Here is a 281,208-nt window from a genome sequence, read left to right on the forward strand (position 1 = left end):
ATTCATTATTAGAAAAACTCTTCAGTTCTGCCACAGTCTCTGAACTTGGATCCTTTTCTAAACATACAACAAAATCCTCTCTTTTTTTTTGATTTCTAAAGTTAAACCTCTTGAAGAGAAATGTTTTTTCTAAAGAGGTTCATTGTTATTTTGTAATTGCAAAAGAAAATGGGGGCACCATATTAGTCCCAACCCAGGCTAGCATCCTCCTAAATCCGGCCGTGGCTTCATGCCTGTTTATGCTCCCTTACATGTGATATGCTGAAAATATTAATAGGAATTAAATGTGGGCACATTCTTGTTTTTTACTCTCGATCCAACATGTGAAATTTGAACAATAACAAACATGAAAACACACAAAGAAAGAGACGCGTGCAACACCACACACTGAACTTTGCAAGAGTGCAAAACTGAGAGTAGGTCTTGAGGGAACAGGAAACTGGCTTCCCTCCTCCCCCCTTCAATTCAAGCCCCCCCCCCCCACCCCACCCAACTCCGCCGCTTCCCCCACCTCCTCCCCCTCGCTTCCCTCCCTCCCTCCTCCGGCACCACGCTATAGCAGGGAACTAGGCAGGCCAACTTGCAGAGTGCAGCTCAGCCTCGACAGCGGCTGCTTCCAACTGGGGCTTGTCGGAGAGCATCGCACTCCCATGTGCGCTGCTGTGTCCGCTGGATGTTGAAATCGCGCCGTGCGCCTCGCCAGGAGCCACCATGTCCAACCCAACCCACGACCCGTTCTACTCCTCTCCGTTCGGACCTTTCTACAGAAGACACTCGCCCTACATGGTCCAGCCCGAGTATCGGATCTACGAGATGAACAAGCGGCTGCAGACGCGCACAGAGGTGAGTCCGCCGGACGTGGCCGTCACGCGAAAACGGGACACTGGAAGAGGCAGAGTTGGAAGGTCCACGACGCGGAAGGGAGGGAGGGAAGAGTAGGGTTTGGAGAGAGAGATAAGCTGTGACGGTCCGTCATTCAGGACATACGGATGCCAAAGTGCCAAACATTCCTGAGGTGAAAGTAAACAGCAGCGTGTGAAGTCCACGCTGCAAACACGCAGCACTTATTTTAATCTTGGGACAAATGGTGACCATTTTTAGTGACAAAATAAAATGATTAGTGCAGGAGAGGAGTACATGTGGCAATTTAAAGTGCTAAACTGCGTTGCACAAGTATCACCTGTGATCCACCTTAAGCGGGAAACTCCAGTGAAAGCAGGATTTGACAGTTTTAATGGAAGACACAGGTTTTAAAAGGGGCTGAGCTTAGAGGAAACTGAAGAGTGGGATTTAAAATAAAGAAGTCGAAAAAAACTATCCGACTAGGCTGCAGTGACTGAGGCAAAGTAAATGTATTACCTCATGTAACCTATTTAATTTGCATACATTTACATATTGCCTGGCTTTAAAATATTTCCATAAACCGTTGGAAAAGAGTTTCTAAGTTCATGGGCGAGTTTCTGCTAAAGCGCAAATCCACCGTTCAACCCGTTTAAGCCAAACTTCCTCAATGAAAGTGGTCCTGATTGCAAATTTATGATTGCACATGGGGACGAATTAATTTCCTGTCAGTCTCCTGATGCTTCAAGTCGTTGGGCTCTAAGCGTGTGTGGCGTATAGTGTCATCCAGCCTGAACCTTTGGTGATCCCACTGCGAGCTGCATGGAGAGCATCTGTCTCCGGCAGCTGTTCCGTGATCAAACATGTGTGAATCTGCAGATAAAAAGTTCATCTGACATGTCAAGTTTAAAAGAGATGGACATCTTAAGCAAAAAGCAATAAAAATCTTGAATTAGTTTTAAATGATCCCTGTTCTTCATATTTCAAGATTTCACCATAAAAATTGTAAAATGTAATTCTATGTCCAAACTTCTGCTTGTACGAAAATGTGGAAATTTGTAAATATAGCAATTCTAAGATGCCAAAAGAAACATGTTCTTCTTATATATGGTGTAAAATAAAACAGAAATATACCTGAAATGCTCCATCACTGCATATTTCACTCGCCATGCTTTCCATTTCTGATTACCAATTAAAAATTTGGCTATTTGGATGACTTTCAGTCTCCCCAGGCGAACACCTCTTATAGATCTTGACATTTTCCTAAAGCTCAAGACAAGTGGTGGGAACATTGTGAAGATGTTAAAGAAAGAGAATAACAAGGAATATTTGTGTTGATGGCATATTAATATTGCCATTCAGCAATAACAAGTCATTATCAGGTTTTTGTAATGTAATGTAGCTCTATTATAAACTAAGTAATCAGCATATTGTTTCAGCATTTAATATGTTGTACTCCAATTAAAATTTTACATATTTGATACTTTAAATCAGTTTTTTTTATAAAATGCTTGAAACTGAATTGTGCTTCCTGCAGTTATTTATGTCTAAATTCGGGCTCCAGTTGAGTTACTGCAGTCTCTTACAGAAACTGACTTTCCAGAGGAGAAACTTGCAACTTTAAGCAGACCGACCAAGGCAATGTTGCTGTGATGCAGCAGCAGCAGCAGCAGCCTCAGTCTGATGCATTATTCATGCAGAGCCCCAGTGGACCTCAACTCCTGTAGCACACATACCCAGAAACCAAGTGCAATCACCACGCACACAATCTCAGACACATGGACATGTAGACACACGTTTCCAGACGTTTGCACAGCTCTAGGTGCACTACCATTTAAACCAATACTTTACCCTGCAAAATTCTGTATTTTTAAAAATATATTTCATCTTTTTGTTGCTGTTGGCTTGAGTTGCATTTTCAGCCTCCTCTTTGTCTTTTTTCTTTCTATCTTTCTTTCCTTCTGTCTTCAGTAGTCAGGATATACATCATATGCTTTGTGCATATTGTTTGACTACTGAAAATTTTGTCTTATAGGAGAGAAACAAAAAAAGCCTTGAGTTTTGTTTGAATCCAGATGTGCCATATAGTGGGGTTCAGGCTTTTAACATAATTATATCATAATTATCCTCATGAAAGCAAAACCCAAACCACAATTTTACCTAAAACTGCTTCATTTAATGAAGAAAAAATCCTTAACTTTGTAGCAATGCTATATTTGTGTCCTGTATCTTAACTAAGACGTTGAGGGGATACATGTCATACTTTCCACATGAAGCTGCAGCCGTTTATGTGGTTAGCTGCTGGACCGGACCGTGCACGAGAAGTCAGTCTGCCGCTTCTCATCACTGAACTTTAAAAGACAGCTCACATTAATAAACTAGACCATGTAAGTAGAAGTATGAGAGTCAAACAAGCAATTGGGGTCTTTGGAGAGAAATCTGCAAAAGATATCTCTAAGTTTATCGACAGTACTGCTGGGATAAAATTGCTGTCCTGTTATTCTCTGACATAATTAAACTAATCAGGTAAAAAATTATTGATCATTTCCTTTGCTTCTTTTTCTGCTGGCGCATGAATTTAAGAATTATCCGCTACATAAGCTGAATTCATTTTTGTTTAATTTCAAAACATTTAGTGTGCAGTATACTATTTTGACTTCTGGGATCTTTGATCTTTTTTGTGTGAATAAGCTGCAATAAAACTTAAATAACTGAAATTCAAGCAGATTTATGTGGCATGAACTACACAAATCACTTCTGCAGACCATAATGAAAATCTCCAGCATTTAACTAGATTTAAAAACTGGGACGATTCCTAGTAGATGTTATATGTAATTTCGGGAGGAGATCATTTTAGACCTCCTTTCTTTAAGCTTTACAAAAAGTATCACTACCCTGAAACCTCTTCACATTTTATCACATTACAATCACAACCTTCAGTGAGTTTTATTTGGATTTTATGTAATAGATCATCACAATTTAATAAATGTATAAGGAAAAGGACAAATTATTTACTAAATATATTACAAAGTATAAATGTAAAAAGCATGGTTTCTATTTATCCCTATGTACTATGAAACCCCCTAAATAAAATCCAGTGCCACAATTTGCCTTCAGAAGTCATTTAAAATACTGTGTATAATTTAGTCTCAAATCAAAATGCAGCTGTTCTGTGACAGACTCAGAAGTTTGTTGGAGAATATCAGTGAACAAACGTCAGGGAGAAAGTTGTTGAAATTTAAAGTAGAGATCGGTTCAAAAGCAAGATCCCAAATTTGGACATGTTGCAGAGCATTGTTCAGTCTATGGAAAAGTTATGGCACAACTGCAAACCCACAGACATGGCCATCCACCTAATGAGACAAACTGGGCAGGAAGAATATTAATGAGATTGGTCAAATGGTTGAAGACGACTCTGGATGAGCTACAGAGGTCCAAAGCTCAGGTGGTAGAATACAATATGTGGACAGTGTAATTATTTGTCATGCATTCTGCAATCCAGTATTTTTTATTTTGGCACGTTTCAAGTAGTAAGCTATTATTGAAATGAGGTTATTAGAAATTTCATTTGCAGTTTGAAACAAGTCAAAAAGAGAACAAAGAAATACATAGGTGAGAAGTTAAGATGAGACCAGAGTTTTACCTTTTGGGCTACATGCAAAACTCTATTTCTGATGAAAAACTATTACTTTTTATCATTTGGAACACAAACCCCCCAAAAGTGACACTTTCTGGTGGCTACATAATGCTTTGGGGACATTTTCCTTCAGCAGGGACCGAAAATTAGTTTAGAGTTGATTGATTGAATTAAAACCAGGACAATCAAGAAAGAAAACCTGGAAAACTCATAGGACCTGGCCAGATGTTCATCTTCATGCAGAAGCGCTTCGCTAAGTGTAAAACCAAATAGAAAGGTTGACACAGTCCCCATTTAATTCTATTTGAGAATCTTTCCCAACACTTGAAATTTTATTTCAATGCCGCTCTCTATTTAATCTTGAGATATAGTGCAAAAAATATATAAATCTCTGTATGTTCAAATAGAGGTAGAGGCAGTATTTATAAAGACTTGGGGAAAGATGGTTTTGCAAAATACCGACTCGAGAATTGGATACATGTGCATGCCTCACTTTTCAGTGAAAGTTTTAAAACAAAAAACACACTGAAATTTGAGACTGTATTGGGTTTAAAGTGTAGGAATACTTGTAAGAGTAACTGTAGGTGTGCATATTTTAACATTTTTCAGAAAACAAGTAGGTTTACTATGTGAAAATAGTGTTTAAATGTAGTATTCAGTGAGATAATTTACTTGTGCTGGTTGCTATATTTCAATGGTCCAGTCAAAAATGTTAACCTTACAAATAGATGCTTAATGTATTGAAAGAAGTGGAATTATTGGCTGCAACAAAAAGCTCAAACTGCACTTGGCAACCTGCTCAGGCTAAAATGACTCAGGACTACTGCTTTTGCTGTTGATATTAGTCGGTTTTTAATCGGTTCTCTTACTATGCTGCAGTTTGGCACTGCCTTCTGGAAAAGTGCTCAAAGAGTTGAGTGATGTTAATCCTGCTTTTTGAAATTCTCTCAGTTGTCACGTGCATAGGTGGGTCTATGAATTATTCTGCTACTGATGCAGGCAAACAATAGTGGGAGCAGACTCACCTATAGCGAAATATCAAAATAGATTATTGTAGTACTGAATAATGACAGTTGTTAAAGTGAAGTCAACAATACACACGCATTTGCTTGTCTGACATGAGAAATGCATTAGAGCTTCTTTATTTGTTCTGACATTTACATTTGACTGTACACATATTCGCATCAGTGAGGTTTGTTTCTTAATCTTACAACAAAATGTGTCTTTATTTAACTTGATATGCATGTGGGTGGAGAGATATAAAATGTAGAGCAGAGCCAGTGCTAATGATTGCACATACAGTATAATCTATCCTTCTGTTTCCTACCTTAACAGTCAGTTTTATGTTAACTGGTCAACAATACTTCTGGTTTTCTGTTTCTGATAGTTTGCTTACAAACTCCAGCCAAAATTCTTGGAGTTTGTTCAAAAAATAAAATAGTAATGGATTATAATGGTAGTTGTTTTTATTGCAATTCCCTTCATTCTGTGCTTGTTAGTGCTGCTGCTTTGGATGAATATGGGCTCTGATTTGAACATCGACTGAAGCATTTCTTCGTGGAGTTTGCATGTTCTCCCCTCTGCATGTGTGGGTTTTATTTGAGTACACAGGCTTCTTTCCATATTCCAGAAACACACACTGTTGGTTAATTGTTGTTTCTAAATTGACCTTATGGGTGAGACTGTTTGTCTCCATGTTGGTTCTCTAAATGGACCTGCAGCCTGTACCTCGCCTCTGTCCCCATGATTGTGGGGATAAGCTGCAGTCACCCTGCAATGCTCAACACTGTATTTTGGGTATTAAATTAAATGCATTACAAAACAAACAAGTAACTATTCATTCATGTATTTAATATCTTAATCAACTAAAGCCAATGAGCTCAAATCTATAGCTTAAAGGTGTTGCTAACAGTCAGGTCAGTTTTGTTTTCATAGAAGCCAAAGAAAACGTCACACAATTTAATATTCTGACTCATTCATATCTGAAAAAAACTGACTATTAAAGTTCAAAGCTAAGAGATAGATTAACAGTTTCATTAAGAAGAAAAAATTTAACTTGAACTTGAAGTCCTTTGAGTCTTTAAAACCACAATGGTTTGAGAGCTGCTGTTGAGTCTTGTTCAACAGATATACTTCTTAAGCCTTTTGCATAGCAAATCTTTATACTCAGTTACACTAATGATAATAAAAACACAAGGGATTTTAGTGGGGTGTCTTCTAGAATTTCTGATCCTTGCAACCTCTGTATAAACATTTTGAAAACCTCCAGAAAATTCTTAAGATTGATAAAGGTACAAATCTTCTAAATCTTGCTACTGCAGGTTAGCATTAATCCTCATGCTATTCTATGCATAGTCTCAGTCTGTGCTGATGAATGTTCACTTACCTCAAAATGCAGATTGCTTGAACTAATGGCAGGATGCACTTCTTTTTGATTGCAGTTAGACACTAAGAGAATTGAACTTTCAGAAGGCAAAGCGATCCTTAAATATTTTTAGCCCATTTAAAATGTATTTTATGATTCTCCAGCATACATGTCACAATAAATAGGGTGACGGTAAGCTTAAAGGTCAACAAAATATTTCTTTGAATTTCTGTCCTTAATCACCTGTCTGTTTTTTCAACTACTAGTTTAGTTTGTTTTATTTAATAGTGACTGATGTGAATTTATTTACATGATCTCACTGGGGGCTTCTTCTAGAGAATAAACCTAAATCAAGATTAGGATCAGGAAAAAGATTTGACTAATTAATTCAGTAAAATTTTACACTGCCAGCAAAGAGCATATTCACATTTAAGTATATTTGTAATCTTAATATTCTTATTATAACATTTCCACAGCCAGGTTTATGTGTAGACTAAGCCAACAAGAGGCAACATTTTTGGTTTTCTTGAGTTTGTTGAGAACCTGGAGACTTTTATTTGTAGCAGCAGTTCTATCTTTATTTTAATCGTTTTTGGTTTTGTTAGGACAAACAAGAAGAAATAATAACCTAGGTATTAAAATGATTCAGTATTCCTGTTATCTGATAAAATAACTCTCTCGACCACTGAAGGAGAATAATTTATCCTAGTAAATTAATGTGACATGCTCTGTTGGGTTTGTCAGTTGGACTCCTGCATTTTTTACATACTGAGAAAACTTTCCTCAGGTCGCAGATAATATATTTTTTGGTGTGTTTTGTTTTCAGTAACAACCTTTGTACCTGCCCCATAGTCTCATGGAAATATGGCCTAATAAAAGCCAACAGCGCAGCTGATCGCATGTTTGTCCGGGTTCTGAGCTCACCTTTGAACTGAAACCTCTGCTGCCACTAAAGCAGACTCTGGTCCTGTGATTACTCAGGGTCTGTTTCTATCCCAACCTTATTACCTACTCCATTCATACTTATTACCTGGCTGGCTGTATTTCTGTGCCAGACCAACTGCTATCCCATTACCTTCATTTTAGTGAACGTGAACCTGCGCTGACCTGGCAATCTAAACAGGCTGTGATGTGGGTTTGATGCCATGCATACGGTGTGACCACATTGTTTCGGTGCAGTCACACGGAGGGCACAGACCTCCGGCGTTTGGAGGGAGCTGCGCTGATTTGTGGGGGAATTCGACACTTAAGCATATGCAAATGTACAAAGGCGGATTAACATTCAGAGGAGGAGCTTGGTCGACCTCAGCTGGTGCAGGGCCATTAGCATAGAGGGCATTAATATTCAGCGGCACAGAGCGGAGACGCAGAATAACACTGTAAGTAAAACTACAACACAGAGGGAGAAACAGGAGGAAAACAAAAGCATTTTAATGGAGCCGCTGCAATAATACCCGGCAGGCTGCATTCAGAGGCTTCGCTGCTGCTGCTGCTGCTGACAGTGGGTCTAATGGTCACACTCCTCCTCAGCAGATAGACATGCGATCAGTAACAATGATTGGCAGGCCTTTTATTGGATTCTTGTGTCTATTGCACATAGTTAGTCTCATTCTCATTATTTAAATGGGCCTGCAGACCTGACTCATTGGCTTCTCTGTGGAACTGGGGGAACTGGAGTGTTCATTATGGTAAAATCCCTTGTTCCTGTCAGGAGCAAAGTGGATCTGTTCCCATCAGCGCGAAGTGTCAGATTGACATGAATAGGCTTATGGTGTAGAGGTCAAGTTGGCAGTGTGCTGTTAGGTTCACATGGAGGGATTAAAGATGAGCCACCAAGAACGCAGCCAGAGGTTTATGTTTGAGAATCTGCCTTCCTAAGACATATTATACATTGTGGCCTTAATGGAGGCTTTTACTGTCTGTAGGTCATATGAAAACTGACATGTATTGAGTCTGATATCACCGTTGTACTGAAAATAAAAGCTTTGTAGCACCCACCCAAGAACATCTGGTTCTTGTCTTCAGCTGGGAAGTTCACAATCGGCGTCCAGTCAAAAAACTGCAGTAGCTCTGATATTACTGGCTACAGCTCCAGTATGCAATGATGTAAACCTGACACCTGGGAAGACATGCTTACATCATACAGAAATTTGCTTTTAAAACACACGTCTAGAGGCAAAAGAAAATCAGCCGTCAAAGAAGGAGACCGGATTGAGTCACAGTACAAGGCTTCATGGTCTCTGGCAGTTTGCACTCCTGTTTTTTCTTAGGAATGGACCATCTTGTGATTCTTTTAGGATGATTAATTTTTTATTTTAATTTAATTTAATTAAGATTCAAACATTCTTTAGTAGTGCTGATGATCCTTGTTCAACTGATAAACGTTGGTCAGTGCTGATTTTAATCATTCAGTGATCCGTTTAATGATTATTTTAACTGTATAAGAAATATGTCGCATTACTCTGCACTGATTTTCCCTCCTACACATTAAATAGCGAAACAAAGAAAAAGCAACACAGTCTCGATATGTCAAAAATGTTGTGTTTACTTCGCTTCACTGAATCAACAGCATTATTTTTATTTATTCCTCTATCAGCTGAATCTCTAATATGCTCCATTTTTATGATTCAAGGCTTATTGACAAAGAGCAGCCGTCTGCCTTTGTGGGCTTGTGAAACGTCGCTCAGTGCTCTCACATTAAAAACAAAGACATTTTGCATTTTCATAATTTGGCCAGTCACTGAAAGGACTGAATCGCATTAATCCTGCGTCTCTTCGTTAAGTCCCCGGCAACATCCGCCTCGCTAAATTAAAGAATAATAGTGCTAAAAGGTGAGCAGGCAGACTGATCATTTTGAAGGGACAAAGTAACCTTATCCACAGAAAGCTGGTGTCAGAGCTGAATACCTCATGCCTGTTTATTGCTTTTTTTCTTAGAAAGCTGTTTTTTGGTGTGAAATCTCTGAATAGAGACAGAAATACACAAAATTCAATTTACCGTCTTACAGTAAGTTTTGTATCTTGTCTTATTCTCCTATGGAACACATTAGAAAATAGTTTAAACACTCATGAGCAGTCACTGACATACAAAAATGTAATTAATCTATTAATTTTACAAAAATGTAACCAACTAAGACACACACAGCTTGTAGCTGCTACTTGACTTTCTATTGGATTTTAAAGCTATTCTTTTATATTATATAAAATTACTGCTTAGAGATACATATAGGTAATTGACACAATATGTGACCTAATATATGAAATGGGTATTAAAGATTTGGACTAAGAATGAATAATGTATAAAAGTGTTGAAGAGTTAAAAGTGAAACCTGATTTTCTTTCTTTTCAGACATATGTGAATGTAACACATACGGTATGCCTCGTGTTACATTACGAGGCATATTTATGTGCCTCATAAATATGCTGTTGCTTTCTTTGTATAAGTTGGACAACCATGTTTGTAAATTACAATCTAAACAGACTTGCCATTAATTCAATGTTTTTTATTATTCCATCAATGTTTTTTTTACGTAGTCACAAATTGAAAGAAAAACGAGGTCTTGTTCATAGATTAATTAGTTCAGGGATACTCAAACTTTCTTTACATATCATGGTTATAGTCATTAATCAACAAAAGAAGAAGTAAATATTAATCAAACCAAGGCCTGCTTACTTTTAAGTAGAAGCACAAAAATCAAAAGTATAATTGACACTAATGCTAACTTTACAACTGCTACGATAGACTAAAAGGAAAAGTTTATGACTTGTAGCAAGGGTTTTTGGTTTTTATGAGGAAATAAACTTGCATTAGTCCCCAAATGATTCAGGTACCTCGATTATTAAAATTCCTTGAGGCAAATCATCTGCCTGTAAGCTTAGTTAAATTATGTTCTACTATTTAGCGCACCGTATTCCAGTCGGGTGATTATTTGTGTTGCACCTTTACTTCCGCCTGTTAGTTCTTGACGATTGCTGAGTGCTAGCAGAATAACATCCAATTTTCAAGGTTGGTCCGTGGCATCCGGGGGGGATTTTATTGATTTATGATAATATCTGGGTTCTTATTGTTTTTCTAGGGACCAGTAGGCATTCTTAAAATGACTGGCATGACGTATGGGTATGGCCTTTTTCCTTCTGGAGATGATGCCTACTGGTGGTGAAGAGTGAACGACGACGAAGTTCATGGCAGTTCTGTTGATACAGCGGAATCCATAGAACGGAAACGGATGCAGATAGATTTGCAGCCTGATTTTGACTCACCCCTGATTTGATAGCTTTCAACACCAGAACCATAAGGGGTCAAACTAAAAGAACATCTTACTTGGTCAGATCTGGTGGTTGACTTACTTACTAACTCTTCGTCACCTTCATCTCTTATTTAGCAGGAAGGATTATTGACTTTTCTGCTCCAACAGCAGTTTTGTCTGGCTGGAAGTCACTCAGAGATTAGCAACTGTCAGTTCTGCTACAGGTCATTGAACGTCTTGATGGATTCTCACTTTGAAATTGGATCTGGATGAAGAAAGTTACTAAATGACCCTCAGCACCAGTTCAGTGCACAGAAGAAAAACAATGAGATTTTTACACAAAAATAGCAAATTCTATGATGCAAGCAAGAACATTTATCACTACATTGATTAGACACCTCTCCTGATCCGACTGAACAAGAATTTCCAATTGGTGTACTGGTTCTGTCAGGAGTGCTTATCAGCCAATCAGAGAGGTTTTATGGTAAAGCCAGTGTTTCAACAGATAAAAAAAAAAAAACATTTTGACTGGTTGTTAAAAAAATAGACTAGCTTTTAGGTACAGAGACATCTTACTCTCTCTATTTCATAACTGGAGCTTTTTTCATATTAAAAGGAGACAACATATGATTAATTCTATTGAATCCAAAGAGATTTACATTCAAAGTTTAGCTCACAAACCAATATTTAAAATTATGACTTTTTGAAATTCTAATTTTCTTAGAAAACAAAAATCTGACATTTTTTGACAAAACTCTTGTAGAATAACATGCCAGTGTCAAAGCTTTTTTTTATTAGATTCTCAGAAGCTTCCTATGGGAATTAGAGGTTATTTTGACTCAATCTAAAAAGCCCGATAAGGACATACTGAAGTAACCTTGGAAGGAGGAAAGTAGTTTTTGTAGTTGATCAAAGCAGGTGTGTTTGTGCACATCACAGTGATGATTCTGTTGGCTCTCATTTAACACAACTGAACAATTTAGTGTGGTACTGCTTTAAATATTTGGATTGTCAAATGTGCAATGTAGTAATATGTACTCTTAAATGGATATTTTTGCTTTAGTGTCAAAAATAGCATACCCTTACAGATTTTATTATTTCTGTCCTTATGTGAAAATATATAAAAATGGTGCTTCTTAGCAGTGTCCCATTGTATGTATGATGTTAGAAAAGGATATTTCCAGAAACTCATAAAAATGTATAAAAAAAGAAAAGAGCTCCGGTGAAATCACAAGCGTCAGTCACATCCAGCAGGATGCTCGGACAATGGACCCACCTTTTTCCTGGCTCTTTCCCATGGTTCCTTCCAGGCAGCTCTGCCCCTCAGATAACAGAGAAGACAGACGTGCCTGCAGTCAGTCCATGTCCTGTTGTGTTCTCTGTTCAGCATGGTTGACAACTCCGTCCTGAAACTAAGAGGTCACAGGTTGAAATCTTGGATCTGAAACAGTTTGTGCTCATATTGTTTGGCAAATATTTGAGTGACACAGTGAAAGCTTGAACTGTGGGAAATTACTCATTCTATGTTTTTGGCATAATAACAAAAAAAAAAAACCTCCAACAAACTAAATGTTTTTTTAATATCCCATGTTTTGAGTTTTGGAGAAAATCTGGAAATTCTTGTCATTTTGTGTTGCTTTTAAAATTTACTTCCTAAATATAACCCGTGGCAGACTTTTAATTATCTTTTATGGTCAACATTTGTTACATTTATTTGAAATAAAACACATTGAAAAACAATTTGGACGCCTTATTGTCCATCAAAAATTAAAAAAGTGAAAAATTGAATTTGTCTGCTCAAACCTTAAAGAAAACCAGAAATCTTTGTTAGTGAATAAAATCTTCATCCATTATGTTTAATAATAAATTATAAAATGGGCAAGTCTTCACAGACAGTAACAGCCATTTGAGGCTGCATATCTTTATCTTTGTTTAAATGATTATATCAAAATGCTAATGTTGCAAAACTAATGTTCTGGTCAATGTTGCAGGTGTCATATTGCATAATATAAATAAAACAAAAATATAAAATTATGAGATAGATATGAGATAAAATTATGAGATAATCCCAGTGAAAGGGTTTTCATAGTAAATCTGTGTGTACACAAGATAGAGGAACAAAAGAACAAATAAAATTGTTTGGATCATCCTAATCTTGGTCTCCCTAATCAGCTTTGTTAACTAATCAAGGGTTTATCTTCATTTCCGTAAATCGAACAAATAGCAATCCAGAAGGTGTATCCAAAGTGGTATGACACCGGGTTTTATTGTTGCATGCAGCTTGGCTCATAAAAAGCTGTGCAACTCCAGCTGCATATTTTTACCAGTGAAAGCAGCAAATATAGAGAGGGAAGTTTTACTCGAGGGAGGTTTCACCAGCAGCCAGGCTCTGCTTTGTGCTGCTTTCTGGCTGTTTCATCATTTTGCTGATCAGCTGTTTGAGTCTAATGGAGTTTTCCATGTAAATGAGCTGAGCTTGATAATTCTGACCAAGGATGGAGACAGACTATAGACTGTAAATTTATTTCATCATTACTGATATTGTCATGGGTACTGCACCCTTCTCGATTAAATCTTTGCTGAAAAGTTGCACCTGTGACTCAGTATCTGCATCAGTGATGTGTCATTGCGAGTGTTGTACAGCAGCTGATCTGCAACTTTCCAAGAGGGCTGGCTAATTGTGTATGTTGTGTGTTGCAAAAGTTTTAGGATATTGTTTGATTTTAAAACTTTACCAGTAGAAGAGTTGACTCTACACAGAATTAATTACCTTCTTCCAGTCTAGAGCAAGCTGTGACTCCAGAATTATTTCCTATTTTATCTTTGTGAAATAAATTCATGTGGACACACTGGCACTGTAAATGTGGGTTTTGAGTGATGTCAACAATTAGCCTCTCGGTAGTAGAACATCAGACTAATTTTTAATCCAGTGGCATTATGCTCGCTATTGATCTTGTTTGATTCATCAGGTCAGATGAAGCTAAAACAATCTAACATTTGTGGAAACTCTTAACTGCTTTGTACAGGGTCACTCCAAGAATGATGCAAGGAATATGTTTGTGTCAAACGTACACATAGGATTTAGCTACTGCATTGCTAAATCTTATTAATAGTTTACATTTATTCATTTCAAGCATAATGAAAATACATTAAGTAAAAGATTATACTGTGAAAATTAATCATGCTAAATTATTAAAAAAATGGACTTGTATATTTAACGCTTATTTAAAAATGGTAGTTGTGTTTGCTTCAACTCGGGTTGAGATAGTTGCAGACTTATCAAAATCGCATATTTTAAGACGTCCTTCAACGGATAAAAAAGAAATAACTAAAAATGGAGGAAAATCCTCACCAAACCTGGATTCACTAACATAGACCAGTAAGAACTTTGTAAGGCATTTTAAAGACTGTATCTATGAACGCTACGAGTGGCTAACAGCTAGCACTGAGTACAACAACCTGTGGATTTTATTTACAAATAATGAGTGAATGTTACTTTTCTATAAGCCTACGTTCTCATACAAATTTTACTTAATATTTTTTCTTTTAATCGTTCAGATGTGCTATTTGAGCAGGTATGGATTGATGTTGAGCTGAACTAGGAAACAGAAAAGTTTTGTTAAATTGCTGGCTGTACAATTATATGCGCTGTTGCCTGTGTATTTTGTTAATATATACATTGATGTATTACTTGATATGTGCATTGTTCCCTTACTTGACGTATTTTTATTCACTGGCATATTATTGGATGCCTGTTTCTCGGTGTGGTGAATAGTTTTGAATAGTTTTTGCATCGTCCTTCAGAACGTGTATCGTTCAGGTATAGTTGACGTCTATTGAAGGCTCTGACTGAAACCTTATGACTCGCCACTGTAATGATTAATAAGATCAAAAAACATCTGTGGTATGTATCCGTAGCTTTTGTTTAAAAATACTGTATCATTTCAACCCCCTAACGGTGCTGGATAAGATTATACAATTAAAGTATGGTAAACGAAACATTATTGATCTTTAAAATTTATTGCAATTATGAACCCAAAACTGTGCAATTCCTGCGGGGTTTTTTTCATCAAACTTTTATTGATTTTTTTCTGAACGAGCAGAGATACTTTTTTTTGTACATTTGACTGATATCTTGAGGAAAATATCCCCTGTCAGTAAGTCAGTGTCGCTCCTCAGTGTGTATCTGCAGCACAAGTGACTTTATTGCTGCTGTAGGAATCAATCCGGCTCCATTCTGGGTGAAAGCCAGCAGTCTTGAATGTTGTCTCCCGTCATTTTTCAAGCTTGTTCTGAATTGAGTTTCTCTCTTTAAAACGCCAGACAAACGACTTGTGTGTATTTACTCTGACCTTTCCTACATTGTTGCTCTGTGGAACATATGTGAACCAGTTCTGTGACTCCAGTGCATGAAGTCTGATGCAGTGAAAGAGAGGGACAATGGGAGGGAAGAAGAAGAAGCCCAACTAAATTGGCAGATATGAAATTAAACTTGGGGACTTTTTCAGTGACTTCATCCAGAGAGATAAAGTTCATTTCTGGGGAACGTGTAGAGGCTGTTCAAGGGCAATGACTTTCTCCCGCTGCATTCATTTCTCTTCATTTCCTTAATGCGTGGCAGGTGCCTGTATGGTGGCCAAATGCAGCAGCATGTATAGTCTGCACTCTAGACCCACGGGAATAAACATGTTGATGTCTAACATTAGTGTGTCCTGGGTCTTAGAAATGATCACAGCAATGGCTGTATGGAGGGAATTGCTTTACTTTGTCAGTTTAAGCACCACTAAAGATCCATTGCCAATGAGGTAAAGGTTTATTCTCTCAGGCATCTCTGTCTCTTTGTATTTATTTAGCATCTCACTCAGCCATACTGGGAAAACCAGAAAATGAAACAGTAAGTCCAAACCAAGTCAGCCTAATTGTGTTATTCTTTAACTAACAAATATTAACTGTAGGGTTTTCAAAACTGTAATCGTTGTTTTTTAGTAAGCTATTGAAAAAATAACAGAGCAGCATCATTACATGGAGGAAAATAGCCACAATTGTATTCAAAAAGTCATTTTTGTTAAGAATAAATAATAAATCTATTTTTTTAGTAGCTGCAGGAGCTGCTACTTACAATTTTTTACTTAGTATTTTTGTGTGCATTGCAAAACTGTAGCGTATTCTTTGACACATTACTTTATTGACCAGTGAATCTGGGTTTCATTAACAATCTGTTTTTGACACCTTTTAACACCATCCACAGTAAAAGAGCAACAAAAGTCTGTAATATCACCTCGCTGAGGCTCTGAATGTTGCAAAGATGTGAGCATAACCCAAAAAATTTGATTAAAAATTAATGTTTATGATGCCAGAGATGAATTTTTATACATTTTGTTCCCACAGGATTAACTGGAACCACATTGAAATATCTTTTTATCCAAATTATGGGTAAACTAGCTTATCACCATTTTCATAAACATACTTTATTGAGACATGAAAATGACAGAAAATTCAGAAAATTACTCTGGAATAACAGCATATAAAAAAATCCAGGATAAAAAAATAGTTTAGTTTTAAAATGTTGCAAATGCAAAATGCCATAAGTTTGGTCTTAAATAACTATACGTGAGAATTCATGGAATAAAGTTGTAATTGACCACAGATTAGTTAAATCTTTTTGTGCCATCTACAAATGAAAAAATAAAACTAGGTAAGATTTTATTTAGTGAAATTTGTTATTCAGTGTACAAAATTCAATTTATGGGTAAATAAACTTTTTTTTTAATAAACTTTGATAGGAAAATTGGTAACATTTCAGTCAATGTTTGTTAAGAGGAAAAGAAGATGTGGACTAAATTTTATGTGGCATGGACTTCAAAAATCAAGATATTTTTAAGAATAATAAAACATGTTTACTCAGAGCTTAAAAAAGCAAATACAATAAAAATCAAATGTATTTAGTATCAAAATTTTCTACTTCCACACAACAGTTCAGTTCACCACATAAAGTGGGGTAATTATATATGGTGAATTATATATGCATGCAATTGGATTATTGATGATCTTTTCATGGAACCAACAGTGGAAAACATGTTAAATAAATAGAAACATTTTTCCAGATTGCTGTGAAGTGTGTTTAATATGAATCAAATCTGATAACTGATTCCAAAATGCTGGTAAAAATCTTTTCTCCATGATTGTCATAGTTGACATTGTCAGGTTTTCATGATAGATTCCAAATTATTTAGCAAGAAATATATTTTCCGCTCTTGTTCAAGTAAAAGATTTGTGACAATAGGAACCTTTGTCCCAACTAATGTTTTCAAAAATCTGGACTAAATATCTAAGGAGAGCAAGTTATCGACTGAAGAAAACGGTTCCATATTGTTTGATCCGTCTCTTGATTGGAGGACAGAAACTTTCTGTAAACTTGTTTGTAGCACTTGGGATTCGATTAGAAGTAGTTTTTATTATTAAGCCCATTTGTAAAGTATCTGTCACAAAAATGACTCTAAAGAGGAAGTGACAGTATGATAGGTTTGCTCACATTAAAGCTGTTTTCAGTTGAACTTTAAGGGCTCACGCTCAGTTTTTGAATTTGTATAGTTTCTAGGTTGCACAAAGACTGTAAAGTGAGTCACTTGGCACAATTTTTTTGCTTATATTGTCAATTTATGTTCTTCAATGAGCTGAAGCAGTTTTGATTTTTTTTTTTGCCACTGTACATTTTTCTTTACACAACAGTAAGCTGCACTATGAACTATTCAAAAGTTGAATAGGACCTCAGTCATTGGCAATTCTGCAAGATCAGGCCCCTGACACGCCTACACTCCTGGAGGCTTTTCTGCCACAAGGGGCTGAAGGCGATAACAAAAAGATTCGGACTGACAAAAGCTTCCTGGTAAACCGGTCCATGTTAAACAGAGGCAGTGGGAAAAAGTGAATGCAAGCATGTTTACAGTGCATTGTTCTCTTTGAAAGCATTCCGGTTTGTTTGTGTATATATGCATCTCTTAAGGGCATGCTTGAGTGTTTTCATGAAACTCTGACTGCCTTTCCATTCTGTATGGATGTTTCTTTATGCCAGGACTTAACCCTCAGCTCTGTTGCTATTTACTGAGGATCCTTACTATGCTGTCTGTCCAATCCACTTGATTCCCTGTAAATCCCCTGGGTCTGGCCTGTGCTGGTGATTTGTGGTTGGCTAGTGGGCAATTGACACATTGATAAATCCCCCTCAGATGGGGTGCGATTCATTTGAATCAATAGAACCTTATCGTCTGACGGGCGTCAAGGCCGTCACGGCTGCGACTGTGTCAGTTCACCTAAGGTCCCTTGGAGTCAGCCTGATTTGTTGGTTTTGACAACAAACATCGTCATGCCACGTGGTTCGTCAGAGAGTCCACGGGCGTGAATGAAGGCAGGATGTTGTCTGTCACTGGGTAGCAGCAAGGAGGATGGGAGACAGCGAGAGGGAGACAGATGTGAGAAGAGGCAGAGAAATATAAAAATAAAACGGAGTCTAGCAGTGGAGAGTGATGACGGCTTTTTAAAAATGATAAATATTTAGCTTTATTACAAAATGAAATCAAAACTACTTACACTCTTCATTGCATCAGGCTGTAATTCTTCTCTGAGGTTGGTTTAGTTTCAGATGTGGGTTTCATATGGCTTGTGTTGTCTGGCCTCCAGTTTCTCCTCTCTTCTAGATCTCGACTGTAATCTGGCCAGTCTGGTGGCTCAGCTTTGCACAAGTTGTAATTCAGTGTCACACCAGGAAGAAGTTGTGAGGCAACTCCACTCTGCCTCTCAATTCTAAGTAGGACTTCAGATTTTTATAGTGGGACATATACAGCTGTAGGCTTGGTCTGATCTTTGACATCAAGGTAAATACATGAATTTTAAAAACGTAGGCTTTCAAAAACTTTTAATCCTACTGGTTACTGTTTGATGGTGCAGTTGGTGTGAAGATCTCTGGCTCAAATCCCAACCTGAGTGTTTCTGCATGGAGTTTGCATGTTTTCCCTGTGCATGAATGGCTTTTCTTTGAGTACAGCGGCTGCATCCCACAGTCCAAAGACATAACTGTTAACTGGCCTCTTATCTCCAAATTGTCTGTAAGTATATGAGTATAACTGAAGTTTGTTTACAACTTCAGGTAAAATTATTCAAAATTCTGCACGTTTACTTGAAAATTACAACTGGAGTTTGTTTTAGAGTTTAATTACATTATTCAATCAGTAAATCAATATGCTAGATTGTTAGTGCAGTAGGAGTTTAATTGTGTTGAATGCTGAAGCTAAATCCTGCTCATGAGCATGAAATTTGCTGGTTATTTTCAGATTCCTCTGTTGTCTGCATCGGGAGACTTTTCAATAAAGACACAAACAAAACCACATCGTCTGTGGCTGAACCCTGCTGGGCCAAACGCAGCTAATGGAGACAAAACAATAGACATCGTTGTCATCTCTGCTTCTATGTGAAATGCTCTCTTTCTTTAGGGTGGTCTGAGTCAAATAGCGGGCAGCTGCCAAAATGAACTGTATTAAGTTTGAGTGGAGAACATTGTTTTTTGGAATGCTTTAGTTCAGAAAAATATTGAAAACAGAAAGAGAAAGGAAAACTGTGGCAAAGTAGCATATAACTAACACTAAAACAAAGAGGTTTTCTGTAACACAGACAAATTCAGTAACCAGTTGTCATCATTCAGATCTAAACTTAGGTGAAATTTATATCATGCGTTTATGAGATACCTTTCTTAAACTCCAGCAGTGACTCCTGTGAAATGTGCTTTCTGTTTGGTTCAGGAAAACATCTGGAGATCCTCACATAAATAATTATACACAAAACATGTTTGGTTCAGAAATTAATCACAAAGCTTTGATTAAATCTTAAATTCACATTACATCACAAGACCAAGAACAACTTCATTTGACAAAATTTGATGGGAGAACAATATCCGTAAGATTATGAACTTAAATTCTATTATGTTTAAAGCCCATGCCTGCATAGAAAAAAAAAATGCAATTTAGAGTGTGTTAATATTGTGTGTTTTCTAATGAAGAAAGAACTTTTTATTTTTAGGTTTTACATCATCAAAATGATCAACTTCTGAAAAAAGGGAAAATGAATTTGGAATAGAATAGAATGGAATCAGGGAACACATGTACTTTGTATTATAACATTATAACACTTTGTATTATAATAGGATCCACACATTTCCCTTCATTTTTTATGTTAAACTGCACCTTATGGTCAGTTTACTTATGTTCTTTATTCTTGTGTGTGAAAATGGTTCTTTTTATTTTTAGGTCTGAGGCATGAGTTCTTCAACTTTCAGCTGAGTTTTTCTATAAAATCAGAATGCTCACCATGCTTTACTGCAAAGATTTGTTTTGTTGTGTTACAAACATAGTTCTACACATAAAATGTTTTTTTTTATTATTGCAAACTAATGTAATAAAAGTTATTTAAATCTCTGATCAAATCAGATTTGGGCATTTGATCATGATTTTTGAGAATTCCTCTTTAAATAAGTGTAAACCTGGAATTAAGACACATTAATATGATGCACAGTACGTTAGAATTTTCAGTTTGTGAACTTGCTAACTTTAAAATATTTTGACAACAAATTATTTGTAATAATATATAAGAAAGTTAATTTGTTTTGACTTTCATAAAAGTTGTTGTAGCTTTTCAACAGCAGGATGGCTGAGGGCTGCTGTGTGAGTGCAGTGAGCGTGTTGGTTACCCTTCACTTGACTGTCAATCCCGGGAGTGCCTGCCTCCTCCTGCTGCTGGATTATGAGGTGAACTCCGTCTGAATGCCGACCAGCACCGGATTCAGTCTCACTCTCTCTCCGTTTCTTTTGTCCCGGTGTGCCACTCTTCTCTGTCTTTCTGAAATAGATGTATTCACATGACACCACACACATGCTGGCTGTTCACACCTGCTGATTCTCACAGTGTGACACACACACAAAAACACTTGGCATTGCATGCAGCTCATCCCCAGAGGACATACTGTATAGTCGGGGTCGTACTTTAGCTTACCAGATTCAATTTATTTTTCTGAATTTTTTTTAAAAGTGAGAATGCACTCAGACAAACTCCTGGCATGTAATCAATTATCAGTTTGTTTTACTGCGTAACACGGAGGGAAGTGATGTATTTTTGCACTGTTGGGGTGAGCAATTACTCTGATTGACCCAGTGGGAGCGCTATAATTACAGGTCAATAGTGTCATTTTAAAGGTGACGTCTTTTCTCAGTTTGTGGCAACAAAACAAGTGAGCACAGATGCTCAAGTTTTTGCTTAAGGTCATTATTTAATATTTTTCTAGTTCATGCAAAAATTTTAATTATTATTTTTGTATTTTAATCAATTTTCAAAATTTTTGTAACCAATTACATAAAACATGTATTGCTTTCAGACCTAATAGTTTGCTTGTTTTTGTTGGTGTGAATTTAAAGAAATACATCTGAAAAGTGGAAATCAAACTTTATGAATATGTCCTTAGTACAGTTTTATAAACTTAACAAAATCATAATAATTTCTGCTAAAAGGTGCTGCTTTTTACCATAACAATTAGCTTCATCTTGTCCAAAAGTTGAAATGTATTGTACATTTATCCAAAAACTTGCAAGATCTTACAGTAGAGATGTTAATGCTGAAAAAAATGAGAGTTTGCAGTGATTAAAGCTCTCGCTTGTGGAATCTCACTTGTGTCGTGCTTACCATCAGCTCATGATCGTCTATTGATTACCCGGCTTGATTAGGGTTATGTTCCGGGACTGCGCACCACATGCCCTCCTCTTTGCGTCGGGCTTGCCGCGGATGAGACACGCTGACCCGCGGGGCGCTCCGGTCACCGCTCATCAGGCCTGACACTGCTCGATGGTGACAACGCTAATTGTCAACATCTGGGAAGTGCTTGCCATTCTTCAGCTCCTGCGCAGACTGAAACGTGGGGATCTGTCATAACATGTCAAAGTAAATTAGCATCAGCTTAACGTTGCTGGTGGAAGAGGGAGGTAGGGGCATGGGGGTTACCCCGCCAGAATTATCAGGAGCTTTTCCGCAGAAGATGCATAGTAAAAAATTCAATTTACCAGAGCCAGTGCTAGAAATACCTTATAGCAGTTTCCCCACATTCTCTGCTTATTGCTACTGCTAAAGCTGCTTTTTACTATACTATTGTTGCTACTGTCAAAGTTATTACAATTATTAACAGTCAACTACATTAGGGCTTGAGCTGGAGATGTGTTGTTTATCTTGAGTAAAAATACTGCAAATTTTACTGTATGTTGGCTTTAAAAACAACCATTTAAAATATACAAACTTCAAACTTCTTATAGCTTTAAGTTCAGAAAATAAACAAGAAATGCTGCTGTTGAAATGTATTATTTTATTAGTAGTGTTAGTTTTATATTGATACTCAGTAAATCAGAATACCATAAAAAATTAATGCCAGAACTGTTCGTTAAAAATAAAACCCACAAATATTGATTGCACATATATATGACAAAGACTAGAAAAATCATGAAGACTGCTTGGTCATTTTGAGGTAACTTGGGGAGCTGACAAAGTTTATGTCAGTTTACAAATTATGCAGGTTACCTGAAGTAGCTGGGCTGCTGTAGGTGTTTTATTAAGCCAACAAATATGCTAAAACTGTACACTGCTGCCAGGCAACTTTTGTTTAAAATCAGTGTTACTTTGAAAGAATTGATGTGCATACTTCTTCTTATTATTTAGCCTGGATACAGTAGCACCTTGATGATGATGTCTTTCTCTTAGCAAAGGGAAAATAGTTGGAAAACTCCTGGATTACAACATTCAGCAACATGTGGGAGAGGGGAAACGCCTCTCTGCAGTAAATATAGGTATAATTAGGAAGTTCTGTCTTTTATGGAGTTATATGTTTTCTGATTTACACTTTTCCTTTCTGTTCCAACAGTTTTCATACTAATTTAAATCTTGTAAAACTGTGGTTCAAACACGTTATTTAATTTTAACATAAATTGAAATATAAAATGTGCATTTTTATATTTTTTCATGTAATAAACTAAGCTGTCACATTATACTACAAAAAATGTTATATTATTAAGAATCAGTATTGAATTTGTATAAAAATGCAATAGGATGCAATGACCTTGATGAAGAATATGGGTTGGTAAATGTTTCCTATACGACACTGAAGCAATACAAACCTGATGGTACTTCATGGTACATCATATGCCTACAAATCTAGACTAAAAACTGGGTTTTTAGTCTTAAAATCTAGACTAAAACTTTTGATTCTGTTTTTCTTTTCACAGGAAAGTGACAGTTTGTGGTGGGACGCCTTTGCTACAGAGTTTTTCGAGGAAGATGCTACCCTCACGCTCTCCTTCTGCCTCGAAGATGGACCAAAGAGATACAGTAAGAATACTGCAGGCATCTCTTTTTTTAAAAAATAAAATAAAATGTTGTGTTTGTTAGAATGAACTGGATAACTGTGAAACTGTTTCATTGTAAGGGCTCGTTTGTTGAGACATTAACATGTTACATGCTGCTCTTCCTGCTGTTTTGCTTTTACAAGCTTTATATTTTCCACTTCATGAGTTATTGTTGTGCTAATCTGGATCTTGTGAAAATCTTCCCAATTCAATTTATCGTCATCTATCAATTAGATGGATTTTTATTACATTGTAGGAGGCAAAGTTGAAAACAGGTTGTGAAGCAAAGCTGTTGTTTTACAGAAAGTCTTAGCTTTCACATAGGTTAAGACCTCTGTCTGTGGTGTTCATTATTCCTTCAAATGATTTTTTGCTGAAGTAAAAAAAAGACATATTGTATTTTTACTTCTCTTTAACCTGCTACTTCCTTTACCAAGTTTCTAGTCAAATAATTGATTTCTTACTCTCCCAAAATACCTCTATAACACCTCACTGAAAACAACAAAAAAATGTGTGAACTTTCTCAGTAAAGATTTTTACCTCTGAAACAATATTTTTTCCACACAGCATTCTGCTCTGTGTCCCTGAGAAAATTGCTATCTCTCTCTCTCTAGCTTTTACTCTGCATGTGTTTGAGCATTGATGCAATGTCACACCCAACTACTGGCAACCTATTTCTAAAAGTTTCATCACAGGTCTAATATATGGGGTGACTTGCACAAAGGACTTGGGTCAGTGGAGAGGCGGGTGCAACTGGAGAAAATGGTGACAGTGAAAAAACAGCGAGAGTGGAATGGGAAAAAGCGTGGATGTGGAGGGGGAAACAAACATATAGATAGCGAGAGAGCGTATCTAGTAGCTATCTATATATATATATATATATATATATATATATATATAGATATATATATATATATATATATATAGATATATCTATATATATATATATTATATATATATATATATATATATCTATAGATAGATATAGATAGATTATATAGATATATATCTATATATCTATATTAGATATTATATAGTATATAAGATATCTATATATAGATATATAGATATATCTATCTAATATATATCTGTATATAATATATATATATATATATTATATATATTATATATATATATATATATATATATATATATATATATTATATATATATATATATATATATTTCATATGAAACTATATATTGTTTCCTATATATATGGGAAAACAATATATTTATATATATGCATGTTATGCATGTTTTGGTATATTAATACATATATTATACCAAACTTGGTATAATATATTAGTATATTAGTTTGTATAAAACAATCTTGTTGTGGTACAGGCTACGTAGATGGCAGGAGTCAAAGTTTCCCAGCAGAACATTGCCCAAAACACACTGACTCTGCCTGGTTGATTTTCTTTTTCCCCATAGTTCATCTTGGTTCCATGTGTTTCCCTTCTGACAGACAAAGATGCACCTGGGCGTCCATAAGATGTATAAGAACACATGATTCATCAGATCAGGACACCTTGTTATGATGCTCCATGTTCTGGTTATGATGCATTGTTGGTATTTTTGGCAGTATACATGGGTCAGCACTGACTGATCTGTAAATATGTATGTAATAAACCACTAGGCAGTCATGTTTACCCATTTTTCTGGGTTCTAACACATCAACTTTGAGGAAAACATTTTCTTTTACTGTGTTATTTATCCCACCGACATGAAAAGATAATCAGGGATATTTACGTTTTCTGTTGGTAGTCATAATTCTCAGCCTGTTCAGTGTATGCTGGATGTTGCTTTTCTTTCCCACCTTGAGGATTTATAGACTCATTCATTTTAGATCTTAAAAGTTTGTTATGCTTCAGTTTCTGAACTCAGTTTTGAACTCAAGAAACATCAGAACTTTATGTTATACATTTTGTCATATAAACTCCAAAGCAGATGCTCTGACTGAGTTTGTGATTTTGTTCCCTCCATCTCATTTGCATGTTTTGTTCTGAAACATATTGAAAATCACACAGACATAGATAAGGACATGGTGCACTGAAATAACCAGATGTGTGAGTGGCGTCGGCTGCGTTTGCGTGTGTTATTGTGTGTCGCAGCTCACCGGTGGAGGAGGAGGAGGAAGCGAGAGCAGAGATACATGCAGTGGAGGAGTGTTGTTAGCTGGGCTCAGCTTTGCTTTTCAAATGTAAAAATAAAAATCCCCACCGGTGTAGAGATGGTAACCCTGTTCCCCCGGGAACAGGAGGCTTAACACCATGGCGATGATGACTCACCATCAGTTGCGAGCTTTTGTCGATTCACATTCAGGTGTGCTAAGTTGCACACGTTCACACAAACACCTTCACCTTAAAATGCATTCCAATTTTACTAGTTTGTCGAAGAAAAGCAAAAAATTGGGAAGTGTTGTTGTCCAAGACTGTGCATAACCAACTACTGCATATGATAATTATTAATAAATAACAGTTGAAGGGATGTCCTTATGACCAACTTTAGTGTTTAACGTCGGCTGATTGGAGATTCAGTCTCTGGTTGCAGTCACAGCTGTGAACAGCTTGACTCTTCAAGGAGAAAAACTTTGTAGCTTTCAGAAAACAACATCCTGTCAGATATTCAACTAATTAAAATGACAATAAACACACCAAAATAATTCAAGACTTTTCAACAGCTAATAGTTCCAGATTAAGGTTCAAGACCATGAAAGCACCGCCTGTCAACCAATCAATACATTGAGAAAAGAAACTAAGGGACTAATGTTGATTAAAATGCAAACCTTTGAAAACATTACTTTGTTATTGACCTGTTCAGCCAAGTTTCATTTCATGTGTGAGTAAAAGCCTTTGAAGGTTTGTTGGCCCTGTTTAGTATGAAATTAGAATGTAAACAAACAAAATGTTTAATAAAAAAGAAATAGTTTGTGATGTATCTCATGTTTTTGTGTAGATTTTCAATGGAAAATGTGACCCTCAAAAATGTTTCAGAAAGTGTCGAGCTGCTTCAACCATGTGTGCTAGTAAATCACCAAAACACTGGAAGGGCCACCAATGGCCCCCGGTCACATTTTGGATAGCTCTGCTTTACATCTTTAAAACACAGTTTTAGTCTGGGGGAATTAGGGGCACATTAGGAAAAAGGAGATTAATCTGGAGTTTAGCATGTGCATTCACCAACTACATCTAATATTGTTTCCTGATTTCTTATTGCCTCTTGAATGTGATTGGTCTTCGCCTGTTTTAAATTAATCCACATTTGTCCTGAGTCAGATATCTCTAAGAAAACCCATATATTTTGCTGATTTGTACACAGCCTGGTTTCAAAAACCATAAGGAAAATTGTTGAAATGAAGTTCCACATTTTCTTAGACTGCTCTCTTCCAGCCCAAATTCTCCGTGGCAACCCGGAAAAAGAGACACGTTTGTTCCGATGAACGGAAACGTTTCATCCCAAAAGATATCGCAGCAATGGATAAAAAAATTTAAGATTTTCTTCTTTTGTTCACTTAACAGCTTTCCATCAAATTTAAGGAGTTCCAACAGAACTTAACAAATAAACCTGGACCAAATGGATGAGCACATGATCTACATAATCAAGAGAGAAAAACTAAATATATTATTACAATACTCATAAGGTCATTACTTTTTGACGATTTATATGGTTCTTATAGCTCAAACTGTTTACTAACTGCAGAACTGAAACACCAAATTAAATAAGTACTATAAAATAAAATTAAAAAAATTCTGTTTCTTTTAAAAGTCATCACTTTTTTATTATTTAAAGCTTACCTTGCAAAAAAGTCAGTTTTTTTCCCCATCACCCTCTGTTTTGTAATATTTTCCAATTTGCAGCTCAGTAGGGCTGGGTGATATGGCTTAAAAATAAAAAATCTAATTGATGAAAGAAAATTAGATTAATTTATCAAATCGATTTATCACCCGACCCTACAGCTCATATACATGTGTTTAAGCTCCTTCTTCTGCGTTTAGTCTCCACACTTAAGCTCAGTTGCTCTCTCGTTGCAAAAAGAAAAACATGTAAATGTGCCAGCCAGCGACCTCATGCTGAATTAATCCTATAGCTTCCAGCTGTGTAAAGCGCTTAATACTTGTAGTTACTGTCATGCAGGTCAGAACAATACTGACCAGTGTGGGAAGTGCTTAGTGGTGGCTCAGAAGCAGCCATGCTGCAAAACAAAAGCTTGTGACTTACTGCAGTGGAACAGCTGTATGGATTCTAAATATAAACCCGCAGGTGTAAAATCAAGAGATTAAAACTGATTATGCCGAAGATTATTTTAGCTCCTCTTTGTCAGGTTTATAGTGTTTGTGCTAAAAAATTAAATATATCCTTAAAACGTAAATGTATCAAGAGAAAATGTTTTAGTTAGAATTTATTATACAGTTTCATTTTTATAGCATATTTATTAGTGTTTTTGTTAGTTTTCATTTTCACATTTGCTTATTATTTCTAACCCGGTACATTTATAATTCCTCACATTGTGTGATGGATAAAGGCTTAAAAATAAAAATTCCAATCCTTGTTGGAATTGAATCATATTTGTTTGAGTGGCTTACATGATAATTACAAAGAAACATTTCTTTTACTCCAGTCTGAGGTGCTCTAATTTCATAACGTTCAGTGTAGGAAAAATTAGAAAAGCTAATTTACCTAATCTGTTTCTTTATTGCGAGGACCGGTGTTTCGTAACTCGTCTCCAGCTGCTGTTAAACGGGGCTTCTCAAAGGAAATAGCTCATATTGAAAATAACCGCTGTAACTACTGGAAGTTTTCTTCATGAGCACTCAGTGTACCTTTTTTATACTTTCATTTTGAAGTCGGCTCAGAATGTTTGGTTGAGAAAAGAATATTTTTTTAATGCCCAAAGTAGAATATCTTTTATTGTCAGGTAAATATGTCACTTAGAGGGTCAGTAGTATATGTGGGATCTCCAGAAAGTTTTTATAGACACCTCTGGTATTGCATTGTATCTTCCTGGCTTTGGGGGCCAACAATTACTGACAATATTGAATTTCTGAGATGCTTTTGGTTTAATCATTTTTGCTGGACAAAAAAAAAAAAGTCAGAAATTAGTTTGCAAACATTCAAAACGGATCAGTCTTTCAAAACATTTTTGCCAGATTTAGAAATGTGATGTGATGGTAGCACCAATAAACCTGGTTTCACAGAACTAATTAAGATGTGCATTGGCAGCAGGTTCCTTTGTGACCCTGCAAGGATAAACGGCATTGGATGGATGGATGCACAAAAGCATGACAATGAAATTTGTTTTTGATGCTGAGCTAAGTATTGATGCTCTTTCATTTCACTAACAAATGTTAACACTTTTTATGTTATATAAAGAGCAATGTCATAATCAGCCAATAATTAACTATTTTTGATATCATATGATATCAATACATTTTCAACATTTGCTTACATCCATTCATTGTCTTCCATTTATCTTTTCCTGAATATTTGGTACAGTGTAAAAAGACTGCAAATAATTTAATAAGGAATATTTACGTCACTAAAAATATAAATATGCATTAATGGTCAAATAAAATTGAGAAGTGAGTAGATGTAAATTTTCTAATTTATTCAAAACAGAAATGCTTTTATTTTTAAGAAGTAACATTTTTGTAATTACAAAGTTAATGTCTACTTAATCCCATTCTCAAATTGTCTGCTTCTTTATACTATATTGCATAAAACTGGACTTGTGTTCTTTTTTCTACTTAATCTAAGACGGAGGACTTGAAAAAAAAATATTACAAAACCAATATTTAAATCTGCATTTAAAATGTTTGTCCTGGAGTCTAGTTAATGAACATGTTCAAAATGTAGCTATGAGTTAAAAAATAAAGTGTGAGCCATGAGAAAAAGCTAAGAAGCAAAAATATAGCGAGAAGGGATTTTATTTTGAAAAACTGGAAGTGATATTCTAATGGCTCAAATCTGTCAAGTCTCAAACATTCAGTCGAGTCCAAGTCAAATCTCAAGTGATTCAAGTACAACTCTTCCAACTTTAGTCCTCATTCCTATTGAGTAGTAATTGGGTATAGGATAAAATAATCTATTCAGTTCTTAAATATTTAAAATGTATATATCTTATGTAAAAATTTGCACTTAAATACTATACATACTCTTAATACTGTCCAAAAACTACCTGAAGCAGCATGAACAGCATTTTATTTGTTTGTGAAATGACGTATATGAGTCTGAGATTCTTAAGCACCCGAACACAAGGCTCTTTAATCACTTCCGCCTTGTGCCACTAATAAAAATGTGATTTTACCAGATCACCAGTGCCTGCTAATTGTAATCTTCATATATGAGCCACAATTACAACAGAAAAGAACATAAGATGCTTATCCGGAGGGATTGTATTGTTTGTTGCCTCACCTCCTCCTTTCTAAGATCTGAGCACTAAATATGAGCTCCGAGACTTTTCTGCCTCTCATATGACATAATCTTTAATAGTTTCATTTCAAATAGAAGCTAATAAAGATGTGTATTTTCAAGATAGTGTGATTGATTTATTTTAATGTGTTCTCATTGGCGACATGTTTTCATCAAAATGTCTATAGTCATACATCAATTAGTGCCGGATATTGTTTTGTACTTTTTTTATGTATAAAACTCAGTCTAATTATGTCCTAATTCACAGTGGTCTGAAAACTCGGCTGGGTATCTTGCCTCGCTTTGCAGTCTATGAGGCATCTGATGAAAGCTGCGCTCTATGATGCAATCAAAGAGCAAGGCTCATTTTAGAAGAAGTTCAAACAAGAAGGAGAAAACTTTGCATGTTTCGTGGGCTGGTTGAGGGCAAACTGCAAAAAAAAAATTGTTCTCAACGCATTCGCAATTCATCTTGTTATCCTGGCATTGCGGGTCGCAATTATTGCAGCGATGAAATGACCACAGCTAATTGTCTTTTAGCAGGCATAAGGACATAATGAGGAGGCAGAAAAGACAAGGGACCCACTTTATTACATGAGAAGGAATGAGCCAAAGCACCTCTGCCTTGAAGTCGAACAAAACAATGGCTTTTACTAAGAATAGAACATTTTGATCAATAAGCAGAACCAGTGAGTTCTGCCATATTTTTATTATCACTTGATGATTATAGTTAGCTAATTATGTTGAATATTTAGCATTTTTATTAACACTCTAAAATCTGCATGTAGCCTAGATTTAATATCTGCTATTTATATTGCAATTAAACACATGTATTTTTTTACAAAATTAAATTTTTTTCTCTTCTTAGCAAGAATTACAGCGAGTTGCTGAAGCATTTACATTTTCTGTAGAAATAACAAATCCAGCTTATTCATAAAAACAGTTGATATAGTTTAAAAGCAGAAATAAGAAGTGAACAAACTTCTGTCTTCACTCCCTTCTCTACCACCACACAAGATTAGAGCCATCAAGTGATAAAGGATAATGATCAAGTTCTGCAATATTAATGATAGGAAAAGTGAAGTAGTAATGTATGGATTAGAGTGCTCATGATTACTTTATGTAGAAATGTTGAACAGATCTGATATTCAAAACACATGCATTTGATATGGTTTTTAACTTTTTAATATGTAGAAATGTATTTATCTCAGTGCTTCCCAGCCCTGGTCCCTCAGGTACACTGCCCTGCATGTTTTAGATGTTTCCTGCTTCAGCACACCTGATTTCAGTTAGTAGCTGATTAACAAGCTCTGCTCAACTGCATTTATCTGAATAAAGTGTGTTAGACCAAGGAAACATCTGAAACATCCAGGCAGTGTGTCTTGAGGAGCATAGTTGAAAAACAGATTCATTGGAATATGCATTAAACATGCAGTAGACCACAGGTGTCTAAACTTTCTGTGATGTTTACCAAAACTTATATTTTAGTCAAAAAAAATTATCTAAAAGATTAAAAATATGCAAAAGTAAATTAATTGCAAATGTTTAGTAAGGGCAAAGATCATTACATCTTGTTCAGCATAGTTTAATTAATGAACATACTTCCTGATTTTAATTGGATATTAATTTGATGGCAAAATGTTGTACTAAAATATTTGACCATCTGCATCAAACAATGTGGCTCTCAGGCTGCACTTTCAACAGCCTTGCCAAAGAATATTCTAGAACTTGTTGTAAAGTGCATTACAGTAGATGGTTTATATAATAATAATAAAATGTAGCAATATCAGTAGCAAGAATTTAACGATTGTCATATAGTGAAATGTTTTAGAGTATACACATTTATACAGATGAGTTGCTCTGTGAGTGTGTGTGTGTTGTTTTCTCTACTTGTTTATCTCTATTTATTATTCTCTACATGATTGTGGGTCCAGTGGTCATTTGGTGAGAGGCGGGGTCCATCACAGGGAAACACAGACACACAAGGAAAACAACCATATAAACACACACTCATACACAAGGACAAGGAACAGTTGTGTTTTTTGACTGGGTCAGGAAGCTGGAGTACCCAGAGAGAACCAATGCATGCACATGCAGAAAGTACAAACTCTAAACAGAAAGGATTCCCAGCAGGACGGTCCTAGGATTTGATTCTGATTTTTTTCTCCATAGACTGATCCTTTGTTGCCCTGAGTTACTGCATAGTCCAGGACACTTTTGGTCCTTTGAAGCTTGTAAATAGACATTTGGGGATTCTCTATGGTATTTTAACCAGGGGATATTTGAAGTCCACATCAACAATGTGGGCTTTGTCATGTGTGTTTTGGTGACATGAATGATGTGACTAGTGATGATGGTATTGGTCAAAGTAACTTTTACCTGAAAGTAGGACACAACATTTCTCATCAAACTGCACTTAAAGGAGCTGAAAAGCCTCATTTCTGTCATCTGTCAATATTTTTGTGATTGAATAATCCCTTAGACATTGATGACCAAAAGGTTGAACATCTCATTATATTTACACAATAATTCACAATATTATGAATTTTGTTAATTTTGATTGTTTTAATGAGGACAGTTTTGTGCTGCAGCAAGTAGCAGCCTTAACAGATGTTAAATTTCATATTTAAATAAAAATCAAATTTTTGAAAATTCAGTGTCACTTTGTTAATGTAAACTACATATTAACAACATATTTATATGAAAAAGTCTAAAAATGTATTTTAAAAATTAACATTTTATTAATATTTTGGAATCAAAAATACAAATCAAGAATATTTTTTCTGCAATGCTTTGTAAGAAAGTCTTTTGCAGCTTCCAGAGGGCACAATAACCAGTTATTTTCCTGCAGATTGTCATATGAAAATATTAATGGCCAGCTTAAGTTAGAACGATGTTTGTAGAAACCCTCACTTCACTATTAAACACTATATTTTTGCACTGCACGGTATTAGAATGATGTTTTCAGGTACTTTATGCATATTGATTATGTATTATGACAGCGTTCAGTCCATGCAGTAATTTGAATGTGGCTGTGTATGAAGTCCTGCATACCTTTTATCTATTTTCATGTCTGTTTTTAAGCTTTAGCAACAACAAATATTTGCATGTCTTATTGAATGCGTATAAGTATTGGTTTGTGAGTTAATGGTATCTTGGTGCTTCTGTGGTGGCGGTTGTTTTGAAAGGAAGGAGGAGAGAAGGGGGAGCGGGTGGCGGTGTTCGACTCTGCTTTAGAGAGATGGAAAGGATTGAAGGTGTAGAGCCGTGATTGACAGGTGGGATGATGCGGCCCTGGCTCAGCTGCAGCACCGAGGTGTAGGCTGCTACTGATTGACAGTCGAGCCCAGACTGGGAACCTGGATTGGCCACAAAGAAAGAGAAGATGGAGAGAAAGAGCTGCAGAGGAGAGAGAAAAATCATACATTCCAACATAAATATCCAGCCTTAACGCTTTGCTGTGTAGTCTGCTTCAGAATAGTTCAACACTGCCATCTATTGTAAACCAGGCTCGTCCTATTTTAATGATATCACTGACAGCTGTCTTCCTACCTAGAATGCTTCTCTGTCTTTGGCTGCAGTGAAAAAAGTTATTGAAAGCAGAGATACAAATAGTGAGAGGATTGAATGACAGTGAGGCTGTCAGAAAACGTAGAATGAGTAACTAAAGGAAAGAAATGTTTGGATAAGAACTTTCTAGCAGAAAGAAAAATGTTTGCAGTTTATTTAAGCTTCAAACACATAGCCAGGATTTAAAGAAGTTTAAAAGATGATAATATTGAACTAATGTTAACAATGTTTATCAAATGTCATTTTATTCAGAGAACAACATCAGAAATCTTGATGTGAAAAAATTTAAAAGGTTGCGTTAGTTAATTTTTTAAGTCTTAGAGGTTAGAAGCCAGGATGAGGGTGCAAATTAAATAAAAATCAAAATGTTACTCTTAAAGGATATTATATTTCCTGCCATTTTGTCTGATAAGGAAGTATACTGAAAATGCCTTGGAGGGGTTGACTAAAAATTCTCCTATCTGCTAAATGTTTCCAAACTCAGTAAGTTTTGGCTTTAATTTGACAGATCTGAGATGTAAGATATAAAATTTAGTGTTATTAAAAGTTGTCTGTGTTTGCACCCTAAAATAAAAGCTGTTACTTTTTCATCTCATCCCTCTCAGAGCGTTACCTCTTGCTTGTGCAGGCTCGCAGGCTCATTCCTCACAAGTCCTGCTTGTCGTGACTTCTTTAGAAAGCCCTTCTGCCCTCTACTGTAGGGAGAACAAGATGCATGCAGCTCTCATAGGCGTTTCACATGCAAAGAGAAGATGCCAATGCTCTCTATCAGCTCTTCAAGCCTTAGTTTAGTGGCTTTAAAATGAGAATGAAATTATTTTTTACAATCTAAAAAAAGAAAGGATAGTTTTTTTTCTGCGTTCAAGAGAGATGGATGTTGCCTCACTGAGTGCAGCGATTCCAATCAGAGAGCAGAGTAAAGATCTGAATGAAAATGTATTTTAACATTTCTATTGTGGCGTTCAACTGGCATGCTGTATTAATATTTTGCTCTGTAAAAAAAACATGCCTAAAGTAGGATGAGCTCTAGTTAGATTGTTTATTTTTGAATCAAATTAGCTGAAAATATGCAGTTGAAAGTTATTCCCCCCTGCAGAGTTGTTTTGTGAATCAGTATTCTGATAGTATCAGCTTGTTTTTACGCTGAGAGAAACACTCAAACACTCACTGCATCCCAACAGATCTCTCTTTCTCCTTTAATGGGTCCATCTTCTCCTCTGATAGACTATTTATGTTTTTTTTTGCACTTGAACTCCCAACTTTTCCGTTAAAATCAGACCTTCTGTGTTTTTGTTTTATTTATTTAAGGATCATCCACCAGAGAGAAGTTTAAGCTTCAGGATTTGCATTAAAATATAACCTTCTCGTTAGTCCTAAAGATTTGGTCAAATCAGTTCTCATGCATTTTCCATTTCACAACAGAGGTATTAAAATGGATTGTTGCAACCATGATCATATTTATATGCCTTCTAAAGCTTGTTTGTTTGTCTTCATGGATGAGATCCAAACATTTAGGTTATTATAAAATCTGAAGCACAAAAGGCAACTGAAAAAGTTTAAACCTTTTATAAGATGTGCTATTCTTCTGAAAGACATTGAAAACAATGGTACTAAGCTGCTTATTGTCTTCTGTCACAACAAGGGAAAAAAATACATATTCTATCAGCGGTTGATTGGTTAAGAGATGCTGTTTTATTGTGCATTTCATTTTTACTCCACATTGGAATGCATAGGTTTAAATTTGGGACATTTTCAGAGGTGGTCCTTTCAAGTCTGAATACCAAGTGGGGAATTTATGCTTATTACATACCTGAAAATCCAATAAGGCTGCCCTGCACATAAAACTATAAGATAGTTTCCATATTAAACTGCTATTCTGCAGTTTTGATTTTTGGATAGGTATTTATACCCTTTATTTAGAGTACTCTGATAATTCAGGACCCATTTTGGGAGTTACCGATACTTATTTACCTTTGCAAGCATCTGAAGATCTGCCACTGTTCTGTTTGCTCTCTGAGAGGGCTGACTGACAGACCCGTCCAGCAGGTCACATCTGCACCTGCTCAGTCAACAGCAGTCACCCCACTGTTCGAACTTAGCAACTTTATCACTATATTTAGCAACTTTTCAGGTAAAAAGAAATATGTATCAGCCAAAATCAGTCGGCGAATCAGGCTTTTAAAAGATCATAATCTGTGATATCCAAAACACTGCAATCTGTCCAAACCTTCCCTTTAACATTATAATGAAAAAAAAAATCATGATAAGAATTGTCATTTATTTTAATAGGTACAAACTCTGTTTAAAGAGCAGTACTTATTTTTGTGAGGCTTTGACTGTATGTACAGAAAGATGTAATGCCGATAAGACTGAGATAGATTTTAAATGCTTTTCATTTAAAATGCCAAGATTTTTCTTTTTGATATAATATTGAGGGTCTACCTGAAAACATAATGTGAGTTTATGGATAAGATTTCATATGTTTTTTTTTCTTCTTCCTACTCCTTTTCAAGCATGTTAAGATTATTTTAGTACAAAAATGTGTCTTTTACATTCCTTGTTTATGTTTGTTATTTTATACTGATATTATGTTTGAAATAAATAACTAAACAAATAAAAAATGAATACCACAAAATGTTGTTATAAAATGTAATTATTATTATTATCCCTCCTTCAGATGATCTGTATGTCATTAAATCTTTATCACACCTCATTTAATGAATATGTTACAGTATGAGAAAGTGAATTACTCAGTTATTACAAGGAAATAAACTGTTTACAAAGTAGCTATTGCAAAGTTTTATACTCAAGGTGGCCATTTTGGATTTTGAGGTCTGGGATGGTGAGAAAATCCAACTTTTCCACTTGGAAATCTGACTTCAAATGATCTGTTTTGTTTAAACTAAAATCTGGAAATTTAAATTTCTTAGTAATAGTGAAACATCATCTTTTGACTAATTATTCAGCACAAATGAATGAGAGCATTATTTTCTCTTGTTGAACTATAGTTTTTAAATGTCTGCCACTTTTGCACACCAACGCACTGCATGTCTGCTTCTTAATGTGACTGCAGCAGATTAGACAGTTGTCAGTGTAAATTGTTCAGAAATGCTCTAGGGGCACAATTCAGACACAAACCAGACATGTTCAGTTGCTGTCCAATTAATTGAAAGCATGTCTGAAAAGAGGCTGCAGAGAGCCGCCGCTTGTGCTGCTTTCCAGGTGGCCTGAATTAGGGTGGGAACCATTGTATGTACTGTGGCTAACAGGAAAAGGGGACCAGCTATCGGAGGGCACCAGCTGTCCATGAGGATGGGCAGGTCTCCTGGCTTCCTGTTTCTCAACACATTGTGTGCCCCAGAGCAAAACAAAACCAGCTTTCCTTTCCAGTCGGAGAAACAATACATACCGCAGGCAGCTCCCCTCTTCCATCCTGCCTTCTTTTCAAAGTTTCTCCTTTTCTTTATCTTCATGTCTCTTTGTTCTCTCTGTTATTTTTTATTTTCCTGTTTTTAACTCTCACCCTTTGCTTGACCGTTTTTCATATTTTTAATATGAAAAAAGATGTGTGTGATCTGTGGCATTACGCATGATACTTTTTTACATTTTTATTTGTTGAAAACTGTGTTCTTTTCATTTTACCTAATTATATTATACTACAGTGTTGGGCTTTCACACAAAATTCCAGTAATAAAATACTGACATTTGTGATTGTAATGAGACAAAATATGAGAAGTTCATGGTTTAATAGGAGGCTAAAAGCTTGCATCATTTTAGTTTGAATCTTTGTCATTTTAATAATATAAAATAAATATGTTTAACCTTTTATGAAAAAAGTATGAAAATGATAGAAAATGTTCCAATTTGATTATTTTGGATTATTGGTTTACTCTGAAATAAAAATAACAAAAAAATTCTTGACTCTGAAGGGCTTGATTTTTTTTTCTCAACATTTTTTAAACTTTCTTCTCCATGTTCAGCTACATTTCTTCTCATCTTCTTTCCTTGTGCTTGTTCCTTAGATAGTAAAATATGTAGTTTGACCAAATGTTTGGAAAAAAGTTTAAAAGGATAATCCTATTTAGCTGAATAATCAAAATCCTGCAAACAAGTTTAAAATGAGTACGGTAATTGGATCTTCACTTGGTTAACACATCTTCTAAAATGCAAATTTACATTAGTAGCTATTGCTCGTATTTAGTTTCTAAATCTGTATAAACCCCCACTTTTGTAATTCATTAAATAAACATGAAATTTGATTTCTTAGTTACTCGTACTGGAAAGTCTCCCATGAGGTCTCTTACTGTACACCTCTGTGATTTGTTTTGCGAAAATGAAATTTGTGAATGTTCCAAGTCTTGATAGAAAACATGCTGCTCATGAAAAAATGAAGAGTGAAATGCAACTCGAGCTTTTAACAGTGAAACATTTCAGAAAGCCCAGAAAGATGAGCTCTGCGAGAGAACGGAGGAGAAGTTACATCAATAATAAATAGAGTTGCACATTTTTGTGTGTTGAGCTTCTATACACTGAGTATATCGACGCCACCCACACATACAGACATACACAACAGTATGCAGTCATATGCATATGCATAGTGAAAGCAAGGGTAATGTCATGATGAAACAAAACATGCAAACAAGCTCTAACATATGTTTCTGAGAAAGTCCCAACACAGATGGTTGTAGGAAGAGATGACGTTGGCGTCAGACTCAAAGGCAGAGGAAAAAGTGCTGGCGTGTGTACAAAAACACACACTTTCAGACTGTGCACAAATGTGCATGTTGACGTTCCCTGAGCTTCGTTATTGACACATGGAGTAATCCATATTTATTTATAATACAGTGTGCTGGAGACCCATCAGTCTCCATAGTCTATGAAAGACCTGCACCACTTTACTTAAGCTATTAAATGTTAATGTGGCACTCCTTCATCCTTCAATAAATCTTCTTTCCCCACAAACACACACACCCACACACACCCACACACGCACTCAGACACAATGGCAGCAATGTAAAAGAAATTCACAAGCTCAAAATGACAGGGAATATAACTTTTTTGAGCTTTGTAGCTCATTCTTTAGTGAGCATATATTTAAGAGTCAGTGACAAAAGGTTTCTTTCTAGTGTTCTGTATTTATAACAAGCATCTCAAATGAACTGAACATCTCATAACAATGAACTCCATTGTGGCAGCAGCTCAGGTGGCTGCGCCTCAGCAATAAGTGCAAAATGTTCACTTGTTGCATCTCAAGTGGTGGGGGGGCTGAGTCCCAGTTTCATACATCACAGTGTTAAAATGACCCACAGCTAAACATACAGCACCTCATAACTGTATGTAAACCAAACATGTTAATGTAGTTCTTTTGTAATTTATAGAGAAATCTTCAATTTTTCATTGCAGTGCTTGTGAACACTCCTAATATAAATAAAGCTCCTTAAAATAAAGCTGCATCGGGGTAGCATTACTCATCTGTTAAAAGATGCCAGTTTGAGTTTCAATTTGTTAAACTGAAATAAAGAAATCTTGGATGACGATTTATAATTTATTTTAATTTATTTTTGCTGTCTGAATGTTTTTGGACTCTTTGCATGTAATTATATATATTCGCACACCTGGTTACAATGTGTAGAAGACTGAAAATAAAATTATTGAAGTAGCAATAGCACTTCAAGTACTTCTACAGTTATAAAAATGTAACATTTAATCTGAGCGCACTCATTAGGAGGGGTATTGTTTCCTTTTTCTTTACTCTAAGAGGATTAGAGAAAGGAAAAAGGACTTTAATCTCACAGTTCTAACTTTCATGCAGGTGGGCACCTGGGGGCAATCATTTTCCAGGTAAACTGTTTTCTCACAGATGTCCATCTTTTTTTTCAGAACTATGAAGTTAAAGTCAGAATTCTCAAGAGTCAGAATTATAATTTTTTATTTAATCTTCTGTAGCCCTAAATCTTTTTCATAGTTTCTAACTAAATAAAAGATTCACAATTGCTGGTACTTCTGCTTGTAATATGTTAAACCACCCCTTTAATCAATAGGATGACACTTAGTCTTCTGTTAGTTGACACAGAGAGACGAAACATAAAAACATTTCTCTTTGCCAATAGCTCAGTAGATTGTCCATTGTCTTGAGTTCTTTCTTATATCATCTTCTGCTCTTTTCTCTTCTGCCGAAACTTTTCAATAAACTGTTTCAATTTGTGTTTTAGTTATATAAATGACATCTTAACCACATGTAATTTTTCAAAAGTAAAATATATTTTGCAAATTTCTGTCATTTGAATGTTTTAAGGTTTTTGATACATTTGTGCAGTTTTCTGTGGTGGTTATTAAACGATGTAGTTCAGAATATCATCTGAAATTTCTGCTGGAGATCTCTTAAAGCTCTACTCTGACATGGATCTGTAAAAACGTCTTTATCCCTTTCAGAGGTAACTTGTGAGCCGAGCCGGTACCGCTGCGTCAGATCAGAGTTTAGTTATCAGAGGCCAAGCAGCGCAAAACGACACTCATTACCATTGATTTAGGCTCACTGGGAGTCTGAGTCAAACCAGGGCAGTGTGTGAACCTCTGTATGTGTTAGCTGTTAATTCACTGTATCAGTGGAGTCTGTGATTGTTTGGTGTCTGACTGTCATTCATGGTGTTCATGGTGGTTTTACGGAAAGCTTTATGTGATTTACCTCTGACTTCTGGCATGTTCCTCTCTATTTGTCCTGATGTATTTGGTAGTTTTGCTGGTGGTGGGGTGTCTTTGTGTCTTCCTCCTGTGCGTGTTGTTCTCCTGGTGGAGCTTTACCCTGGGGGTCTGCACAGCTGGGGGGAGGGAGGTCTGCTGAATTATGGATGGAGGTGAAGAGGGTTGCCCTCGGGGGGGTGAGAGGGGAGACATACACCCCTCCATCCCGAACACTTCCGATTTTTGTCCGCCCCTCCCCCCTCTCCTCCTGCTCACTTCGTTACCCAAACAGTCACCATCCATGCGTGGCCTGAGGTTGGATGAGGTTGACTGTGGAGGATTCTCTTTCTCTGTTGTTACGCACTTTTTCCTTATCACCTCCTTTCCCCTTAAAGTGGAAAGCTAAAATGACAGAACTTCATTTTGCCAAAAATATTCGGTGGATGTCGAGAGAAGAAAAAGCAGAAGAATATCTTTATTTTGTTTCCAATGTGTGTTTCTGACGTTGAAGCAGCATCTTATTGCTATAGTTTTATTGTTTTATTATGTCATTGAATGTTTTGCAAAACAAATAAATCCATATATTATGTAGATTCATTACATACACAGCATTGTAATTCAAATGTTTCTTCTAATTTTCATAGTCTAAAGCTAATTAAACACAAAATTGAGTTTTTAATTATAATATTACAACATAAGAACAAATAATGCAGACACACGTTATACTAGGTCTGTCACAATAATAAATTTGCTGGATGAGAAATTGCTTCAGTAAATATTGCGATAAATGATAATATTGTTGTTTTGAGACCATTTTCAATTACTATGTTAATAATGGCATAATAATGCAAAGTCTTCTTAGCAAAGACCAAAAAAACTTTAATCTTGTAAAGAACTCATCACTGAAAGTGGAAGATATTTTAAATAACCAGAATAAAACATGACAAATTAAAAACAATGTTTAAAATGAAATTACAAAACACAAACGAAACCATAAGATAGTTTACTGATGCCTCTGTAAACTAAATTGCCCTTCAAAAAATATTAATAATCAGATTGGAAATATAATTTATCATGCAATTAATTGAATAATTGCCTATTGCGACAGTCATTGACTCCCTTTACAAGGAGAGTAAACCACCAAAGTACATTGCTAAAGGAGGCTTTTTGTGGAGGGCTGTATCAAAGCATATTCACAGAAAGTTCAGTGGAAGGAAAAAAGTGTGGTTGAAAAAGATGTGAATTAACGTCGCTAGCTTTTCAGGAGGACTTACCACCTGCCCACACTTCAAAAAGTAGTATCTGATTTAATAACCATAGCGTCTTTGTTGGTCAGCTGTCTCTCTTGACCTATAGAATCTACAGAGTGTTGTAAAGAAGAAGATGAGAATCAGACAAAACCACATGGATGGGTGAAAGCTGAAGCAACCTGGAACATCTCAGCAGGCTCTCGCTCACTGTCTAACTAAATTCTGAATGCATGCACTAGTAGCGCACCTAGAGATACTTTTCAATAGGTTGACATTTTCATGGTAAAAATCTATTTAAATTGCTGACATTTATTAACTTTTTGATTGTTATTTATTGAGCACTAATGAAACTTTCTTTAATTTGCATTTTATCTTTTTTCCATCATATTTCAAAAGTTTAGTTCAAAGTAAACTAAACTTAGAGTTTCAATGAAATCTTTGATAAAACAGTGGCAATGAATATATATAGTATGTGACATTTTCTATTGATATCACCGACACGAATTAATATCTGCAAGGATCTTTCATCTGTCAGCTGTAGAAGTATCAGCTCTACATGCTCTCTATAGATGGCATTTATAGATGCAGGCGTTAATTGTTAGTATTTTCTGTCATTCATTTAAAAATATGTGTTCGGTAACACTAAAATGGAGATAATAATGTTTTTACTGACAGCAGAATATACTTGTTTTCATAAACTCATGTTGTTATGTGTTAAGAGATTGTTAAAGGAACACACCAGTTTTCAGTGAAACATGCTTCAGATTTATTTTTTTATATCAGCAAAAGCAAAATGGTTAAAAATGAAATAAATTTGCAGGGTTTATTTTCTTTAGAACAGTACCTGTTTTCCATGAGCAAGGAGGAGCAAACAAGAGTTTCCATCTCTGTCTTGCCAAATTAATAATTTTTTCCCCTCCGTATTTACTATCAATGAAAATTTAGCTTTCTACACTTGCTCTAAATCAGCAAACATTTTTAAAAAAATGCCTTCATATTGAGGGAAATACTCCCATAGTTTTGCAAATTTCTGCAAATCTTAATCAGGCAAAAAGCGTCAGAATCTCCCAGTCCAGCTCTGTTTGCAACAGCAACTTGGAGAGGGTGAAGAAATCATTAGCAGGATTGTTGGCTTTACAGTAGGAACTGTTACTGTTTTATGTTTAGGAATCAAACCTTATGCTTCACTTCAAGAGTTTAACAAACAGAACTACTAATAATCACTGTTCCACATTTTAAAAGCTTTGCTTTACAAACATCCACTTCATTTAACCCCAAACATTTTTTGGGTGTTTGTGATAGAAAGTTGCACTGCAGAACTTGAGGTATGATTTATCCCTTTCATGAATGAATTATAATCCTTTGTGTCAGATTTTTTTTTCCATTTTTAAAAAAATAATTTCTTAAGGCATAAAAAAAGGTAGGAAATTTTTTTTGTAAAAATTACTTTTTTATTTTATTTTATTTTTATGTGATCAATTGTAATTTTGTCCAAATACAAAGTTGTTATTTGAAAAAATACATCAGTAGTATTGTTCCTTAGGGGTTATCTGATGTCACAATATTTTTTTTACTTGCAAGAGTCGTCTACAGTAGAAGGAGGGACCGGGTCGGTTCTCATGCTTTTTTGTCTGTCGGCCATATTGTATTTAACAAAAATAATTTATTGCATTTGCAGCTGATGGCCAGTAGTTGATGGTATATTTTATGATGCATTAGTGTCCACTTCAGTGGTCTGTGTGCATTTATAACATAAAAATCCACAGGAAGCACAAGAAAATGGCTTTCAGATAGCTGTCCACTGTAGTGACCACTATGCATGAAAGGGTTATTTTATGGATAATAAAAAAAATTCTTTTTAAATATTTGAAGCAAAACAAGTTAACTGAATATGAAAATCAGCAATATTGTTTGTCAAAGTTATTGTAGTAGTGCTGTTTTTAATTAATAGCACAACAACTCCTCAAGTTACCAACCAAATACTCAGCTAGAAACACTTGCCTGCAGAATTTTATGGAACAATTGTGTGTCATAGTTAAGATTCATTTTAAGTTTTATTGGATCCTGATAAAAGCAAAAATAACAGTAAAAACTATATTTAGAGAAAAATATTAGATGATTTTTGTGTGTTTTTGACTGTCTGAAAGCTAAAAATGAATGATAATTTCACTGTTGCTGTTCTTCTGTATGTATTTAAGCACCATAGTTTGAATGAGGTCAACTTTAGACACTTAATTTCAGTCTCACAGTATCATGTTACAGACATCACAGCTCCTTTTCTTTTTAACGTGTAATCAGGAACACCAGTTTCCTTTATCTCACATATGGCAGTGTCATAATGATGTGGTTTGGTGTGTGCATGTGGACAATATGTTTTAATGAAATCTGTAGTTCTATTTTTTTTTTTTTGTTTACCTCACAAAGTAAAATACAGCAGCTTCTAAAATGACAGAGAGAGAGATTGAATTAAAGTTTTATGACTGATGAATATTTCATGTTCTGGGCAGTGATTCCCACATTCTGGTGAGTGTTCAGTGTGTGGGCACTAATGTGCACAGGTCTTTGAGCGCACGTGTCAATTTCTCCTAAAATTCAGGCTGCCTAGTTTAACCCACTCTAGATTATATTAGACTCTATAATAACTATGTGGATTATTTTGTATTTCTGCCAACATTTAAGCTCATACTGGGTTTGGTTCTGTATCCTGTATCTTTTCCTTATTAGGAAAAAGTTTTTCCCTCTAATGGCACTTGAAAAAGTTTGGACTTAATTCACATCCGTATTTGCAAAGTTGCCTCATAAGTTGAGTTGAATCTACAATTACAGCAGGTTCACTATTGATAAGTGTTTACTTAAAATAGATTAGTTTTCTTAAAAAGCACCTATTCAGGATTGTACGAACTCCTCCATGTCGTGATATATTCCATATCCTACAGTTTAAGTTTATAACTTTTAACTAACATGTACTTCTATTATGCGTAAATATGAATACACCCATCATTTTGCAAAGAAGCTACAGTGAGCAGAGTGTAATTTAAGTACCCAAACTGACCAAGTTACATGTTATTTAAAGCATAAGGTTTTAGTTGGACTCTGTACTACCAATGAAAGAATCATTATTCATAAGTTCCTTCCTTCAGAATTATGAATTATGACTAAAAGCAAAACCCTTAATGTCACCTGTTAAATGAAGACATGGACATGCTCCCCTTTGTGTTCTCAAAGGAGAATGCAAAGAAATATCACACAGTTCATCTGTATATATATGACAAATATATATATTGATTATGAGCGAAACAATTCTAGTTTTTAGTTTTTCAGAAATTGCCGGTATGCAGTAAACAAATAAATACTTTGTTTCAGTTTTGTCGTATTGTTCTGTTAATATATTCTGTTTCCTTCTCTACTGTGAACATATCTGCTCATGTTCCATGTGAAGTACTATGCGACAGTAGTGTTTATGAAATCCTTGACAGTGAGTTAACTTGTGCTGACTTTATCAGTTTGCCAATGATCCGATTCTCCACACAGTCGACTCAGGAATGGCAGCTTCTGACGGGTATTTAGATAAAGATATGAGTCGATGAAGACATGTGCATTGGCCAAGCATTTTAGGTTCTCATCAACCATTGATTAAGCCTACAGATCAATATGTCATCCTGATTTTAATCGTTGCATGTTCCTCCCCACTAGTCATCAACAATGGAATACACTGAGAGGGAATAATCAGTTTTTAAATTGTATTTTTTAGCTCAGTGGATTGAAGTACAGCACATTATGTGAGTCTAAGCAAGCAATGGTTTATCCAGCCAGCCAGGAAAATATGCAAACGCCATGTAGAAAGACACCAGGTGTCGACTGAAACCAGGACTGCCTTCCTGCAAGGCAACAGCTGAAAAAGGTTTTAAAAAAGAATATTAGCATACATGTACCTTTGGTTAAGGTTCTATGTTTTTTGTCTTTTGTAATTCTTCTAACTTTACATATTCTTTATGTTATAAGGTTGTGAATTTCTGTGGTTAAAGGAAGACTTTCAATAACTGTAGGATTTGAAGCTTTTACTCGTGGGACGTTATGTCTGAATCGGGATTCTTACCACTTGGGATTTGAATTCCCTGTGAGGAAGTTCAAAGTCTTGGGATTGGAATCAATGGAAAGTAAAATGTCTCAAAAGACTGTTAGGAAGATATACCAAATACTACAGTGTAGTCAATAGTTTAAATTCTTCCCTTTTCACCACAGTGTGCCAGTTTTTGCTCTAACCTTAAGTCATTGTAATTTCTTTTAAGAACATAAACACAAGCTGGCTTTAGCACTGTGGCAAAAATACCACAGTTTCAATGTATCAAAAATATTTGCACAGAAATACACATAAGGTTGACAATAGTTCCATATCAGATATTACAATTATTGTAATATGTATAGCATCTGTTTGTTGTTATTTTGATGCTAATGCATAAGTTAAAGCAAAATTATAGCATAAACGTGCTATAGTAGTATGTTTTTTTATTAAGAACAATACTACTACACTAACTTGTTGCCATCTTGCTATTTATGAGGTAATTATGACTAAAACAAGCGTATTAAGGCTCCTAATAACTCAAGGAGTGAGTTTGCTCTTGGCTGCTTAACAGACGTTCAACTTTCAACTGCAGCTTTAAAGCTTCTCTCTGCCAGCTGAGTCTCAGTGTGCAGCAACAGGTGGGAGAGTGGCACTCTGTACTCTATACATGCAAAGAAAAATACCTTCATTCCCAGACAAAAACAAGCAAACATGTTGAGTATAACAAGTGATCTTGCTTTCTTGCTTTCAAAGAAGGCAACAAGAATCGGGGAACTGGTTCAGTGATTTGCCCAAACATGAAATGGTCAACTAGCATGAGCACCTGTCCTAAAACCATCCAGGAACATCTACAATATCACAGTGTGTCCCAAAGTAAAATCTGACTGATAGAAATAACAAATGGAGCTGAAATTCAAATTCAAAAGTACTTTATACCAACAAATCCAGTTTCAGTTTATATTATATTAATTCATAATTAAGTCAGTCAGTATGATCTATAGCAATGAGCTTGACTAAATATTAAAAATATAATTTGTCCAATTAGCTGGCATGAATTAGTTACTTGAATTGAACTCCAGACCTTCTAGACTAAAAAGTGCCTTGCTCTGAGTCATTAGGCTCAGCTAAAGCAATCAGGTTTTTGTCTGATGAATATATGCAGATTGCAAATATTATGGATCATCCCCATCGCTCCTGGCTCCCCTTTTTCTCATTTTCATCCCATTTTTCCCCTTTCTGCAGTGCAGAGAACTGCATTCGCTGCATAATCACCCACTGAGTGCTCCTGACTTTCATGTCCCCCCACCAAACACACTCACGTGCACATCCCCCTACACACACGCGCTTCTTAATTTTGCTTCATAATATACGTTACTACATCGTTGTCTAACAAATACAAGTTGGAAACACTGGCAGGACAGCACAGACAGGTTGTAATGCTCTGAGTTAAACATTGAATTTTCAAAACAAAAAATATAAATTTTATGTGAAACTAAACTAATATCAGGTCTGATTAATGCCAACACAAGGTTCTGCATGGTTTTTTAATTGAAAATATTGTCTTTTAGAGGAAGAAGTCTCTTCTGCTCTGTTTACATTATTTGTTACAGTTTCCCTGTCTTTCATTTTTTGCCTTTACTGACCCAGCCCACTGGAGTTTCAGCCTGTTTGAGACTATGCAGTTCATTCACTGTGATATTCTGGGGCTGCTTTAACAGAAGACTGCAGTATTTACCTTTCTTGTCATACAGACACCTTCCTCTATAGAGTGAAATACTATTAGTGAAGCCTTTCTGGTGTTAAATATAAAGAACATAGCCATAAAAAGGCACATTTATATTTGAGTTGACAAGCAGTTTGTATTGTTCTGTTTTAATTTTGTAGTTTTGTATTTACAGTCCATGTTTAAATTTGTGTGCACAACTACATACAGAAGATTTTACTCAACATGCTTCTTATTAATTTATTTTTTGAATATTATCATCATTACCAAAAATGTCAAGATCATTTGAGGCTTTTAATGATGTATTATTTTGTTACACAGCTTTGGTTTGGTAAGCTTCTGAAATGGCTCCTTAACATTTGAGTCAATGCCAAGAAAATAGACTTATCTACAACTTGCTAAGGGAACCATAATGACATTTAAGTAACTTTCTTGTATCGTCATTCCACCTTGGAGGATAAATGGTTCAAACGCATAATTAACTGGCTAAAATTATTTGGACGTTTATGTAAAAATATCTGTATTTAAACTTCTAAGTGGCACTGTGTACAAAATGAGCCTATTGTTAACTTATTTTTGAACATCGCTGTATGTTTACATGTATTTATTTCTGTCTATACATGTGGGTGTGCATATTATACCAAGCTTCGTCTGGTGTCCCTTGGTAGATCATTACTGTGTTTATGGATGTGCTGTATGTATGTGAGGTTGACAGTGTGGATAATAGATTTAGTAAATTCACAACATATTCTGTCGCACTGATCCTCTGCATCCAAATGTATCTTTTTTTGGACTCTTATGTTTATTTTAATTGCAACCCACCTGTTAACAAGCATCTCCAACTTCTTTATTGACAAATGCAATTAGATGTGCCTAAATGTCCTAAGGTTATAGTGATACAATTATATTTTATATAAGATCTGGAGTAAAAATGAGCTATTACTCAAGTGTAATATATGTTTATTTGCCAATTGGAATTTTCAGTTTACTTAGTAGTGTGTAAATTGTTTTATGTGTTTCTGTTGTTTAGCTATTCAATAGTGAATCAATATTGATTGATTAATAACTATAGTGAAAAAAATGTATGTCCATTGTAATATTGTAAAAAGGCAGAATTTATAAATCACTTTTCTCATCACTCTGACCACTCAAAGGTCTTAAATCTAGAGCCACATTTACCCAGTCGAGCTCACATGTCCACACAGTCATACATAGGTACAAGATTGATAGGCATATTTTTCATTGAATAACACCTGAAATATTCTTGTTATCACATAGGATATACATTTAATAAAGTTTGACTTGATAAACAATGTTTCCAACAGTTTGTTAAAACTTTCTGTCAATAATGATTGTTAATAGTGCAAAATGCACTGAATGTAACATGTAGCAAGTTTAAAAACAATGAACTCACCTAAACCAAAATAACACGTCACCTAATTTTACCTTTCGTATGTAATTTATAAAGTAAGTTAAGAAGAATGTTGATGTCTTTAAAGTTGTTGTGCTCTGAAAAGTTACAAGAAACTAGAAATGTGTGACTAGATGTTTTTTTTCCCCTTAAAAGCACAATCTAAAAGTCAGGGCAAAATTGCTTGCTGGTGTTTTTTTAACTGTAGTTGAAAAATCAAATCTTGTTTAGATTTTATGCAGTGGTTATAAATTATTGATTAAAACCATTTTTAAAAACATAGCTTCTACAACATCTCCTGGCAATATCCAGGTTGAGGAAGCATTTTGTGAAACTTTGTGTCAAGAATGATATTCTGAACACTACACAGTGTTATGTGAATTTAAAATACATCTTGCTATACACTGTGAATGTACTGTATGCACTCACCTGTTGGTAGGGTGGGTAAGTATTGGTGTGTTTGCCAGTGTATTATGTCAGCTACAAACCCTTATGTTTTCTGACGCCCCGCTCTGGCTTTGGAGTGGAAAAAACCCTCTTGCTGTCTCGCTGAGTGACGCTGCTGGCAGGAGTCCTGGGTACCGACGGGGGGAAACAATCCCAACAAAGTGCTATGAATTAATGTGACTAATTAACACCACGTTAATTATTTGTAAATTGCATGTTTGGGTACACATTACTTGAGAGACATATGCTGCTTGTTGTGTTCGTCCAAACAAGTGCCAGCTAATCTGTATCTCTGGAGTGCCCCAATGACTGAAGACGGGCCAATCAGCACCGCGGAGGGAAATAAAAACACGAGCAGGAGAGTGAGATGAAGCAAAGTGCAGAGGAAAAATAAAATTGTTGGATTTGTAGTTCGTCTTCTACACGATAGGTAGCATATCTTTAACTGAAGGATACAATATGTGTCCTGCTTTAAAAGGTGCTCCTCGTTCTGTCTTCCAAGTCAAAGTGCAGATTCAATTTAATCCTGTGATTGGTGTGTTTGCTTATGTTTGCTCTCAGTTGAGAGTTTCTATTTTCAGCACAATTCCTCTTTTTATTAACTAAAAGTGATATAAAAGTGATTATAATGGTTAAGTTTTTTTTAAGACTGGCTTAAACTTTTTGTTCTTTTAGAAATGGATTAAACTTTTTGTTGTTGTTGTTTTTTACCAACAATATCCCTGTTGGTAAAAAAGTCAGCCAAGTAATGAAAGCTAATGATTCCATATGAGCAACATATAATTAATTTAATGCATGGTTTTCATTTTTGAAGTAAAGCAGACAGAAGACGCACTATACGAAGATCACATTGTTTTTACTGCTGACCATTGGTAGCTTTGTACAGTTATATTTTATTTAGAGTCTGTTTAAATGAGCTGAAGTGTTCACTCAGATATAATTTTAGTTCTTTTCATTTATATAGCACCAATGGATTACTTCCTATATTGAAGGAAAAAGTTATTATTAGTAGAAGCTCCTTTATTTGCCTTATCTAGGAGAGAAACATTGTTAAGCAGATAATCTCTGAGCCGGTTTCAAGTCTATGATAAAAGAGAACAGATGCAGTTAGTCTTTGGTTTTCTCTAGGAGAGACCAGTGATGGGCACCGCTAACTAATAAGCTAATTCCACTAACCCTAAAGTGCTAATCATAGGCATTCATTCTGCTAACACCAAAGTACCAACACAGTATTTAGGAGGAGTATAAGTTAAATACCATATCAAGTAGAAACTAGTTTTAAACTCAGACTTAAAAATAGAAAGGTTGTCTTCCTCACAGACTAAAACTGGAAACTGGTTCCAAGGGAGAGAACCCTGATAGCTAAAAGATCTGCCGCCTATTCTACCACTAATAAACCTGCAGTCTGAGAATGAAATGTTCTGTTAGGAACATCTGGAACAATCAGATCTCTGATGGATTGATCATTAAGGGTTTTACTTGTTAGTGTTCTAGATTTAAGGAGTGCCAATGAAGGGATGCTGTAATAGGAGAAATATGATCTCTGTTTTTAATTTTCATCAGAACTGCATTTTGGATCAGCTGAAGACTTTTAACTGCTTCCTAATAGTAAAGAACTACATAGTTCAGCCTTGAAGTTACAAATGCATGGACTAGTTTTTCAGCATCACTCTTGGACAGGTTATTTCCAATTTTGGCAATATTCCTGAGGTTAAAGAAGGAAATCCAGAAATGTGTTATTGGATTTAAATGACATGTCCTGATCAGAGTTAACACAAAGGTTCTTTAATACCAGAGGCCAGTTTAATGCATTAAATTTAAACTATACATTTTAGATTTGTCTGCTTGTTAAATTAAATATTTCATCAAATTAGTATTTTACTAGCTGAGAAATAAGTCTCAACTGGAACATATCTCTGCCCAGATATGGGAGGGATAGAGGACATAGTGGGAATGAAAAATCAGTCGCTGACTGTTCTATGCATCAGTTCTGTCTTTCTCCTTTTCTCTGAGTTTTGTGTGCTTTACCTGAGCTTTGTTCAAACCAGGGTTTGACTTCTTGTAGTGTTATGTGCCAAGTCATATAGTCGTTTAGAAATAAACACTGAAGCTATGTGTTTTTGACTGTTTTTATAACTCAAATCTTTTCAAACCTGTGTTGGAACAAGGCAGGCTGTCCAGAAACTCAGGGGGATAAATTTTAGACACTGTCTGAAAGACACAAAGCACCCTGAACATCATTACTGGCTAAAGAGTTTGGTAGAACACTGTGACGCTGCTGCAGTAGAGCAGTGTAGTGTGAGTTTATCTTGGTGTTTTATGTTGTACTAAGTGGTTTCTTTACTGACAAGTGAATCATGCTACTTTTTTATTATGAAAATACTTGTAGATAAATGACAGATTTTGAGAACTTTTACAAAAACATTGAATTAATTAAAATTTTATTTATTATTATTTTTTCTTAAATTGTATAATTTAGCCTTATGAGTAGATACTTTTAAAGGTTAAAGTGTGTCTTCAAATGTGTAAAAGATAGAAGTCTACAGCAAAATGGGCATTGGGGAAAGATAAATCGGTGAAACTAATTCCATTGGCTCCTTCATGTAAGAAGCTCCTCAAAGACACAGTGACAACTTTCATAATATGTGTTTTACAACTGCCTGGGTTCCTAAAGTTTTAAAAGTTCGTGATGGACTTTAAGGTATGATTATAAATGTTCTTTGTTCCTGCATGTAAAGAGGCAATTTATTTGCTCAGGAATGAAAGTCAAAGTTTAAGCATCTCAGGATTACAAATAGACACTTGTAGCCATGACGTGTTATTTCTTCCTCTTTTAAGCTGTACATGAGATAATGATAAGGGTTTACTAATTTTTCCTCAAACTTTGTTGATCTGATTTCTAAATCTGATTCTTTACAAATCAGTCTTGAACCTTTAAACAGACAATCTAATCTCCTTAGCAGTGTGAGATATTTATAGTGGTCACATTTAAAACTTGTGATATATAATGCAGTTTTCTGTTACTGCAAATAAATTTACAATCACCATCTGAAATCTATTAAAATGCACAGCTTCTTTAAGATTCTGTCTAAAAATGAGAACTTCGCAAACTTTTCTGTGACTAATCTGCAAATAAAAGAACAGTTGCAGACAGTTGAGGATTTATGGGAGCTTACTGAAGTTAAATATTGTGAAATTCCAATGCATAGATTGTTTCAGATGTAACTTTTTTATATGCACTGTGTTGTGTTTGTACCTCCATAATATTTGATTATAATAGGTCTTGAATCTTGAGGTTTTGCACTGAAAGATGGATGTCCTGCAGTTTTCAGATGCATCCTGGTACAACACACCTGAAATGGTATCAATTACTTCCATGTTCAAGAGATTCCTGTTGATGACCTATTTATTTATTTATTTATTTATTTATTTATTTATTTATTTATTTATCTTTTTAACAAAGAATTCACACTGGTCCCCTGTCATCCCCAAGATTCCATGTTCAGGATTTTCAGGACATGGAAGTCCTAAATGCTTCAGTAGAAGGCAACTGGACTTCTTTTGTTGCTTGAATACATTTTGTCTCATTTTGGATAAGATTACAAAGCACATACCCAAGAGATGTTAGTATGTTGGAATTAACACCCCTGATCAACACATGCATGTTGAATTCCCCTGTGGGGGATCTAAGGACGCATCAGGACTTAAAATCAGCCCAGCTCCAGTGTTTGCCTGCAGCATAGAGGGAGCCTGAACATGTTTGAGCCTGAGTGAAGAAGTTATCTGAGGAGAAACACAGGACTACTGTGCTTGAAATGATCCAAGAGTTGCTAGCAAGGCTACTATTACATGCTTATCTATCACTGTGTCACCCGGAGTTACGCACACTGACTTTTATTGGAACAGTTTTGGTTGAGGAGACGCAACCAAAAACCCCTGCATGGTTTGGTGAGATGGGAGCAGGGAGCAGATCTGTGAATCACCTAAGCATCCCTCTCCCAATCTCTCCATCTCTTTCCCTTCTACCCCACAGACAGACTTCTCTCCCTCATCGACAAGCGCTTACTTTTTTCTTTTAGCTTTTCTCCTAGTTTCCTCTTACTGTTTCTCTTTCATCCGTTGCTCATTTTTTTCAGTCCCAATCTCTACAACCCCTCCTCGCCCCCCACCTTCCTCCACTCTCCACCCTCCTCCCACCTCCCCGTCTCCCCCCTCGTCTCCTCAGAGCTCCTCCGCATTAGCAGTCAGCTCCACTCCTTGGCGTACTTTGTTTTTCAACCGTGGTAGAGACCAAGTGAGGGAGGCTGTGAGATACAGAGAGAGCGAAAGAGCATCATTTACACAGTCATCTACGCCAAGCACACTCCCCCCTTCTCTTTCTTTCCCTCCTCCTCCTTACAGTTGCTGCTCACGATGCCAAACATTTTATGTGTTATTTAGTCATGCCTGACTTTATCGAATTTAAAAAACATGCCAGTCATGGGTCCACCCTCCCCTGTTTCTTCCCCCTGCTGCCCCTCCGCGCCCAGCCACTCACATCATCCACGTCTTAGACCCTAGAATCCGGGTCTGACCACAAAATCCTCTTGAGCCAGTGTCTTAGGGGACATTTCACTTCTAAATGAAGTTTTATTCCCAGGCTAGACCCTCCCAATACCCTCACCCCAGCCTCCAACCTCCACTGCCTCCTGACCAAGCAGCCACCCTGGGGGAAAGCGAGAGAGCATAATTCTAGGCAGCAGAGTGTTGACTCTAAGATGGATTATTATTGCTTGAAATCAGAGGCCATGTGCTGTTGGATAATGTGGCCATCCAATTTTTTTGTTTTGCACCGGTGTTCCAATAATGAAGATTTGAAGTGCGGCAAAATGGAGAAGAAGAGAGAGACCTTTTCCACTAGATGAGCAGGAAAATCCCCAAATATTCACATTCACAGTGCCAAAATCAGGACTTAGACTGTTTTTGTTTTACTGATCTGGTGTAACTCAACTTATGTCAACTTAATGGAATTGATTTGAATTATTTTGTGTATCAGATTATTAGAAATGTTTCCCCTAATCTTTTTTTTAATTTTTTTTATCTGACATACTACCAATCGGATTCTAGCAGTTTGATTAGCGGGAATAATGCCACAATTTTAAGTAAGTTACTCTAAAAATATCCAACAAAATCTAAAATCTTCTAAAAACAAACAAATAATAATAGAAAATTAAAAGTATTGAATAATTTTATAATAATTACATCTTTAGCATTTGTTTAATATCTTGATTTTGAGACGCAGACTCAAGCAAAACTATAGAGCACTTTTGAAATCTATCTGTAGTGCTACATTCTTATTCCGCAGAATTTTATCACCGGTTGCCTCACTGCTACTTTTAGTGCAACAAAAGCATATGAAGCTAATATTAGCTGGTTAATTAGATGGGTTCAGAGAGCTAGCCTGCAGCTGGCTGCTTATCAGATATACCATTCTGTAGCTTTGAACTGTACTTTTAAAACAATGTTACCTTAATAAGAGTGATAGGTGGCGCTCTTTTAGCTCCTGTGCCATTGCTGCCCATGATTTTTGCAATCAGGAACAGAGAATCTTGAAAACACATTCATAATATTAGCAAACCTTTATTGTGTTAAATACAATCTAGGGCCCTTTGTAAGCTGTTTTTGAAATTGGGACTGCCTATTGGGATCACCACAATTGGCTGGCCTAAACGTTTTAAGGATCGGAGATTGCCCAGAAAACTGCAGTCGGTGGAACAATAGTTATCTCCCTCCATCCCCCCACTATACAGACTGGTCACCCTGCAGATAAATCATCTTAAACTACAGATTGTTTACATGTTTAAAGCATAGTTCATTGAATGGTGGTCAAATGTGCAGAAGGAAGGACAACAATTATCCAAGAAATGCTAATAGATGTGATGCTCTTTGCTCCATACAGCTCAGGAGAGACCTCAGGTCCTTCCTGCACTTTAATTGGCATCTCATCAATATTACTTTCCACCATAAAAATGACACAAATTAATATTTTTGTGAAATCATAACTTTTCCGAACATTTGTTAATTTTTTTGTATTTTTTGCATTTTTTAAGTGACGTCACTGTTTCAATCTAAGGTATATTTCTAACTGCAGAAGTTCTCTGATGGGAACTCTTGTTTGAGAATGTTTAATTGCATTTTGTTTTATCCTATTTGATTCTAAATAATGTGAAAGTTGCATTTCTCATGTTTACATTGCAATTATATCAGGAACTTCAGGCATCTGTTATGTATAAAATGTTTTCTTTATTTCTGCTTATAGATGTGTAGAAATCAATTTAGGGTGGAATATGATTCATCATTCCTCTTATCTAAGAATCAGTGTACAGCCTGAGTTTCATAACATCGTTGCCCTTTTAGTGCGCAAATATATTATATCCAACTTGAAATGTAAATCAAATTTAAGACATGTCTGCTGGGATTTGCATATGTGGGGGCAATAATAGTTTGCAGGCGGAAGAGAAAAGTATCAGCTCAGGATGGAGCAGATACCGCTTCCGATTCCCTCTGCATTTGATAAGTAGCTGCCCTTAAGCAAGTCAATTTGCTGAAGTGGAACTGCCCGGTGATGTTTGGATGAAGCAGGTGTTTGCAGAGCTGCTCTCAGGTGTGTGTGTGTACCACAGTGTGTAGCTTATAGCTAGAGAGAAATAAGAGCAACAGAAGTAGGCTCTTTAAGAATATGCTGCCAAGATGTTATTCTTGGTTCTGGACATCTGCTCAACAAGTAACTGAAACTGCAACATTGAGGTCTGCAGTCACAAGTGGAGGCTGCAGGTTTTCTTCCAAGTGAAAGCTGTTCGATGCAGATGCTCTCTGTGGGTGGTGTGCAGATGACTAATCTACATATTTAGTTGTGCAACAAAAACAATGTTTTAGATTCTGAGTAAATTGTCTTGTCTTCTAGTTTTAGTCATTTTCTTACTTTACTAACAAATACTTTAATTCTTCAAATGTCCTAATTGATTAATTGGAGATCATTAAATCACCATCAGTTGCAGTTTATCTCTACAGTTACAGTGATTATGTTTGGCAGAGTAATACTTTGTCACCGTATTCTAAGATTAAAATTTCTCACTTTTTAAACTGAGGATGTAGAACTAAGATTTAAAGTTTAGCATACCCCAGTTTATGTCTGTGATAACTTAATACTTTTTTCTGGCATCACTCCCAAACTGTTAGTTGGGATGTTTAAAAGTTATAATTAAAATTTGTTATGGGGACTTTACCCCAAGACACTTTGGAAATTATACCAAACTTCCTTACCGGGCCTGGTGTCAAGGTAAAATGTGTCATTGTTCCGCCTCGTGACCAGTAGGCTAAAGAAGTGGGCCTCTGTGTGATATCATATTTATACCCCGGAGAAAAAGAAATGCATTATTGATTAGAAAGTCCAGAATATGTGGTCAAGTACTTAATAAATAAATTCATTTAATTGTTAGGGTTGTCAACAATTGTTTTTTTTTTTAAGTGCTAATTTTGTAATGATTATTTTTTTTCTGCAACTGTATAAATGTGAGAAGTTGAATTTTGTTTAAAAAATTCTGCGTGACTTCATGCTGTTGCTATAAAAGATAAATTTTCTTTTACGTTTTTTTAAGCAGCGGGAAGGTGAATTTATGTTGACAGCACTATTTTAAGGCATTTGTTAAACGATGATTTTACTTTTTAATTTCTGTTTTGCTGTTCGTCAAGTCTTGTATGATTTTGTTTTTTAAAAATGCACATGCCTTACTTTGCCTAAACTTATTGTGCTTCTGGACCTCTTTTCTGTTCATTTTGGCAGAGAGAGAACATGTGGTGAGACATAGCTTTTGAAACCCCTCTTGAAGCTACTTACTCAGATGTAAAAATTTTTATTCTCTTCACAAAATAACTTATTCACAAAAAAACAATCCTAATATATCCTTTATTAAAAAGTCAAATTTGAAAGACTTGTAGAATACACCCACATTTTCAGAAGTTTGTTTCTGGCAGGACTTTACAACACATCCATAGTGTGGAGTAGCATGAATACTGTATCATCTGTGCTTCTCCTTGAAGCCATAGCTAGCTCAGGAAAGTTAGAACCAGACAAAGCCTGAGGACTATAAACCACTGAATACAGTCTCTCCCTCTCTGACTCCTCCTCTGGTTTTCATCATGCAGCCTGCTCATTGTCTCTTCAGGCTTCTGCAGAAGGTTTGCACTGCAGAAACTGTCTGTCTCAATAAGTCAGTTTAACACTACACTAAGTCGTGGAATCTTATTATCCTAAAAAACCTGTTGGGGGGGAAGAAATCTTTTTTGCATTTTTCCAGGCAGTCTTACTTACCTGAAGATAATGTCAAACCTGAACTATACATGTTACACAGATAGCCTTTTCTGGGAGAGTGATATACTGAAACCGATACTGTTTAAGGACAAATCTTTAAATATCAAGGGTTGTGAATTATTTGGACTTTAACTTATGGATGGGAAGATTTATTTATTACACTTAGAGAGAAAATAAGACATCCAAAGCCTTTTCTGTCTTTTTGGCAAGGTAGATTGAATTATAACAATGTATCAATTTGCAAACATTTCTAAAAATCAATATCACTAAAGAATGCTTGGACGCTAACTTTGGTTTGCTGGAATATTTTAAGTGGAATGCATTTATTGCTTTGCATGCAAATATATGTGACTAGTTGGATGGACTATTACTGGCAGTATCGATTTTAGTGGCAGAAATGCTGAAGCTTATATCAATAACAGCAACAATATCCAAATAGTTTCTGCTGAATTGAACGCTCACATTTCCATCCGACCTCAATTAGAAGGTCATTTTTTTCATGATTATATATTTAAATTTACAATCATTGTGAAGTTTCATCAGGACTCACCTTTTTATGTTCTAATTAAAAGCAGCCAAGCAGCAGACCTAATAACTATGCTGCTCCTATGATTGTCAGTGACATACAGCAGGTGATGTCATACAGTAAACACAAAATATAGTTTTAAGTCATTGGAATACCTGGTTTGTTCCTGTCTTCTTAAAGCTTTTAATGGATTCCTCATATTTACAATTTAATCTGAAACCATAACAGAATAAAGTGATTTTCTTTGATAACCACAACTACTAGTTAGCTTGTTAGTTTTTTTTTTGCCTTAGCAGCTTTTCATTTTGTACTTATTTTAAGGTATGGCAATTTTATGGCAATAAGGTAAGGTAATATTGAATACATTAGAATATTTATTCCAGTAACTCACTTCACTAAGTGAAACACATTATATAACATAACTACACACAGACTGTTTTCAGCCTTTATTTTTCTTAATTATGATTATTTTCTTTATACAGTGAATGAAAACACAACATTTAAAATCAAATACTACATTATACCAATAAAAAACATTTTTAATACACAAATGGGAGTTTAAAACCACCTAATAAACAAACCTCATCAAAACACACATTCAAATTTATGAATGTGTTTTATATTTTTATGCATCATATTTATTAAATCTTATTTTTGTGATATATGTTGTAACTTAAAATAATATTTATTTTCAACAATGCACATGCTCTGCTGTTTGTTTTTTGAATAGAATCTGAACAAAATTCACAAATTCTTACATACTAGCTAGTGTATAGATTATTTCACATTCCTCCTGAAAGTAAAAAAAAAAAAACAGACAGATAGCACTCTTATTGCGGTTTGTGTGCTGAGCCAGGAGGCAATTAGTCTAGCCTAAAATATCTCCAAGAAGCAGGAAATAGGTTGGTTCTGTCCAAAGTGCAAACCAGCCTCTCTGAAGTTTTGTAATGATCTCCCTTTATCTCATTTGTTTAACCTGATAACACAAAGGTGTTGTGCAAAAATAATAGGTTGATTTTGAGCTCCAGTCCTGGCACGCATCCAGGCCAGCTACCTCCCTCCTGCTGTTTCCAGTTTTTAATGCAGACTCAAACTAATTGTCTCTCTGCTTCGGCTCAGAACTTCAAAACAAGCTGAAGAGGCGCTTAAAGGAATCACCAAATGATTCCTTTACGGTTCAGAAAGCAAAGCAGTTTAAGTAACAAAGAAAGGGTTTTCTATTGACAAATACATTTAACAGGATACAAACCCGATACTGTTTACTTACATGTGCATTCAAGGTGTACCTGTAAGATTATTACAAGTAAAGATCATTTTGGTATGAATTAAATAAATACATTTTAAATTATATATTTACCCCTCTGTATCATAAACCTAAGAAAACATCCAAATCTACAATGATATGTGTTGAGATCAGTACATTTTCATGTGCTTGAATGGCCCAGTCAAAGTCCAGGTTTAAATCCAGTAGACAGTCTTTGGCACTTGTGTGAAAGAATAGAAGATTTCAGCCGGACTAACTGAGCTTGAGCTATTTCACAAAGAAAATGGAGAAAACGTTCAGTGTGTGGATGTGCAAAGTTATTAGATACATACCCCAAAAGATATACTGCTGTAATTACAGTGATTGAAGGTTCTACAAAATTTTGACTCAGGAAGTGTTCAATGCATTTATGCACCACAACTTTTGTTTTTATCATAAAGTTTTAACACGTTTAATTTTTTTCTCACTTTAAAGCTAAGCACTACTTTATATTGCTTTGTTACAAAAATTACAATAAAATACAGTTTGGTTAGTGGCTGTAACATGCTATTTAAAAAAAAAAAAAGTTGAAATGAAGCCTAGGCGCACATTCAAACTGGAAGACTCTTTCATCCCCACCGGGACCCGTTAATTGAAGCGACCTGCCCACAATCGTCGACCTATCAACGCCGGACCAAGCCACGTCACGTCCAATCATCGACCAAGTCCCAGCTGATAAGGACCTTCATTCATGGCGTCCTTCGCTCTCCAGCCGAGCTCAACCCACCACCACCCCTTCTCCTCCATTCGCCCGGTCCTGAGGCCTGCACCCTTCTTCAACCTCCACCACCAGTGCCGGGCCCCTGGGGGGTGACGTTCCTAACAGCATCGGGGATGCTCACCTGAAGCCTATCGCTAACGCTGCGATAACCGTTATCCCCAGCCGGGGCCCGAGCGCCAAAGACTTTAAATTCTGTTTGTCAATAAACTCTTCTAATTGTCTTCTTATCTCCGTCTGAGTCTCTCCAGATTGAAGTGGTTATTAATGTTTCCAAAAGACTGTGGCAACTTTTAACTAATAGACAAATAAATTCCTAGGTTGCTGTGGCAAAATCTCCCTGTTGGAATATTACTGGTTAAATGAACAGCACAACACATGCAGAAGGATCCTTAAGCAAGATATTAAGCTACTTTAATAGACCTTATATTCCTGTCAGTTGAGAAAAAACCCTGCAAATTTAGAGTAAAAATGAAGCATGCAAATTCAGGATTTTGTTGGTGTGCAGCAGCACCTTTTTGTTTGTCCATAAGTTGATCCTATCTTTCCCACATCATTTCATGTTTGGGCTCCTTCAGTATTCAGCATGTCTGTTCTCTCCTCTCTCTTCCCTGCAGCAATCGGCCGGACGTTGATACCCCGTTATTTCAGCACAGTGTTTGAGGGCGGCGTCACCGAGCTCCATTACATCCTGAAACACTCCAAGGAGTCCTTCCACAACTCCTGCATCACCCTGGACTGTGATCAGTGCACCATGGTCACCCAGCATGGGAAGCCAATGTTTACAAAGGTAACATCTGACCCTTGCTTCGCTCTCCATAAATAATTGATTGTGTGATATGATAATGGCCAGACAAGGTGTTAACGTGCTTAAAGATCAAACCCATTTAAACCCTTTGATTCCCCTTCTTCCTCTTTCTTTCACGCTGTCTCTGCTGTTTGAAGTAGCACTTGATGGTTTTACTGTCAAACACAGGAAGGTGCTTGTGTCTTTATCAGAGAATAATATTTTTTAAAAAGCGGTTTCCTCTATTTTTAAATGCCTATTCTTGACCAAAGCAGAGCCAAATTGAGCTTTTTATGTCAGTTTATCCATAAGTGAATTTTATGATTATTCTATCTCTTATGATGAAATAAACTTTTATACATATCAAATGTAATAATTCCACTGAGTAAAAATATTAAAAACAGTCATAGAAAATAGGTAATTCTTAAATTTTTAACCATGCAAAGCATTGTTTTTAGCAGTGTAGTTATTTTTAAGTGAAATATTCTTTATATTTACTTTTCTGTCTTCTATCAGAAATTTGGCCATTCTGCCCTCTGGCATTTACAGTGCTAAAGACACAGACTGACTCTCAAGCCTGCAGGTACTCCAAAGGCAAAGCTATCAGGACCGGAGTAAGATGCCTGCAGAATGTGGTTTAGATTGTATTGTAACTGACACACAGATGGGAGCAAGCAAAAGGAGAGGAAACACTAATTGCACAGGTAAAATGATCCAAAGCAGACACAGAGGTCCTCTGAAAGCAATATGCTGTGCTCATCGGCTTTTGTCTTTGGGGACAGAATTCCCCTGTGAGGTGGAGTGAATATCTGCTCCTCCACGGTCTGATCCATATGGCTCGCTGACTCTTGGTGTTCTTCTGCTGACTGTCTAAATGAATCTGAGGCCAGATACCTTGTCAGCGCCAAGCAGCTGAGCTAAAGGGATTCCATGTTCCCTCTACCATGAATCCTGAGCTGAAGTGCCAGACCAGATTGTTCTGACATTAAACGGCTGACATTAAAGGACCCTAAACATAATACACCCCTCTTGTTTTCAGAACTCGACAGTATGCACTCACTCACAGGTGTGTGTGTATGTGTCTGTTTGCGTGTGCGAGCCAGATCATTAACTTTTTAGTTGACCTCTCAAAGGCTGTGAGCCTATGGAGTGAATAAAAAAAAAACTTGAGTTTTAACAAGCAACTTTTTTGGGGAAAAAAAACTTTGGACGGTGGATGTTAGTTTTGATCTCAAATTAGCTTAATTTTATTTTTTTGGCTTTTTTTAATGCTTGACAGGTATTATGCCTTTTCTTGTATTAAAATGATACTGCATTGTGATTTATAAAAAAACAAATAATATTCATAGACAAAATTAATAAACATGGATACAGTACATGTCCACAGAAGTTTAAACATAATCACATTTCAAAATGAAGGTAGATTTTATTTCAAAAATCTATCTTTACTTTTAATTTTTTTTTTTTGAATTTCTATCCAGAAATGTATTTGTATACCTTGCACATGTACAGAGCTAAATAACTTCTATTTTACTGTAATTCCTGCACTTTATATTTTATATTTAGATTTATATTCCGGAGTAACCTCATAACATTAGAACCTCAAAACATTGTTCTGAGCCGTATGCAACGAAATTTCGTTCTGTATACACCCTGTGCATGCAAAATGATAATAAAGTAAGTCTAAGTCTAAGTATTGTTTACCAGCTGTAGATATATATTGCCTCCTTTTCCTAATGCCACTTCAGAAGTATTTCATGTTTGCTTTGCATTTCAGTATAGTAGCAGTAATCCAGTAATAAATTAACTTAATCGCAGACTAATTTGCAGACGCTTTGTCTGCACTAATGAAGATTCACTTGGTTTAATGTGGTTAAAGAAGAGCTACCACAGTATTGTAGTCTGATGTTTGATGAATTCAACTGATATTTATTTTGAGGGCTCACATAAACCTTTTAAAGAGCTTTGGACTTTATGACCCAATGGTCATTTTGGCAAGTCTTTAAAAGTTACTCAGCTAAATTAAGTTAAATTCTAATTAATAAAATAATTTTTCTGATTTCATTTGTTATATGTGACAAAGAAATGATACAAATTTACCTGTGATTAAGGGTTAAAACATAATAAGGTAACTAATAATGTGTCATGTAATGACAGCTAATTTGGCAATAACTGCCTCAAAAAGCACATTAGCATTTTCACTAGCTAGATAAAGCTAGATTTTGCTCAAAGAAGCATTCTCAACTATAAGTCTTCTGACAGTTTCTAACCTATGCCTGAGTTTATATATTTTTATTATTTAACACACATAATTACATCGACTTTACTGACCTCTGATCTCATACTTAACAAAATCCTAGAAGTATTTATGTAGGATTTGTTTTCAATACAGGAAATATTATTGACCATTGCATTTTAACATTATTATGCTTTATTATCATTAAAATATTAATTTTGGTCACTATTATTTCTTATTTTTATATAATGTTAAGTGTTTGTAGCAAGGTAAGAAACAATGTCACAACATGTTTAGTTATTCTGAAGGAGGTGAGCAGAACCTGCAAAATGGTGATTTTGTCTTATAAATCAGATACTTATAAATACTTTAGTTTTTCTTCTTTGTTTGAAACTTAGTTCAAGTTACTTTATAAGAACATTAACCGCAATAACTACAGCAACAAGGTGGAGCTTTAACCGTGGCTTACATCAACCTACAGCTGTCATTCCTAACATCTGCTTAATCGTCATAACTGACTTCAATTTAATAGAACATTTATTTTAACTCTGTAGCAATGAGCATTATTTTTCATTCAATCATGCTCTTATTTTGAATGTGGCAGGTATTTACATGAATAAATGTTTAGCTTCAATCAGGGGGAGAAAAACAGGGGCAATTTTTGTAGGCAAGGGTGGAGTGTCGGCATATGTGTAAACACGTTTATACTTTAGTATAAGTGGAACGAGGGGAGCGCTTTTGTTATCATGTTAATAAATAAGAATGGAATGTGTCAAGTAATAGAAAAAGGAAATTTCTTTTCATGTTGTTGCTGTTTGAGTTTTCTCTGCTTTTTGTAAACAAGGCTTCTCGAAAGCAGCAGACCAAAAAAAGCTATAATATATTACAAGTGTCAGATATTAACCGTACAAAATGGGAGCAGAACAGGCTAGGCCCGGTCAACAAAAAGCTAAATTTGATGCTTGCAGCCCTGCTCTCTTTTCATCTTCACCTAAATTGGATGAGAAGAATTAATTCATTAGAAAAAAAAAATTCCAATAACTGAGCGTGTTCTGTCTGAGCTCCCAGCAGCAGCGAGCCTGCAGCTCTGGAGGCCCGAATCTCAATCAGCTCTGCCTCGCCTCGCTTTCCCTCAAACACCACCACCACAGCACATCACCCCCACCGCCGCTTTGCTCATCCCCCTCCCCGCCTTGCCGGCTCGCTCATTCTTCCCTCGCTCTCTACTCCAACGCTCTCTCTCTCATCCCCCCTCTCTTTCCCTCTTCCTCCCCACCCCCGCTCCCTCGAGATGCACAGACACACACACATACCACACAGACACACACACCCGCATCCTTTATCCCTGGAGAAATCATCCCCAGCTCCCAATTCGTGCTCTTGCTCTGCCTCTGCCTCCTTCTCTCTCTCTCTCTGTGCCTGTATCTGTCTCTTTCTGCTCCTCCATCCGTCTTTCAAAAAGTCTAATTCTTTGCATATTTTTAAAAAAAATATTGTGGTATATTAAAAGTTGAGTTAGATTTCTGTTGTTTTACTTAAATGTTTTCAATGAGTTCTAAAAGTACAGTTAGCATCAATTTAATTGGTTTGTCTGGGAATCCTGTAATGATCTGAGACAGAAACAAAAAACTTCACATATGGGTGCATTGTAACCCTTTCACCATTAACAGAAAATCAAAACAGCAAGAAACAACAAATGCAATGCAATGGATATCTTCTTATACTGGTAACATACTGGCCAATAGTTGGTGTTCTTGTAAATCCGCAGTAGTAGGGGTCTTGTCAAAATTATTTTACAGAGTGAATTTGCTGTTCAATTCAAATTTTACCTATCTAGTTGCACTTTTTTCTGTAGAATGCAACTTCAAATTATTGGTGGAAACACTGCTTAATCGCTGATATGTTTTGTCGAGTATATCTACAATATTCTAAAGAAGATGCACCTTGAGAAGCTGAATTAGTTAGGTGCAATGATACTTCACATGCTACTTTGTGTTGTTTGTGAAGCAGCCAATCCAGAAAAACCATTCTTTTTCATGTTGCTGATTGGTTTCAGAATTAAGGAAGACCATGAATGTTAGCTTCTGCGACAGTGCTAAAATGGTTTCCACTGTGCATAACGACTGAAGGTATATTGAATAATTGAACTATTAATTATCCCCATTTTGAGACCCCATTTTAAGATGGGATCTCAAGTATTTACAGGTTTTGGTTATTCACAGATGGTTGTAATCAATACATTTTAGTAGTTTCCAAAAATGTGGAAGCCATTTTTGGTAACTACTAAAATGGCTTCCACAGTTACCAAATGTGGATCCATCGGAGTACCTCTGGGATGTAGTGACAGTGAAGATTAAATTATGGATGTCCAAATTGGTTGCTACTGTGGCATGCTGCCATGTCAATATCTTTTCTGAATGTTTTTGAGACTTTGTCAGAATAAGGCCATAAATAATTAAGAGCATACTAAAGGTAAGAAGGGGGTTCATACCAGAACTAGTAATTTGTTTTAAGTGGGCAGAAAATACTGATATACCCCGTTATTAATCATCATCATTAGCTACAGTTTGTAATATGAGATGGGTTGTAAACCCATGTTATTGTCTGCAGCAATGCTGTTGAACATATACAACATTCCAGAATCACCTAATTTAATTTTACTGCTGGAAATATAAATGCAAACTAGATGTAAAGACTTTCTTGTTCAGCACCCCATGTTCTTGAGTTTTTTTTCTCTCCCTGAATTGATGTCACTCCTGCTACGGCAGAGTGTTATAATCTAACGAATGGGTGGAGCTACAGGGGTTCTCTGAGTGGGCGAGCTCTCTAGGTGCAGGTGGAAAATGTGTGTGTGTGACTCACAAGGCTGAGAGGTGTTGACAAGGTGACACGGGGTGCCAATTTGAGCAAAAGCTCCCAACCTCTCAGCCACCTTCCAGTATCCCAACACCTCTATTCAGTACCCAGCAGGCCTTGCTTTCCCTGACCGGAGTGTGTTAGCTCTGAGGCCTTGGTCCTTGTTACTGGTGCCCAGCTGGGGTTTCTGCATGCTGGGAGGCAAGCAAAGAGGAAAAGGCAACTTTGTGACACAATGGTTTCAGTTCAAGTGTATCTAATTCAGGAGGGATTTTTTTTTACCAATGGCTAAAAATGAAAAGGGATTATTACCAAACTGTTTTTGTTCTGTTCATTACCATTGAATACATTTACTTATGTACCTCTTCGGTAATTTCTAAGTTATGTACTGTATATATATTAATTAACTGGGCTCTGATGAAGCAGATGAATACATTAATTCACTTAAAACAGAAGGAAAAATTATACATTTAGAGATGCAATCATCAAGTTATCTATAATTTGAAGGAAAGCAAAGAATGGTGGACATTATTACTTTTGATGCATTAAATAAATGCATAATGCATAAGACAATAATTTGTCTAATTTGTCTTGACCGATCAAAGGTGATCAAGAGAAAATTGCATCTTTACTCGTTTTAATATAGGCTTGGAGTTTGAAACTTGATTCATTCAGATGTGATCAGTTAAAAAATTTGGCTGAATTGATGTAAAAAAAAAACAAACAAGCAAATAAAACCCACAGAATTTATTATTCAGAATTTATGCAACAGACAAGCTGTTCATTTGTATTTTAACTTCATGACTCAGAGCAGCCTTCACAGTTTTTGGCAGACCTAGAAAAGATGTGAGATTTAAAAAATATATATATTGCTATGGAGATTTGGTGAACCTCAAGATCCCACTCTGTTACATTTCTCTGGCAATAAGTTTAGTTTAGAAGTGCTCATATTCAAAAGTTTTTCAAAATCAACATGTTTGATATAAAGCCGTCTGCTGTTTTGAAGAGTTGATTTAAGTAAAACTTACATGATCTTACCACAATGAAGATATAAGAAAAGTGCTCATATTCTAATGTTTTGTAAAATGCAACATTCGTAAAGGTATATTTACCTTAACGAATAATTTTTCCATTTAAAGCCTTATGCTATTTTCAACAGTTAATATTTTTAAAGACTTGATGTTTTCATTGGCCAGTATGGGGATTGAACCCATGACCTTGGCATTATTAGCACCACGCTCTAACCAGCTGAGCTAACCAGCCAAACATTATTTTATCATTTCATCGATTTCAGTAAAACTTACATGATCTTGACAAAAGTGATAACATTCTAATGTTTTTCAAAAGAAACATGCATAATGGTATAATTCTGCTATTTTTAAGAGTTGATTTTCTGAAAGACAGCACATTACAATTGGCCCGTATGGGGACTGAACCCATGACCTTGGCGTTATCAGCACCATGCTCTAACCAGCTGAGCAAACAGGCCAAACATAATGTTCACTTTTCATCAAGTTAAGTAATTATTTGAGGTAACACATCATTACCTTACATAATTATAGGTATTCATTGATTTAAGTAAAACCTACATGATCTTACCACAATAAAGACATAAGAAAAGTGCTCATATTCTAATGTTTTTTCAAAAGCAACATTCGTAAAGGTGTATTTACCAGCCTTTTTTTATTTTGAGGTGTTGATTTTATTTTCCAGCAATTCTTTATTTTGAAGTGTTGATTTTATTTTCCAGGCTTTTTATTTTGAAGTGTTAATTTTATTTCAGTAATTTTCTTTGTTTTGAAGTGTTGATTTTATTTTCCAAAATTTTGACCTGAGCTAACCTGAGGTGGCACTACACCACCTGAGTTAAGGAATTATTACCTTAGATAATGATAGGTTGTCATCGATTTAAATAGAACTTAGATGATCTTGACAATGTGCTCATATTCTAATGTTTTTACATAATGAAATTTTAGTTAAGTTTCAGCTGGCTGAAAAATGACTACTACGCTTTTCTGTTGAAAAATGTAAAGTTATTCATTTGAAATCCTTTACGGTTGTAAAGTTGTGAAAAATCGCAGCTGAACAAACCCAAAAAGGTTGGGGACCACTAAAAAGTGGTCCCCAACACGTGAGACGACAGACACCGATGCTATTGCTGCTGTTTCTAACTCATTCTGCTGCTTGTTGGCTCAATGGACCTTACCACAGAGGCCGCCTTTCATTGGCTGATGCCCATTCAACGTGGTCACGTGCGTGGCCGTCTCACAAACAGAGGCTTCCCGTTAGCTAAGTACAGCACAATGGCAGAACTAATACAACTTCTACACCTTGAAGCCTGTCTGCAACACAGTCTTACGTTAGCTAAAGAGATCAATATGCAATGTGTCTGTATCTGACATACACTAAAGATTTTATTTTAGCAGAAAAGGCTTTGGACTAAACTGTTACTCGTGTTAGCCGCTCTAGCTAGCACCAAGTACAGCTAGTCAATCAACCATCGCTGTGTTCAGGGAAGCGCTGATTAATAATCGAGAAATAAATATCAAGCCTAATTACCTCGTTCGTTTTGAGTATACATCATTCACAACAAACATCAAATAGAACAAATATATTTCATAAAATTTTAACAAACAAATGTCTTCTACCGTGGTAATTATGTGAAATTAAATTAATTATATCCCAACTTCAGAAGATTTGCCTTTACCTTTACAGAACTCTTTGGTTCCTCCTATCAGTCTGTAGCTTCTCATATTGAGGTCAAAGTTCACATCTACCATAACTGACTGACACCTGCTGGCCTCAGGTTTGCAACCAATTTGTGACTGAGAAACCAGTAACCTCCTCCCAGGTGATGACATGAACTTGTTAGTTCCTCTGTCCATTGTAGTAGCTGATATATTGTGAAAATCCGGTAGAAATGATGCACTAATCGAGTCATGTTTACATAGAAATAACGCGCCGCGGGGCTTTGTATGCGAGACTTGCGGTCACGTGAGTCGGTTGTGGGCGGAGCTTGGTAAGGTCCATGTTGACGCTCAAGACGTAACCGACAGAATCCGGTTAAAGGATTTTCAAAATAAAAGATCCCCCAGACTCAACACATAAAACGGAAGTATTTAATTATTTGTTGCGGGGCCCGGTATCAATTGGTCCACGGACCGGTACCGGGGGGTTAGGTGGGGGAGGGTTTGGGACCACTGCCTTAATACACTTACTATGGTAACACTTTTGGCTGTTAGCATGGTACAAACGACATGTCTGTCAAGCAACCTGTCTGATTAAATAGCAACAAGTTAATCAGCTAAACTAAAGCTTCGGTTTGTTTTAATATTTAGTAAGACAAAAAAATATAAATTTTCTGCAAAAGCGAATAGCAGCAGTTGTAATAATCTTCTATTTCCTGTTTTTAATAAAAACAATTACTCATGTTATTTATTTTGGCTTAAATGTTTGTGTGTTAATACCATCATACTTTTAAACATGTCATGCTGTCAGAATCTTCCCTTCTTCCTGTATTAAGTGTCTACCCACTTAGTTACTCTAACTTAGAATATTTAGTCAAGAAATTTGTCAGAAGTTGTGATAAATGCTTATAATACTCAATTTAATGACTCTCATCTGCTCCGTTAATTGATTGTCAGGTTGAGGCACAGTAGTGAATAGTGTCTCAGCAGTGGGACACTGTTATTCTTTCTTGCTCTTTTGAGCCCGAGATCTCAGCCCCGTTGTGTGCAAGATTTATGACCCTGCTCTTAAATCAATGGGGACTCTGTGAGGGGCTGTAGCATTTAATGGAACACTTTTTAATTCATCTGGATTTTCTTCCTTTTAGTTTTTCATAAGGGAAAGCTGTTTAGCTAAAAAATAATCGGCTAGAGCTTTGTTGAGAAAATATGAGGTTTAACCAACTGACTTCTGCTGTGGAGAAATAACCAGCTTGTATGATTGAATCTTCCTGATGGAAAATATGAAGCCTTGGCTGCAATTTTATCTCTGCACCAGCACCACAAAGACAAATTCTTGTGATTATATGGCTTGGCAATTAGAGTACAGCATTTTTCTGTGGTTCTGATTTAAGCCATTTATGATTTTATCTATGGGTTGCAGAGAAGCAGAAGGACTGCAGAGAGAAATAGAAGCAATATTAGAAGGCAATGCTAAGGACGCAGTAGGTACTATGGAAGAAGGAATCAATAGTGCATTGTTGTTTCACTGTAGGCAATAGACCTGGAAAGCACCATAAGACACTGATTCACTGGTAAATACATTTCAAGTTATTTCACTGCTCCTGGGTAAATGCCATGCAGAGAGACAACCTAACTTTCAGAAATGATGTCAGGAATTAATAGTTTTTTTTCTTTCATACTTGCCTTAATATTTAGTTTCAAATATGCTGCCAGGGGGTAGAAAAATAATCCACTACACAATTAAAAGGATGCAATGCAATTGAAAAAAAAAATCAGCCAAAGTTGATTTTTTTAAGTTTCTTCTAATTCTAATATCAATAAAGTGGACTGTTAACAATGTTTTAACTTTGAATTGAAAATTTAATCATTGCCTTTATACTTTTTTTTATAATAGAAAACACCAGGAAGTGTTTCGTAGCAAGTTGAAGGCTACAAAATCCTTAAATTAATGGATTATCTTAACTCTGTTTTCACTTAGGCAATTATTTACTTGATTTTTAAATTAATTTACTAACCAAAAGGAGAGGAAATATAAGTAACTAAATTATATCAAAACATAACAAGAGACCTAATTTAAAATCCTCCAGTTCTAGCAAATACAGTATATCAAACTAAACACTGAAGTGTCACACATTTAAAAGATTTACTTTCCAAGCTACAACATCATATTGTACAAGACATAAAATAATTAATCCCAAGTTTCTCATGACATATTGTCCTTTTTAATGTTACTATTAAGTGCAGCAAGTCTGACTTTAACAAGAGAGGCAGAACTATAACAGAATAGAATAGAATAGAATAGAATAGAATAGAATAGAATAGAATAGAATAGAATAGAATAGAATAGAATAGAATAGAAGTACTTTATCCATCCCAGCAGGGAAATTACTTCGCAGTTACAGCATAGAGACAAGACAAGAGACAAGACACAATAACAACGTCCGGGTGTTGAGAGTGTGTCCAGAGCAGGGTGTGTCCAGAGCAGATAACACAACTTATGAAAAATTTACATTACAGTTAAGGACATCAAACAATTTTAAAATGGTATTTAGAAAATAAGACATGCTAATTTGCATGACAACGGAAATTAGACTCAGCATATTGTTTGAGCATTGTTGATTGTCATAGCAATACTGTAGATCAACAGAGTCATATACACAATGTTTTATTTCTTTTTGGCTATAATTACTTCTGTTGACCATATGTTTTGTTATTGCCTCATGTAATCTAAAAGTTTGTGTCTGTATAAAACATTTTGATGTTGAACAAAACTTTTTGTCTTATATTTACTCTCTAATGGGTGTATATATCAGCAAACAGGGTTTTTGGATAAAAGTGGGAACATTTCACGGTATCTAATTTTCTATTTGAAACAGCAGAGAGACGGTTTTCCATGCAGTGATTTTAGCGCCGTTGAGATTCTGTTTCTTTTTTTCTTCTTCTTTTTTTTGTATAACTGAGTGTGTTGGCACGTGAGTTACAGAGGTAGTTGGCTGGGAACAGGGGGGATGGGGTGAGGAAGGGGAGGGTCGCGTGGTGGGATGAAGGGTTGGTGGTGGTGGGTGTGTGCGTGTGTGTTTGTGTGTTGGGTCGGGGGGGTTCAGTATGGCCGCTAGCCTCTTTCTTGTTGATCCTCAGGAGACCATCTGCGCTGGGGGCATTGATTAGAGTGTGTCTGGTGGGATTACATCTTTGCTGTTGCCATGCCAACTAATCAGCTGATTTCCCCCCCCCCCCCACCCACCCCCACACACTCTCTGTCTGTCTCTCCATTTCTCTCTCTCTCTCCCATCTCTTGCCTGGTTGTCACAGCAACGAAATACGGGGAAGCGCAAGAGCCCCGGCAAGAGCTGGATTCAGCTAAAGGGGCGAAATAATGTTTTTTCCCCTCTCAGTTTCCCCTTCTCTGGCTCTCTCCATCTCCTCCTAATTGGCAACTCTCTCTGACCTGAAGTTCTTTTGTCTCTGGTGTAAACACACCCCTCTGCAGATTACATTTTATTTTTGCATTTTAGGGGCCCAAGGACAGAGTAAATATTGGGATCATAATAGCTTGAAAAGTCATTTAGCAAATTCCAGAATTGAGACAAAACAATTCCAGCATTTTTAGAGAAATCGTACCTGAAAAATAAACTGTAACATTTCTTTTCTCTGTGTTACAATGATCTGACAGTTGCCCACCAGTCAGTTAAAGAAACATAAGAATGAGGAAAAATGTGAGGTAACAGTAAATATGGGATCTTTCTCCAGGTTTGCACAGAGGGTCGGTTGATACTGGAGTTTGCCTTCGATGATCTGATGAGGATCAAGACGTGGCACTTTACCATCCGGCAGTACCGGGAGCTCATCCCGCGCAGCATCCTGGCCATGCACGTAAGTCTGACACAGCTAACACTCAACAGACAACACAAACAGTAGTGTGAAAAACATTTCCCAAACTTAAATGTTTCATACCATCAAGCAAATAATACTATTAGAGAAAGCTAAATTAGTAAAATGCAGTTTAAAAATTGGGACCTATTTTGGAGAAGTGCACTGGCACTTTGTGGAGAAAATACTAATCCCCCCATAAATCTAATACTGTAACTGACGGTGCCACCTTTGGTATAAACAACTTCCTTCAAGAGTTTCTTGTAACTGGCAATCTCTTACATTTCTGTGGATGAGTTTTGTCCCTCTGCTCCTTACAGAACAATTTTAATACAGCCACGTCAAGGAGTTTCATGCATAAATAGCCAGATGAAGTTAGTGACACAGTGTCTCACTTGGATTTTAGTTTAAGCTTTAAACAGGTCTCTCCAAAATTATGATTTTGTTCTTTTGGGTCATTCAAATGTGGACTTGGTGTTGTTTTGGATCGCTGTAAAGCTGCTCCAATAAATTAGTCTCAGTTTCATAAATCTTTGAGAGATCAGTGACACAGAGCTTATCCACTGATCTTCCTCTACTTCATCAAAGGTCTGCTCTGCTGTGAGAGAGGGTTGACTGATATACCTGGCCACCAGATCACATCCGAGTAACAATAGTCACCGCACTGTTGCCAACTTAGTGGTTTTGTTGCCATATTTAGAGGCGATTTAAGACAAAAAAATCCGAATTGACACTTCAGGCCAGAAAACTGTGATCAGTAAACCCTTGGATCATTGTCCGAGTTTAGGGTCACAAACTGATGACATTCTTTTTCAGGATGTTCTGGTAGAGATTTTTATTAATCATAGCAAGTCATTTAGCTCCTGGAAAAGCAAAGTGACCCCAGATCATCACACTAGCACCATCATGCTTGACATGTTTTACACCCTGTTTTATGTGATCTTTTTTAATGCTGTTAGTTTCACACCAGATGTAAGGGACACACACCTTTTAAAATCGTATACTTTGGTCTTGTTAAATCACAGATTATTTTAATGCTGTGTCTGATTATTAAGATGCTTTTGTGGAAAATGCAAGATGGAAGTTCTTGATCAGCAGTGGTTTTCCTTTGGATGTGTTCTTATGATAACTTTCTCCATGAGTGGTTCTCACTGTGGTTCCAACGTCTGGGAAATGGCTTTGTAACCCTTTGAAGACATGATTGACTTCTGACCAATTCTTGAATTTCTTTGGAATAGGGAACGATGTGTTTATTTTGGAGATTTTTTTTTTGCCTACATCATGTTGTCAAACAAGTTCTTTTTAAGAGATTTCCTGATTGTTCAAGTCTGGCAGTGTTCAGAAGACAAGTAGTGAAATTGACTAAAAAAAAATGCTAATCCCAGTTAATTCATCATATAGAGAGGTTGGACAGGCTGGTTTGGAAAACATTTTTCTCTTCAGTCACTCTATGAAAACTCAGTTTTGTATTTACTCTGGTTGTCTCTGTTTGATATTTAAATTTGTTCTCCACAGCACTGCATGTCCACTTTGGTTGACTTTTTGACTAATAGAGATTGTCGGTGCACAGTGCATATGCCAACAAAGGAATATGAAAGAATTTCTGTTTGCATGAAAAACTGAAAAGGAAAAATAAAAACTTTGTCTGAGAAAAATATAATACAGCAAAAGGTTACATATATATTCAGTTCTTAATTCCACTGAATGGATTACTCAGTCTATCATGCATAGAGTATAGAAAAGATGAAACCATATAATGCTGCACTAAAAATAAAATAAAAGAAATAAAGAAAAACTATGCATATGTTCCCACTAGCCTCCAGGCTCTTTTTATGTCATTCAAGGACCAATAGTTGGATATAATATTTTAGAAATCCACAGCAGCTTTATATAAAAACTGACAATTTTACATGCTAGTCTCATTAATGAAGAAGCACCAAGGTCACTTTTATATAAAAATTATCACTGAAATCTTTCAAGGCAACATTACCTGAACTCTTAGCATGTCTGTCTGATTAGAATGTGCTCAGATTAATGTAAGGTTTTCTGCAGCAAAGGATTTAGATACATAAAGTGAATTTAGAGCTCACTGTTTTCAGTTTCTCAAGTGTCTTAAGTCAGTGCATGAAAGAAAAATAATTCTAATGAATTAAACAAAAAACACTCAGATTTTTTTTGGTGCAAAAAGAGGGAGTTTAGAAGAGCCAAATGTTTAAGCTGTTGTCTCTCTGGTTTATGACATGGGTTTAGATAGTTTTTGTTCAGACTTTATATTTGAATGTACTCTGTATGCACAGCTTCACTGTGAAACAAAAAGCATAAATTTTCATGTGGCCAAAAAACAATGGAATATACTGTACATCAAAAGAGAGCATTTGAACAATTTATATTGTACATTTTACTAAAGATGATGCAGATTAAAATACCTTCGATTTAAACTTTTTTGTGTGTGATCTTTTAAGTCCACAATAACCTGCATAGAAGCTCTGAGGGATAAGATAAGTAATTTTTTTTTTTTTTTTTAGGAAAATTTGGGGAGTTTTCAGGTTTGTAGTCCACTTTTGTTTAGTTTGGGTTTGAAGACAAGCAAAGCTTTATTTTATTAGTTTTTTTACTGTCATGTGTCACACTACATTTACTCAGTACTGAAAGGCAAGAAAAAACAATCTTTTTTGAGACTTATCTTTGCAATTTCTCTTTAGACCACAGGGGGCGCTAAAGTGAAGCACTATAACTGACTGAAGCTGGCTTATGTGGATAATGAAATTTTCAATTATCAATAGTCATTGATCTTTTAACCCTACCAATTGTCTAAAAACAATATGTACACTGGGTCGTAGAGTAATGATATATGAAACTACCAGTTTCACATGTGTACTACTGAGTTTCTGAACTGAACTTTAAAAATGCGTATTAACAATGCTTATTAAGTACTTACTTCACTTGATTAAATGCAAATCAGCTTTCAGCCCTTAATTAAACATTTATTTATATATATTTTGCTGACATTTCTTCTGTGTCTATTGAAACACCCATATTGTACAGATTCTCCATCATAAATTTCTTTATATTGGTGTTAACTTGGAGTATAAATAAGTATTTCCCCCACTGTATCTGATTCCAGTCATACAGTCTTTATTAAACATCTTACTCCATCTGACAATGTTTAAATACAGAGCAGCTAGCTGAAGAAGTAGGGTAATGCTAGCATATTTGCTGTCTGCTTTAATATGACTTGTCAATTATTCAGGTAGTAATAAAGTTCACTGGGGATGCAGTTATTCATATGGAGACACAGAAAAAAATGTTCTGCTCCGTATACATAGTGCTAGACTTGATCTTTACACAGACAGGAAGCATCAGCTTCCAATACAGTCTTGCTTTCACTGTGTGTATATATTCACCAATATTTTTTTATTCACTTTATTAGTATAAATGAGAAAATTTAACAGGTAGCATGAGTCAAATAAGACATTTCAAGTGTAAGCAACAATTTTTAAATTTAATTCACAAGTTTCCCATCTCATCATTACATTTTTCCATATGTAGCTTCTTTAGTTTGCTTTGAAATGACCATATGATCCTTTTCTCTATTTTAATGTGGGTTTAAAGGTTTAAGATCCAGTCTTGCTTTTTGCCTGAAACTTCTTATGATTTTCACTCACCAATAAATTGGCCCCTCTGGGTATTCACGCTAATTCCTGGAGAGTGGGATATTGTGGGCTGTTGTGGGTCCTGGCCAGGTCTTCTGTGATTTGTGTTTGAGTGTAAGTACATTCTTTTGATCACTGGCTGAGCTAATGAAAGCACATACAGACACATGGGAGTCAGAACAGCGAAGCTGAAACTTCAGATTCTTATAGAACTCTAGCTGCTTTTCAAAGCGAGGGTTGGAGCATAGTTTTTTTTACATTTCACCAAACCTCATATGAAGCTGAAAAATATTTTATTTGTGGAACTTTTGAATTTGATAAAGAATTGACCAGATGCTCGACACGGCCGTCGCGGGTTCGACTCCCGGACCCGACGACATTTGCCGCATGTCTTCCCCCCTCTCCTATATAAGGAACACATATAAGGGACACTAGAGCCCACAAAAGACCTCCTGGAGGGGTAAAAAAAAAAAAAAAATACTAAATAAAAATATTGTACAAGGATGGACAGCAGATGTTGGAATTTTGCCTGGAAAGACTAATGTCCAGTCTGCATTATTTTATGCAGATTTCATTTTCTTCTGTGGGTCTGCTTCCACAGTGGAATCTCATTTATTCACATGTTTTTTTGGTATGTTTAATGTTTACTTAAAGACCTGAGGTGCTAATTTGGACACAACACAATAGACGTTTTGAAAGATCATTTACAGCTTTAAATGTTTCCTTTCTGGGAATTATATTCCTAGCACAGAGATTGTAAAATTACTTGTAAATTCTTTTTATAATCAGCAAAACATTTTTAAAAAGTGCATCTTTTTCATCAACTGAATTTTTTTGAGGTGGAAAAGTACAAATTTACAACATATACGGTAATCAACTAACTAAAGTAAGTCAGATCTCTTTTTCAATTATCAAAACATCAAACATCAAATTTGCAAAGCTTCTTGTTTTGGCAATAGAAAAATAAAACTTATCAACAGGCTCCATGAACAAGCTCCTGTTTGTTGCACTTATATCTAAATTTATAATTTGGTTCTAAGAGATGCAGAAGTGTTTCACTGAATCAATGTAGCAATGAAATAATACGTTATTACAGGTTGTAAAATTGAGCTTTGTCATATATTTTATGAATGTTAATCTCAAACTTTTACTGGATTGCTGTCAATGTGTGCATTTAAAATACCTTTTTTGTTTTGCAAATAAAGTAATGAATGTGTTACCAATTGTTATGGTTGCTGTAATAGTACTTCCTTTAAAATGAAATTCCTATTGAAAACACGCTGGATTATGGCACAGGCGCAAACAGAAGGCAATAAAAACAAAGCTGTTATATTGCCACCACCAAGAAGCACTAAGAGTTAAATGTGATTGCATTTTGGATGGAACTGTGGAATCTAATGTTTTAAGATGTTTTGTCCTCACTACATCGTAGGACAAGACATTATAACTTTATTTTTTAAGTCTTAAGCTTCTGTAGTTTTCTATAAGGACTGTTTATAGACACATTTACACATTCCTTTCTGTCTGATCCTAGATTTAATGCATATACAGTTTATTGTCTTCATTTTAAACTTCTTAATTGACCCTCTAATCTGGTTTTTACTTCCATTGTTTGCTGAGTTTCCTGAGCTGATCGCCTCCATCTCTTCTCATCCACACGTGTCAGTATTTCCTCAACTTTCTTCTAAATTGTTGATGCATCGCTGTGCCAGTGATGCCAAGAAAAATATGTGTACAGTACATTCATCCTAATTCTGCTTGATGAGTAAAGTAATTCAGACTATGATCCTGCCAGCTGTCAAATAATGCACACTAGTTCAATCCTTCTATCATTCATGCTGGTCTGCTGACGGTACAAAAGGACTCCCCAGCTTCGCTCATGACTTTCCCCACACAGAGATGCGACTGGAGATAGAATTATGCATTTTTCATGAGGCACTGAATCCAAGAGTGCGCGGTGCTTCTGCTTAGTCTGGTCTGTGTTTTGGTCTGTCAATACCTCCAGCTCTTTATGATGTGAATGTTTATCTGTGGAGCAAACAAGTTTAGATAAAAAAGAAGCCTTTAGATTTATCGCTATAATTGCCAGCATTTTTTACTTTTTTAAGAAAAAACTTTTCAAAAATATTTCCTTTTCTCCAAAACATTCAATATAATTGCTGGAGTTCTAAGGTTTATTTATTAGTTTTTTTGTGGTTGTTTTCTTAATTATTTTGTGCTTCATGCAAATTAACCATCTTTCTATGCTTTATATGTTCTTCATAAAAGTACAAAGCAAAATGTTTGAAAACAGTGCTTTTTATTTTTTCTATTCTTTGGGCTACATCTTTCTGTATCTTGTCATTTATTCAATGCACTCTGAAACTGTGGCACGACAAACCCACACTCAGCAATTTCAAATCTTGTTAAAAAACCAACAAGAACAAATGCTGCTAGAAATTTGCAAAAATTCTAAATAAAAATCAAATACCTCAAATATATATATACTAATGAACCTAACAATTGTCCAGCAGAATATAATATGGGCTAAAATATACATAAATCTCCTTATTTTATTTATGTGCTCCTTATTTTAGGCGCAAGACCCTCAGGTGCTGGAACAACTGTCCAAAAACATCACGCGCATGGGCTTGACCAACTTCACCCTCAACTACCTCAGGGTAAGTGCCTTGCGTATGAATTTCTGTGTGTGTTTTGGGAGGGCTGTCTCTCAGAATGTCATTCTGCTTTTGGTTTAGTTTCTGTCACTCCTGATGCACGCCAAGGTGCTATTGTTATCTGATATCCATAGAAAAATGATGTTGCTCATAATTTCTAATTAAGTAGCATGTCTAGATAGCATAGTGTTTTTATTGTGCAGAATGTTCATGCTTTATTTGTAATATGCTTCTTGTCAGAAAACATTACATGCTCTGCAGTCAAGTCATAATTTTTATTCAGAAATTTTGTATTTGCAGGTTTGAATACATGTGTTATTTTTTTGTTCTCTTCTCACTTGCTTTTTTAGCTTAAATTTGAACATTTTTTTTGTCAGTTTTCTGCTCCAATTAAAGGTAAAGGCTTTATTACTCTCGGATTTTTCCACACTTGTTTGTGTACATATAAAGAAATAATATTGTTTAACTTTATAAATGCACATACTTTTCTCTGCATTTTAACATGTAGTAATTTAGGATATAAGCTCGCTGAATGCATTAGTGATGATTTCAGCGGGTTTTGTTTGTGTTTTTCCAACACCACAGTTGACTGACAGGTACAATTTCCAAACGGGGGAACAAGAGGAGAGAAACGGGGAGAGGAAAGAATTAATTGGATACAGAAAATTAGCATAACATTAATGAACGCTCCCTGTTGAGACTCATAATTGTGAAATGGCGCGAATCAGAGTACGGCACCTTCGCAGCTTATTATAGCCGAGTGAAGAAAAACACACAGAGAAGGAGCGAGGGAGCAGGATGGGTTTTATTTTATTCTTTTTTTTTGCTGTTGTTCTATAACAAAAATTTTTCTATACAGAAGGCAACTCCAGCATGGCTAAATGGGAGAATGCGTAATTCAAGCTTCTTTAATTACAAACTGAAGGTTTTCTTTCTGCTCCTTTATTTTGGTGATTCACGCGGTCAGCACTCAAGAAATAAAATGGTGTTTGTGCCTTGAGTGCTGAAAACTTGTATTTAATGGGTGAGGTTAAGGTGTCTAAACTGTCTCAGTGTGACTCATGATGCCTCATATATCCCACAGAAATCCTTGTCTGATGAATTCAGAACTAGCAATCTTTCTTAGAATAAACTTTTACTCAATTTTAAATATTGTTTTCATTCTGTTATCATGGAAGATCCTGAACAATACATCTAAAGCCTAGATTAATCTCCACTGAGTTGAAGTTCGAAGAATATAAAAAAAAATAATAGACTAAAATAATACAATTAACTTTCTTTTTTCACTGCTTTAGATCCATCTTGAGGTCAGACTCTTCAGTTTGGAAACCACCACTGTATAGTTTAGTCTCACATTCTATGAATTATGTTTTTCATCATTCTTATCTGAGGTTGTCAATGTAAAATATTCATTTTCTTCAAATTAAACTAGTAATAATGTTCTTTTGGAAATGGCCTCTCGCAGCATTTATCAATCCTTCCAAGAGAGAGTGACGGCTTCCTGGCCAAAGGGGCTACAACTTGCCTTCTCTCCCTCTCAAACTCACACACACACCCCAACAAACACACACATCTTTTTTTTCATTTGTAGTGTTTAAGCCTTTCCATGTATTAGAGCTGCTGGCTTCCTACTATTCAGCCTGAAAATAGCCCTTGTTTTCAGGCAGAGAGCCAGGGCTTGTTGGCTGAGCCGTGGAGGGATATTACTATGTCAGGAGGGAACCATCAGAGGAGAACACTGGATTAGTCTGCCACAGGGATGCTCACTTTTCCTCTAGTGGTGTAGCATCCAAACAGAACCAACATACCAGCTGAGAAAAAAGGAGCAAACATTGCTGTGTTCACGTAGGGTAATTTGACTTAAGCAGCTGACTTCGCCGCTGTTAGATCGACTGTTTTAAGAACTGGAGAACATCTATCATTTCTGCTTGGACTCTTAATGTTGCAACGCAGGTTGCATAAAAGCCTCCAACACTGATTTACAAATAGCTGTGGGTGGATTGTACTTAATACATGTCTTCTGTAAAGGTTTCTTTTTATTTTACTGTACAGACCGTTTCAAGAAGGAAACAACCCGCTGATTAGAAGTGACATCAGAAAAGTAGCAGTGGTGGGATGCTGAAGGTCAGATGAGATCATTTGAGCATGCAACGGATGATTAACAGTCTCCTTTTCTTTCCATAATGACTATGAGAGTGCCCTTGAGCAACTTAGTAAACCCACGCCTACCGTCACTGCAGCAATTTTGACCTTACATTACAATCTGATTAGGAGACAGCAACTATGTGGACACATCAGAGTAGTTCACACTCAGCTGTTAGGAAACTGCACTGGCCAAGTCAATCAGCCCTGGGAAGTGTGGAAAAGTTGATAATTTAATTGAAGTATTAATCAGGTCTGAATAGGCAAGAAAAAGATAAACTATGTAAAAATATTTGTATTTTTTGTTTCCCATTGTTGTTTCAATCCTACTTGAAAGTTTGATCCTTCTGTTTTAACACCTTTTTATCTCGTTTGTAAACTGCCCTTACTGTACAGGTTTCTAGAGAATGTACTTTTAAATCAACTTCAGTTTTGACAGGCTTCCCCATCAATTTGGAATTAATACACAGCAATACACACCCCAACACGTCTTCTTCATAACCGGTTGTCTCATTTACAGCAGTTTATAAGGACCACAGTCTTTTCATGATTTAGGTCATACTTAACTGGAGCTTCTCAGTTCATGTTGGGCAGTTTTCCTCTTCAGCTGTTCCCATCACTTCTAGGATTCCCCAGGGTTCTGTCTTAGGCCTTTTTCTTTTTATCCCCTTACTCTTTGTTTGACAGCTTAGACTGGGTCAAATCCTGGATGACCATTAACGCTTTAAACAAAAGAACACTGACTAAAGCTTTGACTTTTTTTACCTTTATTTTCATTCAAATGTCAAAAACATCGGTGTGAACTTTGGAGGTGCTTTTAAACTTGCCAAGCAGGTGAATTCTTTGGTAGAGTTCCAGTTTTACTAACTCAGACAGTTGCTATGGTTTATCTTCCTCTTAAAGAAATAGAGATCCAAACTTCCCAGCTAGATTTCTTAAACTAATTACACTGTGGTGTTGGTGAGTTAATAAAATGATGTCGGCTGCTATTGAATGCAGAAAAATATATTTTAGCTATCTGCTCAGAAAAGAATCCACAAATAGCCATAATTTGGAGGCACATTCCATGGAAATATCTGCAAATACTGAGGAGCAAATAGGCATGGATCCTCTGTATAATTAAACTCTGATCATTGTAGAAATATCTGCCATATAGTCTGAGTGAGTTTCTGTGCTTAAACAATACAAGCAGCCTTAAAAGAACTAAAACTCTTATTAGTCTGGAAAACAATTGAACTTAAATGGTAAAAATTGGGAGACACCCGTTAACAGGTCCATAATTCTAGTATGGAAGGGTATGGTATGGATGCAATTTTGAAATGAACAATTTTTGTAGGTGTTCTTAAGCAATGTGTTTTCCAGTATAACCACATAATTATCCACAAATAAAAATGAGGAAGAAATTATGATGATGTATAACTCATGACAGTGGAGGGTTGAGAGCACTAGTGTTTTTACATTTAATAAAAAAACACTACAAACCTGGTGCTTGACAAATTTGCTTGTTTGAGTCATTTGTAGCTGTTTAGATCCTCCTAATAGACCACAGAAACACTAAAAGAACTTAAACATTTGTGGTAATAGACACTGTAATGGAAAAACTCTGCATAGCCAACATTTACAGATAATAGGATACAGATTTGGAGTCAAGCGATGAAGTCAAACGTTTGGTGAGCACATCCACCCACAAGGATCCCCCTCCCTAAAACATTTGCAGCTTCTTCCCAATAATACGGAACATAAATGTTGGTTGTTTGAAGCCATTTCAACAAACGATCATTCCGCTCCTCCTCCTCCTGTTGATGCTGAGAAAGAGAGGAAGGAAAGAAGGAAACTGATATTACATGCTATGCAATTTCACCAGGTGACCTTTATGACGTTCCTTTTTTGAGATGAAAACTGTTTTATAAATTAAAAACATACAATACCACCTTTGATGTTAATATTCCCTCTGCTTACTTAAACAGGTAAACTGGGAATCTACCTGGAGTATGATAAAATCCTCTGAGTCTCTTTACTGACTTGTCCAACACATATCTGGATGATTCCAGCTGCCGAACACAGCAGTATAACTGACTTGTAATGTTATCCAGATGTTTGCGGATAAGCCGATCCTGATGTATTTAAGATGACAGGCTGACCCCTGATTCCTCTCAAAGCTGGTCACCAGAGATTTATGGTTCTCTTCAGAATGAATATTTTACTCGTGCTGTTTCAATGCGGAAACATTATGAGGCGCAGGGTGGGAGGGACGAGCTGTTCTCTGTGGTTTCTGTTCTAAAGACAGAAATGTGTGTTGATGAATACAGTGGCCTCCACAGTTATCGGCTCTGTTGCTAAAGATGTGTACTAAAGCTTTAAAATAAATAGTTGTTATGGAGACATGGTGGCTGTTAGATGTAGTTTTCTAACAGGGGGCTGTGGAGGTTATTTTTATCTCCTTTTTCATTGTCCTCGCTGCATCTGATGGCAAGATAAATATGAGTCCTCATCCAGCCTTGTTTCCCAACATTCCAGTTGTTTTAAACGTTTTATTATACAGGCAAGTTTAGATGAACACATTTTCCTGTACCTACTTCCCAACACACTCTGGCTTATCTCTTGTCTTTCACATTTTGAAGAGTATCACATTTATCACCCAGGAAAGCAGAAATCAAGGATTGCGAATTAAATATCTTTTGATTAATTTTTAAAACAACAACTAAAGTATAAATGACAAAAACATTATTACAGTAATCTTATTATTAGGCATAGTTTTTTCTGTTGCTCCCAAACTGTGGAACAATCTTCCCTCTTTTGGAAGAACAGCAGACAATTTCAGTTATTTTAAGTTCCTTTTAAGAATCCATATTTTTAACTTAATTGTATTTGATGAGAAATTCTTATGTAGTTCTTATAAAGGTCCTTTCTTTTTCTTTTTTAGCTGTTCTCTTCTTGCCTGTTAAATTATGTATGATTTTGTTTGGGTCATGTTTTATTCTGTGAACATATTGAGCGCTTTACATTTGGTCTCTTTGGGTGCATAAAGTGCTGTGTAAATATAGGTTGATTGAATTGATTGATTAACAGATGTTGTGAATTTAAAGGCTGGACTTTCCTAACATTTTCAGTGTGAGATTATTCTACTGAAGTACAAATTACACTTAATTTAATATTTTTGTCACATCTGTTAGAGGGGTATCTATAAGCCTGGGGGTCACTAAATACAGAGTGGCCTATAAAAGTATTACTGCTTAAACTTTTCACATCTTGTCATGTTACAACCAGAAACTAAATATATAAGTGCTGAAAACTTTTATAGAGCTTTCTTTGCCAAAAAATGTTGAAAACCATGAATTGTTTTTACTTGACTTCACTGTTGATCTGTCTCATTATATTCCGATAAATTATAACGAATTCTGTGTTTGTAAATGTCAAAATGGGAGGAAAGGTATAAATGAATAAATCTGAAGTTTGTCTTTGGTTCTTCCAGAAGGACTTTGATATAAAAAGTTAAAGCTATTTTGCTAAACTCCCTATAAAAATAAGTTTGCTTCCTAATTAACCACTTAGACGTCAGTGAGCGAGTGATTAATTGAGCAACAAACTCAACCTATTCCGGTTTTGGGTTATCATGACAGGAGCAGCATCAGCAGTAAAAAAAAAAAAAAAAACACGGTAGAGAATTTTAAATAGTTTAAATAAATTGGCGATGCTGTTCTCTGCTTTCATTGAGCTTCTGCTTTGTCTCGCCGTGTCTGCAGTTGTGCGTCATCTTGGAGCCCATGCAGGAGCTCATGTCGAGGCACAAGACCTACAACCTCAGTCCTCGGGACTGTCTCAAGACATGTCTGTTCCAAAAATGGCAGAGAATGGTAGCACCACCAGGTAAATACATAATGCATAGTGTTTCCTTCTACTGAAACCCTGAAAGAGCTGTTTCTTTCAGCAAAACTCTTAAATTCTGTTTTGTTTTCCTGAATATTTAATACAATAAAAGTGAGTCCTAATGGGGCTGAAGTAACCATCATTATAAACAGCTGGTTCCTCATAAAGAATACTGAGAGGTAATTGCTCCCTCTACTGAGCTTTTGAGTTTATTCTTCCGTTTAAACAGCTTTTAATTCCACTCCATCCATCACTGTGCAGGAATATTTTCACTCAGAGTGTGTTTTATTGCATCATTTATGTTCCCAAATTTGCCATTATACATCCTAATTCCTGAAATATATTTTTTGCCTGTCAGGTATATAAAATCATCAGAATTCAGGGTTGCCTCTTGAATCTCAACCCTGCCAATCTTTAACAGGCCTCTCAGGCGCCCTTGATTGATGTTTGCAGGCTGGTTTCTGAAAAGTACTGAGCTTAAATTGGCTGCGCGGTCTTAAGCCGGAGAGGGAGTAAGCCGGGGCCTTTTTTTTTTCTTTTTTTTTTTGGGACACATTGGAGTGGCTGCAAATTACAGCAATGCTTAGCGAGGCGTGACGAGATGTCTTTAAAAACCAACACCAGTCAAAAAGCCTTTGACTCAGACCTGTGTAACTTTAATTAAGAGTGCCGAGTGTAATCAAACTCGCAGATCCAGCTCCCCGGACAGCGGCTCCCTAGTGTCCACGACATTCTTCAAAGAAAAGAAAAAACAGAGTCAGAGGGAGAGAGAAAAAGGAAAGCATTTTATGAATATAATAAAGGCTCCTGCCTGAATTGATAGTTATTTGTGCACATGGTAAAAGAGCAAAAGCAGATCAGAATTCTTCTCTGCTCTATGCAAGCGTTATGGTAATATGCAGCTTTTTATTTAAAAATTACTCCTCACAGTGTTGACCCTTTACAAAGAGGTTACTCTTTCTCATTCATTTACATGTTGACACATCTGTTGCACAATCTTTGCAGTTTAGCTGAAATGAGGGTTTTCCTTGTTGGTGATGTTGTTCCACTTTTCCTGCGATTCTTCTCCAGCTTGAAAACAGGTTGGGATTTTGGCAGGAAGGAAGCCACGGGTGTATTTATGCTCTGATAAGTTCTTTTGGTGGAAATGGAAGCAATTTTTGTGCGTCACAGGCTCAGCATTAGAGGAAACCAGTGGGATAACACAAATGATTGTCTCTCACAATAGCAGCCTTTTTATTTTTAATTTTTTTCATAAACAAACACGTCTGTCAAATTTTTTTAAATCAAACGAGATAAGATGCAGATAAAATTTGCTTTGTTTTTGGGTTCTGATTTATAGTGCTGTTTGTGTTATGAGTCTCTGATTATTATAACTGAATATGAGAGCATGATTAGACAGAAACCTCAGAAAATGTATTTCACTTTCAGACATCTGACTGAAAATCGCAGCAGGATTTTCTTGTCTTCTCTTGAGATTAAACAGAATAATGCTTTCTAACAAATACCGGAAGAATTTGCAAAACCTTGTATTCATAAATTGTGCACTACATATATTCTTTAACAAAAGTTAGTAAAACTGTCAGGGGTAAAGGAATAAACTGAACTACTTACCTGGGTAACCTTGTAATTCTAATTATTTCACTTATAGATTGACTTCTCATTCTATTTAATGTATGTTGCATTACCCAGTGATGTTATTAACAATTCTCTGTTGTACCATCTGATATATTTCTGTCTGTTTAACCAACACAACTAATTTTGGCTCCGGTTTCAGCTGGACACCCACAGAACTTCAAAACGGAAATATTTCCCACAAATCACAAAAAAGGTATCTTCTCTCTAATAACATCAACTGTCTGTTGTTTTTCAAGAAACAGCATTATTTCTCTTGCTCGCTTGAATGGACTGAAATGCATTTTCATGTGCAAGCTTATCGTGTATTCTCACCTGCCTGATGTCAAAATTATGTGTTGAATGTTTATTGCATGTGAGGACTTGGCTACAACTTGTAATTAGAGCTATTAAAAACCGATTCTCAATAGAAATAATAAAAACTCAGTGTTAATGCTAGTTAGATTTCAATAAGTCGAATGGTTGTGTTTCTTCTTTCAGTCTTGCTTTTGCTTTTGAAGAAGTTGCATCACATTGAACATCATGGTCTATAGTTGAGCATTTATGTAAATGAAGCAGAGGTTCTTTCTTATAGCTGCATGTGTTTGGAGATGTTAACACTTGTGTGGTTTCACCTCTGAAGATAAAGCATGCATCCTTGTTTAATAGAGGCTCTTATCTGTGTAACATGTCTGTGGGATTGCATCTTCTGTCTGCATGTGTTTTCAGTGTACAAGCACTGGGAAGAAGTTTGCATGATCTCACCTGCAAATTGTACACACTGCGCACACTCCTACACCTTGTCTCCGTCTGTATGCATTATGTTCTTGGCATGGCCTCTGTTTCTCTTTGCTGGTCGCGCCAAAGCTGAGCCTGCCCGACAGACAACCACGAAGAGGAGGAAACGGAAGAACTCAGCCAGCAGCGCCAACAGCAGCGTGGGCACCGCCGCCAGCAAGAAGCGCAGCCCTGCCACCAACTTCAGCCTCTCCAGTCAGGTACCTGTAAGCATCAGCTCCTCTCGGTTTGCCTCCTCTTTTATTTACATAGAGCCATTTAGCAGTCACTTTTCTTCAAAGCATCTCAGAAAGGAGCCGTAATTGGTTTCTGTAGCTGCAAATGAATGTTTGCAGGGTTCCAAACAAGCACCAGAAATCCTAATGGCATTTCAGATAGTATGGTTTAATTTATTTGTACAAATGAAAGAAAAAGCTTTAAAACTGTAAAAAAAAATAAAAAAGAGTTATATAAAATGAAATAAAATGGGACAAAATAAAAGTGATCAAAGCAGGAAAACATTTTAGTGAAAGATTAGAACATAACTGTTCTTGTAGGATGCTTTGTGACCAACCATTACAGCTGCCTCCTAAATGTTTTCTTATTTCTCAGAAAAACCTTTGCCTTTTCAGAATGTTTATTTAAAACGACCAACCAGCAATGAGACCTTGTTGCTCATCCAAATGACCAAAGCCTTGGGCTATAAATAAAAGAAGAACTTTGAAGCGAATCGGAAAATGTGGGTGGTGAAATCATGCTTTGCCCTCTCACAGCCAGCACACTGACCAGGCCCTTGAGCAAGGCACTAAACTCACAGACTGCCCAAGAGCAGTTAATTTTACTTGGAAATCATAAGCATAGCACCATCCTGCTTGAAGGGAGTAAAGGGAGCTTACTCCCTTTACTCCCTTTACTCCTGTAAAGGGAGTTTTCAGCTTTTTAAGGTGGATGTATTTAGAAATGAAAAAAAATTGATATTATAATGTTTAAGAAAAAAAGTTTGAGAAACTAATATGGATTATTTTTATAAAATAGAACATATAACTCACTAACAATACAGCCACTTGTGATATGTGTTATAAAGATATAAAATTCCAATATTTTCATTTTTACTCCAGTAAGACAAGAAAATTCAAATGTATTTGTGCCTTAAAATAAATCAACTAAACAGAGATAAGTTTGATTAAAAACACTGAGTACATCACAAAATACAAATTAATTTATTGCACATAAAAAATGGCCAGTTTTCAAAAATTGACCTTTGACCATTACATCTTGTGAGGCATTGATGTCCTTGTCAGAGCTTATTTATCACTTGTTTGAAACTTTGCAATTTTTGATCTGTCAATGATATGGGAATGTGTTTTCTAACTTATGATGGTCAACCTAAATAGTATGTCGTCTTGTATTTACCATTTTGAAGAATGACTGAAAGAAAAATACTTTTGATATTTGCTCTCTACTCACTTCTGGGATAAAGCTAAACTTTCTATATAGCATAGGCTATATTGGAAGCTCTGCAAACTTTGATTTACTCAGACAGAATTCTGAGTTAACAGTTTTCTTGTTGTATTTCTGACTTAAGAACTTGAAAAATTTGACTTCCAAATATAAATAAAATGCCGTATTTCACCCAAAGGCAATATATATTCCTTCAGGTGAAGAATTTGATTATTAAATAAACGTTCCTAGACTCTTAGATGAACTTAAAACTGTAAAGTATAAATTTAAAAATTCTTCAATTGCAGTCGCTTTTTAGATTGCTTTCACGACGTTTCTTATCTTGATATGTTTGTTGGTACATTGAAAAGTATGTTTTGTGGGTCTAAACAGAAGGAAACTCAGAGGATTTAGTGGAACATCAAGACATGTTATACTTGTGAAATTTGAATGTTACTTTTCACTTTGAAGAAATAACTGACCATTATTTTTGCCAAATTAATCAGAAAGATTTCACTACTGGTGTAAATATTTTAATTCTTCTACAAGTGTTCCTGTCGAGTTTCTGTGAGATTAAAATAATGAAATAATTATTTTTTTGGGTCATTGGTGGGATATTATAGCAGTATGTTGACAAATTCTGAAGCAGTAGTTCAGATGTATGGTGTTCAAATGTATTGTGTTGGCATTATTTATTTAAAGCTGCATCAAAGCAGTCTTTCTATGCCAACAAGCCAACAGTGTTATTTGGCATTGCCAAGTATTGTGGCACCTGTAATTTTGTAGAAATAATTAAATCTTAATGTGAAATCTTTTTTTTTACCACTGTGCAAATGGACCCAAATTAAGATTTTAGTATCTTCAATATGCATTTACGTTGCTTCTATAAAAGTTGCATTTATGTAAGTTTTTTTTTTTACACATATTTACTGGTGGATCATAAATGTGGAGGGTGCTATACTTGTTTGTTTTTTTATTATTATTATTTTCACAAAGGTGTGAAAGACATTACAACATAACACACATAGTTTATGTGTGAATGTATCACAAATATTATCTTAAACATTATATATGGGCCAGTTTTGGTCAGGCAGCTTCACTGTTTATAAAGCTGAAGATGGGATGAATGTAACTTTTAACACCTTCTCTTATGATTGGGAAAACATTCAGTAATTTCAATTTTTAAATTGGCATGTGATAAATATGAAACTTATTTAACTTTTTATTTTGATTACTTTTTAAATGTGTGTTTTGTATTAAAAAAAATTCATATCGGAAATCAATTTTTGTTTAATCTCTAATTAAATTTCTGACTGTATTTTTGTGTTTTTACTAATAAATATGGAAGTTTTATGTTAATGTAGGGGGTTAAACTATTTTATATCAGCATTAAACTGTCATAATAATATAGTTTTTATGATTAAACAAATAAATCCTGAAGGGCTTTAAATGGATTTTACAAGCATACAGCTTCATGACCTGTATTAGGTTCAAAATGCCTGATTTGGCAACACGGCTGTATTAAAGGTTACTTGACGTACTTAAAGGTTAAACAGCCGCCTAAACAGCTCAGTGTTTCACCACATGCCTGGCACCTCCCCAGAGGATTGGATGCCGCTGTGGGTGTGCTGTCTGCAGAGGCTCTACTTTTATTCCACACAATGCTCATTATACACATGCTGTATCACATTCACTCCCCAGCATCCAATTTACTGTTCTGTAGACGCGCCGGCACAGCACTCCGCTGTTCTTCTACACAGATCATTTCAGTGCAGGAAAAAGTGCGCTGATACAAAACATAAAGGGAATTTGTTTTTGTTAAGGTGTTACTGGTTGGCATTAATGTGCGTACATTTTGTCCTCAGCACTAATTCAGCCTAATGGAAAATTTAAGAGTGTTACCAGCTTTCTATACAGTGTCTGCCCAGTCTCACAGTAAATATACTGAGTCTGTATACTGTTAGTTTATCTGAAAAAGTGACCTGCTGTTAGGAAAGATTTTAAAACACAAGAATTCTGTAGGAGACCTGCATGTAGGAACCAGACAAAGTCCAAGGTTAATTGGGGCCCTCATCAAAATTAGAGTTGGAAGCCACCACAGCGCATCCATGTTAGCACATGTGAGTCAACAATAAATTTCTATATTTTGTGGTATGAAAATCACATCATCCACATCATTTTTCAGCATTCAGTACATAAATTTAATACATATTAAATAAGAACAATAAATAAAGTCAATAAAGTGTAAAAGATGTAGAAAGTTACCCTAAGTTTGCCATTTGCTCTTCCTGTCACGTCTGGTGGATATTGTTTCAATACCAACTCAGGAATGTTTAATTGACTGTATTCACAGATGAAAAATTAAAAACCTCTTGAACATTTGAGTTCATGTTTTTAAACAGAGTACCCTCCTGTTTTAAATCTTGTGTGAATTAAATGTTATATCAATTAATTTGAATAATTTAAGAATTTGAAATTCTTTGTAATATACTATTTTGGATGGTGTCATGGCTCGGTTTCAGTGCCTGTGCATAAATAACACAAAGTACGCTAAGTAAAGCTGTTTCTGTTTTTAAATTTTTGCCAAGAACTGCATGTTTTTCCCACTTCAGACTAGTTCTTTAACTCTCCCAAACATTACCAGAATACATTTTATTCTTTATTCAATAAAAACAGGGTTTATGTTTGAGATGTCATTGAACAGAATTGGCATACAGAACAATTTAGTCCTCTAATACGGGTTTGAAAAGAAAGACCAATTAATTTTGTTTTTGATTTCAACTAACTTATTCATTTTGTTCTTCTTTTAAATGGACAGTAGTGTTAAATGTGCTGCACCCTGGGCTGCCTACAAACATTCTGCAATGACCGTCTATATTTACTGAAGACTCTTGGGCTGTCTCATCTTTGTCTAGTCTTTTACCTGCTTCCCTTCGTCTCACCCATACATAATGTACATCTCAAGCACATATACACACTGCACTCGCAAATTGTTTTCTCTTTGGAAGGCAGCGTGGCTCTATGCCAGCTCTCATTATCGCAGATATCTGTATACACCCTCACCCCCCCTCCTTCTTCACATGCTCCGTCTTTGCTCCATCATTGAGCCCCCCCTCACCCACCCCAACCCCACCTCCAACCCCAACCACCCCCATTCCCTCTTCCTCTTCCTCATCACCTCCACCTACCTACCCACCTACTCACATAAGCACACACATATACACATCCCCACTTGGGTCGTGCATCCACACAACTCTTAAAGACGGGCAGCGCGGTCTGTTACATGCTGGTTACATATGTTGTGCGCCTGCCGTCTTTGTCTGAGAAGTTGTTCGTTTGTGGCTGAACACAAGCCTACGTGAGTCCAATAACAATAAGGAGTGGACCCTTGCAACTGGAAAGGGGTGGAGGGGAGGGTTAACCGGTGGTGGTGGAGAGGGTATTCATAGAATGAGCAACACTGACCTCTAGTGGTTTACATTGGGAACATCCAAGACTGAAATCATCTTGAAATGGTCGTGTTTTATAATCCATAGATCTACTTGACATTAGATTTAAGTTGCCTTAATTTAGAATCAAATCACAGTTAAAGAAAAAAAAATGCACCTGCACTGCATATGGCACAGGCAGTTGCATACACACATTACGGACTGTAATATCATACATATTTTGAGCTTTTAATCATAGATTTTAACTATTTTTTAGGCTGTAAGAAATATACATCAAACAACCTTAGTTAATTAAGAAAGGAATGGATATATACATAACTATTTTTTTATTATTTGTAGATTTTCTCAAAGTTTTTAGCCAAAATGTCTGGCAAGAATGTTTGACCACTCTTCTTTGTTGGATTGGTAGAGTTGATTTGTTTGTTGATTTCCTGCCAACGATCGGGCTTTTGAGTGAAGCCAACAAATGTTCAGATTTGAGGTCAGAGCTCTGAGGAGGCCATTCAGTAAGCCTAATGTAAGCCTTCCAAAAATATTTTTTATGTTTGGGATCATCGTCATGATGGAACTGCCAATTATGTCCAAATTTCTGTCCCAAACTATTACCTCTGATGAAGGCAAATCAGTTAGTAAGTTCTGGAAGAACACAGGAAGTTTATCATAAACTGGGAAACGCTCGAAGTCCAATGTCACTTTCTAGTTTAACATCAGTATAGACTATGAGTATACTGACTTGAGAAAAAATTGTCTGAGGAAGTTGTATTGCACACTTGCCTGCAAAGACAAGTGAAGGTAAAGCCTTTAAACTTGTAACATCTGTCAAGCAAGCAGTGTTAGCATAATACATAAGATCTGTTACACTGCCAGTGGTAGAAAATGTGTGAAATAATAAAGACAGAGGAATACCTTTAAGACCCTTTCCAAAGAGTTGTGAAATATTGAGCTAAAATTATGTCAGGATCTTGTTGATGGCCAAACAAAGTGAATTTACTGCACAAATTGATAAGATATAGTCAAAATGCAGAAAAATGTGAGTATATTTATGTCTGAGTTTCACTATGTGTATGCTAAATTTAAATGTGTTCAGCCAGTTCTAAGATTAAAAAAGAAATGTTGATTTTATTTTTACTAATGTAGTTCTTTTTTGGAAAAAAATGAACTACATATCCATACTACAGTATCCATAAATGTCCAAACTATTGTGACATTTATGCCAAAGATCAGTTTATGGCCAATGGGAGATGCAAATAATAAGAAAGATCTAAAATCCATCGATTGCCTTGTATGTCCAATATATCAGTTTTTATCTTCAAACATAGCATCTCCAATAACCATAGGGCCTTTCAAAGAGAAGAAGCTGAAGAGATGATCAAAGACAACAGTTATAGGTGTGAAAGAACATACCAATAATGCCCAAAAAATATGATGCTGCCAGCTCGTTGGATTATACTCTTAATTGGATTGTTTAACCGTTTTTACTTTTGGAAACCTTTTTCTCCTATTACAAGTAGGCTGTAATAGGAGTACTTTTTGGCTCTATATAACTGTGTTTTAACTGATGTTGTTTTTAAATACAATCCATAAATGACTAAATGATTTTCTGTCACGTATCTGGTTGTCCTGCTATTAGTGAAACTTTGCATCCTGTCCCAACCCACTAAATTCCCACTTGTTGTTTTGGAGGTCTGAGGAGGAGCAGATACGTCCTCCTCGCTCCCCTTTGCTAATCTCTATGAATGCATCCTGATGCAACACTTGGTGAAATCAAGCGAGAAGGGAGGCGTTTGTCTCTGCTTTGGCCCATGCAAGATCTTGATGCTTCTGCTAGTGCGAAAGCAAACTCCTAACGAGATGAGTAGACAAGTAGACAGTATTAATTAGCTCACAATTAGCTCTCCCTGGTCTCAGACTAGCCACCAGCTGTTATCATCGAAGAGATTTTGTTCAAGAGGGATGGTGGGAAGGAGGGGGTTGCCTAAAATTGGCCAGAGGTAGGTTGACAGGCCTCCTCACAGGAACAGATGGTGAATGCAAGGCTTGTTGGCAATCAGTACATTTTTAGCTAATGACTTAATTAGCTATGCAAATTGACAAATCAGTGTGGATATTGTCATTTAGTTGAAAAGCTCACCTAAATTAATTAGCCTGATTAAGGCATAGAGAGGTGTAGAAGTGGTCGCTGGGGGGAAACAGAGAGGAGATGGCTTGGATTCATGAACTGAATTTCCTTGTTGTGATTCTCATCAAAGTGTTTGTGCATTTTGTTGTGTTTTTTGGACTGGAATAGAAGCAGGGTGTGTTGTGCATGTTTACATCAATGCTTACTTTGTACAGGACTGCAGGCAGGGTTAATCTGCATTCATCTGCTTTTGGTGTGGAATTGTTTGCAGCGCTGCGGCTATGCGGTGGGTTTGTCTTGGCTTCTGTCCAGTGCACATGCACGTTTGTGGGTTATTTTTGTGTATTTGTTGTGGTGGAGACGGCTGTGGAGAGTGAGATCTCCCAACCAGGCAGCGCTGACACACATGGCCAGTGAAGCGTGCACTCCATTTAACTGAACGGCTTCTTCCCAGGTTACAATAGCTGGTCCAGAACTCGGCAGCAACAAAGGATGAGACTCAACAACTCACAAATAAATATGCCAGTAATTGAGGTCCTTATCGATCGGTGCTTGAAATAATAAATTACACTGCAAGGATTACTTTTGCAGATTAATTTAAAAACGTGACTAAACACAAGCACTTCCAGGGGGGCATCCCTCTCTATCAGGATTCCTTCACATCACACGAGTCACAGATATCAGTAGATAACGGATGAATCTCTGTCCTTCCTTTCCATGACCCAGGGTGAGAGGGCTATCTCTGTGAAATATGTCTTACATGATGAGTATTGATCGAGCTGGGTACAGCGCACCAGGGGTATCCACTCAGTGTATGGGAAGGTTTCATTTGCACGGGGAGCACAGAGAGGGGTCGCCCATTCGGATGGGTTCACTGGATACAGCCGCACTTGTCCTAAACATACACGCACATTTGCTGTCATTTCGCTGCAAGCGGGGGGTCTGCATTTAAAGCAGGAAAACACACAGCTTTCAGTGACTGGGTATTATATATCAGACAGAAAACATGATATAATGATAAAGGCTATTAAAAGTCAACGGTTGTCTTTTTGACCTTGTGGTATTTCTTTTTAAAGCTGGCTAAATATATTCTTATCTTTTGTAGAACATAATCATTTGATTGAAGTAGTACAAGTATTTTTCAGAAGTCTAAGTATATTAATGTTCCTTTGGTGTTCTGATGGTCTGAGAATAAAGACTAGATAGAAAAATCAGATACACGTTCATTTCCAGTGTGATTTTTTTTTCCATTGAGTTTGCATTTCAAAACCCCCCTAGTTGCACTTGTTGATTCCAGAACATAACCACAATACAGTTTTTCAAAACTATTTTTATTTTTGTGTACTTAGAAATTACAAAATCAAAGATGTGGCTCTCACTATATTAGTGTCCACATTTAAATAATAATAACAATTTTAAAAACTATTGAATCTCTTCAAAGCATTTCAATCCTGTAGCTGACCATTTTGAGAGGAATCTTTAAGATGTTAAAACTACAAATCATTCAGGCAATGAACTGGCTTCTAAACTTGAACAATGAATCAACGTTATGTCTACCAATAATGAACACTCTGGCATTGAACCAGTTTAGATCTTTAGACATTTTTTACCATCAGTTTGTGTTTCTTTATTGGAATCTAAGAAAACACCTAATAAAATAATTACTCTGATCAATGTTTAGCTCTGTATAAGTGTTTTTTACAGATTCATTTGCTGAAGCACAGCTGGAGAACTATTGGTCATAACTGAAATACGGTGCAGTTTAAAGCAACTACAGTATCTGTTTCCAAATTAACATTTATTAAAGGAGAAAATAAAATACAACTCAAACCAGTTTGGAATTATGTGAAAAAATAAATTATGTAAGAAGTCCCTGACATTTTTCTTAAATTGTGATGCTTTAGAGAGTTACATTTCTAGCGAACCATGATGAGATACATAATCCACAAATGGAGAAAACATGGACCAATAGTTTACCAACAAACATCTTGATGATCCTGTAGATCATTGTGTAGAATGATGAGATTTTTGTAAGGTCTGGTCTGTGTCCCATTACAACTTTTACAGCATTTCAATAGAATATGATATTGATAGTCAGACGTGGTTGGGGGTGACCTTGAGCTCAACTTGACTTGGTTTATGCAGCAGGATAGTGATCCACAACAGGTGGAGCATTGGAATGACTTAAAAAGAAAGGCTCTGAAAGGGTCTAGTCAAACTCCTGATTTAAATCCAATTGATATGCAGTGATGTGACCTTAAACAGGCCATTCTGGCTCCCAAATCCTCCAATGTGGCCAAAATAAAACAATTCTGTAAAGCAAAATTGGCCCAAACTCATCAACAGAAATATAAAGCACTCTCCTTGCCAGTTACCACAACTTCTTGATGACAGTTGAGCATCACAAACCCTAGTTTAAGGGTGCCAGTACTTTTCTACGGCCATGTTGGTTCTATTTGGGCTGCATAATATAGACAAATCTTGCAATATCAATAATATTGGTAAATATACAACTTGTTTGATCAATTGATAAATTTAAGTGTCACAAGAAAGCATAAAGAGAAGAAACCTCTAAGGGAGCAAATAACTTTGAATTTGTTCACAGTTTTATAGGTGTAAAAACAGTTTGACTTACAGATTTGAGGTCTATTTTAAAAGAGAAGATTTCAGTTAATCAACCTCTCTGCATCTCTACAGGACGTGATGGTTGTTGGAGAGCCGACCCTCATGGGCGGCGAGTTTGGGGACGAGGATGAGCGTCTGATCACCCGTCTGGAGAACACACAGTACGACGCCACCAACGGTCTGGATGACGAGGACGATTTCAACAGCTCCCCAGCTCTGGGAAACAACGCCCCCTGGAGCAGCAAACCCCCCGCCGCCCAGGACAGCAAGCCCGAGAGCACAGCGCCCCAGCCCTCGCAGTAAAAATATAATAAACAAATTACATAAAAGAAGAAAACAACAGATCCTTGGCTCCATGTGGGTTAGACATTTAAACCTCTCCCCCTTTACCCTGAGGACAGCGCTTCTGTGCCGCATAATGAATTCACCTGTCTGCAAAACCACCACTGGCATGTCTAGCCAAACTTTGTCATCTGGGATATTTTCTTCTCTGAATCATTGTAACATTTCTTTTAAAAAACACAGAGAACTGCTCAGAAGTATCTACAGACAATAAATGCATACAAAACGTATGCATTGTAAAATAAAATTATTATTGCAGACTGACTTTTTCCCTTCAGTGGAAAGCTGTAGATCAAATTCTCCCCCCCGGACCTTCAGATACGAACCTCCTGTCTGGTGGAATACCTCAGCTGTGATTGGTTGACCTGCAGGTCACAAGTCATCACGCTGACTGCGGACAGTGGGAAAGAGAGAAGAGTAAAAACAACAAACAAAATATCTCTGAAATAGAAAGCTGGCGAAGGGAAGGTGTTTTTTAGCAGCCAGCGGAGCCCATGGAAGTGTCTCACCGCATTGGACTCAAATGAAACATTGTTGGAGGCAATTGCATTTTTATTGGAAATTCAGTCGGCCGTTGGTTTGTTTCTACTGTTGCTAGAGTTTCATTTCCAATTAAGAGGAAATAAAAGTTCTCTACAAAGTGGAAGCTTTTTCAAATGAGGAAAATCTTGTCCTGGAATTGTTTTCTTAACGTTACTGCGGCTGTCACAGATTGTGATTTCATGCAAACCAGTTTGATTGTGTTTGTAGTCTATTGGTAATTTTGCTTCTTTCTGAATCCTTTGAAGTCACATTGTAATTTTGCCAATCAGTTTGTGAACTTTGCTGACACATGTTGACGCTTTATTGTTTTTCTTTATTATTATTCCTGGAAAGTTGGACTTCTTTCCCTTTAACGACCTAATCCCAAACTGATACAAAAGCCTTCTCCTGCATGATTTTATACAATTTTTATTTGGTTTGATAAATGTGCTCTTTGAAACGCATCGTTTGGTTTTTGCTTTTTGTGTTCATCAGTTTGGGAACACTGTAACAAGGTTTGTAGCTCTGTAAATAGAGGTGGAATCTATTTTGTCCACTGTAAATCAGCCACTGAAAGCAGTGTGGATATGGCAGCTGTTTTTGTTTTATACCAGTTTCTCATTTCTGTAGGGTGGTTTGGATGGATGCTGGTTTGCTTTATTTTGAACCAAAACTTCTCATGTTTCTACACCTCTCTAGCTAGTACAGAACCAAAGCCACAAAGTTAACGAACAGCCACACTGTCACATGACGATTTACTGAGGACTTAGTGACAAACTGAAGGAACAAACCAGTTTTGCATTTTCAGATTGACATACAATCTCATCCACCCCACAGAAATGCTTTAAGATCCCCGTGTTTGTTCACAATTGTTCTTTAATCTTCAATTGAATCGCTACCCCAGTATATCCTTGATCTTTTTGTTGGATTTTTGTTTAAAAATGGGCAAGAAAACAATGACAGATGTCTTTATACAATTCGATCTAATGGGTATTTATTTGTGTATTTGTAAGGAAGCTAACACATTTCAAAATATGTTTGAGCCTAGTATTATTAGACACCATTTGTACATTATATAGCAGAGGTGTTCAGTGTCATATCTGATGTCTGGTATGTATGCTTTACCATTATGTGTGCCAATAAACCGTGCTTACAGAAAAGCTGAATTTGGTTTGATCAACACACATGTGGTATTAAACGACGGTCTTGTTTCTTGAACCATATGTTTTTACATTTTTCTCATTATGTTGCACAGTATTTCTGAAACACATTTTTTTCTTTGCAGGGGCTGCTTGGTGGTTAAAACTGAAAATATTTCTGCTGTAAATTTCAGCAATGCAAGTCTTTCAGTGTGGTTTTTCTATGATATCCCAGGCCTTTGTGGGTTTTCTCAGGGTATTACATATATATAGTAATTTCTCTGTATTTGTAGTATTTTTAGGGACCCCAAATGCGTGCAAATAACTGAAATCTAGGAATATTTAAGAGCCCCTCTAAAAATGCTTATAACTGCCCATTTTAATAGGTTAAGCACCAAATACAGCTAAATATCCATTAATAAGCACAGTGGAAACCGCTAGCACTGCTGCAGAGGCTAATTGATCTTCTTTACAGTCCTAAGTAAAATGAATGATTGTTCTGGATTTGCTTCTTTGTGCTATTCAATAGCATGTCAAGTAGCATTATACTTCAGTCTTTCAGTTTCTGAATCTGGATTTTATCTAAAATATTTTAGATATGTTCTATGAAAAAGGCAACTTTTTATAAATTGTTTGAAGTTACATTCCACCCCCCCCCCACCCCCCCCACCCCCCATACGTATAAGTTTTTTTCTATGGAGAATAAGACTTGTGTTTTTGCAGCAGGGGCATCGCTGCATTATTTTATGCTTCAAACAGCTGGGAAAAAATATTCTCTGGCAACTCATAAAAGGCCTTGAAACGGTAGAAATGTAGAAGAGAACATGTTTGCATGCTTGAGGATGTAACATTTTTCAGTCTTACTATTCCTTGAGAGCCGCTGCTTCATGGAACAGATGTTAGCAATTCTGCCTTGCAGCAAGTAGGTCCTGGGTTCAGATCTCAGGCCTGGGGTCCTGTTTCATGGAGTTTTCATCTGCTCTATATAGGAATTACATTTTCCTACCAGTCCAAAAATATGCCTGTAAGATTAATTGGTCTCTATAAATTGGCTTTAGAAGTCAGTGTTTATGTGAAATGGTTGCTTGTCTTGAATTAGCCCAGTGATGGTCAAGTGCTGTGTTCAGGTTGAGTACTACTACCTATTAACTGTTATGCTCAAAACATGACAGTGAATGCTGAACCAGATCCAGAACATATGGAAAATTAATGATAAATGTTTTTAAGAACTTCAGGAATGTTTCATTTTGTAAGGTGAGCTTTTATGAGAAACATGCTTAATGATATGCATCAGTATGTTTTTTGTTTTTATTTCTAGATCATAGTTCTCCCACTTCTATACACTGGCAAAAAAATAAATAATTGTTCACATTGCCTGTACCCTTCATACAATCTAATGGCATAAAATGACTCATTCTTTTCCCTAAACAAATTCTCTCTTTAGCTGCCATTTTTGATTGCCTTTAATGATCATTGTGAAAAACAGACCTGCTGATATTTTTACCCAAAATTTTGCAGAGAAGAGCAAACTGCAGTACAGAAATATATGTGCAAACTGCTTAGCCTGGTAAAGACACATTATATGTGAACGTTATCCTTTGTAGAAGAAGCCTCAGTGCTGTTGTTGGGTAGACTTTAAATTTTGAAATATTTGACAGGACTTTGGCACCACCATGTGGAAGAGCTTGAGAACTGACACCAGAAGGAATTTATTTATTTTCTTACTTCAAATGTATGCCCTCGTCTCAAAGGTATACTCAAACTAGACATACAAACGTATTTATTTATTTAAGTGTAACTGTAGTTACTCTGTATTATTCTTTATTTGCATAAAGAATGCATTCATTTTTTTTTTTTTGCACACAGCCTATCAGACACATTTATTAATTAAAAGAATGTAGGTTCAAGTTTAATTTACAAATTAATAAGGTCTTGTGGCTGGCTTTAGAATTTGTACAGAAAACAGAGCTAAAAGGTTCTGCCCGAACAACAAAAATATTTTAAGTTTGTATCTCTCTCTCTCTCTCTCTCTCTCTCTCTATATATATATATATATATATATATATATATATATATATATATATATATATATAGATAGATAGATAGATAGATAGATAGATAGATAGATAGATAGATAGATATCTATCTATCTATCTATCTATCTATCTATCTATATATATATATATATATATATATATATATATATATATATATATATATATATATATATATATATATATATTTCATATGAAATATATATGCATGTTATGGATCTAAAAAAAATTCATATATGTATATATATATATACGAGTTGACGTGTCTTAGATCGACGCCGCTTCGATGACGACATGCGTTGACCAGAGTAAAGATGGCGGATGTGTTGGGGACCGAGCTGTCAGAAGAGAAAGAAAACGAAATTGAGCTAAAGAAAAGACAGAAAAGACCTTGGGAAGAGTTTCGCAGGTCGGGAAAAATCGGGATAACTCCAGAGCTGCCGGAGACGTTGGGGTTTTTCGACATTAGTGCAGTGAAGAGGGAGCAGCAAGAGGTCTCAGCAGGTAACCGTTTGGTCTGCCCAGCTGTGAAGCCACAGATACAACCGTTAAACAACTTGAAGCTTGTTTTAGTCTGTTTTGACTTTCTTTAGCCATTCACACTTACGTGACTCAACGACTACAACATTTTGTCTATAGTGGAGGGGTGAGGAATCAAGCATAAATTAGCTACAAAAGCCTAAATGAGTCAGCTTGATGACAGCTGCTGAGTTTGTTCATACACAGTGCTAGCTTCATTAACAAGCTAATAATAAATAGCCAGTTAGCTTAAAAACGGCGAATTCAGCCACTTGGTGAAGCTACCTATGTAGCTTCGTATTACTGTTGTATATGACAAGATTTTTTCATATTACTTTTACATGTTTTAGGCTCCAATACCACACCGTGCTGTCAATTTGCACTATTGTTAGTAAAAAATAAAGATCTATCTGTAGATAGCGAAAAGGTTGTTGCTAAGGAAGCTTACTGTTTAGTGTGCTTTATCCAAAAATATTAAGCGGAAGTTCAGTGGAAGGTCAAAACAAAAAGTGTGAGGGAGATATACAGTGTGTGGATTACAGCTGAAGTCTGTGATTTAAGAGCCAACACACAAATGTGTCCAACATTTGGGCTTCTTCAATTCTTCGTGTTAAGCTAGTTCTGAACCAAAAACGCTTTAGCTGGTTTGAGGAGTAAAAGAATCGTGCTGTTACATGATGTTCAGAGTTTCATTGGAAATCAAGGACCTGGTCTGGAAGAAAAGAACCAGGGGACCAAATTCAATTACCTAGAGGTCCAGTTTGAAGTTTCCGGGTTCTGTGATGATTTGGGGAGCCATGCCATCTGCTTTTGGTCCAGCAGACAGACCAACAGCATCTTTTTGTTGTTGTTTTTACCATGTCTAAACTCTTTTTGAAATCCAGTTTAATTGTAAGTCTAACAAAATACATTTGGTTTATTTACTAGTTTTAAACTATAAACAATAGAGATGCTTGAAATATGTAGCTGTTTGTATTTGATCTACATAGTATGAGTTAAATGTTTTGACTTCAGTGAATATTTTTCATTGAGTTACTTAAATGAAAGATGATCTAATTTATTAATTTGGAACTGTACTTCACAATATTCGATATTAGATGACAAGCATCTGCTCACCTGTTTATACTGTTTTACTTATGCAACGTGTTCCACTTTTCCCTAAACCACTTAACAAAATACCAAGATGCCATTTGAAATATGTTTTTTGTTAAACAGTAAGTCATGTGTTGACTCAACAGTGGTTTGTCCCTTAAGTCAACTGACTTTTTTAAAGTTTAATTGATTCAGAGTTCTTTGTCACCTACTGTCTACATGTGTAAATCAGGTCCAGAATTGGACCTGATTTGAATATAGATTTTCTAAAGGAGTTATGAAGTCCTGAAGAAATATTTCTGATCTCTTTTAAACTATTATCAAGACATTACAGTAAACTCTGACTCCTTGAATAATAATTTACCCAAAGACCTGAGAAGTCATTTACTTTGAAGTCTGTTGGTACTATACACAGCCACTTTGCTTTATACCAGGTAACTCATGTTTTGCTTGAGTGTCACATCGTATTCAGAGGAGATAAAATAAGTATTTTACACATGAATATTTTTTTCACTTTAAATATTTGTAGAGCACCCCTTGACCCAAAATTCACTCTAGAAGAATCAAGGTAATTTATTTATTTATTTGGGCAGAAATCCACCTTGAGCATTGTATCAAAGTGCTATAGAAAGAAATGATTAACTAAAAGTTTCAATATATTTTGTTTACTTTGACTGCACAATATGATGAAATGATGTTGGAAGATGTTGGTACACATTGCAATAATGTTATTGGTTATGATTAACCCACTTTTCTCCATTGCAATGTCCACCGCTTGTCAGCTTTAGCATTGAGACCACTAAGACTATATAACAGTCCAAATACAATATTGGCATAAGGAATTTGCATACAAACATAAAACATGATAGCATCCAAGTAGTTATTTGCAATATTGCACATTTTGATATGGTGATGATTGCGATGTGATATGTTGTACTGCTCTACATCAAGTTTATATCAAATTTCTGTTGAAATTTTAATGTACAGACCTTAAGTTACAAAAAATAAATACTACTTAAAAAAAAATACTAATGTTGCAGTTTTTATAATTTTTAGATTTGAGGCTCTTAGTCAAAAACATAAATACTAAATGAATCAAATTAAATACTTTTCAGGTGTAAAAGAAAACAAACCTATCAAACATATAAACCTTGAGTTCACCTTTAAGTTGTGGTATGCTGCTGTGAATTATACAGGGATCAATTGATAGCAAGTATATCTGATATCGTCTCAACACAGTTAAACAAACAGAGACAGTATAAAGTACAAAGTCATGCTGGGTTACATAATGTGCCTAGTTGCACAAAAACAGTTACTGTTGAAGTTGTGGCATATGATGGACATCCTTAGAAAAGGATGTAAAATGATTATGTGGACATCAAGCCCAACAAACTCATCATTGTTTCACCTTTTGGGGGTGAAACAATGATGCTTGAAGTATTATTTGTGGCTGCCGTTTGAAAAATACATTTAGTTGTATTTAGAGCAAAATTCTTTTTACTTTTTAAACTTCAACATAATTCTTCATTTTAATTTATCATTTAATTGATTATTATTAATCGATTTAATCACAAAACATCATGAAGTTTTAAAATAACTGTACTTGCCAGGAGAGTAATTACATAATTTTGTTAAAATAAGTATTCGGTATATTTTATTTTTTACATTGAAAAATGCAAAAATTAATCCGATTTCATCACTTTTTCCAGTAACATTCATGGAATTGAAATCGGATTTTGCTGACAGATGCAATTGTCACAGACAATGGCTTTGTGGTAACACTGTGGCCCTCTTGTTGTTCCAGATCCATCGTTGACACGCTTCATTTGTACAGAACTCACCAGAGGCTACTTCCTGGAACACAATGAAGCAAAGTACACAGAGCGCAGGGAGAGGGTATATACATGCATGCGTATTCCCAAGGAGCTGGAGAAGGTAGCGTACAGTAACGGTCCTGAACTATTCCCCTTGTTTCTCATTGGCCAGATTCATCTAGCTGCTTGTTTCTTCAGCCAAACAGAAATGATTATGTTATGAGCAGCCTGAAGCTCAGCTGAGTTACAGCTGAGCCATGTGACAACCCAACAAATGTTCAGTGTGTACATCAGTGGATTGTATGATTTGAAACTGTATCAATCTCTTGTAAACAAACCAAATATGTGATAGTTGTCATTGCACAATTTTACAATAAATTTTGATTCTGCTTAATTAATTCAACTATTGCTTATTACTAATAACTATAATAATTAAAAATGTGCATTGGTTATATTTCTGTAGTTGTTTTTTATAATATATAATATGAATTAATATAATGTATGTTATTTTAATATAAACCACTATTTGCTATAGGCTGAATCAACTAAATCAACTGAATTGTGCTATGCAGCATTAGAATTAAACTGAAATCTGTGTAATTATATTTTAACTAGATTGATTTAAATGAATTACAACTAAATTTCATCCAATGTAATTATATTTTATTTAGAATAACATCTTACTGTGAAACATTTTGATGGTACCTTTGATTTGCTTCTAAATTATCTGACCTTTATTAAATTTATAGATTATAAGAATATAGATTTTTGAATTGTTGCTTTTCAGCTCACATTTAATGATCACAGTGGAGGTTTTACATTCACACTGACAGCTATTGTCTGACGTGCGGGTGTTGTTTGTTGGTTCTAGCTGATGATCTTTGGCTTCTTCCTGTGTGCCGATGCCTTCCTGTACATCTTCACCTTGCTACCCCTCAGAGTGCTGCTGGCTCTGCTTCGCCTCCTCACCCTGCCATGCTGTGGCTTCAGGTAAGATTGGAAAACATACATTATGCAATAACTGAAAACAGGAATAAATTGTATTTCTGCACAAACTGAGTGTGTTACAGTTCATTTTCTGTATTTGTCTTGGTTTTGTGAAAACCAGAACCACAATCTTCTCATTAGGTCATTAGGTTCAGGAGTTTGTGTTGGGAGACACTTCCAGGATCATTTGACCTATTCCTATGTTTCTTCATATAATAACGTGTCAGACGGATTCAAATAAATTTTCATACTTCTAGAGAAACTGTTTAACTGCAAATACATTGCTTTAACTGAAAGTTAAGGCCACCCTCTCTCAATATTTTGCAGGTGTTGTCTCTGGACATAAAAAATATCTCATCAGTTCAAGTTGGATAAATCCAATGTCAGATAAATACCAACGCATGATCTATCACACATAATTTAAAGAAAAAAACATTTAACATTTTAGATACTTAAGCAATCTAAAATGTTTAATTATTCTGTAGAACCAGCTTTTGAGGCCACAATTTTATGATTCTCTGATTACCTTTGCATTAGGGTTACGGTCCAGACATCTTGCTCAGATGCGTCTTTGCAAACTTAAGCTGTGCTTTTATTGTCTTGTCAGGTGTTCATCTAGAGTTTTATTCATCTAATGACATGGTAAATGATAAATGGCCTGAACTTGCATCTTTATCAAGTCGAGAGGATGAAGTACTTTACACCGCATTCAGTCATTCACCCATTCACTCAAGCGTTCAACTAACATATGTAAAAGTCTAAAACATTATAACATGTACTGTATTTCAGAAACAGTAAAATTAAAGGGATGTCCACTTACTTTTATGCAAGCATAAATGGTAAATACAAATCATTCAGATAATTCCCTTAATTTTCAGACTGGCAATCATGTCTGTAGTTATTCCTTATTAATTTGTAAGAGTACAAGTTGTGAGACTTGCAAATAAAATATTAGGAATGATTATATCAGTTTTTCATAGGGACACACTTTGAAAAGATCATTTTTCCAGAAAAGGCCAAAACTGACTAAGGAGAAATGTCTTCTTTCAAAAACTCTAATAGTTTGTACACTCAAGAGCAGTTGGATGAGGGGAACAATTGTTAACAGTTCAGCTATGTCACAAAGTTATGGATAAATGTACCCTTACTCTCACGAGAGGCCCCGTTTCACATTCTGCCCCCTGTTCTGCCTATCTCTCACCTCACTGTCCTTCCCCTGCAGGGCACGCACATGCCCCTACTGCAAAAGAAGCAGGTATGCTCCCACAAGCCCATCATAGCTTCAGTAAAAGTTAGTCCTGTCCTGAACAAGCCTGTGTTTCCAGTAATCAGTCTCATCTCATCTTCATTATGTTTGTAAAGATACAGCCTGGCACTACACTCCATGTTCTGGTCTTCAAGTTAGTTTAACTTTGTCTGCTCTGGTAAAGTTCTGCTGAGCATGTTTGGCCATTTTCATCCTGTGTTAAGTGTCCGTGATACACCTACTGCTGCACTGCACAGTTTGTGTTGTCTGTAGCTTTACTTTCCAGTACTTATGAGGGAGAAAAACAAAGTAATTACTTAGCTCCACTGTTAAATTATCTTTAACCACTGTACAGCAGCAGACAGATTGTTTGATACTCAAAATTAAGCTTCTTTAACAAAATCTTTCATGTCTTATTCTGCCCTTTATGTTAAGCTTTCTTTTACATTCTCGCATGGAGGGAACTATACTCAGTCCTAGTTGCTTGTAATGTTGCTCTCTGCTCTTGTGAAATTATTTGGTTTGTGAAGATGGTGCTTACAGAATTTAGATGACGCACCCCTGAGCAGGTAACTTTAAAGGCTGTGTGCTGAGAATCAAGAGCCTTCTCAGGGTCAGCACCTTGACTACCTGAATACTAAAACTGCATCGTATAATGCAATGCAATGCAAGGTTGAACACTAGGTGGTGGTATAGCACCAGAAGTCCATCTCCAATGTCTTTCCCAATTTTGCAGAATTCATGTACATTCTTTTATTTGTGATATGAAGCAATTTGATATGGGGTAACTTTTTGAGCTACAATCAAAGTTCACTGTGAGGATAATTATCCTCTAATGGTATATTAAAAACAGCCCAGATGTTCAACTGGGCTGAACATCTGGGCTGTTTTGACTGAGAGTACAGTGATACTAATGATTAGACTGTTATCAGTTCAGAGGTGCAATGATTCAGCTTCTCTATCACCAGCCATGCAAATCATGTTTTCCGTATCGTTAAAGCTGCTGCTAAAATCAGTGGAGGCATCAATGACAGTTAGAATGGTTCCTAACATTCCACCTTGTTATTGAGTGTTTAAAAATTGTGCCTTTTGTGATCTGGCAAAGAAAAAATTATGCAGAACTGGTAACGGGGTTTAGCTTTCAGAAGCGCTCAATTAACCAAATAGTAGCAAGCTGATTAGGCTCCCTCAGCATTTTCAAGGTATATTCCAATTTCTCTGTGATAAATGAATAATTTAAACAAACTGGTCATTACCAATAAGTTCATGTCCTTAGAAAGGAAATAAATAATTTCTCTACAGTGGTGTTGCATGCTTGCATGCAAATAGACGAAACACAGCTGCCATGGAAAATATGCAGAAAGTGTTCAAATTAATCTCCTCCAGCTCTTCCCAGTCGCCCCTGTCACTGTAACTAAATAACCGCTCCCATGGATTTGTCAGCTCTTCTCGTAACGTACTCCAGAGCTGCCGCTACCGACTACAGATATTAATAAAATAAGCTGCATGTTTGACTCACTTTATTACCCTGAAAAGACGTGCCAACGTCACTGTTGGATATGACAGCTGATGCCTGTTTGTTTTCTGTTTTAGTCATTTCTGTCCAAAATGTTGAATCCAATTTTATACCATAAGTGAAACATTTTAATCAAGAGCGAGGCTCAGCCACTGGTTCTGTTGGTCTGTTTGGTAGATAAGAACAGTCTGGATTTATTTTTTATACATGTACTTTAAACAGAAAAACACATTTCAAAAACCACCATATTAAAAGGACAGCTGGCTTCTAAGATAAATGTTATATAAAGGAGATAATATCTTTAATATTTCATATTGTACCTTCATTGATACCATCTGTTGTTGCTCCTGGTGTTTTATCTCATTTTGAACAGAAATGAAAATATTACTCGTGTTGTATCTCAGCATCAACTTGTGAGAATCTAATCAAAGATCATTCAGCCTGAGTAACCTGCAATAATAGGAGAGGCTGGGAGACATCTGTTGTCTGTTCCTTCTTGTTTTGCTGTCTTGGCCTCACAGTAAAGCGTCAGCGTGGGGTAGACGAATGTGTGCATGATTCTACAAAAGGTTGGAAATGTCTTCATGTTATTACTTAGTTCACGTGTGCGTTTTATCAGCACGCATTACATTACGGTGTGAACACATTTATTCATGCATGTTTGATTTTGGGAGATACAGAACAGCTTGCAGCTCAGCATGCATCAGGGCATTAAATAACACTAGTCTGTGTGTCGGTACGGGAAATAGACCCTGAGTTTTCTGAGTGTCTGTGTGAACAGCGGGTCACGACTGCTGCAGCCAGCGCAGGTTTGTGATATGCTGAAGGGGCTGATCCTGGTGCTGTGCTTCTCCATGATGCACTACGTGGATTACTCCATGATGTATCACCTGATCAGAGGACAGTCCGTCATCAAGCTCTACATAATCTACAACATGTTGGAGGTACTTTACACTGCAAATACCGAAAAACTAAATCAGAGATGCTATAGCATACACTGTTGTTTTATGTATAACTCTTAAAATCCATTCCATTGCATGAAATCCATAAAGAAGAAAATAAACTATTTATTTGCAGAGTCATTTTAAATAAATCTCTAGTATTTTTTTAAAAAATGCATATTTTACAAGGAAAAGTGTGCTTCAAAGCTGACATATTGAACAGAGTTTACCCCAATAACAAAAAGTAGTTTTCTTTCAAATAGCTTTTTACATCTAATAATTATAGTTATTAATTATTAGAAGGGAAAGAAATAATTTCTCTACACTCCCTCTCCTTTAGTAGAGGCTTGATCAATTCACTGATCAAAAGCAGATTAGACTTTGTGGTTCTGGGGATCGAGCTGAAAATCATCTGATTTTGGTAAATAGACTCAGATTTCTGAGTACATCTAGTATTTAATTGTTGGCAAACACAATGATGTTTTTTGAAGTTCAGAGATTAAACATTAAATAATTGAGGCTTGTGATTCTTAAATTCTCTTCAGACTCGCATACCTTTTCAGTAGTACGACTTCTAATAAAAGTTTAAGATTCATGGCTGAATAAATTGACAAGTCATGTTTAGCAATGTGAGCAACTTCTTTGCATCCACAAAATAAACCTTTCATCCTTGTGTGGAAAGCAAGCATCACAGGCAGACTGTAGTTCTTTCCATATTTGATGCTCTGAAGCACTTTATATGAAAGTTACTTATGTCTGGATTGAGGTGGTTCCGTGATTTAACAGAAAAAACTAATTGTTCACTAGCTAACATCATTAAGGTTACATTTACTGTCTTTCTAAAGCTCTGATAAGCTTCATTTCCAACTCGTTTTTCTTTATAAGGTTGCAGATCGCCTCTTCTCGTCTTTTGGTCAAGACATCCTGGATGCTCTATACTGGACGGCCACTGAACCCAAAGAACGCAAAAGAGACAATATAGGAGTTATCCCTCACTTTTTTATGGCTGTCTTTTATGTCTGTATCCTTCCATTTTATATTCATGTTAAACCCAAAAGCTTTTGAAATATGACCCCTTTTATTTATTCTTTAAAACAACAGTGATACACATGGTCGTACATTATGTAAATGAGTATTCTGTAACATTCATATTCTTAGTTATTTGAAATTTATTATCAAATATGGCACAGGTGTCAAACTCCAGTCCTCAAGGGCCGGCGTCCTGCAACTTTTAGATGTGCCTCTGCTGCACCACACCTGAATGGAATAATTGGGTCATTAACAAGGCTCTGGAGAACTGATCTACACAAGGAGGAGGTAATTAAGCCATTTCATTCCAGTGTTTTGTACCTGTGACACTTATAAAAACTGCAGGACACCGGCCCTTGAGGACTGGAGTTTGACACCCCTGAAATATGGTATACCAAAGGCAGGATAAATCAACATTTTTGCACTTAAACAACATTTGTTTATGCCTGTCGCTTCAGCACCTGAGCCATCTCCAAATATTATTGAAATAATAGACTTTTACAGTTTCTGGTTTAGTTTACAAGTCTTATTTCTAACCACTGCCTTTATTTAACTTAATTTATTTTTTAAAAGGTGTTTTTCCTGAGCATTTCTTCCTCAGTTCTTCATTCCATCCTCATCATGGTCCAAGCCTCCACTCTGAATGTTGCCTTCAACTCACACAACAAGTCTCTGCTTACCATCATGATGTCCAACAATGTCAGTGCACACACACATCCATGCAAACAAAAAGAAATTCTAATGCACACCTAAAATATGTTACCTAAAATATTTGTCCAAGCAGCAATGCACTAAAAGTATTTGTGTGTTGATATATTCAGCTTGCAGATGTTGAAACCTGACTCTTGCATCTACAACATTGTATTTTTATACAATATAGATTTGATGATCTATTATGTGTATTTTATGAATCACAGTTTGTGGAGATCAAGGGAAGCGTCTTCAAGAAATTTGAGAAGAACAATTTATTCCAAATGTCTAACAGTGGTAAGTTTTTCATCACTGCACACTGCACATCATTTTTCATTGACCTCTGTCTTTCATAACAGTTATATACATTTGTTGCATTGGACAGCTCTGCTTTCAGCTATAGGTGTTTGATAGTTTAGTACAGTCAGGTGAAGGCTTCCATAACTAGCTTAATAAGAAAAGTGCATTTGTTTATTTTTGGCTTCATTGTCACACATGACAGCAACAAAAAAAAAACAGCTGCAACTTTTTTAGAAAATGTACTGGAACAAGGTAGCTGTTTTCCCATGAACTGTTTTAGTTAGCCCATTTAACATTTTTTACTCTACTTAATTAGCAGTTTTTATTTTATCTTTCAGATATAAAAGAACGGTTTACCAGTTATGTTCTCCTCATCATCGTCTGTCTCAGGAATATGGAGCAGTTTTCATGGAACCCAGGTAATTAATTGTTTTCCTTGTAAACTAAGTGTTTATTCACATTTAAAATGCAATAAACACAAAACTGCATCATTTCACTTTTGCCATAAATATAACACATTGCCAGTATTTCTGTGCCAGCCCTGATGTTGCTGCTTGCACTGAACAAAGATTTGACAGTTATGCTGAGCAGTTGCTTTCTGTCTCTTCCCACTGACCAACTGTAGTACTTTGGGGAGTTTTTCCCAGAATCTTCAGTCAACAAGGCAGCAAAGTCAGAGATGAGAGCTGGGCGTTACCGTTTGACAGCTTTCTGACACTCAGCTCCTCCTGCCAGTCTCAAACACAAACTCCCTGTCAGTGACAGATGTTGACTGTCAGCTGAAATGTTAAAGCAGCACACTTCTCATTTTGCATTCATTCTGTGTTCATCCTCTGATAAACCAAGATGGATTTGCTCAGACGTGATATTTTTTTCCTCAGACCACCTGTGGATGTTGTTCCCTGATGTCTTTATGGTCGTCATGTCAGAAGTTGCTGTTGACATCATAAAACATGCATTCATCACAAAGTTCAACGACATCACAGCAGATGTAAGAAACAAGCCAGCGGCAAAATAACGCATTTACTCATCGCTTAATGAACAACGTTTCTAACCGGTCGCATGCATGTCCTCCAGGTGTACAGTGAATACAGAGCCAGTCTGGCCTTCGATCTTGTTAGCAGTCGACAAAAGAACGTATGACTTTTTAAAAAATGTGTATTTTTTGCTTGTTTGTTTTCATATCATTGCAATTATTTTGTTACATCATGAAGCTCATGCAGCTAACAGATTCTCATGTCAAGAGATGTAACCTTTGTCTGTCACTGTGCAGGCCTACACTGACTATAGTGACTCAGTGGCCCGGAGGATGGGCTTCATCCCTCTGCCGCTGGCTGTTCTGGTGAGCGACAACAGTCTGTTACCCTAAACCGACTCAAATCTTGCATTAAGCCTTTAAAGTAACAGTCCAAATACTAGGTTTTAGATTTTTTGGTTTTTGGATTAAACTGATTTTGGAATGTTTTTGCTGTTTTTTCAGCTAATCCGAGTGGTGATGAGTTGTGTGAAGGTACAGGGAGCTCTGTCATACCTATGTGTGTTCCTCTTTTACCTCGGGTAAGCCTTTAGTTTTGCTCTGCTTGTTTTCTTCTGCTTTATTATGGTGTTACGGCTACTCTTGGATTTTAACAAAAATCAAAAGGTGTCAGAGTAGTTTCTAGGAGGAGGGTTTTCCGACTCATCCAAAACAAAGCACTCGCGGAAAGTTTTCTTGTGGCAAAAGGTGACTTTCTCAATGTACAAAAATAACAGAAACACTCTCCGAGTTGAATTTCCAAAAAATGTAAAATTAAACTTTATTTGGTGCGGTGGAAAAACTATTTCACCCCTCGCTCCTTAACCAAACAATCAGATGCCCTGCAGCAGCTGCTTCCGCTCCCTAATCACAGCAGGAGGCCACCTGATAAGGAGGAGGGTCTAAACAAAACAAATAAATAAACAAGTTACAATAGATATATTATTTATATAAATTTAGATCTGTAACCTTAATACATTAGCAAAAATAAATTAATCCAATTCTTAGTAGGCTCCAACATATGGCAAATTATATATTTCCAAAATGAGAGCTAGTAACCACAAAATTGTGATGAAAGTTTTGACAAATTTAACAAATGCTTTAGACACTAAAAAAATAAATTTTTATTCAATTGTTACACTCTTGACTTGCTCTCTGCGCTTGATGAGGTCACACTGACACATCTGTGGTTATATAAGCATGAACACTGTAGCTGACTTCCCACTGGGCTCTTCCCATTGAAGAATTCACTTCAGGGAGAAGAACACATTGTTGTCATCTCTGGCCTTCCCTTTCCTCTGGTTTAAAAATAACCCTTGTTTGAGCAGATCGCTGTGCCTTGGCAAAGATTTAGCTGACACAATCTCAGTTCCAAATGGCCTGTCACAGCAAGCTTTGCTCCACAGACCCAAATGTGTCCGTCTTCCACTCATCAGTGTCAGAATCAAAGCTCTGCAAAGAAAAGCGTTCTGCACATCAGCATGTGGGTGTGAAAGATGAGGCTTGAATGGTGGCGATTGTTTACAATCGTTAGGCTCCATTTTAAGAAAGCACTATTATCAGTGCATCTCAACAAATTACAATTTGTGTAAAAAAAATATTTATTTAAATTGTTAAATAAATTAACTAGCATTATATAGACTTATATTCTGTTTATTTTTGATTAAATTTGGTTATAGCTGAGGAAAACCCAAAATTCAGTTTCTCAGACAATAGGAATATTACATAATACCAATTTTTTATTTTTTATATTTTCAAAGAATATTTGAAGCAGGTGACTCTTTAAACACTGACCTGAACCGAACTCCACACTTTGTGAATCTCTTTTAAACTTCTCAATGGTCATTGGCTCACAATCCTCTGAATTAGGGGTTTCAACCTTGAGCTCTGAAACCTTTTGTTGGGTTCCTGGTCCAACACCCACATCAAAGGGCTCAATTTTCTCTTTAGCAAGCAGTCAAATTACACAGACTTCTGCTAATGTCCTAATTAATAGAATCAGGTGTATTTAAGCAGAGGCACCTTTAAAGCTGCAGAATGTTAAGTAATATTCCAAATAATTAACTTCTAAAATTTTAAACGGTTCATATTTTAAACTTAATTACTGAAACAAACATTTTGATCGGATTTTAATGTGTTAAGATGCTTCTGTAAGCTTAGCGCATCCGAGTTTTGCTTGATTTAGTCAGAAAACTCTGTTTCTAATTAAAGTAAATTAAAAACTGGGATGTTCTGCTCTTCTGGTCTCCTCACTATGTGATAGAGTTCTACAAGTTTAGTAAATGTCACCATTTATGGAAAAAAAGAGAAGTTTTTATCTAAATTCCAAAACCTGCTTTAATTTAACTTCAAGGACACTCAGAATTAGCCCCAAGTTATTGCTTATTTTATCCTTTATTATGTTTTTAGCTATTTATTTCTTCATGCCAATAAAATGTTAAATATTCTGATATTGTTTCCTTTGTTGCTGCTCTACTTGTAGGATGGTTACTCTAAAAGTTTTAAACAGTATCGTGCTACTGGGGAAGTCTTGTGTTTATGTCAAGAGAGCCAACATGGAGGACAAACTGTTTGAGAGGCCGCCGACCGCTCCGTCCTTCTCTGCAAAGAGTCCCAGCAAATCTGACCCACGCAGATGCGCTAAATCTTCAGGTAAACAAAGCTGATCACATCAAGTCTTATTAAAATCAAAGTTAACCGCATGGTGGTTAATTTTTATTAAAGTGCACGTCTTCAGAGAAGATGAATGGATCGCTCATGAAAGTTATTGAAGTTTTATGTTGTAAAATATGGACAAAAACACAACATGAGGTTTATCCTGTGCAGTGCATTTTATTTGTTACTAAAAAAAAAGTATTGCCTCAACTTTGCAAAAATTTCCAATTATTTTTTTAAGTCTGATCATTTTTTTCTGTTCTTCGACATAAAATCCAAAAAGTTTAAGTTCACTAGAACTGTGACAATAATAACTGAATGTTTATTAAAAACTTACATGGAGTCAATTTTTGTATAAAAGAGAGAAAGTTTGGCATGTTTTATTTATTTTGTAAATTTGAACTCTTGGGGGAAAAATGTTTGTAATAGCTGATGGGCCAGCAAAACTATTTATAAAAACACGTCAATACAGCTGGTATTTATATACAGTCTAAACATCTTATTTTTATTTTAAAACAATGCAAATACTTTTCTCTGACAAACAAAGTCAATAGGTTGGTGGATTGCAGTTATGTTTGTTAAAACAGTTATTTATATGTGCAGCTGGCAACCGAGACATCCTGAAGTGAGGCAGTGGTCTCTCCTGCCAAACCTCTTAATTATCAGTTCTGTACAGTTCTTTCAAATATAACTTATTTTGTTTATTCTCAGAATGATTTTTCTCATGATACTACTCCTTGCACTCTCAGAGTGAAATAGTACACACTGTTATAGTACACACTGTTTCCTTTCAACAAAACATAATACTTCATAATGAGATATGTGCTCTCCTTTGATTTATTCAAGATTACGCTTTTCTGGATAAACTAGAATCATTTTAATTAGCCATCTTGATGGAGGTCAGCCAAGTTGTGGAAAAACTACTTTTTATTTTCTAAGCTGGTTTCTTATTGATCTTTTCTCACTTTCACTGAGGAGGAGGGATAGAAAATATTAATATAAAAAATCACCTTACTGCGGTTCCCCAAAAGAAAGGAAGCACACATGTAAAGATAAAATAGATTTTGTACTTGTTTGCAAGTTAAACCACCCAATCTCTCTTGGCTTTTAACTATAGTTTGAATCTTCAGGAATAGAGATGCCAGGTTTTATAGCTGAATGTTTGGCCATTATTAGTCAGTCAGCTGCAGCACGAATGGTTTATTAATATATCAACTTCATTGTGTAATCAGTAGACAAAGATGCCAAAAATGGCAACAATTTGCCTTTTTGCAAACAACTTGACAGATTGCATTGACTTGCTGTAGTCTGCCTTGGTTGCCTAGCAACAAGAACCCTGTACAAAGTCATCAGATGAACTACAGTATGTCCACTGCCTTTTTGTTTTTATTCTGAGCAGAGCTGATTTAGCTTGATAAGCATAACAACATTTTAAGTTATAATATAAGCAATAATAAGTTATTATTGGAATATTTAAGTCTTTCTAGACAACAACTGTCTAGAAAATAGTTACTAATACATTTTCAGAGAAAAGAAGTTTATACTCTTCATCCTTTGTCATTCAGGTGAATCCAGCGTGGATCAGATTCCTGTTACACCTTGTAGCCCTCCAACCTCCTCTTCATCCTCTGTGACCACCCAGCCGGCTCCCCGGCCTGACTTGTTTCTCCCTCCCCCCACTGATGCCTCACCTGCGACAGCAGATAGCTGTCCTTCGACCTCAGAACCCCAATCTGACGCTGAACCACCAACAGCTTCACCTTTACAGGAAGAGGAGGCAGACGAAGCCTCCGATATGAACCACAGAGCTCCCAATAAAGACCTGCTGGAGATCGACCGCTTCACAATCTGTGGCAACCGAATTGACTGACCAACAGCAGCGGCCGCAAGTAACCCACTCAGGTATAGCGGAGAGCGCAGGCTCTCAGCCAGATCCTCCAAGCTGAAAGCAGAGTATTTATTGACAATACGATAAGTTATTGTTACCAGAGACACAGCGTCAGGCGGTTCTGCTGTGGTCGACGCCTCAGGTCGAGAAGTTTGACAAAGAACACTTCAGGTGTCTGATAAACAGCAGGAGACAGAAAGTGTGAGTGTGGCAGCCGAGTCGTCGGGACAATCTGCCAATTGTATGCGTGGGCACGGGGGGGTACGCGTGTGTGTGTGTCTGTGTGTGAAAGAAATACGTGTGAGTGTGACAGCACACAAGCACTTCCTGATTGAGCAGCTGTGGGATCAGAAGGAGAGAAACGTCGCTCTGCAGACAGAAAACAAACTAAAACCACAGATTTTTAAAGCAAGCGTCAGAATATTCATTTTGTATAAGAAAAGATGCTGAAGTATCAACATATTGGCTTTCAAGACTAAGTGGTTATTTTAGGCATTTATGTTGAGATGGTGTTGCAAACAGAAAAACAGGAAATATATTTTTGCACATATACATCAGTATGTTATTCGGTTTATTGGGGATAATAAAATGTGGATTACAGAGAACTACATGAAATTTATAAATCAAAACATGAATCAGCAAACATGAAATCCAAAGTAAAGTAAAAAAAAAAAACATTCTTTTAAACTGTTGGCCTTAAGAGGGGTGTTTTGTTTACATCATTGTATCAGTAACAAACAGAAACTGTCTGTTAATGAAGCTTCTGTCAGCAGCTTCAGACAGAAGCTGCTGACAGAAGCTGCTGACGTTAACTCAGCAGCTTCTGTCGGTCCCTGACTCGGCAAATGGAGACCAGAAGTGGAGGATGCAGCGGGTCAGTTACATCTATAATGTCACCTTTTTATGAACAAAGTGATAAATCATTCAATATTGCCATCTTCAAAGTCTTGACATCCATTAAGACGGGATATGACTGAGTGCGGCACCTCCTCTGGAATGTACCAAGTTTTTAATTCTTTTGTTCTCGAATGTTTGCACTGATGGACCATTAAGTTATATCGAGTCATGTTTCACTTAAACTCAGCTGATGTTTCCATAGGAACATCTTAGAAAGATAGAAGCAATATTTCCACGACAGAATGCCTTTTTTTTGCATGTGTGCTTTAAAACCTGTGATTTGACTGACTTTAAGAAGTTATTGTAAACCATTTTTTATTGTGATTAAAATATATGACAAATATATAGAGTATATAAAAACTGTTTGTTTATAATTAAATGTAAGGACCATATAAAAATCCCAAACTTGATTATATTTTTATGATAGAAAGTCAAGCAAAGCCCTTCAGTTTTATCAGAAATGAATCAGTTTCAAATGTAACACAAATATAGTTTGATTTGCTTTCTGGTTTCTTCCATTATTACACAGTTAATTTGTATAAAATATTTTCACTGAAACAATTTCAAAAGAACTGTTGACTTGTAAAACTGAATCAGATTATTAGGAATTCATTATCTTTGTCATTCAGTCTTGGAAACAAAAATGTACTTGGAACAAGAACGTACAGACAAATGTTAAATATTGTTTAAGCAGAAAAAAGTTGACATTAATGTTTAAGGCAAAGTGTTGATTTACATTGTCCTTTTCCATCACAACAAGGAATATGGTTCTACTTGGGGAACTGTAAATGGCTCAAATTTTCCATGTAAAATGTGATTCCTCAAACCATTGCGTGGTTTTCTCAGAAGGCCAGAACTCTCCCATGTTTTGTTCGGAGTCGTCCAAACTTTGTTTGTTTACAGTGAAGGGCAGCCGAACTGCAGGCGGCCAATGCTGAGATCAACAGAACTGATGAAGTGAAGTGTTTTTATGTCCAGTACACTGCCTGCTCTGTTTCATTAGTTTAGATTTATATTTAATTCATACCTTGATAATGAATGAAATTGCTTTTTTGGAATAATAAAAGTTTTGTTTTTTTAAATGGTGATCGCAAATGTTTCCTATAACCTCAATAAGGAAAGAAGTAACTGTGAACAGCAGCTTTTTTGCAGCTCTATCTCTGAAGCAAACAAAAACAATCTAATTCAGTAATCATTGGAGGATTGCATCAGTCAGTATTCAGCCAGATTAGAAAACTGATTTAGAAAAAAAAACAAGTCCACCGGTGTATGTCTCCAAAAGCCTAAAGGAAGGCTTTGGAATGGCCTACTTAAACTCTGAACTTTTATTTTTGCAACATACATATAATACAGAATTGCCTTTTTTTCTCTCCTGAGATTGCATACATACAACAGAAGCCTTCTGTGATGTGGTGTTAAAACAGCTTTAATAATGATCAGAAACAACTAGCTGATTGCATGTGAACTATTATGGGTATAGCACATTTCACTCAGTGATCAGGATCACGCAGTTTTTACTGTATCTAGTAAGTAAAAAACGCCAAAGTTAAGTAGGGGATTATCAGAATAAACTCTGACTAAAAAGCATAATACTTTTGTAAAGGATAAACAGGTATAGAAGATGGCTCGATGAATGCATATTTGGAATATCTCTGCAAACTATGGCTTTAGCTAAAGGAAACAAGAACTGGAGGAAAAGGAAGATCGGTCAAAAGTTCAATGAAACACTTTAAAAACACTTAAAATTACATTGAGAAATAGTAGGGTAGGGTAAAAAACCCTGAAGCATAGTTAAGGTGTTTCAGCAATACAGCTGCATATCACATCACTCCAAAGGCTAAGTTACAGTTTAAAATCAGACTCTGATTCTTATACTTCTGGAGATATTGACAGCCTCACTGTTTGGAAAACCAGATTTAAAAAACAAAAGGACCAAGGTTGACAAAGCTGGAACAATGGTTTATATTTTCGACTTCCCATTAGGATGATGACCTCATCTTTACCCACACATTGTCTGTTTGGAAGCGGAGGTCAGGCAGAGTAAATCTGCACTAGACATTCTTAGAGGGATAAGCTCCTTACACTGCCGAGAGCTGAGGCAAGCTGCAGCCCTGTTACAGCTTCCTATAGGGCGACAGGTGTAGTCGTAGGTTATTTAGATAAATTCCAGTGCAGCAGCAGTGGTCTAAATGGGTAGAAAAATAATTTTAAAAAGAAAGTCGGAAGAAAATAATCGGGAAAGATGTTAAAATATTGTTCATTAGAGGCATTTTTAGTCAAACCAGACAGTATCTGTGACTTAAATCCAAGTTAAGTCATCTGTTCCAACCCAGGGTCTAAAACATCAAATTTACTAGTACAGTGAAACCACTCTGCAGGTTTAATGACCTTTTATCTGTAAAGAAATATGATCACAGTCGACAATCAAACATTTCTAAGCCAGGGTTGAGGCCTGATGTTTTCCACAAAATCTTATTGTACTGAAAAAAATCCACCTAACATAGCATCAGCAATCATACCAGTAAGCCAGGTATCACCATGGCTACAGTAGCATCTGTTAGTTGGAGGAAAAGAAAAGTTGAGGACCTGGTATAATTGACATGTGCACACAATGCATTCAAGATGAAAGAAGTCAAACCCCATTATTAGGAAACAAAAATGTCAATCTAGAAGTGTCCATAACACATAAACATCATAACAGGAAGTGAAAATTTATTAAATTAATTTAAAAAAATGATTCTAATAAAATACTGCACACGTTCCTCTTCAATGTTTGGAAATTTGCAACTGAGTGGTACAATTAGGTGGAGTCTTCAGCCCTAAAAAATCTGAACGACTGAAAATAATTTTGGTCATAAATGATTATAAAATTGAACTCATTTTTAAGATCCTGCTGTCTCCTCTGTCTCCCTCAGAGCTATCCACAACAGCTAAAATCTGCAAATACTTAAGACCCCCTTTAAAAACAAATATAACTTCTTGTTTTAATTGTTCACACATGAAATATACCTGCATTATGCACTAAAGTGCACAGTGGAAACCATCTTGGCGCTACCTCAGAAGCTAAAATCTACAGCCTTCTTTACCTCTGCTTTAGTCAATCAGCACAAAGCTGCTTTACAAACACCAGCCAATAGCTTAGCATTGTGCCTATATATTACAGCTTTCTAAAATCGATTTTCTTTTGAATATTTTAAAAATGCTCTATGAAAAATTAGCTATGAATAAGCAGATTTACAGCAAAAAATTTGGAGTTATGTTTCATATAAAAATCCATAAATAGGTGAGTCCCTGAATTCTGAACCGCGGATAGGCGGGATATTACGATCAACACTGAGATTCAACACAGCGCTAATGACAAGTGTAGTGCTGTCTGGGCCCCCTGTCGTGGGTGGACTCAGACAGTTGCTCAGTTTGCTTTGCCTTGGGCCGGCTCTGACAGTAACATAGTTATAAGCTTTGGAAAATAAATTTTATGGAAAGTGACTTAGAGGGAAGTCTGGGCCTCCCTTCTAAAGCTGCTACCCCCGCGACCCAATCTCGGATAAGCGGAAGAAGATGGATGGATGGATGGACTTAAAGGTAGATTTAATTACATCTTGTTGGTACTAGCACTCCTTTCATCCAGCCTCCTTTTCCCGGCAGGAGGAGCGCTCCTCTCTGGATTATCCTCTGCACTGTCTGGATGGCTGCGCACGACCCCGCCCGCTCCCGTGACGCAGCGCATCTCTTTACGCGCAGATGCTGGAGTCGAAGCGACAGGCGCGCACATCTCTTAGGGGCTGAGCGCATCCACTACCGGACACGGTAGAGGGAAGATCAGCCGGTGTGCATCCGACAGGGATCCCCCGGACAGCGGGGTAGGATGCTCAGAACGAGTCGCTCCGTGGGCAGCAGTACTTGAAGAGCTGCGGTCCATCCACTGGAGCGCTTTAAGATTGATCTCGAATCAATTCCTCTGGCTTTTTTAAGAAACACCACCGTCCAGTTTAGTATTTAGAACCAGTTTGAGGGTAGATCGGGGTTTGGCTTGGACACGATGTGGAAGTCCGGGACACTACTGCTACTGTCGGTGCTGTGGGCGTCCGGTGAACTCCAGCAGGAGACAGAGCCGCGGAGGCTACCACCTCCGGGAAAGTTGGATTTTGGTTATGTGCCTGCGGGAGTTTACGAGACATTGGCCCATTACGAACCGGGACCCATAGGGATCCTTTTCCACTTGGTGCACGCTTTCCTGCATGCGGTGCAACCCAACGCTTTCCCCCACGGTAAGCCACCGTTGTCCGATCTCAGTGGGCATTTTAACCCCTTGGGCTGCCAGAAAATCAGCTTCAACTGGCAGAACTTTAACATTTGAAGTAACCCAAAGCGCTATGTGAACTTGTGGTGACTTCTTTTATTGAGATAGTTGATTTAACAACAAAATATCAACGATAATCAACCGCCTTACATTTCTGGAAAACTCAACAATTTGCGTCATTTTCCAGCGCCAACCCCCCAAATGTTTAATAAAACGGGTCTTGACCCTTAGTGCTGTTTTAATTACTGATCTGCGTGAACATAAGTGCACTTTCTGATCTGCAGCTGGTGTGTGTGTGTGTGTGTGTGTGCGTGACGTCCATCTAGGCGGCGCGCGTCTCGTTCTGTGCGCACAGCAGCGCACTTTGGAGGTGGTGTTTATGCCTGCGGCGCACTTTGTGTCAAGATGATTACAATTAGCGCACCTACATGTTGTCAGAATCAGATGCTCTGCGGTCGGTCTGCTTGGCATTTTTACGTGTGTGCAAAGAATTTAGTTGGAGCTGCACCCAGAAAGCCTCACTGCGCCAACCTCTGCATTTCAGAAACGACTTAAAGGAGGTTTGTGTTTAATTGAGTATGGGATCCTCAAAAGAGGCAGCTCCCCTGCGCCCCACACAGACTCCAATACTCCTTTAGAACATTTTGAAGATTAGTAGCTCTCCAAGTCACCTTGTTAAATGAGTAATCCCATAAGCCTCTGCGCCATATGTTGTTGGCCCCTTAGTTTCCAGTTTGCCACCAGCTTTCAGGGGGCAGCTGGCCAAATCAGCAGCAGGAGCCAGATCTGTGATCATTGAAGTTTTAGTCATTCATGGCTCTTGTAATTCACAGAAGGTTGTCAGGGTGAAGTTAATTAAATTAAATATCAAGTGTTACCATATGAACGTCAAAAAAGAAGGAGAAAAAAAACCTCATCTGAGAAATCTCCATTATTCTGATGTTTGGATTATTTTTAATGACAACATTCAGCTGCATTAATTAACATTGAACGTTTACATCTATTTTATGTTCTTATCACAAACTGCTGTGTAATTTATTGTGATTTTATGGAACAGACCAGCATAAAGACAAGTTTATTTGCATAGCATGTTTCAGAAATAAGGCAGATCAAAGTATTTTACACCATAAAAACATCATACAGTCATCAGTTATGAAACAAGCACTAAACATTACATTTTGTCAAATGTCTTCATCAAAATCATCAACACACATCCAATTGTGTTGTTCAATGTTCAGTTTATTATTGTTCAAAAGAAACTCTTAACAGGTGGGTTGCAGTTTTCTGGAAGTTTGTTTTGGTTTTGAGGAATATATAATCTGAATTCTGCTTCTCCATGTTTGGTTCTGGTTCTGAGGATGCAGAGCAGATTAGAGCTGGAAAACCTGACTGGTCTGGAAAGTTGATACAACAACAGCAGGTCAATGTTGGATGTCAACAAAATGTTTTACATGTAGGCCAAGAAGATTTATTTAAGTCTCTTCACAGACAGCTACCACGATTTCCAAAACTAGCACAGTGCATAACACTGTATGAAAACTCAAACAGATAAATCTAAGCAGCTTTGCTCTGTTCATCTCTCATGACATCTGCTGAGAATCTCACAGCCGAGATGATCTACAGACAGTTCTCACTATGTATGCTATTCATAGAAAATACAGCTTCCATTTAAACAACTTCTTTAACTGCTCTGTCTCTGATTTCACCTCACCAACAGTGAATATCCAACCTTCCAACTTGAAGGGCGATTTCACACTCCAGTTTGTTTTCTTTGTTCTGAATCAATTGATGAGTTTGGTAACTTGTAACTAAACCAGTGTGTGTATTTTCCAGATTTGTCCAGTGTGGGTAAACTAAATGTAAATGTCTTTCTCAGCTTGTAGAAAAGCAGAATTTAATCATGTCCTTGTGTGTTTCTGGATACGGTTACAGGTGCAATTATCTGAGCAGTATAACAAATGATTGAGATGTATTAAAGTTCCATTTGCTGGTCTGCACTCTAGTTTGATTGCTTGTGTTTACATCAAAACAAACCCAAGAGAGGAAACAATCCAGAGTTTGTTTGAAACGGACTAAACAGCTCTGGTGTGAAAATGGCCAGTTCATGTCACTAGATGATCAGATTCAGTCAGTTCAATTTAGCTGTTTGATTAAGTTTGTACCCAGTTAAGCCAGTGGTGAGTTCTGTCATGTTTAGTGTGTCATTCTCAGTAATTGCAGCACGTATTGTTTAGTTGAGTAACTGTTTTATTAAACCTTCTGCAAACTCGTAGGAGGTGTTAATACGAGAGAAACAACAAATTCCCACCATGGACGCCCACGTCACACAAAGTAACGGTGCTGTGTATTAAATACTGTTTATTGTTTAGTCTTCCTCTGCAGTTTGCTCGTGCACAGCAGCTGCTGATGTCCCCCATTTCCTCAAAACACAGGCTAGCGTTTTGGTTCAGACGCTTGTTTCCAGATAATGAGTGTAACACACTTCTTATGCTGCACAGAAAGCCAAGTCATTGTGGGAAAACTGCTTTGGTTTCAGACATCAGCGGGAAACTTCTTTTATGAACTGACATAATGACAAGAGTTTCTGTAAAGAGCTCAAAGTAGATCAGTTAGTATGGTTAGCATGTGTCCAACACATGCTCACATGCTTGTATGTATTCATGCTCCCAACATCTGACCTTGTGGACTATTACACATCTCTAAGTTGAAATCTTTCCAATTGTTCTTTCCAAAATCGCTAGATTTCAGGCTGAGACATGAAATACAGAAAAAAACTACAACATACTGTGGTTCAAGAATTGTTTCCCCCATAAATAGTCTTGAAGGTAGAAATAACTAATATAAACTTTGCATTTAATGTGATTTTGGTTTCTTTAATTCAGTTTCTCATGTCTTAAAGTTAATCTTTCTGTAAGTCAGCCTCCACTTGACAACAGAGGTGCATTAAGCTCCGTCTTTATCATCTCATCCCTGTGGGAGACACTCCAGTCACCATCAGGCTGCAGATCCCTGTTGAAAAGCGTGTTCTCATTAGTGTCTCCGTTCCCTCTCGTCGCTAAATCAGGTTTACATAGAATCCAAACCACAGGAGGATGAGGGAGATATTTGGCACTAATTCAAAGAAAGTTACAGTCTCCAGGGTTACAGGGTGTCTGTCATCAGAGCAGTGTTTTTGAGCCAGATTTCACAACAAGTTTGCTGTTTAACTCTCATTTCAAAAGGTTTGATGTTCAGAGGACAACACAGAAAAGATTCAAGAAACTAAAATATTTGAGATGATTTCTAAGCAGGAACAAAGATAAAATTAATGGACTTTATGAGATGCATGACTAGGAATGAAAAGTAGCTGGGATTTTATTTTTTCTTGTATATGTCCTAAGAAAGAGACACCAATAAAGGATAAAATTTTAATACAAGCAATACATCTTAGTGGCGCTGGAAATTCCCTCATGATGAATGTGCTGCAACCATGAGTTTGTAGTGGAGTATTCAGGCATATAATCTTTTCAGAAACGGTGTCATGAGTTTTACAATACCAATGAGAAGTTTCAATCCAATTATCATAGATGTTGAATACCATATTAATTCTAAGCTTTTGACAGCACAATTAAAACATTGTTTCTTCATGGAGGAATGATTAAACAAAAGATTTTAATGAGGTCCTTAAGTTAGAACTGCTCCACAAGCTTTTCACAGAGTCAAACTTATTCACACCCAAATGTACGAATACTCCATACTTTTCCATTTTTAAAGATGGAAAAGAATGTTTTGGATCATATTTAAAATTTAATACCGAATTGTGTCAAATTCTCAACTATCTGAAGCCATCTGTCATCCCCTCCCCCAAAAAGGAAATGGGTTAGAATAACAGCCCAAGGGCCAAGCATCTATCATTGTTACACTGAAGCAACTTTAATTTGACCATTATGGAAATAGTGTTTGACCCATTGTAATCCTGTTTCTCTCTCTCCTGAACCATACTTCAGCTCTGCTGAAAAGTGTTGAGAAAAGATTTTTCAACAATTATGTAAGTGGGTGTGAATAGGGAGCTTTTGATAAGAAGAATGAATAAATATTCAGTAAGAATTTTGTCAAAAAAATATATATATATTAATACCATAATTTATACCATAATTGTGTGTCTGTTGGGTACCTTGAGTTCAACTCTATAAAAAGTAAAGTAGTCTTTTTTAGCATACTGGTCCATTCCTGGAGCAAGTGGTTGCTGTTGGTTTCAACAAAATTATGAATTACATTCAGGTACATAACAGACATGCCAAGTAGTAATGAGCTGCTTCAGATAGATAATAATGATGAAAAATAATGGAGATGTTTTTTTCTGCTCTAGTACGTTGTGTTCTTTGGATAAAATACTGGAAGAAAATAACTTTTAGAGACATTTTTCTACAGTGCCTGAAAACAGGAATGTTGTACCTGTCTGTAAGGCAGAACATCAGGTTCTTTAGAATAATAGGAGCCTGAATCTCCTCTGATTTTGAGTTTCGGATACAGATATGGCGATAAGCTACATCGCAATTTCTTTATTATTCATGATTTTTATCCAGAAATCCTGTGTTCTGTCTGTCTTGACTCCTTACCAGTCGCATTATTTGTGTATTGTATGCATGTTGCTCAACAAATTTAAAACATAGTGTGATTATTTCTGCTGATTATTGCTGACAGAAGCCGGTTCATATGTTTGTAGTGGATTAAATTACACAAGAACCAACTTAGAAGCAGAACTAATGGGTAGTTCTGGATTAAGCTGCATTCACAGCATTTTAGCTTTTTTGTAGGGAAAATAAACATTTCAAGACAATTACATGCTTCACCATCTTTATTATATCTATACAAATGCTATATTTTAAAAGCTAAACTTTTCTGAAAATTTTGAGAAAAGCAGATAAGGTTGTGGGTTTTTTTTTTCTTCTTTTGGTTGCAGGGTTCTGACCTTGAATTCAGCCAAGCCTGCCCTCTCTTAAAGGTTTATCTTCACTGGAAAAAAGCAGAATAAAAGCCAGAGCCAAAAAGTAATCTGCATGCGCCCACAGGTAGTTCGCGACACACAGGGGTGGCTGGGCGATGCTGTGGGCGGTGTCAGACAGCAACATACTGCAAAAGTGATAACAGAGAGTATCCTCCAACTGGAAGGTTGCAGCTCGAGCCTCTGGACAGCAAACATCTGCTGGGCTGAAAGTGTCCTTGAGCAAAGTAGAATACAGAGTGTAAGATGGTGACACAATGAAGCATCTCTGTTGGAGAGGGCGTCTCTCTTAGTGCAGAAATTCAGAACAAAAGTGAGTTGTGAGACATTATTGTAATATTTTTGTGCCTTCTGGTGAAAATGTTTCTAATTAGAGATTTCCTGAGCAGCAGGAACATCTGGGGAGATTACCATCAGGGACTTTGAAGATCCCCCACAGAGGCCTAAATTTACAATTCAGATAGTGTCTATCTCACCACCTCACATTTATATCCTGTGTCTAATGAAAAGAAGCTCTGCTTTTCTAATATACCATTATTGTTGTAATGTAAATTACTATTTAACATTTTGATAAATAAGGAAATATTCCCCAAAGCCTTGAAATTCATTGAATAATTAATCATTATCGATTGAATAAGTGATGCATTTTTAGTTGCTAAAAGACTGCAAACAAACCTACAAAGGCATAAATCGAGAAAATACAACTGCTTGTGTGAAGGAGACGTTATCAAGACTGTCAGATAGTCAAACCACAACTCTTTCTCAAAATCTTTAATATGTGCTTAAAGTTTTTCCACAACCGACCACGAACCACAAAACTGAACTGCCAAATTTTTAAAGAGAAGTAAAAATTCCTTGGCAGATAAAAACCTTCAGCTTCAATGAAAATCTGTGCCAGTGCAAGTTGTCTTTATGTCGCTGTGCATCTTGTCACAGCTTTAGTCCTGTTTTTTTTCTGGAGTCATGTGTTTCAGCGCTGCACCAACACGCTGAAACTAGAGAAGCTGGATTTATCAGACAGTGCTGTGTGTCTGAACACGACTCAATGCTTCTGTTGGTTTGTTTGTGGCAAGATGGGAACGAACAGCCTTGGAGCTTGAGTAACAAGCTCCAAGGCTTAGAATATTCTTCAGTCGCTTCAATTCAGTAGTTATTAAAATTGTTGCTTGGTCATCTTCTAAACCCATAATCAGTCATAATTGTATCAATTTCAAAACTGATAGACTCCAGCTGGCATGTGCATCATCCATGTTTATTTCTCTAAACAGCATTCTGTATGTGCAGATCACTTCTGGTTTTACAGACTGTTCATATTGGAGTCTGATGAAGTTCAAATTAAAATGACCCAATGAACAACCGCACAGAGAAAAAGATCATAAAAGCAGCTCTTAGCGAATATAAAAACTAAATTTTACATAAGAACCTGAGGTGCAAGCATAGTCTAGCTATTTTAGATTTCCAACCCAAGTTGATATAATACAGTTGAGACTGTTTAGAACTGTAAAATAGCTCTTTAGCTTAGCACCAGTCGAAAACTCAGAAGGAGATGCCAACGTTAGCATCATTAGCAGATAACACAGTCATGATATTCTCACAACCCATACAAATCAAATGCACCTGTCACTCTATGTAACCTTTTCTTTTTCTCAGGAATCAAAAATGCTGCCGCATAAACAATTTCAGAGTGGTGGAGGTTTCTTTACGGCTGTTGTAACTTGAGTTGTGTCAGCCAACAGCAGGTCAGCTATAGGTATATGTTCAGGTTAAATCCCTAACAAGAATTTAACTTGTATAAAAGAATGCAGAGCTTTTATTGGATCATTTGACATTTAATCCATCCACCCTGAATGATATTAAATGTATTTTGCATCTGTAAAATATTAAAGGGCAGTCTTTTGATGAACTGACTGTACATTTGTACATTATCCTTAGTCCAGTTATACTGTAGCAGCATCTGCATGGCAGAAAGTGATGTAAATGGTTCCAGTGCTGCGGTTTCCAGCTGTCACATGGTGACATGTCGTTGTACTGACAGTAATCGCAGAGTGAAGCTTAAGGACACATTTTCTTACTTGCCTCCAACATAAAGCCAGAGGCAACGCGTCACCACAGCACAGAGTTAAGTAGGCTTTGACAGGTGAATAGCTGGTCTGAAACTCTCAGGACTGTTTGCCTCTCTCTTTATTTACACATAAAGTATATAATTAAAAAGCTTCTTATACAGGGTAAACAAAAAACAGGGTTTATTTTCCATGTCTTGCAATTTCATCAAACTTGTCTGCTGATAAACTGAACAATGCATCTAAAGTGTTTCCATACTTTATGTGTGCATTTTCATACATGTGCATGTGCTGTGCATACGAAAACTCACAGCACATCCCAAAATACTTAAGACTGAATGATATGTGGAATAATGACACAAAAAAGCAAAACAACAAAAACACAAATAATATTCATACCAACATTTTCTACAGTCAATAACAATTAACTTGCACCATCAGCAATAGATGCAGGCACACTTCATAATGACCAATCAGGTGCAGGTTGAACAGGTAATCTCTGGACCTCTGTCACTTTTAAATGTTTGATGTATTCTTTAAATGAGAGCCAAGTCTTTCTGAAACTTTTATGCCAGTTGCCTCTGCTGTCAGCGTATTTGCACAGCATCTTTGTGTTTCCCACCTCTTCTGCTTTGTCCTTCCTTTAAAACACAGAAAGGTTTGGGAAACTGTTGATACCAATGCAAACATATGTAGATGTAGGGCAATGAGGTGAAACAGAGGATTTCTTTTGTCTTATTTTGTGATTTTACCAGTTATCTTACAAAACATTGAAATTCTGAAGTTTAGAATAATTGCAGTCATGTGCAAAGGCTGTGCACAAAGCTGAATTTTGTGCTAATGAGGTGAAAATTAGACATCAATAAGAGAAAAGGCATTAAGCGATCATTTAGTTTCATTCTGGCAACAGATGATGGCTGTGTCATGCACTACTTTTGGCTTTCAGAAGCTGTTCAAGCAAACTGACAACATATCGCGCACCATCTGCGTCTTTGTCCCGATCATTTCCACGCAGGATTGAATGACTCAAAACATGGCCTATGTGTCACATCAAAATGTCACATTCAGTAAAATTGTGCTTCATTTCGCCTGCGTTCATTTCTATGTCCATTTAGTTGTGGTATAAGTGACCTTTTTGTATTTAAATAACTAAGCAAGGAAGTGTCCACATCCATTTATGACTAAAGCTGGAAGAGGAAATCAGACTTCTGCACATTTATCACTTTTCTTAATTTAATAATATATTAATTTCTATACTACTGTAAAAAATTTTGCAAAAATAAATCATATTTGAATTTCAGTCTGAGAAAAAAAACGTTTAGTCAGGAAACTGTACGTGTTTCCTCCATGCTCCCTTGATATAGATTATTTAATTCTGGCTGGAAAAAAAATTATCTTTGAGTCACTTTTTCATTATAAAGTCAGATACATCTCATATTTTTGGTTGAGGAAACACACTGATGCTGTCATCAGAAAGGTTTGTCTTGCATTTAAGCCACGGCTGCCGCATCAGATTTGTGGTAAAGATCAAGCTCCATTTTTAAAACACAAAAAGAACAAATGTACAGCACTTTAATTTAATGCTTGCAGCTGTAGCTCTTTGAATACACATAACAACCTTAAAATACATGGTGGGTCCCTAAAAATGGATCCATGTGTCTGGGGTCTTTCTGAAGGCTCCGAAAAAGATAACATGGGCAGATGTAAAGAAAAAAAAACACTGAAAGGAAAGATATACACACCTGTATCAGGAAAGCTGTTTTTTTGTTGTTGTTTGTTTGTTTTTTCAAGTTTCATTTCCAAACGGTATTCTTGAAAGAAAATATAATGGCCTAAAAAGTCACTTCAAAGACAGAGAAAGAAGTTACTGTCACCCTGTCGCTTCAGCAGCAACCTTCACATGCAAACATCCTCAGCAGCAAATTGTGAGTTTATTACAGACAGGGCAGCTGTATTTGTCCACTCATATTCCTCTAAAAGAATCGTCAGTTAGTTCTGCTTTTCCTGGGAGTACTGAAAACCTCAACTTCCCGTTGGAGCAGAGCAGTCTTTCTTGCAGGAGATTTGGGGAAGCAGTGTTATGAGGATATACGTGAGATTTTGCAAGATGGTGAGCATCATTGATGATAAAGTTAGGTCACAATGTCAGTGTACAGTATATCTTGTTGTACTTAAACTGCATAGGTATTTTGCACCAGTGCAGTCTGAGAGGTTTGCTGTTCTTACTGCCTGTCAGGCTTATTGCTTTGAACAGAAAAAATAATTAAGCAAAGATTAAATAAAACAGGTCAAAGTTTACCTTAATTTTCAGATATATAATTTCAGTTCTTCTTACTTTTTGTAAACACAATATCTGAACATAATCATTACTGCATCCTCCATCACCATTGTGTAACAAAAATCAGTGAAAGCTTCCTCTTGCCACATGTTTTTATGCCCCTGGGCTTAACCCCAAATTGCTATATAAGTTCAGTCCATTTACCATATTTAAATTCCGGCAATAGAGAAGTAGACAATTACTCAGTCCTCATAATATTCCTGTATTTGAAAACTCCAGTTGGATATGTTTTGTGCTTTCAAAAGAGAATACATAATGAGCTGTTATCCAGGCTCCTAGACCCCCTGTTGTGACCCACATGCAGTGTTTGGTGTGTCTCTCTTGTCAGTCCAGAGTTTGGGAACTTCTCAAGGGCATTCAGACTACCATCAAACTACGCACTCTGTTACTTCAGGGGTGATATGCATCATTACATAATAATAATAATAATAATAATAATAATAATAATAATTACATGTTATCAGTTTATAACACAACAGATTTTAACATAGTTTACGTTTTAAAAACTAACAATAACTTTAAGTATTTGTTTTGTTATCAGTCTTTCACATCATTTTGTAGGAATGTTGGCTCACTCTCCTTTATACAACAATGAGTCATTGCCTGCATGACCCAGATTTGGGTCATGCAGGTCTCAGATATTTCAAGGGTTTCATGGTTCGAGCAGAAGGTGCAAAATAAGCCCAAATCACCACCACTCCACCACCATGCTCGACAGATGACATGAGGCGTTTGAGCTGAAATGCGTGTTTGTTTTTTTGCTAAACTCTCTAGCTTGGGCTCATTTGTGCAAAGGGGCATTTTTCTAGAAATTTTGCTGTGAAACTCTGCAAACTGAAGATGTGATGCCAATTTGTTTTACAGATAGAGATGATTCAATCCTTCCAAAAGAACCAGAATTGTCAAGTTTTATCTAATTACCTGTTATACTAAGTGAGGCCTGTAGACTGTGATATTTGCATGAAATGGATTGCTAAGAAATTCACTCATAGGAAGAATTACATTTGATCTGAAATGTTTTAGACTTGTGAAGATTTTCTCTGTCTGTAGGATGCTAGACTTCAAACAGTTTGGAAATAGTGTTATTACCCTAGTCAGACTGATGGACAGCAATGGTTGCCTTTACAAGGTAGCATATAAGCCCAAACTCCTGCTTTTATTGCACTTACCACTTTAATGACATTTTTTTTAAGAAGCAATGATGTATTTAGTTGTTTGAACACGTAACTCGCCACTTTCCTTCATTTTTGACAATATGGAATTTATGTTTTTTGTTCTCTTGGGGTTTGATTTGCTGATAAAGATTGGATCAAATTAATTACACTTCATGAAATCAGAGTGGGCATAGTACTTGTACTATGCCTTTTTATACTTACAATTAAAAGTACTTCACAGGGATATTTACAAAGAGTTGCACACTTTTGATTTCAAACAAGAATATTTTTGAACTGTTTTGTAATTTGTTTTAAACTTGTGCATATGTTTTAATCTGGTTTACTTTTGTGTAACCAGGTTGTAATGTGTTGCAGTTTTCTGCCCTGGTCCTCTTGAAAATAGGGACCTGTCGCTTTATTCTACACCTCAATAGGGTTTTATTTAGTTCAATACAAGAAAAAAAAAATAATAAATCAAATGAGGTTCTCATAATGTAACCTGACCTGAACTGTAAAGCCTTTAAACCTGCAGTTCTGGGTAGAACTGAGGATTTGTATTTGAAAAGGGTAACTCAATAGGCTGAACTTACAGCTTTTAGATTATGAGGAAAGAGTTATGGATCTTATTTGGAAAGGTTTTTTTTTTTACCATATTAGCAGACCAAGTAAGACCTCAGTATTAAGATAAAGTGAACATTTTAAGGAAATACAATAATGTCACCACCAGCTTAAGCTCACTGCTACTTTATCGAGAGTAGATGAGAACATTTACTGAATGAAAGTACAGAAGAAAAATCAAAGCTGATCAAAAGATCATTTCTTCAAGAATGGCTGTGCGTGTATCAGCTGAGCTTTTCTAATCCGCAGAAAGGAGAAGGAATAAAAATCAGAAAGAAATCAGAGGAGCTTGCTGGAGAAAGAGCTGTCACTTTCCCGGGTGCTGCTCCGGTTCATTCGGGTACGTCATATTTGGGTCAGGCTTGGGAAGCCAAGCAGGAGAGGCGAGGGTGAGACGAAGCAAGCGGCCCAGGCCTGCTAAATAGATGTCAAGTCATGCATTCTCTGTCGCCTTGTTCCGCTTCATTGGTAAGAGCAGTGGAGCCCGCTATGAATCAACTTCAGGGACATGGTGATTTTTAGATGCAGATGTGTTTTGATAAGAGGTCAACCTGCCAACGCCAAACACAATGACTTTACTCTTAAGAGTCCATCTCTGTCTGCTCTTGCTGCCTCCTGTCAGACGTGTCCATGAGGTCCTTGTTGCCTTCACTCAGCAACAGAGTGTCTGTTTAACTGAGAGGGATGTCTCACAGGAAGCTGGCTGTGTGAAAACTCATACAGGATTTTAGGAGAGTCCAGTTTATCTCAAACTGACAAGCTGCATGTCAGGAATACTCAATAGTGGGAAACAGGATTAATCCTTAGTGGACCACTGGGCTATGAATGTGCTTACATGGCTTCTGCCTTACTGAGTGAACCAGGTGGGGAAAAAGCAGAATTATTTCATCTGTAGCTGAACAGTTTAAAATTCTGTGAATAAAATGCCAAAATACGTAACATCTGCAGTTACATCTATGAGTATATCTGCTTTGTTCTTTCCTTTTATCTGTATTCACCTGCACTGGAAGTACATTCCAGTGTTTACATTTCCTTAAAAAAAGTTATTGTGAATGAAATGCAGTCGATTAAGACATTTTTAATGTAAATATTTTCCTATTTAATTTTCATTAGAGAGAAGCAAAAAATATCATCTCCACTGTGACCCACTGTGCTGCAATAAGAGTTCAGCAACAACAAAATACAGCAATCTTAGGAGTTGTGCATCAGAGCACGGTCAAAGATTTTAAAACTTATTTATAAAAAAATAAGACAGTTCTAGAAATTTTAAATGTAAGTGATTGTCACTTTTTACTGATAGGACATCATATCTGCCAATCTTTGTGTATATGTAGGCAGAGCAGTTTTAAAATACCTTTTAAGATCCTTAGATTTTGATGCTTCCCTTTTGTAATGTAAACATGTATCAAAGATGATGATAGGAAAACATTAACAGACATTTGAGTTTCTTGTTGGTGGATTTTATTCACCAACAAGACATCTTGTTTTCTGTCAATTTTACTTAATAAAGGAAATGATTGATTCTTGTCTCGCAATAATCCGTCTGAAGCCACAGTTGTTGTTAAAAAATGGATTAAACCAAACAATAGAAATACAATTATTGATTTAATCTACAAACTCACTTACACAGCAAAATGGTTTCCAATATATAATATACATACAGGGAAGCTCAAATTGTTACTTTGAACAAAATAAATACCGGTAATTCTTAAAAGAGTAAACCCTCCATTTGGTTGCACTCAGTGATGTAATCAGTGACATCATAAAACAGGAAGTTCTGGCTTGACCACTCCCAAACATCAGTCCTGGATGTAGGATCTGAACGAAGAAACAATGGTAAGTTCATAAAAAGAAACAAAAAGAAATCATTCAACAGAGTGAAAAGTTAAATGTATTTTAGTATGTGATAAGTGTAATATGTGTTCCAGATTGTATTCCATATCATAACTGACTATTTTTAAGTTATCTGTCGTGTAGTGACCTGAGGTGGAACATTAGCTTGTCTAAAAATTTTAGCAAAGCTTAGGTTTTCTTCAATGATATTAACCATCTGCTCTCAATCTTGAAGAACTTCTGCACACATTTCAGGTTTATGTAAATGGGCCTGACAAAGTAAAACATGTAAAAAGCTGCATTAAAGAGGCTCTACTGTTTTGTGGTTTCTCAGACAGGAAGCAATACTGGGCATGTGCTGCATGTTATATTCTAAGAAGCTTTTAAAATCCAGCCCACACAGATACAACACATGATTTAAAAAGAATCTCTCTCTCTCTCTTTTGTCTTTTACCAAAATCTTTGCTGGCAGCCATTACAGGCTGTTCTGTTTTTCCATTGCAGTTTCTAGAAGTTTATAGTGATTTTGGAAAAATCTATATTTTTATGCTGAGAAGGCAGTTAAACATTTTGAAGAAATCTTCTTACTCCCTTCAAAATTTCTCACACATTTTCTCTTGGAGCTAAAATAGAGCACAAACGTATTAGAACTCATAATAGAGTATTTTTAAATGATCTGTCATGTAGTGGCCTGAGGTCAAACTCATGTGTTGTTCTGATTATTTTCCAAGCAGCTCAGCTGCACTGTGAAACAGCAGCTGCCTCCTTCAAAACCATCTACACATAAAATAATATTTTTTCTACTGCTGCTCCCATGGCACTATTATGCTATAGCTGTTGTGAATCTTAACTTCCTTCTTGTGAATAATAAAATCTGAATATATCCACACCATAATTATGTCAGTTTGTTTAGAATACTCCATATATCTGGATAATAGCATCAGCTGAAATATAATTTGGCCATTTTTAATGCTGTTTGTCATCCAGTGGGTTTCCAGGTTGTTTCCTCTGATTGCTTACTCTTCACACTGTGCAGGTCACTAGTCTTGTCTTTCACTGTCATCTCTGTGGCAGGGCTTCAGCCTTCATTAGCTGATAATAATCTGGGGTTTTGTTTACTTGGTCTGGCTACAGAGCCAATCCGCTCACCACACAGACCTCTGGTCCTTTACTGCAGCCTGAGGGGTAAAAGAGCAGCCAAACAAAATGCAAATGTGAAAATGATTTGTCAGTCCCCCTCCTCCCTTTTTTATGTTATATATTTGTATTTATCACAGAACAGGCTCTAATCTGCTGCCTTGATTTGCATGCAAAGAAGTACATTTAGAAAGTAGAGCCAAACTCACTTAGCAGACTAAAGCCTCAGAACACTTGATTTATGGTGTCATTTCTTAAAGTGAGCAGTCAGGATTACATGGAGCCCCTGTGCAATATAACATGCTTTATTACTGTCTGTCCTGCTGCCATGCACCCCAGATTTATTTTTATCTTCCTGTGATTGCTTGAGTGCTCTCACACACACCCTGTCAAGCATTTCTCCTCTTCAGTGTGACTTTCACATGAGGGGAGATTGTTAACTTTATTAACACGCCGATTGCACCGTATTCCTACCAGTGCATTGTGAAAACTGCAATTGGGCATCAGGACTTATTTAAGGCACGAGTAAATAAGCTGTTTCTTTGTTCTGTGTGTTTCTTACACATGACTTCATCTGATGGAAATGAAATTAAGAGAAACTCCAGCTGCCTATCTAGCCAAGAGACTCAGCTGTTTACATGAAAAAGCTTTCCACACTCCCGTACATACAGTATCTATGTGCAGCATGTACATAAAACTTGTAAAACTATTTATATCCCTTCAACCTTTTCACATAATTTTTTATTACAAAAATAATGTAATAAAAAAATGTATGTCATAATTATTTTATGTGAAACAAAATAGTGCATAATTGTTTTGTTAGGAGAGAAGTAAGTCTTCTCATGCTTGTGGTGGGAATGTTGTTACTGAGTCATTAAAGCCAATGTTGGCAGCTTTAAATTAAATCTTTCTCTGTGTATTGTAACTTTGATTGTGTGTCTTCCACTGAATAGTAAAGTCACATTGTCTCTCCATAGATACAGATTCTGTGGTAACAGTGTTTGTCCTGCGCGGAGGTGCTTTTCAGGCAGGCTCATGGGAAGTCGGCGTTGACACGAACATTCAGCCCCAGAGGCATTCTTTCTCTCTCTCACACACACACACACCCACACACACGCCCACACGCTCACGCCCCTAGACACACACAACCTTGCTATCTTTTATCTGGAACATTAACTGTAACAGGAAAAGGAAGAAGAAACTGAACAGCAGCATGATTAGACAGATTTTTTTTTCTTAGTCTAAAGATGTGCCAGCAAATATATAAGCATTACTAGTAATTATGATGTTTCCTCATAATTTTGATCAAATTCGTTTTCATTTTCTCTACCCAAATATTGAAAGTCTAATCAAATGCTTTGGTCTGTTTTACTTTGATAAGTTGCATATTATCTGATTTAATTATGTGGCAGAATAGACAGCAGCAGAGAAAAGAAGAAAACATCACCAACACAACTTACCGTCATCCATTCGCCTTGATGCTTCATATCATTGGAACAAAAGCAGATACGTATGTTTTGCATCAGTTAAAACACAAAGACTGGATGCCCCAGTCTTTGAATTAAGAAGGTTAAATCTTGATCTTGATCTGCCTACTGAGGTGTCCAGGCCCAAGATATCTTTTTTGTACCTTTTTTCTCTTTTCAGACCACAACATTGATAGGAGCACCGGTACCTTAAGAAAAAAGAGATTGCATTTAATAATTGGAGCTATATGTTGGCCATCTTAAGAGGAACATGCATTTCAATGCCTACTTCTCATGTTTTCTTCTTATAAACAGGGAAATTATTCTCTTGAGGTTAAGGATTTGCTGAAATCACCCAAAAGGATTAAATATTAACCCCTAGCCTTAAGTACTGGATATCAATCCTTAGGCCATGATTCTTCTCTTTCTCACTGTCTCAGCACCACCTGTGTGTTGAACTTTTTAGTAAAACAGAGGAATGCTAAAGCTATTATCCAAAAGTGAACCTCTTGTTGCATAGCAACAGGTGGAAGGATGAAGACCTGCTCCTTGAATGCTTTTAGCACCTTTCTTCTATTGACACCCCAAGCGGCACTGTTAGAAATGCTTCATTTGTGATATCACAGGCATACAGACATTTCTATAGGAGACTCAGGGTTTCAGAAATGCATCACTTAGTCTTTCTTTGTGATGTATGTAAGTAACTTAGTGAACAATGATGCTGGTTGCTTGTTAGAAGGGTTCTGGATAATGTAGCTATTTTTTAAAAAGTTATATTTTTTAAGTACATTGTGTTCTACTGCACAGATCTACTGCTAAAATATTCAACACTGATTAAAATTAAAAATGTGTATTTTCCTGTAGCTGGTAATGAAAGGCTGTGGAATAAAGATTAAAGATTTGCATATTTTGAAATAATCAGAATCAGAATGTTTTTATTGTTATTGTACATAGCACAACAACATTTTGTTCCAGTACAGCCCATCCAAGAAGACAAGGTGCCTGTCTTCTTGGATGGGCCTGGGTCTAATAAGGCAAAATATATAGTCTAATCACTTTTGTAGCCAATTGACGTGATCCTCAACAGTTCTCTCCAGATTTTGCCATCTGACTGACATACTGACGTAGAGCCATGTCCAATAGACAAGCTGCAAATAACACGGTAGCAAACTCTCAGATTTCCTTCTGAACTTTGGTCGCAAATACAGATTGTTGCAAATGTATGCCAAAATAAAATCTGGAACAACTGCTGTTCTAAATCTGTGTTCTACAAGCACAGATGTATCATAGAGAAGAAAAGGCATTAATGTTGCTTTCATCTAAAGGTTGCAGTTATTTAGAAACAGATTGATGTGTGCGACCTCTTTACAAATACTCACATGTGCCCCCTTGCTCATTTAGAAAAATTGATTGTAGCAGCCTTTGAATAAAAACTGTCATTTTCTTGACTCAAGAGTGAAACTATAAAGGGCAGAGCAAAGTCCCTTGTCTCCATTAATGTTACAACTTCTGCAGAATATAATTGTTGACATAAATCTCTTTCCTCACTGTGCCTGTGTGCATCCTCTGATAACTTTGTGAGAAAGAATCATGACAGCCTCCAGCTGGCCAGGCTCTTTGCTTTTCGCCTTACTAGCAGAGCAGAGCTGAATTAACTTCTAAAGCATAGAGTCCCTCATGGCCAGGCTTATTTTATAAGTTTATCTCTTAATAAGCCTGTTAGTAATGCATGTTTTCACACACGGCAGCCGCAGCTTAACTTTAAAATGTTACAGCGTTGTTGATTCGGTTGGTTGCTGTTGGAGCAGTTGATTGTGTTTTTTCCACCCCCTCTTTTTTTGTAAAGGTTACACAGATTGTACAAACCAGTGCAACATTAAATCACTGTACTGTTGCCTGCTAAACAACCATAGACTCTTCCCACATTATTCATATTGAACATTATTTTTATATTCTTTAAATCTGTCTCTTTCAATCATCTGCCATCCTACCTTTCTCACTTTGTTCAATTGTTTCTCTTTGTCCATATTTATATAATCACGTTTTGTATTTTAAATATTTTTATTTAATTGTAATTATTTTGCAGAAATCAGTTTTCATTTTGAAATTTACAGGGTTTTTTGTGAAAAAAGCACATTTTGTTTATCATGATTGTTTTGTAAAATCCATAATAGGGTAAAACATCCAAGGAGTTTAGTACTTTTTACAGGCAGTGTGATTCACCATGAAAGGCTTATATTGTTGTGTGTGAAACATGTAATCACACACATCTGAAGAATAAAGAAATCAATTTTATTGCAATTATCACAAAGTTTAAGATGGAAAGTGGTCATTTGTCAAGTGACTGCCTACTGGTACATTGACACAGTGGATGAAACAGTGAAGATGAAGAGCTCATTTCAAATTTTCCAACTTAATTTTAAACCAAACTAAAAGCTTAAACATGAACAGAATTGCGTGTTCCATGATTCCAAACACACCTCTGACTCTGGCATGGGCAGCATTAATCTCCTAAAATGGCCGTGATCTCCTCCTTCTAAAACAAATGTGAACTATACTTAAAAGGCAGGTCTGTGCTGGGAAATCAAACATTTTGAATTAATTCTGAAAGAAGAGATCTCAGATATTCAGCCTGAATTGTGCCAGGATATAACCAAATTTTAGTGGGGAAGTTTTGGATGTCAGCAGCATTTGGTACTGACTCTCTTTACACTTTTTTTTTTAATTCAGTTGATCATAGTTTACATTTCTTGTTTAATTTGTATGATGTCCATTGATATTATATTTGTTGAGATAAAATGGAAGCGACTGCTGAAGATGAGCACACATCTTCGTCCAGGTTCATGATGTGACAGATCAAAGATGAGTCAGCAGTTAAAAATCAACCTAACTTTAATAAAATGCAAAAGATATTTTTTGGGGACCAGACAGAAAAAAAGCATACAAAGATTCAGTAAGATCTGGTAAATATTCTGATTACTGGCAGTTATATAGATATAAGCCACACCTCAATCTGCAAACTGCTTCTGGAATATTACTGCTAATGATTTGGGTTACTTTTAACATTTTTGGTTTAACGAGTCATGCTTCCTAATAAGGAGTTGTTATTTCCGAGATTCTGCAGTTGCAGGTGCAAAACCTGTCCGGGCCGCGATATTTTTAGAGCAGATCATAGTCAGTTAATTAGTAGAAACCTCAATACCTGCTGACTAACATATTGTAATAAAAGAATAAGTGTAATCCCGTATTGAAATACAATACAAAATATAATCCCACAGAAGTAACAGTTTAAATGTACAACCTCCCATCTCAAAAACCATTCATAAATTTAAAATGGCTGAAGAAAAAAGAAGTTTTTAGTTGATGCATTTACTCTCACTTTGCTCAACTCCATCAAACATTTCATAGTCAGCCATGATTCTCTTTCTGTATCTTTTTTAAGCAAACAAAAACCTTTTGTTTGTCAAGGCCATTAACTTTACAATGTCTGTGTTCTATGATATTTCTGAAAAGCTAATTGTGCCTAAACCACAGCAATTACAAAGCCCAGTCTTATCATGCTCCCAGTCAATGTTCTGTAGTTCATATCACCATGTTGCCATTTCATACAAACCGACTATTTTTATTTTTGATTGTTGTCATAATTCTAAATCAGGTCAGTCATCTCCTATAAAATAAGATAGCTAATGATTCCAGACCCAACATGAGCAACCTTGTAAAGATGGATACTTCGTAGTTGTCAAAAGAATATTTCCTCACATCAGACTACTCACATGTTATAGAGAAATACTATAAATTGCTGGTTATAATGGTGGTTATTCCCATGTCCAAAACCTAAATTCTACACATAAAGTTACAGTCTTAAACACTTCTGGCAGATGATTTCATCCATGACACTAATCGCCTTTTTATCCTCAGACATCCAGTCAGGTCCTGACAGGATTATCCAACATTCAGTCATTCGGTTTAACCTACAGTAGCATAACAATAATACCTGAGCCAAATGTCACATTTAGATTGCAGCAAAAAAAGAAGCAAATCTTCTTAAATAACAAAGCAGGTCAGAAAAGTTTACTAAAATGGTTAATCACTGCAATCATCAATACCATCTTTACTGGGGATTAAATTGTAAGATTCTGATAGGAAAAAACGTAACTGGCAGTAGAATGCAGGTGAATGCTGATCATTTTTATTTACCTTTTTAGGTTTTTTGGTTTGGGAAGACCACAGATATTTATTTTGCATCTTATTTTGGCTCTACTTTGCACAGACCTGTCCAATAAACCGTCAACTAACTTCATCTTGTATTTAAAAGTACCTGGAACAGACTTCAGGCTGAGTTAAAGTTATTCTGCAAATCAAAATGCCGTCTTGCAGCTGCAAGATTAAACAGTCCAGCCTGGTGAGATTAAAGTGTTGGTCCAAGACTAAGTTCAGTATCTTCAGCATTCCTCCTGTTGTTGGCTGTTTTTTTCCTCTGCTGTTTCCAACCGTGAGGAGCAGATAGATGAGGAGCTGCTGCATTCCTCTGGGTGGGTGACTCCCTTCTAGTGAAAACTGATGAAAAATTCATCTTGCCAGGTTCTGCTTTATCTTGAGCTGCCTGCAAAGCTTCATTAAATCTGCTGGGAGAGCTGTGCCATGAGTTCATTTAAAGCTCAGACTCCTGAAAGTAGCTGCAACAGTTAATTTACATTAATGTGCCTCGTACATTTCAGTTTGATGTATGCATTTTTCCAAAGGGAAAGTGTACAGTTCACAGACAGACAGGCAGGCTGCTGAAGCCTGTATACATCTTTCATGTGACAAGTTTGTTTTTGAAGCTTTTAAAGGCCAGTTCATCCTGACAAATACATTAATGTGGTTTTTAAAGGACAGGCACTGGCATAAAGAGTGAAGAGAGCAGTAATGTGGGTGGAAAAAAGCATTAACTGAGCTTTTTGTTCATAAAGGAGGATTAGACACTTCTTAAGAAGCAGAGACTGGATTCACTTTCACTCTTTTCCTAGATGTTGTTCTTAACATTCATTAACTCCCTCATTTTGTTAACATTTCCTTCCTCCCTGCTATTTATCATGGCTCTTTTTTTTTCTTATCTTGTTGCAGCACTGATTTCATTGTGATAACTTATGTCAGATATGCTGTCTTAACTTCTGTTATTGGATACAAAGTAGGCCATGACAAAGTAAAGTTGCCATTACAAAACATTTTTTCTTGCAGTTTTTAACCATGATTCGTTTCTAATCCTTAACCAGCAACATTTTCTGGATTTTCCCTTTAAAATTAGTTAACAAGTATAGGTCTTAATTTCATTGGAAAAACCTCAATAACTGATGACTGACCAGCATCGTATCGCCCACTGTTAAAAACAAAACAAAGACAAGATATGCTGTATTTTGCTGTGGTACCTGGATACTTATCTATGAAAACTAGTCGTTGTGCATTATCTGAATAACAACAGGTATTGTTACTGATCCTCTCCTATTTTCGATCTGAAATGTCATTTGACCTCACCTTTTCATTTACAGGGAGTTCCAGAAACGGATGCTCTAATTTTTCCTGCTTTGAGAGTTTTTCCAGCATTCAGTCATTCAAGCTTTTGTTTGCTATCATACAGAAGTTTCAGCCTGTGTACTCCCCATGATGAATGGAATAAAAACACACTCTAAGCCCAAGGTGTGGTTGAAAACACATTGTATCTAATGTCCTCGGAAAAGCTGGATCATGTGACACTTCGCCCAGAAACGCACAATAGGGACTGCTGGCAGCCATTTTGGGGCGGAGGAGCCGACCCAGAACACACGGACAAACTGACCTCGAAAGTGGGGTTGTGTTTCTGATCTTGGTGGGAACATTTAATCAAGTACGAACACCACATAGCTCAGATGTTGGATTACAGTAAGGACACAGGAAAACTTTTGTTCTGTGAGGGACATACAGTTACACTGAACTGTAAAAGCATCAAGTACAGGAAGAACTGGGTCAAATAATTCTGCCTTATAGGTGTTTGAAAAAAGGCAATTAGATACAACGTACTGAAAAAAGGTTTGTCTTATACATCCATAACAACTGGGTGAATGATGAACCTGTTTATATAAAAAAATTTTTCTTTAAAAATATGTACAGTTCAGAAATTTATTATTGTTATATCAATTAAAATCACTCTGTAGCAGCTTGTTCTGTACCTTACCTTCAGGAAAAACAAACAGCACACTGCAGATAAAGGAAAACCTTTATATCTCTTGCATCTTGAAAGTCTTGCTTTTTCTATCATCATCGTGTGATGAGTCACAGTCAGCGCTGATCCAGGTGAACAGAAACAGAGAGTTTGATATGTGATGGAATCATTTGTGGAGTTTTTGATGTTTTATGTGGATTCCCTTGTTTTAAAATCCAGTTGAATTCAGCTGAAGTGTTCAGAGTTTATCCATTTTATTTTACTTTAACCAATGTTTGCACAGCAGCAAAGATCCAAGAGCAAATCTAGCTTGTTATTATCAATGAGTGTCCACAGTCATGAACCTTATAAATTTGATGAAATATGATAACTTGCAGGAACCTGATTGGACAAACTGAAGCTGTGCCTGTCCACCACTTTAGGTTGTAGAGAAGATAAAAGCTAAAATTGTCTGTTAAACGCTTACTCCACACACCTCGGAGGAGATGCATTGTTTCTTGTTGCTTTGACTGTAGCTTCTCGACAGTCACTGTGCTGAGTAGGTCAGGGATCTGCAACCTGAGGCTCTTTGATCCTCTCAGTGGCTCTTAACTCAATTATTGCTGCTACACACCTGTATGAGGAAAGCTCACAACTGCGTTTGAATGCTATGTAAAATTTGAAGTAAAAAAAAATAAAAAATTTACTTTTGAAGCTTGTGGGTTGATTTGCATGTACTGGTTTAAGGGTGTGCTGAAAAACAACTTTTTAAAGTTGTTTTTTATGAAACAAACTGCATCGTGTCATTTTCCCCACCAGTAAACAAAAAAGAGAACACAATCTTCCATCTCTCTGTGCTTTGTGTATTATTCCTACCAACAGGTGAGGTTGAATGCCTCTTTTGGTTGTTGCTCAGTGTTTCTCTGTCACTGCAGCCTTTGCTCCCTGCTTTGGTTTTCTCTGCACTTTCTCAGAGGATTCTGATTCAATGTCGTCTTCATTTTTTTTTCTTGTTTGTCTTTAGCCTCACCACTTTCTTTATTCCACACCTAAGAGCAAGGCACTGTCTCTAGCTACATAATACCTGTTGCACATTTTATAAACCATAAATGTGTATTGTACCCTAACCCTCCGGGATCCCTGAATTATGTTTTAAAGTTGTGTCTCTTACACACAGAAAAAGCTCTTTTCTGTAGCTACAGACATATTATTTATTGGTTATAGGGGCCATTCTTAACCACCTAAATGCCAACTTTGTCAAAATATAGTTTCTGTTGTTGTTTATTTTTGTTTTTTTAATATAGTGATTGACTTACAACTATAAAACAAACCTTTGTCTTACTTGTGCTGTTTTCTTGAACTGCTTAGGGATTATTTATCTTCTGCAGTGACACTGGGTATCTATTTTTTTATATGTGTATATTTACTTTATTGACATCGTTGTACTTATTTATTAGGTGCATTTGATCTATTTTCTGCTCACAACATACATAGGAAGATGGCAATCATCATCATTTTCATCGTTAATGCACAGGGTGGGCCTCCAATTTTTTTGCCACTAAAAGGTTGAGAATCACAACTACTTGACACAGGAACCCAGGTGACACTGAGTGAAAAATATAAAGTCACTGGATTTGGCTAATAGCAGACTGATTAAGTCGTATTTATTTTTATGTTTTATTTAGAGTAAAAAAAATATATAACCTAAGCAAAGTAGAGCTACAAAAAATGGTTAAAAACATTTGAAATGAGTCAATAATTATTATAGATTATGCAAAAGTTCATATTGTTACTTTTATGCAAAGTAAAGTATGCATCGTAACATTATTCCTGAAGTTTATTAAAAACTTTTGTCTTTTCATGATCTCCCTCCATGTCTTATTCAACACATTATTGACATGTATCTTGATAGAGACACACACCATTTTGTTATTTTTATATATAAGCCTGGGCAATAACAATTAAATGATTATGTAGCTAAATATGACATCCTGATGATTTCAGGCTGTCAGATCTGCAAACTGGTTCAAGACTGATGAGATGAGAAAATGTAGACACAAACAGGTCACTAGGGTAAATTAGAAATTAAATTGATGTTTTTTGATTCCAGACTTTAACTCCACACCAAACTGTCCTTGTGTTAATGGACTTAATGTACAGAAAAGAGACTAAAGAATGAAAAGAACGCACAACAAATTATAGAAAATAAGAAAACCATGGAGACATGTTTAAACTGAATATAGTTAAGTTATGGATGAGATTTTAGACAAACTGTTGGACAAGAGAGTGAATCGTTATTCCTGTTATTTTCTGGAAAGTAAAATTGTTTTTCTTGTCCGCTGTGCCTACAGATCTTATTGTGAAGCTGGCAAAGGACAAGTTTGGAGCCATTCAAACAGAATATCAAAAGGTGAGTGAGTGAAAGAGAGAGAAATAACCATGTCTTCATCTGGATGTTAAATATCTTATGCAAACTGTAAACAAATACAAAAAAATATTTCTCTGGGATACTCTGTGATTCAACATTCAGTTAAAGTGTAAAAAGACTGGTACTGCCATATTGAAGCAGAACAGATAAGGACTGCTCTCAGGGTTTAATATTGATTAATGATAGTAATACTCCAATGCACAACCTTTTATTAGCCTAGGCAACATAACCTTTTTTCTGATAAATACCCAACAACATTTAGGTGCAACTTTTCTGTATATAAAATAATTTTGAACCTGGAAAAGAATAAAATTTAAATGAACTAAAAACAGCCTTTTTCACTATCTATGTGTTTTGTTACAATATGCAACAGTGTTTTTGCATGCCTGCTTTGATTTCATTTTCTATTGGTCGTTTTCATCTCATGTTTATGTTTTGTGGCTTTGCTCTTTCTCTGATGCTGCATTGCCGTGTCTTCTGCATGTCCTCTTCATCTCGTCTGGCTTCCCCCAGCCAGAGAACATAGTGCTGACCCTGCAGGTAAAGTCCACACTCTGGACTTCCAGTCCAACCCATATTCAGTCTAACTATGCTTCTGTAAGTCACCAGGGTGGCACAATTATAGCTGAGAAAGGCATCTTAACTTGTTCAGAACTCCATTCCATACCATTATTTGATAAATTACAGAAGCATCAGTGATTAGTTGTGTAGCCCTGTGACTTTCACGCTACCATCCCATTTTTCTTCAACCACATCCTTCAGTTTTTTATATTCTTCTCTTTTAAAAGCATATTCTCAGAAGGAGAAATGCTTTTTAGATCACAGAAAGAACAACAGGGCTTAACCATAACATGGTCATTCAGATTTTTTATTTGTTTTTTCTTTTTACCTGATTGTTGGTTTCAGTTTTGAATTGGTTGCATGTTGACAGTAAATGAGAACCTTTTGCTCCCTTTTAGTTATAGTTGGTATTTTGTTGTATAAGTGTCATGTAACATAATCCAGTGTTTTAACATTAGCAATTTGAGCGCATTTACAGTACAAGACACTCATAGTGAATATGTACAAAAGGCCTCATAATAAGTTTATATTTTATGGGATTTGAAAAACTAACTGAAGCATTTTCTTTAAAATAAGCCAACAAAGACTTGATGATTTCTGCGCAAATACAAATTTGCCTGAAAATGGAGTATTATTGTCCCTCAATAGTGAAATTCAGGTTTACCAGCAGCAAACTGACAGACAAATGGAGGCAATAAAATAAAAACAAAAAATCAGAAGGTAAGATGAAAGTAAAATAAGAAGTCTGATCAGCCTCCAGGGACTCCTATTTTTTTACCCTTAAATACTATGTTGTATGAAGTTCTTTACTGAGTTCTGACTGATTTATATGCGAGATGAACTGAGATCATTCAAATCCACTCAATTTACCTTTCATCTCCATGGAAGTTAAATTAAGGTAATATTTTGATTATAAAAGAAAAGTAAAATGAAGACTAATAAGGACTTTGAGTCACAAGGAGGGTGCAGTAAAAAGAGATTTATTTGATTCCTGACTTTGGTCCATTGATCCGGTGCTTTTGCCCATAACAACAAATCAAGCTAAAATAGAAAAAAAGATGCTAAAACAAACATTTTCCCCATTAGCGGACTGGTGCATCTCAAGTAATGACTTAATGTTATTAAATTTAGAGCCACATTAGGCAGGTTATTAGCAGGTCTAATGGTTGCTGCTGGCATTAGAGTTAATCAAACTTACATCATCTTCATCAGTAAGACATGTTGCCACCCCATCATCCCCTTTGTTCTTATTAGAAGGGCGTCTTTTTCTTTTGGGCACTTGCCAAAACAAAACTGGAATCCAGAAATAGTCTAAGCTGCAGGCACTCTAAGAGATTTGGTGGAAAGAAAAACATATATATACATGGCTGACCTTTTTTGTGAGGATTCACCCAATAACAAGCAGTGCCCAGAAGCATGATGACAGTGTGGACATTTAAATTTCTACGATGTCCCCAACAGCAGGTTGCCGTTGGGGCTTTTAAATGACTCACGTACATTTAAACTCACTTACGCCTCATGCCCTTTTCTCCTTCTCTTCCTACCAACATTAGTACTGTCCAAGTTCTTTTTTTGTAAGATCTGGTGCTCCACACTGTTATAACTTTATATCAGAAAAAAAACATAATCAGACTTTTAATACCAGCAATTGCTTTATAAAGCAGGCTTTTAAAAAGCTCGTTTGCACAAATATTTCCTGAAGAACAGAAGAATATTTCTGAGCCAAGTTGAGAAGCAATTTAAGATTAGTGCAAATAAGAGTGTCATGAATTGCGGTGGTGAGGTGGTGAGGCAGACGCAGATGGACCCAGGTAGATGTATAATGGTGATTTAATGGACAAAATCCAAACAGCCCAAAAACACAGGCAGCATGACTGGACACACGAGTGCACATTAGACAAGGACCCGACCAAGAACTGACACACAGGTGAGACTAAATACACAGGAGGCAATCAGGGAACGAGAAACACCTGGGAGCAATCAAGGGGAAGACAGGACAACACGGAGACACAGAGACACAGGAAACTCAAAATAAACACACAGAAAAACACGGAACATGACAAAGAGAGGGAGACCTGTTCAACCATTCGGGACCACTGAGAGTCATACTCTGATCTTTTCATACTAAAGTTACATTTACTAGGAGGGATTACTAACACCCTTTAAAGTTTTGTCAAATTCCAAATCCTTTGATGAATGCAGGTTTCATAGGGCTGACTCCTGTGGAAATTCCGATAAAACGAGGCAGAAGATATACACAGGGCATTTCAGCAGCAGCAGTTTAGTCAACCTGAATATTTATGGCATTCAGATGGATCCTGGGATTACTGAGGCTTTGTGTGGAGAGATATGTCTGTTTCCTAGGTGACCACATAAAGACAGGACAGAGTCCTACACATATAGATTATAATACATTGTTTTTTCCCTACTGTGTAATAAGATTAACACTAGGAATATGCTGTTTTCTGGTTTTAAAATGTAGACTATTATTAAAAATGTTATTTCAAAATCATTCATTTTCTGTCAGCATTCATTTTGATTAAACTTTTTTAACATCTGTGATTAATGAGAGTTTTCTCTTGGTTATTTCAGACACTGTCATTTGTGAAGCAGCTTACATTCGTTCTCTTTGCACTGCAGAAGCGATGCAGTACATTCACTACCCCATCACAGACAAGATTAAGCTTGATTTCTATATTTTAGTGACATTGTAGAAATATTCATGCTCTGTGACACAGGAGATAAACTTTTATAACTTCTTAAAATTATCTAATATCTTGAGGCTAATACATTTTGTTCAAATCAGCAATAAGTTTGATAAAAAGCTCATTCTAGTTAAATACAAACCTTTTTATATATATTTAAGTTTCTATCTCGGCCTCAAAACTGCATGTTTAATGTTTTGAACAAATTCATAAAATTTTATTCATGAGAAATAAATATGTTTCACTCATAGACGATAATTGCAGGTTTTTCATGGCTTCTTGATTTCTGCTGCGTATAATAATGTTATTATTCAGTTGAATCTTTCTCAGTTGAATCTCAGTGAAACAGGTAATCATCCCAGTTCTGGGTGGATTTGTCTTGTTTCAAGAAAAATAAAACCTGGTTTTGTAATTCAGGTTCAGTTTTCCAAAGAGTTCCTTCAAAATGTTTTCTTGTTTTAGAACCAATTCCTCTTGAGTCAGGTTTTTTATCAGAAATGCTGCCTTCATTAAACTGGGAAAAACAAAACTGCAGGCTAACTCAGATAGGTCAGATTCCTTCAACTGTTACGCTGCTATTCTTCTGGTCTCTATTGTTTGAAGTATGCAGACTCCTGGAGGGTTTTCTAGTAGAGATACACTGACCAGGCTTTTCTAGTTAATGCTGATTTCTAGGTTTCTCTGATGCATGAGTTGCCAGTTCTGTTTATTTTAAGGACTATAATTCATAGAAGGACAATAGGACAAAAAAGAGGAAAACGTGTCCTTCAGATTCTTTGATCACTGTTTTGAATACGACAAAAAATAAAGTATTTATCTTTGTATAATGCATTTATATCATTAAAAAAAATAAAACCCATGTACTCACTGTTGGTTGATGATATAACTTCTTAACTCTGATGCATTTAAGGCATATAAATAAAAAATATTATTTTCATGTACTTGTCCTGCTGATCACCAATCAGAACCAATAAAGATGAAAATGCAATCTCTGGCTGATTGATTGGGGCTTATTGATTTTTATTCTTTCTTTTTTTACAACATTTCAGATTTTTCTGTTACAATTTGAATCTGTTATCATGGAGTCTGAGGTTGGTTGTCCCATTTTAGCATGCTAGCAAGAGATCATTAAAAAAATCCAAATCAAAATAACTTGGAATATCTACATGTGATGCATTGTGTTCTTTGTTTATGTACATGTCCGTTGGACAGGAGGAGTTTTTATAGCCCTGGGATCTTCCAGATATTTTTAGATTTGTTGCTCTCTTTATCCTTGGCCTCCTTGTGTGTCCTTCCTTCTCCTCTGTTTTGCCTTCATTAATCTCTCCTCTCTTCGATTCCTCCCTTCCAAACTCTCCCAACCCAACACGTTATTTTAATCCCCTTTCACCTGTGATTCCCCATCTAACTTTATTTCCATATTTATACCCCCTCCTTGTTTCTTTTATGATAATTCTCATAATTTTTCCTCTCATTCTTCTCCCACTGACCCCAGGCCATCTACTATGAGATAGGCTTCCTCATATGTGCAGCGGTGGGCCTACTCTTCGCCATCCTCATGCCCGTTGTGGGGCTCTTCTTCTGCATGTGCCGCTGCTGCGACAACTGCGGTGGTGAGATGCACCAACGCCAGAGGAAGAACGCAGACTGCCGGCGCGGCCTGCTGGGAACGTTGCTCTTCTCCACCTCGCTGGTCATCACGTGAGTGTGGCAGATGCAGAAATGACAGAAATATGATCATAAAAATGCATATTATTTTTAAAGGAATATTTGAATGCATGCACGCTTGATTACATGCAACACCCCCACCCTCTTCAGCAGCTTTGTACTCATAATTATGTTTATGCACAGATACTACAGACACACTCCTCCTCTGGTCAAACACTCAGTCATCAGCCTTCACCATCCCCCCATGTTGTTTGCTAAATATAGTAAAGTCTTACTGTAGATTCTGTGTGGCAGCACCCTTCATCCTTGTGTTCAGTCTAAGCTTGGGTCTCATCGTCCTGCAGGGGATTCTTCCAGAGAGCTCTATCATGTCAAAAAATATTTATAATCCCAGATAAAACCACAAGATGCCTTAAAATGTCAAATTCGTTCATGTGTCTTACAATTTCATCTTTTCTTTTCTGTTGAGATTTTGCTTTATGCTTTATACCCACAGCAGTTCCTTTCATCTTATGCTCTGACATTTTTAATGTTGAAAAAACTCAATTTTGAAATTGCAGTGTTTCATAATTATCTTTTAAATAAGAAATTAAATTAAAATCACACACGAATAAGCTTGTTCAAAAAATAAGTTACTAAAAATCATGGAAGCCATGGATATAAACAGTTTGCATGTGATATACTCATAATTAAGCCATGGTGTTGACACTCATCATCTGTCAGCCATTAGAGGAGACATTGGCGACTTATTCAGGCGTTGGAGCGACAAGCCCTTTATACTTAGAAGCAGCTACATATACAGTGTTTTGTGGGAAATATAGTCTGTGATTTTACATCAAAGCTTTGGACTCAACACATTTGAATGACACACAACCTTTTATGAACTTTATGATGCCGTGAGAGCTTTAGTGGAGCCAGCCGCACACTGGCTGAAAAAAAAAAATGAAACAAACAAAACCAAACCATCCTCCTGCTACAGCTTCCTGTCGTCTTCTTCTTTGTTGTTTTCGGCAGTAGTAACCCTCAGAGCAACGGTCGAGTTTCTCAGTGAGCCTCATTCAATACGCAAATCACAGGATAATATTTTTATAATCTTTTAATAATTTTTATTTTAATTCTACTTGTGATACTCAGCATGGAAGGCATCCATTGGAACTTTCCATAATCAAAGGGTTTCTGAATTTTAAAGAAGTAATAAAGTAATTTTTATCACAATTTAGACACACGTTTTGAATAGAAATGTATTTGTAAACATCAGACAGCTTCACTACAAGTGAGGATCACTTCATTAACATTCCTATTCATAATTTTCTGCTCGTATAAAAAGTGGGAAAACTCCATCAGTGCAGAGTGAAACCTGCTTGCTTGGGAGACACTTTTTGAGCAGATCAGACTTGAAACACTCAAACATCCAGGTTTGCAAACATTTATCTCTTGCAAATAGCTTCATGGATCTTCTTCTTTTCTTTTCTTTTTTTCTGTTGATTTGCTTTGCAGTCTCGGTAGCAGCATGAAATCTTTAGCTTAGCGGCTTTGAGAGAGCTCTAGTTGCTGCTTGTGCTGAAGTGAAGGGTTCCAGGAGTGTACTTAATTTGATGTTCTTTGACTTTCTGTCTTCATGTTATAAGAAATTCCACAGCAATAACCCAGCAGCCCAGACAGAGGAGTCTGCGAGATGCTTTTCTGCTCTTATTAAATCTCCCAAACTACAAGGCAGAGATGCAGCAGAAGCTCTAATGAAGCAATTACAAGCTGAGCGAGAGGCACAGAGCCCAGGAACTGACTGCTTTTTACTGTCACAAGAAAGCTGACAGCCAGGCTCACAGGAGAGCAGTGGTGACATTTATTTTCCAAGAAGTGTTCAAACCAGATTAAGGGAAAGGCAGCAGCCAGGTGAGGTTGGGAACATAAAAAGGCAAAAAGTAATCGTTGGCACAGAACAAAATTGACTTTATACTTTGTTTTGCATCGTTAAATTTGAGGCAAAAATCATATTTTCAAAGATTTTTTTTAAGCTCTTTCCGGAGATTCCTACTAACTGTGAAATACAGTGAATATCACTGCTTAGTTTGTTTAAATTAATTTATTCACTGAAAAGACAAGTTACTGAAAATTACATCCCAGATTACGTTTAGGTTCCTGCATAAAACAAGTCTGTTTACTGAAGTTCTTTGTTGCTAATTTTTACTAAAAAAAACAATTTGTTGGTGCTTGAGGATCTAAAGGTCAATGGGTTTGTTTTATGGTTTTCACTTATACTTCTTTTGAGTAGTGATTCAGGTTGTGGGAATGTAATATCACTTTGCTCTGTAGGAAGATTCATCCCAATTTACGCTTCACCAGAAGCATTTCACAGTTCAGTTCACAGAGATTAAAATAAATGTCTGTAGATCACCATATGAAACCCTAAACTAAGACAGTAGCACCACAATAAACCAATTTTTCATCAGATATAGTTTATTGTTGTCATGTAACTTTATATCTTATTCTATTTTTACATATGTTGCATCTTACAGAACAGAAACGAAAGCTCCACTTATTCATTAATTTTTATGTTTCTCTTTAAAAATATGCACAAACCTGAAACCCTGAACTAATAGTAAATGGCCTCTTTACATTTTTGTCTGTAATGGGGATTTGCTTTCAAAGCACTGAAAGACTGATTATCTGCTCCTAGGAAACATTATCTGGCAAATAAATAAATAAATTGGCATTTATTTTGGCTTGTAAACACACCTCTGACCACAGCAAAGCAATATGAGCATGAGAGCAGCGGAAACATCATCTGCTTGTCATCATCCATCACATTAAATAACTAATTAAACTCAGATTTGCAGCAAATAGAAGTGATTGATGTAGCAATAATGAGCATGAATCTTTAGCTTCATTAGATCCTGGCTGTTGTGGATTTAAACATGTCTTCTGTCTAAACATTCATTGCCCTCTTCTTTTAATAATTCAACCTCGAATTGAAATATTTCAATTGAGAAGTGATTATTATTAATGTTTTCCCTGATATTTATGTACTTGGATCATCATTAGTAAACATATTATGCAGAAAAATGTGCAAATATCCTTCACATGTCACATTTGTGCTCTCATGTATGTTCGTTATACTGATGACATGTTGCGTTTTGTCTGCCAGCTACGCTAAAGCCACACCATGCATTATTTAAAGAACAGCAGGAGCTATTTGAGTCTGTCCTAATCAGCTCTGATTCAACATGACCCATGCATGGATTTATAATAAGAAAATGAAGATCCCTCCTTTTGTTGCAGCTGAGTGGAGGAGCCCTGCTGATTCTGTTACCCAGCATGCACTTCAACAATCTATTTCAGTTACTGGGTGTCCGACGGTATTAACAAAAAAAAGGTCCAAAAATTACAAGCTTAGTAATTCATACTTATTATGCTAATCAGATGGGTTCTAATTAAAGATAGTTCAGATACTTTGAACCGAGTATCGACCTAAAATCCCAGGCAGACAGTTTAATGTGGTAAAACTTGTCCTCAGCTAGAACGGGCCATCCAGTGATCCGAAACGAGAGAACAGAAGGCTTCCACGCTGAAATCTGTCCTCATATTAAAGGTTTAGCTTTTCCAACATTTCCAGGATAAGATTATGCTGCTGCAATAAGAGATAAATATAATGTAAAGCTTGCTACATCTTCATCAGGAGTTCTGATAAGTGTGAAGGACACTATTGTACATCCTACTGGCATAAACAAATCTAAAAACATACATTTTCAGTTTTATGCATATAAAAATCCAGAAAACAACAACAACAAAAAAACACAGATTTTTTTTAACATAAAACATAAAAAAATCTTAGAGTTAATTTGTTACAGGTTGCATTATACCTGCTATGAGCCTGTTTACAATATGGTGAGATTTTCTCAAACAATATTTAAATAAATATGGATGCCTAGAAGCTAGTTGCTTATGCTTATATAAGTGTTTAATTATAGTATGAAGCCTAAAGTAGAGGGAAATTTACAGAAGCATCTTGCTTCAATTCCCTAACGGCAGTATATTGGATTGATACTACCCTCCACATTACTAGTGTATATTTCATTGAGCAGAATACTTTTAATATTTTAAGTGTTATTTCCACCATAAGTAGTGTAGTTATGTGAAACAGTACCGTGGAGCTGTGACGTGGATCTTAATAAGGCCCATGGTGGAACCACAGGCTGAGAAAACTTCACAGTCAGTGATATTATTAAATATATATTAAAACTGTATGGGAGAATATTGCTACAATGCAATCAACATGCAACAAATGCTCTTTCTTTCTTTTTTCTTTTATAGATTTTTTTTTGCCCCTTTGCACCCAAATTGTAATGTTTTTATGTTCAAAGTTGCTCCATCAATGAATTCAACCAAACACCAGTGAAAATAGCATAACAAATTAGTCTTATGCATTTCCACAGTTTTCTTTATTCAAGAAAATCTTTGCTTTGTTATTTTATCAGCTTCTTGTGCCTGGAGCCTGACTTATTTCCTGTTAGAACAGATTTGTTATTGAAAGTGTGTTTTCATGGTCGCTGTAGTGCCTCATGACTTATTTGCTTTTCCATTAACAAACTACACATTTTTCTCCCACTGCTTCCACCTTCAACACACAATGGCAGCTCGACACAAATCATTCCTCAGCTAATTAACAAGAGAGGCCATCCTAAGAATGAATCCTCAAATTTATCTTCTTAATGCAAAACATCCCTATTAATCAATTTCTAATTTTCACAAGTCTGTTTCATCCATGAAAACCACTTTATCTTTGCACAGTTTATTTTGTGGTGTGTATAAAACAATTTAACATGCAAATTTAAGCATGTTCCACTGTGAGACTGACTGAGGTGCACAGGCAGGCATTCTTGCAGAGTTTTGGTTAAAGAGATTATATAGCACATTGTTCCTTGGGAGAGAAAAGAAATGAAAAGGAAAAGCTGCATGGCTCTGAGATGTGCTTTACATCTTAGAGGTGCTGTATTTCTGCAAAGCTAGGATCCTCTCCTGCCCCAAAAACAAGATTTCTTATACAGCTTGGTCCATTTTGGCTCTGAAATGAAAGAAGGCAAACATCCTTATATTTAAAAAACATGTAGAAAAGTTAATTTCAGCAACTGAGTAATAAGCATTTTATGTTAAGAAAACTCATGATTTGTTGAACTAGTTGAAGGAGTTGTGGTCTTCTGTAGTGAGATTTCTCTCCTGCAACTCATAGATGTGAAAACGTCTAACTTCTGAAATTAAGATGTATAAATAAATGAATGAAATATTTATTTCCAACTTAAGACCTATAAATATTAATAGAAGAAAAAAGAATATTAGATGATTCAGACAGAGCCACTTAAATCATAAATGTTTTAATATTTTATGAGCTTTTTGTCAGAAACCGACTTGTTTTTTCTTCATTCACAGCATTAGAGTTGTAGTTGACTCCAGATTAAAGAGCAATGAATAAATGTCAGGGGATGCAACCAAGTCTTGACTTTATAAGGAAACTGTGGTTGTAACAGGATGCCGGGTGTCAACACTGACCTGATGAACTGTGAGGAGAAAAAAAAACACTGTGAAAAATTATTAAACTAGCTGCATAAATTATATAACAAAAAAGAGTGAATAAAATAATCACTTATCCCTAATACCTCAAATTAAACATATGATCTTGATAATTAAAATGCTATTATCATTTTTCTTTTTTTAAAATTTCATAATAAACACTTACTATATCTAGAACTATAAGAGGAAATTGATAATTTTTTGTTGTCCTGCTCTTTATAGGGTAAGAATAACAAGCCTATGTTTTCTGGTTAATTAGTCAGGGTATCTGCTCAGGCATCCATAAAGTTGTGTGCTGATTAACAAGCATACTGTTTGTCACACATATTGCTTGCTGGTATTAAAGTCTTATTAAAAAGACTGTGATAATTTTCTTTTTATAGTATTTGTTAGGCACTTCTCAGCAGACACAGAGCATAGGATGTGTCAGTATACTTTGTTTTGATTCCAGAATGTTTAACTCAGCACATATTTGTCCCACATTCCCTAATCTGTCTGTTTCTGTGCAGAATACCTAGACAACATTAACAAAATAAATAAATAAAATAAACAAAGATGTGCCAAAAATAAAGTAGTGTCCTAATTTCATACTTTTTGGATTGTCACAGCACAATCCCAAACTTTTTCCCCTCATGTGAAGGTGACAGTTTCACTTTACAGTAGCGTTTCAGACTAAAGCTTTGAGAGACGGGAGGAGTGAGGTCCAGTTCCAGCAGAGTGAAACAAAGGGACGGCTGAAAGGCGACTGCCCCGGCCTTGCAGCCACAGTCATGCTGAATGCAGCCATTGTTGGTTTGTAAAAGCTATGGAGCCACTAGACCATGTAACACACACTTCCCAGCCCTCAGTAGTGGCCTAGATTCTGCAGCACTGCACTGGACTGATGCTCTTCTTCATCTGCCGTTCTGAGGCTCCCACCCTTAGGGAAGAGTTTCATGTGTCATTTGGCTTTTTCTCAAACAAGGATTAAAGCCCTTTTCCAGAGTTGTTAGAGGTAAGTCCCTTTCCCGCTGTGTTTGAATTTTCCCCTCTGGTCAAAATGAGGCAAAAAAAAAAAAAAAAAGCCACACAGACGTGCAACCATTTGCCAAAGTTAAATGTAGCGGACAAACTTAGAACACAACATGCTAGTGGCTCATTCCAATATTTTTAAACCAAAGAAGAAAGAACTTATGAATCCAGATTAATGGAAAATGAGTTGATGTTATGAATAATAAAGTGATTTTGTTACAGGAGAGTTTTTTAACATCAGAGCAATAAATATCATTGGGACCTTTATAAGATAAACTAGAGAAAAACAACACATGGTTTTCAAAAGTGTGGCATGAATTTTATTCATACCCTTTTTTCTGAAACACATAAAAACCTAATTTAATAATTTAGAAGTCACATAATTACTAAAGATAATCCAGCTGTTAGTAATTTAATCTCAATTTTAAATATGTCTGTTATATAAAGGCCTTAGAGATTTGTTAGAAACTTCAGTGAACAAACAGCATCATGAAGGAACACAGCAGGCAGGTCAGGGAGGAAGATGTGGAGACATTTAGGGCAGGATTAGAATAAAAAACAACATTCCAACATCTTATAGAGGACCGTTCAATCCATCTCACAGAAATGGAAAGAGTGTAGCACAACTGGACATGGATGTCCAGCTAAACTAACTGCCTTTTGAGGATGGCCTTAATCAGAGAAGCAACAGGTAACTTTGGAGGAGCAGCAGAGAGCTACTGCTCAGGTGTGTGTTTCTCCAATTTGAGCACTTTTAGAGTGATGTTTCTTCATGTTTCACATGCAATTCTCATAACTACTTTACACAACTCTATTAAAAAAACAAGTCTCTGATTTTCGTGGAATCAGTCCATAATATGTGATACAGTTAGAAAAAAACCGTATTATAATAGGTAACACATCCAATATTGAAGTGAAGCCTCAGGTTCTGCCTTGGAAACATCTAAGAAATTTCTGTGTCTTGGTTGAAATTGAACATTTGGCCCCAATTTAATCTGTCTGTTTTTGGCAGTATTTTTTAAATTAATGAGGTACACAAATCAGCAGTAGAAAAGCTGAATTTGCATGCTGTGAATATTAAATTGCATGCCTGTTGTTTTGCTGTAATGTTCACATCCCACTGGGTAGAAACAAGTAGAAAATTTATGATACATAAAGGAAATGAGAATGCTGTTGGATCATCCTTACTTATCTCAACCTTCACAAAACAGATTGTTCTTTAAATCTTTAAAGAAAGTTTTCAAAGAGAAACTTTTAACACTTTCGGTTAGAAAAAGTACAACTCATCCGTTTAAAGATTTTTATGTTTCTCCTATTAGTGTGGTATAAATATAAATCAAATTAAAACATACATATATATTGTAGTGTGGCAGACGAGGCTCTCCACAGCTTCTTGCTAAGTGCTTTGCTTTTCACTCAAAGACTCTTTGTTAAGCACCAGATTCCAGTGACCTTGCTGGACACCAGGGAGACAGAGTGAGCGAGAAACAAAGACAAGCAGAAGGAGGTGGGCTGAAAGGGAGACAGAGGGAACAGAGTTCAGATTCTACACAAGGGAAATATGAGTTTAATGTTAAGCCTGATGTTAACATGTACAGCATATTGAGTAATGTGTGCATTTAGGAAGACCCAATGCGACTCTGAGTGGAAAACATGATATGGGCAAGCAAGAAAGTTTGATTTCATAAATTTAGCAAAAACTTAAATTATGTCAAATTTCTGAAACTGTATATTTACAATAAGGAAAGAAAAAAACTGAAGAGAGACACGGCTGAACAAAAGGTTTGTGGTTGAAGTTGACAGTTTTGATCTTTCCCTGGTAAATTATCATTCCTGTGTCTCACTCTTCTCATTTGGCTACTTCACAAGTTTCAACCTATTCAGTAACGGACTTTGTGAAGCCCTGCTTTTGTCAAATCAAGTCAGTTGTAGTGGATGGACTCAATTAAAAATGTTAATCAAGTTAATTGGAGGGTCTTATTCGCAACTAATTGCATTTTGATCAAAAACCATAAATTGATATAATAAGCAACATTCTCAATTCAAAACCCTTTTTACTGATAAACTATTGAATAAACAAACGTGAGCTTAACAACAGAGACATTTATTGTTTTTATCCTGATATCCAGGTTATTCAACCATCACATTGGTGCAAAAATTTATCAAACCTATTTAGCTGTCAGGTATTTTAGAAAGCCCTAATCATTCTTGTAGCATCTACAAAAAATAGTTCTTTAGAAATTTGGATTGTGGTTGCTGATATTAGAGTTGGGTACATGCACTTCTTGCTCTTTGTTTGTTGCTGATATTTTCACTAAGATCTTATTTTAGGCTTGAATAGCTTTGCTCATGTAAGCTAACTCCTTTTAGCACAACTTTAACACAACTATTCTTTTCCAGCATTTCATCAGATTGTTTTTGAAGCATATATTGAGCCAAGAGCATATATTGTTGTCAGTTGTGTGTCAGATTTATGGGTGTACTAAAAACAGGCCAACACAAAGGTTACGTTCTGAATGTTTATATATTAGAAAAAAAAACACAATAATTTGCTTTGAAATTCTTAATGTTTTAAAATTTATGTAATAACATAATTGAAACTAATATGTTAATGTCCTTGCACTACTAATTTTGTGTAAATTTTCAAATTGAAAAGTAGAAAAATGAAATATAATACCTTCATAGTTCTCTTGCTACTGCTAACTAGAAAAGCACTTGTACACATGTAGGAGAGAAACAGTATATCTCATCATGCCCTGTCTAAACAAACATTACTGCCCTAATGTGGGAAATGTCTTCAGTTTAATGTCACATCGGATTTTATTCAGGATAAAGACTGTGACTAATGCAGCTGCTACTCAGAACACTGTAAGAATGAACTACACACACCATCTTCACTGCATCACATACTGTATGTACAAGTTACTTTTGTACTTATGCTGAACAACAGACACACACACACACCTACACACACACATCTCCACTGCTTTTTTATTCAATGAGTCACAACAACCCGATTCATTTCTATTGATCTAAACCATCCCAGTTGCCTCTGAGTCAGTCCCTTTGTTATTCCTCTCAGCAAGTCATCTTACATCATTCATAAAGCTGCTTATTCCACTGAGGCATTTCCATGAAAGAGGTTCTCTGTGCAGTACAATCCCACTTTATGAATTCTGACTTCTTTAGAACCATCTTTTCTGAAGTCTGATCACCCCTGGAGCTACAGCCATGCTCACAGGAACCGCCGAACAGACTTACAGTAGCAGGGGTAGTGAGGTGCTTTCAGCTGGGATGGAAATGAGTTATGGAAACAGCCTAATATTATGGGCTAGCTCCCTTCATGTTCCTGGAGCCAATTAAGTCTTGTGAGCTATTCAGGTTTGTTTGAAGCATACAGGAGACTTCCTTTAATGACCCGCTTCATGTATTTTTGTTTTTTCATTAAATTTAGATTTGTTTATATCCTGAGGACCTGAGATTAAACGTTTGTAAACAAACTACAATCATCACTTTTTGTTGTTATTTATATTGAATTTATATAATAATATATAATAATATTACTTAGTTCTACAGGTGCTTTAATGTAAAAGTAAAAGTGGGAAAGGCTGACCCCTACAGCTGCTGACATGCCATCATCCCATTCTGCAGAACCCGCTGCTTTTAAGATTTGAATGCCCGGCTGTGAGACAGTAATATCATCTTACTTGCGTCTGCCAATTGTTTACAGGATTGGAGTTCTGTGTGCGTATGCAGCCAACCAGAACCTGAGCTCTCAGGTGAAGAACATACGCCGTCTGGTTAACAGCAACATGAGGGACCTGCATACCTTTGCTAATGACACACCAATGGTGAGACAAAATAAAAACATTAACAGCTGCCTCTAATTCTAAGATCATTTGAAAGTTAATTCATTTTAGTAATTCAATCTAAAAACTGGAATCCTCAGTTGATAATGGTTTTGTAGCAAAGTGCTTTCACGAGTGTGGGGAGATTCACATGCTACATGACCATGTCACATCTGTATTTAATTATTCTTGACATAAGGCTAGATTAAAATGAGATACCCAGAACTACAATGATTTCAGTCTGAAGGTTGGTGTTGACTTGAATTTCCCAATTATTTTTGATGATATTCTACTGTTGAGATGTATAATCTTTCAACTGATCTGATCCAAACAATCAAGTTTTTATTACTTATTAATATTATTAACAAACAAGTGTGAGGAATAAGATGTCAAAATATGATGAAAATATATTAACATTGTATTTCTGTAAACTACCAATATTTAATTTTATGGGTTTAAATGTGACTTAAATGACAATGACAATGTTTTAAGCACTGAGTGGTCAGCCTTTGTGTTATTGTTTCATTCTGTAGTAAAAGAAAAGGGGGAAAATGCCTCTTTTCAATTGCAAGGACTACAATTTCTTATCTGAGTTTTGAGGATTTTTGGTGTTTTGAGAACATTTCATGTTCATTCTGTTATTTAATATTCTTACCTATAGGGTCTTCTAAAACTCAGCTCATTTTTTTTTATTCAGAAACTAATGAACTAGTTTCTGTATGCTTCCTTGTAAGCCTGTTTTGCTTTGTGTTTCCTGTTTGCAGCAAATTGATTACCTAATATCCCAATACGCCACCGTCAAGAACAAAGTCAACTATGACCTAGATAGTAAGTAGATCTTCTTCTTGCCTCTGATAGTGAATTAAGTAGGCATAAATGATTCACTCAGCTTTTCTTCTTGGTAACACATTTTGTTTACTTCCCTTTATCCATGACATGTTTTTACAACTGATTAGCGACATATCTGGGTCTAAAAGCTCCAGCTGTGACTGTAATGGAGGCTTCCTTTGATATTCAAGTTTTCTTCTGCAGGCAGTTCTTTCCTGCCTGCAGACCATTTTTGGTTAGAAATTGGGGAAAAAAAATCCAAAACAAAACAAAAACCTAACTTTGCAGCCAGCCACAATAATGTTACATTTGTTTTATATTTATATAGAAATTACATTTGCCTTATAGAAGTGTTTCTGTTTTCTTACAGACATAGGTCCATTACTCGGGGGAAGGATACATGTACGGTTAGATAAAGAGGTCCATCCTGCTTTAAACCAAGTGCTTAATATGGCTGGAGGTAAATAACACACTTTTTTCTTCCTTTTATTTACTAACTTTCATTTAATGGCCTGCTACTATCAGCATATTGCATAACTTCATTGCTGTTTTATGAATTAAACTTATGGAGTAGACGTTTTTTAAGACAAACACTTTTACAATATTCTTGTAAGCAAGTCTTTGACTTTTAATCATTATTACTTCTTTTTATGGTTTATATTGTTTATGTTTTTCATAAAGTGAAAATCCAGAGAGCCATCAAAGGTAACTCAGCGACTCCATGACTAACTGATGATCCAGTCGTTTTATCCCTAATGTTGTGACTTTTGAAGCTGTTGTTGCTCCTACTATCTGATCCTCCTGGGTTTTTCTCCTGAAAATTGAAACCTCCCCGATCATCAAGTCACATCTTCATAGAGAACAATTATGACATTAAAATTGCACGATGCAACATCTAACAAATGTCTTTAAAAAATTTTTTAAAAAAGGGGACTAGGAAGAAGATTATGATGAGAAATATTTCGAGGGTTGAATTTGTTTTTTCCTATTTGGTATTGTTTACTTCCATTCTCACTTTCTATTAAAGTGAAAATTAACTTTTTTTCTTCATTTATGTGGATGACAATGTTGCTGAGTGCAGTTTTAAGTCAATGGATCTCACTAAAAGTCCAAACCAACATCAACCTGCATCTGAATATCTCAACTGTGTTCCCTCATGGTGACATGTTTGTTGTTTGTCATAATTTCATTTTAACTAACCTGCAACAACTAAAAGAATATGACTAGTCACCTAAAATATGCTGTGCTTTTTAAAAGTACAAACATTTCCACATTTAGTCATGTCAGAATCCCAACTTCACTTTATGAATCATCCATGAATTATTTTCGTTTTCTTCTCCATTTTGTACTGTTTTGCATTGGCCTGTCACATAAATTCCCAATAAAATGCATTCACTTTGTGGTTGTGAGATGATGACATGTAAAAAATTACAAATACTTTTCAAGGCACACCTGAAGAAGACCAAAAAGCCGTTTATGAGTTCCTGAAGAACTCAATATAATAATTATAATTAACCATCTCTCTTTTTACAAAGTATTTATGTTACAGTGTCAGTGTTGCCATTTCTCCTATTGCATTTTTTGTCACTGTTCCAGCATTTGCCAGTGTCTTCTTATTCCTTATCCTGTTTAATGTTGAACGTTTGCTGCAGGATATCATGGGACTTTTAGCGAACACTGACTGCTGCTTTGCAAAACTCTCGATTACAAAACAATGAGCTCCTCATTAACTACATCATTAATAATAAAAAACAATGATTTACATCATTGCTGTTCCAGGAAAAACAAAAACTAGTTTTCACCTTGGTGAGAAGGAAGTTTACATGTTGTATTGAAGTCAGGCCTGGTGATTTCTAAGTGTTAATGTTGTCCCCTTGTGAGTCTGAATGTGTGAAACAGAAGCACACATTATATATTCTGTTTTTTGTTTTTTTTGTATGTATGCTGATGTTAAAACTAATTTCAGTGTGTTTTTGCATATCATAAACCATTTTACCAGGATAGAATTATGAGATTTTCATAAATCATTTCCCTCTTTATGAGTCATTTTGTGGTAAGCCTTTTAAAATCCTAATTTAATTTCAAATATTATTCCATCCATAAACTATTAAAGGGCTATAAAGAACACTTCTATACTTATGTTTCAAGGGAACATAAACATTTTAGCTCTGATGCCTGGTTTTTCCATATCGACAACCAAATCCTCTTCTTCACCTCATTTTTGTTCTGGTTCCTTTCAGCCATGAGGGAAACCAAGGAGGCCCTGGAGAACGTCAGTGTATCTCTGGTGGTCTTACAGGAAGGAGCCGGAAAACTTCATTTCAACTTGAGCCAAGTCTGCGACAGCATCAACCGCACCCTCGATGACCCCGGGTGTCATGACGAGGAATCGGACGCCACCACGGCTCAACTTTGTCGCAGCATCCGCCAGTCCCTGTCCCAGCTGCAGATCAGTGCAAATTTCACCCGGGTACGAAACAAACTATTACACAATCTGAGAATATAATATGATGTGAACAATAATCTGAATGGCTTTACTTTACTTTCAAATATAGTACTATAGAGATACTTTGCAATTGAACTCAACACAAACAAGCTCTTCTTTCTTTCCTAATGTCTGATGTTATGTACTGACATTTCAAATATGATTTCAAAATCTAATGACTGTGGCTGCAGTCTAACTGCATGCAATTTTATAAAAGTTATTAAAGTCTCTTTCACATTGGCCTTAGATTGTAGGATGAATTACAATTTAGTTGGAGAGGAAGCAACATTTTCTTCAAAATGTTGCTTCAACATTTTGTCAACTCATCAATTTCAGCTCTCTGCAGGAAATTGTGAGAGAAATCGATGAGAAAAAGGAGAACTTAGATTCTTGATGCCAAACAGTGTAATCTTCCTTTTGCATCAGTGTTCATGTTTATTGATGGTTTTTTCACTGATTTTTAGCTTCCTAATGTGAACCCTCAGCTGGAAAAGATGAAAAATGTAGTGAAAACGGATCTCAGCTCTGTTGTCCACAGGGTGAGTGTGAATAAATTAAAGGATTTTCCTCCACATTTTTAAACTGGTTTTAACCAGTATCACTAGTTTGTGTATTTTTTAAAAACTTTTAGTTTTTTATGGCATTATGAATTTTAAAAGCCTGATGTCGTCTCTTTTTCTCAGGGTTTTTCCTCTTTGAATGACACACCGCACATTGTGATTGAACAGACAAGAAGCGTTGTCAACAGTACGTGTCTAGTAAAAGCAAACAGACAACTTCTGCTGTGCACATTATGTTCTAATTGTGTAAATTAATGTAATAGTTTTTTATTTTTATTTGTTTTGTAAGTGTGCATGATGAGACAGATGCAAAAAGTGAACATTTCAAAATCATATCTTTACACCCATGTCTGCTGTTTCATTTAAGCTTCATCTAAAGATCAGATCAATTATGAAACACAAGATTAATTCAGAATTAGTAAGTTCTTTTGTTGCCTTAGTGATAGCATTCTTTCTAATGACTGATCTTTCATTTAGGTGTCCAGAATTTAGTGGACAGTGTCGGCAACAACATCAGCAGCTTCTCCAAAGCTTTCCCCTTGCAGACCTGCTTGTCCAACTTCACCATCTTCATCAGCCATGCACACGCCAAAATCGAAGACTACTATCCTGAAGTTGATAAAATGGATTTCTACAGGTAAAATGATATCCGGACAAGTGAATGATTTTCTTTGCATAAAGAACAGGAAAATGTTTTACAGTGCAGGAAAGGTTAGGTCCTATTTCATGGGCCTCTAAAATAGAAATGTATCATTATTTTGTACAAATAAAATATAATTATCACAAAAAAGCCCAGTGTTTTTTTCATTTCAAAAAATAGTGCGGATGGTCTGTAATGCAGTTTTGCAAGACGTTCAAATGAAAAAAGGTGTGATTTTTAAAAGCAGGCACCTTCATGTGACTCACTTAATTTTACAGGTGTGGCTGAAATTATTTCCCAGATACACCAACAACAACTGTTGGGAGTTGATTTTATTCCGAGACATTCATACTGATTATTGGAAACCTCTGATAAGCTCAAACTGTTCCTAACTCAAAAAATCTGTCCTGGGACTTGATGCTTCTACATGTTGTTTAGTTTCTGCTTGATGTTCACAGATGGATCGGCTGTATCGCTCTGTGCTGCATGGTGGTTCTGGTTTTGGCCTTTAACTATTTGGGCCTTCTGTGCGGCACCCTGGGATACGACAAGCATGCCTCACCGACGACACGAGGATGTATCTCCAATACAGGAGGAACACTGCTGATGGCGTAAGTCTAACATATCCTAGTGAAACTCAGGTTTTATACCTTAAACAGTCCCGTCTTTTGGTTTCCAAACAGCTATTTTTTTCTAAAGATTTTCTATTAGTTTGATCTTAGTTCAGTTGTACTATGCTAAGCAGGAGAGAAAACATTGGAGATTCTCCATAACAATTGTAAAATAAAAATATTCACTGTTAACATTGTGAACATAAATCAGAAATTCCCACCTGAATTTGTTTTTGTCCACAGCGGTGTTGGATTTAGTTTCATTTTCTCCTGGATGCTTATGGGAGTGTTGACCACCATCTTTCTGGCAGGAGGAAACATGGAGAAACTTCTTTGTGAGCCATTTCACACCAAAGAACTTTTCAAGGCAAGTGAAAAAAGCAGACAATTATTTCTTAACACTTGCCTTTAACCTCTCTTTTTATCAGAAGGAATGTTTTGGAACATTCTTTTTTTTTAATTTATGGGTTTTCAGTATGAAAACAAGAAAATGTAACTATTTATAAATGTGTAGAGAATGTACTTTCACCATAGATTGTACTGAGATTGGAGGCCAAGTCAATGCTTTAAATTTGTTGTGCTCCTCAAACAATTTCTGAGCCATTTTACTTTGTGGCAAAGTGCATATTTCTGGCAATAAAGGCCACAGATGTCAGGGAATATTGTTTCAACCCTGCAAGGTTTGCAGAAAAGCAACAGCATACACAAACTGGGCTTCAGTATGTGTTCAAACACCTTTCTTTCAGAACCAGCATGAACGTCTTGAGTAATTTGTGCTAAAGTAGGAAGTCAGTTGGGTCAAGCCACATTTGCCAATGTTTGTTCCCCACATGGAAATCCTTGAGTTTGTTGCTTTTTGCTGCTTTCACCAATGACAGGTTATCATTAACCTGCCATTGGTTAATCACGTTTGTTTACTTTAGTGTTCACTGGTCGTAATGTTAGGCCTGAATGGGGTTGTAATGATGCGATGCAATAGTCCACTCCATGTTAGCTACAATTCCACCAACTATACATCTACAGACTTCTTATCGCTTTCATGTAAAGAATACATATTAACATAAATGTACGAGAGACCTTTGACATTTCTTCTGTCTTTTTTTCACCAGGTCGTTGACACCCCATACTTGATCAACCCAGAGTGGAAGAATTTCATTCCAGGCTACATGTACAATGACTCTGATCTGGAGCTCACATCGGAAAGCTTGTACAGGCAAGGAAAACTCAGATATATTATGTTATATATTAACATTTTGCAAAGTTCTGTTGTGATCCCAAATTTATTTAAAATTTATTTTCAAATAAACATATTCAGGTTTTTAGCAGGTGTTCAAATGCAAAATGCTTTCAGTTGAGGTAAACACATGTCTCTTATGCAGACCATTAGAAACCCTTTTTAAGCAATACATAAACAACATTGCATATGAAGTGGAACAGCAACGCAGAAAACAAGATCTTTAAATTATAAAGAAATGTGGGGTGACTATGAACAGCAATGCATTCAGTGTTCTCTGTATCTATCTTCTTTATATTTAAAATCTTAGAAAGCATTGATGAATGCATTTTAAACTTTTTTTAAAACAATTTCTGTTAGATGTTGGGTTATCGACTAATGAGGTTACTCATATTTTGCTAAAACTTTCTGCTGTGGCACATTCATTGCTTGTGGCATTGAGTCTCCAGTTGCATATTTCATCCACACGGAAGGGGGAATGCAAATGAAAGGAACTGCAGTTAACTTGCCGTTGCTAATTAGTGTCATTTTTTACACTTTAGTACTGCTTTTCTGCAGCTTACTTCTGTATGATTACATAAGCTTTCATCATCCTCCTGCTTGATGGGGATTCATAAGTACGCTGTGATGGCAGACCCAAAGTCATTACATTTACAAACAGACATGGATTTAACTTTAATAAGAAAACTCCTCTGACTGAGTCCAGTTGGTTGCTTAAATGTTAGTTTTATAAGACTGTAGCTTTTTGAGTAAATGATCCTGCTTCCAATTTTGAAACACATCAGCTCTGTAATTCCAATCAATTACACATGATGGCAGCAAACATTTTTTCTCAGACTGGTATAAAACTGATTTTTTTCTCTCTCTCCCCTTTGTTTTATTGCCTATATGTTTGACATTTTCAGTACTTGCAAACAGAACAAAGGCATCTACTCTGCGCTGCGTCTGGATAAAGTCTTCAACATCTCCTCGTTCCTGAACACCACAGTGGTTAGTAATCACAACATATATGGTACTCTATAGTATAGATTTATTCTGTTGGTGGAAATCATGTACAGAAAGTAAATAAATCTGATAAACACAGTTACAGAAGTTAGAAAACTTTTATTAAACTGGAAAAGAGCTTCAAACATGTTGTAAACATAAACATGATAACATAGTTTTATGAATGAGCTTCTTTCAGTTCTCATACTGATGATCCCTTAAGTCAATTAGATTGCAAAAAAATGTGAAGTGTGGCATTCCCTCTACGTTCTGCATCCTTGAATCAGTACTTTGCTGAAGAAGCCATTTATTTACATTATACACATAATATTTAAATGTGTGAAAAAATGTGGACTGCCTGACAGTTTGTGGGATGTGATACTCTGCAGGAAAAAAAACGGACTAAATATTGTTTTGAGTGGGATTATATGATCTTCTCTGGCTGCAGCTATTTATTTCTGCTGACAGCTAATTTTGAATGAACAAAATTAAACAATGTGGAACAAGGTCATGCACAAACATTTCACTAATTTCCCATCAACATATCAGTCAGTCACCAGTGTTATATAGAGTAATATCAAATTATGAGCATCCTGAAGTAACAATACATTCTTGGAAGTAATGATGGTTCATATTACAAATAAGTCTTCATTAGAGCTCTCCTATCAAGTCAAAGTCAGAAAAGAGGATTGTATTCTTGATATTGTAATACATATTTGATTGGCTGTCTGGGAGAACCAGTGTAGTTATTATCCAATCAGACTTTTTGTCCACATCACCAAATCAAATCACGAACATAAAAATTCCTTTGGATATCAATAATATAGCCATATTTGATTAATAATAAAATGCAATAATCTGATATGAAACAATTTGAACTTTTAACCATTTTATGTTATCTATGATAGACGGTGTTTTTGATGTGGAGAGTAACATCTTAATAAAAAGTCAAGACAATACCAACTGCTCATCATCTTCCTTCTTTCTAAACCTGATTATACTGTCGCTCTTTGGAAGATAGTCTCTTCCCTTTTGATTGGACTCTAAAACAACATTCATTTTTACCCCACTGAAGAAAACAAACACACAGTAAAAACTTATATGACTAACATTTTTAGTTTTCTGGAAAATCCTAAACTTTTGACGTGCCCATACAGTTATCCTAGAAACTGGTTTACTGTCGCAATGTGTTTTTTTGTTCTCTTTATAGTGGCACAAAAAAACATCTTTCTTGGCTGGGAAAGCAGACATTTTTTGGTCAAGGCATTCTTTTTCAATTTTTTTTCTGCAAAGACATGTCTGAGAATGATGACTGTGGTTTTCAGAAGACCTCAAAATAAAAGAAGACCTAATAAAGTCTTTTGTAGTTTCTCCTATTAATCCAATTAGTCTTGGTGCAAACAGGGACAAATTCTTTTTTATAGCACAAATGGAAAGCAAGAGATTCTCAAGTAAATACCAAAGTATATATTTCTTATCTCTTATTATCTTCTTTTTAAAAAGTTTCAAGTTAAACAAATGGCATAAAAAGAACAAATTCCCATGATGCAATGGTACTCCAGTCTTCTTTGCAAATATGTTCGAGCTCTGCCATGTTGCATGACAATCAGTCTTTTTCAAGCCCTGTCACAGATTCCCTGTTGGATTGAGGTGTGGACTTTCACTAGGCCACTCCAGAACATCCACCTTGTTGTCTTTGAACCATTTCTGTGTAGCTTTAGCTTGGTGCTTCAGGTCGTTGTGTTGCTGGAAAATAAATGTTCTCTGAAGTCATCATTCTCTGGTAGATGGAAACTAACTGTCCTGTAGGATTTCCTAATATTTTGCTGTCATCATTTTACCTTCTACCTCTACAAGCCTACACCATGTAGCATGCTGCCACATTGGTACAGACATCTGCCCTGTTTAGACAGAAGATTTTGACCTGTAAATGTGAAAGTTGAGTTCAGGGTTTATATTCTCACCCAAACTTCTGATCCCCGGTTGTGTTTACAGTTCACTAAGGATGTGGTGCGTCAGCTGGAGAACTTTCGGATTGACCTGAGAACGATAATCCTGTTAGAAGCAGAGGGGAAGCAGAACCTCCTAGATTTCTCTGAAGCTGGCTTATCAGAGATCAACTACGCTGACTACCTTGATGAGGTGACATATACTGTGATTGTAGAAACACATGAACAGGAGAAAAGCATGCTTTCTTTGGTTGGGTTTGAATAGTTTTTATTTTTGGGTTATAAATTATTGCAATTGTTAAATTATGTCTGTGGAAAAAATAGATTTAAATTATTTAACAATTGACTTATTAAGTTTATCAACACCTAAATCAGTTAACAAGCTTCAGGCAGAGTTCTGTGAAGGACTGCTAAAGCTAAATGATCCAATAAGGATCCAATCCAGGCCAAAGGTGTGAAGGTTTGTGCTAGAATGTGACATTTGCTCTTTTCATCAATCAGTCAGCTTCACTTTAAAGACCTGAGACTGAGGGCAAAAAATGAATTATCCTACAGACTGAATCTACAAGCAAATGTGTGAAATGTTTAGTTTAACTTTCATTCTCTCAGTCAGAAGCTTCTGATTTCTGAGTTGTACAAGGAAACAAGAGATTTGATCTGATTCAGTTGCATTAAGGTGACCTAAAAGCCTTATCTGAAGAAAAACACGATAAATTACAATCCCATGTTTTTTCTGTACATTGATTTGAAGAATAACTGCAATTATTTCAAAATGTGTGAGCAATTTAAATTGAAAGTTTTTGTAAAGCTTTGACCTGCATGTTGGTGGCAAATTAAGAACAATGTCTGGATGTATTAAATGCAGAATTCAAGAATTAGTTTTAAGACTTTCTGCTCATAGCAGTCATTAATTATGTAAGGGACAGGGGCAAATTGTTCTAATCTTTTATGTAAACCACAAATATGCCTGAAGAAAATCACTGTATAAACTATAAATTCTTCACTGCATTATCAATACTTACATGTCTAAAAGATAACTTTCTATTTAATAAATGTGTGTGCAGCCATCCAAGCTCAGTGTTTGAGTTACTGATTTCTTTGTCTGCTTAAGGTGAATAAAGGAGTCACTGTGGTGGATGTTCTTTCATTCGCCAAAGAGCTGGAGTCCCAGACAGACCTGATGGTAAGGAAGCTGCTCTGCCTACATTAGCTGATGCACCAACACTCAGATTGTGGACTTTCATATTATTTCACCTCTGCACAAGAGATTATTTTAATGCATTTCTTCTCTCAAATTGTGGTGGAGAGTGATCTTTTTAACTAAGTTCTTTTAACAGATGCTGCTACACAGATACTGGTGTGCTTTCATGCAGAATGATTGCGTTGGCAAAAACTAAATATTTGTGCACTTTCAAATGCAAAAGCAAAATGCAATTATTTAAAAATGGGCAGTTTGGTAAACTGGGAAGATGTGTTTTTTTAAAAAAGGATTACATTTCTAAACCATTTGATTCTTTCCTGATGTATGATGCATGAGAACTAAAACATGCATTGTTTTCTGTTATGTGACCAAAAGTTTAAGAAATGCCTTGGCGGCAGGAATCTCACAAACTCAGTCTTTTGTTTCTTCCTCTTCTTTTAGAATAAAACTCGACTTGTTTTTTTTCTCCTTCTCCAGCCCAGGGGACCTCTGCAGGCAGCTCTGAAAGGCCATGTGGCCACTCTGCAGCGGATCCACAGACAACAGATCACTCCAATGGAGCAGGCCATGGTAATCCCCACTGCGTGTCCCAGATACTTTCAGCAGAACTCGGTTTTGACCAGATTTGCATAGTTATTCACCCTAAACCACATAAAAACAATACAAAAATGATGACATACACTTTCAATATGTAATGGAATAAATCTCTGATAAATACAGTTAATATTAGAAGAAAACATGTAATTTTCTCACTTGCACCAAACAATGAAGACATAAATACTGTAGACTCCATCCAGGTGAGCAAACCTTGGTGGATTTAGAGATGTTGTACTGGAACTGAACGTATGCAGTTAAATTTTCTCCCCCCATAGGATTAAATTGTTTTAGGTTGATTTAATTATATATTTCCTTTTATGAATTGGAGCTTTGTATCTTGTAAATGCAAAGCTTGAGATGATATTTGCAATTAAATTAAATTTGCTGCATAAATTAGCAAAACTGACTTTTGTACTTCAGCATTTTATGTCCGTTGCCTTAGTTTGGTTGGTGTGATGGTCATTTCACCTTTTCACCATTTTGTATTTTTCCCATTGCTGTCTTTTCATAACAGCTTTCATGCCCGAGAAAGAAATTCTCACTTTACATTTTGTGCTGATTTTACATCCATCTGCTTTAAAAACTCTTTATTTCTGCTTTTACAACCAGTAATTTTAAGTAATTATTCCACGGTAACAGTCTAAGGTATAGAGGTGTGATTATATAAAATGTTGCTTTGTCTGCTGTTCTGTAAAATAAAGTAGCACTTATTGCCTCTGGGCTTGTGTCAGAACACATTAAATATGAAATATTTAGATTTATTTTCTCCAGTCTGTCAGATATTATCTTGGACGAACAGATGCAATCATTGTTGGTTCTCAGCACAACATTTATTTATGTTTTGTTGTTTTGTTTTTCTCTGTTCACCATCAAGAAATATGTTAGAGCAAGGGTAAGCACAAGTCTATGATATGATATGCATTAACTGTTTTATTATCTGGAGCTTTAAACAAACAACCTGTCTTTGACATGATATTTTGTTGCAGACACACTTTTTATTGTTGTTTTCACAAACTTGTAGTTGATGTCAAAAGTATTTGTGCCAAAAATAGTGCAAAATATCCACATGATGAGAATAAATGTTATTTTTTTAGACAAAATAAAGGGACAGTCCTTATTTGTTTTATGTTGTGTATGTGATTATGTCTTTGCATTGTGGATATTTGATTTTGGAACAAAATCCCCCAGCATGCCAAAAATTAAATCAATGTTACTCATTGTGTTTGTGTTGCTCTCAGTTTTCTGTTGGTCTTTAACTTCTGAACCTAATGTATTATTTTTTGTTTTCTCTAAGAGTGCATTGAACCAGAGTATGAGATTCCTGGAGAGGACAGCTTCTGACCTCCCGGTAAATAAACCACTATCAAAATTCATATTTACAGTCACATTGGTACTGACTAGTTTGTCTTTACAGAACAAAGTCACAGATGTTCTTGAGGCCATTGAAGCTGCTCAGCACCTCATCTCCCAGAATGCAACACTTTTAATCAATCAGGTAAATGTATCTGCTTGCTTAATCTCAGTGTTGTGATTGTGTTAAACTAAGAGCTGTTCTCTAATTTCGTACAGGAAACAAGAAAATACTCAGCAACCATTATTGGCTATTTCAATCAGTACATAGAATGGGTCAAAACATCAGTAAGTGTTTATCTACCATTTTCATATTATGTAAATTTAATGTTTTATGCATTATTTTGTTCATGTTTAGTGAAAGGATTTTCTGCAGCATGAGTTACGAAAAAAGCTCAGTATTATATGGTGGAAAACAAAAAACTTGCATAACAGTTTTTGGGGTAAATATAGAGAGGACAAATATAAAAGCTACAGCTCCTTTAAATCTGAGGAATTTACTTTGAGGCACGATGGTTTCTGCTGCAGTAAAGCCAAAGGAATTCAAACCAAAGTGAAAAATAAAATATTTTAGCTCTGATTCTCATATATGTCAATAAAACCTTTTTGTTTCAGTGTCAATGTTATTTTTATTGTTGTTCAGGAACAGTCAGAATGCACAGATGTGTCGTGCCACAGTTAAGAAATTTTGTGGTTATTGGAAGTACAGTGGTGCGACAACATTTCCTGTTTACATCCTTTGTAGTTGGCTTTGGAGGTTGCACCATGCAAGCCCTTCAGCAACATCTTGGATACAGCGCAGATCATGACCTGCAGTTTCCTGGTGGATTCTATGGTAACAATGGCAATAATAAAAATAGATCCCACCTAATCAAGCTTCATGCAGTTTACTGCAGATCTCTGTGTTTCAGTACAGATGTTTAGGTTTAACGCTTTAACCCCCCAAGGTCGAAGTGAAACAAATCTAGTTGTTCTGCAGTGCTATCACTTGCCCAAAGTGATTAAGGTCAATATCTAGATTCTATGTCTGTAAATCAAAACCAAATTAAAAACAGCAGTTCCAATGCATTTCAAAATTAGTCACACCCGTTCAACTTTTACACATTACAACCACAAACTTCAGTGCATTTTAATGTGATTTTAAGTGATTACTTACTACAAATTGGTACACAATTTTATAGTGGAAGGAAAATGATTCATGGTTTTTAAAATTTTTATTGTCTTTACAAATAAACATTAAAAAGCTTAGCAGGTATAAATACTTTACAAAGCAAGGCATTGTAAAGTATAACTTCATATAAAATTATGAAAAAATATAATTATAAAATATTTATAATTATAAAAATATAATTCTTTAAATTATCTTTTCGACAGAACACTTTCTGGATGGGCCTGGGCTGCAGCACATTATTCTTGCTCCCAAGCGTAATACTAGCTGTGAAACTAGCCAAGTACTACCGCAGGATGGACACAGAGGATGTTTATGATGAGTGAGTTATTGCATTTATCTTTCTTCTCACATGTTTGTATTATATCTATTATTACTATAAAGTTGCAATTTTAGTTCTTTTATGGCTCAATTAGATCTAAATTAGTGCACATACTGTATATTTAAAATATTTGATGGTTGCAGGATATCCTTCTATCTTTTAGGCTTTTCTTTTGAGTAGCTGAATATAATTGGTTAGTTTTCTGGTTTGCTTTATAATGCGTCCTTTAATGGGTTCTAAAACTGTTCTGTACTACTAAACTTTTCTATTTTGATTTATTTTCTGCTCCGTTTTCTCTTCCCTTTAGCTCCTCTGTTTCTGGGACTTGGCATTTTACTTTGTGATAACCATTCCTACTATTTCCATCATGTCATATTTTTCATTTTATTCATTCTTCTTTGTCAAGCACTTGGCACTTTACAAAGAAAAGACATTGATAAATTAGTCAATTCTTATTTCTTCTTCATGGGCCTTTTTCATGTTCAGACTCTGTGGACTCATGGCTTTATCTACAGTAGTAGTAATTGTAATATCTCAGCTGATCAACTGCATCTCCCTCTGTACAATCAGTGCTGGATTGCACAGAAGGACTTCTGATGCATTTCTTTTGCTGAAAATCTCAATAACATTTTTATGTTCCTGTTTTCTGTGTATCTCCATAGCGTTGAGACAATTCCCATGAAAAAGTAAGACGTTCTTCCCCAACCTCCTTTTCATTTTAACTTCTCTCACTCTGTGCTTTTTTCCCCCAAGTAATGTATATAGAAAGCTGTTTACTAAATTCTTGGTGCTCGTTTGCATTTTTGAGCTTCAAAATTGCTCATGTGGGTGAACGATGTGGCTTTTTGTCATGTGCTATGTTTAAGAAGTGCCCCTTACAGTACCTTTCATGAAGGGCTCTAGCTATCATTCAAGTGTTTTTTGTAAAAAGAAATTGTGTAAATAAAACACTAAGGTTTATACTCAGAACATATTCATCTCTTGATATTGTTAAAAGATGTATCCACATATAAAGGAAACATTTTTATTCAGCATGTCGCATTTCTCATTTTTCATTCCATTTTTGTTCACGATGTTTTATTTTCAGTATGGAAATTGGTAATAATGGTTATCATAGTGAGAGTTCACAAGGTATTCCTAATCCTATGATGACAAGGTAAACTTCCTATTTATCCTGCTAACTGCATGTCATGGTGGAGGTGGATGCATGCCTGGGAAGTTGGTTTTATATATAATATGGCTGAACACAGTGCATGCTCGCAGAGGGAGTCATTTCAAGACACGCACATGCATAAGTGGGTGTGATATTGTAGCAGTGGTAGCTTTTATTAGAAACAATCCAGAATCAATTTTTTTTGGTGTCCATGATAAAAAATGCTTTAAAATGAATTTCAGCAGTGGTTTAACATTTGGGGTGGAGTGTGGGATTTGTTGATGAGCATCAGATCATAGCCCCACTGTTTTCTTTGAGGCTGAAATATGGAGCAGAATAAAGAACGATTCCTTTATTCTGTCAACTTGAAGACTGGGGATTATTGGAAAACAAATACTAATAAAGGTTTGTCACAGAGAGTATCTAAAGCTAATACGCATAACTCTGTAAAAAGTGCCATTTTCACAATCAACATTTTAAATATCACAACTTAGAAATGTAATTGCAATTTATATTTAGTGAAAATACTTGCTTATCTCAGTGAGCAAAAGTAAACTACAGGTGAGTATTATACAAATAAGAGCTGGAACATCTTGATGGAGAAAAAGAAGGAGCACATTTTGTTACTATATAACAAAAATTATGGTCTTTACTCTGAGGAAAACTATACCCTCACTTAAACTCTTTTTCATCAAAGAGAAATTAGGGTTTCATTTCCCAATAATCAGTCTGACTCTTCCACCTTCCAACAATCATAAGAGCCTTGAGGCTGATGAATCTGTCTGCTACCACTACTTCACTGTCATGTTGTAAATGTTCTGCTTGGTGGTTTTGAGGGAATCTACCATATTACTAACCAACTGCTTTCTTTCTGACGCTGGGAAGTTCCTGTGGAATGAAATGAAACCTTCTCCTGTTTCCTCTCGTTTAGTGTCGGCCAAAATCCGATGAATGTACACCTGATCATTTTGTTCAGAGAGAGGCAAGCATGTTGAGCTTTACTGTGTCCCTGGATGTGGTGCTAGTTTTGATTTTCTTTTCTGAATCTAACCAGATGCTTAACTGCTTGTTTTATCTTTTTAAGTTGCATTTGGATGCAGATGAGTTTGCACCAACCAGCAAGATAAACACAGAGAGTAAAACATCTAAATGAGGACTTGCTCTGACTTGTTGCGGTTTAAAAAAATCGGAGTTTCATTTCCAGTTTGAACTTGCAAGATTAATACAACTTTTTATTAAACCTTATCTTTCTATTTGAGTTGCATTAAGCTTTTGGAATGAAACTCACACGTCAATAGGAGTATTACATAATTTAAAACCTGTTCTAATTGATCAACACTAAACTACTCTGTTTGCACAGTAAGCTACTCAGAGAATGTTTTGCTCTCTGTTGTATGAACTGCTCACCCTTCTCCTCTTGCCACCAAAAGGAAGTGGATGTAAAATGTTGAGTCTGTCTGGTAACGATTTTCCCTGTGTGTGCGTGTTTGTTCCTGTGATGGTAGCGTCCCGACATATGACACAATGAACAGGTTTCCACGGGCCTCGGCTCCTCCGAGGCACATCGATTGGTGAGAGTCAGCTCTAGCTTGGCTCTTGAAAGGTACTGGTAACACAAAACGACGACTGTCTCTCTAACACCGATTTCCTCACACCTCTCCTCACAGCTGTCCTGCTGAGTCAGCGATCATCTGTTTTAAATCTTATATTGCTAATGTGCTAACACTTTTAACACCTGTTCACAGCTTGTTTTAGTGCTTTTCTGCTTGCTGAAAAACCATCATGGTGAGAATGACTAAATTTACTGTAGATGCTCGTGACTCAGTGTTTTAGAGAGAAGAAACCTTCAATTTTATTTTGATTTATATTTAGGATAATATCATGCAGTTTAAAAAACGTTCTCTAACGTGTCTACTGGCTCTTGTGAGTGGTTGTGTTCAGTTAGTGCGTGAGATAAGTGAAACCCTTTTATATGTAGTTACCTCCACCTAACAGCACCCTCCATGTTGAATAAAACCACTGGAAAAGTTGTGTAATGCCTTAAAAAATAGTATTTTATTCTAGTATGTCTTACAGCAGCATCATCTCACAATGACAATAAAATAGAAAAAAAATCGAACCTTTAATTATAATACATTTAGTCAGAGAGGAATGCTGCAGCATTGTTATTTTCTTATAGATTATTGCAACTACCTTGAAAGACCTTTTACATGTCTTCAGAATGTATTAGTTTCCACTGGTGTTGAAAAAATTATTTGGTGAAATGACAATTTGACCAATTCTGAATTTTGTGAAGATATCTGATCTCTGAGACTGCAGAGATACATTACAAATTTTCATTAGTATCTAAGGAACTGCAATAAAAACTTAACTTATTTTAGGGATATTTTTGTTTTGAAATATTTTCTTGCATTGTAATATCTAAAGTATCTTTCTCTGCTATTTGCCCTTGTAGTGCCCTTGACAACTGGAATTAAACGTCATGGTAAGGTTTTATTGTGTTTTTTTTTGTTTCAGGTCGCAGGTATTTGATTGAATGTGCAACTTCAATAATTGAATGAGTTTCGACTGACTGATCAATACAGAGGATCAGACAGAGCCACTGGCATTCTATCTAATTTAGTCTTAAAACTCTGTTCAGTTTTCCAAGTAAGATTTTGCAGCATTACAACATTTTTGAAAGTAGCTTGTTGTCTTGATGATAACATCTGACTGAGGTCATTTCTATTGATTACAAGTAAGATAATTCCCTCTCTTTGAAACTTCATTCTGATCTGTTTTAATGTGAAAGTGAAGTGATTGGGCTTTGTGTTCCCAGGCAAAACACACAAGTTAACAAAACTGACAATTTGGAGATTCACTTAGCTAGCAACACGTTGGTTAACTCCAGCTGATGCAATGGTTGCTCCTCATTTCTTAGACATCATGTGGAAAGACACATCCCGTGGTTGTGGAAAAGATGTTAGTCTGTTTAAGAAAGGTCAAATCATTGACATTAAGCAGAGAAAAAAACTGATAAAATTACAGAATTGGGTTAAATGTCAAATGAATATTTAAGAACCTGAATAACAGTAGAGAACCATTGTTTTCAGGAAGAAATGTGGTTTAAAGAATCCTGAATGATTATGATTAGGGATCTGATTAGGGATCTCTTAAACATTAACAAATAGAAGAAAAACAACAGTATAACTTAAGGTTGTTTAGTAGTGAAAATAAGAGCATTTCTACAATGAAGGGGACTCAAGAGTTTGGGCCTGAACAGCTGTGTAGAAGTTAGAAAACCTCTAATCAGTGAGGCTAACTAGAAAAAAAGCGTCAGTTTGCAAGGGAGCATAACGTTTGAGTTCTGGAGCAATGCAAGAAGATCAAGTTATATTATTAGTTCAGATTTACCCTCTTACAGTGTGATGGGCCATGAGGGTAAAAAGAGAGGCAGATTAAATGATGCCCATTTTTTTCCCGTGATAAAGTTATGTTTCGTGATGGGATTCATCATTCAGGAAGCATCAGACACCATTTTTACAAACATCCATCCATCCATCCATCCTTCAATCAATCAAGTAATCAATCAATCAATCAGAAGGCTCACTACAGTGGTCGCACTCTTCCATCGTCAATGCAAGATGACATTTATTTATAACCAGCATTACATTCATTACAAAATGAATGTAATGCTGGTTATAAATAAATCTTGTGACATTGCAAAGCTTATTGTGACCTTTTTTATTTGGTTGGGAATTTTTTTTGGCCAGAGAGTATATTTACAAAAATGTATTAACAACTTATGAGTTAACAACTCAAAATGTTCCTTTTCATTTATTGTAGCTCACTTGAGGAATCTCAAAATACGCTGGTTTCTTCACTTCAAAAGAAGAACACAGAAGGTCCTGCTTGTTCAATGATGCAGATCAAATTCTCCAGTTTGGTTTCTGCCGGCAGGACGCTCACCTTATCAGCCCTCAGCATCAATCTGAGCCAGGTTTCATCTACATTTTCCAGGACTGTTGTGTCTGTGTTTACATTTGTTTGGACACAAAACCAAGCTGAAAAAGCCCTTGAGAGGACATAACATTGACTGTTGTGTTTGCTCGTTTTTATGAACTTTGTGCTCAAGAAAAAAGAAGCTGGAGAAAGTTTTATTTTCTTCCTGCAGTTAAAAAGGGTGTTGCACTTTCAAAGTGAGTGTCAAAAGACAGGTTTCATAAAGATCTGATTGTTTTGTTGAAAAAAATGCATCCTTTTTAACTGAAACACAAGTGAGCTCATGGATGTGATATTTTATCTGTTGAGAAAAGGCTTGTGTGAACAGTGGTATAACAACTTGTGGAGAGAATTTGTAAGAAAACTAAGCATGACTTTTTTTATAGCTGTTTACAATATTTTCATACATGTTGGTCTTGTTAATTTTAGGTGGCTATGGGTCAATTTTCCTCTTTGACAATTCATAACCTCATTCAAATTGAGCCATTTTGTCCCCAAATTCTTCAATATATTACCTATAAATCACACTACTTGTATCCTGTTGTTCAAATCTCAGGAATAGTTCAATAACAAAGATGCAGTTTTATTTCTTAAAAAAATTATATTGCACCCTTTTTTCATTGGTTTTGACTCTGATATCTACTTGAACCTGTCCCACTGGAGTCACATGACAAAAAAGATTTTTTACAGTAGAAGCAAAATACCAAAAATGATTTTAACTCAATGGTCAAATTGGGTATGAAATGTCCCCTGACTGAATGTTGGTATGCAACATCCAATGACAGATGTTGCATACTAACATTTGTTGCATAACAACAACAGATGTTGCTGTTGTTGGTATGCAATAACTATTCAGCGTGAAAAAGGCAAAACTGGAAAAGTATGAAATGACAAAGGGGCAACATGACCCACCTGTATGTGAGAATCACTGAAGAGGACTGTCTGCCTTTGGGATGTTTTACCATAACGTTACAGTTAAAAAAGGCCATATCACTATGTTAAATATAAACAATCTAGGAACTGACAGCATTAAAATGCCCTTTCTGTACCATTTAAACTTGTGTCAGATGTTAACATTTAGCATTATTTGTAATTCAGAGTGGTAAGTTGTTCTAAAGCTTCTACTTGGAGTTTTAAATACCAAATCTCAGAATTATTTTGAAGAGTGGGTTTAGAAAAAAAACACAAATTCTTGAAGCAAGGGACCCATATGATCAGTCATCTTCCTTTGTTATGGTAAAAAAGCCCCATCACAACCACACAGTAACACCAAATGACAAATTCTTACCAAATGCATAGCTGATGTGTTTTGGTTGAACTATCCATATAAATAATACAGTACAGTTGGAGAATAATAGTAAAAATAACATCTACTTCTATTTCCTCTATGTACCACATGCGTTTATTTTCAGGTCTTTCCTGCTTTATGGTACTCATAATTTTAAAGTGGAAAGTTAACTGAAGCCAAATCCCATATTTTTAAATAGTCTTTCTGTGGCACACTTTTTGCCCTTCGCCTGCTTTTTTGTTAAACAGTACTTCTACTTCTGAATACATGGAACTTTTGAATGTGTTCATTCATTAATTGTTGTTATATGTAGAGGTTGAGCGAGAATTATGCTGATATTGTTACATCAGGGAGGCCAATCAACATATCCTATATCTCATATTTCTATATAGATGCTTTCTCCAGTGAGAGCTTAGACAATCAATTTATGGGACAAATGAGCATCATCAATCAGATTGTTAAAAGAAGTATTTTTCATGGTTTGCACAGATCTGATTTATGTGGACTGTGAAAAAAGCAATACCTGCCTTAGCAACCAAAACTTGGATTTTGTTCGTCACTGTCAATGCACAATAACTATAAACATATACCAGGTAGTAGATTATATAATATGCATATATGAAGACTAACAAAAGTCAGTTTTTATGCGAATCAAATATATATATATATATATATATATATATATATATATATATATTAAACTGTAATGGTAAAGGCTCGTCTAAATTTAATAATTTATCCATAATTTCTATATTACATTTGTTTTATACTCCCAATAAATCCGTCTTAGATCCAAGTTTGATATTGTTTTTAAAAGACAAGCCCATGGGCTTGAATAAAAACAAACAAAAACAATGTGTCAATTAAGAAGTCGCTAAAGAGAGTACTAACATTTAACAACTTTTAATTAGGTTACCATGACAAGGATTAAAAATTAACCAATTTTTGTAGATTTTTGTGCACATCTGACTTCTATAAAGCCTGTAATTGTAATTTGCTGTAATTTGCAGTAGAAGTACTGACAATATTTACCAATGGTTTACAAGTTATGCTCTGCTACACTGACTTTACACACTATTTTGAATAATTTTATTTCTCCAAAGAAAACACTGACTGCCATGTTAAAATGTCCCAGCTGTGTTTTTCCATAATGTGAACTCAGCTGTGTCTCTTCCCAGCGTTCTCTTTTTTTGCTTGCTTCATTTATAAACTTAGTTTTCCTCAAGGTGGACATTTTTAGGTGATCGGTGTGCTCATGCTGACTATCACAGTTTTACTCCTTGCTGGAGTCTGGTAACGCATTTATGGGGACAAATTCACAACTTAAGTGCTTAAACTAGGTATATATGACAGCTTTGGGTTGATCAGATGAATGGGTTGCTGGTTTGAAATGTGATGCTGAACAGTTGGGCGATGATGGATCCAGGAAGATGCTTGTTTTTTATGTGGATATTAAAAAAAGTGTATAAATTGTGAATAAACTCTCCATTTCAAGTTATTTTCTCTTCCAATCTTTCTTTACCTTTTTTCAGCTTGCTCTGTATTTTGGGGTAACAATATTTTTGACATGTTAAGGAAAAGAAAGTAATTAGTCAGTTTTCCTATTTTACTGTGAGGCAAAACATGGAATGTATAATTCTGAGGGCTAAAAACAGGAACACATGTTGAAATTAATATAAATTTGTTGCTAAATGGGAACTGTGTGTAACAATGGAGCAGATGGTTTTGCACACTTTAGCACTATGCACATTCCAACGTGATGGTTGTACTGCCAAGCCAGAACCCTGTGGGTTGCATTACCGGTCAGCTATTTCAATAAGACATTATTATCCTCTTCCATAAGCTTGGCTTCAAAGTTTTCTCAGGCACCAAGCAGGATGCAAATAAACACTCAAAGAAAAACCACACACAGACTTTTTTCTGTCTGAAAACCAGTCAAAAACAAAGGCCGAGTTTGAGAGAATTGACTTTATTCATATTTACTGAAACACTGAACATTGTGGTTATGTTAAATAATTTAAAAGTTTAATCTGATTTCTCAAAATGTTGCAACTAATTGGATTCATATGCAATTATGGTTTACAGTTAAATGTTCTGTATCAGATGAGTCAAAATCACGTCATACTTGGTAATTAAAGTTAATGTAAGTTGTAAACCCTGCCCTTTTGGGGTGTTACTAGTTCAAACACTGGGTTCCTTCACTTTGTTCTAAAAATATTTAACTCAACTTTGAAGATGAGGAACACAAATCATTGCATTTCTGATCAAGTAAAAAAAAAAATAGCTCTCTGTTTTGTTTAGTTCTTGCAAAAAATTACAATTGTTTTGGTCGAAACAGTAATCTCATGTAAGACCCTGTGTGCCATATGTGTGCTTCATCCTTCCTTCCTATTTCATGCATTTTCTTGTGCTTTCTTAATTGGCATGGCCATTACTGCCTCCCTTTCCAGTCTTGTCCCTGCATGTGTGTACTCATGTTTCTCTGTGGCACTGTCCTGGGTTTATGTTTAGAGGGAAATGATAGGTTACCCTGCACAGTTATGAGCCTTAACTGCCACTTAAAGCAAACAAGAGAGGTTCAGCTTTCTTTTTTCTATCATATTTCACATTTCTAATTGAAATGTATGCATCAAATTGGAAACTGTGACAATTTCTGTTTGAGCGCATTAATCCAGTGTGAAACTGACCTATACATTCTTAAAGTCAGTAAACATAAAAAAAAATAATAATTCTTCATCTCGGTTGGTGGTTGTTCTTTTTTTTATGTGAAACGATCAAACATGAGAATCCATGTTGCATCTTAGTGGGCTTTGCATACATTTCAGCAGAAACTAATGTGGCTTTTCGCTCCTCCGCCCATATAACCACTTTTTCTTAGTCTGACTCATTTTTTGTTCCCTAAAGCTACTGTGTGTCTGCTTGCCCAATAAATACCAAGAGGAAGCCTCAGCTCAAGCAGTTCCATTCTTATCCTGCTCTCGGCATCTATCTGACACCATGTGGACCCAAGCCACTGCTCTGCTGCTGGCCTGCTGCCTTTGGCCAGCTGAGGCACAGGACGAAAGGAGACAAAGCATCTGGGACAATCCCGTCAAGTTCCAAACCAAGGCTAAGGACAAGTGCACCATGATCCTTACAGGCCAAGGAGAAAACATAAAGCTGAGACTGTCATGCCAGGGCAACAGACGTGCCTACTGGTGTGAGTATATGGGGAGACCTTACACCTGCAGTGCTTTCAACAAAAACCCCAGGCACTACTTCGTCCAGATGATGTGGGTCCTCAGGAAGCAAGCACACGCCTGTCAGGGTCCTAGGGAGATCAAACCTCACATGTGCAGGAAGGCGACTGATGAATCTCAGATGATCTTCTCGGCTGGTCCTTTCCTAAGGTCTCGGCCAGCAGCGCAGCCATCAAAGCAGCCTGGAAAACCCCAAAGCTCAGCTGCACGTGGAAGACCTAATTTGACAATGAAGACACCTTTTAAAACAGCTTGGGATTCAGGGAAAGTTAAAACCACACAGAGAGCCAAATCACAGCCGACGGCAGCTCCGACTGAGAGCGCCCGGAGGAGAATGGCTCAGCAGTACTGCTGGAGGTCCCTGCAGGGCGTCTGTTCGTTTGTAATTGGTTGGTTTCGGAATTAACAAAAAAGGTGAGCAGCAGAAAATTCCTTATATCTTTTTAAGATATAAATCCTGATTACACAAGTATAATCCTGTGTAATCTTGTTTGCTTAAATGTTTTTTTCGTTCATCACTGATTCATAACGATCAGGATTTTATATCTTTCTCTGCATACAGATTGTGCTGAATTGGTGACTGAAACCACCAGTGGAGGAAAAATCCAGGCCAACTATTTGTTTTGAAACATCTATAGCGCCCTCTTACGGAATTAGCCTGTTACTACAGTGGCTGTTACATTTTTATTTCTCTGATTTTACGTGATACATTTTTCTTTGGAAATCTTTAGCAGTTTATTTTATGTTTTGCATGAAGTAGACCTGTATGAATTAGAACTGCTTTAACCTGTGAAAAGATAGTATAGATGTTTGTGTTTTTTGGGATATTTCCTATAATTAGCTTGAATATTGTTTGTAGCGATCAGAATTTATGTTTGTTGTTTAAAAAAATACTTTCTCTCTACTGGCATTTTTTGAAAAATATATATGGACTGTGAAAATGCTTTTAAATGAGAAATAAACACTATTAGTTAAACAATTCTTATCCATCTGCTTTATTCACAAATTCCCCCTCCCTTCAGGGAGGGGGAATTTTTATTGACAATTATTGGCATTCATTTCTGAAGATAAATGTCTCAAAGACCAAAGAAAGCCTTCATTGTCGTTGTTTTTATTTTCCGATACCTCGGTACTGTTATTGATAGTCATTTAACTTTTTAATTCACATACAGCCTGGACTAATTCATTTAAATGTCAACAGTATATGTATTTTTATTGGAATTGCAGAACTTTAACATTGACTGTTGTTTTTTGTTTCACAAAGTTTTAATATTATTTTAATTTTATTTGCTGGTTTATGTTCCTCAACTTAAAAGATACAGTAAGTCTAGACTAAATAGATTTATAGTGATGAAATCTTAATGCACAGGAATAAAAAAAAACAAAATAAAGGTCATCCTGTATATTATGTCTACATATTGGTGCCTTCTGATCACATATACATGGTATTGAATAGCAAGAGAAAAAACTACAAATATTAATTTCTTCTTTTAGTATCATATTAACAACTTGACCTGATTTAATCAAACTTTGCATTTCTCTTCTTCTACTTTGCAGTTACCTACCTTGTGTTTATCTGTTGCATAAAATCCCATTAATATGCACTGAACTTTGTGGCTGGAATGTGACAAAATAGGAAAACATTAATCCTCCTGCTTCATAATTCATGAGCCAAACTAATGAAGTAAACTAAGGAAGAATGACCTTCATGGTGTAAATGCATTAAACCCCACTTGTTACATTTTTTCTCATGCTGAGGCACCTGGCACATTTCAAAATCATTTTATCTTCACTGCACCTCACAGATGTTCAAGTGAAGGACTAAAATGTCTCAGATGTCAACTTTTCTTAAAATTGCAGAATTTCATGCTGTGTAGCTTAGATTTCTTGAACCAGCAAGCTCTTTCTGAAACTGGAAAATTCTCTTAAATGTGATTCCTCGGCGTAGGTAAAGTCAGATTTTCATCACATCCACATTATATATATACATTTACTCCCTTTCAGTCAGAGAGTGAGGCACAACGTACTACCATTCAGCTGATTTATCTTTGTGTAATGGTCATAATACCTGATTTTAATACAAGTAAAGTTAATTTGTTTTATTTTGGGGCCAAATGTGCCTGGACAAAAGTTAAGCTTAACCCTCTATGGCATGGCGTTGCCCTCAGGCAACAAACCACATAGCTGTACCTCACATTGCTCCTTTATTTTATTTTTTGGGGGGCATGATTTTTGACATATTTTTGTCCAAAAAATAGTTCTTTTATGAATATAGTTTTTGTTTGATTTGTATTTCATTTCTCATAATCAGTGTAGACAATCTTGGTGTTCTAGACCAATGTTACCCTGAGGCAACAAACCCAAATCTGGTTCCAGGAGGTGTCAGAGTCCGATTTTATGATTGACATGTAATTAGGGACCACCAAGCTCCCAAAGAATGCAGGAAAATATTTCTTCCCCACAAAAATAAAAAGTCATGCCATAGAGGGTTAATTTATTTCTAACCACTTTTGAATTCAGTAAGTATATACGCTTGGACGTTGTTATTGAGTATATGCATATATGTGTGCGTGTGGGCATGTGGGTGTGTGGGGGGTGTGTGCTTGCATTTGATACATTGTGTGTGTGGCTCTGGGTTTGAAGAGGATTGCTGACTTTGCAGCAGCATTTGCAACCTGCAAGAAAACACGAGAGAGCTCAAATGTGTCGGGACAGCAAACTGAACTTTCTCTGAAACGGCAAGTAAGTTTGACCAATTTTTTCAGTAAGCCTGCTCTGTAGAACTTTTCCACCAGTGCTCCTGGTGGAAGTCTCTAGTTGTGTTTTAACTACAATAAATTTAATTCATTTGATATATTAGCATAACACTAAGTATTAATTTTAAATGAATAACATTAGGTTATTATAGACATGCATACATTTAAGAGTTTTAAAAATTAGTCTCTTCATTTCTATCACTGATATTGTAAAGTTAGAATATCGTTTTTGCATAATAGTTGTCATTTTATATGTATTTAAATCAGTGGCAAAAGCTTCTTTTTTGCTAAAGTGTTATACATAGATTAATGTAAACTGAACTCAGATTAAATAGGTTCTCTTTTATGAACCTACAACATTTGTGTAAATCTCATTTTGAAATCAGTCCCTTGGTTTCTCAAACTCAAATAGGAGTGAAATGCTATTTTAAAAAGTTTGATTATTCTCTCAACTCTTCCAGAATGTTAATCTAATAGTGGCTTAAAACAGTTTTCTTTGAAAAGTGCATTGTGAGTGATACTGGGTCATATCTCTAATGAATTCTTTTGCAGGGGGTGTTCTGTGGATTTCATGGCTCTCCTCACCAACATAGCCATCCTGATGGTGCTCGCTTGTATTTCCCATCAGATGATGTTGGGCAGCTGTCAGAGGATCCACGGACGTAGAGGACGGGGGGACAGAGGACATCGCAAGGAAAGATCAGAACTGAGCCGTGTGAAAACGGCTGGAGGCAAACTGGTCACAAAAGATGGTTCACGTTGCACCTGGACTGCAATAGAAAATGATCCATTGTTTCTCTTCATTACTTGCAAAACTGGCGAAAACAGCTTCATCTGTAGTTATATTGGCAGACCAGCTCTTTGTCCCCAATATACATCCAAAACTTTACTCTACTGGAAGCAGATTGCCAGGGCTCTGAAGAAGCAAAACAGCCTGTGTCATAATGAAAAGTTACTGGTGAGGGCAGGCATGTGCAAACAAGCCCCCAGAGAGGCTCACTTTAGGCTCGTAGTTACCCAGAAGGCGGTGACTCCCTTGCCTTACATTCCAGCAGCTCCAGACACAGACGCCAAATCCTGCCTGCCTAAGAACAAGAAACTGGCCAAAGAGTTCTGCAGTGACTCCTGGTCTAGTGTTTGCACATTTTTTTCCACCATGGTGAACAATTATGATTGCTGAGATAGAAAAAGGCTTGGCTTGTGTGGTCACTTCAGAACATACAGTATTTAAGTGTATACTTCATGTAGCTTGTGGTCTTGTAAAGAGATTGTAAGACTCAACTTGTAAAGTGATAGTCACTGCACATTGGAAATAAAATAACACTGCTTATTCTACTTGCATGAAAATATGTATTTATATGATAGAAACTAAAATGTTATGTGAACTTTAAAGTCATTTTTTTCCCATTGTAATGATGAATAATTAAATCCATCCAAAATAAATCATAGCCATCCACACAAGCTAAGTTTCATCTTCGTTATTTAATGGGGACTCTTAATGAAGCAGTTTTACTGGATATTAAAAGGCTCTTCATATATTAAACAACAATAAGTTACGGGTAATCAGAAAGGTGTGTTTTTGAGCAGTTTAAATCTTTGTTTGTAGCCTGTGAGCAGTTGTGGAAAATTATTGTTTTGAAAAATTAATGCAGGTGTACCCCAAGGCTCAGTTCTTGGTGAAACTTTTTTCCAGGTTATATATATTATTTACCATTTACATATGCAATCAAACTGTGCCAGAGTTCACTTTTAGTGAACCAATACCTACTGTAGGTTTGTAGGCGGACCAGAGTTTGTGCATTAAACCTCCCCAAACAAACCTGACTTTCTAGGCAAGCAAACTAGAGTTTGGTGAAAGCACCCTAAATGTCTGGGCAGTTATCAGATTAGCTTTCTCAACTGATCATTTTTTAGCTATTAATCTTTTTTTAATGTATGTTTCTCTTGGTTACATTAATTCAAATGTCTTTAGGTGTGAAGCATCCATGCTGGGTAATGTTATTTTATGCCAGAATGTGTAATATCAAGTTCAATCAGAGTGCTTTAGTTTAATTTCTAGACAGATTTCAACCTTGAAAATCTACATGAGAAAATAAACATTAGCTTTTATAAAGTATTTTATTTTTTTATTTTCAGGCTGCAAATTTTTAGATTTGTCTCCTTTTGGTCTTTATGTAGCTTAAAGTTCCTACTGGTAATAATCTGCTCATACTTGAATCATCAGCAGCACGCAGAGTGTGGATATCAGCATTCAGCAGTCAGACAGAGGTCATTAAAAGCAGACTTTCAGAAACCACCGTGGCCTGAGGCCAGGCTGGGATTTAGGAGGGGGATAACTTTATACTTTTCTTTTGATTTAGTTCTGAACTCCTGCTGAAACATAATGCAATCCCTACAGCTGATATCCATCGAGTTCAAAAACTCAGCAGGCTCCCTTGTGCTCTTTGTTTGAAATTTGTTTTTGTAGAAAAAAAAGAAAGACTTAAGCAATGTGGCTAAAGAGAAAAGAAAATTAGAAGGCAGTCACAAAGTCAGGAGGATTGCAGGGAAATCTAAAAGTGTACTTAGGGAGGAATTTTACTTCAAGCAATGTAATAAAACCCCACCTGCTGAAAGCAGAACACCACTGTTGCTGGGAAGGTTGGATAGAATAGAATAGAATAGAATAGAATAGAATAGAATAGAATAGAATAGAATAGAATAGAATAGAATAGAATAGAATAGAATATTTCTTTAGTAATAGCATTGAGGTATGTAGGTGTATCAAAAACTAAAAGCTGTGCAAATAACACAGATTTGCAAATAACGTTTTTTAAGATGAGTATGAAAACAATGCCATTTAAATTGCAAATGATTATTGAGCTTATTGGTAGCAGTGATGGTTGTAGTCCAGCTGCAGCTCCTCTGTGCACCTAATTCTGCTGATTCACAACTGGTGTGTTTTTTCTTTTAAACTAGTTTCTCAAAATACTCCACAGGTGCAGTCCATTTAAAGAAAGAAGGATCTGTGTCTGAAGAGTAGGTTATGCTATTATCACTTCAAACAATTCTCTACACTTGAGAGTTTTTAATTATAAATAAAGGTTGGTTTGATGTTTGACAAACAAGAAAGACTAATATTTACCACCTTATACTTGCTAAAGTTAAAATGTATTACTTTTTGGAAGGAAACAGCCAGAAACAAGAAACTACAAAATCTCTATTTAGCCTTTGAAACCTTGACTCTAATTTAAAAATAAATACCTTTAAAAAACCCAAAATGTTTTTTTAGGTTAGAACAGTGATATGAAAGGTAAAAAATTGAAAAGTATTAAATATCCTTACCTGGAAAGTCCAGAGTTGGTCTTTCAGCTCATCCTTGACCTTGAGCCAACCTCTTGACTAGTTAAAAAAAACTCACATATCAGCACACATAAAACTGATATTTCTAGGAATTAAACAGATGGCTCAATGTGGTTAATGAAACAAGTATTAAATATTTCAAATAATTGCAGAACATAGGTCCACAAAATCACTTCTTTTGTGCTTGATACTCCACATTTCTACATGGTTTATTTTTATGGCGAGTGGACGTTATAGGCTTTGTCTTCAGTTATCTCTCATTAGGGTTCTGACTGAGCAGAAAACCAGGGAACACCTTTGTTTGTTAAAGTGTAGAAAGACCATTTCAACTGAATCTATTGCTTTTAATATAATGTGTTTGTAAATTAGAGAATGGATATTTTGCAGTTGATACTCAGTGGGTTAAAAATCTAACTAATTCTTGCTCTGTAAGAGTTAAATTGTTGAATTGATGCTTGAAATATGGCTTAAACTTGAGAAAAATTTACTCTTTGCATTTGTGCAACTTATGGCTTCCTTGCAACTCCTAGTCTGATCACTTAAGAAGTTTAATGGAAAAAATAATCTCAGCTCCTGCTGTACACCACAAATTCTTCAAAGTTTATTCTGAAACATTAGAAACAATGCTAGAGTTGCTGTGTGGACCCAGCAAAGTGTGGAGTTACAGGTGGTGTGACTGCCTGCAGCTCCTGATTGGCTGACAAATATCAGTCGGTCAAACTGAAAATAAATGAGAACACACAACACACTCCACTTTTTAACACAAAGTAGATTAGGGACTGTGTGTGTGTGTGTGTGTGTGTGTGTGTGTGTGTGTGTGTGTGTGTGTGTGTGTGTGTGTGTGTGTGTGTGTGTGTGTGTGTGTGTGGGTGGGTGTGTGTGTGTGTGTGGCCTAAATGTTCATATGGAAGGCTTTTTTATGAGTACAAATGAGGTTTGAACAAAGCCTCAGGAGGAGGATTAAAAGAATTAATGAAACTGCATAAGAATGTACTATTGTACGATACCATGTGTGATTAGTTGGTGCTGTTGGTTGCAGTGTGAAATGCTCCACAGTAGATGAAAGTCATAGTGCACATCTTTACAATGGAACGATAAAACACTGAAACACAGAGGATATAACAGGAAACTTGCAGGGCAATGCTTCATAATTTATTGAACTGTTCACAAAGATTATACAGATTAGATTTGAAAATTACAGTAACATATGAAGAAATAGACAAACAAAGCACGAAGACATTCAGAAACATTAAGCTATTTATAATTCTAAAATGTGGGTATGTGTGGTGAACCCATAAAATCTCTTACAGTATAAGAACAATGAGACCTATTTAACTTTAAATACTTTTAATAAGTATATGAAGTTAAAAACAAACTTTTTTTACAGTGGAGAGTTAAAGTTAATTTCTATTGGGTCACTGCTGAGATTTGGGGCAGATTCTGAACTTTGCTGCCACCCTGTGGTTCAGCTTCAGCGAAGTGGACCATTTGTCATCTCCTGTGGGTTGCTTACCGCATGTGCCCTTCATGAAAAGGTCCTAATTTAAGCTAGCAAGTGTATAATGCCCTTCTATTACTTATTGACTACTGACAGCAGGTTTGGATTTCAGCATCTCATTTGTAATTAATGACAGCAGCAGTGCTGTGGACATGTTGCTTAAATAATTGATCAGCAGTATTATTTTCTGTGAGCTGATTTAACGCCTAAAAAAAAGCATAAAAGAGGTAACCAATTGCCATGAATCTGAGCTTGCTGAAGCAGCCACATATTAGATTAACTTATCATCTAGGATAAGATTCATTATTTTCCATTTTAAATTGAAGTTTGCATCAACACTGATCACTAAAAAAGGGCTGCTGTTAATGAATGTATGAAATAGACTAAGTGACCTTCATCCTGCAAATATGCTGTCTGAAGTGATATGTGGATAATTTACATTCATTCAATCAACAGTAAAGTCAGAAAGGAAGAAGAACATGGATCAATATCTAATCCCTTGTAAGTAGAACTGTCTCATCCCTCAAACATGATTAATCCTTCCCACCACAGAGGTACAGCAACGCCTTCTGGTAGTCGCCTGCTGTGTCCTCCTACAAAAAGAAAAGATGTGGAACCCTTTTTAGTCACAGGCAGAAAATTCTTCTTCCTTTTGTGTTTGAATTGATCAATTTCCCTTCAGTGTTTCTCCAGAGACACTTTGGAAGTAACAATGACTCTTAATGTGACATGTGTGTGGGTGTGGGGATCCATGATTGGATATCCTGCTCCTCCTCTCCACATGGCGATGTACCCTCCAGCAGAACACACAAGCTCAAACTGGTTATGTCCTTTCTGGCAGAAGCTGAACAACTGTTTCACATCTGGGGGAAAATCGTGCCATGGCAGAGAAGACTCTTCATATGTGAAGAGTTGTAATTTATGCAAAATTGTCAAACTTATGTTGCTTGGTTAGAAGCTCGAACACTCATCAGGGGAAATAATGTCATGTTAAATTTGCTTAGTCATTTTCTTATTTTCTTATTTTTCCAGGGTGGATTGATACTGCACACTCTTCTTATCAAAACTGATAAAAATCATTTAAATTGTTTAGTTAGGATCTTTCTCCAGGACTTCTCAGGAAAATCTCAGGCATGCTAAAGTATAACAGATGTCAAGCACAGTGGTGGTAGTATCAAAATGAGGGGTTGTTTTGGTGCCTTCAGTACTGGTAAATTTTTTAAATAGATTATTTCCTAATTAGTTTTCCAACAAGAGAATAATCCTAAACACACATCAACAAATAAAACAGGCTAACATTAAGCATCTTTAACAACTCCATATTCATTTTATTTTTATTTTTTTTAAACAGAACTATGTTTAATATCCAACTATAATCATACCAGAATATTGCTCATGGCAAAAAAATAGTCTGTATTTTTTCTGTGCAAATTTCTAAGAGACAAATATTAGTTGAGGTAAATCTGTATATTTGATCACATATGAATAATCTTGACTGTGGGATTTTAAGAAAATCCACAATATATTTGAATGTGTGTCAAATTTCTGTTTTTATAATTCCTTCACTATTCCACTTCCGAAATAAAAAATCATATAATGTCATGATTAAAGCTCCTTTCTTTTCGATGTATTCAATTCAAACTGTTTTTATCCAAATAAGAAATGAGAATGAAAGAAAATGTACACCATTCATTTCATTCAATTCATAAAAAATACCAAAAATTTAATTGATAGCAGCAAATGAGCAAAGTTCTGTTACAAATTTTTGTAACTTCTTGATATTTCTTGAATTGTGTGAAATATGGTGGCAGCATGTTGGAGTAGCTCTGTTATGTTCATTATGATTTGTTCTTTTCTAGACTTTTGTTCACACCTTTTTGGGTTAAGACAATGTTTGGACAATTATTGTGAGCGACAATCCCAAATCCCAGAAGAGTTGAAAAGATTGAGTGATGGATGAAAAATGGATGCAGAGCAGGACTGAACAGCAGAGAGAGAAAGAGAAAGCTCAAACTATCTTCTATTGATTATAAAAGATTATAAATATTATCCCAAGCTCCAGCATCTCTTTGCCCAGCTCTCTAACCATGTAGCCAGGCAGAGATTTAAAGTAAAGTGGCAAAAGCAAATGAGGTGGATTAGCAGTACTTGTCATCAACTGATGGTGCCATGCAGGAGACGTTACTGTGGAATATTGTCTCTACTGTCATGAGAGTCATGAAACTGTCATAAACAGTCTTCAGTCAGAGGCCTCTTCAGTTTCACTGCAAGACTGACTGCTAGCAGACAATTCTTCCTGCCCACAGCATCACCATCCGTACTGACTCTATAAAGACACTTAGATGATATAAGTTATGATTGCATTTCAGTTCCCTTTGTAATAAAAACATAAGTTTTTAATTAAAATTTGAGCTAAAGAATAAAACTGTCTGGGATACCCAGACAGTTTGGTCTGGGTATTGCAAAAAGTTTGCATTGTCATAAGAGCCTTGTTTATTTGGCTTTGTGCAATCATGGCCATAAGTTTCAAATTAAAAAATACTTTATCGATCAAAAAGACAAATTAGATCATTTGTTTCTGCCTTAATTATATTTTTATTCCGAGACTGAAAAGTTACATTGTGAAGTAAAAAAAATAAAAAATAAATGATTGATGTAAAATCCATCCCTGTGTGAATTTTTCGCAGCTCAAAGAGATAAACCTCCTCTTTTATTACTGTGGCAGCAAAATGCCATAGAATTAAAATTACATTTAAAGGGTCAAAGGGAATCATGGGAACTGTGAGAATAAAGAATAAAACAACTGACACAAAACGCCAGCTGTGAGCGAGAAAGTTTTTTTTTCTTGGAAAACAAAAATAGCACTTTTATCAAAATGATTTTGTAAACAGGATAACTCAAAAGATAATAACTTTTCATTTCAATTAAATGAAAAATGTACAAATTTAATCGAGAATGCATTTTGTTCCATTTATTCAAAGGTTATTCACTAATGTGTTATTTATCTATTGTGTCTCAGAGATTTGGGAGTATCACAAGAAAGAGAGTGATAATTCCTCTCTGTAGGAACATCTGGTCCCAGGGGAAAAGATTAATTCACTTCGGCATGTTGAGAAGCAGGAAAGCAGTCTCATCACAGCGAACAAGACATTTAAAGCAAATTAGCAATCCCTACTCCATCACAGCAGTGACACCAGCAGCACACCCACCCCAACCAGCTCCATGCAGGATGGATGTGTACATGTAGGCAAGGTGAAAACTGGAAGAAGGATGATTTTACATCCTTCTGTCTTTTCTAATGGGACTGGAATATTTAGTGCTTATTAAGAAACTCAATAATGTTGACGTTTTGAATTCTTGTGATTTGTACCTGGATGGTAGTGTAAAGAGACTGTCCATACATCTTCTTGAAGTTTGCTCTGATGTCCAACATGTCAACCTCGCTCCTGGACACCATTATCCTCATCAGGGTGTCATCATCCGTTCCAGCCCGCTGAACATTAAACATACCCGATAAAACAGATGGTCAAAGTTAAGATGGGCACCTTTATTCAAAGTTACAAAAATAATCTTTGACAGGTTTATTTTGTTTTGTGAATTAGATGTAGTCTTTCATGGATAAACAGTCCTTGGTAACTCTTTATTTGATGGGTTGTGATTAAGATTGTCATAACACCGTCATAAACATGAGTAAGTCTTCATGAATATGTATGACTGTTGTCATAAAGTGTCATTCAGTAAATCATGGCACTTTTAATACATAGTTGACATTATTCAAAATGTCTTTGTTATGACAACTTAACATTAACCAAGAAATCATGATCTGACATATTTGTTATAAAAGTATTACTGATTAAACTTTAAAAGTTATGTAGTTATTAAAGGTAAAGTTTAATCAGTAATACTTTTATAACAAATTTATGTCAGATCATGATTTCTGTCAAGTTGTCATAACAAATGAAGTGGCCAATATTCAAAGAAAACACTTTAAAAGATATTAAGAAAGCCCAATCAAGACAATTTCAAGGGACTAAAAGAAAGTCTGAGAAGTTGGAGAGAAAATATACAGATGTTAGCAATAGCTTATGACTTTGCACAGCATTGGTATTACAGTGGAGCCCTGATATACGCAGGGTTTAGGAACCTTTTACTTTCTTGTGGAGAGTTGGACAGCAAGGCTGACCAGCAATGAGAGTGGAAGAAAATACCAGCGTTGCTATTTATTCTGCTATTTAATTTGCAACTGTCCTTTAGTTTGTACTTAATAACCCCAAAATGACAGAGATATTTTATTTTTGCAGTGTGTGGATGGAATATCGGTACCCACCCTCATGGATTGATAGAGGCTCGCAGCAAAAAATCCAGGGACATTTCTGACACATTTCACTGTGGAGAAAATGAACAAGAGATTTAATTTAAAAAGGGTTAAGATGAAATTGTGTTAAACTGTCAAGTATAAATGTTGCTAAAATATGTCTGCCAGGAACATAAAACTAAGAGGGAGTACTAGTCTTTGTCATTGCATCTGGAAGACAGAAAAGTGGGTCTTACCTACAGCGAGCAGTAAGTCTTCCAGGTTCCCAGTGGTCTCGCCTTTAATGCTGTCCTCTATGTCAGAGCCAGAGATTTTCTTGTACGCATCAAAAACTAACAAAGTTATATGTTTTATTTAGACAAAAAAACATTGATGTCTAAGTGAAAATGAAGATATTTTGAAGGTTTTCCAACATAGGTTGTCAGAGGAATAAACAAAATCTACTTGGAACTTGAAAATGTCTCAGTGGTTCATGCAAACAATGTTCTCTCAACTTTTACACCACTATCATATTTGCAGTTGATATTTGTTCAGAACTGTTCCTAAAATGTTTCTAATTGTTTATAAAAGTTTTCCAGGCTCAAATGTTTCTACAATGTTCCGACTTTAAACCTCTTAATAGTGAAAAAAAGTGTAAACCCAACAGAGTTTTCTGCTGTCCAAACTCATCCATTTCATACCTAACTAACTTTATGTCCTCAGATTGACTCGTTACCTCAGATAAACTTTCCCCACCTGCCTCTATGACCTGCAACCCCAGTAAACAATATTTGTCCCAAAGGAAATATTGGGGCTGCTGAGGTTGAGGCTGTTTTGCATTTCACCATTATAATACCTGGATCTGTGCTGTGTTGTTGCTGAGATCTGGGGATTTGGGCCACCTTGCTTATCAAAGGGCAGCAACCCAGAGTGAGCATTCTGATATTACAATGCCATGGCCAAACCTCACCTTTCTGGAGATGCTCAAAGCTCCTGTTGCCAAGAATTGTGATGAATTTTTCCTCATCTGTGCCAAACTTCTCCTCACCAGCGGCGTACAGGTCCTGTAATGGCAGAGCACACACCTGTGTTCACGCAGGTGTGGGTCTGCAGCCACCTGGCAGAGCCGGTATGACAGCAGTAATGAAGGGCTTCACATTGACGAGAAACACCCGAGGATAAGTGTGTTTCACTTTCCTCTCTGCTGTTACAGAGAAATTCTTAACCTTAGGCTTATTTCTCGGCAGCTAAATGATAGTTTCTCAAATTTTCCTCTCAGACAACTCACATTTTAGGAAATGACAAATTACCATGATCATTTGATAAACGCATTGAACCTTGTAATTTTCTCCTGAAGTGATCACTGAATGGTTTAGTTAAAAAAAGCTGATTGTGATGTTCTTACAGACACATTATGAAAAGGATTTATGTGTTAGATCCCATTTCACTGCTTTATATTAGAGAAATGACTTTTAAAGTAGATGTCCTCTTACCAAAGGTTAATACTATGTCATTTTGACCGAGGGTGCTCTATAGACAAAATCAGATTTGCTTTGAGCTGCTCCACAATCTCAGAAAACAATATGCTGGCAAAGAGGATTATGGAATTTAAATAAATTTTCAATTTACTATATTTGTCCTCTGGATTGTTACTTAGAATGCGCCTCTGCATTTTCACCTTTCAAAGCTGTTTGTGCTGCTTGTTGCAGAACGTAAAAATTAATGTCGAGGTGACTCTTAAATTCCCAGCAGGTCCGGGGAATCTCTTCTTACAGTTTGTATTGTCAGAGAGCTTAATAGCTTTCTATTATCGGCATAGTAAAGTGCAAATGAGGGGAGTAGTCCATCTATAAAGGATGATTATGCAGCTCATTGTGTTTAAAACTAATGTTCTGTAGCGATGCAAGAAGAGGCGCAGCATTTGGAGGAAGAGTTAGTTGTCCCTGTCCATCTTTTGTGTACAGTGAAAAATGAAACACTGATTATTTCCTGTTTCTGCCAGTCTGCTTCAGATTTGCTTCTGTTTTTTGGCCCTCTAACCCAACTTACTATGTATGATTATCTCATAATTTGGCTGAAGAATACATTTTTGTCCAGATTACTTAATGGTAAATTCAATGACTGCAAAGTGCCCAGGACCTGTAGGTGAAAGAAAGCTTGAATCATCATCTCTCCACCACTGCACTTAGATGGTATGAGATGTTTGTGCTGACATGTTCTGTTTGGTTTTCTCCTAACATGGTGCATGAGCATGAGGGCCAGATATCCATGTTTTCATCTAATCTGGTCAAAGAACACGGTAGTTCATAAAAGAGCGACTTTCCAAAGCTCCAGATTTGTTATTCTTCCTCAATAGGCATTCTACTATTGACATGTCAGGACTGTTAGCATTTAATTGCTAACTGAGGCTTGTACAGTCTAGTATAGAGCTCTTGGGACCTCTTGACATGTCTTTGGGCATTGTGTTATCTGACCTCGCCGTTGGTCTGCTGTTTCATTGTCTTAAATGTTTAGAATGTTATGAACAGCCTATCTCACTGCAGAAGGACTTTAGATTTTTTTGGAAACTCTTTCCTTCACCAAATTAGTGGGCATCATTTATTGTTATTGTCATGTATCTGTATGCTCCAGAGCTACAAACTGCCAAAACAAAGGTGGTCATACTGATAATGGTTAGTTAATGAATAGCATTAGATTAGTAGACACTGTTGATACAGTCCCATTGAAATCACATGGATACAACAATGGTGTATTTTTTGTTTTTTTTGTCATAGCTAGTCTGTGCTTAGTTCAGGGGTGTCAAACTCCAGTCCTCAAGGGCCGGTGTCCTGCAACTTTTAGATGTGCCTCTGCTGCAACACAGCTGAATAGAATAATTAGATCATTAAGGCTCTGGAGAACTTATCTACACAAGGAGGAGGTAATTAAACCATTTCATTCCAGTGTTTGGTACCTATGGCACATCTAAATACTGCAGGAGTCCGGCCCTTGAGGACTGGAGTTTGATACTTGTGACTTAGTTGATACAGGAAAAGGTGAAATTGGGTCTAATGAGTGATGAAGAGATCTTCCAATATTTAAATCTAATTTTTATTTACAGTCATGTAGAAGTTTACATATTTTTTGTTTTGGAGATAATACCAATTAAAATACATTAGTTCAGTTTTGGAAATCTGAATATTTCTCATTTATAATATATGTGTTTTGAAGCAATATTGGTGCAAAATGTGAAAACTGTTTGATAATAACCAAAACAATCAATATTCAATGCATTTCTTCATGCATTTTTAGTTTGCTTGCAGATATATGTATTTAAATGTTAGTATTTTCTTACCTTAGCGTCATTTTCAATTTTATCCTCTTCCACTTCCTCCTCCCTGCTCCCCTTGACGAGCCAACAACAGTAGAAATGTAAGAGGACAGGCAGGTGCAGAAGCAGAGAGACAAGGTGACAAACAGAAAGCAAAAGTAGGTCAGGGTGGATGAACTCAAGGTGCTTCTGAACCTAACCTGGGAAGATTAAATTATCCTGAGAAGGTCCCAGAACTGTGCGATTACCTTACTGTCGCTAGTAAAAAAAAAAAAACATCTACCAGTCACCTCTCAACTTCAGACTTAAAGCTCTCATGACTTTATAATGAGATCACCAGAGACTCTCATTATCATGACAGGAAAGTCTTCCCAGGCGGTCCGCTCTCTACCTGCAGAAGGATCACCAACAGTCTCCCGTAGCTCCCACCGGTGTCACTGCTGATATCCTTCTCCAGTTTGCCACCAAACTCTGGAGGAAAAATAAGAAAAAGAAACAAAAGGAAGCTTAGGCTCACAACATTATTGTTGCTTATGGATTCAATCGATAGTGGTCTATCTTCCAAGGACAGCAACAACAGGAATGATTTGATTAACTGATTAGCAGGAATGTCTCTTTTTCCAGATCAGAGAAACACAGCTCTTTGGCTTTGGACTTTTTTTCTGTCATGTGAGAAGGATTGTGTTGACCAGTTCTAATCCGTGGCATCAGAATTTGGTCTCTTTCATCTGAATAACATAGTAAAAATGTAGAAGGAGAGGATGATGCAAGACATTAAAATCTGGGTACTTACTGTGCTGAAGGTAAAACCTTCCTCTTCATTTCTATACAGACATACTTGGCATCATTCAAGAATTAAACTCAATCCTACTTAAACCTACCTAAATCTCACCTTAGATGATTTAAACTATTTAAACCAGTTTAAAAAACTGTTTTCAAGTCTATCATGGGGATTTCACAAAGCTGGTTTCATGTTTCTAGGGTGTAATCCATCATGGTCTCCACTCCCTGACTATAGTTCCAGCAATCATAATTTCTCTGTTCTTGTCCTCCTCATTACATCACCTTTCTTGTAGACTTTGCTGATATCTTTAATCTCATCACCAGTCCTGGAGGCCAAGATCTCAATCAGTACCTGATCATCAGTCCCTGCACCCTGGGAAGCAAACAGAGTACATGAATACTGGAGTTCAGGATGAAACAATGTAGATGTTCTTCAGACAACACTTTTTTTTTTCAGACTTCAGAGGGATCTAAAAAGGAGAAATGTCTCTAAATGTTTTTAAGCTAAAAAGCATTAAATGTTTTATGTTTTTATTTGTTTCAGAAGAAAACATTGAACTTTAATGTTAAATATGAAAATACATTAAGATGGTGATGTGAAGCGCTAAAGAAAAATAGTTTCAACCTAGATCCAAAGCAGATAGAGAGACAAATGAAAGGCCATGTATTGTATTAACATGACACATCATGACAGGTGATTTTCATTGTGGAGAACAAGAAGCATATTAAAAAAGGTATGAAAAAGATCCACTGCAGGAAGAACCTTTCCTTCAGATTTTTAATGCAAGCTGTTCCAATATTTATAATTATTTGCTGATCTGACCATAAGCAACACAATCAATGTGATTTTATGAAAATAGGAGGGATGAAAACAAGAGCAAAGAGATTTACAGAAGAGTGCATATTATTAAAATCACTTTTTTGGTTTGTGTGCCGCATTATTAACAGGAATAATTTGCTGACTTAGTTCTTTTTAAGTTACTGTGTTTTTGCTTTATGATCATTTGTTGCTCACACAATGGAAGCCTATAAGGCTCCCTTTTAAATGAGCACATTCTGATGAATATTAAAGTATCTGAGGATTTTATAGGATGATTACTCTGAAGGACTGATTGCTGTAAACTACCTCCATGAAATTGAACAGGCTTCTTTTTATAGATCTAGAGGTAAGATTTGTCGTGATGAACTGAACTGACTTAATTGATTGTAGAAAAGCCTCCATTAAACCCAAATTGATTTTCTACTATTCATGTGTGATCTGTCTCTGATTGTTTCAACAATGCACTAATAACTAAAATTACAATGACAATTAATTATAAAAAAAAAGGTCTGTATAGCTATCTGAAGATCACAATTTTCCAGAACATTAATTAAAAGTGTTCATAAGTTATATGGTGTATTCTGAAATAACATCCACTTTGGATAATACGAGTTACAACATTGTTTAGTTCCCCTTTGAGATTAATAAAGCATTTTTGAATTAAATTTTGAGTGTTATTTTGAATTAGTAGACAAATAAAATAAATAAATACAGCCAAAGTCCAAAGAAAAACCTTCAAGGGATTTCAAAAAGCCTGGAGATCTTTGGTTAAAACAACTTTAAGACACTGTAAAAATATAAAGAAAGAAGAAATCAAAAGACTGTTGAATAAAAATGTTTGTAGATTGGAAAATATCAATACAGAACAGCTGAATTATTGTAAAATCACCAGGTGTTGCACCACACTTATATTTCAACCTTTTAAAAGGGCTGACATAGACTTCAAATCCCTCCTCTTTCCTCAGAAATTTTGCTTATTTTTAAACATTTATGACTGAATTACTGCCGCAGCACATCTGCTCAGTATTTCTGCTGTATGAAGGAGAGCAGCTGCCACCAGACGACCAACGGAGATGGAGATGTGAACCAATTTGCCCATTCATAAGTCAGTACTTTCAAAATGAGCCAAAGGTTTAGAATTACATCTAATCCATTTTTAAGACTAAATAGATCTTTTATGAGGGGAAAAAATCACCTTAATGTAATTTTCTTAAGCATAGACTAGTTCCTTTAGGGATTTAATGAACACCAAAAGAGAAACTTATATTTTGAAGATTAATGTCAAATTACCTGGTCTGGGAATTCAGAATAATTTGCATGAGACCAGAAACCTGGACAAATTGAAGCATTTCAGGAAACGTTTTCTAAGTTACCTTCAAAGCCTTGTGTAGCAGAGTTGCATCATATAAGACCGGCGGCGTCATCAATGCCACAATCAGGGCCTCAAACAGCCCACCGAGCTCCGATTTCAGTGCACTGACTAAGTCCTGCCACCACAGAATGAATAATAACAAGAGGACCAGAATCATTAATAAATTTATTTGTGTAGAAATCTACACCCACAATGTATTAGTCATCCTGGCAAAATGAGTGATGCAGGTTGATATAATCAATTTAAAAGTCTAGACAGTACTTGAAAAAAAAGAGAACTGAGGGCCACTCATATGTCAAAGATATGAAAATATAAACCAGATTTTACTCATCGCAGTTACTGTGTAACAATTCTGTAGCTAACTATGTCGCTAGACAGTTAGCTTAACAGAAGATAGTTACATAGATAGCTAGATAGCTAGTGTTAAGAACAGTAAACCTCCCCTCAATCTGTATGCAGAGGATTAAACCAGCACAAAAAGAGTCAGCAAGGTAAAATTAATCATATTTATTGAATACCAACTGCGACAGACAGGATGGATGGATGGACAGATGGATGGACAGATGGATGGACGGATGGATGGATGGATGGATGGATGGATGGATGGATGGATGGATGGATGGATGGATGGATGGATGGATGGATGGATGGATGGATGGATGGATGGATGGATGGATGGACAGATGGATGGACAGATGGATGGATGGACGGATGGATGGACGGATGGATGGAGGGATGGATGGATGGATGGATGGATGGATGGATGGATGGATGGATGGATGGATGGATACAAAGGTTCAAACTGTTCATTAAAAACAGCATTTTTTAACAAACAAAAATCATCACATAATAACTTTTCCCCAAGAATCTGTTCAGCTCTTCCCTGTTTAGCTGCAGGTGCAAAGTCTGTTTCCTGAGCTGATGTACAAAATAACTCATGACTAGAGGGACTAACCTTCCACCCGGATTCACAGACATGTCTGTCCTCACACTGTTCTTCAGCAAATAGTTATTTATCATAAAACACTTGAATAATATTTTAATTGCTTAACAACTTAAATGTCAAATTTAGAATCTGAATCTGCCTACAAATAATTATTCATTACACTAGATAGTTATAATTTGCCTGGACCATATTTGATATCTTTAAAAAGTAAAAAAAAAAGTGCTTTTTAATTTGTTTATTTGTAAATTCTGGCTTTAGATATATTTCTTCCAAATTACCAGCATAGGGCAGCCATTGATTTTTATATCACGCAATAAAGGTGCTCTGAAATAGTGCTGGAAACAAAAATGACTTTTTCAGGGCCTCTCTTGATATAATGCTGTAATATTCAGAGGTATTCCGATGGGTACTTTGCAATTTGTATGTTTTTATTCTGTTTTCTCTACTTATACTTGAGGCAGTGATTATCTTTGGTTAGGGAACCAGTAATAACCTCCACCGGTGGCCATAAAACAAATTGACAGTGAGACAGAACAGGAGGGGCATTAAAGCATGAAATGTCCAAGTTTCTTTATAACAAGCTGCACAGCTTTCTGTTCCATGGAGACTACTTTACCTAAATGTTTTTTTTTCTGAAATGATAGCTGAATAGGCATTAAACTTTTGTTGTGGACATTGCTGTCCAAAAACATTGCTTCAGTTTTTAGGTATTTTTAGTATTTTTTGAAAGTTTTAGGATTTGGCTCTAAATATTGAGTGAAGGCATTTTCATATTTTTACTATTAGTGATGTGATACACAAAATGCATGAATGCACCTTCATCCTCGATCACTGCTCATTGTTTTGTGAAAATCTATTTTTAATTAGAACTATGTACATATCAGAAAAACATGTCTGTGTCCAGGCAGCATCTGTCTCTTTTTAATTAACACGGACAAAGTAATTTATGCAGAAAATAAAATTAAATAGAGGAAGAATAACTTCAGGCAAAGGTGTAAATAAATCCCAACTAAGCAAAAATTTTGCTATTTTGGGCTGATTTTGAATTATGTTGAGTCAATTAAAAATATGGATCTAAACAGTTATTAAAAATCCACTTTGAGGTTTTAAATTATAATTTGACTTACACTTGGTTCTTAGAAGATTTTTTATGAATGTTTCTATATCCATTTTTTTAAGTAGAGTATAAACATGTTCCCTTCTAGGTTCATCCTGGGAGTAAAATATCTCTATATTTAGGTTAGTGACAGCCAGCTGCTGCTAGTTTTCCATTTAACTTTCCAGAACTCACCTTCCCATAGGCTTTTTTATAAGCTGCTTTAATCTGCTGACGTTGATCATTGCTGCGGGCGGTTAGAACCATGAGAATGGCATCTTCATCTGTACCTGTAACAGTTTTATGACGTACATTTATTGTAAAAACTCTGGACACTGTGTTTTGATGTATAATAATAAAAAAAATAATAATTACAAGTTCTGAATTTATTTTGTGCTTAAATCATGTATATTTAAAAATGGGGCTAATGATCAGTCACAAATTACATATTTGCTCCATTTCAACACATACAGTATTTTTGTGCTCAGATGCTCCAAATAGAGCTGATTTTAATAGTGGGTGAGTTTGATGGCTTTGGAGAAATAATTTTCTCCAAAAGAAAATAAAATTTATATCAGCATTCAAATACACATTGAAGCTTTGCTCCAGTTCTGATTACTATTCTGATGTATCATCACTTTCCTTCCAACAACTGTATTATCAGAACAGCCTATTTTATGTCCTATAAAGCAGAAAATATGCAAGTTATATAATCAGTGCTTTACTAAAGTTGAACTATGCAACAGAAATGTAGCTGCCAACATGAACACACAACCTCACTGTAAAAATCACAATATAAATCTTCAATTAATAAACTAAAGTGTTAAAATTCTAAAATTATAATTATAAATTTACTGTTGTTGCTGTAGTCTTTGTGGGTATTGTATTATAAATCGTTCTGTATTAAATGTGTTAGGACCCAATAAAATAATTTTTACAGAAAAGTTTTTTAAAGATTTAAGTATTTCCCCCAATTAGCATGCTTACCAATTCCTTTCATGGCTTTATGAAGAAATTCAGCATCATGTTTTGCATTGAAATGAACAAAAGGTCTAACGCTGCCTCTGTACTCCTGCAGACAGAAACAGGGAAAAAGGATAAACATTATTTCCAAAAGTGACAACAAACTTTATATATATTGTCTTTGTTTATCATTATCTGCTCAATTCTAAAAAATTACAACCAAAGTAAACACTCATGTTCATACTCTGTGATTTTCTTTTTTTTCCTGAAATATTTAAGCATTATTTTGTTTTTAGACAGTAAATCAGTAGAAACACCCACCAAGTGTTAAATATGATGCAAACAATCATTAGAGCAAACACTTTAGGCCTGAATGGCTTTTGAAACAATTTATCTTGCTGGAAATAATAAATGTCCCAAAGAAATGCTTTATTTTGTTGCTGCAAAAAAAATTTAATATGCTGAAAATGATTGTGAATAATTCAGCAGCTGCTCTATTAATCGCTAACAATGGCCATCAAAGCTGCTGTAGGTTTTAAAACCATTGATGGTGTTTCCTTAAACTTCCCATTACTCATCGAATTTGAGGTCTCGACCTTCAGCTCTGTCATGTGGGTGTTAAAAATGTACTCTTTTGTACTTGTATTCAAAAGTGTTTTCCAGAAAAGAATTTTAAAAAATTACATGAAGAGCAATAAAACATTTTTCCTCAGCTGCAGCCTTAACCAAAAAATTGAAGGACTAAGTAGAAAATATAGTCTCTTATCCCTCGCAGTCAGGGTTCTGTTTATGGTCATCTTACCAAAACATTGGCAAAATGTCTTTGTTTTAAGGGTAACACTAAACTTATAAGTAGCAAAAAGGCTATAAAATAAGCCATTCAAGGAACTATACAGACATAAAAGTGAGTACAGTTTATGGTTACAATGTATAATTTCCATCCTTATTATAGAACTAAACTACTTCTCTGTCAACCGAATTGCTACTAAGCAGCGTTGTCTCAAAACTGTAACTGTAAACTTCGGTCCATTGTGCCCATAGTGTTTCCATAAACATGTAATTGAATATGGTACAAATTAGACAGATGACATCAGCTGAAACTAAGTTCTTGCTACTTATCCTCATCAGATAGTCTAAGGTGTCTCAACAGCTTAAATCAAGTGTATCAGATGGAGGTGCTCCTTTTCTCTATTCTGCTATGTAAGTATACAACTGGAGAAAAACTCCTGTTTTAGTAATGAGCATCTCTTTGTGGAAAGTTCTAACTGTGAAATAGGGATCAGCTAAAAGACAGTGTATCTGCACATATACGGTACAGTAGCAGCCAATTAAAAAGAAACTGGAGAACTGATCAGGCTTTTAGGGTTAGAAAGAAAAAAGTTGGTGTTTCTGAATGAGGAAATGAGGAAGACCCTGAAGTGTCAGTGCCATTTAGGTGATTAGGCAATGACCTTTCAGAGGCAACACGTAGTTCATTAGTCAAACATAAAGGTTAGCCCAGTTGTGTGACTACAACACACCACACCGAATCTTAGATATTGGGTAAAACAGAAGTTATTTCTGTGTACTACTAAAGATACATTTTTTATTGTTTTCAGTCAAAAATAAAACAACTGCAAACAGCACTTACCATCTTACTTGAATGGATGTTTTAAACTGAACGTAAAAAGAAAACACAAATTAAACCTCATCCTGGTGAGTTATCATGCAAAAACACAATTGATTCAACAACAATTTGGATGAAAAATAGCTAAACAGGTTTCTGTTCTTACCAACAGGTTTGTGTCTTCCTCTCCTCACAGATGATCTGTGGCTCAGGTGAGCTCTTTATTATTATTATGGTCTTTAAAGCTCCTCCTCAACTGAGAAAGCATGCAAGAGGCACTCACCTCATCTGCTGGAAGTGTTGCATTTCACTCCACATCAGTGAAACAAGAGATAATGACCCCATGCATCCACCACCGTGTGTTTTTTAAAAGACATTAAACAGAAGTCTTCATTCCCCAGAGACACACCGTAAATGTTTCTTTCTCCGACAAATTTCACACTAAGCTTGGCTCAGCTTAAAAGCTTTTTAAATAACGTCTTGCTTGTAAAATGTAAAATAACAAGACACAAAGAGGATGGGGAAACGCCAAGACAAGATTTAGTGTTTGGATATGGACATAATGACCATAAATGACACAAAAACACCATCAACTGGAACAAGTGTTTGTTTGTTTGTTTCTTTCCTGATTATGTTTTGGGGCAAAGTTCCACCAACCTAACATTCCTAATATGAGTTCAATCAGAGACTAATATCAAAAACATTATGTTAAAATACTATCAGAATTCAGACACAGTGAACTAGCGCTAATGAATAAATGTTTTGTGTATTTTTTACAAACATGTCAAACTCATTTCAAATGTATTTTGTCTGTAAATGCCTTATTTGTAGGGTATTATGTAAAATCCATACTTAGAGAGTAGAAGTAAAACTCATGAGCCCAAGCAAATGTCTAGAGGGGGTCAATCTCATATTCCATAATTATTGTCATTGTGATGGATGAGACCCCAAGAAAGGTTGTTGATATTTTGAATAATAAATCATCAATGTGTCATTACTTTGGTGCTATTTCTCATTTTCCCTAAGTACAATTTACTTTTTTGACATCCTATGGCAGGTGTGTGTTAAAGCAACCAGGACCCAAACAGAAGGTTCCTGATGGGACCAGAGAGCCCAGCACAACAAAGTGATAGCTCATATATCCTCGCTGCCATCTCCTTTCCTGCAAACCGTAATTAAAGTGAGGGCTTGTGAGACGATGAGAGTGTGAACACCCATCTGGGAGATGATCCGGTGACAGAGCGCATTGTTTTATATCACATACTCCCAGACTGACATGAAACCAATTTCCTTTCATCGCAATAAACAAGTGTGCTATGGCTAATAACAAGCTTATCAGATCTTATGGAGAGAATATTTTTACACAAAATGTCTCCATTTTATGGAGATTTGGTCTCTGGACTGCTACCTGGACAACATCAATGGATGACAAGCTACTCTCTGGACACTGCATATCTATCTCACACCTCCATAAACATTTGCAAAACAGCTAGTCCTCTTCTCGAAACAGTTACAAACTGCAAAATGTAGGAATGAACTACCTATTTAGAGCAGGTGACATGCTTTTGCTGGTTATCAACTAGGTTTTGCAATTTGTTTTGATTAGTTTGTGAAATTCAATAACAGTTGTGCAAATGTTAATGGGGATGTGGAAAATGCACCACAGCAACTGAAAAAAGCAGTATTAAACTAAACTGATTTCAGACGAAATGTATTCTTTTGTTCTGCATTTAGATTTTGACTTGAAAGGGTCACAATTTAAATCAAATATTTTTTGTGAAACATTTGAATCTTACTATCTAACAAATCAATGTGTGATTAACTGAGATTTGAGGCAAAGCAAAGATCATTATCAGTTCCCAGAAGTTGTTAAAATTATTTTTTATGAATCCCTCATATAATATCACCCAGGTGATATTCTTAAAATGCTTTTTCAAGTGCTTTTCTCATGAGCCAAAATTAATTTTGTTCTACTTTATGAAAAAAGGAGCTACTCAGAAACAATTCAAAGAAAGAAGCTGAAAAACGTCTGGTTGGTTTTACTTTCCTAACATTTCTGTATCAAAACAACATTAGAGTGTTTTCATGAGAGCTTCTCTGTTTGACAGCTGGGTTACAGGGCTGCTTGCAGGCAGCTCCATTTGTTCGGTGTTAACTGACAAACAATAACCACCATCATCAGTCAAAATGGTTCCCCAGCTATCACTTATGGCCTCTGTTTGCCACCTTCTCTGAGCAGAGAGCTGGATCCATGGCAATGAATATTACCTGGTTCTCTCTTAATGGTCATGTAGCCCTCACACCCATGCAAAAGACCTTAACTGTTACCACTGTCAATGTGGAAAGAGTCCTTTCTATCAGTCATAGTGGATAAATTACTTTTTCACAGAAAACTAGTTTTTCCTCATCATCAGCCTCTTAATTTTAATTTATTTTGTCAATCTAAAACTCTTAATACTCTTAATTATTTTTGGAAAGTTTCCCTCTTGGATGAAAAGAGCTGCCTGATGTAAACTGTGCATGAAGTGTCAGACAAAAGGGCTTAAACTCACATCAGGATATCCAGTTCAGCACCTTGATGAACTGGAAATCTGACCCCTTTCCTTGGCTTTAGAATTACCTGGAAGTCCCCTGATCATGTTGCAGTTATTGGATTTGGTTGAATTTGCAAGAGTCTTCTCTTACTTTCTCTGAAACCAACTGAGAAATTTCTTTGGTGTGTGTTTGGGGTCATTCACTAGCTAAAACATGTACCCATATTTCAGCTCCAAATTATTATCAACAGTATCTAAGTAAATTTCTTCATGCACTATCCCTCAATTAAATATCAGCTTGCACAGCTAAAAGATAGCCCCACATCATAATGTTCCCGCCACCAAATTTCTTTGTTGGCATGGTGATTTTAGGGGTGTATCCATACATTTTGTGATCCAAACATGCTGGTTAGCATAAAAAGAGTTAGATTTTTTTCCCAGCTGAATTGACTGCATTTTTCAAGTATTTTATTGGCTTAACAAAATGGTCCCCAGCTAGCTTTAATTCTATAATTGAGCTCCAACATGTTTTTATTAGGCAGTGGAAATACAGGTCATGGTGGCTGAATGCATTATTTGCTTTCATGAAAAACTACCTGCTGTTTCTAATTCTTTCTGAAGTTCTTTGTAAGTACATGAAGGCACTTGGATAACTCTAAAAATTCTTCTTTCAACTCCACTGTGAGAAATCTCTTAGTGGAAGCTGGTTTTGGGTGACATAGTCTTCTTTCCACTTTATGATTATGAGTCCAGTGGTGGTTAGTGGGAGATGCACACCTTCAGAAACACGCTTACACACAAAAGCATGTTTTGCATCAGTAAGGTTGCAAACGTCCTGAGACATCACTTTACCAGTCTTGAGATGCTTCTTGTGTGATACCTTGGTCACGAAACCTTTCCATAAGTCGGTTAGGATTAAACCATGCAATGCCATTTGCATTGACAGGCGGTAGAATTGCTCTCTAAATAATTACTGATTGCAGTTTTTTCTCTTAATTTTTTTAGCTGCTTACCCACATTTGTTCAGTTATTTTTTACCCTACATTCCACTTTTGTGAACATAATTTAATTTATGAACTGATTCTAATAAATTGCTTGATCTCTTTGTTGTTACAGATGCCTGGTTTGAATTTCATGCCAATACTCCAGTTAAAACTACATTAGGAAAGAGCAATACTGATGTGTTCGATGCTTATTTGCAGTGCTTGTTACTGATGTGATGTTTAATATTATTCAAATGACATTTCTAATAATTTGTCCAGTGTTCTCTCTTATTTTGAAACTGGCAGTAATTTTGGTCAAAAACTACAAATGCAACATTTATCTGCCTTTGAAGAATAATTCAGCTGCATGGCTAACATGTGTGATGCTTATGCATCAGCATTGGTATTATAATTTTGAATATAATTTTGTGTTTCCTTTATCTCTAAAGTAATTTCTTCATCTAGGTTGTTTTTAACTGTTGAATATAGTTTTAGCAGAAGTTATTGATAACCTGAAATCAATGGTATTTTGCACACAAGCTTTTTAAAAAACATATTTTTTAGCTATGCATGGCTACTTGCCTTACCTTATGTTTGAACAGTCCTATATGTGTTACTTGGAATTGGGACATTTTTCACCGTTACTATTCTACTGCAGTTTATTAACCCACATAATGTCCAACAGTCATCTGTCTGTCTGAAAGTCCCACAGCATCTTAGCTTTCCAGTTTTCTAAGCTCTTTGAATTATAAAAGATATGAAACATCTAGCATCAAAATGTTTAGTTATAATATCAGAGGATAAGATGAAGTGAGAGAGCCTGGTTTGAAAACATGCATCCAAGCATGCCATACATCTTTAATCTGCAGGTCTGCTGAAGGCAGCAGATAAGCTGACAGCAGTTATTTTTGAAATAACCTGTTTAAGAGGAATCCCTGAAGAGTTGCTGGTGTGACAAAAGCTGTGAGATGATGTGTTTTCTGACAGACTATTAAAAAATCCTTGGGAGAAAATGTTTACAGGAATTGTTTGGGGAAATATTCTTCGTTGATTTCTTGCCAGCTGTCACAAGAGAAAATTGCCTCAACTGTCACATCTGTATATATGAGCTTTGAGAAATGAGGGATTCGGATTATTTTTCCAGCTTTTGAACTGGATGTTTGCCTTTTATGTCAGCAATTATTACAAGATTGCTGTCATTGAATTAAACAACTGCCTAAACCCCTCGAATTAACTGACTTTCTTACTCTGAGTTAACGCAAACATGTCAGCATTTGAAAAATGTTTCCAACCCTGAGAGATCACATTAATGAACCGTGAATCTTAGACTAATTATGTTGTTCCAGAAGGGAAATCAGCTGTCAGAATAATGGCACTTCTCTCCCTGAGGGTCAGGAGTCTATAGATTCCTCTCAGACATGAAAATAAAAGACACATCTTCCACCTCTAACTAATTACCCAAGCTAAAACACATTAATGGCTACATTTATCAAGCCACTCTAAACTAATGGAGTATATTTCCATCTTTAACAATTGATCCACCTGTGCTCAGCACAACAACCACTAGTGCATCCTGCATGGAGATCAAACGGCATTAAACCTGTGAGCACCTGCTGTTGATATTATCTGTTTCCCACAAGAGTCTCATTTGCTCTGTTCTCTGACGTGGACAAGGACATGGGCAGGGAAGTGGAGGATAGCTAGTGGAGCACTTCCTTCATATCCTTCTGGCATTTCACCAATAAGATGAGAGGAGTGCATATTGCCCCCTAAAAGCTTCTTTTTAATCACCATCAATAGGGATGCAGGTTTAATTCTGCCTTGTGCTTTTACTCACTAATTTAGTTGTTTAGGTTTTGCTGCCTAAGATGACTGGTGAGATGAAAAGGAATAATATATATATTCATATCTATATTCATATTTTATACTGTATTTTATTTTATTCTGGAGTAACCTCACAACATTGGAACCTCAAAACATTGTCCTGAGCCGTACGCAACAAAATTTCATTCTGTATACACCCTGTGCATGCAAAATGACAATAAAGTCAGTCTAAGTCTAAGTCTAACTGCAGCACAAAATCAACTGTATTTTTAATATCTAAGAAGCATGAAATAAAGACTCTGTTCTACATATGTCTGAAAAGGGTAAACCTGAAACTGTCAAAGAATACACAAAAGGGTTTCTAAATAGCATCTTCTTTTATTTTGTGAGGCAACAGCAGTGTTTAAGAGCAAATCAGCATCCTTAAACATGAGTCTGAAAAGGCACCTTCAAGCTCTATAACAAATCCAAGTCCTGGCACAGTTTTGGCAGATTTTTATCACATCTTTCACAACACTCGCTGCAACCTTTGATCAGTGCAAGTCTGTCTGAAAGAGCGAGCGGGCTGCAGCATTGATTTCCCCACCGAGTTCCCGAGCTGCTTAAAGAGCATCCAGAGGAGCAGCAGCATCAGCAACAGGAGCCCAAAGAGCATCCCCACGTACAAGCTCAGGTTCCAGCCCCATCCCAGCGACAGGGGCAGCGAGGTGGATGCCACCAGAAATGTTCTGGGCGCAGGCATTGGTTTCTGGCTACAACCTGCCCTAGCTCTCCACTTTCAGAACCAGGTCTTCAGCCTCACTTGGGTCTCCTCAGATGCTGTGTTGCAGCCATTGTTCAGGAAAAGTACCTCATAGTTTGGAATAATTCAATCCTTTTTATGGCTGTATCCCAGTCAGTCAGTATCATGCTTGTAAAGCAGACCTGTTGAGTGTAGAGCATTTGAGCTGTCCATTCTTGCAAGATAAGAATCCTCTCTGCAGCTGGGCTCTGCTTCCCCTCTGTCAGATGCTGTGCATAAAGCCAGCCTCCCTATTTATCAGGAGGGTGAGAGAGTGAGGTGAATTCAATGCCATTGGCTGCTTTTAGCTCCCTTTCAGAGAGGAAGTCACTGAATGGGAGACAGAAAAAGGCAGACCACATTTTTTAAATCAGATTCCAGCCTAGAGTAATTAGATTTGCAACTGGGAAGATCATGATGAACAGCCTGAGATTCTTTTTAAATTTAAACTTCTTGATATTTGCTTTCCACCTGAAATATCAAATATTACTTTAAAGTATAACATTTATCCTGGAAAAAAAAAACCCCAACAAATTGGCATCATTATGGGAATTAGTTATTTAAAAACCACCTTAAAAGATGTAAAAAAAAAAAAAAAAAAAAAAAGAAACTTAAGTTTTTGGTGTTTTTTTAAGTCACCGTCACTTGAATTTTCCTGCTCAAAGGCATAGAAGATTTTTCTACAGTATATCTTGCTTCATCTTTTCAATGAAATAAACACTTGGAAGCTGTTTTGCCTTCTGTGGTTAAGCTGGCCTGTTTGTAAAGAGGCTGGATTTTATATGCTACAAAGCTTTGTGTTTTATTATTACTGGATGTGGATCTAAGACGTCATTGCTCTCCGTATGGTGCTCCCAAACAGTGGTGGTGCCAGTCAGGGCGGCAGGGGGCGCTATAGCTCCTCCTGGATTAGCACTACGAAAAAAAAGTTGTTTTTTAAATTTGATGTAATATTTTATTTATTTTGATATTAAACATGAAAAGAAAAAAAATCAATTACTATAATAGATTAAAAAAAAGTTATGGAAAATGATTGAGCACTTTCACTTTCAGCAACTAATAGCATAAGTGATAAAATAGTTATTTTACTGGCCAACATTTTTAAAAATGACTTGACATCAAGAGACCAGCATTGGACCGGAATCACTGTGATTGTAGGGAAGCTGTTGTAGAGAAATGTGGCAACAGATCAGTCAGGAAACAAAAAAAAGGAAGAAAAAAATCAGGTTCTGCTAGTTGGTCACTTACAAAACCTTCCAACCAAATGGTCCTCAAATATAAATCTTTGCTTGGTACGCTTACTTTTCCATTACAGAAAAATTGGAACAGTTCATTTTGTTTCTGTGATTTCATTTAACTGAAACATTCTTGATGCAGACCGATATCTTGCTAGCAGTTTTGTCAGCTCACTTTCTCTTGTGAAAACTAGTACAAGCACCATCCTTCAGCCAATTCACTGTTTATGAATTAACTGAATGACAATGCAAGACAGGGTTGGAGGACTCCTATATTGTCAGATATTGAATATGTACCATTGGCACATTCTTGATTTGACTGATATTGAAATGCACTACAGCTCCCTTTAATTGTATGGCTCGTTTTACTTGCAAAACAAAATTGGGTCTTAGTTTCATTTTACTTTCCAGTTAAAATCAAGCTCTGTTGGGCTCAATACTGAGTCCACAAGCCAGTACGTTACATTAATTTCATATTGAGTCATTAACCTGACCACTAGGGCAGATTTACTTAAGTCTTTCCAGTTTCATGGCTGTAGGTAGTTTCATATCTACAGCCATGTAATTCAAGACCTAAATGCATCTCTGCTGCCCCCATGAGGTCAACACTATAAAGATGCTTCAAACAGGTCATACATAGTTTAAACGGGTTTTATTTACAAGAGCCATATTTTACATGTCATAGGATGCCACAAAATGCTGCCATTTTAAGACACTGTTGCAATGAGAGATGACTCATTAAGAGACAAACACTTTAATCTGTATCCCATGAGGTCAAATGCTTTACACCTTAGAAAACTGTAGAATGCAGCAACTGCTTAGAAAAGAAAAACAGTCTGGGTTCTGGTACATTGCATGGCCCAGTATTTTAACACTGAAGGCCAAAGTAGCATTAACAGTGTTTTACACTTCACCATTTTGTCTTATTGGAAATACACATTAAAACTTCTTGATTAGCCAAAAACTGACATGTGGCATGAACATTGGGATTCAGAGTATTAAAAAAATATTAAAACCTCTAAAATATCTAGCACTACTCCAAAAAGAGCAGGGCGTAATAGAAAATGTTGCACATCATTTACAAAAAAAAAAAAATAATAAAAAATAAAAGTGACTGGAGGTATGCCTCTACATTAGAGGAAGAAGTCAGTTCAACATCAGTTTGGTTGGTGGACTGATACTGGAGACTTCAAGGTATCTGGAAAACAACAACAACAAAAAAAGATTAACAGTGTCAAGTCACAGAACCAAGTTTTGAGATTAATGCCAACCGCTTACTTTGAGCCCTTATACTTTTCCCGGACAGATTGCTGGGCATGCTGTGCAGCACCAACATGGATTCGGTGGAGATCCTCAACGCATGGCATAAGATCCTCCAGGGTGTAACCACTCATCTCTACCAGAGACTTTGGCTGAGGAGGGAAATAAATGTCACTTACAGGCTACTGCAAGAATCCATGCAACAGAAAAGCATGTTCAAGTACAGAACGTGGTTCAGTCTGATCCAAACCAGAAAAAGCCAATATGTTCTAATTATTGCAGAGGCTGATTAAGATCTCATCCCAAGACTAGGAAAATGCATCCATGTTAAGGGAATTTGGCAGTAAATTGTTCAATCTTTAAGATTAAGTGGAACATTGCTAGATATGTTTACTTTGAACAAGGAGGGGAATAAATAAAAAAATACAAGTTTTATAGCTCTAAAGGGCTATAAAACCTTTTTTGGGACTTACCCATGAGCTGCCAGTCACAGTATTGTTGGCCAGGATGTAAGCAGCAGCAGCCATCTGTGATGGCAAGTATTTCAAGAAGGGATCCGAGTCGACAAGGCTGAGCTCCCCAAGGTACTAGGAACAAATGCAGTTTTACGAGTTAAATATGCCTGTAGAGCCAGTTTAGGCCAATGTTTCGCAATTCCAGTCCTCCCGCACCCCTGCCCTGCACGTTTTAGGAGTTTCCCTTCTGCCACACATATGGATTGAATATTTTGGTGATTAACAGGCTTCTGCAGTACTTTGTGGTGATGCAGTCATTTGTATTGGCTGTTCTGGAATAAAGGCACATCTAAAACATGCAGAGCAGGGGAGCCCGAGGACTGGATTTGAGAAGCACTGGTTTAGGCTTAAGTGAATAACTTCTGATACTCACCATGGCCAGGCTTTCCACCTGCTTGGTAACAGCATGATGGCAGAAGTATTGTGTGAGAAACTGGCTTATTGTTGGAGCAGCCAGATCAAAGGAGAGCACTTTAAGCACCAGATGCTCCATTCGCAACACTTGCTTCTTTGTGTAGGTGTCATCTGTGATATAAACGAACTCGGCCACCTCAGGAGGGTAGATCTCTTCAAATTTCCTGTATTAAACAATCACTTTTACACCAGGACAGAAGTGCACCTTGTTGGATAAAGAGAGGTCGTAAATGGGTACATACGAAGCCAGCAGCATGGCAGCAGTCCCAACGAGCTGAAGTTTGCCCCTCAGGACAGACATGGAGGAGAGGAAGCGATCGATGTAGTTAACAGCCAGATAGAGTGTCTCATTCTGAAGCTTGTACTCTTCTCCGACCTCAACCAGCCAGTCCACTAGGATGGCTCTCATGCTGTTTGTGATGTCTGGCTGCTTCTTCATGTACCCTGCTTTAGGTCTGGTTTTCACCTACAGGACAAATATGCAATTTGATTCAAGTTCAAATACACTAGCATCCAAATAGCAGCCGTTTCTTACCTCCATTTCTCTAAGGTATGTGTGGATTTCAGCTGCATATTCTGGAACTTCGTTCACATTGACTGACTTTTCGTCCCCATCAACCACAGACATGTCCATGGGAGAATCTGGGGAAAGAAACCAATTTGAATGTTCCGAAGACCCAACCGTTGAAAAATTAAGAAATTTCAAACCCACCAAAGCTAACATCCATTGATGATGGGATGTCGATTGTGGCCAGAGGCTGGCGAAGTCGTACCACAGCATTGCTGATGGTGAGGGGAGATTCTTCCACAGTGGGTTTCAACTTGATGGCCTCAGCCCCCTTGGTTGGAGCTTTATCAGGCTCATCCACGTGGATCTGGAAAGCAGGTTGCCTGGTAGGTGGCTTCTCAATGTTGCTCCTTGCAACATCTTCAGTTTTGCAGAAGAAAGGCTGCGATGATTCCTGGAACAACAACGACTGAATCAGGAAACTCCTCAAACTGAGCACGAGAAAAGCATTAGAATTTATAATGATGTTGCATTTTACAAATTTATTTAGTTACTGATGGCGGGAGCAAGCTCTGGGAAATGTATACTGCTTTAACTGGCTCCAAGACGAGGAAAACTGTTATGCTAGGCGACATAAAAATGGCGGACAACTAGGCCAAATGAAAGCTAAGGCTAAATTGAACCTTAAATATGGATCGATTAAGGCAGTCCAACAGGAGCCGCTTAATCTGCATGCGATTCTTTGAAGACTTGTAGGAATTTTAAGTTTTACTGTATTCAGAGCATGCAAGCAGCTATTAGCTTTAGCTAACCACACGGGCCGGTTTACAGCACTGTTACCTGCTTTACGCCGCGCTGGTTCTGGACTTTGCTCCTGTGGTTGTTCTGCAGGGCTCCCAGGACGGTTCTGTTGGCAGCTTGCTTCGGAGGAAGATTTTCCAGGTTCTCGTTGGCTGCAGCTCTGTGTTTGAGTGAGCCTCTGAGCCGTGTTAACATGTTCTCCTGGTTGTGATTCTCGCTAGCCGCGCTTCCTCGTCTGTTAGCTGCTGCCATGTTTCCCCCTCAAACAGCTCCCCCAAAAAACTGATACTCTTCTGTTAAAACTGCTCAGATAAATCGCGACGATCTTTCAGTGACAAGAAATTGTGTACGAGCAGTTACTGTAGAGACTAAACAGTCGTTTCTAATCAAAACTTAACTGTTGAGATGGCAACTACACTTAGAACTGAGGCGCTAAAAGCAAAACAAACAAAAACAGAAAGCGCATATACGGCAGGAGCCTTGCTAAAGAAATAAAAACGGCGCTAAGTTGTCATTTTAAGCGGTCTGAAAGTTGTACCAACCTGCAGACAAAGCAGCTGCGCTCAGATCTATTTACAGAGAAGCATGAAGGGGACGCAAAATTGTCCCAGTTCAAGTAGCCCGCGATGATTGAAACGGACCAATCAGAAGAGAGAGAGCTATTCACGTTGTGCTTCTACGGCGGCCGAGACAGTGCAATATTGCTTTGATTGCAAATTCAAAACCGGTTTGAAACAAAGATCACCCTCAAGAGAAACGTTACACGGCTTTAACGACTGTTTCAGTTCAGAAAACACACAACCGCTCTATTTTACTTGAGATGATGTTAAACATTTAGGATTTTACGTTTCCTGAAAAGTTTAAAGAGTTTTAGTCTGCCTGAAAAAAAAGACTTGCATTGCTGGAAAAAAAATACCATTTGACAGAAAAAATGTGTAAAGTCAATACTATCGGAGGTTCATACATCATTTAATTTGAAACTGAATGATTTCAACTGTATATATGTTCATTAACTTTTGTCAGTGTTAGAATACAAGAATATTAGTGCATATATATATATATATATATATATATATATATATATATATATATATATATATATATATATATATATATTGTAACTCATTTTACTCAAGTTACTTTCAAAGAGTTGTAGGAACTGGTGGCGGTGTATTACACCAGTGATGAAGAAGCCTCTGACTGAAGACATTTTACTGTTGTGAGTCTCATGAAGAGGATGGTCATTATTGTCTGTAATTTTCTCAAGAATTCTTCTTAGCGCCATCATTTCCAGAGGTTCAATAGTCCCTTTATCTTCTTTATCACCTTGCCAAGCCTTCTTGAGTCCCCATCTGATACCCCAACATATAAGAATAGGAGAGATTATACTCTCCACAATAGCTTTATATAAGATATGCAGCTTTTTTTTCAAACACTAAAGGATTTCATCTTCCTGAAGAAGTACAATCAGTCTGTCCTTTCTTGTAGGCAGCTTTACGGTCCAGTCTGTTGTCCAGGTGAACACCGAGATAAGTTTTCTCTTCCACCACCTCCAATTCTCCCATAATGGAAATAAAGTTTGATGTAATCCTTATGGTTATTGCAATTATTTAAATTTTAAAAAACTTTCAACCTATTGGCAATTTCTCCAGCTGTTCATGTGACCAGATAGTATTTAACTAATTTAATGAAACATTTCTTAAGAAATTGCACCTTTGTTGTGGATTTGCTCTACGTTACACTGGTTATTTAAATTGTCAAGACTGAACCATCCGTTTTGCTTTTAAATGGGGTTTTTTATTACAGTTTTTCTCAACCCCCAAATATATATATGTGAATATATATATATACACACACACACACACAAATAGCTGTTATGGGAAATGTTTGTTATTTCATTATAAATGAAATGAGTCAGAAAAACTTGGTCCAAGGGACAGTGGCCATAGGTCTGTAGATAGATTAAATCAGTCCCCCTGATTAAATATGTAGATAGATTTAATCAGTATGGGGACTGATTAAATATGTAGATAGATTTAATCAGTATGGGGACTGATTAAATCTGTCCCCAAAAACAATATTCATGTCAGATCTGCTGTTTTGGAAACATTTCAAAAGCAAATTCTCTATAAATGGTAAAACTGAATTCAAGGATTTTTGTAACATTTTCATTTAGCCTCAATTAAAAGACAGCCATTATTCAATTAAACATACATTATTATTTAAGCAATATCAAAAGATTGAATATTTTATTATTCTGCAATATTAATATTATATTTATAAATAGTTTCTAAATACAATAAAAGACCATAATTTGAAACAACATAAACATCAGTGTTGGATAATTACCATTCTGTGATGTGATTACAGGACAAAGCAGCCCAGAGATAAAACAGAAAAATATAAATTTCTGGTTTGTCTGACTTCATGGTTCACTGAAAAAGTCTAATAGTGAATTTAAGTCATAATGGTCAAGTATCTGCAGCATTGATGATACTTTTGTTCTCACATTCTTGCCCTTGAACTTGAATTTGTCAATAAGAAGATCAGTGATCATCCCTGCAAGAAAGATAAGCACAGATCAAGTTACTCCAATCCAAATGACTTACAACATTCAAATTTCCTTAAAAATCTGTTTCACAGTGACTCCTAGACTTTACCATAGAGCCTATCAAGGTGTGCTGGCTGCTTCTTGTACTCCTCCAGAAGATTGGCAGACTCGTCCAAGATGCTGCGGTACTCTGGTATTAGGAAATCAGCATTCCCCTCATGTACCTGGAGCTCCTTACGATTATAGAAGAAAGGAAGGAGAACCAGGTTATGCATGAGTCCTGACACAATGTGTTCCCATTTAACCAAAACTTACTTTGAGAGCATCGATAAGCTGAACTTTCTTTGCCAACAGTAGCTGGTACTCCAGTTTTGGATGGATCATCCGGAGAGTATGACTGACTGAGTCGTCATTTATATCTAGAAGATACACAACAAATGGGTTTCTTTTCTCCTGTATAAATCAAAGCAAAACCACATCAGTGTAAAATTCAGAGATACGCAGTAGACCTACCATATGAAATATTTAGATTTATTTTCTTTTTGGTCGCCTCTTTAGAGAGAACATCTCTGAGGATGGAGATGGTAGAAATGTTGTCTGACTTAAAGGTACCCTCCCCTTTGCTGAAAGATAAATCAGACAACTGAAAAAAACATACCTAAAAGAAATAGTAAAACCCAGGAGAACATTTCAAATTTAGTTGTACATTTTTAAAATGTGCAACTAAACAAGGTTTTATGTTGTCCTCTAAGCCTCAGAGTCCACATAAACAGAACTTTTAAGATAACAGTTGTGAGCTTAGATATTATTTTATCAGTCAAATCAAAGCACTTTTCTCTGCAAAGTGCCAAAGTTCACCAAAGTGAAAAGATGTTCATTATTATTCAATTTCAAAAAGTACTCTTAGAATGCAGAGAGAGAGCTTTTTATTAATATTTTAACATTTGCTAATAGGTTTTATAAATATATTCTGTGACAACTGGTCTTTTGAGGATATTTGATATGACACTCCTGAACAAAACTCGAGTTGTTTTTATTATGTTCCTGAGTTTACCAGTATGTGGCTTCAATCTGTGTGCCGAGGAACGTGTTGTGGAAGTAGAAGGTCACACTCTCCCCTGCAGGTGTTTTTTCAGGCACCTCTGGCAAACAGAAAACCACCCAGGAATGAATTTCAGCAAAACTGAACTGCCCCACCAGACTGAGTTGGTTCATTGGCCTGAAACAGAAATGGACAGAGATCATCTACAATGTAGTTGATATAACTGGGAGTTGACTTCTAACTAAATGTCTACTCATTACTGTATACCAGCTTTTTTATATTCAAGCAGTCAAATTGTTATTTGATGCTTACATGAAGCCCTTACCTGTCTGGGTCTATGCTGTGTGTCCGCTGGTGCAGAGAAAGCGGTTTGATCTGATACTGTCGAACCTGGCAGGTCTTAGGCTGCAGCCTGGGTGTAATGTAAGCCTGCAGGGTCCCATACTGTCCCTCAATGGATCTCACCTGGTTGTGGATAAAACTGATTATTTATTTGCCACATCTTATACAGAACAAGATTTAAGCTCATCAAGTAGACAGGGTAGTCATTTTTCCCCAGCATTCATATAAACCTGCACTGTAGTGACTATTTGTCCAAAACTCAAATTCAACTTTAAGGTGATTAAAGCAAAAGGGTCAAAATGCAGTTCTTTGTTTGTTTTATTCCACTGTTCAGACAAAACAAGTTACAGTCTTCACAGGATTCTGCTACTTCTCCTGCTCTGATTCCTGCCCCTGTTCTTTGACTGATTGACTGACAGACTGACAACTGATGACAAACTGGCTGACTGGTAAAAAAAACCATCAGACCACACACATGCATAATCAGCTACCTAAGACCTACCTACAGTATTTATACCGTGAAACACCCACATCCCAAACTGAAATTAATTAACTAATTAAGTGAATTACTAACCAATTTTAAATAACAAATTAAACAAAAAATCTAACTATAAATCAACTAGAAAATAAGCAAAAAATAAAAATCAACTAAATAATCTAAATTCTAAGATTTAAGGGAAAAGGAAGAAATAGTTCCGACACTGCAGAGACTTCACTTTTGAAGAATTTACCAAGCAGTGATACAACAGAAAGTAAAATACCAACTATAGTTGCACAATGTGTTGCAAAAGTGTTCCTACACCTTTAAGCTTTTTCATATTTTGTTGGGTTATAACCATAAACTTCAGTGTATTTAATTAGAATTTTTCATGACCCAAGCACAAACACTCCATAAATGTGAAGGACAAGAAAAATGATACCTACTTTCTTACATTTTAACTAATAAAAATATGTATTCCGCCTTAATTTAATCTTATCAAAATTCATGCTGTTCTGTGAAACCCCTAAGGTTTGTTAGCGCTCATTAGTGACCAAACAGCATCATGGAAATCAAACTGAGAATCTGTGGAAAGACTTTCAAGTAGATGTTCACAGATGCTCTCTAACCAATTTAACTGAGCCTGAATTGTTTTCACAAAGAAGAATGGGGAAAAACATCAGTGTGTAGATGTGAAAGGCTGTTAAAGATCTACAGCTGTAATGACAGTGACCAGATATTCTACAAAATTTTGACCCAGAAGGGTTAAATATAGATGCACATCACTCTTTGTCCATTTATGGTTTTTATTTGTTAAAAAAAACTGCATAGGGGCGGGCCGTGGTGGCGTAGTGGTTGGCGCGACCCGCATTTGGAGGCCTTGGGTCCTCGACGCGGCCGTCGCGGGTTCGACTCCCGGACCCGACGACGTTTGCCGCATGTCTTCCCCCCTCTCCTTCCCCATTTCCTGTCAGCCTACTATCATATAAGGGACACTAGAGCCCACAAAAGACCCCTTGGAGGGGTAAAAAAAAAAAAACTGCATAAGCTTCTTTCCATGTCACAATCATGCATCGCTTTGTGTTAGCCTACAATAGTGTGGTACTGCAATGTTAAAAAAAAACAAAAAACGTAGGAAGGTTTAAGGGTTAATAATACCTCTGCAAACCATTGTACAAACCTAAGAGCTCCATTAGATGTGAGTTGTAATAAAGAAAACCCTACATGCCTTCACTCGGAGTTAATTTAATAGTTACCTTAAGCTCAAGTCTGGTTGTATTAGCTTGACATCTGTATGTGGCCAGGAGGAAGTTTCCATTAGGTTGCTGGAAATACATATTCAGTCAGGGCTGTAAGAGCACAGCAGGTTTATGCTTTACCCAGGCTTAATGTACACAGACTGATTTAGACAGCTCACCTGTGAGTCGCATTCACTGAAACTGACAACGGCTGAGTTCTTATCTACATCCAGCAGGTCTATGGGGACATCACTCTGAGAAAATGAAAAGATTGAAGTTATAGTCTGCATCTTAGATAATACAATTAAAAATAAAGAATGTTATTTATATCAGCAGCAAATAACTGCTGCAGATGCCTGCAAGAGTAGGTTATCGATGGCCGTCGGCACTTCCAGAGTGAGACTGTAGCTGGCGTCATCCTGGCAGAGCGTGAACTTGTCATTGATGCTGAAAACAGGCACAGCAGAGACGGCTGTGCTGGACTGACTGGACTGTTGGTATTGCTCACGCCCCTGAAGAACTTTAACCTGCAGCTGCTCGAGCTCTGCACTAAAAGGCAACGATATGACTCAGAAACAAATTTGTGCTGAAACCCAAATTTAATTGGAACGCAGAAGGTAAAATGAGAAGCTCAGACAAATGGATAATTGTGCTCATACCTGAGTGCTTCTATTTTAGACTGGGTCTCCTTGCTCAATCTGACTTCGTCTCCTTGTACAGCCTCGGCCCTCTGGGGTTCAGAGGTCAGCCCAGTCACCCATCCTGAAGATATAATCCGCATTCAAGGATACAATTATTAGAAAAATCTAAGTTTGAGACCATTTTTATAATTTCTTGAATTTCTAAAGGTAAATCACATCTCTTAACCTGTATAGGTGGCAGTTAAGACCTCATCATACGACTCTTTCCCCACACAGCCCCCTTGGATGGAGGTCACACTCTCTGTCAACACCTAAAAGGAGAAGAAATTTCATCTTTAATTAAGAAACCAGCCAGCATTTTAAAGCAAAGTTAAAGTATGCCTGTGGAGGCAATCAGCTCATAAATATAGGCTGGACTGGCAAGTTTTTATAGTGTTTCCCTGCAAGCATACATGACGGGACATTATACTAGGAGTGAATGTATGCATTAATCCAAAGGTCATAAACAGCTTTAGGATTGAAAACTAAACTTAAAACTTATTGGCAACATGCAGGCCACCTGACCGATAATGTGGTCAAGCAGCTTTTAATTGTGATAACTGTTTGCCACTATTAATGAAGAAAATCAAACTAGAACGGGTAAAGACATTTTCGTCATGCCAAACAAAATCTCACATGTTCAAAGCGTAATGTAGGCTCTCTGGAGCTGTCAAAACCATAGACTTCAACTGTCCCATCGTCCCTGCCCACCAGGATGTCATTCACACCATCGCCAATGATGTCATAAGTGTCAATGCAAAGAATTCCTGATGGAAGAAAGAGAAGAGTTTTGGTGCTTTGAGACCAAAACTCAAGACACAACAGGTCATGCCGTGAATTTTTTAAAACGAAATACTTAATAAAACATTGTGCAAGATATTATAGTTCAGTTTAGAAGTCTATACACACTAATAATTGCCTTATATATTAATTTGGAAAATTAAACTGAAAAACAAAATCTGAGTGAACTAGTTTCAATTTATTGCAAATTTGCGATAATCCACACAAAGTTCAAATATAGACAGCCTTTGAACTGAACTCCCACATCCCCATTAATATATATATGCATTCACATGCATACTTGCATTCCCATGCATATTTGACCACCCTCCTTGTTAGAATGGCATCGTTTAGATTTGAGTATTTAAACTGGTTGTCTGTCTGGCACAGACTCAGATTTAAAGTATTTTTGCATGTATTATTGCGCATTTTACCAATAGTGGGCTGAAAAAAACACCTTCAGCATGATGCTACCATCACCATGCCTGGAAGCTGGTACAGTGTTATGTTTGAAGGTTTTGCTGCACTATTATGCCAACCGCTTATAGTTCATGGAAGTCTTGAGCCTTCATGCTTCCTAGTTGTTCCTAAACATCCTAAAACCAAACACATCAAAACTGATTTTAGAATAAATGAAGCAGGAAAGCATTAAGATTCAACCATATTAAAAATGTACTGGCTCTGTTTAAAAGCCGATACAAGGCTTGCTATTTCTCCCAAGAAGGACGGTGAATTAATTATCTGGCCAAAGTTATGCTAGAAGCTTATTGTTGACTGGAAAAAACATGCTAAGGGAGACTTAACCAAAAATTACATTAAGTGTGTCTATATACTTGTGCTTGTATGTGTAACTTCAAACATTTGTGGATTAAAGAAAATTCACAATAAATCCAAACTACTTCACCTAATTCTTGTTTTCAAAACTTACTGAAGCTGCATGAAAAATGAACAGTTAAAATAAATAATTAAAAATCCTAAATTAATATCGCTATTATGCCAATAATTAGTGTATGTTTAACTTTTGATCAGCTCTATTTTGAACTATACCTCCTTTCCTTTTTTCATTTCCAATCTCCCATTTGGTTGCAGCATCACAGTCACCAATCTGAACCAGTCCAATTTTTCCATCAGTGGTTCCATAAAGGACTTCCTCTCCTGAAGGAAAACATGCAGTGTTCAAATGAAACTGTGGGAGAATTTATAATTTAAATAAACTAAAGACAAGAAGCTGACTTGCCTCCATCTTTATTAAAAAGTTCCAGAACAGATGGAGGGCCGGGAACTTCAATATCATAAGATAGTTCAGATCCCTGAAGATAGAGTTAGAGTAAATCACTGAAGAGAGAACTCATTAGAGTGATGGAACAGCCAATGGATAGAGCAAAAGAGTTTACAACGGATCATTTATTTGAATGAAAATAATTTAAACTCTAGATTAGCCACAGGTATGACAACATGAAAGCATCCAGTTAAACAATTTTGTATTTAACTGTAAGTTCAAGTTACCTGTAAGACTCTGAGAACTCGATCTTGGCAAGCTAACACAGGGATGAGGTGAGGAAGCTTTTCTGAGGATACACATGTGATGTCATTAATTTTGTCTCCAGAAAGGAAGTAGTCTTGGTCCTTGCAGTCACAGTAGTGGTTGTAGATGTAACTTGCACAGACAAAAAGGTCAGCTCCTGAGACATGCCTAGGAGAAAACATTGTCATTATCATTTACATAGGTTAAAATCACAACATACTATAAAAGTCAGGCAAACAGAATAAGAAGCAATAAAAGGAGGAGGTTCCTACAAGGCATTAATGCTCTCCGTGAGGTTGGCCTCAAAGGTGAGGAACTGTTTTCCTTTCTTAGTGAATCCTCGAACCTGAGAACCAGAACAGACAAAGATCTTCTCCTGGGGAGTTCCCTCTGCACCTCCAAGGTCCATTCTGGCTACCTTTGCTCCAGGGAGCGTTTTAAACACAGGCTAAAACAGACAGTCATATGTCTTTACAGTAAAAAATGTCTCTTCAGAATTCAACAACAGCTGGATTATATAAAAGATAAGCTCACCACTGCTTCTCCCTTCTTCATCCCAAAGCATGTAACTACACCATCATGATCAGCTATGGCAACCTGAAAAAGAACAAGACACCAACCAGACCAAAAACATGAACTCTTTTATTTGAGTCCATCTCAACAAACCAAATTTTCAGTCATAAAGACTGACTAAATGTTGAGCTGAGGCTACTAAAGTTGATAGAAAGCATAAAACAGCATAATAAAAATTATTTTTGTTTGAGAAAATTTGTTAGTCAAGTCACTTAACATTTCCCTAAGAAGAGCCCACACATCCTGGACACGACAGCGTAACAGAGCGCTGTCAGAGATAAATTCCTCCCCCAGGCTGCCCTTCAGATGAACAATTCCCAGAGAGGGTGCACAGATTGATACAATGCATATTTACACTAATTGAACCATGTCTTTCTCTTCTGCATAAACAGAAGATATATATCATAACTGAAGTCATCCTCCTTCTTTGTGTGATTCAGAAAACGGTTCAGACATAAAATTTGGCTAAAATCAAGAGGGATGTGTCCATCATTTACAGAAAACAGAAAACTTGAATCTTCAGAGTCTGTTACAAGTAGCCTGTCCAAAAAAACACAATTTGTTCATATTACCTTTGATAAGTCTTGTTAAAAATAGCAAAGATGTCAGACCAGAAAAGACTAAAGAGGTGGTCAGAAAAAGGACTATTATCAGAAAATCTGTCATACAGCAAATTTATTAACCTCAAACGTTATAACGCATGTTTCCGGTCGCGTGTTAAGTGTGCTGTATTTTCCTTACTCCTTATGGAATTTATTTTCTTCGAGAAATAAGGGATCATGTTAATTACTTCTCTGTATTAATAGTTTACATTTGGCAACAACATTTTAAAGAGATCAGTGTCACTTTTATTCACAGGAGACACAACTTGACTTACAAAACTCCACAGACCGAAAGTAAGAAAACTGCCAAAGTCCAAATAAATGTATTTAATAAAAAGTAACAATAATAATATAAGATTTAACTAACTAAATGTATCAAAATGTGGTCACATTTAAAGGAAAATTGTTTTTAAAGGTTTCTAATTACATGTGACAGTGGTGTTCGGTAATAATACCTTTTGGGTTGATTTTTTTCCCAACGCTGGAAGTAACCTCATAGTTTTCTGGGATGTCACACCAACCTAGAGCAGACATGTAACATAACATTGATAAATGTTAGTTCAGCAGCAACTAAAACTACTCTAAATCTAGAAAGGCAAAAACAGCGACTATTAAATGGTGTTACCTGAGTATAATCGAGTCTATGTAGGTGGAGCTCCATCTTCTTTTAATTTCAAAGTCGTTTAGATAATATTCCAGTTATGCTTTTCGACCAAGAAAACTGTCTGCTTGATTCCTAAAGGTTGTTCAGACTGCTTCTTTCAAGATGAATAAAACGAGAACGAAGAAGCCATTCAATGTTGGGATTACTTTCAGCGAAGAGATTAGCTCGACGTGCTAACGTTAGCTAGCAAGCTAATTGACTAACACGATTAAATCAGCCGCCATCTGTCTCCGTCAGTGAGCACAAACTAACTATAAAGACACAGAATGAACAACATAAAACAACCGACGATAAACAATATCTCTGTTTGCGATAAATGTGAGATTAGGCCCCGTCTAACGACAAAAATTGAAGATAAATCTTCCACGGCGAACTGTATAATCAAACTCCCGTTGCCACGGTAACATTGACTTCCTTTCTCCAAGCTACGATTTCATTGGATAAAAGCAGAGCGGGGAGATTGACCCCGCATACTGATTGGTTGCAGTCTCCATGTGTTTGAATCCAGCTTTTACATGTCACCTCAGGGTTTCTGTAGCATCAAGACCTTAATCATGTGTACGTTGAACAACCTTACAACAAAAGTTAAAATTGAACAGTCTAATCTAAGTCATTTTTAATTTGAACGTTTTTGACATGAGGACAGCAAGTCTTGACTGCTGCTGAGTGGCCCAAAGTCCTATTTTCAAATTCAAGAAAACTAATTAAGAAATTAATTTCATATGAAAATCAAGATAGTTTGGATACATAATTTAGGGACATGGAAGCCTCGTTGCTTTATATTAAGAGAGAAATGTTCAAATTCGGGGATGAAAGGAAATTTTAGAGATATTCTTGCTGCCCTCTGCTGACAAAAATCATTGATGCGTATTTCATTCGCCAGCAGAGATTGGCACAAGTCTGCTCATTATGTTAAACTACCAACTCCTGGAGTAATGACCATGCATCTGTACTTGGTTAGGCACCAATCTGACCTGACCAAAATCATAGTAAATCTATGCTGAAAGAGGAAAGCCAACAATGCCATTACAGAAATTATGGCTTCCTTAACTCCTCAGTTAATTGTCCAGCAATTCTGCAACAATTCTGTTTTTTGTTCTAAAGTACTGTGCAATATTAAACATTTTTGAAAACCTGAGTGTTGGGTTTAATTGGGTGCAGGTTATGACAATCAAAATTTATAGAATAAAATGCTTAAAATATAGTGTAATTAATCTACATAATAGATGAGTAACATTTTGGATTAGAAGGGGAATGATTTTTCAATATTTTAATTTACTGGAAAACAAACTGCATATTCTATGTATAGAAACTCTTAAAATAAGAAATGCAGTGTGTTTTAGTCACTGATTAAAATCTCCTGGTCATTAAGTTGAGAAGTTAATGTAATTCAAAATAGTTCATATTTTAGAGATTTTTTTAAGAGATAACTTTATTCTTGTCATAAAAATGTGGTGTCTCCTTAGGTATAGAAGCACATAAAATGTAAAGAAAAACAGACATTGAGGAGGAAACCTACTGCAACATCATTGAGTTAAAAAAGTTCAGAGCTGTGATAAAAATTGAGAAACAATGTAAGGATGACATGCATTGTGCAAATTATATCATACATAACTCTGACAGCAAAAACTGTGGTACCATAAAATATTCTTAAAAATACAGCAGATACCTTCTCAGCTACACATCCATCAGACAACCTAGCAAAATAATTATGGATGCTAATGAAACTTATTTGACGGCAGAGAAGGAAAACGTTGAAGGTGAGGCATTCAGACATTTCATAATTATTGACAAAAAAAAAACAAAAAAAACCCATTTCTTTAATAAAAACATATCATGCTTCAAGTCTCTATAATCTTAGAATGTTATTTTTCCATCACAGAATAAACATTTTTATGAATAAATAATGACATGAAAGAAAATAAACCTGCCAAAACATGCAGAGTGCAGCTGATATCTGCTGTGCTCTGATCAGCCAACAAAAACAGAAATATCACTATTAGATTTCAGTGCTTTACAGGCTTGCCTTCAATATACAGGTAAAAAACGGAGGTCAGACAGTAAAGTTGACATTCAAAAAAAGGTTTCTTCCACTGATGGCAATGTCTGTCCCCTTCATAATTTTAAGTCACATCGCAAATGGCTGAAAAACTAAAACCGAACAACATCTTCGTAGTCTAATCAGACCCCTGTAGGGGCGAGGCGGCTGACAAAGGCGATGCTGCTGAGGCACATCCTCCTCAAAAAAGCAGGACAGGAAGGCTTCATGATGAAGTGCTCCAGAAGAATTCGTAGCTCAGTGAACAAGGTGCTACAGAGGGAAAACCATGTTAGAATAATAAATCTGAAATGTGTGACTACAGAAAAACAAATGTCTAAATATTCCTCCTTAGTTGAGGTTGGTGGTATATTTATTTACATTGCAAAGCAGCTCAGACACCATCCAAAAATATTGTGTTTTCCTGCTATAAATGTGGTGACAGAAATGTGATGATTTGGCCTTTTTTGACCTGGCCACCTGGCAATAATTGAGTTGACCAAGAATTTCACTCTATGCCAAAGCACTCTAGACAATAATGTGACGCCATCAGCACAGACATTCACTAAACTGGGTCATTAAATGGACAGCAATCTCCAATACACCTGCAAATCTACCTAAAACCCTTAGAAATTAATTAATCGATTTCCTGCAACTTGATGTAAAATCCTGAGGTGGAATCTAAAGAGAGTTGTGCTCAGAAAACCTAAATAATTTGAAGCAAAGTTATATAAAGAAGACAGAGTCATAATGATGTGACAGACTTAAAAAGTAAAAAAAAAACTCACTAAGTTATTGTTGATAAACTTTGTTTTGCCACCTATAAAATATTTCTAAATGTTTAATTCCCACCATATATATGTTTAGAATCACACAAACTCTATGCAGAGAAGGAATAATCCAATACTTAATTTAAAACAAAGACTCATTGTATGAACTGTAGGACAATATGCATTAAGGTTATTTGCATAGTTAAAAAGTTTTGGTAAGCAAGAGCAAATAAAATTTACATTTATCCATAACCTATGAGAGTTAGCAGAAATAAATTCACCATATGCACATGAAAAACCACGTTTAGATTTTGTTTTGATATATATTATAATATTTAACACCTTACCGGCAGTAAGGGTTTCTCCTGGATGTGTAGCGCAGCGTGAGGAAGCGGTAGTAGATAAAAGGCAGCAACAAGCTTCCCTGACCACTGTTGAAGACACAATTAACTTCAGTCACAAGTTTTATACAAGTACATTAGTGTTTATTGTGTCACTTATTTTAAAAAATACTTTACTGTGATAAGAATTTTGGTTTCATTTTTTTAATAAATTCTACTTTATGATGTCTAGGAACCTCCAAAAGTGACTGTTGTCAGGATTGTTACTTGTACTTTTTCAATCACTGTTGGTTCCTTGAGAATACAAACTAATATAAAAAAATTTCAGAATCTGAATAAATGCAGTTGCTGTGTGCAGCTTCATGACAAATTACACTTATGTACTAAAGAGCCCCATTTTAAAATGGGGCTGTGAGAGCACAGAGCAAGATTTTTGCTTGTGGGGCTTTGACTCCAGCGACATGCAGTCAGAGTTACAGCTGCGTTCAAGAAGACCTAAATTCAAAACCAGCAGGTCATAAAACTCAAACAACATGTAACATCAATTCAAAACATGTCATCTTGAGGAACTTTACAAAAAAAGAAGTCATTTCAATCATACATATGTTATGTGTGATTGAAATGTACGAATATGTTTGTCTTAAACTCAAAATTTGAATGGACTCATAAATAAAGCATAAATATATTGCACATCAGTGCATTTCCTACCTAAACTGCAATCATAACCAACAGGAACCTGGTATAATGTGATACAGTCTGACATATTACATGAAATATTTATACATATCACTAAGATCAGGTTTTGCTTTGTCTTATGGCAACAATAACATCAGTTAAGTTGGAAACATACCTGAAGAGCATAAAAACAGTGGCCGGCATTAAGAAGATTTCATTGCAAGCAATAAACTTCAGGATGTTCTGCTGATTGGCCGTTAGTCGGTCGAGGAGGTTTCTGATGAACATCAGGCTGCCTGGACCCATAGACTGTAGTTATAAGAAACAAAAGTCAAGCACTGTTGACAAAGCTGTGCAAAAAAATATTTGGGCACAGAGTTTACCTTGAGTTAATACAAAACCAATCACAATTCTAGTTATTACTTTGTATTAGACCTATTATGAAATTTACATCTCCAGACAGCAAAAACTCAATTTGACTGCTTCCAATAGACCATTTCAGCATTCTAGTGTGTTTGGAAAAAAACATTTTTTAGTCACATTAGATGCAGTCGATTAATAATAAATACTCACATCAAGAACTTTCTTTGTGTAGGTGGTTGCATGAAGTAAAGAAAACAAGAAAACTGGGAAGATGCTCACTGAACACAAAGTTAAGGACCAAACTAAAGCTCCTCAGATCACCCAGGAATGTTAATAAATGTAATAAATATAGAGATGTGATATGCTAAAATTGCTTAGATTAATGCAAAATGAACAATTCATTGCAATTATTATTAAAAATCTAACAATAAAATAACATAATATTGCTGGAAACCTGATATGAAAACCATGTGAAGTGAAGGATACTTGTGATGGGGTAAGAGTTGACCAGGATTAGAGAATACAGCAGGTAATGACAGCTGTCCTCTTGCAGAGCTTGGGCCAAAAACGCTCTGCTGAGCTGAAAGCGTGGAAGTCTCTGGTGTAAACGGAGCGCGCTGGTGAGGGCATTAGCTAACAAGGCTCTTTGATAAAAGTTTGCTGCTGCTTGAGGCCTGAAATCACAAAAAGAGACGGAAAGGTGTTTTAGTTATGCTGGCTTGGTGCTGAAACTGCTGAACTGCGGTATAAAGTGACAAGGTGAACTCACCCCAGAATTGGCAGAATAAACATTACAGAGCAGTAGACTGTGAAGAGACGGGAAAGCCACATCGCTGTTTCCAGCTTACTGCTCATTAAGAATTGCTGTGGGGAATAAACATATGCATGACTTTAAAATAAACACACGTCTCAGATGATTACTGAATGTGATCATCTCAGTAAGATGAATTAATCTCAAAAGAGCAAGAATCCCTTTATTGTCATTGTTCAAGAAAGTACAACTTTTTTAAAAAAAAGACTATAAAGCAAAATTCAGAAGAACTTATGAACAGTTTACATTGTTCCAGGTTTCAGTTTTTATCATCACCAGCTTTAGGGATTTATCATAATCAACTTATTGCCCCAGGTGGGAAACTTCACTAAAAAAGGCCTTCCAAAAGAAGCAATGCAACAATCCACATAATACAAAAGCATACATGTATCAAAAATAAAAGAACTAAAAAATAACAAGATCACATAGTTATAAAAACTTTTGCACAGGGAACAGAGGATTTTTTGACCCTATTGGTGCTGACTTATTTTCCTCTGTATCTACATCTATTAGTGCCTTTAAATTGTTTTTAATATTTGGTGAGAGGCTTTCAGCTTTTGTTTCTTATCACAATAACCCTCCTTTGGATTTGAGGGTTATTGTGCTATAGAATATTGCACCATGTCGCTTACCAGAATATATTAATTGGCCAATAATCTGTTCATAAGACTAGCTCCTTAGACTAGCTCCTTTTAATGATCATATTTTGTGCAGTTGTGGCTCTGCTGTAGAAGAGTTTGCTTATTCTGCGGGTGGATTTCTTTAAACTACATTTCTACCAAAAGCTTCTTTCAATAAGTCTTTCAGGATTTGATTATTACAAAGACACTTAAGGATAAGAAAAATGATCCATGACAATTAAAATTGAACTACAAAAGAAGAAATCAAAGCTTCTTTTTATTCTCACTAACTTTAACAAACATCTAACTTGGATCTGCAATAGATGTCCAATGCCTGGCTAGGTGACAGGGGCAGTTATCCATTTCTTTCAGCAAGATAGCCTGGGCTAAATTTAGTCCAACAATACTATGTTTTATTTACCTGCAGTTGGACAGGTCTCCATTTTTTTTAAATCAACCCAATAATCTGTACCTATACATAACAAATAGCCAAGTTGACCTATGACAGCATGTTTTGTTATCGCACACAAGAAACTTGGATTTCATTAAAAATTGGAAAGCCGTGGTCTTTTAGGATGTAACGACAAAGTTTCATCTAGAACAGAAGGCAGCTGAATGTACATTTGCTTTAAGGCAGAATATCATATTGTACAGCAGCAAATGTCACCTTTTGACTGAATAAAAGTACTATTACAGGTTAATTCACTGACATTTATTACAATCAGAGAAGGCATTAATCGATTGTTTTGACATTTCATAACAAGACCTAAAACGTATTTAGAGTTAAAACAATCTTTTTTTACTTTAGTCAAAATACTTCTGTGTTTTCAGTGTAATTTAAACTACACCAGGATTTCAGTTATTATGTAATGATCTTAATTTTAATATGGCAAAAAGAGAGAGAGAGATTAGAACCAACCAACTCACCACAGGCCCCAGCTGGGGAGGAGGGTTTGCCTGGTTATTGTCTGCCATATTTCAGTGTAAGGTTGCTCTATTGAAAAGAAAAAGTATATATATACATAAAGAAATTCCTTGGAATCAAACCGACATTATTTGAAATTATTAATTGCCATTTTTTATTGAGCTCATATTTTAAATGATCATTGCTTTTGTATTCTTAAATTTATCAATCATTATACATCACAACCGGCCACTTCTTTTACAAACTGTTAAATATAATTCAATTCAAAGTGACAGCATGTAAAAATGCACACACACATATCTGGGGAGCACCCTGAAAGGAAAGGCTATTCGTGGTCATCACCAGGACATATATAAGAACTAATCACTGCTCATCTCGTTTGATATGCCTTGTGGATGAGCTAGCTAACCGGCCGACATGCCTTTAAATAGTTTCAGTAGTAAAAGTATGAATAAAACAAGCACAAAAATACACCACGTGAGGGCTTCTAAAAATAAAATCTGCTAACAGCAAATACCCATTCATCATCTATAGCTAACGTTAGCAGAAGATGGTCTAGAATATTCCGTTGGCTTCGTTGTAAGGTTTAAGCTAACGCTAGGTACCTAGCACCAACTTACCACCGGCAGTCACGTTACTCTGACTACTGAATATTTTTAAGCTGCCCGCGATGGTCAAACATGTTTGGATAGAGCTTAAAAATATATTTTCGATCTTACATGTGGAGCTAATAAAGCGGTCACAGCGTCGAATATTTCTGTGTCATGCAGATCTACGCTTGTCACTCCTATGTGTAGTAAATGATCAGCTGACCTTCTGAAACGATAAAGCAGAGTCACATCTCGCGATATTTTAGTGTCGCGTAGGTAGTTTCATGGTAATTCACAGAACATTGCCCTCTGGTGGTGAACTCTATTACTAGTCAACGCGATCACAGAGTTAACAATACCGGTTCATCTTCAAAATAAAAATCATAATATTACCTAAAGAATATCTGCTTATTTTATCATTCAGTTAAAAAACGGTACTCATGTATTTTTTTACAGTTATATCGGTACACTAAAAAGTATGTCCAATGTAGTGAGTAGCATTCAATAAATTAGAATATTATTGAAATATTATTGAAAAATATAATAAAACACTTTATATATATTAATTGCACAAAGACTGATGTTTCAAAGCCAATATTTTTGTTAATTATGATGACTTTAATTAATTTAATGATTAATTTCTTGCATTAAATTTAATGCAAGAAAACTTGCAATTAATTTACACCTATTCACACAATAATTGTTTTTAAAATTAATAGAAATTCTCGTATTTCACCCTGAAAAACGGTTCTGACGTATTTTTAAAAGCTTGAAATTAATTCAAAATTTCAGTGAGTGGATGGAAACTGAAATGGTTTTGGGAAAATGTCATTGTGGAAATAAAATATTAAAGGCAATGATTTTGCACTGTGATGATTTTGTTGCAAAGCTACAGTTCGTGCGCATGACGTTTACCGCACTCTCAAAAGTGCGCCTGCGCCAACTCCCCACCCCATTTCAGCTTAATTCTACGCCATGCTACTCCAAAACCATGTTCCCACTATAAAGGATTTCCTACTCCATCATTATCACCAAACAATACAATCACCTACTTGGTAAAGCTTTTGTATATGTTTACACGTCTTTTTCAGACATCCTGCAGTTGCGTTTGTTACCATACATTTTAAAACCACCAGGGGGCGCAGTCGACCAGACTATGACCCTGCAGCAACTCGGCCTGTAAGCCGTCCAGGAAAATTATTTTAGCTTTTAGTGTTCTTATTTGGTCGAAACATGTTTAAAATCTTACATCTGGCCGATTCTGAGGGGCATACACCCGAAGATTATTGGCAGCAGCGTCGCAGGATGATGTGTTTGCTGCAGATGCCATTTGAAAATATAGGCAGTGTAAGCACTGTAGAATCTAATTATTTCTTTGCAAAACCTAATTAGGCATTAAAAAAGGTTAACGCCAGCGCCTGAAACGTTTTTGTTTAATAATCCCATTACTGCCGGCTCATCATGTATAAAATGGTGCAGGAGGACACTAAGTTTCCACTTGTTAAAGGGAATCTCTGAGAAATAGTCGCAGGTTTTTGACACTATCTCCGATTGGGAAAATTAGGGGTTGTAATTAAACAGCGGAGACTCAGCTCAGCACAGCGCACAGAGTAAGTAAAGCTGCGGCGCCCGACCTGCTTTGCATGCATTTTCTATGTTTAATTGATGCTTCTGCTTGCCTGCTGCGAAACACTTTTCTCTTTAAAATTTCCTCTAAATGTTTGGGCATCAAAGAGCACACTACGCTGTAGCAAAATAGATCTCAAATATTATTATACAGCCTGCTGGATTTCGAAAGCGTCAGCTCCTTTCGGACCGCTAACAGTCACCAGAGAGCTCAAGGTGAGAATTTAAATGAGATATTTTCTGGCCGAGTTTTAATTTGGCGCTGCTCCATAGGGAAAACTGAGGAATACGCCGCAAACCGATTAACCACGCGAAAGCATTACGACATTTAAATAATTAAAGAATCTATGTCTATATAGTTTGATACTATATTCTGAAAAGTCTCGCATCTTTGAAATGCTGCAGAAATAGATCCGGTGCCTTATAATGATCTAAATGTGTAAATATGCACAATTTTCTCATAAATAATTATAATCCCGATTAATAATTCTGATCACAGGACTTTTATTAAAAAAATATTAAAAAATCTATTGGTGAGCTTTGCCTATTTGTTTACAAATACAGGACGAATAAAATGCGATTTCAGCCAAAGTGTTTAGAGATGAAAGGACTTAAAGCTCTAAATATTCATATTATTTGATACATTCGATGTGGCTCCATAAAATAATGGCACAGTTTAATAGAATATGTTCAATGGAAAAAGTAACTTAATAAAAATGATTAAATGTAGAAAACAGGCCTTGTAAAATTGATAATTCAATCGTGAATATATGTAACTTAACTTTCTAATTGGTATTTTAAATAATCATCCGTTTTTAAAAAAGTCTTTGTTTACAGAAGCTTTTTTACGCATCCTCACACCGACAACCCGCAAAAAGAAAAAAAAATCTCTGCTTTTTTTCTTTCTTTGAGCTTTTACTTCAAAGCTTCAATCGTATTTAGCATGAGTAGCGAAATAGAAAGAACGAAAGAAAAAGACCTCAGAAAGAAAGAAATCGTGTCTGGATCTCAGATCCTCGATGAATTCAGACACAAACAAACAGGCGTGGAGGGAAGTGAAAATGGGAACAAGTGCGTGAGTTTGATGGGGATGAGAGGAAGGACTCGGTGAATTTTCCCCGAAAAAACACGGCGGATCAGCAGCAGATCTTTCTGCTCTATTTCCTCTTTGTTGCTCCGTCATTGACGCTTTTCTGTGTTCACTTACATTATGGTGTAATGAAGAATATCAAGGCGCGTTCCGGTTTGAGGGACTATTTTATCTTTAATTTGAGTCGAGATCAAAATCGACTGTTTATGTTACTTTTTTAACATGGACAATTTAAGGTACATACATAAAAATGTCCTGACATTCTGAAATATTTTCGCAACAAAACTGTACAAGTAATTTGAAGTTTGACAATTACGCGTCTGTTTATTTAACGTATGGTTCCACCCAAAAATACCGAGTCATAAAGTATCTTATAGAATTATTATGTTTATAGTAAAATGACTTACACTTCGTTTATGTTTAATTAAAAACATTGCAACTGCATAAACAAACAAACAAACAAACAAATAACTGTGACTAATAAAATGCTGGTCATTATCCAAAACATATTGTAGGTTGCTGTTTAGCTTATATCCATAAATACACCAGAATTCAAGGGCGCATGTCATGCAGGACCTGCAGGAATCTTCCAGTTTGCCACAAAGAAAACGTTTTCATGGACGTGTTATTTTTTACAGGCTCAAGTTCTTTAAATACTTTGACTTTTTTTCATCAGCTCGTCTTTTTTATTACATGTCGGAAAATATTATAGCGCATGGAAAATCTTGCATCTTATACACAATTTTCTTTATGCAAATAAATAAATAAATAAATAAAATAAAATTTAAAAAAATCACCGAGGCAACATGAAGGAACGGTGAAGATACAATTAAAATATTTTAAGAAAAAAAGTGTGTTTTATTATGTGAAATCATATTGTCATCTACTCCAGATTTAACGGACGGGATGTGTCGGCTGATGTTGGTTTTCTTCTGAGAACAGCTCATTGTTTCGTGATTAATCAGATGATATCTGATGGCCTCCGCGATCCCCTGAGCAGCCTGACACACGGAGAAAGGGGCTCCGCCTAAAAGCACTATTTTTCCCCTTTTTGCGTACTAAAGATATGTTTGTTTGTGACTTGAATGGGGGCCCATAATGGAACTGATGGCATCAGGATTGTCACCACAAATGGTCTGGGCGTTTTGCTGGGCTGTTTGACAGAGCCTATTATGTCATTGGTCACGTCCTTCCACTCCTTGCTCGGTCGGGTTTCAATGGGAGTGAATTAATCATATGGCTTGAGAGGATCAGGCACCGTAATGCAGTTTATGTCGAGATCTACAGTGATCCGAGACCCGAAATATCTTCGATTGAACCTGCAGACTGAAAAGATATTCATGGTCCTGAAGGGACAGCTCCGACTTACTGTTAAAGATCAAATCCAGCAAAAGATTTAAAACAGAAATGAATGAGTGAAAAAAATAAATAAATTATTTGGCATCAACAAAAGGTTTCCACAACTCTCCTTTGATCGTCTTTGTTTTTGTTTCAAGCATCAAGGAACTTCTTAAAAATTGACACAATTAATACAATTTGATTTCAACCTACATTCGATCATTTTAAAAGAAATTTTCATTTCAAATGTACAAATCTTTAAATCTTTGCATTTGTAATAAAAAAGTTCAGTTATCCTACATACAAAACTGACATTTGGAAAGAGTTCAAATTATAACAAGTTTAAATGACGTATGTTATATTGTACAATAATGTTTAAATTATAACATATTTACTCTATTTTTCAACAAGCCCACACACTTGGGTAAACACGTCGATGAAACAAAAAATAACATATAAAAATGATGTGGTATTTTATTTGGGTAATCAGAATGTCTGAGGAATTATGTCCATATAACAGCTAAACAATACAAGTTTTTAAAACTTTATCTGAATGAAGATTAATTTGCTCAACTGATTTTTTCTCTAATGCAAAAAATGAATGTAAAAAATATACAGAAACAATAATTAACTTTTCAAATCTGTTTTGGTGGCATAAAACTTGTTTAATGGCAGGGTAAGAAACAAAGTTAGCTGTTAAGCTGGACTTTAACAGTAGCATTGTGTTCAAATTGTAAAATCGGGATGCAAACAGAAATTATTATGTGAGTTCTTGAATTTGATAAGTTCATATAAGAATTTTGAAAACAACTTGTGTGAACACCCTGGAAAAACGACATTAATGGTTGATTGAACCAACGTTAATTAATGTTTAAGTGGGATTTATTACCAAACATGGACAATGGTGAACATACTTATATAATTCAGTAACTTCATTAAAAATTTAAAAATTGTAATGGGTAATATTTAATGTCAGTTTTATAGTGTAGGAACACAGAATTGCAAGATTTAAAGTCAAACAGATGTAGATTTGTAGTCAAGAACGGAAATTTTCTCCCAAAAGAAATAATTTATGAGTAAGTAATGTTTTACCAGTGTTTAAGATGTTCTTTGTGTTTAACTGTAAAGGTTCTCAAGCTTCGTGAAGAAAAACCCCACTGGGCTTTTGGAGATAGATCTGTAGCTGAAGGAAATTTAAATTTAAAGTACCTGTAGTGTTGGATACTGAATTTAACCTTTACTAAACATTACATTTCCAGACTTATTGTGCTCAATTATAAATTGCTATTGTTTCATGATGTTCAAAATGTCTTATTGTACCCTGGATTGAATATTTTCAAACATACAGTTGTTTACGAACTGTTGAGGGCGCAGTTCTTTTACACTTTAACTTGATTAATAATCCATAAATTGCCACGTAATACCTGTTGTGTTGTATGGATTCTCACTTACTATGAAAATTATTTCATTTTTACTGGCAAATATTAATTCACAGATATTTATTCATACTTGAAGAAGCAAAAGGCCACCTGAAGATCACCACAACATGTAAGGCTTTAAAACAAATCCATTAGCTTTTCAATTATATGAGTAGCCTTTATGTGTATCTTAAATTTAAGACACTGCCACCGTTGGTTTGCCAGAAGGATAACGTTATTGCTTTATCAACCACAATCTAAATGTGAATTAATCAATGCTCTCTGCATTGGAGCACCTATGCCTGAGCATTGTTTGGCTGTAATGGATGACTTTAAATTTTGACGTTATTATTTCCCGTCATTTCTGGAAACAAATTGAACATTTATTGCATATATATTAAAAATTATACAGTCGTCGGGAGAGGCTGATGTCTCTTTTATTGAGGCGCACCGAGAGGTGAGGTCTCACCGGATCAATTTCCCTGTCTTGTTACTCCCGCAAGAGGATGTTTGGAAAATGCCTGCACCGCTAAATTGATTCAGAAACGAATTCATAACTTGAGGCGTTTAAGCAATTCCGCAGCGCCCAGTTTTTAATCCTCACGTCTTTTATTTCAGGTTGTGATTGCTTTGAGCATCCAAAGTTTTTGCAGCATCCTGCTGTTTATTCTCACTTCTGCAGCCATCTGTACGTGTTTGCCTATTTTTCATTCTTGGTTTAAAAAAATGCATTTAATACACTGGGTTTTGGGTGGCTTCACAAACATAACCATTAAGGAGTCACAATGCTTTTATTGTGCACTCGATCTGAAAATAGAGGCCGGTCTGACTGCGGGATCCAGACAAACCTATGGAAAAGGCCTTGTCTTTGTCTGCCTGTACCAAGACGAATGGCCCATGTCAACCAGATGATTAGTTTGCACTATTAAATTGTCAAAAAGGAAGGATTTTCCTCTAATAATGCCTTTTGGTGAAGAATTATGGAATTCAGAGTTGCTTGCAACTGCTGGGGGACTTGCAGGGTTTCACGGGGGCGAGGGCGAAGGTCAGCCAGAGTTCTCAGCGTTGCGGCCAGTGTGGCGCAGCAGTCAGAGGGGATGTGCAGACAAATGCGGGTCTATTTGCTGCGCCATGGGAAGATTAATTTCCACATTGTCCAAGACGAAAGACATCAATGCAATGACACTCCGATTCTGGACTCTGCAGCAGTTACACAAACTGCGCAAAATTCTTGCACTCAAAAGTTCATGTGCTATTAAACTTGCTCTTTGGGTGATATTAAAGTCTCCCAAAGAGCATCCAAAGGGAGAATCCAATTCAGTGGTGACATTTGCCATCACTACCATAGCTCATTTGTACCTGACTTTGAGTGCAAACAGTGTCATCATCCACAGGATGTTTTGCATTGAACATGCAGCTGATTCAGAGAAAAAAAGGCTGTCTTTGTGGCTTTGGTTTGATCAGACATCCTAATCTCTCATCTCATCAACAGAAGGCTGGCCAAAAAGGGTTCAGAACCAAAATACATTAGAATAGCGAGTAAAACAAAAGTTTTTAGGTCATAATACAGCTGTAAACTAAATTATATATGAGACTTAAGTTTATAATTTATAGCCCCAAAAGTATTGTATCTGTACATAAGTATGGAATTGTTTGCATAGTAGTATAAAATAGAAGAAGTAATGGATAAAATGGCAATATATGGATGGTAGACTGAATTGGAGTCATTTTAAAATCAATAAAAATAATTTTTAAGAGGGGCCCAAAAAGGTTTTAAATAGGCATTTGATATATATATATATACTATATATATACTATATATGTATGTACAAAACAATGCTGGTGTTAGAAAAACTTGCATTTATTCAATTATTCTACAGTTCTTTGCATTTGTGAAACAAAACTAATGTGGGCACCAAACGAACGCTAGCTGAAGGGCCCACATCCAACTAAATCAACAGATTTTTTTTTAAGTAGTTGAAAATTTAAGTAAGAAAATGAACTGTTTTAAAAGTTTTAAAACAGTTCAGTTTTAAAAGTGTGACTCCCACTTGGCTGCAAAACTGCATGCAGTGGCGCCAGACGTGTCGCTACACATGAGCCATCTATCTGTGTGCCTTGTCAGTCTTCGTCCAGGAAACCCCCTTCAGTCCCACCCAACCTCTATTCTAGTGCCAACGTTTTGTGTTAAATGTTAACAACTTGGCCTGATCTATTTAATCGGCAACAACAAAACTGTGTTGACTCTAACACTTGCCTCCATTGTGCCCATTATGCGCCTGCCCTCACTTGAAGATTTATGTATTTTTGATATTAAATTCCTTCTGTCATCAAGACTGCTCTCTTGTTGACTTTTCTTGACCCATTGACCCTGTTCCCCAAACTTTCCCATATTTAAGGCGGGAGCCGCAGCTTCCCTCCCGCAGGCTCCTTCTGCTGCTCAATGCTCTGTGGCTCCTTCTGTTGGCATGTGCTGTTTGCACTGTTCTTGAACTTCAGTGAGCTGCCCTGTCCCCGTCCTGTACTCTGAACCCTGCACAATAATCTTCCTTGAAAATAACAACTCAGTGTTCACGAACTTCTGAAGTCATTTGAAGAAAACCAGATGACTTCGAGGTTTTTAAGGAGGCAGCAGCTGATCCTTGAGGTGCTAAACACTTCAGTCGTGTTCTATAACCCTTCCCTCCACAGACAGAAAGTGACGGATGTCCGTACACCTTTGCTATATATGACGTCCATGTTGCCTATACAAGACTCCCTCTGGCTGCCCAGCTTGCTAATTAGTTAAACAAACGTTAATACTAATGATCCCACTGGCCTGGTGAGCTCTGGGGTTTTTGTTCGCCTACTTTGCACCAGCTTCTCCTGCTGGAGACTTGGCCCCACTGACCTGAGCTATCATGGCACTGCGAAGACTCCTGGACCGCCCTGGCCGGAGTCCATCCCCCCCAGGGGCCAAAGGGCAACGGCCAAGGCCCGGGAATGCCACCACCAGCTGCTTGCAGTGACACCATTTACAAAAGAAGCTTGGTGAGCCATCCTTCTAAGGGCTGTCAGTGTTGTGAGAGAGCTGGACTGACATGCATTTGCTCACTGGACCAAAAAGTGGAGGTCTGGACTACAAAAAGAGTTAAAACTCATATGTGGTTATAAATACAAATTAAATAAAGCATAAAAAGTCTGTGCCTTTTGAAAAAATCTCTGCATCGGTAGATGTTTAAAAGTCAGTTTCAAATTCTTCCAAAGCAAAAACAAGATCACATGTAGACAAAGTCCATTTCTGATCAATCAAGCACAGGAATACTGAGGTCATTGTACCAGATATTGTCACTTTTAGAAAATAAAATCAGTATCTCCATAAATCTTTTCAGCCAAGTGAAGAATGAAATGCTATAAAATTTCTTAATAGAACATTATGATGAGATATTTAATTTCACTTTGGGATCAATAAAGTATTTTTGAATTTTATTGCATTGAATGACTTTGGACTTGAAAAAAGATTCTGTAGACCAACATCAGCAGATGAGACAGTTCTCCAAATAATAACTGATTGGAGAAACTTCACACTGGACCTCAAGCAAATTGGATTTTGTGAATCTCCACTCCTCTCCACTCTGGGTTCTTGATTGCAGATTGATGCAAAATTTACTAAGAGAACTTCATAAATTTTCTCAGTCCCTGCTCTCCTTAGTTTAGCATATTAGTTTAATGCTAAATTAATATATTAATACTAAATTAGTTTAGCATTAATACAGGGAAAGCAACAGTTGTAGTCCACATCCTGACTGGGACATGTCTGTGTGTGGTGGGACTTGATGCACTGACTTCAGTTGCAGTCGACAATCATGTTCATCTTCTCAAAAATTCTAACCAGACAACTTTTCCTCACAATCCTAAGGCTACACTTTTGCTTGTGCAGCTCGTTCTATTGTACTTTTCCCTTACATCTAACTTTCCAATAATATGCTTATAAAAAACACCAATTATTTATGACCTGTTGTGGCTTACCCCATATGAGGGTTAGTGACTGATGATAGTCTAAGCTGCTATGTTATGCATTTATTTAAACTATTTGGTCTTATTAAAATGTTCTGAATCTGAAATTTGGACTTAAGTCATAGTCATTAAAACTCGTAGAAATAGACACCTTAAAATATAGAATATGAGTTTCACTTAAAAAATTAACTTTTCCGTTTGTTCTCATTTATTGTGATTGGCCTGCTGATTAAATATTATTCATCTTTATTTCAGACAAAATGAGTCCATATCACTGAAAAAAAAAGAAAATATGTAAACGCCAATATTTGGTTAAAATGAAGTCAGGCACTGGCTTTTGTATCATCAAGCTAAATGTTAGTAGAAGTCCTCATATTCCCGTGAACAAGGAGACACGAATTGTAGGGTTTGGACCGTCCTTTAGCTTTCCTCCTCCTCCTCCTCCTCCTCCTCCTCCTCCTCCTCCTCCTTCTCCTCAGCGCGCAGTGCGGTTAACACCGGCCCCATTACACGGTGTCATCCGCGGCTCTCGGTTGTTATTCGGACAATGTCTGGCCATTTACCCTAGCTGTGTCTGCGCGCTCTCCGGAGGTCTCGACAGAAATTGATACTAATTGCGGGGACTGTACACTGCTGGCTGCCGGAGCGCCTGCAGGCAGCTGAAGGACCTGCTTGTCACCGCCTAATTGACAAGGGCTTGTCTGTCCTGGGAGCAGCTGGTCCTAAGCACTGGCGCACAATCGCAATCTTGACACGGCCTCCACTCGCCTGGAGGAGTTTTGAGGGGAAACGCCGTTAAAGGGAGATTTATTGAATCTCCCTTTGGGTGACGGTGTATTAAGTACGCAATATAGGCTTATTTCCACGGGTGCAAAGGGGAGCCACGCTCCTGGTATTAATAACAGAAGGTCGCAATTAGGCCAGACAGGTGACATTTCTTGTGACATTATAAATCACCGCAAACAAGACAAGGAGTGAGTAAATAAAAGCGCAGGGAAATCGGTTTTAGGGCAGCGTTATTTTACTTTGCACAGCTACATGGCGCACAATGAGCTTATGTGCACAAATTGCATAAATGCAGGAGGGGTGTGTGTTTCACCAGTCATTCTACTGACTCAGACACAAATAACATCGACTCTCACAGTAAAATGATCGATTCATTATTCTGGTCTGTTTCTATTAGAGCATGCCATTATAGCTGAATGCATCAAGAGGAAAAAGCAAAGCAAGTATTGTTTTGGTCTGCGAGTGAAAAAGGGTTTTCCTCAACTTTCCCACTGCCTGTAAAGAAACGCTGCTCTTCTGGCCCCTTTTGAACTGAAAATCGTGATTTTTCCCTGGTGATCTCCGGACGCGCTCCTTTCTTTCTCAGAAACAATGACAACACTGGAGCACCCCGCCGGTGCGCCGCGGTTGGGGATCTCTCGGATTGTTTTGGACATCTTTGGATTTCATCAATCAAAATGACTGCGGTTTTCCATAAAAATGCTGAAATTTGGTGCTGGAACCGAGCGAGCAAGGTAGAAAATACGAAGCTGTCCTTCTCGATGATAAATGGCCATCCTTTGATTGCGCAAATAGAGAAATTCGTGCCGCAGCACTGAGAAACAGTCTAAGGTTGTTGAAAGAGGGGAAGTGTTGTCTTGCGTCAGATCATGACAGAAATAGAAAGCAGGCCGACATCAGGCTCTAAAAGCAAGTGCATTTTCCCAAACCAAGGAAATCTGGGAACTTCATAATCTGTCCTGGGAAATACTCAGGGAAATGAAACCAAGTGACCATTTAGCAGAATTATTACCACTTTATATTCTATACTGAAAACACAACATTCAAAAGGTTTTCTCTTCCGTTTTTTACACTAACACTCTGATTGACAAACTAACTGTCCTCTTACTGAGCTATGGCAATAACAACCTGAATTACAACCCACAATAAACGCATGAAGCTGCCCCAGAGTCCTTACTCCTATTCCAAAAGCATAATTGCCTATTACTATGAAAAAGTTCACTTTCCATACATTAATACCTAAATATCTATAGTTAAATCAAGCCAGTAAAAAAAGTACTTATTTTTCTAAAAAGCAATAATGATTTAATATGGAAATGTCTCAAGGTGTTTTTTTTCTTCTAAGGGCCTTAATGTTACACCTAATTATCCAGCATTGACATTTTGTCCTGCCTGGGGTCAGCAGGTCAACAGTTGCAGATTAATGGCATCTAGGGGAGGAAACAAGGAAAAGTGACTGTAATACCTTTATATTGATTTATAATTTGTTTAATGATTTATTTCTAATTTGTTTTTGACAGATTTTACTTTAAAAGTTCTCAGTTGAAGGTCAAGACTTATTAATCCTTGACATCCTCTAAAACGGTGCTTTAATTTATTACAGGAAAAGCAGCTTTGTAAAGTAATTGCAGACTGGCTATGAGTTCTTACACAGACCAAAAAAAACAAAACAAAAAAAACAGCCATCTTATTGTGCTGAGCTACTCATAAGCGGACATGTTGATGTCCTGCAGACCAAAGTGGACTTGATTTTTAGGTCTCAGGCTGATGGTCAGATATTCTCCTTCAACATTTTCTTTGGTGGAAAGCAGAATTTATGTTAATCTAGGCAAGTTCTCCAAGTCGTGACGCAACAAAACAGGTCTGGAGCATCACACTGCCGCTACCATATTTGACTGTGCATACATTCTTTTTCGAAATGCGAGTTTTAAACTAATGCAATGGGATGCAGACCTTGCAAAAAGTTCGACTCATGTTGTTTCATTCCATGAAATATTTTCCCAAAAGTTTTGGGGATCTTCAAGATATCTTTTGGAGGATGTGGGACAGGCTTTATTCTCTTTTGGGTCAGCAGTGATTATAACATGGAACTCACCAATGGATGTCATTTTTGTTCAGTCTCCTTCTTACTGTTGAAACATGAATTTTGGTGGTAACTAAAGCAAAGGAGGCCTATAATGCTATAGATTTTCTTCTGGGTTCCTCAGAAATGTCATTGATGTCCTCTTGGAGCAATTTAAGTAAGCATTCTGTTGCCACCGTTCCATGTTCTCTGTATGTGTGAATAATGGTTCTCAGTTTGGTTTCCTTGAGTCTTAAAAATGGTTTAATAATAATTTCTATGCTGATGGATGTCTTTACTCCATTTTTAATCTGTTCTTGAATTTCTTAAGATTGTGACATGATGCATTGCTGTTCGAGATCTATTAACCTACTTCATGTTGTCAGACAGTTTCTATTCATGTGATTTCTTAATTGTGGCTGGGAAAATTGAACCAAATTGTTAGATCCTTAAACATCTAACAAGTGGGGGAATTATGTTTTCCTGTAGAGTCATGATGGTTTGAGAACTTTATTGTAAAACTTTTGATAGTAACATTTTAGTAATGATCTGAAATATATAAGACTGACAAAATAAACAAAATCAGAAGCAATATGTAAGGGGGGGAAACTTACTCACTGCACCATTTATCCAACATCCTAATATATCATTAAAAGAAATAATCATTCTCTGCATTTGTTTCAGAAGAATGATTTTTAGTTTTCACATTTTATCTATCTGGACAGGAATGTTTTTGTTTCCATATTGCTTATTTTCAGGATGGATTCCATCCCCTCCATCCTCTTCCAGCAGATATAACAGAACTGACTGGCTTGTCGAGCTTGAAGAATTGTTTAATTTCAGGGCCCTGGCGTTTCCTGAGGTGAGGTCTGCATTGGCTGCTAATAGAGATCTAATTGATGGGCCGAGTCCCGTTTCCGTGCTCTCTCTCCTTTTATTGCGCCCTGGCGTCTGCTGTAAAATAGGTCTGTAATCAGATTCCGCCTATTCCTCCTGGAGCAGGATGAGAGCTCAGGGCTGCAGAGAAAGACGGAGATGGGGGCCAAAAAGAAAGCGAAGAAGAGAGAAAGAAATCATTATTAAAAAAGTTAAGCCTTGAGAAGAAATGCAACATACTGGTGATACTTGATGAAAAAGAGGATAGCCTGCTAAGGAAACATATATTGTGCTCTCTTATGGGGTTTCTTTTCTTTAAATAAACCAGTTATTTATACTGAATCTTAGTGTGGTTTAACACTCTTCAATGACTAGCTTTCTTTTTGAAATCTGTTTGTCTTTATTGGTTTGCAATGTTTTCATATCCTTTTCCATAAATGCAAACCTTCAGGTTATTATAAATCATTCATAAATGCTTCCAGCAAATTATGTCTTTCACACTTACAACTCTAACACTGCAGTAGCTAATGTGTTTTCCACTTTCTGCCAATAGTTCTCAAAGTTATTTCAGCTCCTAAACCTCAAAATAATGATCCAGAGAAGTTCTATCCTGAGCATTGTTAGTTAAAGTCTAAAAATATAGGTAATGAGGCAGTTAATAAAGGGCACAAAACACCAACAGCTTCCTTCCTGATTCAAATGCTCTGTATCGGATCGTTAGCTAAACTGTTGCTCTTTGTCGGTGTTCTATGGGACTTTATATCTACAGAGTGAGTAAATCTGTACAGATTATCCCAAATATTTTTTGAACAAATCTGAGTTCCCCACAAATTAGTTCTTCCATCCCTAACAATGATCTGAAAAGAGGTAGAGAGAGTGTATTGGCTGCTGCAGGTCCCGGCCTCTCTGTGACATGTGCACCGGTGAAACACTGACCCTTAAACTTTACAACATTTAAAGCAAATGGCCGAGGTTGGTAAGCAGCAGAATGGCCTTTACTGAATGTTTCATTCACTCAATTACAAGAAAGAAAACCTCAAATGATTTGAACGACTCACTAATGACAAAATATCTTTGGGGAACAGTTATTTATTTCATACCTTCATTATATTCAAGGGTCACATTTTGCATGGGTACAGTTTTAGTAATCGCACAACATCCAGTAATTCAAATTAAGTGAAATGGTGAAGAACGAAGAATGATCAGTAGAAAATAAAAGGAAATGAACCCAGAAAATCATTTGATTGTGACTATATCAAAGAATGGTGAAGCAAATACACACTACAGTGAGAGTTACTATTACACCGTGATGTCTACAAAAGTTTCACAGACTGATAAATTTCTCATTTTTGAAATAACATTACCTGTAGAGGCAATCAATCTTTCCTATTAGATCAACAGGCAGATGCAGTGTGCTAAATCATCCTCCACAAACTGACGTACAGATATAAAAAAAATGCCAAATGAGCCTGTGTAATTATTTTCCAGTGATGAAATAATTCAGAGGCTCTTGTCATCTATATGACTAGATTTGAATATTAACAGAAGATACTAACTGAGTCCTGTTTGGATCAATTTGTGGACTTTTACACATCCAGCTCAGAACTTCTGTGAGGAGCTTACTTGCTTTGAAATCGACTTGATGTCAAAGAAACATATATACTTTGAATTGATTTTCTCTTTGGCAAAGACACAGAGTTTCTACATATCCAGGCAACAAACAAAAATATTTTTCTTGGTACTGCATAAATCACCTCTGAACAAAAGTATTTAAGATCAAACTGATCAATGGAGCAAAACATCCTGGAAAAAGTTTGATCCATCAAACATAAATAAAAAAATACAGTATTAATTAAAGTTGTTGCAGTTTTAGAAATGGGCTTCAACAAAAACCAGAATACTGAAATATCTAATAATTCAAAATATTAACAAGTCATATTAAAACAGAGTCATAAATCCATAATCCCAGTAAACTGCAAGGGGTAATGCAAAATTATGGACTGAATGGGATGTAGTCCAAAGCAAAGACAGCATCTGTTCAGTGCCCAGGTGAACTCAGAGCAGACACATCATATTATCCTCCACTATCTATGTAATCTGAGAAATAAATTGATCAGCAGAATTTGTTCAGATTGTATACAATACATTTTCTTGTATTTGAAACAGTGAATGTATTTGGTAGACCTATATGAGGGAAATATCCCACAGGTGGAAGTTCTCAGTAGTAAGTCATGTCTCTTTGAAACATGACTGCAGAATCAAAGGGTCAGTGACATTTCAGATCTTCTATGATGACAGGATAAAGTGATCCATAATAGCAGGTTAGATCTTAACCGCAGAACTTTGACGTGAAAGTGTCCATGGTCAGTAGGGTTAAGGCATTCAAGACTGCAGTTGTATGTATATTTCATTGGAAAAAGATGGTTCTGCATCTTAAACTTCATTGTGAGTGTAACACCAAAGTAACAGCAGTCGGCTCAGCCTGTGGGAAGAAAATTTTGTAAACTGTACCCACCCACTGGGGTCCGTCAGGGTTTTCTGTGAATGGCCATGCGCAGTCATGACTGAGTCTGCAAACATACAACAATAATATTCCAGTTCAGTGATCCAAACATGCAGCAGTTTAAAAGAAAGCATCAGATGACCATCATAAGAAAAAAAGCAATGATATTTCCTTTTAAGAAACAATTGGGGAAAGTCTGTTCTTTCCATTTGGGCAAGTTGTCTCTCAGAAACCACAAAGAAAAATATCTGCATTGATATTCTGGTGAGAAATAGCTATGTTCATTCTTCTCAGATCCTTACTTCTCATTTTTCTCTTTTGTATAGACATTATAATTATTAGTGCAGTGTTTTGTCCCAGAAGGCCATAATGAAAACTATAGATTTCTGGGTGGGACACAGTGGTCCAAATGAGCCAACTATAGTTCAAACCTGGACTAAATTTACTGTACTGCCTTATGACACTTCAGCACAGGTGAAGTGTTTGTGTAAAAACAGAGTTTTCATGCATTTAGATATTATTGACTATTACGAAGTATTTGACAATACCAGTAACAATCTTTTTAAATGAAAATTATTCTGTTAATCCTTATAGAACCTTTCAGATGGTGCTACATGACCCACTGTAGGCTCCAGACCCAAACTTTGGGTACCACTAAACAAATTGTGGTTTGCTGAGGATTCTTCTCCATATTTGGTAGATATGCACAAAGGCTGCAAAGAAAAATAATACCTTTATTTTTCTTTGCAGACCATGTCTAATGGTATAGGTGAAAAACTGAAGCAACTCTCATCACATTTGGCTGGAGTTTAAGGCAGAGTTTAAAGAGGAAAGGGAAAGTCGGAAAATTCCACATTTAGAAGCTACAGAATAAGAAATTGGTGTAGGAGTTATTTAGACATGGCCTTTTCACCTAAAAAATAATTATTTCATAATTACATTTAATATTTTTACTCTGTATATTTTACATATGGTTCTTCTACTTAATGGAATTGTTGTTTTGAAGTAGTTCTCAACTTTTCTTCATTCTTTCAATCCAATTTTAGTACCATCAGCATGTGCTTCATACACCAAAAAACCTCCTTCAAGCTGAAATAAGAAATAAATGTGTTTTCATGACTCAGTTTTCAACTTAATCAAATACCACACAGGCCAAAGTACCATTGTTTTCATGTATCTATTCTGCAGAAAATGTCAGTCAAATCAGACTGACAGCAACAGACACAAACTGATCCTCTATTTCCCTCTCTCTCCTCTATTTCTCTTCCCATCGCCTATAGCTTCCTGGAAGGCTGTGATTGGCCGGCTGTCTGGGTAGTGATAGCAGCCCTGGAGCCGAGGATGATTGATGACGGCGGGGGCAAGGCCGACACTGGCAGCATAAAGCTCCATAGACGCCTCAATAAAGAGCCTGGCCAGTGGAGAGCCTGGGCCCCTCCGCCTCCGAGGACCCACGGCTAGAGGAGTGCATGGAGAGAGGCAGAGGAAGAGAGGGAGAAGGAGAGGTGCTCTGTTGTCGGATAATCTGTTTAGCTGTCGAGCCAGCAGCCGTCTGAGGCTGGATAAGTGCAGCGACGGATGTGTGTGGGGTGAAAATAGCAGGGGTTGGCTGGTGGAGAGCTGGAGGGGGAGAAAGAGGCAGAGACGGAGGGGTAGGAGTTGGAGGGGGGGACATAATGGGAAAAAAAGGGAAGAAGATGAAGCAGAGGGGAAATGGGAGAAGCAGGCTGGCTGTTTACGCATGCTAAAAATGATCAACGAGCCAAAAAAGAGTTGACCACAAGAAAGTGAGCGATGTGACCCCTCACACGTCAACTCTGGTGGTCATGACTCAGCCAGCCAATGCATAACTGCGGTGACCTTTGGTTCAGCAGATCAATGAGACCCTGCAACATTGGATTCCTTGGGTGTTGCATCTACTGATGTGCCTCCAGACCACATGCAGCCCTGTTGTAACCCCCATCTCACAGCAGCTCTGAAAAACACAATTAGGCACCAATCTGCTCCTACCAAGCCAGCTTTCAGTGAGTCCAGCATGGCTACACGGAGTCCTGCAGACCCTCCTGGCTGGAGTTGTCAGGATGGAGGTCAGAAAGAGAGAGACGAGTGATGAAAATGACGACGTCTTCACTCTGCAGGAACTAGGAGGGGTTTTGTCTGACTGTTGAAATTTTAATGTAAAGTTTAACGTATTGGTGCAGTTTCTGATAATAAATCTAACATGGTTTTATAAAATGTATCTGTTTGTTGTGTTTTTATCCCTGCACTGATATGCTTGCATCATGCATCAGATCACACGAACTAAACTGGTCTAGTGTTAGTAACAAAAGACTAGAGAAATAAAAAAACATTGTAATATTAAAATGAATTCATTATTACTTTTCCTTACATTGAACTGAAGTCCACTTTGAAGATAATCTTAAATTGTGAATTACAGCAAAATCCAAATCCATTTAAATTGAGTTATTTAAGTTGGAAAATGAATTACATCAAATGGTTTAACATGCATGGACTGGCGACCTGTCCAGGCGACCTGCCCCACATCTCACCCGTTGACTGCTGGAGATAGGCACCAGCATCCCCACATAGTAGGGATAATGGATGGATGGATGGTTTAACAAGATGATTTTATTCCATTGCAGGTGTTGACTTTTATGCTGAGAACAAAATGGTTATGAGAGGCTTAAAAAAATCTGAATGACTTATTGTTTCATAATAACCAGAGCTAGATCCCTATGGAAGACTGGGACAATCCAAAGATTTGTTTAGCTCTCTTCACTGTCTTCTGCAGGGGCTTCACATCTGCTTTGGAGCTGGAGTACCATGTTTCACTTGGTCAAACCTTTCTTCACCACAGCTCTATAGATTCATGTGAGGACGGTGGAGCTAGAGAGAACAGTTGGTTTCAGGCTCTTCTGAAAGTGCAATGTCTGTTTGGCCTGGCAGATCCAAGTTATGTTCAAGAGGAGGTGAGGTCATCAAAGATGTGCGCTCTGAAGAATGTAATACCCAGCTCTAATGAACAGCTGCTGATGTAGGGAGACGTGTACTCGGGTCTGATCTACCAAAATAACTTTGTCCACACTAGGAGTTTGAAACGAACTGTGTTAAAAAAGAAGTTTCATGAAAAACTAAAAGACTGGAAAATAAGCTTTAGAAAATGCAACACTGTCTGAGAAAGGTGTTTGAAAAGATAACTACTTCTCAAGATTCAATAAGTCAATCTGTCAAAAAATAAGTTGAAGAATTCAATATAGCAATAAAAATACGCAATACCCTTAATGATAATAGAAGACTTTGAATAAATAAGTTACAGTAAACAATTTTAAAATATTTAATTATTTATTATTATTATTATTATTATTATTATTATTATTATTATTATTATTATTATTATTATTATTATTATTATTATTATTATTATTATTATTATTATTATTATTATTATTATTGTCTTAGACTCAAAGCTAAGATGTTTATCTAGACAGACAGCTCCAGGTAGATGATCTGATGTCCAGATCAAGCAGTGGCAATAAAAAAATGAAATGCAGAAACAGATTTTATTAAAGTGAGAAGGATGAACATAGATCTGTGTTTATAGTACGATGGCAGTGACTGACATGCTTGTTCAGGAACAACTGAAAGCTGTGTGGCATTCAGCCTCATTGTCTCTTGTTAAGTTTTATAATCATTTCATGATATAAATCAATGACTCATACTATTCACTAATGAACCTAAATCTTACTAACTAGCAACAAATTGCATCTTATTGCTTTACAGCCAATTAAAGACACCAAATCAGTGTGAGCAGTTTAAAAGCAACAGATTAATGAAAGCTCAACAGTCACGTTTGTCTTTATTGATTTGTGATTAGTGAGGGTGTTCATTCATGGGGTATCTATAACTTGATTTTGGACTTGATTTTAATTGCCTAATTGGAGTAATTATTTAGCAATGGGAAACCACTGCACCTGTTCTCTTCGTCTGGAAGGTTCAGTGATGTTTGATGTTGACAAATGCAGTTACTCCCTGAATTGTTCAAATAAACTATTATAATATTCAAATCAGTCTTAAGAGCTAATTTAAAGTGTTATTAGTTAAAAAACACACTTGTTGAATTTTGATACTGATGACACCAGCTTTAACAGGCTCATTTGAATTCTTATTGATCTGTTTGTCTGGAAATCCATTTGCATTCAATTTTCTATCCAAACATTCCTATTTTAACCAGATGAGTTTAAATACTTTGTCTCTAATAAAAAAAACCACAAGACATTTGTCCTTACAGCTGCCGTGATTAGCCTGTCTGTTTGTAGATTACACTTTGAAGCAGCTCAACCTGCAGCATCTATTGATTATTTTGTTTTTTAAAAAAAAGATTTTGGCTATGTTTACACAGCAGGCAATAAAACCCAAATCCATTTATTTTTCATAGGAGTCCAATTCTGATCTTTTCAGTCCCTCCAAAAAACTGATCCGTGCCTCTTTCATTTGTGATTCTAAATCAGGTTCAAAGCATCTGCATTTAGAACATTCAGACGTTAACTAACTTTCAGAAAAAGTTAGTTTACTTTTACATTTTATGCACAATTTTATGCATAATTCTGTAGAAGATGCCAGTTGTGGTAAATCTGGATGCAAACCATGGCTAAAGCGAGCAAGCTATTACTTGTGCTTTTTTTTCTTAGCTTCCTTCGTTTTGTCATGATCTTGTGATGATACTGTCTGCTCCCATTGCTCAGCAACTTTAAAGTCATTCCATAGATGGCGACATCCATTACTGACTCTGCAATGGATGGCCATAAATTGAATCCATTATTTTCTTGGGACAACAGTGTTAAGAACGTTGCCACTGTGCTGCCACTAATGTTTTACCCCTTCAATCATAAATCTGGTTGTTTTGGTCAAAAGGTACACTGTTCTTCTAACCAGGCAAGAAATCCTTTAACTTAGGGATTTTTAAAAATAAATAATTGGATAAATAAGAAAATTCATGATCATCCTTGTCACATTTTAATAAAGAACTTTGAATTTTCCTTTTGTTCAGTGCCCATATTCATATTCATATTACATGTATTTGAAAGGTAATTATTGCAGTCAGCCATGATCATTGACACAACACATTAAAAGTCATTATAAAACATTCAATCTCTCTGTAATTATATATGAATATATTGATGTTTTGTGTATATAAACGTAATTAGATGTTTTATTTTGATCAAAAGGCCAATTTTGTCTTTAATGTATCAATTAAAAAATGCATGTAAACCATGGTTCATATCTCATATGCAGATTAATTTTGCATCCATAATATTGTCTCATTAAATGAGGTGGGAACGTGGTTATCTGCAGTGTGAACACATCCATTACAGTGTATTCTCAGTTGGAGCTATTACTCCCAATTACAGCTGTGCGTTGTTGGTGGGCAGAGGTTAGCAAAAGGCCAAGACAAGCCCAAGCCACTGGCATTGGCCACACGGGGAAATGTTGGCAAGCGAGCCAGAGAATAATCATAGGCTAATCTGATTTCCAGCTCTGATAATGGAGGCTGAGCTAAATAAGAAAAATTCCAGGCAAATTTGTGCAAATGAAAAAGGATTCCTCCTGACATAATGGTATGGTGCAAGACAGCGTCTAATGAGCAATAATCTGTCTAAGAGCTTCTCTCTCTGCTGTTCAGGTTCTCTCTCCATCTTTTTTATTTTACCTCCCTCTCCTCCTGCTACTCCTCCTTCACCCTTCCCACTCCGCTCTAGCTCTCATCAGGTTCTTATATGTTTCTGCAAAGCTGCATGTCACAGCCCAGTGACACAGATTAAATAGAGGAGAGAAAATGTCTGCAAAGCAAGTTGTAACGGTTAACATGGAGTTTTAAGCATCTTATATTCGCAATTAGAAAGGTTATCTTGGCTGGCATTAATGGTTGCCATGTGTACATTCTTAAGAGTAATAATTATTTCAAAATGACTCAGAAAATTTCCAAACCATATACGTTCCATGACAGGTTGAACGGTCAAAAGGATAAAACACATTTTCTTTAATACTAATTTGTATTAAAAATAATATACTGTTTATTGTACTGTTTGATAACTAGGATCCACTGGAGTTTATGTATGATTTTATTTAAATGATTTTAAACTCTTTCTCCAGTTTTCTAAACTGGAACTGCAAAGAAAATATGTTGTAAGCTAAATTATCAACAAGGTATATTAAAACAAAGTAAGAGAGCCAACACCAGCCTTATTCCTCAGCAAACGTTTGCTTGTGCAAAGATCCTCAGAAGAGAGTGATGCATGCTAACTAAAAAGATTTTGTAGCTGTACCATCCTCAACATCCTTATTAGGGGAGTTTGTATAGCGAAGACGAAATGGAGTTTTAGTTCAGATTTGAAGAGACTTTAGCTTACTCTCAATTAAATTATGTTACTTGATATTACAAAAAAAAACCTGACTACTGTCAGACTGAACATGTTAAAAGCTGCATGAAGACATAAACTTGTTCCAATTAATCTGCCTTTTTTATTGAATGATTTTTAGGATTAAGCATTTGCTTACTTTGTTAAATATGCAATTATTAAGATGATTCCCATTTTTCCTGGTATTTATATGGAAATGAATCCATCATTTCTTAAAGTGCTAATATATACCCATATGAAAATATTTTTTGTGTCTCAGTTCTTTATGTTCACTTCATAATATTTCTTAAAGTATCACATTTCACTTTAATATACCAGCAGTGCATTTTTGCAGAGAAAAACCTGGAGTGCAGTAGGGCCTCATGATGTCACAATTCAATGGCTCTATAATGTTACAACAGTATTATTCACGCAGCAGCAGCTGTGAAGCAATTTTACTTCCACAGAAAGGTAACACCCTTCCTTCCCCCACTCTTCTCAACCTGGAGCAGCTGCAGCAGCTTGGTTCGCTGTTCCTGACAACTTCCATAAATTATTAGATATTTTCATATTTCAAATTTCATCTACATTCATGCGGATCGGCCGAGAGCCCCGGGAGAAGCAAGCTTTGGGGTGTCAGCTGAGGAGGCAGTGGCTCCCTCAGCTGCAGCACTGCCACTGGCTGCCTGGCTCTATGGCCCCAGAGAACCTTGGCTAATTGAATTGCATCCCCTGATTAGATTATCCTTGCGGCAGCTTGCTGCCAATCTGAAGTATGGGTGCCTTCTATCCTACTTAACCCTTCGGCCCCCCACCCGCTGCTACAGGCTGACACACACAACACACACACATAAACGCAGACAAGGCAGAGTGCCCAATATATTCAGGGGCCATCAAAGTTGGCCAGTTTAGTTATTTTTCTTTTGCATTGTCTTGCCTTGTAAAAGCGGCCATCTTTCACCGCCTGGCCCTCACCACCGCTCGTTTTTCACCAAACAGCAAAGTCTGGCAAATGCTCAAGGTCATTGCTTCAACTTTGTTTTTTTGTTTGTTTTGCGATTTATTTCCATGTTTCAAACTCAGCGACTGTGCGGTCGATTCACTGCGGGTCTGAAAGAGCCAGAGTAAAGAGAAAATTCATAACAGAGCGCCTTACAAAAAATAACTCAGCACTTTATTAATCTGCTCCATATAAAGTTTACAACTGCAATAAAGTTGTAAAAATGCAACAATTTTTGTTTAATCAAGGGTTTTAAAACGTTGTTTATTTAAAAATATAACTTTTTTCCATGTTTGGGATCAACTAGCTGCATAAATATGGTAAGCCCCTCCTTTGGTACATTGACTATTAGAGTTGGGTAGCAGAGTAATGTTAACCGTTGAAGCAGTTAGAGATTTTAGATGCAATAAATAATAACTACACTTTTCAGTTTTTTATTTTGTAAAAAATGTTACTCCATGACTAAACCTGAAGTGTGATGAATATTTATCATTTGCATGAACAAACTGGAATCTGATCTGTTAAATTGGATTTAAGCCTTACATGATGTTCCCTTGGTCCTTACAGCAGTTCAAGCCTTTCTTAGAGAATATTGTGATCAACTGTGTTAAAAGCAGCATTAAGATTTAACAGGACTATAGACACACAGAAATAGTCTCCAAGGCAAAGGTCCATAAGACCAGATAAACACATTTTAGATAAGTATGAAGAGGGTATGTACCCCTGGCATCTGAGGAATATTCATTTCAACCCCTAAAACATTTAGAATAAAATGTTACTTAAAAAATACTACTTAGAAAAGTACTGTTCACATTAAAAAGGTCTGAAAGCCAACTGAAATCTAAAATAAATGTCTGCACAATATTTCATTAGAGTTTTTCTACCATCACATGCCACTCCGAAGGTAATCAACAGTGTGATGTGTACCACAGATTAACACATAAATATGACAATGTGTGTGGCAATCAGACTGATTGTGGTAAACATTTAAATACCACAGTGACACTCCTGCATAATGCTGCTTGATGGAAGCAAGGTTTTTCATTCATCTGCTGAAAAACCTTGCAAATGGAAGAATCAAGAAGGAACATGTTTTCAAGGATCACCTATATTTCCTGACCCATGAAATCCCATCACTACTGTTTAATATCCCAAATTAGATTCCCTAGAGTATTGTTCTTAGATCTCCATGCAAAACTGGGTCCAGCACTGGAAAGACCAACCTGCCGGAACCATGCCATCCCTGTTCAACTACAGGTTTTAATTATGCTGGGATCTCTGGCAACCAACTCTTGCAAGCATGAATTAGCCAGCAGGTGTGTGTTGAACATAATCAACAATTAATTCTCTTTCTGAGGCCACTTTTAGGACCAACATAGGTCTGTGAAATTATAAGTCTGCTGAGAGAAACAAATTGCCTGTGTCTTGTAAGCTACATGTTAGCCATTTATTGGTGTCAATCTAAAACTCTGACATCAGGTGACCTAGATGTTCATGCTTCAGATATTTCCCTACAATTTTTTAGGATATACTTTATTTGAAATTTACATTTTGATTCCTGGTATAAGTGCACATATACTGAGTTTAGCCTACAAACATAATCAGTACAACACTCCTAAGAATGGTTGTAAACTGCATAATGACAGCATTGTTGTGACAACGTGCTGAAGGCGGAGTGTCGGAATACAGACCGCTACAAGAAATCTTTCTTGCCAACAGCCATCACCATCTTCAATAACTCTTTGAAGACTTCGAATTAATGAGCTACATCAACATTTAATTTCCATTTGGGATTAATAAAGTATTTCTGAATTTAAATTTGTATGAAGTACATTCATACAAATTTACAGTATTACAAAGGGGCTTGTTGTACTGCGATTTATTCCATTAAAATGGTGCAACACTAATACATGACGCCATATTCTTTCATGAGAGAAGAGTCTTACTTGTCAAACCCTTCCTTCTAGCCATGATTGTATAGACATTTTCCAAGAAATGGTCATGAATTTGAAATTTTATTAATTGTGAGACTGAGATGGAGCATCTGGGTTTTCTGCAATTTCTCTGAACATGCTTGGAGCTTGGGGTGAGTCTGCTGCAAGGTCAACTCCTGGGGAGATTCTTATGATAAAACCATTCAATTAGTTCAATAATTGACACCAAACCAGTTTGGCCTTATAGCATTTCCCAAATCGAAGTGCCACATCACTTACTTCTCCAACATAAATGCTGATATAATTTATTTCTGTCATTGTGTTAACAGCAATCTTGATGGCAGAGGAGAAGATATTTTGACAAATTTCTGTGGAGCTAGTTGCCTTTGCTGCTAGTGAGCTAACCCAAGCATTTAATTGTCAACATATAGCCACTTCACACACTACTACTTTCTGTATTTGCATTATGGTTGAATAAATGCAACCATAATGCATTTATGAATATGTGATATTCTGTTTGAATATGTGATATTCTGTTTGCTTGAGGTTTTGTGTGTCTAATTATACATACAGACCAGGTGAGAAACAGATTTTATTTTTTGTGTATCAGCCTTATGTCCAACAAACATACAAAAGTCAGTTTTGGGAAAAAATAAAGGAAAAAAGGACAGTAAGCTTAGAAAGGAAGAGTTGAGGACTTAGATTTTATGGTTTATGTTAGGGCTGAGTGGATTTCTATGTTACAGTCGGACCATTTTAGAGACAGAAGTCTTTCAAACATCAGAGATGGTCCCATGACCGCGCACTGACTTCACACACCTCCCTTCTTGACGACAGCGTCTGGGGCATGTCATCTCGTGCATTGCCACATTTCAGTTTTGGGCCAATGCATAACCCAGATGAATATAAGTGTTCGCTGAGGAAAAGTCATGTTCTGATGTAATTATCATCTATTGCTTCCTGTAATCGCATCAGATCTCTTTTGAACAATAATCTCATGTTGAGCGTCTGGAAGTGGAGCCCTCCTCCCTGTTTATTGTTCTCCACTTCGGTAAAGCACAATTCAATTGAGGAGACTGCTATTAGATTTTTAGCTCTGTAGAATAACCCGAAATCGTATTTTTGCTGGAAATTATCAATACATCTTGGAGAACAAAAGGAAGAAGACACAGAGCAAAAGTAGACCCTGGGTAGAGAGAGGAGGGATGTAATACAGCAGATGAAAGATGAGCAGGAGTAGAATAAAAGACTTTCACCAACTGGAGAAGGGCTTTATTGACATGCCAGGGTCAGATGTATATGCTACACTTTGCAAATCACATCAAAACTGTAAAACACTGCTCTTCCACAGTAGACACTTTATTGTGTGTCTGGTAAATGTGGTAAGTAAGTGGGTACATACTGAAATGAGGAAAGGAGGAAGTATACAGTTGAAGAAAACATCAACAGAAGCCCTGCAAACAATAAAAAACGAGAACATTTGTTTTGTTTTGGAATATTACATTAACACTTTCCTAAGTTTAGAAAAGCACTATAGACATGCCAGACAAGGAAATCTTTCAACATCTAATGAGACCAAAACGTAATGTAGAATCAGCAACAGTTCATAGTGGCCAATGAGCAAAAACATACAGAAAGAGGCAAGAAAACTAGAACTAGAAAAACTGAAGGAAACCTGTGCAAATATTGTCTTTGAGATATAACATTTTGCTTGTAAATGTTACCAGAATGTGAACTTTGACAATTTTAACTCCAAAGTTCCTGGAGTTTGCATTGAGGCCATGTTCCAAGTTGGTAAAGAAACTAGTCTCAGAATAGTTACAAATATAAATAAAACTACAAATGTTGACAAGATATGTTTGACCAAAATCTAAAAATAAAATAGACAATATATATACAAGGCTTTGCAAAAGTATTTGCATCCCTTGAATCTTTTTCATATTTGTTCACTTTGCAGCCACAAACTTCTGTGTTTTACTGAGATTTTGATTCAGTTTAATTAAGTTTATTTATTTATAACCAGTTTACAGTAAATGTTGTCCCACTGCACTTTTAATTTAATTTAATACAAACATATCTAATTTATAGCCATAAATATACAGAAAAAAAATCTAAATGAAATTCAATACATTCCAGTTCAATACTAGTTATTAAACAGTGAAGTGTTGTTTATTAATCTAACTGGAAAAACATTTTCTCTTCAAGTAAATGCATACAATTAAATCTTTGATTTGTCTGCAACTCCTCATCCAGTGCAGGCAGTTGATTGCTAACTTTCTACTGTAGTCGTTCACATGTCGTTCACATGTGGCAACAGCGGAAAGGAAAATGCCATTTTACCCAAAAGAAACATTTTCAGTAATGCCTTTCCTCTGGTCGTTCTTTACACAATGACCAGGCTTGAGAGGTGGACGAAAAATAGATTCCCCTATGCATGTAAGGTTGATTGAGTGTATACGTTTTACATTTTTCAAGCACATTAGATGAAATGTCTTAGTTCAAATGTTGAAGTCTTAAGAAAATTATTCACCTATTAAATTTGTAATGTATTTTGTTGTAGAGCTCTTTTGATAAGATAGCTTTGTGTAGGTTTGAGGGTAGTAAGCTATATTTGTAGCTACCCAAAGTTTTAAAAAACATTTTTATTTAACTAATATTTTTAAATATTAGTTTCAAGAGATAGTCAAGAGTTTAATTTTACAAAAACAGCTAAGGCCATCAGACCTGGAGTGACAACAGGAGGCTGAAGGCCTGGATGCTCCAACATGTGTTATAAACAAACCACAGCTCCTTTCTCTGGCTAACTTTCTGAGATGTATCAGATGATTTAACATCTTCACTGGCTAATGGGTTCAGTTTGAAAAAAAAAGAGTCTTGCATATGTCTTCAGCATCTAATGTAAACTGCACTCAAAATCAGCAATTACAAAGTGCTTTACTAAGTGCAGGCAGGAGGCACTAAAAGAACTGAAGTGAAAACATCACAAGCCAACATCAGCTGATCTTACATCTTATTATATCCAGAGTGGTTTTCTCTCAAGTACCTCCAAACAAAAAATGTTATCTGAGATGGAGAACACCTAAGGATCTTTCTCTTCAGAGGAGGATAACTCACCTGACAGTGGAAGAATGTGTGGCTGAGCAGAGCAAGCCAGCAGGAATAAAACTGAAAGAACCACTGAATCATCTTCAAAGTCCTGGATGGTTTTATCCCATCCTTTGATGAGTCATGAACTCCACTATAATTTGGTGTTTCACATCAGCTGTCCTCCTGTGAGTAACAGTAAATTACTTAATTCAATTAGAAGGTGCATTACAGTGAAGGAAAGTAGTACTACAGTACCTGGTCATGAATTAAATCTTAAAGTGTACATGTACATGATACTTTTACAACTTTTTAAAATTGATTATTGGTGGTTAGCACAAAGTGAAACACACACTAAATCACTATTTATCTGTATTACTATGCTTTTTCTAAACATATTAAAAATAAACTATTAAAACCAAACAAATTAAAAATAAATAATTATAACAATTTTCACCTCAGACATTTAAACTTTGCACTTAGATAACAGTTAATAAACCATTAATATAAATTTCTGCTTTACATGGCTCTTTTATTCAGCTTAATGTATTCTTGTGAGAAAATTCATTTACTACATTAAAGATAAAACAAAAAAAAATCTATTATTTTTATTCTGGTATATGCTTTACGTACAGTGGCATAACTTTTAGTAATCTAATTATAATTAATAAGAGTTAGAGTAACTTTAGTTTTATCTGCAAAAATAGAATTTTTAAAGATATCCCAAACAGGACAGGAATTGCATTTTGAGACTCTGAGATTAAAAACCAAATCCATAAATATTTTCTTGTGATATTTGCACCTTCGAGTAAAGATTTTTGTTTATTTTTTGCAAGGAACTTTTACAGCCTGTACTTACTTTCTTGTATAGCTGATGTTAACACGTCTAATAGTTTAATCTAAATGTTTGGCATCTATGTTAATTGTTAATCATCACACAATTAAATGAGTGGTGTTATTTTGATTTTAAAAAAAAATAATAATTTAACAGTTTTTTATATTTTAGGTAAATTATGTCAGGGAAGTCCAACACTACAAAATAAAAATCATATTTTGATAATAATGCAGGTCACACACTGTTTGTATTTGACTATTCTTTACAAGTAAAGACTGACTGGGAGTAAGAAATCTGCTCACCTGTTTCTGTCGCTTCAGGATGTTGAGGACGTTGAGGCAGTAAGACTGGACGAGCCTCCCGCTTCCCTCAGCAGCCATCCAGCCATCCATCCATCCAGCCAGCTCTCCTGAGTCACTTTTCATAATTATTGAATTACATTCCTGGCAACCCATTAAGCAGGACATTCTCTTCTTAACCACCTGCTCTTCCCTCCTCCTCCTCCCCATTTTACGCCATCAATCTTTCAGCGTTACCGGAGCCCCTAAAAGCTTTCTGACTGCTCTATAATGGGGGACAGCGCAGGGTCAGGGGGTGCTGCTGGACTGTGTGCTCAGGAGCAGTGATGCCTCAGCATTCTGGAGGGGAGTGAGGCAAAGGGACGGGTCGCCACAGTGGTGTGAGGGGGCACGGGGGTCACACTGCTATGTGGCTCGAATAGGTCACTGATTGGACCTTTGGCTGGAAACAAAAGGAAGAAAAAATATATAGTTTATATGACTTTGTGCATACGTGCTGTTGTTCTCTTTAAACAAAACTAACACTCAGTAGATTTAATTTTTGTGATAATGGGCTGTAATTTATTCTTCCAGGTGAGGAAAACTCTCATCGTCTACCTCAGCTGGTGATTCACTACATTTCCCAGAATTCCTGCTGTCTTTGAGAAAGAAATATGGATGAAGACTGAATCTGCTGCAGTAGTTGAAGGATTAATGACCACTCTCTCGTGTTAGGTTAAAAATGACGGAGATAAAACTTTAGGAAATTGTATTATTTTTTCCTGGTGTACTTGCAGCTTTATGCATGTGTGTGCTGACTCTCACCACTTCTACAGAGATCTCTAAGGGGTACTCCCACTACAATGCAGTATTAATTCAAGGTAGATCATATTTTCCCTGATAAGTGAAGTACATAAAACCAGCAAAACAAAACAAAAAAAACTATATTTTATTGATCATGTTCTCTTTTCTATTATTGTCTTATCTTCTATCTTATCTAATCATCCAATACAAACTGCAGGTAACCTTTGCACAGACTGCCAGTTTACAAACCTAAATGATCATTTTCAGTTTGTGATTTCAGCTGAAATTTTTACCAAATGTTTTTGATACAAAACTGTGGCCTCCTGAAGAGCTGGCAGGAAAATATGAATCATTTTACAAGGTGTCAGTTTGCAAAACTTTTACAGATTTCTGCTATAAACATAAAACATAACAGCTGGTTGGTTTTACACTTTAGGCTAAAGTGTTGTTAATAATAATACTCCCTTTTTTCTTCATATATAATAAACAGGAAGCTGATTTATACTGTGCTGATAAGTAAATTGAGATTTTAGAAAATACAAATAGTTGTCTTCAGTTGCACTGTATCAGAAATTTTACTCAATGAACTTCAACCATGATATTTTCTAAAATATTTTTTATGAAATGGATTTCTTCTGAACGCACTAAACATTCCTCATGCTTAAGCTAACTTTTCTTTATTTGGTTGACCTCATGCCCTCTGGAGCAGGGCGGCCGGACAGTTAGCCCAGAATCCATTTATTTTCCTTTAGTAACATGTTCAACAAAGGACCTGATAAATTGAGCTGTGATTAACTAAGATGAATAATACCAGTTGACTGATTAACTTTCACCAATCAGCCAGGAATGAAGACATTTCAGAAAATTTATTCTAATGTATTTAAGTAAAAAAACAAAAAAATCTAATTCAAGATAAAGAGAAAAATATTGAGTTTTATGATCATTATTCAAAAAAGCACTGGGGAAAAGTCTTCATATGTCTTGAATTTATCTCAATTCGTCACATTGTCACATACTTCTGCATTTTTCATTTGGGTATAATCTGATTAACCATCAAATAATTGTGAAAGGGAAAGAAAATAATTTTTGGTTTCCAAAATTTTTACAAATAAGAGCAGTTTTCAGTAGTTTGAGGGCTTTTTTTCAGATCTCTGAGTTAAAACCTTGAAGATCCATCTATCACTGAAATTACAATTGCATGTCTTATGTTGCTTCCAACTTTTTACATCTGGAGCACAACATTTCTTTGCCAATTCTTTGCATAGCAGTTCAATGTCAATCAGACTGGATAAAAGGCATCTATGAGGTTAATTTTCAAGTCTTACCACAGATTCTAATGGGATTTAGATTTTGGTTGGCTGTTATTATAGGGGAGTCTGCTTTAAACTAAATCACTGCATTGTATTTGTGGCTGCATGTTTACTGTTATTGTTTTTGCTTCAAGGTGAATTTCCTCCCCTATTTAAACTCTTTTTCGACTTCCAACAGATTATACTCCAGGGTTGCCATGTATATTTAGCTCCTTCCATCAACTCTATTCAACTTCCCTGTTCCTGCTGAAGAAACCCCAAATAATTTTTTTCTCAATTTTCTTCCTTTCTCCTTGGCTCTGCATGATGTCTTCTATAAATACCAAACTTGTGGAGCACACAATGAATAGTTGATGGATTGAACAGAGCACTGTAAGGGGCTGAGAGCTTGTGATCTTATTTTATATCTTAATTTTGATTTTAAAATCTCCACAACTTTATATCTTATCTGCTTTCCTTAGTCTTTTTTGAGCTGTTTACTCATTAATGTCCCCTAACAAATTTCTGACACTTTCACAAAACGGTTAGTTTCATATTGAGGTTATATTACACACAGATGAAGTCTGTTTACAAACTGGATGATCTCTGAAGCCAGTTGGGTGTTCTGGATTTCATTTAAAGGTGGCAGAACATAGGGCAATTAAGAAAAATTCACACCACACTTTTCAGATCTGCATTTGGAAACAAAAGTTAAAACCATTACTTCCATTCCACTGTAAAACCATGTGCCACATGCAGTGTGTTGGTCTACAATTCAAAAATCTACGTAAAAAACAATAGAGTTTGTGATGTAAACAATCTCTCACTGCTCAACAAAACAATCCCAAAGGTCAACAGTTCAGCAGGAGACACAAACCTTTAATTTATGCTAAAACTGTGTGGATACATTACTATGAGTCCACATCTTCAAATAAACACAAGAAACATACACTATAACTCTATGATTCTTTATCTTTAAATTGCCATAGCACACTTTCGTAGCTGTCCGGATTGTGACTTCTCAGCCCTGAGTTCTCCAGAATTTATGTTCTATTGCAGTTTGGCATTATTTAATAACAGTGTTCATGTAAATTAAAGAATAAGTAATAAAAAAAAATCGAAAGAAAACTTTAGCCCACATGACTTTGAGATAAATCACCTATTTTATGGGTGTATTGAATGAGTTTACAGAAAGACTGCACCACATTATTTTCCACTGTTCTTACTACTACTGGATTATACCTCAGCTGGAGATCAATGGTAAATCATTTATTTACCTTTACTGGAGTTATGATAACATTTAGGTTCTGTTACAGGTTATAAAATACTAAAGAGACTTCTAGATAAAATGCTAGAAAGTAAACATAGGACACACAGAACTGCTCTTTTGAAGTTAAATATATCAACTCAGTTTATAATGCACACACCTGGTGTTAAAGTGGCTCTGTGAGTCATGTTGCAACACTTCTTCCTTCATCAGTCATCACATGAACACCGGGAACATCATACAGAGCCTTCTGGTATTTTCCCTTGCATTGCTTTTTTCACTGTGATCTCCAGGAGACTCCACTCAAGTCGATATTAAGTGAATAGTAAGGTTAGCTTTGTCTTTACCCTGCTGGCTTATTGACTCACCTGTCAATACTACTGCAGGCAAAATCTATAAGACCTCCGAATGTTATCTCAAAATGTTTTTTGTATGTTCCATGTCTGTACATGGCTTTAAACGTCTTTCAAAATAGTTAAATGAGATGTAAATCTGTATTGCATGTGGGTAGAGAAAAGGGTTTGAAAGAGTACGGATGTTATGAAAATGAAATATTGACCTTTTCTTCATTAAAATGCACACAAACTCACATCAGTTCATTCTCCAAAGGAGAGCTTTTAGCTTAGACTTCTTATTAGGGTTGTGAATTTATGCAAAGTGGTTCTAATTCTACATTTTGTTGCAACATATTCTCTCTGAGCCAAATGAATATTTAAAATATGGCGGGCCTTTGGCAAATATTTACAAGAGGCTTCTAGTAACACTTGCAAGCAGCTTTATGGACACTAAAAAAGCCCAAACTGTAATACTTCATTTGCAACCAACTTCAAAGAATTATTTTTTTTAGTTAATATCTTAAAACAGTGTAATCATTGTATTTATTTCAATGTTATAGCACAAAAAGGAATTTTATCAAGTCAAACATAAATACAAAACAGTTCTAATTCTGTGGTGTTATTATTTAATATAATACAAATTCAAAACTCTACCATCCTTAGACAGAAGGATGACAGAAGTTAGTCATGTTAAAAGACACTGTCTGTGCCTTCAACACAAATTGGTCACATCCTGCTGAAGACAGAGTACTGGACTTCAGCCATGTGAGGTTTTATGAAAATAGAGACATTTCTTAATGGAACAGGTTGGAAAAGGATTCCTGTTTAGTGTATCATCAAACTTTCACTGCTGAACCGATGATGTTTGTTTATATGTTTAAAAAATACAAAGACAGTGCACATTAATACACATTACTGTAAATATGCTAGCTTTGCCAAAAAGGCTCATTTCCAACTATAGTCTCTGGATCAGCTGACGTGAGCACAACAGGGATTAAAATACAATGAGCATTTTTAATACAATGTATTAAAAAAAACTAATATAATACAGTTTCAGTCACAAATGATCATACATTTGACCATCCCTCAACCACAGTTTTGATTGAGTGTGTTGATTAAAAGCAAACAGTGAATTATTTTTCAACCTATCTAAACATTTTGTTTCACTGTGAACAGTAAGGCTAAAATCTGCACAGCATTGTATCAGACAGGACATTTACACACAGAGTTCAATCAGTGGCCGGGCAGAGGAAAGTCTGGGCCTCCCTTCTTAGGCTCCAGTCTCACTTGTAGACACATCATCTACATTTTTACCTCCAAGAATTTCCAAAAAAGCCGCTTAGCATGTTTTTTTTTTCTATATTTCTGTACTTTTTAGGTACCGAGTAAGATTTTTATCTTCAATAAACCCAGTAGGGAGTAAATGCAGGTTCTCACAAGGAAAGTGTTTACAAGTAAACATTATGGGTGTGCAAAGCGGGGGGGAGGTTGGTGGTGTTATGCTTCACCTCACAGCATGCTGTTCATTACCTAATGCTCAGATCCCAACACATATTAGTCATCTTTGACAGCTTGAACACTTTGCATAAAGCACACACTCTTAAACACACAGATGGAGCCCCCTCTCTCTCTGAGGACACACACTGATGTAATGCATTACCTGAGTAGAAACAGCTAACCTTGTTCATGCCGAGTATACACTAAAACTTCACTGCATCTAAACTAAATCCCTGTTCTTGACCCTCCGTAGAGATATTTTAGTTTCAGTTATGGCTCCATGTTGGTTTAGTAAATAATGACAGTATATATAGTGTAAATCTGACTTATAAATGACTGAAAACCATTGCTCAACTATTTTTTAACACTACAATACAATAAACTAACATTCTGGGAACAAACTGTTCCACTTCTCAAATGCATAGAAGCTGTATACAAAAGTCACCTTGCAAGCCACACTTTATCATAAGCTGCACATAAGCATGCACATTCAGGGCGTATGAGTAATGAACAACCTTAATAACACCTCCAAGTTTTCCTCTTGTTCTCTCTGCTGGCTGTTTAAATTCACATCCCCCTTTAACGTCTCTCTAATCTGATTACTGCTGGGCTAATGGCTCTCCTTCTGCTCCTCCCAGACGCTCTCCCCAGACCTTGGAAAACACACACAGAGGCAAACAAACCAACACTGGCTGTTTGGGGCGTATGTTGGTGCAGAGACGGTACATCTGCAAAGTAAGGCCGAGGGAAAAGAGCTGAGGGATGGAGAAAAAAAAAAGAAGTTGGTGTTTATATGCATAGGGGTGAGTGTTTCTAGGGGTGAGGAGGGAGACGGGGAGTAGACCAGGAGCATCTCACTCCAAAAGCTCTCCCTTTCTCTGCTTCCCCCCTCCCTTTAGCAAATCTATAGGGAGGGAAGGCAGAGACAGGTGCATTTCTCCACAAATTGAGTTAGCCAAGACATGCCACATCCAATTGGACTAAATTGATGTGAGAGTTTGTGATGTCTGCCGTGGGTATTACAGCAAAGGTCAGTGTGCCGAGACAATGACATCAATCTGGTCCACGTGGCCGAGTGCTGGGCCCCCACCAGCCCCGTGATTCAGATGCAAACCTGCAAACACAAGCAGAGGGATGGAGAGGGGCGGGATGAATGCTGGTTGCAAACTGGTGGGCATTTTGTGATTGCATTTAAACGGACAATGAACGAGATTTCCACACCGTCTGAATGACAGGACACATGCCCACCAGATATGAAATTATGACAAAAAAGTGTCTTCCACAAAAATGTATGATATAGCTGTGGCTACAACGTAGCGTGCAACCGTTAGCGGGTTAATGCATTGGTGAATGACTGAATGTAGCGCTCTTGGACTACATAAAACATTACACAATTTATATATAAAAACAAACTGACATGATGTTTTGCTATAGTAAGTGAAAGCAAAAAATACTATGTCTGGTGAAGGTCCTCTGTTTTTTGTCATTACTCTTAACTGTATCACTTTTTTAACATTTCTTTTGCGGTTATATTCAGACTTTTTTAATCTTTTTTGTTTATAAGTTGTAAAAACATGTTAAAAACTGATGACATTATATTGGAATGCCAAACTTGGGCATTAATGGATAACACAACAGTTCACCCACAACACCAAAAAATGGGTGATAGACATTTCTCTTCACTTTCTTAACTTTCTTATTAAACATTTGAACTGCAATCAGTTATAAGAGCAATACCAAACAAACTGGCACTCATGAAGGCCTTTAAAAGTTCTGTGAAGAGCCCAGTTGTGACATAAAAACCCTGGAAAACTAAACACACCCATGAATGGTCCCTGTTTCCTATTCTTGAGCCACCAAGGCAGCATTCCAACAAAAAGTCCTTCTCAAATTCTTACCACATTCAAGTTTTCTTAAGTTTCTAGCTCAGTGCCTGTCTACTGCTTTAGGAGTTCCCAGACTGTTTGCACCTTAAGCTGCATGGCTTCATCACAGCTTGAGTCCACCAGTTGTCATTACTGCAACAACAATCTTCAAGCCACTGTTACTGAAAGCCATATCTGCTTTCATACTGTATGTGTTTAATTTCACCAGAAAGATGAAAAACTCTTCATGTATTCAAATTAATACCTAAAAAAGTATATTTTTTTGTTCATTATGCTGCAGGTGCTTCATATGGTTTTATTGTGTCTTACGCTTCACTTTAACATATCTACATACCTACTAGCTGCATCCAACTATTAACCAATTCTTGTCATGTCTTCTTGTTTCTTTAACTTTGGGCTGTTACTCATATACAGGCCGACATCATTGCCAGTTCCTCCAGTGTTATTCAGCTTATGAACACATACTGCCAATCAATTTCATATCTAACACAAGAGTAGTGGTATTTTAAGGTTACTTTGATTTAACTCTCAGAAAATCCAATATAAACTTCATCAGACTGTCACCTCTGCAGAGCTCTGCACACCCAGATTTCAGGGGCATGGCTTTCATCACACCTTTATTCAGAAAGCCATTTTCTCTATCGCATTAGCTTTATTGCTCCTTTTATGGTTCCCTCTGTCTTCGCGCTGGTGCTCTATATGAGCCCAGGGCTATTGGTTTTCATTGGGACGTTCTCAGTCTGGACCAGGACCAGGCCGGGCCGATCAGCTTCCCCTGATGATAATTCCTATGAAATTTATATGAACAGCTGAGTCCAAATCTTGACTTCACAAACTCACTCTCTCAGTGGAAACTGACACCTGAAACAATACTGTAACAGGAAGATAAACAGTTTTTGTAATTTGTTTACGCATTTTTCCAAATGTCCCAAGCTAAAGATGACAATTAGACAGTTCAGCCAAGCTCAACTTAATAACATGTCCTGTTGAGTGACACAAAAGTTTGCAGACACAGATTCGGGGCTTTTGAAAACAAACTAAACCTGGTTTTCAAGAAATTCACTAATTTCAAAGTAAACAACCATCCAATCTGAACTGATTAGGGATATCATCTGGCTTCTTCAACAAAGTTTCCTGGAACACACGGGATCCAGGAAGGAGGCGCAATTCATCGCCTGGAATCCCAGACCAGAGATTTGTCTGAGAGGCAATTTACTGCCATTTTCTAGGGGGGCTGTGGCCTGATGCATAAACATTGTTCCTAATATGCCAATTCATCATCAAGCAGCTGGGGGATTCTGGGTGTGTTCTGATCAAATTTGCACCCGGCGATGATGAGGGGCGTGTTAGTTTTGCTGCAGAAAAGTGCAGATCCAGCTATTTGTCACGTCAAGCTTCCACAGGGGAGGCAGAGGAGAGATGATGCATGGCATAGAAACGATATAGAACAGAAACTCAGAGAAGCACCATCTACTTTCAGGCAGCCAAGACTGCAGGCATCAAATTTTAACCACTAGACTTCTCTTTCTCTAATATATGGTCTCATACAAACATTCAGTATTAGAGGACAAAATCTTACAAGGAATTAAAAAGCTGGGTGTAATTTTACAGTCCCTTGTGATATTGAGGTTATTGTCAGTTGTAATTTGGTTGATAAATCAGTGATTTTTTTGTCAAGAATCAGTGACTCATGATCTGTAACATTTTGGGTTTTTATGTATTCCTAAGTTTTCTTTTCATTTAGCATTTTTCTGTTTTGTTAGCGATAGTGGTAACACTTTATTTGACGGGTTGTGAATAAGACTGTCATGACACCGTCATAAACATGAGTAAGTCTTCATGAATATTTATGACAGTTGTCATAAAGTGTCATTCGGTGAATCATGACACTTTTAATACAAAGTTAACATTATTCAAAATGTCTTCGTTACAACTTGACATTAACCAAGAAATCATGATCTGACATAAATTTGTTATAAAAGTGTTACTGATTAAACTTTAAAATGTATTTAGCTTTATGTTATTAAAGATAAAGTTTAATCAGTAATACTTTTATAACAAATTTATGTCAGATCATGATTCTGTCAAGTTGTCATAACAAAAACATTTTGAATAATGTCAACTTTGTATTAAAAGTGTCATGATTTACCGAATGGCACTTTATGACAACAGTCATAAATATTCATGAAGACTTACTCATGTTCATGACAGGTGTTATGTCATGTTTATGATGGTGTTATGACAGTCTTATTCACAACCCGTCAAATAAAGTGTTACCAAGATAGTTTTATAATCCTTACTTTTCCAGTGTCTTAGCTCCCTACACTCTGCAACAGTCTCTCTCTCATAGGCTCATTAATGTACCTGTCATAAGAATCTGACATGGGTCACGTGTGCTAAAAATGTTACATTTGGGTCACTTTTGAATGCATTGTGAATGTAATCTAAATGATGCTGTAAACGTGGGTTACATGCGGAGGAAAGCAATATTTTGCAGGGACTTTACACGCAAATAGAGAAATGTAGCATAGCATATCATCCAAAAAAAAAATACGTACCACAATTAAATCTTCAAAACTTGACTAGTCACAATCTTAGAATCTTGTAGTTTGATGGGAGATGATGTCATATTGACCAGCTAATAAAAAAATCCCAAAACATCAGATTAATTTTTGAAAAGCAGATTCAGAAAAAAATTCTCAAAGCAAAAAAACTTTGACAGGCATTCAGACAAAACCTTTTGAGCAAAACAACTGATGAGGTCATAAGTACTCATGAAATCTCAGGACACCACCTGTGTAGAATAAGAGCTTATTTGAAAATCCTGAAAGGATATTTAAAGGGAACATAAATGAAAACAGTTCAGAAAGGTCAAATCTCAGCTGTTCATGTGCACTACATCATATTCATGTTATAACTTTGACGGTATTAATTTGACTTTAGCCATTTGATTGAAATAAGACTGCTGTAACTAGTGACACAATTTTAATTTTTCTGGCTTAAAAGTTCACCAACAGAAAGCAAGTAATTCAAAATCAATTAATCAGTTGAAAAAAAATTGTAAGAAAAATATTTATTTAATATTTACTTTCCATGTTAGCCCCTTTTGCCCCCCAGTTGTGTGTAATCACAGTCAAAGATTGCTACCAATATCAGACATAAAATAGATACATTTGTATTAAAGGAAATAAAGTTTTATTTGCTCAACAAGTCAATGATCCCAACCACAGTGTACCTAAAAAAGCAAAGACAAGTTAGTGATTTGATTCTGGGGACACAGAGAAATCTCACACAGGATTAGGGTCGTCATCAAAGTTCAATGATTATTGAAAATCTGAAAAATCCAAAAATTATTGCATCAGGTGCAGTCCTCTATCAAAATCCTCAGTGAAAACAGTTGCAAAAGGTAAATAAAGAAATGATGGCTTTGTATGTAGTTACTGTTCACATGTATTGATTTGATCCAGAACACGGAATCTGTCTCATCCGGCTCTGTGGTGCACCAGCATCCTTCAGAGCCCAGAAAACGCCTTCTGGGAACAGGAAGTGAATCAGTGGACAGACCCGCTCTGATAGCTCCCATCTGGCTGTTCTTTAAGACTTCCATCCAATCAAATTAGGTTTGATTGATCAACAAGCTCTGCCATTGGGTGGTGGTCATGGCAATATAATTTACCCTCCACTGTCAATATAGATAGCTGTTCTTTGGAAGACCAATGACAAAAGGATGAACATAAAATTCAAGAGTTTGCATTCCTTGTCTAGCATGCAGCACAGAAGGTTCAGGTTGTTTCTGCTGAGGAGGAACTGTGCAAAATCCCAAATTAAAGATGAAAGATTCTGTTGGTCATTTTCATGAAAAGATCCAAAAGAATGACATGATTTCATTTTTACCAGCAGAAAACAGCCTAAAGCAACATACTGCCCAACTGGTGCACACATTGCATGTTTTATCCATTCATTCATCTCACAAGTGTAAGAATAAAAATCCCAAAGTCTAAGTTAATTCTGTATCATTATGGTTTCCAAAGTATGACTGATGGTCCTAGAATTAAGTAATATAAGTCATGTTGGAAGTAAATTCTCCAGACAAAGTATAAAAATAAAATAGAAGTTTGAGGAAAATAGCAATAAAAAACAGCAAATGGATTCGATTTGGAATAGTTTCTTACAAACTTGTTCACTTTACTTACTGCAGATCAGCCTCACTGACTCCTGCAAATCAAACATTTAAAAAGTAAAACTATTAGGAAATCAGTAATCTATAAAAGAAAGACTGAAAGTTTTCTGGTACATCCATAAACTCCCAGGTGAACCTGAGGAGGAGACTTGACTCCCAACACCTGTGTGGGCAGGTGAAGGATGTCGAAATGCTTCACAAAATATTTGTTATAGCTATTTTTTGTATATATTTTCCCTTCAGATATAAATTCAACTTTTCTAATACTATTAAATTAGCATTGTTACATCACCCTCTATTCCCAGTTAACCCAGTGCGTCACTGATAAGTTAATTAACGGCTCTGACATCTCATTTGTATAAGAAACAATATATTTGAGAAGCCCTGTTGTTGGCTCTCATTGGGTCCCCCCTCCCCTTTTTGACTATATGGAAATCATAATTCATATGAGCTGCCTGATGGTTTATGCAGATGGAGGCTGCAGGCAAAACAGTTTAATGCGCGGCCACGTGTTCAGTCATAACACAAGTGAGGAATATGAAACTGGGAGAGAAAGGAGGAACCACGAGGCGAGGCAAATTAGCAGCTTTAGAAATTGATAGCAGGTGTTTACATGCGGCATTTTTTGCATATTATTATATGGAAGCAGGAGGGGTGTAATAAACATCACAAAGCCTTGTATCATAATCAATACAATACACAATGACCTTGACGTTGCATGATGGATTGGGGGACACGGACTACTGTAATTGCATCTCATCTCCTTCCTTCCTTTACTTCTTCTCTTTGTCCGACCCTTTTTCACGTTTTTTGGCGTAAAACAGCGCTGCGTCGTGCTCTGTGCGCTGCGTCGTCGCCTGCCGCTGAGATGACCATTAATCGCTTAATTCCAGTAAACCTACGTGTGCACAAAGGGCCGCTGTCTTCTCCTTAATGCATGTGTGATTAAGCTTCTGGGCAGGCCACACGGCATTATTAGCCAGCAGGTCCTTGTATAGAGGGCCAAATGCCTTCAGGGGGCCCGAGGGTGGTGTGTGTGTGTGTGTGGGGTGGCTGTGGAGGCAAGTTAATGACACTGACCCTCACTTCCCCAACAGCTATTCAATTCAACAATAATAACGGGTCACGCATCTGATTTATGGGGTTGGGGATAATAATTGTCAACTGCTAATGTCGGGGTGGGTGCAGAGAGAGGATAGGGGGGTAATGCCAGTGGACTATGCTAAATAAAATATGCTTTGACCCCACTAGGGGTGAAATGCAGAAAAAAAATGACAGATGTTTCAGTCACCCCTTCCTCTCAAAGCTTGTTGCAGCCAAACGGAGTCCAAACCCACAATGCTTCGCTGTTTGTGTGATCTGAAACCTTCAGAGAGAACCCGCAGCCAGGCTCTCAGCCGGCAGCCTCCTGGCCTGCATCTCTCCACCCCACCGCCCTGCTCGGCTGCAATAAATTAATAACAACCAAACAATGTGTCGCGGAGAGGCGGATTCGATTACTAAGTTTATTTACAGGGAAAATCTCATGAAGGCCATTGACCACCGTTAAACAGCGCGGGATGAAACGATGACAAGAGCCCCGATAAGAATTTAATTCCATCTCATTTCAGACGATTTTATGAATCAAATTCTTGAACACTGGCAAGAGATTTAATGATCGCATCTTAGCGAAATCTTATTTCAGAAGCGGTCGATGGCATTTCTCTGCGTTAATGTCGACTTAGAGGTTGGAGTAATTTAGTAATTGATTCCTTGCCTGGCTCTCGCTCGTGCCAAGGCCGCGTTAGAGGGTAATATGTTTCCTAATCTTATCCCCCGGAATAAGATTTTTATGTTAATCCGCTGGCTGGTCTCTTGGTCACTCGAGAAGCGCAGATAAAGGCTCGGAGGGGCCGATGAGGCCAGGAGGGACGAGCCGGGCTCTCCAGGAACTGGCTGCAACATCTGGAAGACAGTGGCACGCATTACTGCAGAGCAAAAGAACATTATTACACACGATAGATACCTCTAAAGGAAGGGCAACTTTAATTGAACAGCAAGTGTTTTGCAGGAAACTAAAGGAACAGATGCACAGACTTGCACATAGAGACGATAAATAAATAAAATAAATGTGATCTTTAAGAATCAGATAAAAAGACCGAAACAGTGAAAACAAAAAATAAAACAGTGCATACATACAGTATATTATTCACCTAGATTAAAAAATATTTTAATCAACCAATAAATTTGTTTTTGATAGGAAATGGAACAGGCATTTTTCAAATGACAGCGAATTAACGTATTTGGTGACATTACAGCAGTCAACAAAGTAGTATTTTGCATGTTTTTATTGATATTTAATGATTTAACTTTGGTGATGAGCTTCAAGCCTTGGAGGTTGGGAGTCCTCCTTGCAACCACCCTAATCTTTAGCTTCCTCCACAGAGTTTCTGTTTGATTCAACTCAGAAATCTGGATGGGCTGCTCCAGAAAAACCTCATATTACTGAAGAAACATGATTATCAAATGAAAAGATTACTTTAAATCTAAATCCACCACACGTATTATTAATTTTAGTTATAAATGGAGCTAAAACATGATACATATGAATGAGCAAAATAAAATTTGGCCCTAATGGAAAAAACTTTGAAAGACCATGGATATGATTTTAAATCTGTTGGAATAGGATCTATAGTCCTGGTGTTGGTCAGAACTCTTTCAGGTGAGCTGCAGCTGCCTGATTCATTTTAATTAAAGAGGGAAAAAACACCTTTACTGTAAATATGAAACATTACCAAAATAAATTGCATTCTGACTAGGACAGAGAAATAGGTTATGATAGTTTTTAATATGGAGTAGGGTGATTTACAAATAGGCTTTTTGTGAATATTGGTTTGAGTCCAAAGTTTCTGTTATGCGTTAAGACTAGTTCAACGTAAATCCTCAAACTTGCATCTTTTGGGCCAAAACCAATTATGTTGTTTGTCTTTTTTGCCTTAGATTTGATAAGATTCTGATAAATCTGCTGACTGTGTGGACATCACTTAGTGTCTTCCTGGGATTTGTGTAAAACTGTGTGTCATCAGCATGTAAGGTAGAAAACACAGTCCTCCATGAGCTGAACTAGAATTGCCACTTTTGCTCAGGATTATTATAATTCCTGTAAAAGTAATATATTGATGGAGTCGAGTGAACTTCCTTAGATATATGAAGTTTATTTGTTTTATAAACTGAATTTGACGCTATTGGTAACACAATCATTGCATTGCATGGTGCTGATTTTAAAATATATTTCTATGAATGGGATCTGTGTCTGGCAAAGTGACTTGATATAACATTTGCTATTTATAAATGTTTCATTTAAATATATAAGAATAACTCAAATGAATTGAAAAAAAAAGGTTTTGGGAATGGAGCCTTGAGGAACCCCGCACTTGATCGTCATTTACTCAAAATTATAACTGCAAAATTACACAGTCTGACTAGTTTAAGCACAGTAACAGTCAGTCCCACCCATCTTTCCAGTCTGACAACCAGCATGTTATGAGCTGGTTCGAAATCGACGATTTTCATCCATCACTGCTGAGACGTGTCATTAAGATGCTTAAAATTAAACTGTGGGTTGAAACCACACATTTATATGTTCTCAAAGAGAAGAGAAAAAACATTTATTTGCAGAACAGGTGAATATTATCTCTATATTTCTATTTGACGCAATCAGCGCAACAATTTGTGCCAGAAAGAATGCAACAGATAAAAATGCGCAAAAAAATACAGAACAAATGTGACAGAGGCTGTGCCATGCAGCAAACCCCTCTCTTTCTTTGTGCTGCACATTTTCTTTTCTCCTCTGCAGACACTGGTGGAAGACACCAGTTCCTAATTTAATTTCGTCTCTTCTCCAGATGTCACTTTCCATCTGTGCGGTTGGAAATGCAAAGCGCTTTTTACGCACCAGCCTGGAACATGTTAGTTTCTTTTATTCATATCTGAAAATGCGTCAATCGACAAAAATTTAATCCGAAAAGTATATAACTGCGGTGAAGGAATGCTTGAACTTTTCCGGATGGAACTTATTGAAATGTAATAATCTGCGGTGATTTTATCTCACCTCTGATTTTTCTTTTATTCTTGATATTTTTCTGTTCCGTCAAATTGAGACATCAGACTAAATCGCCATGAGAGTGTCCCCAAAATGAATTTTTTATTTGCCCCAGAGCCCCTCCCCTGCAACACGCGGCCTTATTAATAACTGCTTTGATAAGCCCGGCATTTCCTCGGGCGAAGGAGTGAGACGTTGTAGGTGAAATGTGACAGCAGGACCCTCCCATCTCTCTCCCTCTCTTTATCCTCTTCTGTTCCTTTGCCTTTTCAGGGGAGTGGATCCATCCAATCCATCCGCAGACAATGGCATTTTGTTCCTCTTTTTGTTCCTCCTGTCGACCCGCATTCCTATATTGCTGAGCAACGATAGTGCGCACTAAATGGAGAGGAGTTCCTCCTGCATCCCGGCTATTGTTCGGCACTTGCCAAGGGAACTTAGGGTCTTGCACACATCCCATTTTCTTGATTTATTTAGGTAAAGCTATATAGTTAAAGCTGTATAATTACACTTTAATTACCGCTTTAGTTGACTTAAAGAGCTATTATGTTACTGTAAATCACTACATGCAACGCTCCA

The 281,208-nt window shown here is 36.4% G+C and overlaps 9 protein-coding genes and 2 non-coding genes across 29 annotated transcripts; 5 read left to right on the plus strand and 6 right to left on the minus strand.

Moving 5' to 3' along the window:
* Nucleotides 1–565: 565 nt before the first annotated feature.
* On the plus strand, nucleotides 566–98,833 carry ldb2 (LIM domain binding 2). 5 transcript variants are annotated; one of them, XM_023328964.1, is made up of 9 exons: nucleotides 566–843; nucleotides 23,395–23,497; nucleotides 60,587–60,759; nucleotides 72,289–72,411; nucleotides 78,638–78,721; nucleotides 84,604–84,727; nucleotides 86,505–86,558; nucleotides 87,194–87,345; nucleotides 96,824–98,833. In XM_023328964.1, exons 1-9 carry the CDS (start codon nucleotides 712–714, stop codon nucleotides 97,052–97,054), a joined length of 1,176 nt encoding a protein of 391 aa, XP_023184732.1. In that variant the 5' UTR covers nucleotides 566–711; the 3' UTR covers nucleotides 97,055–98,833. The 5 variants fall into 5 exon arrangements, with proteins under 5 accessions (XP_023184732.1, XP_023184734.1, XP_023184733.1 ...); XM_023328966.1 differs by having other exon boundaries at nucleotides 87,194–87,339; XM_023328965.1 differs by having other exon boundaries at nucleotides 87,197–87,345.
* Nucleotides 67,038–67,111, minus strand: trnai-aau. Its single transcript has one exon. It is a non-coding gene; the product is annotated as a tRNA-Ile (tRNA).
* Nucleotides 67,264–67,337, minus strand: trnai-gau. The gene has a single exon. It is a non-coding gene; the product is annotated as a tRNA-Ile (tRNA).
* A 2,271-nt stretch (nucleotides 98,834–101,104) lies between the features above and the next one.
* LOC102238385 (transmembrane anterior posterior transformation protein 1 homolog) lies at nucleotides 101,105–118,469 on the plus strand. 2 transcript variants are annotated; one of them, XM_014469345.2, is made up of 15 exons: nucleotides 101,105–101,312; nucleotides 104,224–104,354; nucleotides 105,105–105,223; nucleotides 106,443–106,475; nucleotides 108,764–108,926; nucleotides 109,809–109,944; nucleotides 110,554–110,651; nucleotides 110,870–110,939; nucleotides 111,281–111,361; nucleotides 111,824–111,933; nucleotides 112,020–112,079; nucleotides 112,216–112,284; nucleotides 112,423–112,499; nucleotides 114,440–114,609; nucleotides 116,178–118,469. In XM_014469345.2, exons 1-15 carry the CDS (start codon nucleotides 101,123–101,125, stop codon nucleotides 116,480–116,482), a joined length of 1,812 nt encoding a protein of 603 aa, XP_014324831.1. In that variant the 5' UTR covers nucleotides 101,105–101,122; the 3' UTR covers nucleotides 116,483–118,469. The 2 variants fall into 2 exon arrangements, with proteins under 2 accessions (XP_014324831.1, XP_023184447.1); XM_023328679.1 differs by lacking the exon at nucleotides 106,443–106,475.
* Nucleotides 118,470–121,071: 2,602 nt separating this feature from the next.
* Nucleotides 121,072–183,079, plus strand: LOC102232194 (prominin-1-A-like). 13 transcript variants are annotated; one of them, XM_023328690.1, is made up of 30 exons: nucleotides 121,072–121,665; nucleotides 145,796–145,854; nucleotides 146,386–146,412; nucleotides 150,634–150,839; nucleotides 161,113–161,233; nucleotides 161,995–162,058; nucleotides 162,429–162,518; nucleotides 162,740–162,763; nucleotides 164,299–164,528; nucleotides 165,008–165,082; nucleotides 165,227–165,290; nucleotides 165,581–165,740; nucleotides 166,202–166,354; nucleotides 166,598–166,721; nucleotides 167,464–167,567; nucleotides 168,494–168,578; nucleotides 170,568–170,714; nucleotides 171,633–171,704; nucleotides 172,200–172,292; nucleotides 173,194–173,211; nucleotides 173,614–173,667; nucleotides 173,734–173,814; nucleotides 173,889–173,957; nucleotides 174,415–174,504; nucleotides 175,044–175,159; nucleotides 175,822–175,845; nucleotides 176,247–176,315; nucleotides 177,818–178,097; nucleotides 178,768–178,797; nucleotides 180,138–183,079. In XM_023328690.1, exons 1-28 carry the CDS (start codon nucleotides 121,437–121,439, stop codon nucleotides 177,885–177,887), a joined length of 2,718 nt encoding a protein of 905 aa, XP_023184458.1. In that variant the 5' UTR covers nucleotides 121,072–121,436; the 3' UTR covers nucleotides 177,888–178,097; nucleotides 178,768–178,797; nucleotides 180,138–183,079. The 13 variants fall into 13 exon arrangements, with proteins under 13 accessions (XP_023184458.1, XP_023184463.1, XP_023184459.1 ...); XM_023328695.1 differs by lacking the exon at nucleotides 176,247–176,315 and having other exon boundaries at nucleotides 177,818–178,797; XM_023328691.1 differs by lacking the exon at nucleotides 162,740–162,763 and having other exon boundaries at nucleotides 121,073–121,665; nucleotides 177,818–178,797.
* A 1,426-nt stretch (nucleotides 183,080–184,505) lies between these two features.
* LOC102238121 (fibroblast growth factor-binding protein 2-like) lies at nucleotides 184,506–185,753 on the plus strand. The gene is made up of 2 exons (XM_005800601.2): nucleotides 184,506–185,234; nucleotides 185,383–185,753. The coding sequence occupies exon 1, from the start codon at nucleotides 184,579–184,581 to the stop codon at nucleotides 185,224–185,226; it is 648 nt and encodes a 215-aa protein (XP_005800658.1). The 5' UTR covers nucleotides 184,506–184,578; the 3' UTR covers nucleotides 185,227–185,234; nucleotides 185,383–185,753.
* Nucleotides 185,754–187,463: 1,710 nt separating this feature from the next.
* On the plus strand, nucleotides 187,464–189,029 carry LOC106699675 (fibroblast growth factor-binding protein 1-like). Its single transcript, XM_014469350.2, has 2 exons — nucleotides 187,464–187,562; nucleotides 188,129–189,029. Exon 2 carries the CDS (start codon nucleotides 188,148–188,150, stop codon nucleotides 188,754–188,756), a length of 609 nt encoding a protein of 202 aa, XP_014324836.1. The 5' UTR covers nucleotides 187,464–187,562; nucleotides 188,129–188,147; the 3' UTR covers nucleotides 188,757–189,029.
* A 3,033-nt stretch (nucleotides 189,030–192,062) lies between these two features.
* On the minus strand, nucleotides 192,063–207,825 carry LOC102237862 (annexin A5). Its single transcript, XM_023328867.1, has 13 exons — nucleotides 207,773–207,825; nucleotides 207,631–207,656; nucleotides 206,025–206,109; nucleotides 205,233–205,327; nucleotides 202,997–203,110; nucleotides 201,086–201,176; nucleotides 200,412–200,491; nucleotides 200,045–200,095; nucleotides 197,681–197,774; nucleotides 196,968–197,063; nucleotides 196,744–196,802; nucleotides 195,787–195,909; nucleotides 192,063–193,009 (listed from the first exon to the last, which is right to left on the minus strand). The coding sequence occupies exons 2-13, from the start codon at nucleotides 207,631–207,633 to the stop codon at nucleotides 192,950–192,952; spliced, it is 951 nt and encodes a 316-aa protein (XP_023184635.1). The 5' UTR covers nucleotides 207,634–207,656; nucleotides 207,773–207,825; the 3' UTR covers nucleotides 192,063–192,949.
* Nucleotides 207,826–215,598: 7,773 nt separating this feature from the next.
* On the minus strand, nucleotides 215,599–219,082 carry ccna2 (cyclin A2). The gene is made up of 8 exons (XM_014469352.2): nucleotides 218,501–219,082; nucleotides 217,865–218,114; nucleotides 217,688–217,794; nucleotides 217,395–217,618; nucleotides 217,112–217,316; nucleotides 216,697–216,810; nucleotides 216,242–216,375; nucleotides 215,599–216,161 (listed from the first exon to the last, which is right to left on the minus strand). Exons 1-8 carry the CDS (start codon nucleotides 218,711–218,713, stop codon nucleotides 216,110–216,112), a joined length of 1,299 nt encoding a protein of 432 aa, XP_014324838.1. The 5' UTR covers nucleotides 218,714–219,082; the 3' UTR covers nucleotides 215,599–216,109.
* Nucleotides 219,083–220,693: 1,611 nt separating this feature from the next.
* On the minus strand, nucleotides 220,694–229,332 carry bbs7 (Bardet-Biedl syndrome 7). Its single transcript, XM_023329141.1, has 19 exons — nucleotides 228,898–229,332; nucleotides 228,728–228,793; nucleotides 227,632–227,694; nucleotides 227,370–227,545; nucleotides 227,079–227,265; nucleotides 226,810–226,882; nucleotides 226,620–226,727; nucleotides 225,429–225,559; nucleotides 224,980–225,064; nucleotides 224,772–224,874; nucleotides 224,469–224,661; nucleotides 224,292–224,366; nucleotides 224,131–224,199; nucleotides 222,380–222,519; nucleotides 222,067–222,231; nucleotides 221,526–221,635; nucleotides 221,328–221,431; nucleotides 221,122–221,245; nucleotides 220,694–221,020 (listed from the first exon to the last, which is right to left on the minus strand). Exons 1-19 carry the CDS (start codon nucleotides 228,931–228,933, stop codon nucleotides 220,887–220,889), a joined length of 2,142 nt encoding a protein of 713 aa, XP_023184909.1. The 5' UTR covers nucleotides 228,934–229,332; the 3' UTR covers nucleotides 220,694–220,886.
* Nucleotides 229,333–230,347: 1,015 nt separating this feature from the next.
* On the minus strand, nucleotides 230,348–236,290 carry tmem33 (transmembrane protein 33). Of its 2 annotated transcripts, none has more exons than XM_005800573.2 (8): nucleotides 236,199–236,290; nucleotides 235,482–235,548; nucleotides 233,893–233,987; nucleotides 233,610–233,797; nucleotides 233,334–233,401; nucleotides 232,936–233,069; nucleotides 232,092–232,175; nucleotides 230,348–231,247 (listed from the first exon to the last, which is right to left on the minus strand). In XM_005800573.2, exons 2-8 carry the CDS (start codon nucleotides 235,527–235,529, stop codon nucleotides 231,118–231,120), a joined length of 747 nt encoding a protein of 248 aa, XP_005800630.1. In that variant the 5' UTR covers nucleotides 235,530–235,548; nucleotides 236,199–236,290; the 3' UTR covers nucleotides 230,348–231,117. The 2 variants fall into 2 exon arrangements, with proteins under 2 accessions (XP_005800630.1, XP_023183937.1); XM_023328169.1 differs by lacking the exon at nucleotides 236,199–236,290 and adding an exon at nucleotides 236,100–236,192.
* Nucleotides 236,291–281,208: the final 44,918 nt, after the last annotated feature.

Source organism: Xiphophorus maculatus, chromosome 23, assembly GCF_002775205.1.
Source record: "Xiphophorus maculatus strain JP 163 A chromosome 23, X_maculatus-5.0-male, whole genome shotgun sequence".
Lineage (NCBI taxonomy): Eukaryota > Metazoa > Chordata > Actinopteri > Cyprinodontiformes > Poeciliidae > Xiphophorus > Xiphophorus maculatus.

Coding starts and splice junctions, on each gene's coding strand:
- bbs7 (XM_023329141.1), bottom strand. CDS start 228,933: ATGGAGCTCCACCTACATAGACTCGATTATACTCAG. Junction 227,546..227,631: donor TGAAGAAGGGAGAAGCAGTG/GTGAGCTTATCT, acceptor TGTCTGTTTTAG/CCTGTGTTTAAAACGCTCCC. Junction 224,662..224,771: donor TCTAAAATAGAAGCACTCAG/GTATGAGCACAA, acceptor GTTGCCTTTTAG/TGCAGAGCTCGAGCAGCTGC.
- ccna2 (XM_014469352.2), bottom strand. CDS start 218,713: ATGGCAGCAGCTAACAGACGAGGAAGCGCGGCTAGCGAGAATCACAAC. Junction 217,317..217,394: donor GCTGCCATGCTGCTGGCTTC/GTATGTACCCAT, acceptor TGTTTAATACAG/GAAATTTGAAGAGATCTACC. Junction 216,162..216,241: donor GAAAAGTATAAGGGCTCAAA/GTAAGCGGTTGG, acceptor GTTGTTTTCCAG/ATACCTTGAAGTCTCCAGTA.
- LOC102238385 (XM_014469345.2), top strand. CDS start 101,123: ATGGCGGATGTGTTGGGGACCGAGCTGTCAGAAGAGAAAGAAAACGAA. Junction 110,940..111,280: donor ATTCCAAATGTCTAACAGTG/GTAAGTTTTTCA, acceptor TTTATCTTTCAG/ATATAAAAGAACGGTTTACC. Junction 111,362..111,823: donor GCAGTTTTCATGGAACCCAG/GTAATTAATTGT, acceptor TTTTTTCCTCAG/ACCACCTGTGGATGTTGTTC.
- LOC102237862 (XM_023328867.1), bottom strand. Junction 197,064..197,680: donor CTTTGAGCATCTCCAGAAAG/GTGAGGTTTGGC, acceptor TAACTTTGTTAG/TTTTTGATGCGTACAAGAAA. Junction 195,910..196,743: donor GCCTCTATCAATCCATGAGG/GTGGGTACCGAT, acceptor TTTAATGTTCAG/CGGGCTGGAACGGATGATGA.
- LOC102232194 (XM_023328690.1), top strand. CDS start 121,437: ATGTGGAAGTCCGGGACACTACTGCTACTGTCGGTGCTGTGGGCGTCC. Junction 146,413..150,633: donor ACATAGTGCTGACCCTGCAG/GTAAAGTCCACA, acceptor CACTGACCCCAG/GCCATCTACTATGAGATAGG. Junction 175,160..175,821: donor ACAGAGGATGTTTATGATGA/GTGAGTTATTGC, acceptor GTATCTCCATAG/CGTTGAGACAATTCCCATGA.
- ldb2 (XM_023328964.1), top strand. CDS start 712: ATGTCCAACCCAACCCACGACCCGTTCTACTCCTCTCCGTTCGGACCT. Junction 844..23,394: donor GGCTGCAGACGCGCACAGAG/GTGAGTCCGCCG, acceptor TTCTTTTCACAG/GAAAGTGACAGTTTGTGGTG. Junction 23,498..60,586: donor AGATGGACCAAAGAGATACA/GTAAGAATACTG, acceptor TCTTCCCTGCAG/CAATCGGCCGGACGTTGATA.
- LOC102238121 (XM_005800601.2), top strand. CDS start 184,579: ATGTGGACCCAAGCCACTGCTCTGCTGCTGGCCTGCTGCCTTTGGCCA.
- LOC106699675 (XM_014469350.2), top strand. CDS start 188,148: ATGGCTCTCCTCACCAACATAGCCATCCTGATGGTGCTCGCTTGTATT.
- tmem33 (XM_005800573.2), bottom strand. CDS start 235,529: ATGGCAGACAATAACCAGGCAAACCCTCCTCCCCAGCTGGGGCCTGTG. Junction 233,988..235,481: donor CTCCCCAGCTGGGGCCTGTG/GTGAGTTGGTTG, acceptor TATTCCCCACAG/CAATTCTTAATGAGCAGTAA. Junction 233,402..233,609: donor CAACTCTTACCCCATCACAA/GTATCCTTCACT, acceptor CTTTGTGTTCAG/TGAGCATCTTCCCAGTTTTC.